This window comes from Canis lupus, chromosome 16 (genome assembly GCF_048164855.1).
Source record: "Canis lupus baileyi chromosome 16, mCanLup2.hap1, whole genome shotgun sequence".
Lineage (NCBI taxonomy): Eukaryota > Metazoa > Chordata > Mammalia > Carnivora > Canidae > Canis > Canis lupus.
In genome coordinates this window covers 55970993-56206972 of record NC_132853.1, presented here as the reverse complement: position 1 = coordinate 56206972, position 235980 = coordinate 55970993, and the positions used below count along the sequence as shown (strand labels likewise).

General features: G+C 53.1%; 8 protein-coding genes, 1 long non-coding RNA gene and 1 pseudogene across 49 annotated transcripts; 4 read left to right on the top strand and 6 right to left on the bottom strand.

Moving 5' to 3' along the window:
* Positions 1–4873: 4873 nt before the first annotated feature.
* Positions 4874–40899, bottom strand: SAP30BP (SAP30 binding protein). Of its 3 annotated transcripts, XM_072781570.1 has the most exons (12): positions 40715–40873; positions 38967–39076; positions 36518–36565; positions 19049–19226; positions 18103–18145; positions 13296–13384; positions 10667–10758; positions 9886–9946; positions 9359–9410; positions 8413–8471; positions 6898–6982; positions 4874–6621 (listed from the first exon to the last, which is right to left on the bottom strand). In XM_072781570.1, exons 2-12 carry the CDS (start codon positions 39044–39046, stop codon positions 6440–6442), a joined length of 969 nt encoding a protein of 322 aa, XP_072637671.1. In that variant the 5' UTR covers positions 39047–39076; positions 40715–40873; the 3' UTR covers positions 4874–6439. The 3 variants fall into 3 exon arrangements, with proteins under 3 accessions (XP_072637671.1, XP_072637672.1, XP_072637673.1); XM_072781571.1 differs by lacking the exon at positions 19049–19226 and having other exon boundaries at positions 40715–40899; XM_072781572.1 differs by lacking the exons at positions 19049–19226; positions 36518–36565 and having other exon boundaries at positions 40715–40897.
* Positions 40900–40979: 80 nt separating this feature from the next.
* Positions 40980–78906, top strand: RECQL5 (RecQ like helicase 5). Of its 9 annotated transcripts, none has more exons than XM_072781565.1 (20): positions 40986–41816; positions 43204–43325; positions 44438–44956; positions 45604–45709; positions 46200–46311; positions 47500–47662; positions 56490–56569; positions 74391–74609; positions 74863–74962; positions 75104–75140; positions 75237–75295; positions 75384–75457; positions 75825–75918; positions 76205–76339; positions 76644–76782; positions 77056–77209; positions 77366–77456; positions 77682–77906; positions 78090–78159; positions 78252–78906. In XM_072781565.1, the coding sequence occupies exons 1-20, from the start codon at positions 41699–41701 to the stop codon at positions 78350–78352; spliced, it is 2718 nt and encodes a 905-aa protein (XP_072637666.1). In that variant the 5' UTR covers positions 40986–41698; the 3' UTR covers positions 78353–78906. The 9 variants fall into 9 exon arrangements, 7 of the variants coding, with proteins under 7 accessions (XP_072637670.1, XP_072637668.1, XP_072637669.1 ...); XM_072781566.1 differs by having other exon boundaries at positions 40987–41816; positions 76665–76782; XM_072781563.1 differs by having other exon boundaries at positions 40987–41816; positions 76644–77209.
* On the top strand, positions 52606–53840 carry LOC140605625 (myosin regulatory light polypeptide 9 pseudogene; annotated as a pseudogene).
* ERLN (endoregulin) lies at positions 58959–60026 on the bottom strand. Its single transcript, XM_072781573.1, has 2 exons — positions 59817–60026; positions 58959–59428 (listed from the first exon to the last, which is right to left on the bottom strand). Exons 1-2 carry the CDS (start codon positions 59970–59972, stop codon positions 59240–59242), a joined length of 345 nt encoding a protein of 114 aa, XP_072637674.1. The 5' UTR covers positions 59973–60026; the 3' UTR covers positions 58959–59239.
* Positions 78907–78928: 22 nt separating the features above from the next.
* Positions 78929–108102, bottom strand: MYO15B (myosin XVB). Its single transcript, XM_072782151.1, is given in 65 exon segments — positions 78929–79359; positions 79527–79667; positions 79782–79915; positions 80099–80232; positions 80560–80672; positions 80911–81053; positions 81214–81310; positions 81416–81493; positions 81613–81707; positions 81798–81913; positions 82005–82078; positions 82773–82849; positions 83256–83328; positions 83418–83481; positions 83640–83767; positions 84120–84286; positions 84394–84505; positions 84750–84891; positions 84971–85089; positions 85312–85430; positions 85562–85637; positions 86176–86235; positions 86415–86527; positions 86972–87179; positions 87303–87393; positions 87472–87697; positions 87774–87881; positions 88051–88129; positions 88340–88543; positions 88642–88751; positions 88870–88968; positions 89156–89240; positions 89374–89450; positions 89553–89647; positions 89889–90050; positions 90385–90457; positions 90694–90872; positions 90955–91190; positions 91303–91398; positions 92340–92470; positions 92664–92721; positions 93000–93056; positions 93695–93788; positions 96262–96431; positions 96681–96798; positions 97177–97301; positions 97436–97481; positions 97571–97686; positions 97876–97953; positions 100275–100400; positions 100735–100866; positions 101110–101205; positions 102211–102343; positions 102418–102476; positions 102618–102731; positions 103327–103482; positions 103604–103717; positions 103882–103945; positions 104115–104218; positions 104465–104587; positions 104906–104984; positions 105140–105249; positions 105504–105567; positions 105959–106603; positions 106811–108102. Coding segments are annotated over 65 exon segments (8967 nt in total). The 3' UTR covers positions 78929–79299.
* A 4943-nt stretch (positions 108103–113045) lies between these two features.
* LLGL2 (LLGL scribble cell polarity complex component 2) lies at positions 113046–146148 on the bottom strand. Of its 4 annotated transcripts, none has more exons than XM_072781559.1 (26): positions 145993–146148; positions 134428–134522; positions 126233–126330; positions 124882–124963; positions 124472–124587; positions 123946–124104; positions 122111–122273; positions 121832–121964; positions 121089–121143; positions 120178–120332; positions 118713–118930; positions 118574–118641; positions 118274–118427; positions 118083–118187; positions 117404–117696; positions 117145–117295; positions 116666–116816; positions 115941–116057; positions 115654–115820; positions 114984–115248; positions 114632–114785; positions 114329–114357; positions 114040–114087; positions 113801–113843; positions 113614–113675; positions 113046–113407 (listed from the first exon to the last, which is right to left on the bottom strand). In XM_072781559.1, exons 2-26 carry the CDS (start codon positions 134500–134502, stop codon positions 113400–113402), a joined length of 3069 nt encoding a protein of 1022 aa, XP_072637660.1. In that variant the 5' UTR covers positions 134503–134522; positions 145993–146148; the 3' UTR covers positions 113046–113399. The 4 variants fall into 4 exon arrangements, with proteins under 4 accessions (XP_072637660.1, XP_072637663.1, XP_072637661.1 ...); XM_072781562.1 differs by having other exon boundaries at positions 113637–113675; XM_072781560.1 differs by lacking the exon at positions 145993–146148 and adding an exon at positions 145741–145883.
* A 262-nt stretch (positions 146149–146410) lies between these two features.
* CASKIN2 (CASK interacting protein 2) lies at positions 146411–169267 on the top strand. 3 transcript variants are annotated; one of them, XM_072781554.1, is made up of 21 exons: positions 146411–146992; positions 151951–152014; positions 156601–157145; positions 161300–161351; positions 161879–161976; positions 162380–162525; positions 162627–162722; positions 162818–162948; positions 163133–163241; positions 163561–163669; positions 163904–163998; positions 164468–164729; positions 164849–164970; positions 165061–165121; positions 165201–165292; positions 165474–165584; positions 165663–165764; positions 165877–166015; positions 166180–167655; positions 167743–167965; positions 168401–169267. In XM_072781554.1, the coding sequence occupies exons 3-21, from the start codon at positions 157052–157054 to the stop codon at positions 168489–168491; spliced, it is 3609 nt and encodes a 1202-aa protein (XP_072637655.1). In that variant the 5' UTR covers positions 146411–146992; positions 151951–152014; positions 156601–157051; the 3' UTR covers positions 168492–169267. The 3 variants fall into 3 exon arrangements, with proteins under 3 accessions (XP_072637655.1, XP_072637657.1, XP_072637654.1); XM_072781556.1 differs by lacking the exons at positions 146411–146992; positions 151951–152014 and adding an exon at positions 155340–155480 and having other exon boundaries at positions 157032–157145; XM_072781553.1 differs by lacking the exons at positions 146411–146992; positions 151951–152014 and adding an exon at positions 155340–155480.
* On the bottom strand, positions 147216–154323 carry TSEN54 (tRNA splicing endonuclease subunit 54). 2 transcript variants are annotated; one of them, XM_072781557.1, is made up of 11 exons: positions 154177–154323; positions 153897–154061; positions 153727–153790; positions 153560–153643; positions 153158–153256; positions 152102–152154; positions 150282–150383; positions 149419–150161; positions 148714–148774; positions 148240–148356; positions 147216–147724 (listed from the first exon to the last, which is right to left on the bottom strand). In XM_072781557.1, exons 1-11 carry the CDS (start codon positions 154230–154232, stop codon positions 147574–147576), a joined length of 1695 nt encoding a protein of 564 aa, XP_072637658.1. In that variant the 5' UTR covers positions 154233–154323; the 3' UTR covers positions 147216–147573. The 2 variants fall into 2 exon arrangements, with proteins under 2 accessions (XP_072637658.1, XP_072637659.1); XM_072781558.1 differs by having other exon boundaries at positions 149419–150062.
* On the bottom strand, positions 169079–204654 carry TMEM94 (transmembrane protein 94). Of its 14 annotated transcripts, XM_072781541.1 has the most exons (33): positions 204497–204654; positions 193155–193284; positions 187925–188032; positions 183204–183323; positions 182733–182860; positions 182322–182458; positions 180623–180825; positions 180099–180250; positions 179632–179734; positions 179319–179405; positions 178932–179048; positions 178528–178584; positions 178165–178269; positions 177859–178023; positions 177425–177634; positions 176585–176894; positions 176130–176303; positions 175671–175773; positions 175328–175545; positions 174411–174592; positions 174183–174321; positions 173593–173708; positions 173375–173474; positions 172943–173051; positions 172562–172751; positions 172254–172331; positions 171918–172003; positions 171573–171654; positions 171183–171331; positions 170997–171091; positions 170793–170886; positions 170438–170608; positions 169079–170278 (listed from the first exon to the last, which is right to left on the bottom strand). In XM_072781541.1, exons 2-33 carry the CDS (start codon positions 193176–193178, stop codon positions 170206–170208), a joined length of 4185 nt encoding a protein of 1394 aa, XP_072637642.1. In that variant the 5' UTR covers positions 193179–193284; positions 204497–204654; the 3' UTR covers positions 169079–170205. The 14 variants fall into 14 exon arrangements, with proteins under 14 accessions (XP_072637642.1, XP_072637648.1, XP_072637650.1 ...); XM_072781547.1 differs by lacking the exon at positions 187925–188032; XM_072781549.1 differs by lacking the exon at positions 187925–188032 and having other exon boundaries at positions 177871–178023.
* Positions 203742–205403, top strand: LOC140607140 (uncharacterized). Of its 12 annotated transcripts, none has more exons than XR_012009285.1 (3): positions 203742–203891; positions 204575–205113; positions 205194–205403. It is a non-coding gene; the product is annotated as an uncharacterized lncRNA (long non-coding RNA). The 12 variants fall into 12 exon arrangements; XR_012009290.1 differs by lacking the exon at positions 203742–203891 and adding an exon at positions 204095–204113 and having other exon boundaries at positions 204631–205113; XR_012009287.1 differs by lacking the exon at positions 203742–203891 and adding an exon at positions 204098–204113.
* Positions 205404–235980: the final 30577 nt, after the last annotated feature.

Here is a 235980-nt window from a genome sequence, read left to right as displayed (position 1 = left end):
ATTGAGTCCGGCATCGGGCTCCCTGCGTGGGGCCTGCTTTTCCCTCTGCCTGTGTTGTGTCTCTGCCTCTCTCTCTCTCTCTCTCTCTATCATAAATAAATAAATAATTAATTTAAAAAAAAAAAGAACTGAAACTCTATACACATTAAACAGCTCCTCATTTCTTCCTCCTCCAGCCCCTAGTTAGCTACCATTCTATTTTTTGTCTCAATAAATTTGACTACTTTAGAGACCTCATATAAGTGGTGTCATGCAGTATTTGTCTTTTTCTCATTGGCTTATTTCACTTCCCATAATGTCCATCTGTGTTGCATGTGGCAAGATTTCCTGCCGTCTTAGGGTTGAATAATATTCCTAAATATCTAAATACTACATTTGTTTATCCATTCATCTGTTTTTTTTTTTTTATCCATTCATCTGTTAATGGGCATTGGGTTGTTCCCACCTCTTAGAAGTTGTGAATAATGCTGTTATATGAACACAGTGTGCTAATAGATCTTCTCCATTCTACTTTCAGTTATTTTGGGTATATAGCCTAAAGTGGGATTGATGGATCACATGGTAGTCCTGTGTTTAATTTTTTGAGGACCACTATACTATTTTTTAGAGCAGTTGCATTATTTTATAATTCTATCAGTAGTGTCCAAAGGGTGAATTCTTTTCACTGTCAATTTTGGAGTAAGGAGTTAACATATTCCACTCCAATGGTGACGAATACATTTTTTTCTTCTTTTTTTCAAATACTACGCGTGAATAATTTTGTTTTGCATGAATAATTTTTTATTTATTCGATAATGTACAATGGTGATGTGATATAATAAGAGATCTATATTGGGTCATTGTCCACGGTTCCTGGAGCAGCTCTGGAGCTATAAAGGTGAAAGGAGTGTCTTTTGTTATTCATAACAGGCCCCTTTCGGATCACCACAGAGTTTATGCTAATGAGGTGACTTTTGGAAAGCCATGAAGGATGGGGGCGCTGGTTGTCAGGGGAACCAACCACGTGATTAGAGTTGCCACTTTCAGCCTCAAACGTCCCCCAACCCCTACCTCTGCCCCCACCGACCTTTGGGCTGGTGATTGCGTTCCATCACTAGTGGTAAATGATTTAATCCATCACGCCTAGTAATGAAGCCGCTATAAAAACCCTAACCAAAGGGGGTTCAGAGAGTTTCCATGGTGTTGAACACCTGACCCACTGGGAGGGTGGTGTGCCCAGAGAAGGCATGGAAGCTCCAAGCCACTTACTCCATAGTGAGCCCCTATGCATCTATTTGACTCTTACTTAGTCGTATTCTTTTATAAACCAGTGATTCAATAAATAAACTGTTATCCTGAACTCTGTGAGCCACTCTAGCAAATTATTGAATTTGAGGAAGGGGTCAAGGGAACCCCCAATTTATAGCCAGTTAGGCCGAAGTAGCAGCCTTAACAACTAGCATTTGAGTGGGAGGCTGCAGTCTTGGATTAAGCTCTCACAAACTACAGGCAGTTGGTGTCAGAATTACATGATGTGGAAAACCCACACATTTGGTTTCAGAAGTGTTTTGTGGGTGTTAGGAGTAGTAGTGTACAGGGAACAAGGGGTTTTTTCCTTTTTGGACAATAATTTGATTCTTTCTGAATGTTCAAATTTAATCACATTTGGCCAGTGGGAGATCCCTTCAAACCAGTTCAACTGACCTTTGAAACACTCCGGTTAGTCTTCCTTGCTTTCTGTAACAAACTGTCCCAATCCCACTTAGATTTCGGGATCTAAGATTCTTTCTCTAAGGAGCCCTGGTCCTTTTAGTGGAAAATCACATTAGAGGTGAAGATCCCAGTGCTTCATGTATGTACTCACTGCCACTGGGGGCCATTGCTTGTGGGCCCTTTCAATGGACATGGCCGGGAAATTTTTTGGGGGGGTCATGAGTTCATATTGATGTTTCCAGTTCAAATTTAACAAGTGAGAATTTTCTTAATTTCTTGGATGTTATTCTTTTATCTCTTTCTTTTGTTTTGTAAAAAGTAAGACAGCATTTCTTTTCTTCATAAAGACAGCATATTCCATACTGTGTTCTGCACGTTGCCCTTTTCATTTTATCTCTCCTTAAGATCACTCCAAATCTGTCCATGGAGATCTTCCTCATTCTTTTTTCTGGCTCCACAGACCTTTTTTTCTTAATTAAAAAACAATTAAAAAAAAAAAAGTAGGCTCCATACCCAACGTGGGGTTTGAACTCATGACCCTGAGATTAAGAGTCACATGCTCTACTGACTGAGCCCCCCACCCCCCCTCCCCCGCACCCTTTATTCATTGATTTTAAAGAGTGAACTTGAGAGGTGGGGGAGAAGCAGAGGGAGAGGGAGAATCGGAATCTGTGCTGATGGGGAGCCTGATTCAGGGTTTGATCTCATGACTGAGATCATGACAAGCTGAAACCAGGAGTCAGATGTTCAACCTACTGAGCCGCCCAGGTGTCATTATTATTATTATTATTATTATTATTATTATTATTATTATTTTACTTTATTTGAGAGTGAAAGAGAGAGAGTGAGGGACACCTGGTTGGTTCAGTAGTTAAGCATCTGCCTTCAGCCCAGGGTGTGATCCTGGGGTCCCAGATTGAGTCCCACATCAGGCTCCCTGCATGGAGCCTACTTCTGTCTCTGCCTATGTCCTTGCCTCTCTCTGTGTGTCTCTCGTGAATAAATAAAATATATATTTTTAAGATTTTATTTACTCATGAGAGACACAGAGAGGCAGAGACACAGGCAGAGGGAGAAGTAGGCTCCATGCAGGGAGCCCAACATGGGACTCGATACCAGGTCTCCAGGATCAGGCCCTGGGCTGAAGGCAGCGCTAAACCGCTGAGCCACCCAGGCTGCCCAATAAATAAAATCTTAAAAAAAAAAAAAGAGAGAGAGCAAGCAGGGGAGGAGCTGAGGGAGAGGGAGAAGCAGACTCCCCACTAAGCAGGGAGCCTGATGCAGGACTCAATCCCAGGACCCTGAGATCATGATCTGAGCTGAAGGCAGAGGTTTAACTGACTGAGCCACCCAGGCTCCCTCTAATTTTTTTAAAGAGATTTTATTATTTATTTTTAAAGATTTTATTTATTTATTCATGAGAGACACACACAGAGAAGGCAGAGACACAGGCAGAGGGAGAAGCAGGCCCATGCAGGGAGCCCGACGTGGGACTTGATCCTGGGTCTCCAGGATCAGGCCCTGAGCCAAAGGCAGATGCTCAACTGCTGAGCCACCCAGCTTCCCAAGAGATTTTATTTTATTTTATTTTGAGATTTTAAACATATACAAAATTAGAGGGGATAATAAACGTCTCTGTGCCCATCACTGAACATCAATAATTGCCAATGTGCAGACAACCTACAACAGGAGGCTGTGAGGGCAGGTCACTGGAAGTCCAATCACCTGGGCACTTGGGGCACAGCATGGTTGACTGCTTTGCCTCCATTCACAAAGGGAACCAGTAGACATGCGTGGTCTCAGCCTGGCAACCCGTGTGCAGAGGTTACAAGGCCCGGAGAAGGGGGCAGTTAACACCCAGGGGAGTCCGGGAGGAAAGTCTGAGCTGCATCTGGAAGAACCACATGTACATAGGTGGGGATGGGGACAGGGACAGTGGAGAAAAGGAGCTGGAGGCGGAGGCTGAGTGGAAAGACCATTTGCGGCCTTGCAATGCCACACTGAAGAGGACCATGTGAGCTGGTGAAGGGTTGTAGAGTGAGGCCAGATGGAGCTTGGATGGGAGTGGGGAGGCTGAGATGACATAGAAGAGGTGGAAGCAGCCTGCCACATGGGGGATGAGGGCCAGAGCTAAGCAGGAATGATGGTGATAGGGAAGGGGTTTCCCAAGGGGCCCATCTGACGTGGGGACAGCACAGGATCCCAGGTATGGAGCCATTGGCCTGGGATGGATCCTGAGGTCATTACCCATGGTTAGAACTATAGGAAGAGGGTAGGGATGCCTGAGTGGGTGGGATAGAGTTCATTTTGTCTAGATGGGAGTTGAGGAGTTGAAAGCAGGGGCCAACCAGGCAGAAATCACTTGGGTCCCTAGTGCCTGCAACATCCAGTGTCCACAGAGACTCCATGCCAGCCTTAGTGGGACTAAGGTGTGGGCAGGCACTAAACTAATTTTGCAGGAGAATGAAGTCAAATTCAGAGGCATTAGAGGCCTTGACCCAACTCACAAGGCTTCTAAGAGGAATAGCACGGCCCCCTTGGGGCTGCCCAATTCACTGGCTGAGTGGTCATGACTGTCCAGGCGCAGGGCAGGGGCTGCCCAGAGGACAGCAAAGGGCCATGACCCTGGCCAGTCTTAGTGGCTGTGCAGTCTGCTTCTCTCCTTGGTCTAAATCAAGAAGGAACCGGATGGGTCAAACATTTGTACCTATTTTTTAAAAAAGATTTTATTTCTTCAAGAGAGAGAGAGAGGGGCAGCCCGGGTGGCTCAGTGGTTTAGCGCCTCCTGCGGCCCAGGGCGCCATCCTGGCGACCCAGGATCGAGTCCCATGTCGGGCTTCCTGTGTGGAGCCTGTTTCTCCCTCTGCCCGTGTCTCTGCCTCTCTCTGTCTCTCATGAATAAATAAATAAGATTTAAAAAAAAAAAAAAAAAAAAGAGAGAGAGAGAGAAAGAAAGAGAGAGAGAGCACTGGAGCACAGGTCAGCAGGGGGAGGAGGCAGAGGGAGAAGCAGACGCCCCGCTGAGCAGGGAGCCTGATGCAGGACTCAATCCCAGGACCTGGGGGTCGTGACCTGAGCCAAAGGCAGACGCTTCCCCAAGTGAAACCCCCAGGGGCCCCAAGCACTTGAACGTTACAGTTTATACAGCTCTTGCACAAATCATCTCACGGACTTCTCACAATTGCCCTAATTATAATTAGAAAGCTTTATTACAGGAATTGACAGAGAAGACTCACAGAGATAAGGGCCCAAGACACACAACTTGAAAACACAACTTGTTTAAACCAGGATCCAGAGCAGAGCAGAGGGGCAGAGTCCACGTCTCCTGCCATGCCCACTGTGCTGCACCGCCTCCCACACAACCCCGGTGCCCCTGCACCACAGAGGGGCCTCCGCTGGAGGCTGCAGGGTAGGAAGCCTTCAGAGACCCTCTTGGGACTGAAGGGGCAGCAGCTCCTCTCCAGGGTTGCAAAGTCCCATCAAAGGAGGGGAGGATGACACTGACCTCTCTTAGCGCCCAAGTGTGTGGAGGGGGGCAAGGGTGGGGACAAGTGTGAGTCAATTTTTATTTTGGGGATGGTGGGGCAGGATCATGGTACTCCTCTGGTTATGCGACAGTTACCAGGTGCAATTTTAGGAGCACTTTTCTAACCCTCTGCCCATGCCACAGAAGCAACACGGCTCTTCACAGCCCGGCTTCCCTCTCTGACACATAGCCCTTCCGCTGGGCTGGACAGCTGCCAAGGGCCAAGAAAAGCGAGAGAATTCCCTCCAGACTTCTGGGCTGACAGCGGCTGGGAAATCTGTTTTGGCCTCAAGAGGAGCCCGGTGGCCACTGGCGCTGCCCAGGCGCTGCTGTGGGGCAGAGATAACAGGCACAGGAAAGGTGGGGTGGCAGGATCCTCCCAAGAGCCTGGCTTTCACGTAAACAATGAGCCGCCGCCGCCAGGGCAGGAGGTGATTCATGTCCCACACGGCGTGGAGCCCGCTGGCTGTGCTCGGTGGGCACTGAGGGACCGGGGCAGCCTTGGCCAGGCGCGGATGCCTCTTGGGCTCCCTGTGCAGCCTGGGGATCAAATCCAGGCCTTCTGGTAACGGGCCGGACTTCAAAAGCCTGGGTGTGTCTAAAGAGTCTGGGAGGGCTCAATCTCCCCCAAGGGAGCAGAGACCTCGGCTCTTGTCTGAGAACTGGCTGGCTTTCAGGATCAGGGCAGCGGCCAGCGGGACCATGGGGCCTCCCCCACTCTCTGGACGCCCACCTGCCCGTGCCAAGAGGCACATGCCGGGAATGACCACAGCCACTTCCTGGGCTGCCCCCACTGACTAGTGCCACAGGCTTCGGCCACTCCACTACCAACCCTGAGGTAGTAAACCCGACAAGAGGAGATAGAGAGGGCACTTGGAACTTCCGCATCTGCCTGAAAACAGACCACAGAAGAGGCCAGTGCAGCCAAGATGCCGACAGAAGAATACGGCACTTTTAATAGGGCACCGGACCTCAAGTGGTGTGTGGACACCGTCCACAGCACCCGACTCCTCTGTAGCTATGTCCTTTTCCTGGCTGGAACGCCACAAAGAAGCTCCTCTTGGGGTGGCATCTGGGGAGCAGATCCCAGTCCTGAAATAAACAAGGCGGCACCTCTGTGCCAATGTTGGTCTCCGGGCTGCACAGTCTCCCCAAGTCCTGAAGTGGCTCCTCCCCTCGATGGAAAGAAATGTCCAAGCCACCCCAAGCTGGTCCCTCAGGTCACTGCTTGGCCTTTTTCACGATGGTGCCCACGGCAGAGATCACAGTGGTCTTGGAGCCACTGGCACTGGTGGTCACCGTGACGACAGCTGGCAGGGTGGCTGTGGTGGTGAGGATGGTTGGCTGCGCTATCGTCGTCACCGGAATGGCGGAGTCCCACTTGCTCTTTCTCTTCTGGGCATCTGGAGTGAAGCAAGGGATGAGTGTCAGGACAATAAACTGACAAGCAACATTCTCTTTTCTAGGTCAGGGTTTAGGGGCCCCTACAGAAGGGGTAGCCAGTGAAGTGGGGACCCCACCCCAAGTTCCCATGATGCCTTGCAAACTCTGGGGTCAGAAAAGAACACAGCAAGGTGGAGCCTACGCCCAGATCTCCATGGGCTCTGCTCCCCCAAACAAGGCAGGGAAACCCCGGCTCCATCTGTGGTGTGGCTAGAAGCAGACCAGCCTCCCTTTACCTGCAACTGCTGTGCTGGCTGTGGTGGTGGTGGTGGCTGTGGCGTTGGTTGTGGTACCTTTCTTGGTGCCTGTCACAAACTCGATCTGGAGAGAGAGAAAGGGAAGAGATAAGGGCTGTGCCAAGCAGTTTATCCGCATCCTCGGCCAGCGGGGCTGAGTTTGTGCTGTACAGAGGAGGCAGTGAGAAGCAGCCCTGTTGTGCTAAGAGAGGGAGAGGAGTCCAAGAGGTGCTTGGAGGAGACTTTTATTACATTTTTTTGTGTTCCGGAGAGGGGGGGGGGGCAGAGGGAGAGAGAACTCAAGCAGGCTCCACACCCAGTGCAGAGCCCAAGGTGGGGCTCAATCTCATGACCCTAAAATCAGAACCTGAGCCAAAATCAAGAGTTGGATGCTTAACCCATGGGACCACCCAGGGGCCCCTTTGATTTTTTTATTATTTTTTGGGGGGGAGGGGCAGAGGAAGAGGGAGAGAGAATTGAATTTTACTACTTTGAGGACAGCCTTCTAGACATTGGACTGCTCCCAGCATCACCACATTTCTGCACGTGCAGGGCAAACCAGCTTGCTGCCCTGCCTCACATTTTGGGTGGAGGTGTACCCACCCGTGTGGCAGAAGCACAGCTCTGGTTCCCAGGTGCTGCAGACATGTCCCACACTAAGCCTGGGGTTTGGAATGGGGAGGGAAAGAGACAGAAGGGACACTCCATCAAGCACTAAGAACGAGAAAACCTGATCACCCCAGCACCAGCTCCTGGTGGGTGGCCGCCCCTCTGCTGGGGGTTGGAGGCATCCTGAAGGCTAAGCTGCTGCAGGAGGGTCAGGGCAAAGCCAAGGTGGGCAGACCTGGTGCCAAGGCCCCTTTCTCTCAGAGACTGGTCGTAAAGGGCATAGCGCCCTGAGGATGTTTAGTCTCATCGCCAAATTTCTGTTCTCCAAAGATCTAAACCACGCTGCTGGGCAGCCCAAGTGCCTCAGCGGTTTAGTGCCGCCTTCAGCCCAGGGCATGATCCTGGAGACCCAGGATTGAGTCCTACATCAGGCTCCCTGCATGAAGCCTGCTTCTCCCTCTGCCTGTGCCTGTGCTTCTCTCTCTCTCTCTCTGTGTCTCTCATGATTAAATAAAATCTTAAAAAAAATAAAATGCAGAGCTTTTTTAAAAAAAGTAAATCACGCTGCTTGAGAAGAAGTGCTATTCAGACCCTAAAATAAGGGGTCAGCTGGCCACCAGGCATGGGACCTACAAGGAAGCATGGAGGCAGACTGTGCAGATCAGATCTCAGGAGGAAGACCCACTACTCTATCAGGCCAGGGAGGACACTGATGACCATGCCCAGAGCCAGCAGGGCTCCGCAGCTGTAGCAGGCAGCAGAGGGAGGGGGGAGTGCAGCAAACCACAAGACCCCAGGAAACCAAATGGAAGCAACTGAGAGGCACCTTCAAGCTGAAAGTGGGGGGGCGAGGAACGACACTCCACATACCTGCCCCTCCCCCTAGGACATCAGTCCATCACTTACTTTGGTTCGTTCCTTTTTGGCCTTTTCCAATTTGTCCATTTCAATCTTCTGGGCTTTAGCTAACAAAAACAGGAGAAGATGTTAACAAAAGCAGTCCCGGAACAGCTCCCACGTGAAAGGCCACCTGAAGCCGAGGGACCCCACACCAGCACTTGCTGCCTCCCCTGGGCTTTTGCTCAGTGTGTGCGCTAGCCTCTGGGCCACTGGGCTCACTGTCCTTTTGTGATGGACAAACGGAAGTGCCCGCCCCTGGCCAGCAGAGAGCACAGGCCTCACACAGAAAGGCCCAGGCGCTGGGGCCTTGTCTTGGAGGGGCCAGTTGCTCCCGAGCACTGGCTGTCACCATGTGGGGATGCAGGCCCTGTGTGGATGACCTGCCCAGTGACCAAGAGAAGCCGAGATTACAGATTTGAGGTAAAACGTTGGCAACTGATTCAAGTTAGAGCAAGATAAAATGTGTGTGGGCCAAACAAAACACACCTACAGGCCAGATCTGGTCTGTGGGCTGCTGGGTTAAGGTCTGCCATCGGAGAGCTTGGACTCCTTGAAATTCCTCCCAGTTCTCCCTACGAGGACCTCTGAGGAAATGCTTTCTCGCTGGCTTCAGAATATGCAGTCCCCTTGCCTGGGACACTCTTTGCATCTGCCTGGCTGGCCTCTGGGCACCTTCGAACCTCAGCTCAAACGTGACTTTCTCAGCAAGACTGTCCCCCTCCTTCCGCAGGTTAGCTGGCCCAGCCTGCACCCCCCACCACAACACCCCTCATTACTAGGACTATTCCTTCTCTGCCTTCTGTGCCAGGTCATAAGCCTCCTAAGTCGCAGTGGGTCTATCTCATTCAAGACCGTATACCCACTCCCTTGGAAATGCCCTGACACAGAGGAGACCCTGATATACCTGTTGGCTGACAGCAGACAGGAGGAGAGACAGATAAGGGCCACCTACCTAAGGCCTCATAGTAGGAGTCCTCAGACCAACCGTGGGGGTCAAACATATCCTGGAAAAGTAAGAGTTAATGTTGTAGCCAGCCAGGGTCGTTGAATGACAAATGGCTTAGAAACCCACATCCCTTCTCCCCAAGTCTTCCCATGGATTTTCCTGGCCTGGAGGCTCTTGCCTTAAGGGCATGAGGGCTCAGCTGTTATCCCTGGTCTCTAGCGAAGGGGGTGGCCGATTTGCTCTTGGGAGTCACAGAGGAAGTGATACCTCTCTGTGGGCTGTGCTTTAGGAGCACAGTGATGCACACTCATGTCCTAACCAATCAGGGGCCTGGGGCCAGGTCTGTCGCTGCGATCTCTCTCCTGGACTATTTCAGAGCATTAGGGACTCAAATGAGAGAGCTGGGGGCTGTGCTCTTCAGCCAGTGCTACTGTTACATGGGCCTTTCAGTGGCTCCAGGCTGAATCCAGCAGAATGAACACAGGGCCCTGGGCATCCTCCCTCAGCCCTCAGCCTCTGCATGCAGGACATACCTTTGGATAGTTGGTGCCCAGCTCATCAATTGCACAGAACTGGATCAGCTTCTCGTAGATGCTGAAAGAACAATACCAGAAGGCACTGTGCAGGCTCTAGTACCATGCCTTGTGTGGCAGCAGACTGAGAGAGATCAGAACCGTCTAGTTCTTAGGCTCAGAAGAACCATTTAAACCCAGCTAAACTGTTGCAAGTAAGCTTCCTAATAAAAGGAGAAATGTCCACAGGCATTAAGTCATTCCAAGTCCTTGCCACTTCCAGCAAGATGGATCGTTAGCCAGGAGCCAGGACTGGTATGGTGTTTTTTGGTCTTATCCAGACATCTGACATATGACCCACATCTGGCTGCGTGGCTGGGTCGGGGCCCTGATGCCACCAGACCAAACTGTTTACAGGTGTGGCACTTGCTCAGACCCTGGAGGGAGTAAGACCCAGACACAGCACTGTTCCTAAAACTTGTCACCTGCACGCAGAATCAGTGACAGTTTGGCGGGGAAAGAGGAACCCTCAGGGACTGCCTAGTCCAATTCCCTCACTCTAGAGATGAGATGGAGGCCTTGGGAGGGGCAGAGTGAGGAGGAGACCCCAGCCAGGCCTCTTCCATCCTAGCTCTGGCCTCACGGCCTCCACTCTTCATCCCGGTTTCTGTGTCACTGTAGTTGGGGTGATGGCCCCTTTGGGCACAGGTTACATTGTAGCTGCCACCTCCATGGGGGGTATTCTAGTCCCTAGTCCAATACTGGTGACTCAACTGACCCTGCAGACTCATGGGAAACTCACCTGGGGTTCCGAAATTCTTTCTTTCTTTGAATAATATAGTTCATATCCATTCCTTCCTTTATCTTCCGTTCATAAAGCTTCTGGATCTTGTCCTGCGGAAGAGAAACAGAAGGGCACCTATGACACCACCCTACTCACTGGCAATCCCAGTCTGTGGGCACATATGCTGGGTGGATGCCTGGGCACAGAAGACCCACAGAGCCACGTGAAGCCCTACTCCAGCCATGCTGTCTTTCTCCACCCAGCCTCTGACCAGCGCCAAGCACAAATAAGATAAATGGAGACCAATTTGTTTTTTGTTTTGCTTTCTCCTGACTCCCTCTGGATGGCTGGCAGCGGGGGCAGTAAAACGTCAAGGCAGAGAAACCATGGGGAAGACCATGGATGAAACTCCCCCTCAATTGGCTCCTGAATCATCCAAAGAGGATTTAGGCAAAGCTTTGAGGGGGAATGGAAGGGCTCAATACTGGTTTAAGTTTAACATGGGGTTAGGTCCTCAGTGGGAGACCTGGGAAGGGTAGGTCTTTTCAGAGAAAGGAAGGAGTAGAATTTTTTGGATTTGGCCTCACAAACTTCCTACAGGGTCCTTTGTAGGGAGGCTCATAGATGGCCAATCCCCATGACTTTATTAAGAGGCACTGTGGGGGGTCAAGAGCCCATCTCATTAAACCTCCCCCCACCCCAACTGCAGATCCCTGCTCTGGCTTTTTTTTCTTTTAAAGACTTCAGGCTCCATGCCAGGAGCCAGATGCAGGACTTGATACTGGGACTTGATTGCGCCCTGGGTCAAAGGCAGGCGCCAAACTGCTGAGCCACCCAGGGATCCCCTGGTTTGGCTTTTGATGGGCAAGAGGAGAATCACCTGGCAGGAGCCCGGCCAGTCCCACAGGTTTCTCAAGGCCCACAGAGATGAAATGGGCAGAAGATGGCATCCATACCACCCAGCACAGAAAGAGGCTGCAGAAACCTGAGTCTTGGGGCAGAGCCGCTTCTGAGGGGGAGCAGTCTTACCCAGCAAGGCTGGGGCTGGCCCAGGGCAAGGTTCTCTCTGCAGCCTCCCCCACTAGTGGCGGCTAAATGCACAAACTCTCCAGAAGGAAAACACTTGGGTCACTCTTCACCTGCAAGAGGAGGTGGGCAGGGCTGGAAATCCTGTGTAACGCCCTTTGAGGAACATCAGGAGAGGTGATCTACTCCCTTTGTCAGAAGGCCGAATCTTTCTGCAGAGACTGGCCAGAGGAAGCACTGAAGTGCAGAGAGAGGTCTATAATACATTTGCCAGGGGAGAGGCGACCAAGAGTGGCAACCTTCAACGTTCTCTCTTCAAGGGCAAAGCAAGGAAGCCTCACACAGAAGGCTTGGTGAAACGAGGCCGACCTGTATCTTACAGATTACTTTGCTGGGTTCCCTGGGCCATCAGATGGGTTTTCCCATTTCAGGTCAACTAAAGTGTTCACTTAATGTCATGGTTTCTACCATTAGGAGGATCTAAAAATGAGAAGGACACTGAACTGAAAGGCTGAGAAAGCTGGGTATCTCTGGCAGATTGCTGGACTCCTTACAGGCTGTGGCTTGTTGCCTGGCAGGGAGGTGAGGTGCTACACTGCCGGGTGGACAGCTCTGCCAAGGGAGGAGACTTTTGGGAAAGGAAGAGGACCTGCACTGTGCCCCCAGTCCTGCCCAGCCAGATGCATTCCGCTGCCCCAGGTTCCCTTAGTCATCCATCCATTAGGATGATTCCCTGGGGCTGTGGTGTGGCCAGAGGTGCCAGCAGAACCTATGGGATCAAAGGCAGAGTTGGTGGACCGGGTAGTGGGCAACCTTGGGTGTCAGCCCCAGTGTCTGTCACAAGGTTCTACCCACAGGGGAACCTGCAGAAGGCTAAGGAGAAACAATCAGAGCTGCTGAAAAGGAGCCAGGAGGCCTGGATGGCTCAGTGGTTGAGCATCTGCCTCTGGTTCACGTCATGATCCAGGGGTCCTGGGATGGAGCTCTGTATCGGGCTCCCCAGAGGGAGTCTGCTTCTCCCTCTGCCTATGTCTCTGCCTCTCTCGAATGAATAAACAAAAAAAAAAAAAAAAAAAAAAAAAAGGAGTTGCAAGCCCCAGCTGCCCCCTGAGGCCCTGCTCCCAAGGGAGTAACTGCATTAAATGCTCCAAATCCTTGGGATTTCAAAACCTCCGGCTAAGTCTATGCAGTTTTGTCAGGAGAGGAGGACAGGAATCTCAGGTGCATTAACACTTGTGTATTTACACTTCTATAATCTCTTTTCCATTCTAATGGTCCCTCTGTTTCTTAGAGGAGTTCCCCACTGGCTCACTGCAGAAAATCATGGTATTTTCTCTGCCTAGGCTCAGGACCCCACTGAGGATGAGCTTGGGGTCCTGTTAGAACAGCACACCAGGTAATGTGGCAGAGGCTGGCAGTGGGCTCAGAGCTACCTCCTAACAGGTAAGGCAGAGGCTGGCATTGGTTCAGAGCAACCTCCTGACAGGTAAGCCGGACATGTGAGCTCCTGCCCACCGGCCTGTTTCTTTGACAGAAGGCTTAAAGTCACACCAAACCGGACACCTGACCAGGCCTTCTCCCCCACACAGGATGGGCTGTGGCGGCCAAGCTCTACACTTACTTGTAAGTGGTTCGAACACCTGCCAGGGGGTTCGGGCGGGATCTTGATTTCATCAGGTGACATGTTCCGGACTCTTTCAGAAAAGGAGGCTGTGAGAGAACAGAAGAACTCTGTTGATGTATGTTGGGTGGCAGGGGCTAAACATGGATAGTTTAAAAAAGGCACATCAGATCTTTTCAGGGAGAGGGAAAGGCTATGAAACAGTAAAACGGTGCTCAGAGTGGCTTCTCTGTCATCGGAGTTGAGGTCAAATGACCAGAAGGAGCCAGCGTGTGCCAAGTAGGTGGAAGAGTTGTTCAGGCAGAGGGGACAAGTGTCAAGAATGTGGTTTCCTGCATCCCAGCAGCAAACTTTTCAGGAAAGGGTCTGTTTGAGGTATGCTGGTAAATATTTAACAACCTGCTTGGGGGGGGGGGCAGGGAAAGAGCTATGATTTGCAGCATGTGTCAGTTTCTACGGTACCAATGCTCTTGTTGCTGGACCCAGGCCCAGGAAAAGAGGAGCACCACCAGCTCACAATGTGAACCAGCTCTAGCCCTCTAGCCCACCCCTCAACCCCCCCCCCCCGCTCCCCTACATTCCTATGACACCCTCCCAGGACTCTACTGTCATCCTTCTCATCCTACCCAAGATAAGAGGAGAAAGAGTTCAGGGTTCCCCCTAGGCTCTGGGATTCAAAACATTAAAAACTGCCTTGTGCATAAATGGTATTAAAAAAAAATTACCTGTGTTATTAGCTATTGTCTTTCAAAAATAAACCAATCAACCGTCCTTTTGGTCCACCTCATTCTTGGAAACAAAAGGTCTGATTCTGGGGTGAAGAATCACAACTCCCAAGGGGTAATCCCCTCAGAGATCTGCCACTGCCCACCCAAGATGCTGCATTCTCTGTTCTTTTTGCTGTAGCCTCTGGCCACCCTGGGCCTGTAGAGTATGCTCTGGATCACTCAGACAATGCATCGTTTGTTAAAAGGTTCTGTCCGTGCTCTTTAAAACATTCTCTCATGAAAAGGACCATACAGTGAGCAAACAGCAGGCGGAGAGGGGTGGGGCAGGATGAAGGGAAAGAATGAACAAAACAGCACCAGTAACACCCAGCAAGTACTTACTGGGTAGCCACTGTGTGCCAGGCTCCAGGCCACTATTTCTTAGCCCTGAGAGGCTACCTGGACTGTCTGGTGAGAACCTAGCACAGCCTTGCCTTCTTCTCTCCTTGTGCTGGGTTAATATTTTCTTAGCAGATAAGGTACTTTGATCTCTACTCAGAGTCTCACTACGATGATAAAGAACTCAGGGCTGAGGATATGGCTCCGGGGGCTTTGCCAATCTCTGTTGCTGCAAAACACACCTGCGTACACTGCAAAGCCCAAGGTGGGGGCAGAGTCTCCACATGCTGCCTGTGCCAACTCCCACGGTCGGCAGCGGGTTCTCACTGGGTATGCCACAACCGCAGAGCACTAGACCTGCCACTTTTGGTGAGGGCGAGGATCCTGTCCTGGACCAGTGCAGCTCAGAAGCAGTTTCCCCCAGGGGACCCCATGCTCCTCTTTGCCTGGTCCCTTCCATCTCCTGACTCCTGAAGCAATGATGGCACCCACATCTGGCTGGAGTTCAAGTCTCATCTTGACTTCCCCAGTCTTCTCAGCCCTGGGAGAGACTGGGGTTCTCAGCCTGAGGTCCAAGCAGGCTGCAGAGGCCAGCTGAGAGTGGAACTGGCCAGGGCGAGCTGGTACTTGTTATTTCTGGAGGGCAAAAGCAAGGAGAGACTGGGTAGGTTCTGGGCACATGGAGGGTGAAGCACTCCCTTGGGGTGGAGAGTAGATGTGTACATGACAGAGAGACAAAGAATGCCCTTTGGCATTTGCCAGGAAAGCCTTTTAGAAAAACAGGGTGTGATGCCGTTGCTCAGCAACCCAACCACACTAAAGCTCCAGTGGTATACAGCGTGACAGCAAGGGAGAGCCCCTTTAGAGCTCCTGGGTTAGGAACAAAAGAATTCCTACAAAGTAACTGGCAAGTGAAGGGCCAGTCAGAAAATTAGGTAAAAATTTTCCCATAGCTTCCTGGAGCAATATTTCAGTGATTCTCTTTCCTAAGTCCCAGCATGATTTGAAGTAGAAGACACAAACCCACATAAATGGTTATTTGAGCAGCCACAAAGCCTCAAACTGTTTTCCTAGGAAATTCGTGGAGAAATGTGTCCAGGTACTTGGCGCAGCTCCAGGTACTGTAACTGCTCTTGGGTGTGCTGGGGGCATTCTAGAAGGCCAGCTGTACTCAGGATCTGAGAAGTCTATCTTGGTGATTCATCCTCTGTGCACACCCAAGCCAGGAAACAGTCATGGTATCCATAGCTGCCAGGTATGAATCTGAGCCGAGCAGCGAGTCAGCTGGGGTTACGTAATGGTGGGGAGTAAGGAGTGCCCAAGGCGGGGGGGATCGCGCAGTGGGTACTGTGGGGCTGGGAGCAGGAAGCAGTGGCGTGCTTTCTGGTTCACCAGACCCACGGAGAATCCAACTGGCTTACCACCCCAGGCCACTGTTCCAGGCATGACCACGGGGCATCAGTGGGGCATCTGCAGGGCATGTGCATTCAGCTCTGTCAAGTGGCCACAGTGCTGGAGAGACCCATGAGTCGGCTTCTCTGCTTTCATCTGCTCCATTAAACCTGCGGCTGTCTACACATATGAAAATCCTGCCCATATCTGGGGAGCAATCCAAGAGTCCTATCTCCAGAGTGATTAACAAAAGGAGCTGAGTTCAGGCAGAGCTCAATTATTACCTCGTCAGTGAGAAATACGTAGGAGGATATAAGAGTATGAGGCTTTAAGACCTACTGTGGTGAATGGAGACAGAAATTATGGATGGGGGTAATCCCAGTGAAAGAATATACTGAGCAATAAAATGAAACTATGGATATGCCCAATAACATGGAAGGATCTCAAAAATATATGGTATGTGAAAGAAGCCAGACAAAAAAATAAGGTGATAATTTCAATTCTATCCATGGTTCTCAACGGGAAAGGGGGGGGGGGGGCAATTATGCTCCCTGGGGCCCTGAGGGGATGTTTGGCAATGTCTATCTTTTTTTTTTTTTAATTTTTTTATTTATTTATGATAGTCACAGAGAGAGAGAGAGAGGCAGTGACACAGGCAGAGGGAGAAGCAGGCTCCATGCACCGGGAGCCCGACGTGGGATTCGATCCCGGGTCTCCAGGATCGCGCCCTGGGCCAAAGGCAGGCGCCAAACCGCTGCGCCACCCAGGGATCCCTGGCAATGTCTAGAAACATTTTTCCCCTGTTACATCTGGTAGAGGGAGGGGAGAGCTAGGAGCATCCTGAGACGGAGGATGCTAAAATTTCGTGTCAAACACAGGCCAGTCCTGCCACAAGGAATTATCTAGCTAAAAATGTCAAGGGTGCCATGGCTGAGAAATCCTGATTTTTATGAAATTCTAAAAAAGGCAAAACTATAGTGAAGTAAGTCAAATGCTGCTTGCCTGAGGCCAAGGGAGGAATCGGTCTGCCCTGCTTGCAGGAGGCTTTGCTCTGCTTCCTCTGCAAAGCAGACCAGCGCATCTTCTGAGTGCCATTTTTCTAAGGAGTGAATGCTAAGGTCTAGGAAAATTCTGATTTTTATAGGATTTGAAAAACTCACACTTGGGGATAAAGGCAGAATCCTGCTGAGGGTCTGGGCTATTCATTGTGGCTTGTTCCTACCCAAGCCTTCCTCAGAAAACAAATGTAATGAAACAATTTTCCATTCTTTTAGTTAGGGAAACCAGAATGGTTCCCCAACCTCCCACATCCCATGAAAGGATCCTGTCCAAAAACAGGACAGGTCCAAGGGGCTGCAAGCCACAAAGCCTCCATCTGGAAGCACAGGTGTAGGTTTTGTCGTCTACCTTTGAAGCAAAGCCCGGATAAGCAGGACCCCTGCTCAGTCACTACAGGGAGGGAGGGTCATCCTCTCCGTGAGGTTGGGACAGGTGTTGGCAGAGCTGTTACAAAGTCCATGACCAGGGGATCCCTGGGTGGCGCAGCAGTTTGGCGCCTGCCTTTGGCCCAGGGCGCGATCCTGGAGACCCAGGATCAAATCCCACGTCGGGCTCCCGGTGCATGGAGCCTGCTTCTCCCTCTGCCTATGTCTCTGCCTCTCTCTCTCTCTGTGACTATCATAAATAAATAAAAATTAAAAGAAAAAAAAAAACAAAGTCCATGACCAAACTAAGAGTTGAGGGACTTTCTAAAAAGGATGAGGAGGCTGGAGTTAGCACAGGAATGGTATGACATGTGTGCCATTTTTTCAAACATAACTGCCCTGCCCTCCCAAGTCACAAAAGGCCCTAGACTCTGGGGCTATGTACGAGGCATGTTCCCTCTTGGTGACAAAGTGAAGTGCCAGCAGAGGCCACATGTTTGCTCCTTGAGCATAGGAATATGCCAGCAAAACAGGGCGGGGGCGTACAAGGACAGAGGACAGGCCTAGGGCACAAGGGGAACGCTCCCAGCTGGAGGGGGCCCTCAATCCATCTTGACAACATTGGCAACTGACCAGAGCCCAATGAAATGCACCATGAATCCGATTTTCAAAGAAGAATTGTTCCCTGGGTGTCTTACTCAGACATCTTAGGAAATGCCAAAGGCCCTGAGAGAGCACATGAAGAGAAGGCTCTCAGCAGAACAGTGGCCTTGGCTGAAGCAGAGAGAAGCCCCAGGCAGTGGCAGGCCTGGGCATGGCTGGAAGCCAGTTCGCTCTGGGCAAGGCTCAGAGATCTGCCCCTGAGGCTCCCCCTGGGGTACTTACCAACTAATTCCTGAGGATCTCGCTTTTCTACTTCGGGATTATCCTGTAAACGAGAGACAAATACAAAGAGGTAAGCCTGGGACTCCTAACCCTCAGTTCCTCTCTTCACTGAAACCACTAAGGATTTTAAGGGAGGAGAAAAGGTGCAGGCAACACAAGGAACCTAAGAGTGAGCTGGTGCTCTGGGGGCCTTCTGGGGCCCCTGAACCTCCTACACCCCCTTCCTCATCAGAGCAGCCAAGATGGTCCAGATGCCCGCTTCAATCCCTCCTCCACAGCCCCCAGCAAGGACCAGTACCTACCGATGCCAAGGAGAGCAAATGCCAGCCACCTGTCACCTGTACACCTGGACCCTGCCTGCTGTCTCCATGGGGCCTGGTCAGCCACCCCTACCCAGTACTGAGGAAGCAAAATGTGGCAACTTTGTAACATAAGACTCGCAAGACTAAAGCACAAAAGACTATCTGCTTCCAAGAGATTTTTCTTACTTTCAGTTTAAGCAAAAAAGGGAGACTTTATATAAGGGGCTAGCTCCTGGAACCCTGGAGCAGGCAGGTACTGGGCCGTTAATAAGGGACTGAACCAGGCCCCAGGACGGCCCTGGCACAGGGCAGCTTCTCTCCTGGCTCACCTCTTGGCGCTTTACATTGGCTTTATATCTCTCCAAAGAAAAAGCTTTCTCTGATCCTTAACGCAAACTTCTGCCCTGCAACACCCACTTCTACAGGTCCTTCAGCGACGGCCGGGTGCAGAAACTTTTAAAAGCAAAGGTTTCTTATCAGACGTTTTTCTGGATTTGCTCTGTATTTCAAAGCTCAGAGTAAGTGCTTCACCTAACCAAATTCACCCGGAGAAGGCTCCGGTCCCAGCTCCCGTCGCAAGCCCAGGCAGTGGGGAGGCCTTCCCTTGCTTCCATCGTCCCAAATGCCCAAGAACAACAACACACCTGTCTTCCCCATCTGGCGGGGGGGACATCCGGCCCCTTACACACAGTCAGATCAGGAGGTCTCAAGTGCCACGACATGCTAATGAGCAAAGTGGCAGAAGCTGTGCTCACAACAAGCTGCTGGATCTTATTTCTTTCTCCTTTGGTTGGTGGGGGAGGAGACAAGACAGTAACAATTCTGGAACAAAGTAAAATGGGCACATGGACACAGCTGCAGACCTCTGTGTACTCCACTTACACGAAGAGATGTTACATCAGAATTAACACTTCAGAAAGGAAGGTGCCAGGCAGCCACCAAAAGCCCTCCTGTGCGATGGCTCCATGCCAAGAGCAGAGTAGTAGTTCTTAGCCTGCTTCCCCAAAAAGTCCCTCCCAACTCTGGGACAGGCCCAAACCCCTCACTCTTCTGAACACTGCAGCTATTCATTCAACCTGGATGGGCCTATCCTCCAGGCCCGGCTGCTTAGCAACCCATCTCCTCCAGTCCTTACTCCATTCCCTGCCAGTCAGGTGGGCAGAGGGGAGGCAGGCCTGCGCTAGGGAACAGAGGGTTGGGAGCCATGCCTGAGGAGTGCTGTGCCAAATTCAGGTTGATCATCAATCAGCTGGTCTACAGAGAGTGCCCGTCTCCAGCAGCCCCACAAGAATCCCTTTGTAGCAGTGACTCCAAAGGAACCAGTGTTAAAAAGAGTGTGGCAGCAACAAAACGCGAAGACTGTAAGAGGTCCTTAAATATTCCCTCTAGGGGACAGCTTTCTGGGTGCTAATTGTGAGAAAACATCAGCACAAGATTGTGGGTACATTCTACCTCCCCTCCCTTTCCAGACCAGTTGGCTGGTATTCTGAGGACTGACCTTAACCATTCAAAGGCCCCCTGGGGGCTCCTTCCCAAAGCACAGCAGGGCACCAGCCCCTCAGCTGGCCCCGAAGAAGGAGGCAAGATGGCCAAGTGGGAATCCTACCCGGCCTACCCCAGAGGGACAAGGAAACGCAGTTACCAAACCTGTCTCTTCTCAAGGGAAAATACTTGTTCTCTTGAGGGTTCCTTGGGAAGGGTGAAAGAAAGGCTGTGAGCTATCCCGGGGGCCTCCAAGCAGCCTGTGCCCCCAGTGAGGTGGGGTGGGGATTCCCACATTTCACAAGGTCCTCTCCTGGCTCAGCTGAGGATGTTTAGTCACATCTCAGGGAGAAAGGCAATGTTAGGGCAAAACCACCAACAGGAAGGTGTTCTCTCTTCTTTCAGTCTTTCCTTTTTTGGCTTGGTTCCTCATTCTTTCAAAATAATCTTTCTACACAAACACAAAAAGTGATAAAGTTGATAGTTGGTTTCAATTTGCCAACTGCTCTGCTTTTTTTTTTTATTCTTACCATGCACAGGCATGCGCACATGCACATACATGGGTGGGGCGTGTCCAGGGCATACTCAGGCCCCATGGAGCTATGGACTCTTACTCAACCCCAAACCCAACATCCCCAGAAACAACCCCCACTCCCCATCACTGCAGAGGAATTCAGCTCCCTGATCCCTCCATGCAAAGCACCAACCTATGAACCATGGACCCAACTCGAAGTGCAAGAAGATTCTTTTGCCTTAAGAGAATCCTAAAAACTGAATATATAAATGAGCCACCATGAACTGGAAGGACTGGAAACCACAGAGGTTTTCACAAAGGTCTCCTGGAAAGACTTTGGAATCTGTGGTTGTTCAGATCCTCCTCCTCCCTGTCACAGCCACCTACCGGACTCCTAGGCATGGACAATGAAACAATGGGAATCTGTGCCTCCTGGTGGCCACACCTTGTTAGATTTTAGAATGTAATTCTGTCCTCTGACATGAATAAGCTGGGGTGTGAGCCTGTGGAACTCCTGGCCAAGATGCCCCCAAAGAAGCCAACAACCGACGTTCTTTTGAATCCAAAAGCAGTTTAATCCCACCTCTTGCCCTGAGCATTACAAGTATGCTCAGTTATGCCCTACGTGAAGGGCCTGGTGCCATACATCAGTGTTCTTCAAAGGGGAATGAGCCGAGGACTTCAAACGATGCTGAAGAAAGGTCAGCAATGAAGGAGAGTTGGTAGGTCTGCTGAGATCAGAGAGGATGACTGTCAAATACCCCAAAGATGCTTTTTGGGACCATTTACCCTCAACTGTCCCTTGAGGTAAATTTCATCCAATGAAAGCAGCCTCAGTTGGGAAGACAGGCCTGGGGACAGGTGGTCCACACTCAATACAAAGACCTAGAAAGACACCCTTCTCCTCCCAGTCATGCCTCAGATACCAGGAATTCAGTACAAAATGAACCAAGCACCCATGGTAGTTATTTTGGAAACCACCCATGAAAAACATCTGATGAAGTATTTCATATGACAGAGCTAAGGAGAGAGATGAAAGATTCACATTATTAAACTGCCAGTGGTTCAGGACAATGGCTATACAAACCTGCCATAGATTCTCTCTATCCCCTTAAGGAGGCTGAAAGGAACAGTTAGGAGGATACAAGTAAAAAGCAACAAGAAGCCACTGTTCCTTTTCTTCCCCCGAGGTGGTGTTTTGGAACCCACGGGGGTCCCTGTCTTGACTTGTAGGAATCCATCCCCCTGGCCTCCAGGTGGATATTCTCAGTTGGTCAAAGTCCTGAACCCAGGCAGGAGGCATGGAACCCAACCAGGAGGCATGTCCAGAAACCTGCACAGACCTGGAGGTGACAGTGCATGGCCTTCAGGTGTGGCAGGCTGAGGGGCTCCCCGGCAGTTCACCGGGAAGGTGAAAACAAAGCATCTCATCTAACAGGTCCTAGGGGAAAAGACCAGGTAAACCACCTCAGCTGTCTAGTTCAAGTCCAATGAAGACATGAAAAATAAAAACACACAACTCCTGAAGAAGCCAAGTGAGAACACGGGAAATGAGTGCTGAGCTGGTCAAAGACACCAATTCTGTGGCAAGGTCTCCCTGGCTGACTGTGCACTCCTCTAACCTCCCGAGGCTCCTCCTGAGCTTAAAGCCTCACCAACCGGGGCACCAGGACACAAAGTGGCCACAGCAGCCCAGAGGATGGCCATGAAGTCAGAGATCTGAACCCACCCAACTTTGGTTCCTTAATCAACTGTGTCTGAGACCCGTAAGAAGGCAGCAGCCATGACAGAAACCCTGTTCTCAGGGACTGTAGAACCTGGAATGTGGTTCCCTCTGCAGAGAACACAAAAAAGTCCAGCTACTCAGAAACTGCTTCTGATCAGAGGAAGGAAGCAGACACAATATGGCTCCATGACGTGGGATAAGCGGCCATTTGAGCTGGGAGGATTTGCTCAGCAGAGAAGTACCAGATCCTGGTCGTGAGAATGGAGGTTTATTTACAGCCAACAATACTCCATCAATCCGTCCCAGAGCCAGCCTCACAAAGCACGCTCAAGGGCCCAGTGTCCAAATGGAGACAAAGCAATGCAGCCTCCAGCAGCTGGATTCTGTCCAACCTAAACGTGGCTTTTTCGGCCCAGCTTTGGGAGCTTAGGCTCAGAGAGAGCACTCTGAGAAGAGGGCAGAGGGCAGCCTCTCCCCACTGCTGGGGAAGAATGCTACAGACTGTACATTTTCTGATAAATGACGTAATCTTGCTTCTTAAAAGTAGGGTGGCAGCCGGGGACGCAGATTAGTAAAACAATGCCTTCCAAACCTTCAATTCTCTCAGATCTGGGACTGGCCAAGTAGTTATTAAGTCCTGGTGAAATCTCACTTAGCAATGATTCCTCTCTGGGGCTCGAGGCCCTGGGGGACTCCCTGCAGCCATGTCAGCCTCCTCCTCCCAGCACAGAGCCGCACCAGGGCCTGGGGAAAGCCCGCTCCCTGGAACACATCCTCCCTATTCTTGCTGCAAGTAAGCCTCACTGAGGCCTCAGTCCTCAGCTCCAGGAAGTCTTCTTCCGCCCCACTCCCACCCAGCTGATGAGGACATTTGCTCTATTCTGGGCTCTATCTTAGTTAACACTATGCTCCCAGCACCTGCAGGTTAGTGCCATGCCCACAACAGGTGCTTAAACATTGCTCAACATTGATGAAACACACACACACATATGTAGAGACACTCTCCTTTCTAATGGGCCAGTGGTCCATTCCTCAGCCCGGTTCCCCCCGCCCCCTGACTCTGGACCTATTTAAGTCCACAGTTAGTGTCAATGTGCGACTCAATGCCAGACAGGGAGGCAGCAGAGATGGACTAAGAAAGAGGCCAGACTTGGCGACAAAAAGCTGATGAGAGACAGGCAGAAGAAGGTGGCGGGGGCATCAATACTGAATTAAAAAAAAAAAATCTAGCTTGTCACTCCTAATCCCAAAACAAAAATAATTATTATATAGTTAACTCATTTACTTATCCATAGATCATTTATCGAGCATTTATTGTATACCAGGCAGTGGGCCAAACAATGGGCAACTCAATCTCAGGGAATTAATTGTGTTATGCTAAGCACTTCAAGGAGACCATCTGATTCTCAGACAGTACCATGAAGTGTGGGCGGACAGCACTGCAGTTTCCAAAATGATAAGTATGCCTAGGAAGCCCCTTGAAGGCATCAAGATGAGATGAATGTGTGAGCCACTTCGGGTTGCCAAGAAGCAGCAATTCTGGAACTTCTGTCAAAATACCTCCAAGCTCCCGAAAAAAATTACTGTGATTTAACAGGCAAGGATGAGGCATAGTGAGGACTATCAGTAACCCCAAGGCTCAGCAGAAGTCACTGATCCCCATGCTGCACAGGACAGCCCTCCATGTCATAGACGCCCAGCGTCTATGCCCTGTTTTATCCTAACACACACACAGGGGAGCCTTGGAGAAAGCCCGTCACCAGCACATTTCCTTCAGTTGTATCCTGTTGGCCAGGATTGGGTCACTGCCATGGCACACTGCCGGCCTGGGGATGGAAACAGTCAACTTATCAGAAAAATGGGCGGAAGTTGGTGGGGCCACTTTGGATCCAAAGGACTCACCTATACTCCCAGCTTACTGACAGGAAGGCTCAGTTCCCCAAGCAGAGGTTTCTATAGGGAAGGGTTAAACAGGCATCCGCTAAGACAAATTAAGCTAGCTCTCAACCTGGCCTTGCAGACTGAAGAGGAAAAGACTTTCTTTTCCCTATCTGAAAAACTTAGCTCAACAAAGCCAATATTGCTCAACGTGGTGCTGATGCTCTGTCACATGGAACCAACCAGACTTCAACGTAAATGCAAGGCTCTGGCCAGGAGCCATTCCAAAGGAGAGACTTTGTTATCTGACTATTCCAAGTATAATCTCATATTTGATTCAAGACATCTGAAGACTCTGAGCTTCTTGAAAGTAGTACAAATTGTTTGAAGAGGGCCATTCCATTCCTCCCTCTTATACCTGGGGTGTCTGTGTTTGGGTATAGAGATCATCTTACATAAAAAATTTGAGTTAAGGGATGCCTGGGTGGCTCAGTTGGTTAAGCATCTGTCTTCAGCTCAGGTTATGATTCTGGTGTCCTGAGATCAAGCCCCATATTGGGCTCCCTGCTCAGCAGGGAGTCTGCTTCTTCCTCTCCTTCTGCCCCCTGACCTCTCTCAATGAATAAATAAAAAAATCTTAAAAAAAAAAAAAAGAATTTGAATTAAGCCTTCAGTAGTGGGTCAGGTTGCATTTTTTTCTTAAAGGTTTTCCAATAAAAAGTGTTTCTATACTTCAAGTTGTTATTTGGGGCAGGGTGGAAGGGCTTGGAGTCAGACAAAGACATAGGAAATAGCTTTGTGAGTCTGAGGGCAGAAAAGTGAAGTCTTTCTGACACAACTCAACATGGTCACCAAATTACAATAGCATTATCCCAACTGAGAGGTCAGCCACCAAACTGAGGTGTTAAGATTAACATGTAGGACAAAAGTAACGTATGCCAGAAAGCCAGGAGACTGGAAAGGTGAACTGGCTGCCATCTACATACTGGCAGGAAGAAGAATTAACGATTTACAGGTCCAGAAGCAAAGCCAGTACCTTTAAAGCACGGTTTAGAAAACATTTACTTAACTCCAAAGTTAGGAATGGAAATGAACAAAATCTTAGCACAGCATCGTTTCAAGGGACAAGGATTAGAACACAGAATGAAGGTGGGAAGTGCTGGATCCCGAAGGACAGGCAGCTTGCTTTCTGCATCACAGAGTTTCAAAAAGATAAATCCTGACTAGGGAAGGAGGCACCCAGCCACACCTTGGTTAGTAATCTGTGGCATCTGGGCCTGAAGGGGAGAAATATGTTGGGGCTTGCACTGCTGAAGGCGGGCCGACTGGGCATGCAGGGGCTCCTTCTGGCTGAAGAACCACAAAGGAACAGGGTGAGGCTTCTGGGAGTCTGAGCTTCAGTTGACTTTGTGCAAGTGCAGTCAAGAAGGCCCTGCTGGCAGGTCAGTGGAGCCAAGTGGGGGGGGGGGGGGTCAGAGGGAGAATAATGGTTGTTCTCCTCTGCACGAGATCACAACTTCCAGCAATTACATTTCTACCAGCAGTGTTCAGCTTAAGATGTAAAAAAAAAAAGATGTAGCCAGGCCGGGGATCCCTGGGTGGTGCAGTGGTGTTTGGGCCTGCCTTTGGCCCAGGGCACGATCCTGGAGACCCGGGATTGAATCCCACGTCGGGCTCCAGGTGCATGGAGCCTGCTTCTCCCTCTGCCTGTGTCTCTGCCTCTCTCTCTCTGTGTGACTATCATAAATAAATAAAAAAAAAAAAACAAAAAAAAAAGATGTAGCCAGGCCTTCTTTGGAAGGTGGCTAGACAAAGGACCTAGCTTGGAATTCAATCTGGACAACAAAAGAGCTACTTCCCTCTACAAAAGAGCTACAGCCTACACCCTCCCCCTCTCCCAATCTCTGTCTTGTCTGTTACTCAGATCAGATCACCACTTAAAATGATCGGATCACCACTTAGAACTACAGATCCCAGCCTGGGGTGGGATGGGTTCTCCCCAGCATGGAAATTCCATGACCATTTCATTTCCATGAAATTCCATGCCTATTTCTGCAAGGGCACCCCTTGCCTTGTTAAAGCATGAGGACTGAAGAACGCCATCCGGCTGTTCATTGTGGTGAGAGCAAGGAAACTCGAATGTTAAGTCAGCCTGGGCATTCTCAACAGTTCAAAGGCCACGTTACAACTTCCAACAAGAAGTTCAGAGTGGATGGCTCCCAATCCAGCAATGGTCAAGGGCCATTTCCTTCTCTGGTCCTAGGTGAGTCATGCTCTAAGTTTTTTTTTTTTTTTCTTTTCCCTAATCAGCACTCAAAGGATCATGAGGTATAGGAGGCAGAACATGGAGGAAGGTAAAATGACAAAACCAAGATGGAGGGACCAAGTACATATTCTCCCTCCCACGCCCTGAACAACACCACACTAGAAGCTAACACATACCATCCAACCTCCCAGTAACCCCATTAGGCAGACAAAATTATTCCTATTTCATAGAGGACTAAACTGAGGCAAAATCCAATGAAGTGGCTTCTCGCCCAGAAGTAGCAATGCTGCAACCCGAGTCTATCTGACCCAAAGCCTAGTAACACTGCTTCCCAATATCCTCCCTCTAGACTATGAAGTGGCAGATAATAACGGTTTCTATGAAGCCTTTGGTTCAACCACTGGGGAAAGCCAGCATCAACGACTAATGAGGAAAAATATCTTTCCAGGAATGACTCCATAGTAGGTCACAGAACAAAGAAGTTAAGCTCTCAACTTAAGGAGAGGACAGCCAGAAGTGTTACCTTTTAACTATAACGATTAGGGGAAAGAGCTCAAGGGTCCCCAGTGTTCCAGCGAGTAATGTCTGAGTTGACCTGAATGGAATGGCTGGTACTGAAGACTTAATCATATTAACAGCGGGTGGGATGGGTTCTCCCCTGGCCCTGAGTCTAGAGACTTCCTGGGAGCTTACAGAAGGAATGCTACCAAATTCTGACTGCTACTAAGCCCTCCTCCCTTAACGGGTGAACGATCATGAGGACTGTGAGGAGAACTCAAGTTTTAAAAAACGAGTTATAGGGATCCCTGGGTGGCGCAGCGGTTTGGCGCCTGCCTTTGGCCCGGGGCGCGATCCTGGAGACCCGGGATCGAATCCCATATCGGGCTCCCGATGCATGGAGCCTGCTTCTCCCTCTGCCTGTGTCTCTGCCTCTCTCTCTCTCTGTGACTATCATAAGTAAATAAATAAAAATTAAAAAATAAAAAAAAATAAAAAACGAGTTATAATAAATAAATAAATAAATAAATAAATAGATAGTTATTTCTTCTGACCCACATAAAGAGTACACTATGTGTTCTGTCCAGAGAGTCTAATCAAAAAGAAATTGCTTACATGCAATCTTACTCAGTAACAACTTTAAACATAAAATAGTTTTTGCTACTACAGTGTACTAATTCTGGTTTCTATTCTAGCTGGCTCATTTGAGAAGAGCTATGGGAACTGATGTGAAAAGTGTGCTAATGACTGGTCTCACCCCTAAAATAAAAGCTGGATTTCAACCTTTTATCATTCCCCTTTGATAGTATTTAAACAATGACAAAAATTTTTTTTCTTAGAGCGGTTTCATTGAGATATAACTCAAGTCCCATTCGATTCTTAAGTGTTTAGCTTTTAAATTTTCACTTGTGTCCCATTATTAGTTCTGAAAATGTTCATTACTCAGTTGGAAACAAAACTAGATGCAAACTATATATGCTGTTATATAGGCAAACATAAAAGTACAGAAGAAGAAAAAAAAAAAGTACAGAAGAATGTAAATGAATGCACTGTCAGGACTGTGGAATATTTTAACTAAATATTAAATTCCTGCTACTGTAATAATTTGGCAATAAAATAAAAACAAAAACAAACCTTGATAGGATAAACACCAGAAAAACCGTACCATATAACCCCATCAGATGTCAAAGACTTCTAAGAAAAAGTCTACATTATGCTCTAACAGATAAGCTCTGCTGTACTATCCTGAAAAATAATTCTCAGAACATTCCACAAGCATGGGTTGTCTGGAAGCTCACAATGCAAAGGCACACAATAACCACCGTGAAGGCTGGAAAGGGACTCATGGTTCCTATGCCACACCATACAACCTGCCTTCCCACCTTAAAATTTATTTATTTGAGGTAGAGAGGGAGAGGAAGAGAAAATGAACATGGGAGAGAGGGGCAGAGAGAGAGAGAATCTCAAGCAGCCTCGGCACTGAGCACGGAGTCCGATGTGGGGCTCGATCACAACCTGAGCCGAAACCAGGAATCATACATTTAACCAACTGTGCCACCCAGGAGCCCCAGAGCCCGTCCCTCTTAAGTATTCTTTACAATTTATAGCCAGAACACGTTCTGGAGTCTCTTTCCTTAAATGGTCGATGAACAGAATGAAGGATTTCAACTGGAAGTGCTGCCCACGTACAATTGCTGGTAGGCTCCTGAAAGTTCTTCCTAAAAATCAGTAGTCAGTAACAAATTCCTCGGAAACAAGCTCCATAGGCAGTTTCCAGGCTCCAGATCAATGAAGCCTGAAAAGATCAATAATAATGCTGGGTCCAGGGAGAGGCTGGAGAGGACAGGAAAGGAAGTAGGAGATTACTGAGTCAGCTCTACCCATCGCAAATCCCTCCTCTAGACTTCAAGCCAATTCATAACAAATGGTGACTGAGACACTTGACCTTCTTAAGGGAATTCAAGTGTGTGAGGTACAGTCACTGTACTGCGCACTACGCTGAGCCAGGCCTCCGGGGAGGGTGAGAACCTTACCAAGTCCCAGTGTTCTGGAACTCCGAGACAATCTACCAACGCAGTTCCTAAACTGCCAGTTTGGGAACTGTTAGGAACTGTAGCAAACTCACAAAGGTACAAATGACATTTAAAAATTTCAAGGCAGGGGCTCCTGGCTCAGTCAGTTGAGAGTCTGGCTCTTAATTTCGGCTCAGGTCATGATCTCAGAGTCCTGGGATCGAGTCCCATGATGGGCAGCTCTGCACTAGATGTGGAGCCTGTTTGGGACTCTCTCCTTCTGCCCCCACCCCCTTCCACTCTCTTCCTCTCAAAATAAATAAATAATTAATTTTTTAAAAAGCCCTTATCATTTTCACTTGTTTTTTTTTTTTTTTTTTTTTTTTAAAGATTTTATTTATTCATGAGAGACACAGAGAGAGAGAGAGGCAGAGACACCGGCAGAGGGAGAAGCAGGCTCCATGCAGGGAGCCTGATGTGGGACTCGATCCCGGGTCTCCAGGATCATACCCCAGGCTGAAGGAGGCACCAAACCACTAGGCCATCAGGACTGCCCTAAAGTAATTAATTTCAAGGGAAAAACAGCATTACTCAACATCTATCAAATACCACACAAATTCACATGTTACCTTTACCTCAAGTGGCTACCAAATTGTGAGAAGAGTAATGTTGATTGTTTGCAGCTAATTGTGAGGTATTTCTTTTGGCCTATGAGAGTTCTGTGAAAAATTCCTGAGACACCAAGGGTGCCATGAACCGAGAAAATGTGGTAACTTCTGACCTACAGGATGAGGGCATCCAACCAGACCCAGTTTTGTTAAAACTGGCTGCCAACAACTAACTGCATTTTAGACCATGGACCGGACGTCTACACATGTCACATCACCTGGTAAAGGAGGCATTACAGATGAACTGAGGCAGCTGTAGCCATGAGCCAGTAGTCCCACAGCTGGAGGGGAGCCAAGCCAGTGCTCAATCTAGGTCTCCTGACTCCAAGTCCACTAACCTGGATCAAAGGAATGACCCCACAATTCCTCACTATTTTCAGGGTCAAAGAGTCTCAAAAATGTTTTTTTTGGGGGGGGGCACCTGGGTGGCTCAGGTGGTGAAGAGTCTACTTTCGACTCAGGTCCTGATCCCAGGGTCCTGGGATGGAGTCCCATGTTGGGCTCGCTGCTCTTCAGGGAGTCTGTTTCTCCCTCCCTTTGCCTCCCCACCCTGACTCAAGTTCTTTCTCTCTCAAATAAAATAAAATCTTAAAAAAAAGAAATAATTTATGTAATTAGGGTTATACACACCTTTAAAAAAATGCCGGAACTGTACTTTCTCCCACCCGATGCCACCTCCTTGACCCAGAGATGCTATTTTGTTTTGACAGATGTTTGCTTTTTGGGCCAAGAGGATTCTTTCCCTGGGTCAAAGCTGGGACTGCAGCACCTCAGGGAGGCCGGCAATCCCACCCCAAAAAGTGTAGCCAGCCCTCCCAGTTAGCTGGCAGCGGGCCGCTCCAGCTTTTCCATGCCAGGTCATCAATGCCCGTGTTTGTTTTCAACGGAAGGGCGGGTCAGAGACAGTAAGCCAGTGGAAATACCTCCATCCACAGGAACTGTGGGAGCAGGGGAAAAAAAACAAGGGAAAACGTTCCAGTGTAGCCGACACAGAACACGGACAAAGGAGAGTGGGAAAAGGAAACCCATATGCCAAGGGCAAACAGATGGAGGAAACACTTAAGCCATCTGGCACCCCTGTCCCCACACAGTAAAGAGCTGAGCAGAGGCCTGCCACTTCCGGTCTGTTTTTTTCTAGGACAGCAGTGCCACCTTCTGTTGAGTAATCAGATCTGAGTCAGGCCGCTGACTGCAGAGGTGAGACCAGAAAATTGGAAGTTAGATGAAAAAAGACGCGATGGAACACAAGTGCTGAGGCATTCTGCTTCCCGTGGAATGCTCAGCCACCTCCTTTTCTCTAGTTAGGGGCAAACTCAGCTCCCCAGAGCTCGATCTTGGCTCCCCAGGGTGATGGGTCAGGACCAAGGGCTCCCCCCAGAGGTGGATCTGGAGTTACCATTTCTTACTCCAACTCCCAAATGGGGAACTTTGTGCTCAGAGGTAACCCCAAACATCACTGATAAAAACTAGGGCAATTCCCAGTCTTTGTATTCTACACTTTTACTTTCCAAAGTCAGCAGGTAATAAGTGAGGTTAGAGAAGGATACTCAACTTTGATTATCCATAATGCCCAAGCCCCCTCCCAGGACACCACTTGGGGGGTTAGTCCAAATCCATGTTTCTCTAGGACATTCTTGACAAATGCTTTCTTAAAACTTGTCTGAAAAAGGTCCAGAAGCAGGGAGCTCACTACCTTGTGAAGCAAATGTGTCCCCTGTAATTCTTGTGTGTTGCTTCAAGTTCTGCACATGGCTCTCACTTCCCCTCCTGGACCAGACCTTCACACAGCAGACACAACTGCAGGCTCTTTCCCGGTTGCTTCTCTTAGCTCCCTAGCTTCTCATGGCATGTGGTTTCTAGTTTCTTCAACATTTAGGACTGCTCTCCTCTGAATGCTCTCCGGTTTCAACGTGTGGAATTCGCTATTCCCAGACAGGCCCAATGACAGAGTGACCAGCCTGGGAGGCGAGCCATGGGACGTACTGGTGGTGGCAACTAACGTCACTAAACACCAACATGCCAGACACCATTAAGCTAATTGTCTGTTCACGTTTACTCAGTTAATCCACATTAAATAAATGAGGCATATTTTATTATGATGCTTGTTTCCTGGGAGACGAGCCCTGAGGTTAAGAGACTTCCCCAAGGAAGGTGGCATTCCAACACAGAGCTCTGGCTCCAGAGCCTTAACTTCCTACCCTGGGGCTGTCTCGTCTTACTCTGGATATTCTACCCCTCAATGCAGCTCAAGGCCCCCCTATGGCTGACAGCTCACTGGACACTTCCAAAGCAATGCAAACAGTCACCAAACACCTATTTAGTATTCCCAACCCAAAGGTCTAGTTTCTGAAAAATAGGGGTTCTCAAAGTTGATCTGTGGACCCCAGGGGGTCTGTTAGGTCAAAACTATTGCCCTAATATTAAGGTATCCCTTGCCTTTTCACTGTGCGTACATTGACAGGGGCAAGGGCGGACAAAGCTGGCCCTTTGGAGTAAATCAAGGCAGATACAGTGAGTTTTAGCAGTAGGCATACTCTCTCTCTCTCTCTTTTTTTTTAAGATTTTATTTATTTATTTATGAGAGACACACACAGAGAGAGGCAGAGACACAGGCAGAGGGAGAAGCAGGATCCATGCAGGGAGACTGACGTGGGACTTGATCCTGGGTCTCCAGGATCAGGTCCTGGGCTAAAGGCGGCTCTAAATCGCTGAGCCACCGGGCTGCCCATGTAGGCATACTCTCAATCACAAAAAAAATCCAATTTCATTTAAGAATATCCTTCTTAAAATGATTAATCTTATTGAGTCTTGACCCTTGGGTACACGTTTTTTTTTTTTTTTTGCATTTTGTTTGATATGAGATGTCGCATCAACACCTCTGTACACCTCAAAGAAAAGCACTTAGGTGAGGGAATTACAAGCTGATCTAGGTGCTTTCTCCATAGAGCATCATTTTTACTTGGAAGAATGGCTGACAGACCAACTACAGTTGGTCAGATTTGGGTAGCTGGCACACACTTTCTAAAAAATGAAGCCTGTCACATCAAGGAAAACTCTATTTATTGGTAATGATAAAATTCAAGATCAGGTAAGAATAAGCATCTTGGAAAATGTGTATTCCCCACAGTGGGCAGTTTCCCAAAACTTAATGGCTTGTCTGATGAGATTAGTGAGGTCATTAACAAATGTAATTAACAAACACTAGATCTGCACAACTCAGTGAAACAACTTTGCCTGAGGTGGAATGGAATATCATGACTGGATGAGAGAGCCATTCAGAGGGCCAGGCACACCGAGGGGACTCGAATAAAGCAGAATACAAAGAGTTCACATTCCAAGGTGAGAGTAACTTTTTAGGAAATCACTGCTTGGATCCACAATCAATCATCAATCGCCTAGAGGGCTATTAAAATATTTCTCCTTGGGATGCCTGGGTGGCTCAGCTGCCTTCAGCTCAGGGTGTGATCCCAGGATTCCCTGTGGGGAGCCTGCTTCTCCCTCTGCCTCTCTCTCTCTCTCTCTCATGAATAAATAAATAAAATCTTAAAAAAAAAATTTCTCCTCTTTCCAATGACCTGTGTCTAAAGCCAGATTTTTTTTCAACCACTTCAACCAAAATAAAACATCACAACACACTGAACGAAGAGGCAGTTGTGAGAACCTAGCTGTCCACCAAAGTGGACGTTAGACGTTAAAGACACCCGTAAAATGGCAAAACAATGCCAGTTTTTGCATTGACTTTTTTGGGTTTCAGAAATAGTTACTTTTTGCTAATATAGTTACTTATGTTAATATATAATGGGTTCACTCATTTTTTAATTAATTAATTAATTAATTAATTAATTAATTAATTTATGAGAGAGAGAGAGAGGCAGAGACACAGGAAGAGGGAGAAGCAGGCTCCATGCAGGGAGCCCGACGTGGGACTCCATCCTGGGACTCCAGGATAGCGTCCTGGGCCAAAGGCAGGCGCTAAACCGCTGAGCCATCCAGGGATCCCTTATATAATGGGTTTAATGGATATTTCAAAAATGCCAAATATTTCAAATTTTTGTTTTAACTTCTATGATAGTAAACAGTAATAGATAAAACCAAAATGAAGTGAAGCTCTTTGGGATCCTCGGTTTTTAACTGTGTTAAACACACCAAAATGTTTTGAGAACTGCTGTGGTAAAAAAATCAAAAGCAGATTTTAAAAAGCCAAAGAGGCTGCACCTGGGTGGCTTAGTCAATTGAGTGTATGACTTCAGCTCAGGTTAGTGATTCAGGGTTGGGGTTGTGGGACTGTTTGGGGAGTTGCTTGTCTTTTTCCCTCTGCCTCTCCCCCGCTTGTGCTCTGTCTCTCTAATAAGTAAATAAAATCTTTTAAAATAATAATAATAGGGATCCCTGGGTGGCGCAGCGGTTTGGTGCCTGCCTTTGGCCCAGGGTGCGATCCTGGAGACCCGGGATCGAATCCCACGTCGGGCTCCCGGTGCATGGAGCCTGCTTCTCCCTCTGCCTATGTCTCTGCCTCTCTCTCTCTCTCTCTCTCTGTGTGTGTGACTATCATAAATAAAAATAAAAAAAATTAAAAAAAAATAATATAAAAAGCCAAAGTAGGAAGGAATGCCATCTGGTGGAAAAGATAGTTTATGATACCAATCTCTTTGCTAATAAAGTAAATGACACCTCTAGTCCATTTGGTGACATATCCTATTTTAGAAACTTCACATATTTAAGGCAAAAATATTCAAAACTCAAGATTTGGAACTCAAAAATATCATTAATAGTCGGGGCACCTGGGAGGCGCAATTGGTTAAGCGTCCAACTCTTGGTTTCAGCTCAGGTCGTGATCTTGGGGTCATGAGACAGGGCCTCACGTTGAGTCAGTTGACTCTGTCTCCCTCCCTCTGTCTTCCCCGTGCATGCAGGAGCTTTCTCTCTCTCTCAAATAAATCTTTAAAAAAATGTAAAATATTAAAAATCAATTAAGTATTCCAGAAGAGTTCAGGAATAGAGGGAGAGTTGGGAGGGGTCTGAGGCTGCTGCCTGAAGACAGTCTGATGCCAGCTCAGACAGGAGAGGAAGCCAGCACCAGGGTTAAGGCATGGGGAGCCCAGAAGACTGTTTACAGACCTTGGAGATACCACGGACATTCATGATTTTTGGACCTAAGGACATCTGAGCCAGAGAGTTCTGGCTCGCCCCTTCCACATTCATCTGCCAAAAGAACTACAAGTCACCTTCAGGGCAGATTCTGTGTTCTGTCCCAAGAACAGAAACTTTCAGAACACTTCTCATTCCACAACCAGACCTGAAGTTCCAATGACTGAATAAAATACAGTAAAGCACACCACTCAAAGCCTAAGTATAAATGACCCGTCTTTGCAACATTCACGCGGTACTGAGAAAACCTGGGCACAAGACACATTAACAATCTTCCCAATTCTGCCCCCACGCCCCTAAACCCTGCTGTCCTTCCTTGTTCTCAGGGGATTTGTTGTTTAGCTTGCTGTATTCCAGAAGGGGTGACAGCGAAGTACCTCACTTCTCTAGCCAACTTCCCCAGGAGGCCTTCCAGCTTTAGGCAAAGGTCAGCTACTGTACACACAAAGGCTCTGGGGGCCCACACACCCTCCTCTCCCTCCACACTGAAGCTCCAGCACTTGGCAGCTCCTCAGGTTTATCTTGTGCATGGGCTCTAAGGCCCCCACACCCCAAATATGAAGACAGAAGACCACTACTGGCCATCTTCATTCCGCAAGCCCAAGCAGAGGTATGGTCACCCTTGACCTAAGCCACAGGTCTGCCCTTCAGCTTTGGATGCTCCGATGAGTGAAGCCTGGGCTCCTTACTTGACATAGAATGGAGTGGCATTTGCAGTACCTAGGGCTCAAACTTGTTCTCTCTTTTGCATACTGGTGCCCAAACTTTCTTCCTTGGTAAATGTGTTATTTGCATCATCCCACAGCCTTTCATGGGCTTATTTCAATGGTTGCACACAATTCGATCCAATCTCAGAATCAGCTCAAATTTGGAACAGCTCATGCTATATTTTTGGATATACTACCGTTTTGATTATAATTTGGTACAATTTTCCGAAGTTCTACTATGTTGCCTTGAAGGCTTCAGTTAGTTTCAAAGCAACTTTTAATCACAAAACTTGGCCTGTATTCCCCAGGCCTGGAGTGATGGAATTAGACTTTCTCTTTGAAAAAGAAATGTTTGTGGGGCATCTGAGTGGCTCAGCGGTTGAGCGTCTGCCTTTGGCTCAGGTCATGATTGTGGGGTCCTGGGATTGAGTCTCACAGGGAGCCTGCTTCTCCCTCTGCCTATGTCCCTGCCCCTCTCTCTGTGTCTCTCAAGAATTAAAAAAAAAAAAAAAAAGTTTGTTCCCTAAAGAATGTTTCCTCAACAGGCACAGTTGTACTGATGCTCAGTATACAGTATAGCAAACCTACCTCACACAAGGGGGTAGGTGTCTCAACCATCATCACAATAGGTCAAGGAGCAGACAGAAAATGCTAATCATTCCCAGTTGCTACCGGGAGGGAAATATCAGAAATGGTGATGTTGTTTCAGAAAGACCAACTGTTTACCTAAAAGCGGATGGGCACAAGCCTGGGGATACAAGGATTAGGAGGAGCTTCTCCAACAGTTGGGGAGAGGCCTCACTCTCTCAGACCCTCTCTCATAGTCCTTCCTCACTTCTAGAGGACTAAATAGTACAAAAGGCACTCCTGGATTCGAGAAACATTCCCACATCTAAGTCACCTGCAGGTGCAGTGATCCCACCAAGCTCACCTCGCTGCAGAGCACAGGTAGGCTGCTATGCTCAGCCAAGGCCTCTTGCCTTTCTAGTCTGAAGATATGGCACTAGCTGCAAGGCTGGAAATCCAAGCTGCCTGAGGGCTGACTCCCTCCATGGTAACCTCCTTTCTTTAGAAACCTGCTTTCATCCCGGATAATGTACACGTTTGTACAGTGCATTAGCTGGACCAACATAGGTCCAGACATAGGAACCGAGCCACAGTGTTACAACGCCTCATTTGCTTCCGGCCACCCCACCACAGCCAACACCAAATACCTTTGGGTCATCAGCCTCAGGTTTTTCAGTCTCTGAATCGTCATCTTCCTACAAGACAAAGAATTTAGAGGATTAAGCTTAAAGGAGCGGGCCTGAGAGTTCTCACATGCATAATTAGGGTCTGGAGCAATGTACCCAGCCTGGGCCATCCCACCAAGAACCCCTCCCCTCCCCTATGACCCAGAACTAGAGAAAGAGAAGGGGGAAAGGAGATGTTCTGGGAGGTGGGGGAGGGGGTGGGGGTGGAGAAAAGACCACCAGCAGCTCAAAGTCATTACTCCAGCAGTGTCATAGTCTACAGCAATGGAAATGCCTGAGATTAAAAATCACACACACAAAAATGGAAAAAGGCTGCAATGTTTCAGAAAAGAGTAAGAGCAAGCCCCATAAGATAAAGCAGGCATAGGGTTTCCAACGAAATATCAATTATTTAAAACCTGGAACATGAACCTCTTTTTTTCCTCCTTTCCTTTGCCTTTCATACACACAAGCACATCAGACTCAGACCTACCATGACATTGTTCACGGTCAGACTAGCATGACCCCCACACAACCACACCTGGGAACTTCCACCCAGGAGCATTCACAGCTACACCAACAACAGGTCACATGACCAGGGCAAGTGACCCAGGGAAGGACTACATAGCCACACCTGGCCTTTCCTGGGTCTCATAGAACTGTCACTGTTCTATCCAGTCTTGTTCCTGATTCAAATGGCCTGCCTGACACAAAGCACCATATGAGCAAGGCGTTTTCCAAAGTGTGTGCTGGCCTCACACGAGCCAGCCTACCATTTCACCGAATGAAGGTCAAAAATCAGCTACCCTATTAGGTAGCTATATCCACATCTGTTCCCAGAACACCCCAATGCACAACAGCCTTTAACTTAACACCCAGGAAAAAATTAAGTTTCATTTGAAATTGCTTTTTTTCAATCGAGCTACACTCTAACCCAAACATTAAATAGCACCCCAGATGCTAATATAAACATCATCTGTGAGACTTGAACAAGGTACTGATGGCTTTGAGATTTCACTGTCCCTCTAGGTGCCAGTGAGCCCAAAGGTTTAAATCCAATCTCCATGATTCCCTTAAAATGTAATCAATCATGCCAGAAAGTCAGTGATATAGCTTAGCCAAATACGATTACATTTTTAAAATGTCTATATTGGGATCTGATGAGAGGATTTTACTAGAATATGATACAAAACTTAAATAGGATGAAAATTCTAAGCAAAGCAACATGGAGCGACACTTTAGAAACACATCATGCAAACTGATCAAGAAAATACAGTGTTAGGCTAGCATGTGTGCACTTAAGAAAATTTGCAAAGCTTTTCTAAACAATTTTAGTCAATTCTAAATTATTGGCATTAATGGTGGGGCTAATGATGTGAGAATATCTTCCAAAAGAGCATCAAATACAAAACGCTTTTTGGTTTAATCAGAAACTATTTTAACGCTAATATTTAAATATCAATGCATAAAAAAGTTTCAAACAAATAATAAAGTACATTGAGTGCTTCAGTTAAAAGTATTGCTGAATAGCCAGATTTCACTTTATATGACTGTGCTAAGCACCAGCTTGAATCCTTGCTTTCTCTCCAAACTTAAATTCTGGCTCCTGAGGCTCACTCAGGTGATAGTGTATCCAAAGGCTTTCTGGTTAATTAAGACACAGTTCTCTTTTCTTTGTTGCCAGTACATACTGAATGTCAGGCCAGATTTGTGCTCAAGAACTGAGGGCACTCTGATAAAAAGTGCCAAGTAAAATGTCAAGAAAGAAGTTAAGAAGGATCAAATCACAAATAAGAAACTAAATAATTTTCCTCCCTAATCTTTTTAATGAGCTGAAAGATTTTAATAAACCCCAACTAAGATTAAAAATACCGAGTTGACTGCAGATATCAATGTTAGGACAAATGCATTGTCACAAACGGAATAAACTCCCTTAATGGGGAACGACACGAAACACTCATTGATAGCGGAGTTAAATAAAATAGTCCACTATCTTTTCCCCCAAATTTCAATTCAAAAGTTAATTCAAGGGACAGCCCCGGTGGCACAGCGGTTTAGTGCCACCTGCAGCCCAAGGTGTGATCCTGGAGACCCCGGATTGAGTCCCACATCGGGCTCCTTGCATGGAGCCTGCTTCTCCCTCTGCCTGTATCTCTGCCTGTGTCTCTCTCTGTGTGTCTTTCATGAATAAATAAATAGATTAAAAAAAAAAAAAAAGTTAATTCAAAATGGTCCAGATGAAAACAAGTTTCGTTTTCAAACAGAACTACCGATAACCAACCCAGTTTCCTCAACTGATACCAAACAAAAAGTGGGGGAAGGGTGGGGAATGATGTTAGCCATGGAATGGAACATTGTTGGTACAGTTCGAAGGTTTCTGACAAATGAAATGGTGCTTGGAGCAACTCTGGATTAGAACAGATTTACTTACCGACTGCTTGCTGTTCTCATCCTCCTCTTCTTCATAACCATCTTCATCACCTCCGAGGCGAGAAAAGTCATCCTCTCCATAGGCTTCAGATACTAATCCACCTTTCTCCTCTGAAACAGAGGAAAAAAAAAAGAAAAAGAAGAATGAATGCGTACAAAAATGCAAGACGACATTTCCGTGATTTGAGCGGCCAGAACTACCTTTGAATGTCTTAAGTCTCATGTAAGCGACTATAGGTTTGGAATGTACCTTTGGAAAGACCAGAATTTAGTGGATGAAATCATCAAAAAGAACATGGAAAAAAACCAAATGCTAAATTCTTTCTTTCATGCTTTCCATTCACCTAGTATGCTGAGGACCTCTACTATTTCTATTACAACTGTTGCATGTTTTTAGAAAACCTTTTTAAAAGATTTTCTTTATGTATTCATGAGAGACAGAGAGAGAAGCAGAGATACAGGCAGAGGGAGAAGCAGGCTCCATGCAGGGAGGCCGATGCGGGACTTGATCCTGGGACTCCAGGATCACGCCCTGAGTCAAAGGCAGCCGCTCAACCGCTAAGCCACCCAGGCGTCCCAGAAAACCTCTTTTGATATGGGTATCTCTACCTTCTATCAGAGGCAGTAAAACTTGTCTTCTCATACAAGACCAGGCCTCTGTTGCCCTCATTTTTGTGTGTCCTCCGCTAGGAACAGGAGCTTTAGCTGGGGTCACTCGGAGGGGCTACCAATCATACCTACTTGAGAAGCAAAATCTTCTTTTCCGTTTAAACCAAAACAAACAACAACAAAAAATATGAAATGCTACAAATTACTGGGAAACACCAGAGAACCTCCTGACTGGAACACACCACACAAAACTGAGAGTAGCTAACCTCCGAATGAGGAAAGGAAGGCCCAGATATGTTAGTTAACTTGCTGCCCTCTGATTCCAACGAAATCTGTTCCCATTTTCTAACACTATGATTCTCAATCTGAGTAGCGTTAACAGTATCACTGATGGGTCTTTAACAGCTCACAAAATAAGGGAATCACTGAGGAGCATTAAAAAACTCACAAGGGGATCCCTGGATGGCTCAGCGGTTTGGCGCCTGCCTTTGACCCAGAGCGTGATTCTGGAGTCCCGGGATCGGTCCCCACATCAGGCTCCCTGCATGGAGCCTGCTTCTCCCTCTGCCTGTGTCTCTGCCTCTCTCTCTGTGTCTCTCATGAATAAATAAATAAAATCTTAAAAAAAAAAAAAAGCTCACAAAATGCCCAGATCCTACCACAAACCAATGAATTACTCCCTCGCCAGCGAGACCAGGTATACAGATTTTTAAAACCTCCTAGATGGCGTGTAGGGCACATTCCCAACGCGAAGTCATAAATGCAAAGACACAACCTTTATCACCCTCCACGTACGTTCTACTCATCGCTCTCCCCGTTATACAATGAACCCGGAGGGAATAGGTAGCTTTGGATCCTCTCCATCCTTCGTCCATCCCTATGCCCCACGAGGCCCGGCACGGAGAAGTCTTTCAATAGTGTCGGCAGAGCAATCTAATCAACGGAAGGAGATGATCCATCCACTCTTATTCTAAAGCGTCTACTCTGTCCCAAGCAGGGCCTCGATCGCGCTTCGCGGCTCCGGGACCCGGGACTGGGGGCACAATGACCGTCTCTTTCTTTCCCTTCCCCCCTGCTAGGGGACCGGCACTCCAAGCAGCCACCTGACCCTCCCCTTCCAGTTCCCTACTCGCGCCTCACCAGCCGCGCCGCCCGCCGTTTCGACTCCAGCCTCGCCGTCGGACTCGGGCTCTGAATCTTCCGCGTAAACTGCCAGAGACGACAGAACATTCTTCTTCCCCGCCATCTTACTCCCACAACCCCGGCGAGCCTCACTCCTATGACTTAAAAAAGCCGACTTCCGTGCGTAAAGGCGACTTTTTCCTATCCCAGGAGAACTCGCGCCGGTTCCTGTCCGGCAGCCAATCAAAACGGCCGTTTCTGCGCCTGGCCCCGCCCCTCGCACCGGAGGTGCGGAAACGTCATCACTGCGCGACAGATGTAAAGTTGTGTGGGTTTTGCCTGACACTGATTTCCCAGCAATTTGGCTCCTCAGGATCTGGGTGGCTTATGTGGGTCTTCGAGTAGTTCCCGACCAGCGGGCAGCGGCGGCCCGGCAAGAGTCCTTCGCTCCTGGGTGGCCCACGCCCAGCTCTGATATCTTGGGGGTGAAGACAGGGAGGCTTCGGCTGGGAAAGGGAGAACCGAGCGGATCTGGGGCTTAGAGGGAGGAGGGAAGAGCTCTCCTCCGGGAGGTGGGAAGAAGAGGTCGGGGCTCTTGGGAGGGCGGAGGGGGGAGAGCGGGCGTGATAGCGGCGCTTATAAAGGGAGCCGGAGGTGGATCTTAGAAAAAACAATTCCATCTTCTCCAAATTATTCTAATGAGACAGTTGTATTTCTCGTCGTGATCTGATTTCTAGCTCTGTGCTGTATCATGGGATAGGATAGTTCAGTGTTTCTGATTTTCTTGAGCATAAAAGTGGAGATGTTAAATTGCCCAGGAATTTGTTGCTTGACGCTGTTCATCTGGAGCTATGTTCGTTGCAAATAATATGTTGCTTGAGAGTGGATAAAGGAGATTTTACCTAGAGAAAAATAAGCGGTATTTAAAAGGCAGAACAGAGGGTTTTCATCGCAACCGTATGATCATCGCCTTTACCTTAACTTTTGGCCACTGTCGCTAAGATGAGCGCTCACCCTTTTGACCGTGAACGTAGAGTCCGGAGCACGTTGAAGAAGGTCTTTGGGTTTGACTCTTTTAAGACACCTTTACAGGAGAGTGCGACCATGGCTGTAGTGAGAGGTAACATTGCCAAATTTCCTGCATTTACATTTGTCCTGGCTATACTGTAGCACTGCCAGAGGGTGCCAACACCCTCCTTTTGACCCTACCTTGGTCCATAGTTGTTGGAAATCTTGTAGATGCGTCCCTTAAAACTTGCAGTTTTATTGTCAGAATCACCCAGCTGTTCTGGTTCTTACATTTCATAGCCAGAGCTGCAGATTGAAAACAACTCATAGGGGCACCTGGGTGGCTCAGTAATTGAGCATCTGTCTTTGGCTCAGGTCATGGTCCCAGAATCGAGTCCCACATCAGGCTCCCCACAGGGACCCTGCTTCTCCCTCTTTCTCGGTGTCTCTCATGAAGAAATAAATAAAATCTTAAAAAAGAAAAAAGCCAACTCATTATTTTCAATCCATGTTTATTTGTGGTCTAGGCAGTAGTGGGAGTGACAGGAATAGCCTAATCCAGTCACTGACCTGCTAAACTCTTTGTTGAAGATTGAGTAACCTGGGTCTGAAATAGAGAAGGAAGGAGTAATATTTTCCTTAAAAGATTTTATTTATTTATTCATGAGAGACAGAGAGAGAGAGAGAGGCAGAGACACCGGCAGAGGGAGAAGCAGGCTCCATGCAGGGAGCCTGATGTGGGACTCAATCCCGGGACTCCAGGATCACGCCCTGGGCCAAAGACAGGCGCTAAACTGCTGAGCCACCCAGGGATTCCCCGGAAGGAATAATACTATAAACTGAGATGTATTGGCAAATGGAGGTTGTCCAGAGAGAAGCAACAATGTAACATTAATTACATCATAACACTTACAAACAAAAGACCTCTAAATGATATCACTTCCATGTCTTCACAGGTATCCCCACTCATCTAGGAGTATTCAACTTTCATGGCTATTTAATTCAATTGTCCATATCCCAAAAGACTCAGACTTCTCACCCTTGTGGTTATTGCCATTACTGGAAATTGTGCCCATTTCCAAATCTCTCTGGATTGATCCCCACCCTTTACACAGGAAGGATGGGAAGGAAATTAGCATTATATTGAGATCTTTCCATGTGCCAGACACTGCTAGGTGCTTTTCCTACACTCTAAGTTTTCAATAGCCATGATGAAGGAAAAAGATAAAAGGCAAGAAGCATGTATTTATTTTCTTTTAAAGACTTATCATTTGAGAGAGAGGGCACGAATGCTCATGCACGGGCATGGGGAGGGGCAGAGGGAGAGGGAGAGAATCTCAAGCAGACTCCTTGTTGAGCACAGAGCCTGAAGTGGGGCTCAACCTCACAACCATGAGATCATGACCTGAGCCAAAATCAAGAGAGACACTTAACCACCTGAGCCACCCAGGTGCCCCTAGGCAGGAAGCATTAAGTGTCATTGTCTTGTATTTTTGCAGGTGACAAGGATGTCTTTGTGTGCATGCCCACGGGGGCAGGAAAATCCCTCTGCTATCAGCTTCCTGCTCTGTTGGCCAAAGGCATCACCATCGTAGTCTCTCCACTCATTGCTTTGATTCAGGTGAGGCTTAGGGAAGTGAAGATGATAGCTTCAAAAGTTTAGGGGAAGGTTTTTAGTTTAGTTTGTTTTTTTTCATCTGGAAATGTCACTTCTCATTTGCTTGGTCTTTTGCCTTTTATTTTCTTTGATTTGCCTATTTCCGTTTCTATATTGGGTTTCTGAATTGCCCAAATGTGGGGTCTCCACTAGTGCATTCATAACTAGTGGTTATGAATGAATCTTCTGTGTCTTGATGGCCTGAGGCCTTTCATTGTCTTTTTTTTTTTTTAAAGATTTGTTTATTTATTTATGATAGACATAGAGAGAGAGAGAGAGGCAGAGACACAGGAGGAAGGAGAAGCAGGCTCCATGCAGGGAGCCCGACGCGGGACTCGATCCCAGGACTCCAGGATCATGCCCTGGGCCAAAGGCAGGCACTAAACCGCTGAGCCACCCAGGGATCCCTTTCATTGTCTTTTGTTACTTTTCACCCAGAGGAGTATGGAAATGTATCTGTATATACAGACACTCTCTGGTGTACACACATATGTACTCTTGGTAGGTTAGAGGATGCAGATGGATGGAAAGCTAAATTGATATAAACTGGTTAGAACGTTGTCAGCATCTGCTCTGCACCTCTGGCTATATTTAAGGCCTGCAGGTGGGCTGACAGAATCAGAAATGAGGAAGTATGGCCATGCGGTTAAGAGCCATCCACTGTGAAGGAGAAACAGGAGGCAGTACCAGTGCATCGTGAATTTCACGAGATCTCAGGCTTTGTGCTAAATGCTTTATGTTCATTCACTTTACTTTTGCATCATAAAATTTCATTTAATGCTAACAACCACCCTGTTAGGTAGTTACCGGTTTTGTAGGACGTACAGAGGGACAGAATGAACTGAGTCTCAGAGGCGAAGAGCTAGCCAAAGAGCATGCAGTGATGAAGTGAGCCAGGGCTGTCTCCCTTCAGAGTCTGTGCCCTCAAGACTGCTTCACCTTCTGTACTTCTTGTTTGTGCAGAGGAGACCTTGGAGGTTGGGAGGAGAACATTTATGACTGGGAAATGCCCAGTGAGCCAAGGTGATATTTATCTTTGGGTCCTCCCTTGTGGCCTGTTTCCTTTCTTCCCTCAGGACCAGGTGGACCACTTGCTGGCCCTGAAGGTACGAGTGAGTTCCCTGAACTCCAAGCTCTCAGCACAGGAGAAAAAGGAGCTGCTTTCTGATCTAGAGCGAGAAAAGCCACAGACCAAACTTCTGTACATCACACCAGAGATGGCAGCCTCACCCTCCTTCCAGCCCACCCTGAACTCACTGGTGTCCCGCCACCTGCTCTCCTACCTGGTGGTGGATGAAGCTCATTGTGTTTCTCAGTGGGGGCACGACTTCCGTCCTGACTACTTGCGTCTAGGTACCCTCCGTTCCCGCCTGGCACATGCCCCATGTATAGCTCTGACCGCCACAGCCACTCTCCAAGTCCAAGAGGATGTGTTTGCTGCCCTCCACCTGAAGCAACCAGTTGCCACCTTCAAGACTCCCTGCTTCCGGGCCAACCTCTTCTATGATGTGCAGTTCAAAGAACTGCTTTCTGATCCCTATGGGAACCTGAGGGACTTCTGCCTTAAGGCTCTTGGACAGAAGGCTGATAAAGGGGTGAGGGCCCTCAGGCTGGGAGGCCAAGACGCTCGAGAGCAGTGGGTGGTATCTGCAACACAGAGATGGATATTGGTTTTCTAGAACCTTTGCTTTTTCTAGCTTCTTTAGAACTAGCTGAAGCTTCTTAAAACTTGTGCACAGAGAGTTGTTCCTTTGGTTTCTTGGCATTATTTCCCTTAGTGGAGTTCCCTGATGCTGGAATTCTGTGGGAGATGGGTGTCCAGCCCCTGAGTGAGGCCTTTGCAGACCTATCCAAGCAGGGGAGCTATATGGGTTAGGGTTTTGAACTGCTTTGTTACAAATGGCAGATCCCTGCTGGTGGCCTGCCTTACAGGAACCTGTGAGAAGGAGCGAGAGCTGCTTTTTTTTTTTTTTTTAAAGGACTTATTTATTATTTATTTATTTAGTCAGAGAGAGCCAGAGAGAGGCAGAGACACAGGCAGAGGGAGAAGCAGGCTCCATGCAGGAAGCCCGATGTGGGACTCCATCCCGGGTCTCCAGGATCACACCCTGGGCTGCAGGCGGCGCTAAACCGCTGCACCACCAGGGCTGCCAGCAAGAGCTGCTTTTACAGCAGGACGAGGTATAATAGGCAGATTGTTCTGTTCTCAATGCTTACTTTCTTCCCATGTCTTCTCATTCAGTTGCTGTCTGGCTGTGGCATTGTTTACTGCAGGACCAGAGAGGCTTGTGAACAGCTGGCAACAGAGCTCAGTTACAGAGGTGTGAATGCCAAGGCTTACCACGCAGGTAAGGGGTGCCTGGGCCATCTGATCCCCTTCCATTTCAGAGACCTCTCAGTGGGTCTCTTGTTCTTTAAAGATCCTGGATAATCAGCTGGTCTGTCATCTTTTTCCAGATACCCAGGCAGAGCTAAAGCAAAAAGGAGTCTAGACACAAATGAGATCTAAAATGAGAACTATGACTCCTGAATTCTTTTTCTCTCCCTATGCCCTCCCAGTAGCAGTAATGAGTTTTTAGAAGGCCAGGTATTGGTGTTGTGGAGAGAGCACAGGTTTTGGAGGCCAATAGACTTAGGTTTCAATCTGGGCTTTAACGCTTATTGGGTGCTATGTGCTCCACAAGCTAGGGTCTTTATGAGGTTAAGTGTGTGGCCCAAGGCCACACTGCTGGTAAGTGGTTAATCAGGGTATGTGTACAGCGCCCAGTACAGTGTCAAACCCAAGGTAGATTCCAAGGGAAATATGGGTTCCCTTCGCCACCTTCCCCTCCATCACAGGGCTGAAGGCTTCTGAAAGAACGCTGGTGCAGAATGAGTGGATGGAGGAGAAGGTGCCTGTCATTGTTGCAACCATTAGTTTTGGGATGGGAGTGGACAAAGCCAATGTCAGGTGAGTGATGGTTCTTGCCTTACCATCCCAGGTGGGGCTTGCCTCAAGTGACTGCCTAGTGCTCTGCCTCAAGGCCCAAGTGCATATGCTCCTTCTATGGCCAAAGGGGAAGGAGGCCCCAGGAGCGAGTCCTATCCCCCATCAGAGGACTGCACAGCAGGGTTCTATCATTCCCCAGTAGAGGGCAGCATGCAGCCGTCAGGCCCATCCATTAGCACTGCCCAGTTCCCTGAGTCTAATGCCTGGTCCCCGTGAGGGGGTGGAATGAACTATCTTAAACTGCTCCCTGGGGAAATCCTCAGCAATGCCTTATTCCCAGCATTCCTTGTTACTGCTTACTGATCTTCCAGAAGAGATGGGTGTGTCCCAGCTTCCTAGCCCCACTCTGGCAACCCTTGGGAAGGCTTTTACCTCTAGCCCCACCTGACCTTCCAGAGACATTTTCAGCTACAGCCTGAAGCCCTTTGCTCTGATCAACACCAGCAGTAATGCCTTATATGATTTACAGAGCACTTTTGCATACATGATCTCCTTAAGACTCAAGTTGATCAGGAGTGGAATGAGTCTCTGTGCTTGCGTTTACGAGAACACAAGCTTTGGAATCAGTTTGGACCCTAGGTTGGCTGTGGATCTTTAGGGCCAACTTTGAAGTCAGACACCACTAGGCCCAAATCCTAGTGCTACTGTCCCCTTGCTGTGTCACCTTGTACACATTTTTTTAATCATTTCATTGTCTATAAGATGGGGTTATCTCATCTGATAGTAACTGTAGAATTAAGTGAGACAAATAGATAATGTTATTTATTTATAGGAGGTATATAATAATGTTGTCCCTCTCTCTCTTCAGAGAGGTTAAAGGGACTTACTTGGATCATGCAGCTTATTAGTGGCCATATATTGTTTCTTTAAGTCCAGTGCTTTTTCTCCTGGGCCTGTGACACTGAGGGTTTTGGTTTCTCATATGTGCTGAAATTGCTCCTCTTAACTCTGCTGTGGCCTCTGACTTGGCCACTCCGTGGCCAGGAGATCTACTGATGGGGTACAGGGGTCATAGCCACATTTCTTCTGGAACCTGCTAGCCTCCCTGCTCCTGGTGGCCACAGAAAGCCCTGCTTCCCTGGTTCTGATCACTCCTCCCCTCAGCTCTTCTGCCACAGCTCATGCTGCTTGTCCCTTTGGATCCTACAGGTTTGTCGCCCACTGGAATATTGCCAAGTCTATGGCTGGGTATTATCAAGAGTCTGGCCGGGCAGGCAGAGACGGGAAGCCTTCCTGGTGCCGTCTCTATTACTCCAGGAATGATCGGGACCAAGTCAGTTTCCTGATCAGGAAGGAAGTAGCAAAACTCCAGGTAAGTCCTGGGCAGCAGGAGCCCTTTCTGTCCAAACTCCCTCCCACTCTCCAGTTTCATGCAGCTTATTTCTGAACCTAGGCAGCTTGCAGCAGCTAGGTTAGACTTTTTCCTTTAATGGATCTTAGTGTGATTTTTTTGTGTGCCTGTTATTTTACATAGCCAAGATCAATCCTGTCTTGTGTTTTAGGGTGGGGAGGGGCAGAGGGAGAGAGAGAATCTTAAATGGGCTCCGCAGTCATGAGACCATGACCTGAGCTGAAATCAAGAGTCGGATGCTTAACCAGTGGAGCCTCCCAGGCGCCCCAGTCCTGCCTTGTTTTAATTAGCATTGTTATATAAGAATTTTTCCACATTGTTGAAAGTTCTGTGTTTTGGTTTTCAGCTTGCTTGATTGCTTTTTTCTTTCTCTCTTTCTTCTTTTAACCAAGTACCTAAGTGAACTTGATGTATGATAGGTGACATTATAAGTCAGCAGAAAAGGATGCACTCTTGAATAATTGGTGCTGGAGAAAGATAAAATCAGATACCTACCTCCTCTACCATACACATATGAATTGCAGGTGCAGTAAGGATCTCAAAAAGGGGTAAGGGACACCTGGGTGGCTCAGTGGTTGAGCATCTGCCTTCAGCTTGGGGCATGATCACAAGGTCCTGGGATTGGGTCCCGCATTGGGCTCTCTGCATGGAGCCTCCTTCTCCTCCCTCTGCCTATGTCTCTGTCTCTCATGAATAAATAAGTAAAATCTTTTAAAAAACCTGTAAAATTGGGGGAAAATATTTTATTTCCTTGACAAAGGGATGAGCATGTCAAGATTTTAAAAGTGGAATCCAAGGAAGACCTGGCTATTTGACTAAATCCAAACTAAAAATTTCTCTGTAATAAGAGACACCATAAACAAGGTGAAAAAATGAGCCATTTTGGGGGAAGGTATTTGCAATATGCATAATTGAGAGAATTCCTATTGGTGACTCTGTAAAAGGCAGATAACTGCAGAGCAGAAAGTATGAATTTCACAGAAGAGGGAACCAGAATATCTAATAAAGGTATGAAGAGTTGCTTAGCCTCCCTTAGAAATCAGGGACTTGTAAAAGAGATGATGAGCTGTCACTTTATACTCATCATACTGGCAAAAATGTCCAACATCTTTATAATCACTGTTGGTGAGGATGTGGGGAAAGGGGAACTCATGGTGTTGTCAGGAATATGGACTGGTATGACTGCTTTGAAGAGAGACGAGGCAGTACATGTAATGGGAGGATTATGGTGCTCTGTGATTCAGTAATTCCACTTCTAGATAAACAAGTTGTCATGACGCGTATAAGGAAGTACAGGGATGTTTGCTGCAACTCTGTCATAATGAACTCTTCCTCTATAGAGTATCGGATAACCCACTGTTTACTGGGTTAGTCACTCGGTGGAATGATCTAAAGCAGTTAAAAATGACACCATAGGGGATCCCTGGGTGGTGCAGCGGTTTGGCGCCTGCCTTTGGCCCAGGGCGCGATCCTGGAGACCAGGGATCGAATCCCACGTCGGCCTCCCGGTGCATGGAGCCTGCTTCTCCCTCTGCCTGTGTCTCTGCGCCTCTCTCTCTCTCTGTGTGACTATCATAAATAAATAAAAATTAAAAAATTAAAAAAAAATGACACCATAAATCTACATTAATCAACACGGATAAAGACCTCAGAGCATAATTTGTGAAGTTGCAAATGGAGATGTGTAGCCGTTTTTTTTTTTTTACCCCCACCGACATTTTAATAAGTCTTTTTTTTTTAAGATTTTATTTATTTATTTATTTATTTATTTATTTATTTATTTATTTATCTATTTATTTATTTATGAAAGACACACAGAGAGAGAGGCAGAGACACAGTTAGAGGGAGAAGCAGGCTCCATGCAGGGAGCCTTCTGTGGGACTTGATCTCGGGACTCCAGGATCATGCCCTGGGCTGAAGGCAGGCACTAGACTGCTGAGCCACCCAGGGATCCCGACTTTTTCTTATAAGAAATATTGAATGCCAAATGAAAAAAATATTGAACACAAGTACTTATATCTGATCTTTACCAAAATGAGGTTAAAAGGACAAAAGTTTTATAAACCCACAGGGACAAGAAGAATAGAAAACAAGGTAGAAATGTCAATAAATGTCTGCCTAGAAAACCCCTGACTCTACTGGAAACCTATTAGAGTTCATAAGAAAACCTGGCAAGATGTCTATATGTAAAGGATATATTTTTTAAAGCCTAGCTTTTCGCCACATTACCATGAATGCCTAGGAACGGAAATGAAAAAATATTAAATTTGCAAGAATAAAACTTATAAAATACCTAAAAGTAGGGGTGCCTGGGTAGTTCAGTCAGTTAAGTGTCTGCCTTTGGCTCAGTTCATGATCTTAGGGTCCTGGGATCAAGCCCCACATTGGGCTCCCTGCTCCTTCCTCCCTTTCCCTCAGTCTCTCCCTCTCTCTCTGCCCCCTCCTTTGCTCATGAGTGTTCTCTCTCTCTCTCCAATAAAGAAATAAAATCTTAAAAAAAACCCCAAAACTCACCACTTTGTATTTTTTGTTTTAAGCATTTTATTTATCTATTCATGAGAGACACAGAGAAAGAGAGGCAGAGACATAAGCAGAGGGAGAAGCAGGCTCCCTGCAAGGAGCCCGATGCAGGACTCGATCCTAGGACCCTGGGATCACGACCTGAGCTGAAGGCAGATACTCAACTACTGAGCCAGCCACCCAGGCGCCCTCCCCACTTGGTTTTAACATGCAGCCAGGGATGGAAACTACTGATTGAGATAAAGAAAACTAATAGCTCATTGAAAGAAAACAGGCTTTGAGTAGGCATAAAAACTGAGTGGGAAGACGTAAAGCTACATACAGTTCTCCTCAAAGTTAGTATATAAATGAAGTTCCAGTAGAAATCCTAAAAGACTCCTATTGGGAAGTGGAATCTTAGAACTTATGTGAAAGAAGAGCCCAAGAACAGCCAGGAAAAGTCAGGACAGGAAGAATGGTGAAGGGGATGAATTTAACTCAGTGTCAGAATGTGCTGGGGTGTTGCTGTAACCAAATGCATTTAATACAGCAGCAAGCTGTGGTACAAAGAAATTAGAATTCAGTCCCAGAACACGTGAGAGTTTAATATGTGATGAAGCTGATAGTTCAATTTAATGGAAAATGAAAGGATTGTCTAGTAGGTGGTATGGGCATCCCTCTGGAATAAAATAAAAGTGCCCCGTTTAACACCTTATATAAAAGACAGATTTAAGGACCTACATGTAAAAAATAAACACTGTTTTGTAAGACACTTTATTGCATGTATAACCTAGGGCTTGAAATAGTTTTGTAATGGAAATTGGAAATTCAGAAAACTATATTTTATTTTATTTTTAAGATTTTATTTATTCATGAGAGACAGAGAGAGAGAGAGAGAGAGAGAGAGAGGCAGAGACACAGGCAGAGGGAGAAGCAGGCTCCATGCAGGGAGCCCGACATGGGACTTGATCCCGGGTCTCCAGGATCACACCCCAGGCCGAAGGTGGCACTAAACCACTGGGCCACCGGGGCTGCCTGAAAACTATCTTTTAAAGAAAGTATTTGAATTAAAGTTCTTGAACTTTTATATATCCTTAACCTGTGGGGGGGGGGGACATATTCAGCAAAAGATACCATAAACAAAGCCAGCACATAAACAGCAGATCTGGAAAACTAGTTATGTAGAGGGCAAACCAGAGGTTGATGTTGAGGATAAATGGAAAGATTTCACCAACTGACAGGAAAAAGCAAAGTGTGTGAAAGTGGGTTCCCAGAAAAGCTCATCCAAATGGTACATCCAAAGAATTCAAATTCAATAGTAATCAGATAAGTGCAAATTAAAAATAAATGACACATGTGAAAGGGCTCTAACACTCATTGCTAGTGGGCATGTGCAGGAGAGGGCCTGCACTTTGCCTGGAGAAAAATGAAGTGTTGCAGTCTTTTTAGGGGGAAGCATTCTAGCAATATCTATTACATTTTATTTTCTTATTTTTAAAAAATATTTGAGAGAGAGAGATAGAGCGTGAGCTGGGGGAGGGGCGGAGGGAGAGGGACAAGCATACTCTGTGCTGAATGTGAAGCCTGATGATTCCATGACCCCCAGATCATGATCTGAGCCAAAATCAAGAGTCAGATGCTCAAATGACTGAACCACCCAGGCACCGCCTATTGCACTTTAATATGCAGTTATCCTTTGCCCCAGATACCATATTTCTGGCACCAAATCGCCTGAAATAAAAGCAGCAGTACACAAGCTTGTGCCTGAGGGCTTGTGTGGTAGAATTGGTCATGAGGACTGAAACTGAAGAACAAACTAAATACTCGGCCACAAGCAGTGATGGAATTATAGTACATGCTCACCATGGGATCATAGGCACAACTGAGCACCCAGGAGGGTTCTTCTCTTGGTTTTTGAAAAAGAAATCATGTTGATTACTGTGTGACATTATAGATTTGCTTATTCTCTATCTGCTCTGTCAAAGTTTAAGTTACTTGAGAGCAGGGACCTTTTATGTCCTGTATATCTGTAATGGCCAGACCAGTGCTGGGAACATAGTAAGTGCTTAATAAATTTTTTTTGAATAGAGAAATGAATGAATGAATGAATGAATGAATGAATGAATGAATGAATGAATGAATAGGGAGAGGAGGTGAATACAAGTTGAGATTGGGAAGGAAGGGGCCTTTTGTGGACCTGGTACTCTGCCAGGAATGAAGGGGGCATGATTAACTTGTCCCTTTTATCTGAAATTCAAATTAGACAAAGAAAAGATATTGGTAAGATGATTAGGTATAAGATATTTATTTAAAACTTACAGTGAGATATAAGAACTCATGCTAAGCTTATCAATAAGACATGTAAGACAGAGACAAGATCCAGAAAGCTTCCAGAGAGGTGATACATGGAGGACTGGTAGCCAGAACAGCACCAGTTTTCTCCATCATAATATCAGAAACAAACAATGAAACAGTGCCTTCCAATTCTAGATAAACTGTTTCCAACCTAGAATTTCCCACCCAGTCAGCCAATTAAGTGTAAAGGCAAGTTAAAAAGACATTTACAGCTTCCAGTTTGATAAGCGGAGTTCGGAAGTGTTGGTCTTTACAGGCTCTGGGGATAGAAGGGTGTTGATAGCCTCAGCAAAGTGCTCACATTCTCCCGGCTGTGCAGGGATTTAACCACCACGTCAAGCAAAAAGGCAAAGACCAAGACCACCAAGAAGCACCCCCCCAATGCTCAACATCCAATGCATTCACCCTTTCTGACCAGTCACAGATGCAGAAATTCAAAGAGGCCTTCAACATGACTGATCAGAACAGAGATGGTTTCATTGACAAGATTTACCCTGATATGCTTGCCTCCCTGGGGAAAAAAATCCAACTGATGAGAATCTGGATGTCATGATAAATGGGGCTCCAGGGCCCATAAATTTCACCATGTTTGGTGAAAAGTGAAATGGCACAGATCTGGAAGATGTCCTCAGAAGTACTTTTGCTTGCTTTGATGAAGCAACTGGCACCATCCGGGGAGAGCACCTGGGAGAGCTGCAGACAGCAGTGGGAGGCCACGTTACAGGCAAGGAAGTGGATGAGCTCACAGAGAAGCACCTGGACCAAAAGGGAAATCTCAATTCATGTGCATCCTTAAGCCAGGGGGAGCAAAAGACAAAGATGACTGAAAAGAACTTGGGTTCCAGCCAAACATTCCTTGTGGCCACTTGGGGTATTTCTGAGACTTTGCATTCTCTTAGCTTTGCAGCTTTTGCCTTTCTTGTATTTGTTTTCAGCCATTTTGGGCACAAGCATCTCTATAATCAGACTGGAAGTGGGGGGACTTTTATGATTTTTCAGAATTGAAAATGGGGCAGTTTAATTTGCTAGCTCCCCCCCCCCCAAATAACTGCAGTCTACACAGAGTGTGTTTTTTTTTTTTTAGAGAAAGTTATCTCCTTAATTTTTTCTGAACCATAATTAGACTTTATGATAGGGATCCCTGGGTGGCACAGCGGTTTGGCGCCTGCCTTTGGCCCAGGGCGTGATCCTGGAGACCCGGGATCGAATCCCACATCAGGCTCCCAGTGCATGGAGCCTGCTTCTCCCTCTGCCTGTGTCTCTGCCTCTCTCTCTCTCTCTGTGACTATCATAAATAAATAAAAAAAAATTAAAAAAAAATTAGACTTTATGATAAAAAAAAAAGACATTTTTGGACACAGGGTTTCAAGAAACTTCCTCCTGTGGAAAAGCTACTGAAGGATGACCCCTACTCCCCCAGCCCCCAAGAGGCAGTAATTAGAGAGGGGAAGATAGAGATCTGACCCAAGCCAGACAGAAGGAATGTCCTGGGGGGTACCACTGAAGGACAGTCTCAGCTGTGCACACCAGGCCAAGGGAGAGGCAGTTCACATTGAACCTAGAAGGACAGAAGGCTCCGGTAGGGGGGGATGTTTCTAAAAATAAAAGTGAAACCTGCCATCTTTGGCCGCTGTTGACATGAATTTTTCATTATATCACAGCATTTGGGGGGTGAAAGAGTAATATACACTAAAATCTAAGTAAGTGAAAAAGTGTAACAGTTTTTTGTTTTTTTGTTTTGATAGTCACACAGAGAGAGAGAGAGGGAGGCAGAGACATAGGCAGAAGGAGAAGCAGGCTCCATGCATCGGGAGCCCGACGTGGGATTCCATGCTGGGTCTCCAGGATCACGCCCTGGGCCAAAGGCAGGCGCTAAACTGCTGCGCCACCCAGGGATCCCCAAGTGTAACAGTTATTAATTTTGGGAGGACAAAGTTGTTCAAGAAAGGGATATGTGATCATGAGAAATATAAAAATATAGTCACATGGTTTTTGCTCTGGTCTGATGTTGCTGTAGTTTTCCTCCCCATAAGGAAAATTATGATTTCAGAAGAAATTGCGATACAAACAGATTGGCAGAATGAGGGGAGAGGTAGTAGGTTTATTTATATGCGCTTGGGAAGTGGGGATGATTCATTCACCTTCCAGAAGCAGAAAGTCAATATTTAAGTTTTCAGATATCAGTGTCTTATATTTTCAAAGTTCCTTTTCTGTATCTTTTTCTTTATTTTTGAAAATTTCACAATTTTTTGAAAGGAAATTTTGACAAATAGACATGTACAAAAAGGCAAATAATGCATCATCTCAGCACTCAGAAGAAATCCCTGCTCACATTATAGTATATACCCTTCTCTACACACAGAGGTATATGTGTTCTTTCAAATCTAAATACATTTGTGCATATATTTACTATTGAATTGGATATATTGGGCAGCCCAGGTGGCTCAGCAGTTTAGCGCCGCCTTTGGCCAGGGCGTGATCCTGGGGTCCCAGGATCAAGTCCCGTGTCGGGCTCCCTGCATGGAGCCTGCTTCTCCCTCTGCCTGTGTCTCTCATGAATAAATAAAATCTTAAAAAAATAAATTGGACATATTATATTGGAGAACCTGGCTGGCTTATTCAGTGGAGCATGTGACTCTTGATCTTGGGGTTGTGAGTTTGAGTCCCATGTTGGGTGTAGAGATTGCTTAAAAATAAAATCTTAAAAAAAAAATCTGGATCTTATTATGTAGGATTCCCAAATGCCAGTTCCTGGGACCTCTGCATAAGAACCACCTGAGCAGCTTTTTGAAAATAAACTCCAAAAGTTCTGGCTCCAAAAAGTTCAATTCAGTAGCCTGGGTGTGGGCCCCAGGTCACTTTTTAAAAGTTATAGGTGGGGGACACCTGGGTGGCTCAGTGGTTGAGGGTCTGCCTTTGGCTCAGGATGTGATCCTGGGGCTCTGGGGTCAAGTCCCGCATCAAGCTCCTGCATGGAGCCTGCTTTTCCTCTCTCTGCCTGTGTCTATCATGAATAAATAAATATTTTTTAAAAATATAAAAAAAAAATAAATAAATAAATAAAAATATAAAAAAATTAAAAGTTACAGATGAAGGACGCGTGGCTGGCTCAGTCAATAGAGTACGTGACTCTTGAGCTCAGGGTTGTGAGTTTGAGCCCCTAGTTGGGTGTGGACGTTGCTTGAAAATAAAATCCTTTTTTTGGGACACCTGGGTGGCTCAGTGGTTGAGCACCTGCCTTTGGCCCAGAGTGTGATCCTGGAGTTCCAGGATCGAGTCCCACGTTGGGCTCCTGCATAGAGCCTGCCTCTCTCTGCCTATATCTCTGCCACTCTCTCTCTCCTTGTCTCTCATAAATAAATAAAAATTAAAAAAAAATCCTTTTTTTTTTAAGATTTTATTTATTTAATCATGAGAGATACACGGAGAGAGAGGCAGAGGCACAGGCAGAGAGAGAAGCAGGCTCCATGCAGGGAGTCCGATGTGGGACTCAATCCCGGGTCCCCAGGATCATGCCCTGGGCTGCAGGTGGCGCTAAACCGCTGAGCCACCCCAAAAATCCTTTTTTTAAAGATTATCTATTTATTTATTCATGAGAGACACAGGGAGAGAGAGAGAGAGGCAGAGACATAGGCAGAGGGAGAAGCAGGCTCCCTGCAGGGAGCCTGATGTGGGACTCTATTCCAGGACCCCAGGATTACGACCTGGGCCAAAGACAGATGCTCAACCACTGAACGACCCAGGTGCTCTGTTAAAATCTTAAAAAAAAAATAAAGTTATCCAAGTGATCCTGAGGTATGGTTAGATTTGGGGACACCCATTTTGCAAATGGCTTTCTTACTATCATTTGATGCTTCTTCCCTCATCATCCTTTAGGCTGCAAGGTAGTTCAGCTATGTAAGGCTTTTGCTAAGTGGTCTTTTCTTGCCTGCAGGAAAAGAGAGGGAACAAAGCATCTGATAAAGCTGCTATCTTGGCCTTTGATGCCCTGGTCACCTTCTGTGAAGAATTGGGGTGAGTGACTTATTTCATATGTGGAGTGACATTTTAGATCTTTCTTCCCCCAATGCCTACTAGTTAACCAACTAATGTAGGGCAGCTCTTAGGCGACCGAGGCACCGTCTCCTGCCGAAGGCTATTGTGTGGGGTGTTTCCTGTCAGGCAGCCTGCAAGTCAGTATCCTTGCCAGGAAGGCTCCAGAAACTGGCAATGTGAAGACTCATTCAGTATTTCGGGTGGTTTTCCAGCCACCCAACTCCGCTCACTTCTGGAGTGGCTGGTCCCATGAGTGAGTCATGAATCATGTGACTGGTTCTTGAGCCATTAGCATTGTGGTGGTCACTTGACACTGAGCTGGACCACTGGCTTCACTTGAGTAAGAGTCATTCTTATCCTGGATTTGAGAGGAGCTACATGACCTACCTTATCTCTTGGGGGTGGGGTGGATAATAAGCTTGGAGAGAATTCAGCTTTTTCTTTTTTCTTTTTTTTTTTTTAATTCAGCTTTTTCTATCTTAACACCATACAGCCCACTTGGAGTCCACTTCTCTATTTCATCTGTATGTGCTGGTGGTAGAAGTTTGAAAGAGCCTGATGGCTGCTCCGTGACAGGCAGGTTGTGGCAGGACAGGTTTGAGACATGAGGGACACTCAGGATGATTCTGGAATATCTGGGAGCACTTTTTTTTTTTTTAATATTTTATTTATTCATAAGAGACACAGAGAGGAGGCAGAGACACAGGGAGAGGGAGAAGCAGGTGCCTCACAGAGAATCTGGTGTGGGACCTGGGAACTCTGGGATCACGCCCTGAGCCAAAAGATGCTCAGCCACTGAGCCACCCAGGAGTCCCTAGCTGGGAGCACTTTGTATGTATGCAACCCTTTGGTCTAAGAAACTCACATGGGTCAGACCTCGTTGGACAACTCTGTAAGGTAGATGAGGCAGGAGTGATTGCTTCAGACTTAGAGATGAACAGACTGATGCCCAGAGAGGTCATGGTCACAAAGCTCCCAGGAGACAGACACCACTAAACCTGGGTCTCCTGATTTTTAGTGACATGTGCATCTCACATACATGTCCCAGCTTGGTTTTTGCAAGACTAGATTTTTGAGGCACAGAGCTGAGTAAGTACATAGACCTGGTGTCCAGCAGATGTTTGAGGCTCTCCTCTGGAAACCAGAGAGGTGCTTATTTATAGGGCCACGTGTTTTGCTTCCCACCCCCTCCTACTCACTGATGATTTGATGGCTCCTTTGAGACTGAGTCTCCCACTTGACCTACCTGGCACGGCCACGCCCAGCAGACGTGTTTGGCACCCTTGCCCACATCCATTGCAACTAGAGCCCTTTTCAGGCTCTCATAGCATAGAGGGAGTTGTTAAACTAGGCCCTCAGGCTCCTTGAGCAAAATGCTCATAATGAAAGGGCCCAGGGTCCTTGCTAATTATCAGAGTCCCTTCTGCTGGAAATAACCCTTCTGGGTTCTTTTCTGGGATGAGTCTGAGGCTCTGTAGGGCTGAGGGGTTAGCTCTGCTGTATCTCTCTGGGCTGCAGCAGTCCACCTGGCAACAGGATGGGTCCTTCTAGGGACCTGTGTCATACTGGGGAGCTGGGGCCTCTTAGTGCGTTGAGGGTCTAGGCATTGGTGCGCCTCCTGCTACACCACGTGCAGCCTCATCTATCCTACCTGTGTGCTACCTGCGAGGGTTCCAGATTCTAGGCCTTCCTGGGATGGAACGAACACTGCTGGTGTGGCTGGATGTGACATTGCTCTTTGAGTAAAAAGGAATGTTTCTTTATTGCATAAATGGCATATCGCCCGTTCCCCACCAGATATTTGCTCTTTTTCTAAGAATAGTCCTGGTTTGTGGGTTAAGTGAAAGCAACTGTTTGCTAAGGGAGGACACCTGGCAGCAAGGGGCAGGCCGGCATGATGGCTTTGGCGGAGGCAAGTATGTGCCTACAAAGGTGGTGCTGTAGGGTCTGGAATGCACGGGGACTGTGGCACCCTGTGTAGGATACCTGGGCATTTCCGGGACCAGTGGCAGAGACACTCAGGTCAGTATGAATGAGGTCGAGGGCGGCCATCCAGTGATGTTCCTGTCCTCTCTGCACACAGTTGTTTTGTCTGAGCTGTGGCCATAGAAAGCATTTGTTCACTCAGGACAGTGCTCTTCATCTTTTAGTGTGCAAAGGACCAGTCACTAGGTTGAAGCAGCTCCCAGCTTAGAGGGCTCTGGACCTTGTCTGAGATAGAAGAACAGGCTTGTGTTTGGGCCTTAACTGAAGCGGGCACTGTCATCCGGGGACTATGGTTCAGAGGAGCCCGAGAGCCGAGCCCAGCCCATTAGCCCGACAGCCCAGACCTTCTGTTTATCCATTTGTTTGGTCATTCATTCATTCATTCATTCATTCATTCATTTATTTATTCAACCACCAAATATTGACTGAAACTGACTGTGCCAGACACATTGGGTATGGGAGATACAGTGGTGAACAGAAAGAGACCCATCCCCTGCCTTTTTGGTGTTTGGCCCAGTGGGGAAGACGGGTACTTATCAGATAAGCACGTTAGCTATGTGAACGTGGATGTGTAATTGCAGATTCTTAAAAGGTCTCTGAAGAAAAGGTACATGGTGTTTTGAGAGTTAACAGTGGGCCCCTTCCTGAGCCCCAAAAGGCCAGTCACAGCTCTTCACACTGGTTGGTGTTCTCAGCCGGACTTAAGAAACCAAATACGATTGCAAACATAACAAGAGACAGGATCGTGACGATGAATAAGCCGATCACTGCTAGGCCTCCCTGGTCCCAGGGGTTCTCCCAGAATTCATCATTCCACATGTGCTTCTGCTTTATCAGCTTGTCTACGTAGACCTGGAAAAGCGGGGATGGAGCCCTTGAGTGCTGGGACCTCCCCAGGTGCTGTCCCAGGCGCTGCTGTCCACCCCTGACTTCACCCTCTGGACCGGTCTCAGCACAGCCGGTGCTCCTCCACAGGGGTGGCGGGCTGAGATCTAGACTTTAAAGCACCCTGCCACAGGTCCTTGCTGTTTTCCCTGCCTCAACTGCCAAACATTTGGGAAGCATTTGAGAGATGAGCATGGGAGTCGAAAAGCGGACCGACTCCAGCCAAGGCCTCGGTAAGCTCCCTTGGAGGCAGCTGCAAGCAGAACTAGCTAATCTTGAACAGCTAAGGTCAGCAGGCTGCAGGCCTGTAGCCCATTGAAGGGAGTAACGGCGGCGAGAAGGAAGGAATCCCTACCTGATTCTGCTGTTTCGGCTCCTGTGTCCTTAGAGTGGGCCAGTAGGGTAATCCTGCAGGCCCCACGCTCTGGGTGCCCGAGCCACACCCGGACTTGAAGCAGCTGTTGGGAGGAAAAGGTGTTGGTATTGCCAAGTGGCCCTGACCAGACCCCATGTGCTGACACTGGAGCCAACAAAGGTGGGCTAGGGCCCGTTGCCTAGCAACTGCATTCCCCTGCTGCCTTTCATACTTACCCTGTCAGCTGCGTTCTCTCCTTTTTGTGATGTCGTATTGGGGGCTGCTTAGGGTACGGATGTTCAGGCGTCTTCACCGAGAGAAGTCAGGCTTGGGTAGGATGGGGAAAGAGACTGGATCCAGGACCCTTGCCTCAAGCCCCCTATCTGCCTCACCTGTGGCTGGGTCCTGCGTCTTCTCTCTGTCTGGCTGCTGGCCTGTGAACTGGGAGGCCCTTGCCAGAGTGCAGGACGCCCAGGACTTGAGGAAGCCCTGGGCTGGAGCTGCACTGGGGCTGTTCTCTTCCTGTGGCGCTGGAGTGCTGGTGAATGTTTAACTAGCTCCAGCTGGTACCTCCTGGAAGGTATTTCTTTGTGGGGGTGTATTATCACTGTTGAGGCTCCAGGGTCCTGCCTTTGCCGGCCTCTTGAGGCACAGCTGCAGCTGCTTCATGTGATTGGTTCCTACCAACCATACAGTTGTGATAGGGCAGCTAGGAAGCAGAAATGGAAACCTAGTGGCCACCATTTATTCCTTAAAAGTTAGGATTCAAGTGCCTGGTGTGACCAGGAACTGCGGTAGGTACCTCATGTCCACCGTGAACCAAAGGAGGCTGGCCCTGCCCACCCAGGTTTCCATTCTAGCTTGCTTGGTCCTCAGCCCTGCTCATTAGACTCATCTGGGTCCTGCCTGGTACCACTTAGCTCAGTGTCTGGGCAGTCAGAGCCCCGTGCTCTGCAAAGCTGGCCAGGTGATGTTAACCTGCAGCCAGGGTTGGAGGAGACAGATGATGAACGAGTTCAGTAAAGTCCTTATCTGTCATAGGCTTACCTGATACTTTGAGTTTCCCTCCGGAAAACGTTGTGATGTGTGCCCCTGGCTGCTCAATGTTCCCAGCCCGCAGGCAGGTCTCTAGCATACTTACCTCCATCCTGTTGGATGCTTATCAGGAGTCAGCTGTTTGTTCCCAAACCTGTTTGTGGCATTTGTCCTTATTATTGTAATGACGTGATTGCACTTAATGTTACATAAAAACATGGAGCAACAGTAATAGCTGAAACCCCAGTTTTATAGCTGAGGAGCAAGCACGGAGGTTAAGCAACTTTTACCCAAGGTCCTACAACTAAGAAGTAACTGGGCAAGGGTGGGGATCGTGTGTGTGTGTGTGTGTGTGTGTGTGTGTGTTTAAACCCACCTGTTGAGCTCCACTGCAGAGACTGAGCTCTGAAGCTCCCTGTTGCACCTCAAGGGGGTGGGGGTTAGTGGGAGCTGTTGCTATAAAGCACCTATTGGACCACTTTGGAATGACTTTGGAATCACTCAGTATTTCTGTCAAGACAGATGTGGCAAGCCAACTGGAGATGTTTTGCAAAAATCCAGGATTTCACATGCCGATTTCTTTGTGGATATCTTCTTGTTCTGCTTTACAGTAACCACAGTTAGTAAAGAGCCAACATAGGAACTCTCTGGCCTGCACATGCCACACTCAGAGGAAAGACCTTGGCCCCCCAGCAAAAAGATTGGCCAAGGAATGTGCACGTATATGTTTCTTTTTTTTTTTTTTTAATTTATTTATTTATGATAGTCACAGAGAGAGAGAGAGAGAGGCAGACACAGGCAGAGGGAGAAGCAGGCTCCATGCACTGGGAGCCTGATGTGGGATTCGATCCCAGGTCTCCAGGATCGCGCCCTGGGCCAAAGGCAGGCGCCAAACTGCTGTGCCACCCAGGGATCCCACGTATATGTTTCCATTTAAAATGAGGTGTGTAGGGAATGGTATGTGTCATGCACACAGAAGTGGCTTTGACCAACTCTTCCAGTTAATTGCTGGCTATGATCAGAAAATTCTGCCGAGGGGATCCCTGGGTGGCGCAGCGGTTTGGCGCCTGCCTTTGGCCCAGGGCGCGATCCTGGAGACCCGGGATCGAATCCCACGTCGGGCTCCCGGTGCATGGAGCCTGCTTCTCCCTCTGCCTGTGTCTCTGCCTCTCTCTCTCTCTCTATGTGACTATCATAAATAAATAAAATTAAAAAAAAAAAAAAAAAAAAAAAGAAAATTCTGCCGAAATGATCACCATGAAGGGAACGTTATAGGAAGAGGTGGAGAATCCTGTTGGTGTGTGTGGCATAGCCTGGCCTGGGGGCTGAAGGGATCCCCTGTAAGGAATGAGGTTAGGTTGAGGCAGGAAGACTATGTACGAGGTGGGGCTAGGGGACAGTGTTTCATGGCAGGCATCAGGTCCCTAGGAGGGTGAGAAACTATTTTTGAGAACAAAATTACCTTGTCCTCAGCTCTTTGGTCTGGAAGTTGTGTTAACCACAAGCAACTCTGTCATGAAGATTTTTACTATAGATTGCTCTCAAATGTTAATGGTTGAGAAAACAGATTTAGAAGAAAAGTGTTTTATGTGCTCTCTACCAGGTTTTGCTTGTGCAATTCTTGCACGGGTGGCTCTTCTGTGGTTTCTAATAAGGCATGAGAGCCGGTGAAATGCCCAGATCTCAAATGTAGATCTTTGGAGGAAGTGAGAGGCTCCTGTAGAGTAGAGGCCAGAGTCAGAGGAGGCCTGACAAGGCTGGGAAATCTGTGCAGCAGTGAGTGTAGGCAAACCTTGGGAGTGGCTTGTTCCAGGGGGGCTGGTGGCAGGAATGGAGACCTGTGATAACCAGATGCCTTTCGGGGCTCAGACAGCCTGCTGGCCTCCCCTTCCATGGCCACCATTGCTGCTTCCCACAATGGGGGATTGCTCTTCCTGAGAAGACCCATGGTGGGAGTGTGCCAGGCCTCTGCCCTGCTGGAGCCGATCTGGTTTGTTGAGCTGAGTGGGATTGAACGACTGCCGTGGGGAGCCGTTAGTGGTGGGGCTCAGCGTGGGCCAGTCTGCTGCCAAGTGGGAAAGGAGTAAGCCTTCTCAGAAATGTAGGGATGGCATCTTACTTGGGTTTAGTATTTAGGAGGAGGAGAACGCCAAAGACCCGGCCTATGGTCCCTACCTCTTGGCAGCCAGACCACGGAGCCAGAATCTCCTAGCAGAGGCACAGCCTCAGCCACCCTCAGCCACCCTCAGGCTTGCTTATGGGAGAGTCACGTGAGAATTGGGCTGTCCCATTGTCAGAGCATCTCCTGAACTGAGGGCTGAATAGGGCAGGGTTTCCCATCCGTTCCCTCCCACCTCCCCTGTTTTCCTTCAGGGAGAGAGACCTAGTTGGGCCCCACCCTAGCTCTTACTTGGGCTCCACCCAGTCACAGGGAGGTGATTTTTAGACAGCTTGGGGTGTGGGATGTAGGATTGGTTGATAGAGGATAATGGGATAGGAGCCTTATCTGCACTGCAGCTGGTAGGCCTCAGGGCCTTGGGTGTGGTCATCAGGGGCTCTGCAAGCCCCTTGGGCTGGGCCCAGAGGCTGGCTCTGCCACTTTTCAGCTGGTTGAACCTAGGAAAGTCACCTAGTGTTGCTAGGGCTCAATTTCCTCAACTCCACTGTGGGGATGGTCATGGTACCTATGGCCTTTGAGGCTGTTGTGATCAAACAAATTCACTTGCATCAGAATGCTTTAGGCAGTGGCTGAGCACGCATAAACCCCTCAGGGAATTTCTGCCAACTTGATCATCACCTGCTATTTTCACCATTCTCATCCTTTCTATTGTTATTCTGAATCCTATTCTTGTGGGGTAGAGGGCACAGGCTGGTTCTTGAGTTTCTTTTCTTTTGTATGGAAGGACTTCCTCTCTGGGTCTTCAACCTAAACCAAACCCGTCAGACAAGTCAATGGACAGCAGGAAGTGAAACTCACCAGAGTTTCTCCCACCTGCCTGCCAGCCCGAGATGGGGGTGGGGGCAGAGCCTGGCATCCCCTCTCCACTGTTTTCTGGGTAGACAGGGCTCCACATCTAGGCAGCCAGAGCACGCAGACCTCTCTGTGGCTCTGGGGGGCCAGTGGGGCAGGAGGGGGAAGATACCATGGAGAGCTTTTGGACTCCCCTACCCTCATTCCTGGGTTGGTAGTTCTACCTGGAAAGTTCTCTGGAAGAGAAAGTAAACTGAAGGGAGGGAGGCAGGGTGGTGGTGTTGCATCGCAGCAGGGTCAGTCCTTAAAATGGGTCCACGTTGCTCTTGTTTTAGACGGGCAGATAATGACAGTGGTTCATATCTGCAGCGCTCTCAGGATATGCCCAGCACTGTGCCAAGTGCTGTACGTCATCTTAGTTTCTCCTCACCCCAGGAGGTAGCTACCAGGGTTAACTGAGTCTCAGAGGGGAGGAAATGTGGGTCAGGGAGGTTGAATCATTAACCTGCATTCACACAGCCAGTGAATGATGCAGTGAAGATTTGCACCCAGACAGCCTGGCACACAATAGGGAAAGGACAGAGGGGCTGGGATGCAGCTTATGGACGATAGTAGGGGCCTGACCTCTCTCCTCAGACTCTAGAAGTTTGGGAAGACCTGGTGGCCTGAGCCTGCTGGTGTGGGGCGTGCAGGCTTAAGTAAATGGCCGCGGAAGCTGTGGAGTGGCATTCCTGAGCCCAGCATCCGGCAGACACCACCTGGGCACTGCGGAGGGGGCATCTGGAAACCAGAGCTCGTTAGCAGCTGGTGCTGACGGGACTTTCACCCTCACCCTTCCCCCGGCTCCCTCTTGCATGGCATTCCTGCCTTTGTGTTTTTCCAGCTTTCATGGGCACAGCGAGAGCAGAGGCCTGGCAAGGACAGTCACCGGCCACACCCTTGGAATTCTGGCACATTGCCCTTCAGAAGCACAGAGCCCAGGCCGGGGAGTCTGGTGCCACAGAAACACATAACAGGAAAGCTTTTACTGGGAAAGAAATGGGAAAATACTGGAGTAGAATACTGACATGCTCCCCTCCAGGGGGAAGCTTAGGCTCCAGTAGCTATTGCACAAAGCTCCTCTTTGGCATGGGAGCCCCACGGGCCAGCTCCCCACAGGTGCAGGCTCTTCTCCATCCAAGTACGGAGACTCTGCTTCTGTGTTTTGTTAAAAGGTACAGGTTGGGGGAAATCCCCAATTTTTGTTTACTCAGGGTTTTAAACCGTTAACTCCTCCTTGGCACCCAGGATTCACCGGCAGGTCAGAGTTTGGTGGCTGTACCAGCCCTTGTTTCCTTGGTAAGGGCTGCAGGTGTCAGGTTCCTAGGCAGGGCCAGAGCTGGGGCCACGGATCACAGTCTTGTGAGGTGAGGGCCACAAGGCCAGGTGTCACCTGGGGTCATGGCTTTGGCAGCCTCCTTTCCAATGTCTCCTCCTCTCTGTCCTTCACGGTGGGGTCATGGGCCGCACTTGGACCTTCCTGCCTCTGCGCTCAGGGCAGCAGCAACAGCTGCAAGCTATCAACAGCAACAGCAGCACAGTGGCTGGGGGCGCAGGGGAGAGAAGCAGAGAGCACAGGAACCTCAGGCAGGGGGACACAGGGAACACACACCCAACTTCTAAAGAAACCCCTCTGGGGGCACCTGGATGGCTCAGTGGTTGAGCCTCTGCCTTTGGCTCAGGTTATGAACCCCGGGGTCCTGGGATTGAGTCCTGTACTGGGCTCCCCTTGGGGAGCCTGCTTCTCTCTCTGTCTGTGTCCTGCCTCTCTCTCTGTGTCTCTCATGAATGAATAAATAAAGTCTTTAAAAAAAAAAAAAGAAACAAACAAACAAACAAACAAACAAACCCCTCTGGGGTGTGTAGGATCTTTGCCCTGAGGTGTTGGCTGTCCCCATGCTGGCCACCAGGCCCTAATCTCCCTGCCATGCCTCCTCCACTGCCCACAGCTTTGCTCCCTTCATCCCTGGTTGGGATACAGGGCTGCCTCTGGGCCCAGCACCATCCTGTCACTTGAGCAGCTTGTTGAGGATTAGGGAAGTCCCTTGGCTTCCCCCCAGGGACATCCACTCTCCTCCTCTATCTAGCGGACACCTAGCCAGCCCTCTGGTCAGCACCATGGTCCCACCTTTCCTCGATGCCAAGAAGAGCCAGGGGCTCTGGGGAGAATGTGAGAACCCCAGCTTACCTGTGAAAAGGAGGATGACGGAGAAGGCCACGATCTCCACAGGCTCTGCCTGGGGTAGTTTCTGTAGCTTGAGCAGCAGCTTCTCACCCATGGAGCGCATCTCCTGCACAAAGTTGGCAGCTGCCATGGTGCATCAGACTCCTGCCAGGCTCCTGCTGGGCGTGTCAAGCAGAGACAGGGCCGGGAGTCGCCACCCACCTGCAGCCCGCAGAACGAGTTCGTCAGGTCTCACCCCTGTACCCCTGGTGGCTCATGAGGGGGGAGGGAGCCATTGGGGCCCTCCACCCAACAGTGGCCCTCATCCCCCACCCAGCCGACACCACCCGTGGTGAGGGAATCTGATGACCGCAGGGAGCCTGAGGCCCTGCTGTGGGGGGTACCCAGCGCAGCCAGACACAGGGGAGATATGCCAGCTGGCCACGGTTGGCCAAGGTTCCTGACTTTGAGGTGGGGTGACTTCACTGTTACATTCCTTTGTCTCAGGCACCACTCCTGATTTTGCTGGGGTGCCTCGGGCTCCCCTAGTGACCTCTGGGTCCTTCAGGACTTAGGTGCCTCCCCTGGGTTCCCGGTGGGGAAACTGGGATTTAAGATTCCAGCCTGGTACTCTTGCCCCTCATCATATGTGGGCCAGAGGGATCAGGTTCTTCCTCAAGCAGGCATCTGGGGGCTTCTAGCTGGGGTCAGCTGGAGGTGAGAGCTAATGCGAAGGTAGTCTGAGCCCCGTCAGGGCCCCCACTTCTCTAACCAGTCCAGTTTCTTTACTCATATGGTGTTCTTTGAGGAGGAAGAGGTGACACTGTGTCCCTGCAGTTTCTCCCATGGGGATCCTCTCAGGATGGGATTAGGTGTCCCACGGCTGGTTTACCAGCCTCTCTGCTGGCTCAAACCAAGAGTCCCCTCTGCCCCTACCCCTGTCCCAGGTATATAGCAACTCAGCCCTCCAGGCCCCGTGACTGAGAGCCTCTTCTGGTCTAAGAGTGCCCGACGGGCTAAAGGTGAAGATCCAGGCTGCATCTGTGAGTTGGGGCATGCTCTACGTCACTTTCTTTCCCCTTCGGCCTCAGCTGTGGGCACAGGGAACCAGTGCCTCTTCAGAGATGGACCTGGGACAGCCGTGTGCCAACCCAGCCTGACTTGTTCACCAAGACAGCTCTAATCCAAGGGAGGGTAACAGGTGGCCAAGGGCTGGTGCCAGACCTTAGGATCTAATTACTGCCGCCTCGTCCTGGGTCTTAGCCAGGCGGGTTCTCCCGAGATGGCTGTAGTCTTGGAAGCTGGTCACTGCTGGTACTACCACCACAGTAGAGCTGTCTCCGAACTGCCTTGAAGGCTGTCTGCTTGAAGCCTCTACCTTGTATCTGGCTCTCTGCATTCCTTCTGGCGTGCAGCCTTGGCTTGAGCCCCTCTGGGTGAGGTAGGGAGTCCCAGCCGCTCTGGCGGCCTGCCTTCTTCCTTCTTGGAGCTCATCATTGGAAATTGGGACTTCCTCCTGATCTCGTTGGTCCCACCTAGGGTCACATAGGACACTTCTACTCCTCTTCGGCCTCATGGTCCTTCAGAACCTAGACGGCAACTGGCACATGCCCCCTGTGTCTCCTCTTCCACAAGGTAACTGTTCTCGTTTGGTCAGCTGCCCTCTAAAGAACATTCATTTGATGCTGCCTGCCCCTTTTGCAGTTTTGTGACATGGACGTGTCACTCTGTCTCTCTGAGTCTCTTTTCCTCATTTTACGTGAGAGGAGATGCCCATCCTTTGAGGCCATTGGGAGGATTGACACTTGGAAGCACAGTGGCAGCCAGCACAGATCCTGGCACACATTGGTGCCCAGCACATGTGATTCCCCTCTGCCTGGGGTCTGGCCATTGTAGGAGCATCAAGAAAGCCTTTGAGGGCAGTCATACCCCCTTGTACACTGTCAGAGCTCCTCCTCAGACACCGTTGGGGAGTTTCATCTGTGTCCTTCGATCCCTGGATGTTTGTGGTGTGTGAGGTGAAGGCAGGTGGTGGAGCAGGCTGGAGATGAAGTTATGTTTTAAGTGATATTGACGGTAGTAGGCAGATGGTGGGTCCATCAGGATTAGAAGGTTTCCTGTCAGAAGTGGGAGGCTCCTGGGGTTAGATCCTCCTGTCTTCTCTCACGCCCCACCCCAGGGTTAGCATGTTTCTGCAAAGGAGATCAAGATCCCAGTTTCCAAGTATACTAAGAGGCACGAGATCCTAGAATGCCAAGAGTCATCCATTCCTGTCTCCCTTTACATATGGAAACAGAGCCGCGAGAGTGGTTCCTCTGGAGTCACACAGCAGGACAAGGGCCTGGCCAGGCTCCCCCTGCTACCGCACGCTGTCTCTCCTGGAGGCCTGTCTTAGGCAGCCTGCTCTCTGGCTGGCAAGGTAAGTCAGCCCACAGAGCAGCCTACTGAGGGCACTGTCCATGCATTGGGCCCAGTGCAGGGACCAGGGCTCCAGAGCCTTTTGGAAGCTGTTGTGCTCTGCACGATCAGCCCCATTCCACATTCATGAGTCTGGAAAAGAACACTGCTTTTATTCAGGCACATCCCCCCCAGGCCAGGGCCATACCTGTTCTTTGAGAACCACATGTGACTTGTCACTGAGGGAACAGATCTTGCACGTCTGTCTCAGGTTCACCAAGAGGCCCTCTCATTCTGGGGCCTCTCTGGGCATCCCCAATCCCCATGTTTCCAGTAGTACAGTAGCCTGCCTGCTGGTCTCATTCCTGAGGAGGGAACAGAGGTGCCAGCCAAAGCCCCAGCAGAGAGTTTGCACAGGGCTCAGGAGTTGGGCACCTTTTCTCTCTGCCCCCTTCATCTATGTTTGTCTGGCTTCTTCAGCCTGGTTGGCTCCGTGCCTGCATTGCCTAATGTAGCCATCAGAGACTCCTTGAAAGAGGAAGCAGGTGGAGGCCAGCTGGGCAAAGGCAGTTTTTTCACTTGTTTCCATGTCCAAAGACCCAGGGAGGGATTGTGGAAGGGAGGCCTCTGCCTGTGAGCAAGACATGGTGTGGAGACCCGGTCAGCCTGAGGTGTGTGATTTCCAGAGCGGAGGACACAGGTTGGGCCAAGACTGCTCTGTTGTGCCGGAAAGGTGGGCTTTGTTGGTCAGAAGCTTTGGCTCTGAAGTGGGCCATCCTCTGGGCATTGTGAAATCAAGATGCTGCAGAGTCACACCCAGATGACCTGGGCCCCACTCTGAGAGGAATGCCAGTCCACACCAGTGGCAGGCCATGGGGCCATGGATGGCATTGTGCCTTTGAGCCCAGGGCCTCTCTGGTGACCTGAATTAACAAGGTGTCCCAGCCCTCGGGTCTCACCCAGGGCTGCTCACTGATTTTGTCTGTGCTGTGAACTGCAGTGGGGCCATTGGACAACCACGGTTCTGCCCCAAAGCCTGAAGGGGAACTCCCTTTTTTTTCAGTTGACATTTTGCCATTTCCAGCTTGGGCCTGAACAGAATAAACCTTAGTGGGGACTGTGGGAGCTGGAGGGGCCTTGTTCTCCTAAGAGGGAGGAGGCACATTCCAGCAGGTCCCAGGCACTCTTCCCAGTGGGCTATTTAAAGCGAGGCCTTGGGGGGTGCCTGACGCCTGGTGCCCAATATAACCAGCAGTCATCAGGTGACCGTGCAGTATGTTCCCCAGCCGTTGCTCTGTAGGGAATCCCAATCTGTCAGTGTTGCCAGCTGTAGCCCAGGGAAAGTGGGTGCTCTGAGGATGGCTGCTGCTCGTCCTTTTTACTTTCCCAGGGTTGGAGGGAGGAAGACAGGGAAGTCCAGAGCAGGTACTAATGATCGCATATATCTTTCTGGTCTATCTCAAGGAGATAGGAGGGTCATCCATTCTCCTTCCAAAACTGTACTTCCTGCCTGTGAACCAGGGAAATCAGAGTCCCTCCCAGCCCTGTGCTCCGGAGTGCATCGGTTGGAGGCAGCCAAAGCAAGTTGCTTCCCACGGCCCAGGAAGGCAGAGCAGTCTTGACTGTCCGCCTGGCCTTTCTTGGAGCCTTTGGATGGTACACGGTGGCTGAAATGGCAGCCAGTGGAGGGGGAAAGTGAGCTGGGCAGAGATGAAGGCTGGCTGAGCTGCAGGGACCAGAAAACATTCCTTTGTGTGGCATCTCCTGGCACAGAGAACCCTGTGACAGAGCATGCGGGCATCCTGCAGGCTAGACAGCTGCTGCTTGGTACTGAAGCTACCCTGTTTCCTCCTTGCAAAACTGATACTCCGACTCCAGAGGCCCTTTGTGGAAGAGACCAGTCAGCAGGCGGGCCTGCCTATGACTGATAAGTGCCATGCTGATGGCTCGGGGCCCCAAGGGCTTCTTGCTCTGCCTCTCATTTTGTCATGGTGGGTTGCAGCCACTCTTGCCCCATAGGGCATCGTCTTGTTTAAGAAGCAGCTCTAATAAGGCAAACTGATGGTCGTGGCAGGTTTACAGGGTCTGGAGGCCTGACCGGTAAGGCAGAGATTTCCACTGAGTGCTGCATCAGGCCTTCAGACTTTGCCCTTTGCTACTTGGCTCTAAGTTGCTGTGGGAAGTAGATGCTTGAACCCAGAGCTATCGTGCTTCCCTAGCCCCGTGACTTTGCAGGACTGGAGAGGGCACTTCTTGCTGCTAGTTGATGGTTCCCATTCTATTCCAGCTCTGTGCCTGTCCTGGCTCAGCATCTGTGCTCACTAGGACCCATCCTCCTATGTCCTGTGGTGCAAGCACTCTGTTGTCGCCGTCCTAGTGTCCCCCACCACCCCTGCCTGTATTACAAATCAGAGCCAGCAGGGGTAGCCCTGGGCTCGCCATTGTGCCCTTCCCTGCCTTCACCCAGCCCTCCCCCTGTTTCCCAACACACACCAGTGCCTGTCCCCTCTCTGCCATGCATGGCCCATCGCTGTGGGGCTTTTAGTCTCCCCAGCCACCAACCCAGGCCAAACCCCACAGCCTCTGCTGAGCCAAGAACACTTGGACTGATCCTTGGTTTCCACTTTTCCTTGGATTGTTGTTTTTCTTTCTAAGTAGGTACCAGCCTGTTTGCTTTGGGGGAAACCTCTGGGGGACAGGGGAGGAAGATTTTAACCCTAGTGTAGGGATGTGGAGGCAGGAGGCGTAGGCAGCCTCGGTTCATGGGGGCCTGCCCAAGGGGGCCGCTCCCAGTGCTGCCTGAAGAGACATCTTGGGCTCAGCATTCCAGGGGCAGCAGAGGGCCAAATACCAGCTTCAGCTTCACCATCATTGCCTTCTCCCCACCCCACCCTGGGTTCAGAGTCAGGCGCTCATGCTTCTGGCACAACATTCGGGGTGGATAGGGAGTGCACAGGATTCCAAATGGGCCCAGGGAGGAGCACCTGGGCTTAGCTCTGAGCTGAGGACACCTGGCAATGAGTGGGCCAAGCCCCTCACCAGAGGCTGCAGCTGCCGCGCTGATGAAGGACACCGATGGGCAGAGCTGCCACGGGTCCTGCCACGTTCCTGGGGGGCATGAACTGGTGGGGCAGACCCTGCCCTCAAATGCCTCTACAGGGAGAAAGCAGGCACACAGAGGGCTCTGCGTTGATCCCAGGAAAAAGGGAGGCTCAGCGGGCAGGCAAATGCTCTCTCCCAAGCCAGGACAGCCAAATCCCTTGTTTAAGCCTCCTGAATAGAAAAAGCTTAAACTAACTTGCAGAGTAAGCAGGCACTTGGGGCCCCTCTGCCCGCTCAGCAAGCACTCTGAGCACAGAGCTGCAGCCCCAGCCAGTGTCCCCCAGGGCTGGGTCCCAGTAAGAGAAGGGAGAGCCCCGGGTTAAACGAGGCTGTCTGGAGACTGTGCCCAAGTGCAGCCCCGTGAACCTCTGTGTTGGAGGTAGTTGGTGGCTCTCCACCCTTGAGGCAGGGGACCCTGGCTGCCTCCCCCTAACCCCGTCCTATCCCCTGTGGCCGGCACCACTCACCTAGGAACTCAGGTGTTGGGCTGGGGGGCAAGCGCAGATGCTGGGGAGCCCAGCAGCCTCCCGTGCCTCTCCTCTGCCAGGGCACCACCTCTTCCTTCCTTCTCGGATGCCTCTTTCCTGACCCGCTTCTGGGCGCCTTCCTCAGAGTGTGTGGAGCTCCTGGCTGCTGACAGCCAGCTGCTGTCTCGGCCTCAGCTTTTTTGTTGTTGGTCGTCCTGGAGATCCAAGTGTCAAATTACACGGGGGCCGGCCACTGAAGCTGGGGAGCCTGTGCCACCGCTGCCCCTGCCCGGCAAGGGAATCCCTGCTGGGACCTTGGCGGGTGGCTTCAGACTCCTGGGAGTCTGCCCCTGGGAGGTCTCTTCTGTTCCTCCTCTTCCTCTCCTCTCCCTCCTGGCGGGTGTGTGCTAAGCCATCGTGGGCTGGGCCTGGGCTGGGAGCTGATAAAAGGAGGTTGGCTCTCTTGTTCCCTGGCAAAGATGCCCTCTGGGAGGCTCCACCTGAGCAGTAGAGCGGGGAGGGAGGGAGGCCAAGCAGCACTCCCAGCTCTTTGGCTCCCTCCCTACCCTCAGGAAGGCTTTGGGCCCATCCCCCCTGACCTAGCGAACCTGCCTCTTTGGAGACTCCCTGGATGGTCCCGCCCTTTGGTCCCTCCTAGGAAAGAAAGTGACTGGTGGGGGAGCTGCCGGACCACCCACAAGGCCAGCCCCCTAGGGAGGCATGCTGGGGGTGACTTGAGAGTACCCTGCACTTGGCTTGCTTGCCTGCGAAGTGCCTGGTGTTCCTCAGCCCCAGGAGGAGGGGGGACACTACTGATCTCATTCTTCCCAAAGGGTGTTTGCTGGGGCCAGCTCTGCACGCCTGACCCTGGCCATCAGGGACGGGCTCCAGAGCTCAGTGGCTGGCAGGGCCCTTTGACATTTGGTTGGTCGTGCCACCCCAGCAGACCAGGCTGTGCCCGGAGCAGGACAGGAGCTGACCCTAGCCCGCATCTGTGAGCTCTCAATGGAACCCTTTGAGTGTGAGCACAAAACCCCAGTGAGTCCGGGCTTGAGGGAGGGTGGGGGGAAGGAAGCCAGCCGTGTAGCCACACCACTTGGATGCCAGAGCCTCCCAGAGGCTGGACAGGCCGCCGCTCTGTGGACTCAGACTGGCAAGGGAAGCAGCCACACGTTCATTTTCCGAGTGGTGGGAGCACTGCCCTCTGCTGGCCGCCTGGGCCCCCTTGCCACCTCCTGCCCCTCAGAGCTGCATTCTCTAAACAAGGCACCCAGACCTCACTTCTTAGGGCCTGTGTAACAAGCCCTCAGGGTCTCAGCTCCTCAAAGAGTTTCTTGCATTTCCAGGCGGTGTTCTGGTTAGAGAGTGATGCCACCTATTCTTGTCCTTGGGACGTGGCACCTGGACAGCCCTGCCTCTGCTGCCCAATCTCTCGGGCTCCCCATCCCGTGCCACATTTCCATAGCGAGACTGGCCCTCTGCAAGGACCCTGATCTGTGGCCCCTCCAGGGGCCTCTGCAGCTGCCCCGAGGACCAACTGTGTCCCCATCCTGAGAGTCCTAGGAGAGACAGCTGCAGCTGGCACAGCAAGGGGCTGTGGCAGGGCTGAGGCACTGGGAGATGTGATGAGACTTCTGTCAGGGCTGGTCTCCTCACTGCCCTCACCAGGGACCAGCATACGATGCCAGTCCTCAGAGCTGCTGGTTTCTGCTCTTGGGCGGTCCCCTAGCCCCGGGCTGTGTGTGCAGGCGGTCTTCTTGGGGACAGAGAAGGTCACCAAGAGGTAGAAGCGGGACAGGGTTCCGAGTCTGGGGTAGGGCCACCTTGTGCTTCCCTCCTCCGCCTCCGGGAAAGGGTGAAGAGTAATCATGAGAGCTCACTGTGTGCCAGACGCTGTGCGCTGTGCCTCAGCGCCGTCTCCCCCAGCCCTGCACGGCCAGAGGAGCCAGTGCTCTTCTCGCATCGTTTCACAGGCAAGAATGTATAGGCTTTGAGCCATCAAATGCTTTCCCCAAGGATGCAGCCTCAGCAGCAGAGTCAGCATCTGTACCCAGAGCCGAAGCTATTCCCAGGACACCCCACCGCCGGAGGACAGAGTAGAGAGCAGGAGGCCAGGACCTAGAATAGCAACCTGTAGTGAAGCAGGACAGAATGGGGCTCGTAGCCTGGCTCCTCTGGTTGTGGTGTATGACCTTGGGAAAGCTCCTTCACCTCACTGTTGTCGTCTGTAAAATGGGTGACCACGTGATGCCTTGATAGGCTCATACAGCATGAGGTGTGTGATACTGAGTGTGGTGCCCACATGTAATGCTCCTCAGCCAGAGTTTAGGGAGTGGGCAAATGAACACTAGCCTGCCCAGGTTCCTCACCCTTTGACTCTGCTGTGCTGCCTCCGCCAGGTGCCGCCATGCTGCCATTGCCAAGTACTTTGGGGATGCGCCCCCTGCCTGCACCAAGGGCTGTGACCACTGCCGGGACCCTGCAGCCCTGCGGAAGCGACTGGATGCCTTGGAGCACAGCAGCAGCTGGAATAAGACTTGCATCGGGCCTTCCCAGGGGAATGGCTTTGACCCTGAGCTGTATGAGGGAGGCCGTCGGGGCTATGGGGGCTTCAGCAGGTGAGGGACTGTGAAGTCAGGGGTCCCCAAGCCACTGCAGATAGGCTGGTATTCTCCTGGTGCCAGGGCCAGACCAGTGGCGCCCCAGGGTCATCGTTCACTCCCTGTCCCCGTGGGCTATGTCAGAGCCAGCCAGGACCTTGGTGTTGCTCCTAGCTGCCAGCCTATTGGAAACATCAGTACCCCACCAGAGAAGCATGACAGGAGGGCAGAGCCCAGGTCCGGGGCTGCTTACACCTCACCTGTCCCCTAGGTATGATGAAGGTTCTGGAGGCAGTGGGGACGAGGGCAGAGACGAGGCCCACAAGCGGGAATGGAATCTCTTCTACCAGAAACAGATGAGCCTACGCAAGGTGAAGGGGGTTGGGGGCCTGATGGGGTCCCAAGTGGCACTCCATTCACACTCCCTCAGCCCCTGCCCTGGCACTGGCAGCACCGGGGGCTGTTCTACAGCCAAGCAAGGTGCTTCATAGGCGCTTCATGTCATCCTCCAGGGCAAAGACCCCAAGATAGAAGAATTTGTACCTCCAGGTCAGTACAGAAATGTCCCCAGGGGCCTTGGGGGGAGGGCTGGGGACTCCAGAAAGCAGAAAGTAGAGTGAAAGGACCTACCCCTCTTCCCCCCAGATGAGGACTGTCCCCTGAAGGAGGCTTCTAGCAGGAAGATCCCCAGACTCACTGTGAAGGTAAGCAGTGGGCAGCTACCCACACCTTCCCCCCTGACTCCTTTCCCAACCCTGAGGCCTAAGTGACCAACTTCCCTCCCCTGTGTAGGCCCGTGAGCACTGCCTGGGGCTTCTGGAGGAGGCTCTGAGCAGTAACTGCCAGGCCACAAGTACCACCCATGGGTGAGTGTCCCAGGTCACAGGGGACAAAGAGGCTTCCCCAAGCCCCTGTTCCTTGTAGACCACAAGAACGAACCCCCATCCCTCCTGGCTTATTTGGTCACCTTCTCCCCAGATCATGTCTCATCCTTCTCCCAGTGGCTGCAGGTCTCACAGCCCCACCAGGGGGCAGGCTTTGCCAGGACTGAGGGGCTGCCAGTGTCTGCTGGACAGAAAGCCACAGGGTGCCTGGAGTCCGAGTCGGAATCCTTATGCCCAAGGCCATTCCCACCAGGCCCTGAAGCCATCTCCAGGGTCCCCAGGGAGAATCCCATAGGAGCTCAACAGAAAGGGCTCAGGCCCACCTGATGCCTTGTGTTCATTCCCTCAGCCCTGATCTCCAGGCCAAGGCTGTGGAGCTGGAACATGAGATGTTCCGAAATGCCAAGATGGCCAACCTGTACAAGGCCAGCGTGCTGAAGAAGGTGGGCCCCGGGCAGGGTGTACTTTTGGGCTGGGGTGGAAGAGCCAGCCCCCATACCCTCCCGGGCTGTGTGGTTGCCCTGCTGGGAGGCCACTCACACAGAGGGGGCCTGACTGCCCTTCTTTGCTGGCTAGAAGATGTTTCTAGCCAACTGTGTCAGGACTAGAACTTGTCCAGTGTCCAGTTACTTGCAGCCATGAGTCCCAGAAGCCCACTTGTGGAAAGCCTGGGTTGGGGCTCTCAGGAGCTCGTGGAGGTTATGGCATCTCTGCCTTTCCCTGACTCAGGTGGCTGAGATCCACAGAGCCTCCAAGGATGGGCAGCTCTACGATGTGGGAAGCAATACCAGGAGTTGCAGCATGCATGCCCAGCCCCCAGAGCCCACTGAGTATGACATCCGGCCAGCCTCCCAGGTGTACTCGGTGAGCAGCATCCTAACATCCCCACAAAAACCTGGCTCTGGGACAGGCATTGCTTCCTTTGTCCTCACCCAGGGTGTAAGCACTTGCCCTCTCCTGGTGGTCCTGGCCCTGGGTGCCCTGCAGCAGGCCCTCCAGCTTTCCTGCCCGCGTCCTCCCCACCTCTGCGGCCCCCACGGCTCTTCTCTCCTCAATCTGACCCCCAGCAGTGTCCTGCCCAGTATCTCCCTCCTCTACTCCCCAGAGCCCACCAACTCAGCCATTCATGGATCACAGAGAGTGCCTTTGAAGGGGGGTTGGGGGTCAGAACCTTCTCTTCTCTTCACAGCTCAAACCTAAGCGGGTGGGAGCTGGTTTCCCCAGGGGCTCCTGCCCATTTCAGACAGCCACTGAGCTGATGGAGAAGACTCAGGCCGAGGAGCGAGCCCCCCAGCCTGTGCAGGAAGGTAAGCGAGAGCCCCCCAGCCAGCCTTGTGGCCTCCAGGATGAGGACTGCAGCAAGGCCCTCCCTGGGCCCAGAGCAGAGGCTCCTGGAAGCAGTTTTCATTGTGGAGGATCCTCCCCTGAGAAGACGGGGAAAAGCCCCTCCAAGGGTGGTCCCCTTGCCAAGGCCCGGGCCAGTAAGAAGCAGCAGCTCCTAGCCGCAGCGGCCCTCAAGGATTCTCAGAACATCACCCGCTTCTGCCTAAGGGCCAAGAGCCCGTCTCCCCTCACCTCAGCCCCAGGGGCGGAAGATGCCGGCCCTGGCCCTTCGTGTGAGGGAATGCGGGGACCCCCAGCAGCCCCAGAGAAGTGCGCAGGGGAGGAGGATGGAGCCCTGGGGTGTTTGGCTGCGCACCCCCAGACCAAGGAGTGTACCAGGGAGAGGCCAAGGTAAGGGCCCTGCTAGTTCTGAAATTCTCTGGAATCCTCTTTGCTAACTGGGCCTCTGAAGTTCTGTCCCTTCCTGGGCTGCGTTGTGCTGGGCGGGCAGAGCTGAGGGTGTGGCCGGTGGCTGGAGCTCTCACACCTACTCTCCCCTCTGGCCAGAGCCTACACACTTGGAGACCAGGGGTCCCCTGAAGGCCAGCCCATCCCCACAGAGGAGACCCCCAGGGGCAAGCGGCCCAGACCCCAGCAGGTACTGACAGGGACAAGGGCACAGGGGAGGAGGCCTGCAGACCAGGCTGCTATCTGTTCTTCTCTGGACTAGGGGTTTGGGGGAAGATCATCTCTTTTTATATCCCAGGGATAGATGGCACAGGTTGGAGGTAGCCAGCGGATGCTGAGGCCCAGTCTTCTAGAATGACGGGTGGGGCCACTGACAGGGAGTCCAGGAGTGACTCTCCACTCTCGTCCGACACAGGAGAACCTAGAGAAACAGACTCAGAAGAGGCCTCGCCCCTCAGCCAATGCCTCCGTCTTAGCTGAGGCCAAGGACGGCATCCCGGCCTGGAATCAGGACACCTTGAACCCCACGGCCCAAGGCTCCTGCCTTCTCCCAGCCCCTGGCATCTCTCTTAAGGAGGCTGCAAACGTTGTGGTCAAATGCCTGACCCCTTTCTACAAGGAGGGCAAGTTTGCATCCAAGGTAGGGTAGGTGGGTGGGTTCTGCTCTGGCCTGGGCCCTTGGGTGCAGTGGGGTCAGGGGGTGGAGCCGAGGGCAAGGCAGGGCAGAAGCAGGCTAACCTTGCCTTGGTTCATGGCTGAGGGCTATTGGCAGGGGGCAGGGCAGGGGTCCATGCCCTTGGCTCCTGTCACCTTCTGCCTCCAGGAATTGTTTAAAGCCTTCGCCCGCCACCTCTCACACTCGCTGACTCAGAAGGCCTCTCCTGGAAGGAGCGGTGAGTGCCCACCTCACCAGGCCAGGGGGTGCTCTCGGGGCTCGGTGGTGGGGAGGGTACTGGCCCTCATTTCTGTCTTCCTGAATCTGTAGTGAAGGAAGAGGCCCAGACTTTCATCAAGCAGTTTTTTCACGGTCGGGCCCGGTGCGAGAGCGAAGCTGACTGGCATGGCCTGTGTGACCCACAGAGATGACCAGCTACTGCCCACCAGGGCCAGAGTGCTTCCCAAGCCTCAGCTGTAGGAAAGCCTGCAGCTGTCGGGGCGTCATTTTCCTCAGGATCCATACCTTGCTTTGGAGACGGCCCTAGACTCTTTCCAGATCGAGGCAAGAGGCCAGCCACTCTGCCTGCAAGGTCTCGGGTCATCTTCTCCTTGCTTCCCTACCTCTCTGGGCTGGGTTTTCTGAACCAGATCACCAGATTAGAAGGGGTTGGGGTGGGGTGGCCGCTGCCAGGGGAACAGGAGGAAGGAGTGGTCTGTGTACCGCTTGTACTTAACAAATTGTAGACCAGGCCAAGGCCCCCTGTCCAAGGCTTTGGGCTATCTCAGGAAGAGCCCTGCTGGCCTCGGGTCCTTGACCCACTACCCCTTTCCCTGGTGATGCCAGCTTCAAGCCTGGCCCCAGGTGCAGAGCTCGGGAGGAGGGCAGCAGCCAGGCCTTGCTCTCTGCTCAGTTCCTGGGTCAGGGAGGCCGAGCCGGCCAGAGATTCAGCAGAGAAATAAAATCCTCTTGGTTTTGACACACACACCACATCCCCAAACACAGCCTTTTTCTCTTAGGAGTTTTATTTCTGCAGAGTTTGCTCCTCTGAGGTCTGGATTCATGCTTACATTGAGCATGGGGCCAGGTGGGCATCCCTCCAGCCTGGGCAGCACTGGATGCCCAAGTGAGTTCCCTGCAGTGCCCACCTGGGCCCCCCCAGGGGGGATCCTACTGCTCTTTCTCAGTAGACGTCATTGTAGCAGCTCCTGCCTTGTGGCCTCCACATGGGCCAGAAGCTATGGCAGGTTCCAGAACAGCCAAGTGGGGAAGTCCAAACCAACGGCATGACAGCACCCAAGAGAGACCTTCCCAGTCAGACTTGGACCTGGGAGGGGCCCCTTCCTCGTTTCATCCCTTCCCCCACTCGTCTCGGCCTCTACTTGGAAGGAAGGCCTCTGTCTGTCAGGAAGACGATGGTGTGCATCAGTTCCTGGGCCTGCCCGGGAACAGGCACACGTATGAGGACAGGGCTCCCCGGTGTGCCCCCACCTCTGCCCTGGCCCACACCACACCCGAGCCACAGGCCTGGGCCCAGGCTCCGGGAACACCTGGGTCAGGCACGCCTGCCTCACCAGGGTGTTATCAGAGGCCCTGGCCACTCACCTTCAGCAGCTCAAACCAGATGGTCTGGGGGTTGTCGGCAGAGCCATAGTTGAGTTCCAGGCCAGGGGGCCCCTCACTCTCCAGGGGGCTCAGCAGGTGGAGCCGGTGCAGGTCTTTCAGGGTGATGGAGCAGCACTGTTTCTGGGGCCGTGGAGACAGCAGAGCTTGGTCTCTCTCCTCTCACCCATGGTGACCCCTCCCCTGAATATGGTGCAGGGGTGCTCCAGCCAGCACTGGGGCAGGAGCCTGGCCCACCTGGCTGCAGGGGTCCATGACGATGAGATGCTGGTGGTTCAGTCCCAGGAGGCTGGGTCCAGGCAGGGCCATTTGACTCACCCGCAGCACCACATAGACAGTGTAGCCAAAGAGGGGCAGCTGGCTCACAGCCTCTGGGAAGGGAGGGGCCAGGATAGGCGTTCCGGCCATCCAGGCCTTGGGACCTGCTCAACTTGGCCCCCACGGTGGATGTGAGGGGCAGGGCAGGTAGAGAAGCTTCCTCAGCCCCTCCACCTTCACCCATGCCCTCCTGGGCCTCCTGCCTCAGCTCCTGTAACTCCCAGGCCCAGACCCACCAATGAAGCTGATCTGTGCCTCCTGGGAGTTGTAGACTTGCAGCTGCCTCAGCTCCTGGTCTATCAGTTTCTTTATGATAGGTATGTTCACGTGCCCTCGCAGCGGCTTTGGCAAGTAATTCAGCATGTCTTGCCTAGGACAGACTGGTCAGTCAAGGCTGGGTGTACAGCAGGTGCTAAATAAATGAGCAGGGGCTACTGGGGGTGAGACTGGGGATCCAGATTTACGAGTGAGGTGTGGGCCCTGCCCACGAGGAGCATGGGGTGGGAAGGTCAGCCTCCTCTGCTCCGGGACTATCAGGTTAAGGCTGTGGAAGGTATAAGTTGAGTGGCCTTGACCTTGGGGGACTGGGTGGGGGGTGGGGGTGCTGAAGGAGAGGCCCTTGGGGTATGTGCTGAGGTAGACCTCCGCACCCCCAGGGACAGAGGGTGGATGGAGGTGGGGAGCCATGCTCACTCACTCCAAGTAGTCCTCTTGGTCCTGGCTGCGGTGCTGCAGGGCAGCCAGCCTGGCGAGTTGGGTGTCTGCCTGGGGGTTGACCAACAGCTTCCCCTGTAGGTAATCCCGCAGCACCTGAGAGGGGGCAGCAGTGAGCAGAGCCCCCCCCCCCCCCCCCCCCCCCCCCCGCTGTGCCCAAAGCTCCCACGTGGTGGTGGCTCCTGGGGCCCAAGTCTGGTCCTGTCACCATCTCTCCTTGCGAGGGCGGAGGCTTGGAGGTCCCCCACCCAGGCAGGGGCTCGTTTGCAAGCTGCAGCCCTGGGTCAAGCGACCTGTAGGCTGCATGTAGCCCGGGGTGGGGGTGGCAGCTGACCTGCTTGTAGTGGGTGGTGATGTAGGTGGGATTGTCGAAATGCAGTGGGGTCTCCCAGATGAGCCGCCGGCTGTGCAGGCTTGTGTCCTGCTCCACCACGCTGTTGAGGTACTCGTGGGGCAGCAGGGGCCGCACCAGCTCGCCTGTGTGGGGAGCCCAGGTCCACAGCCCACCCTGACCTCCAGGGCCAGCCCTGCCCGCCCCAGCACAGGAATTTGCCTCATTCATGGCCACACAACCAGCAGATGAGCCACCTCTTGGAATCCAGCCTGGCCCCACTCCCTCCCCAGGCAAGAGACTCACCTTCCTTTTTGATGAGGAAGAGGGCAAATTCTTGCATTTCCTGGGGGTCCGTGATGCCCATTTGCCGACACAGCTCCTCCACCACTTCTGCCGCCACCTGGGCATATAGGTGGGGGCTGTGATGGGTGGGGGGACGGGAGGCTGGGTGGGTCCCCAGAACTGGTGCCGCAGCTTTCCTGTGTCTCACTGACCCCATGCTCACCGTGAAAGTCTGGATAGTAGTTCTGTAGTCCACACCCCCTGGCAGGTGAATTAGAAGGGAGCGCATTCCTTGCCCTTTCTGTGGAAGCAGGTTAGGGGTCAGTCCATCAGTGGCCAGAGGCCCCAACTCCCTGACCCCATCCAGGAGTCCTATCATGCCCAGCCTTGTGTACCCCCCACCACCCCTGCCCCCAGTACCAGGAAAGCCTGAATTTCACCCAGGGAGGGCAGCCGCTGGCGCCCCCCATACTTGACTGTGCGCTGCAGGTGCTCCTGGCTGTTCCGGGCCAGCTCTGCAGAGGGGAAGCAGGCTGGGGTGGGCCTCTCCACACCCCTCCCCAAAGCTGCTGAACCCCAACCTGGAAGTCCCTCCCATAAGGCACCTTGGCTTGAGCCCGAATTTTGCAGAAACTTGATCACATAGGGCATCAGCGTGGCTGACGGGGAGAAGCAGCCCGTGAGGAGGCTGAGGAGGTTCCAGCCACGGGTACAGTGTTCCCTACAGGGTGGAAAGCTGGGCTTCAGGCTGGCCAGACCACGCCGTGGCCCCAGGCTGCCCTCCGCCATTCACCCTGGCCCCGCATACTCACGGCTGAGGGTGACAGGTGACTTGCTTGATGACTTGGCAGTAAATCTCATCCCTGAGGTTCTCCTCCCGGCATAGCTGTGGGGACAGAAGAGCAGGGGACAGGGTGGCACGGGAGCTGAAGTCAAGGAGAGATCCTGCTGCTGGCTTCGGATGGGGGCCCATCTCTGGGTCTTTGACACAGCTTGTGCCCGACTGGCCACTCCCTACGTCACTATCTTCATCTGCTTATGGGCTACCCTCAGACCTGCCTTCTCTGCTGGCTCCCTTTATCCCCTTGACCTCAGGGGGTGCAGCGCCCTTGGGATCCACCCCTGCACTCCCCGCCCCGGTGAGCTCAGCCGCTCCCACTTGCTGAGGACTACCAGTGCCAGCAGACTTCTCGCTTGAACCCAGGCACCCCCCTTGGAAGACCAGACTTCACATTTCATGATTCCAAAACAGATTCCTGCATCAACCCAGACCTGTTCCTCCCTTACACCTCCATATGGAAGACGATCATTGCTCTGGCCAAGGCCTCAGCAACATCCCTGGCTCCTCTCTGTCACACACCACATATAATTCACAGCAAATCCTGTTGCTCCGCGTCTTCCCTCTGCTGCTACCGCTGGGCCTGGCCAGCACCATCCCTCACCTGTGATCATTGCAATAACCTCCTCTGGCGCTCACATCCCCGGGAAGGGGTGGCAAACAGGCCCAGGCGGGAGGACAGGAACAGATCCTCAGGGCACACGGTCTCCCTGCAGCTTTCAGCACACAAGCTCTTGCTTACCTTCAGCAGCTCATAAAGGAGCTCCAAGTCATTCTTGCCCCGGGGCTTAGGCTGGTCCCCCATAAATTGCATCAGAACTGCAGGCAGGATGAGAAGCATGGTGAACTGGGTTAGGGGCCTGGCTGTGGCGCATGCCGTTGCTAGACAGGGCTTTCCCTTGTCATCTCATGCCTGGCTTGCAAAAACGCATGTGAGGCAGGTAAAGCAGTCTCCGCTTTACCAGTGAGGAAGCGGCTCAGAGAGGTTCCGGGGGCACCTGTGGCTGCACACAGCACATAGCCAGCTGGACGTAGCACTGCCTTCCTGCCCAGGCTCCACGCAACCCACCACCCTTGGGTGTGAGTAGAAGTAGGTGAGGGCTGTGGGGGTTTAGTAGCCACCAGTGAGCTTCCCTCAGTTGACAAACCCAAGGCAAGAAGGTGACCTGGTGCCTAGGTCCGAGGCAGCACAGACACGGGGACCCAGGATGCTGTGGTCACTCACCCCGGAAGCTTTCCACAGCCTGCTTGTTTGTGTCCTCATCACTGAGGCTGATGAGTGATTCTTTAATGGGAGCCTGTGGCCAAAGAGACTGGATTGTGGGTCCAGGGGCCCCCATGGACCCCCAGAGGGCAGGCTCGACCCTTCCCCACCTGTCCCCCTCACCTTGGTGTACTGTACCAGGCTGGCCATGGCCATGTCCTTAGCAAGTCCATCTGTCTGGTCCAGCCTGAGGGAGGAGAAGGAAGGACAGCCCCGCTTGCTCGGCCCTCCAGCCCCCATCCCAGGTTGTGGGTTGTGCAGGGAGGGTGCAAGAGCACTGGCCCGGTGGCTGAGCTCAGGGAGACTGAGGACAGGCAGGCAGAAGGGTGGGTCCCGGGCACTCACAAGGCCTGGGGCTTCCGGAAGTGGCACAGGGCGAATTCCTGCATGGTGTAGCTGTGGGAGTCCGTGGACAGGGAGGCGTAGGCGATGGAGTCCTCACTGTGTGCCTGGCTCCGGGGGCGGACATGGCGCTGGGGGCACAGGAGACCTCATGCCACCCGAGTGCCCACTGGCCTGTCCAGGGGCACTGCCCAGCCCCCAGCCCAGCCCAAGAGGCGCAGCCAGGGCAGCAGCAGTGAGCACACCACCAGAAGCCAGGGAAGTCAAGAGGCGTTTATTGAGCATCTTCTAGGACAGCCCCTGCCCACAAGGAGCTCACACTCTTGCTGGGGAGACAAGGCAGGAAGTCGGGAGACGCAGGGGCAGTGTCAGGCCAAGCGCTCCCGCCCGGCAGCAGGTGGTCCTGGCCGCTCAGGGGCAATTGAGCCCTTTCCTCCTCGACGCCTAGTCGGGCCGCGCTTCGGCCTCTCCCGTCTTCCTCACCTCCACGGCCCCGTCCCAGGGAGCCAGCCCCGGCTCCCTGGACTGCAGCTGACTCTGGTGCCGGCCGCTCCTCTCAGGCGAGAAGGAAAAGTCTGGAGCCGCCGCTGGCTGAACTAGGTCGGCAGGGAAGAGTCCAGAGCGGCTGCCAGTGGAGCCAAACTGCCAGCCTGGAAGGCACCCAGGGACAGCGCCTCAGCCACCCGCCCCCTGCCCCTGGGCGGCTCCGCCGTGCGCTGCCCTCCCCGAGCGTGGCCCCGCCTGCCCGCAGCGATACCGGGCTCCAGGGTGGCCACAGGCAGCAGCTTGATGAGGTCCCCACGGTGGAAGCTCAGGAGGCTGTGGTCGTCGGTGATGTAGCTGCGTAGGGCGACGACATAGCCGGAGTCCTGCAGGCGGGACGGTGAGCAGGCAGGGAGCCAGGGAGCCCACCTGCCCCTCCTGCTCTCCCTGGTGGTCTCATGCCCCCCACACTCGAGTTCCCCAAGGCCTGAACCCCAGCCCCCCCACTGGCAGCTTGAGGGAGCTTGGCTGACAGCCCTGAACGCAGCCAGCCGGATGCAGCCCGGGCCAAGGCCCCCCGACCGGGCCCCTAGCCCCCCAGCCCAGCGCCCCCTGCCCGCCCACACTTGCCTTCCTGAGCTCACGCAGGAACAGCTCAACCATGGCCTTGATGGTGCTCGCCCGCGCCGTGTGCAGCACCAGCTGCTCGCTCTTCAGCGACAGCTCCAGGGTGGAGCTGCCCCGGCACTCGATGCCCAGCAGCTCAGCATAGCTGTGCACAGAGGGCGGTATGAGCCCCGGCTCCCCCCCCCACCGCCCCTCGGCCCTGCCCCACCACCGCCCAGGTTCACCTGTATGAGCAGAGGGTCTTCAGCTGGTTGAGGTGGAAGCTGGGGACTTTGGTCACCTTGAGCAGTCTCAGCCCCCGGTGGGACACGCCCAGCAGCTGCACATCACTGCTGCTCTCACCCTGCCCGGAAGGTGGGGGGGGTCACAGACAGGCTCCGGGTCCCCACCACCAACCAAGACACCCCGGGGCCGCCCAGGGTGAGCACTGTTCTTCGTCCTTCCGGTGGGGTCCACCCACCCCAACCCCGGTTCTCATCCCTGCCTCAGGGGCCCATGTTGAGCGTGCTTGGGATCCAGACTGGGGTGCTGACACTCCCACAGCCCTACGTCCAGGCTCACTGACCGAGACAGGGAAAATTCGGGAGAAGTAATTGGCCCAGTTGTCCCTAGCGGCCACCACGATGCGCTTCTTGACATTGTCCTCGGTGGTATCCAGCGAGTCCAGGCCCACCTCCAGGTCTTCTGTGGGCAGGAACAGCCCCGGACTGGCCTCAGGCTCCCTCACAGGGGGCACCCCAGAGTTTGCTCCCTCCAGACAGGCAGACCCAGTCCCAGCACTTCAACTCCCTGATCCCGGGGTCCCTGGACCCTACCCAGCAGATTTTTCATTTTGCTCCGCTCATCCTCGGTGATCCGGATGCAGGACTTGGCAAAGGTGTCCTTCAGGATCTGGGGGCAGAGCCAAGTGGTTACCACCAGATCCCTATGCCAGAGCTCACCATGGACGCAGCCACACTGGGAGGAAAAGCTGGAGAGCCCGGGGGCAAGGGTGGAGCAGGACGGATGTGGGGCCTCTGAGTCCAGGGCCACCCCAGCCCAGAGCTCCCCCTCGCCTCCCTCAACCACGTGCACTAGTGGGCTGAAGTTCCTCGGAGGGGAGGGGGGATGGCTACAAAATTTGGGGGAAGAGACAGGGTCCCAGGAGCATCCAGGGGTGGCACAGGGACAAGCATCAGGGAGCATCTGCTGTGTGCCAGGGCCTGTGTTGGGGACCGTATACACTTCGTTTTGAATCCTCATTGCCCACCAGCAGTGGTCCTTCCTCTCGGGGATGCGGTGAGGGTTAAGGACGCAGGGCTTGAAACACAGCACCTGCCCTCTGAGCGCCGGCTGCCAGCCTGGACCTCACACGGCCCGGCCATAACCTGGCCCAGGTGCTGCTGCAGTCCCTCCCTCCGGCCACTCGGCAGGTGGGCGGGGCTCTCACCTGCTCACAGAGGAGCCTGAGGCAGTAGGGGTGGCTGAAGTTCTCCCGGGGGTAGAACACCTGGAGAGGCAGCGGGGGAGAGCAGATGGGAATGGTGCCCTGCCCGCCTGCCACCCAGACCCAGGAGGAAAACCGGCCCGAGGAGGTGGGTGGTGGGGAGGTGCGGGGGTGCCACCCACAGCGTGCCGTGCACCCCCCAGCCCAGAAGGGCCCGGCTGCGGCCCTGCCCCCGTGCCCACCTCCTTGCGCAGGAACAGCTTCCAGGACGTGCTGACATAGGAGAAGCACACGCTGCCAGAGGGCGGGAGCAGCTGGGTGGACACTCCCTGGTCCTCCATGGGCTCCATCAAGCCTGGCAGACGGAGGGGCCGAAGGGTTTCAGGCGAGGAGCTGCCAGAGCCAGAAGGACAGGGACACGAGGACAGAAGACGCTCCCCTCCCTAGGGCCCAGCTCCACCTTTGCTGCCTCACTTGCCCACCTCCCATCTCCAGCCTCCATTTCCAGCTCTCAAACTCTCCCTGCCGTCCCTGACCACGTCAGCAGGGCCACTAGGTTCCCGATGGAGCCACCAGGTTGCGTTGAGGACAACACCCCGGGACAGTGCTCCGAAGCCACTCAGGCCCCAGAGGTGCCCGGGGCCCTGCCCTAGCCAAGAACGCGGAAGCTGGGGCTCATGGCTCCAAAGTCCAGAAGCCTGAGACCCGGGTGGCTGACCTCAGCCTTGAGGCCTGAGAGGCCGCTGGGACCCTGCCCTGCCTGCGCAGCCCCCTCGGCAGAGGACAGGCGGGTCCTTACCACGGGGCCCAGGGGAAAGTGTGTCCAGGGCCTCAGGCGGCGGCAGCGGGGGTGCTGGCGGAGGCGGGGGTGCCTGGGCAGAGGGTGGGGTCTGGCCAAAGGGATCCAGCTTCTCCTTGATGGAAGTGGAAGGCCCCAGCTGTGGTGGGACCTTGGGCCGAGGAGCCACGGCTGGTGGGGGGCCCTTTCCTGGGCTGGGGGATGGCATCTGGGGAAGGTCAGAGAGAGTACACCGCTGGGTCTGGGGGTAAGGCCAGCTTTACCCCAGAGACCCCAGACTCCCGAGGTGGGAAGCCACACCCTGCGCCCCCTGCACGGGATGGGGCCTCACCGACATGGGGACATGGGTGTTGCTGATCCCCAGCTTAGCCAGAGCCTCATCCTTAGGGTTATTTTTCTTCAGGAACATTTTTGAGGGCTTCCTGAGAGAAGGAAGAGGTCCTAAGTCCACAGGATGACTCCCGGGGGTGTAGGTGGTCCTGGGCACCCCCGAGGCCCACCTGGATGGCTGCACTGGCACAGGGACAGGGCCTGGGCGGCTCTGGTACATGCGGATGATGTTCCGGATCTCCCTGCTCGGCTCTGCCCGTTGTCGGGACTCTGGCTTAGGAGCATCAGCAGGCTCCGCCTTCCGGGCCGCCGGCTTAGCCTCAGCCTCTTGTGCAGCTTTGGCCTTACTTTGCGTCACTGGCTTCTTTACTATGGGGGGAGGTGGCGGGGATGGCTCTGACCAGGAGAAGAAGAAACACATGAGACCCTGTGCATACCCCCAGGGCCAGGCCCTCCCCCCAGGCCCCACCACCTGCTCTTGTTTCCTCCTCGTCCTGTTCCTCCTCATCCTGCTCCTCTGCCTGGGGAATCTGTATCTTGGGTGGAGGCTTCACTGTCTTCACCTTGATCTGCTGCTGCCCTGTAAGTGCCCCCAGGTGGCCCGGTCACTCTCCCCTGGCCTGCCCATCGGGCTCCTAGACAGGCTGCATTAACCCAGGGGAGGAGAGTGCGCCCCCTGTGCCCCAGCCAGGCTGGGGTGGGCTGGTGGCCGGGTTTCTGCACAGGCCTGCCATCCCAAGCACCCTCACCCATCTTCTGGAAAAAGTCCTGTTTCTGCCGGAAGCTCTTGGACTGCCAGGGGTTCTCTTGGGCCTCCTGTGAGATCTCCTGTGGGCAGGAAGGGGAAGTGGAGGAGCAGCCCTGCCAGCCAAGTCACCACCCTCCCAGCACCCCTCACCCCACCCATCCCTGGAGCTGGGGCCCTGGGCATCTTTTCCTCATCTTCCTGCTCCTGTGGAAGCCCTGGAGCCTGCGGTCTCCATCCCAGATGGTGCCACCTGCTTGGCCTCCACTCCTCACCCTCAGGCAAGCACCCACCGATTCTGGTTCATGCTCTGGCTCCTCCTGCGGGGCCATGGGCTTCTTGGGCTTGGGGGCGACGGCTGGGGGTGAGTTTGGGGAAGCAGCTCCAGGGGTCTGGGCCTGGGCCTGGGCCTGGGCCTGGGTCTGAGCCTGGTGCCGGCGCTGCTGTGTCTGCTGCTCCAGCGACAGGGTCATGGCCTGGGCGGTCATCTGCTGGGCCTGAAGGGGGAGGGGCAGTGGGCTCAGTAAGAGCTGGTCTGGCTCTGCCCCACAGACCTGCCCCCACAAGGTGATCTGAGGGCCCTGCCCACCCTCACCAGGATCAGCGCCTGCTGGTTGATGAAGTTCTGCTGCTGGATGGCCAGCTGCCGCTGGTCCACACTGGGAAGCAGGGGCTGCGGCTGTGGCTGTGGTGGCACCACCATAGCTGCAAGTGGCACACAAGTGTCAAGCTTGCACATGGTCCTCTGCCCACTGTACCCTCTGGGCCCCTGATAGGACCTTCCTTCCTCTCCAGTTCCTTGGGACTTGCTCCCCAGCCTTACCTGGCATGGCAGGGACCGCGCCCATCGCTGGCATCATAGGCATGGGTGCAGGCATCATGGCTGGCTGGTATCCAGGCATCTGCACCATCCCTGGGTAAACTGAGGGAACAGGGCCCTGCTAGGTTGATCCTTATCTGGGCCCATAGCCCCCTCTCCCCCGCCCTCCTCCAGCCCCAGGCAACAAGAGGATGGGTCACCAGGTGCTGGCTGGAGCTCTGACCCCCACATCCCTGCCTGTGCCGCTGGACTAGGAAGACCCTGGACAGATGCTCAGCCCTGTACTCACCCATGGGGTAGCTGCCTTGCTGCATGGGCCCGATGGCGCCCCCTCCCTTCATGCGGCTGCTCAGAGCCCAGCCTTGCTCCAGATCCTGAAGGGACAAAGGCCACAGGCCACAGGGTCAGAACTGGAGCCCTGGGAGAGATGGGAGAGGCAGCGGAGGCCCCAGCGGAGGCCCCAGGTAAGGCCATGGATGGGGTCGGCTGTGTGTGCAGAACACTCACGCTGTGGCTTGGGGAGAGAACTGGCTGGAAGAGGTGGTCCAGGAAGCCATCCAGGTTCCCTGAGCCCCGAGATTCACCTGTGGGGCCAGAGGAGGGTTAGTGTCACCCTGGGGTGTGGGGCTCCCTGTACCCCTATTCCCATTGCACTGCCAACCTCATTATGCCCATTCTGGCCTTACCTGAGTAGCTCCTGCTGGGTAGTGTGGGGGCTGGAGGTGGACCTGGAGGCAGTGAGGGGGCCTGGATGCCAGGGGCGGGGGGGATGTCCTCAGCTCTGTGGGAGACAGTGTGCTCAACTAAGGGGATGCCTTGGATGGGGGAGGTGTCCAGGCTGATGTCAGGTCTAGAATCTGCCGTGGCGGATCATCCCCATGCGATAGGAGAACACTGGGGGAGGGTGCCGGGCTTGTAGCAAGTCCTGTGAACCCTAGGGTGTGATAGGCTGGGTCTGGGGGTCACCTATGACAGAACAGAGACAGGAACAGGTTGGGACAGGGGGCTGGGGTGGCACGTACAAGCCATGAGGGGCAATGGGGTAGCTGTGGGGACTGATTGGGTCCCCCGGGTCCTCAGTCTGGCCTATGAGATCCAGCACGAAGTCACAGCCAGCCAAATCCTGCCAGGAGTCCCCGGAGTGCAGTGACACGGACCAGCCACGGGGGGGCAGCTCCAGGCCTCTGGGAGGGACAAGGGCGTGATCAGCCAGGAAGGGGGGGCGGGCAGAAAGACACCTGAGTGCTCTTTTATTTCTTGACCTAGTTCATTAGAATCTGGACCACAGATCTCACCTCTACTCCTGCTCCCTACCTTGAATCTATTCTCTGGCCCCTGCCCACTTACCCCTCTACACAACCCCCACCCCACCCTCGCACACCGCCCTGGGGGAGTGGGGTGCAGGCCTCATTTGCAGGAGGCACCCAGCGGGAGAGTGGGTGGGGAGGATGAGGAGCACGCAGGAGGAGGACGGGACAGTGGTCAGTGTTGGCCACACCCCACCCCAGGCCCCTGCACCTGCTCTGCAGAATCCACCCGGCGAACTGCTCTCCCGTGGTCCAGGACTCCACCTCGGCAGAGTAGCACTCCTCTATAGGGACAAGGGGTGGGGGCCGGAGTGAGGGGCAGCAGGCCCTGACAGAGAGGGGCTATTGTCCCCAGGGGGGTTCCAGGAGAGGGACAGAGGACAGCAGGACAGGACCCTGTGATCAGGGTCACTGGGGTGCAGCCCAAGGGCTGAGGCAGGAAGGGGGTCCAGGGAGGGTGAGGAGGCGGGGCTGGCTCCCCTGTAGGCGTGGGGAGGCCGGAGCAGAAGGTGAGCATCACCATTGAAGGTAAAGATGTCCAGCGCCATGCGGCCCCGCCGCCAGCCAGCCGTCCACTCGAGTTGGGTGGGTGGGTGGGCCCGTGCCATCCTGGGGGCCAGATGCGTCTGTTCCATGGCCCCCAGCAGCTTGTGCTGGCACAGTGCTGCCATGCCTCTGGGGGCCTGGTCAGACACAAATCTGCGGGGACAGCACAGGGCTGCAGCGGGGGTGGGCGCTCCACCGATCCCACTCCCTGGGCCCCATGTGGCAGGCCCCTTACTTCAGCAGTGGCTTCTGTAGGGTGGGCATGGGGGGAAAGGCGCTCAGCAGGATGGCCATGAGGGCCCAGCTGCGCTGGCTCTGCTGCTCGTCCGGGTTGTGCCAGATCTGGGCCACAAGCTGGCTGAAGATCTCGTCCCGCAGCCCTGGCCAGCGCTGCCCCTGTCGCACCAGGTATTCACCCATGGTCTGCTCCTGCCATGGGGCCAGGGACCCATCCCCTAGGAGCCGTAGCATCTGTAGACGCAGAGCAAGGTGAGGGCAGGACTTGCAGGGCTCCCCTGCACTCAGCCAGCACCCAGGAGCCAGCGTCCAGCCCACCCTGTCCCCTCCCCGACATGTCACTCACCACCTTGTTGATGTCCAGGGCATGCTGAGGGTTCTCACCATCCAGCCGGGTCAGGGGCTTTGCCAGCGGCTGTCCAGGGCTGGGCAGCACTGGGTCCTGCAAGGAAGGAGGGAGACAGTGCCTGAGCAGGTGCTGGTCTGTGCTGACCTGGAGACGGCCTGAGTGGGGCCGCTGGGAGCACACGCCCTGGGAGAAGGTGACAGGCTGGCCAGGAAACTACCTTAAAAATGCATTTTGGTGGCTTTTTCTTTCTTTCTTTCTTTGGCTCTTTCTTTCTTTCTTTCTTTTTCTTTCTTTTTTTCTTTTTAAGATTTTATTTATTTATTCATATGAGAGAGAGAGAGAGAGAGAGAGGCAGAGACACAGGCAGAGGTAAAAGCAGGCTCCTTGCAGGGAGCCTGACATGGGACTCGATCCTGGGTCTCCAGGATCACACCCTGGGCTGAAGGCGGCACTAAACCGCTGAGCCACCCGGGCTGCCCTCTTTCTTTCTTTTTAAAGATTTTATTTATTTTATTTATACATAAGAGACACACACAGAGAGGCAGAGACACAGGCAGAGGGAGAAGCAGGCTCCCCGCAGGGAGCCTGATGCAGGACTCGATCCCAGGACCTCGGGATCATGCCCTGAGCCAAAGGCAGACACGCAGCCACTGAGCCACCCAGGCGTCCCTCTATTGCTGTTTCTAACAAACTTGGGATCCTACTCAATGTCCAGTTTGGAATCCTGCTTTTGTATCCAACGCTGTAGCCTGGATGTTTACCTTATCACTGCACACCCTGAAATGACAGGACTTCAATGACAGGGCAATGCCACGGGTGTTAACAAAGGTGTGGCATCACAGATCTAAGTTATTCTAGAGAGTTCAGGTTTGATGGATGTTCTCCAAGCAGGGTGGCTGCGCCTATCACCCCCATGACAGGAAAGGATGGGTGGAGGGGGAAGTAGGAAAACTGGGCACAGCTGCTGCCTGGCAGGGCTAATACTTTGGGAGCCATGGAAGTCAGCCAGAAAGAGCTGAGATATGGCGACCTACCAGAAAGTTCGTGGAGATGAAGCTGGAGAACAGGAACTGGTTGATGTCAGGCGGGAGGGTCAGGTGGGGCCGGGCAGGAACTTCGGGGGGCATGGACTCGGTGATGCTCTCAGCCAAGGCTTGCTGCCGGCCTGGGCATAGCAGCGAGAGGCAGCCCAGGAAGGCCCAGGTAAGGAACCGGCAGTGACCCCACCTCTGGGGCAGAGGGAGCTCAGGGGAGCCCAGAGCATCCTAGGGAGGGACTGTAGGGACAGACCCACTGCACCACAGACAGACCGGAGGAGGGAGGGGTCATGCCAAGAATGACACTTAATCAAAACTCACCTTCTGCTGTCTTCAGCATGACGGCCAGCTCAGCCGGGATCTCCAAGCACCCCAGCTCCTGGCAGGGAGGAAAAATTGGCCAGCTAGTAAAGGAGGGGGCATGGGGACCCAGTGGCTCTCCTCACCCCCAGGACCATAAACTTCTCCAAAGACCAAGGATTTGATCCTGGACACAAATAGGACCCCAAGAGCCTTTAGAGGGAGACCATGGGCCCAGGCCTCTTCTTGGGAGGCATAAAGGATGCTCCCCTTGGAACCCCACACTCATCCTCAAGCCGTGCCAGTTTCCAGAGGTTCACACCTCAGTGGACACCCTCCAGCTTCCAGGCCACCTACCATGCTTGGGACTTTCTTGGAGGCTTTGCTGCTACACCAGCCACGCCAATAGCCAAGCTGCGGGGGGAGATGCAGGAGGAGCCGGTGCCCGGTGAGGAGTCTCCGCGAACCTCCTGGCAGCTCCTCCCCACCTCAGCAGTTCGGCTGCCCCCTCCCGCCCCCAGCAGGGAAACAAGCGCAGACCCAGAGGGCCGGCTGCCTGCTGCCAGCCCTTCAGAGCCCTACTGGCCTTTGCTGCCCGTCTGCCAGGGTGCTGGGAAGAAGACAGGAAGAGATGGTCCCGGGGACAAAGTCCAGCCAGGGAGGAGCCCCGGGGGGGGGGGCACTATGTGGGCCCTGACCTTTGAGCCGCTTTATGGCCTGCACAGTGGAGTCATCAGGCAAAAGAGGGAAGCAGACAGGCCCTGAGGAAGGTCTGGAGGGGACAGGCAGGCACCCCAGGTGGGCAGGGGAGCATCAGCCTCTGGAGGGTGAGCAGGGGTGAAGGAAGTGACCTTCCGGAGGCCCCAGCCTCCCCTGACCAGGCAGCAGGAAATGGGAAGAGTGGACCAGCAATGACTCTGAGACCTTGGTCCTGGTGCGCGGGGGCCAGGGGTGGACCAGGCTGGGGTCTGGCCAACTTGGCCAGCGAGGCGGCCTGACGTCCCTACCGTGAGCTGCTGAGGGCAGCGGCCCCGCCCGGACGTCTACCTGACCTGCAATCTCTGGCGCCTCCGGAGCAGGGGCCGGGCCACCAGCAGGACGGTGTTCAGTTGTCCCAGAGCTGCCCGTCGCCGGAGGTACCGCTTCCTGGAGGCCGGGAAGGAGGTTGGGGAGGGGTCCAAGCGTAGGCCTGGTACCCAAACCCTCTGAGCCGAGACATGAACGTCAGCGTGGACCCCAGGCCGACGTCCCCTGGGTGCTTAACTGAAGTCACGGGGAAAGGACAGGACACCTTGAAAGAGCAAGTAAATTAAGGTGTTCGGCACAGGCGATTATAGTCTTTGGCAGCAGAGCCCACCAGCAGGTGCACCTCCCTCCTGCTCGCTCAGTGTGGTCGTGGATAAGTCACCGTGCCTCTCGGCTTCATCGTCATCATCCACAAAATGAGGATTCGTGTAACCCTTGCCCCATCACAAGATTAAATGAATCAACTGACACGTTGAGAAGAGTCTGACACATTTTTAAGCAGCCGAACTCCTAAAAATGAAAAAACTGCTATCGCTGGGAGTCTAATAAGAGATCGAAGAAGAGATCATGTCTTTGAGAATCTTCCAGGTATAAGAAAAACTAGACTTCTCAGTGAAGGAGTCCAGAGCAGGATGAAAATGAGAAAATAAATGCACAGCTTTGAGGTGGCCAGCTGGCTCGGTAGAGCATCTGGGGGTCATGAGCTTAAGCCCCGTGTTGGGGGTAGAGTTTACTTAAAAAAATGATAATAAGTGTACAGGTTTTGCACATCAAAGGACACCATCAAGAGGGTCAAAAGACAACCCACAGAATGGGAGACCATTTGCAAATCACGTATTTGATAAGAGTTTGAGGACATCTAGGATTTATAAAGAACGTCCACAACTTAATAAGACAAACTAAACACACAAAAGGCAGACAGAGGACTTGACTAGACATCTCTCCAAGAGGATACATAACTGGCCAAGAAACACACGAGAAGATGCTCAACCTCGTCAGTCATTAGAGAAATGCAAATCAAAACCCCAATGAGGCACTGCTTCATGCCCACTAGGATGGCTATCATTTAAAAAGTAGAAAATAGGGCGCCTGGGTGGCTCATTGGTTGAGTGTCTGCCTTTGGCTCAGGTCGTGATCCTGGGGTCCTGGGATCGAGTCCCCCCATCTGGCTCCCTGCAGGGAGCCTGCTTCTCCCTCTGCCTGTGTCTCTGCCCGTCTCTCTTTGTCTCATGAATAAATAAACTCTTTTAAAAATTTTTTTTAAGGTAGTAAATAAGTGTCAGCAAGGCTGTAGAGAAATTGGAACCCTGACCCAAGCTGGTGGGAGCTAACTCCTCAAAAAACAAAACATAGAATGACCATATGACCCAGCAATTCCACTCCTAGGGAAAGACCCCAAAGAACTGAAAGTAGAGATTCAAACAGACACGGGCACGCTCGTGTTTCCAGCAGCCTTATTCACAATCACCGAGAGGAGGAAAGAGTCCAAATGACCACTGGTGGATGAGAGGAGACACTATGTTTGGTCTGCACATACAGCGCCACGTTCGTCAGCTGTAGAAGAGAAGCCAAGTCCTGGTACCTGTTACAACGTGGCTGAACCTCACAAATGTTCCACTTAGTGCAGTGAGCCAGATGTAGAAGGAAATACCGCATGAGTCAACTTACATGGAATATCTGGAATAGGCAAATTCATAGGGATAGAAAGTGGACTGGAGTTTACTGGGAGCTGGACGAAAGGCGAACAGGGAATTATTGCTGAGAGATGCAGAGCTTCTGTTGGTGATGACATTTTGGAAGTAGATCGTGGTGATGGGTGCCCTGTCTCGGAAGGCTCCCTGGGCTCCAGGGCACTGCCCTTATTTTGTTCTCAGCACTTTACCGCCACCTTTTGAGTGACTGGTGGCTGGTTTACTGCCTGCACCTGATCCTGCCACCACCACCACCCCCCACCCTCCCCACCCCCCTGGGTAGGTGTCACCTCTGCCTCCATCCTGGGGTCACCAGCTCTGGGCCCAGGGTCATGAAGAAGGGCAAGCAACAGCTGTTGGATGAATGAGCACAGACATTCACACCAAACTGTGAAGGTGAGTGGGAGCTAATTATGTGAAAAGGGGGAGGGAAGTGTTACAAGAGCGAGAAGTCCAAAGAGCCTGGAGTATAAAAATCTGACCTAGCGTCTGGAGAGGTAGGCAGAGCCCCACACAACCTGATTCATGCTTTTAAAAGATCATTCTTGGGATGCCCAGGTGGCTCAGTGGTTGAGTGTCTGCCTTTGGCTCAGGTCATGATCCCAGACTCCTGGGATCAAGTCCCATATCAGGCTCCCCACAGGGAGCCTGCTTCTCCCTCTGCCTGTGTCTATGCCTCGCTCCGTGTGTCTCTTATGAATAAATAAATAAAATCTTTAAAAAAAATTGAAAGACTGGAGGTTCAGATGCCCTCAGCAGTTAGTGAGCTTCTTGTGAGTCGGGGTATTAGAACAGAAGTTGTATGGACACGGACCCGGGGTGCTGACCGGATGGCCCCTGGGGCAGGCAGACTTTCCTTGAGGCCCCACCACCTGGAGAAGGGTCATCCCACCCCTGCAGACCTGGCCTGGAGCCCCCGCACGCGAGCCTGCATCCGTGGCAGGAGGAGGCGGCTGAGGCGCTGGCGGGAGATGCAGGTGCGGAGGCTGCGGTGCAAGGTGAGCAGGGCCTGGGAGCGTCGCCGGGTCCAGTGCTGCTCCAGCTGCTGCCAGCCGGGCTCCCGCAGCAGGACCTGGGGGCAGAGAGGAGGGGCCCCACCCTGCTCTTCTCCTGAAGCCTCCGCCTCCTCCCTTCCAGCGGGACAGTCTTGTGGGGAGCCCAGGACCCCTGCCACCCAGGCCCACTCCGTCTCCTCACCACCCAGAAGGACCACCAATTCCTGAGTTTGTCCTGGGACACTCCTCTGCCTTTCCAGCCATGCCTCCGTCTCTGTGTGCGTGCACGCACACGCGCACACACACATACACACACACACACACACCTGGGTGGCTCCGAGGTGCCAGAGGGGCGACTCGGCCCCCAGCACCTGGCTCAGGATGGCGCCACACCTCTGGCGGTCAGAGGACTCTCCCTGCCCCTCTGTCTCCAGGGCCCGGAACCTGCCCCGAGGATGGAGAGCTGAGGTCAGAACAAGCACAGCGAGGCACCCCCTACTTGTTTGACCTCCCGCCTCCAGCACATATTCAGTCTCTAAGTCATTCAACATTCAACAGCGATTTGGAAGGCACCTACTATGTGCCAGGCACCCAGCAGAGCTTTGCTGAATAGAGGGGTGGGCGGAGGCATGGAGGGAAGGGGCTGATGACTAAGGAAGGGAGGAGGGACAGAGGGAACGGAGAGAGAGCAGTGAAAGGAGGGAGGCTGGAGCCAGGCCGATGTCCTTAGGAAAGGACACCCTGAAGGGGTGCTAGCCCCCCCTTGCGGGTTCTGGCCCTGAGGTGCGGGGGCCCTTGGCCCCCTCCATCCCGGGGTCCTACCTGGCCAGGAAGGCCTGAAAGGCCACGCGGACAGGAAAGTTGGCACTTCGGGCGTACACGGCCTCCAAGACACCCGCCTGGTGCAGCTGCTCTGCCACGTGTCCCACGTCAAAGAGGCCTGGAAGCTGTGGCCATGGAACAGAGCCAGCGAGAGCTGGAGTCAAGGGGCCTAGAACTGCGGGGGAGGCCGGGGGCTTCTGAACAGGGCAGGCAGGTGGATGTGGCCAGGTGCCGTGTGGGGGGTGTGGTTGAGGCTCACCTTTCCCGGGTTGGGGTTGAGGCACTGAATGAGATAGACGTAGCTCCTGATGGAAGGAAGGGGGTCACTTGGGCACAAGCCAGCTCCCCCCCCATTCAAGTCCCTGGGGTCTCATGTGGGGGCCGCTGTTCTCACCTGCCCAGCTGGGCTATGAGGTCCTCTAGGGAATGCTGGAAGCGGGAGGCCAGTGTGGGTTTGCGCGACCCACCCCAGGATGGGGACTCTGCTTCCTGGAACAGGCTGCCCACCAGCTGCGGGGCGAGGGGAGGCTGAGCTGGCTCGCTTCCCAGGCCTGTCCAGAGCCCAGCCTGTGCCCGGGTCCCCGGGAGCCAGGGTGGGCCAGTCTCCGGCATCCAGACCCTGGGAAGCTCAGCCCATGGTCCAAGGGGGTGGGGGGCAAGTGTGGAGGGGTAGGGGCTCAAAAGGGGCTGGCAGAGCACCTGCAGCTGGCTCTGCGCAAGCATTTCTGCCACGGCAGGGTCAAGATGATCCCGGTTTCTGTTTACAAACCTGTGAACCTGCAGGAGACAGTGTGGGGTGTGGAGGAGAAGCCCAAGGGAGAGGCTGGGGTGGAGGCTGGTCCCTTTGTCACAGTCCAGCCTCTCCCACTGAGCTAAATAAAGGGCCACCTTTGTTTTTTTCAACGAATGGCTCTGAGAAAACTGGAAATCCCCGTGCACATGAATGAAGTTGGGCTCTTATCTCATACCAGATATAAAAATTAACCCAAAATGAATGGATCAAAGACCTAAATTTAAGGCCTGGAACTCTAAAACTCTTAGAAGAAAACATAGGAAGAAAGCTTTGTGACGTCGGACTTGGCAACGATTTCCTGAATAGGACACCAACAGCATAGGCAGCAAAAGAAAAAATAAATGGGATATCATCAAAATTAAAACTTTTGTGGGGTGCCCGGCTGGTGCAGTGGGTGGAAATTTGTGACTCCTGATCTCAGGGTTGTGAGTTCAAGTCCCACATTGGGTATAGAGAGGACTTAAATACATTTTTTTTTAAAAGATCTTACTTATTTATTCATGAGAGACAGAGAGAGGCAGAGACACAGGCAGAAGGAGAAGCAGGCTCCTTGCAGGGAGCCCGATGCGGGACTCGATCCCTGGACCTGGGATCATGACCTGAGCTGAAGGCAGACGCTCAACCACTGAGCCACCCAGGTGTTCTAATAAATAAAAATTTTTTCAAATTAAAACCTAAGTGCATCAAAAGACTTAAAAATTTTTTTAATATATTTTTTAATAGATTTTATTTATTTATTCATGAGAGACACAGAGAGAAAGAGAGGCAAAGACACAGGCCGAGGAGAAGCAGACCCCATGCAGGGAGCCCAATGTGGGATTGGATCCCAGAACTCCAGGATCATACCCTGGGCCGAAGGCAGGCATTAAACCACTGAGCCACCCATGGATCCCCCCCCCCCCTTTTTTTTAAAGAAAATGTGAGTTCAAAAAAAAAAAAAAGAAAGAAAAAATGTGAGTTCAAGCCCCACTTTGGGTGTTGATATTACTTTAAAAAGTTTTAAAAAAAGTTTTTTGGGGGGGATCCCTGGGTGGCGCAGCGGTTTGGCGCCTGCCTTTGGCCCAGGGCGCGATCCTGGAGACCCGGGATCGAGTCCCACGTCGGGCTCCCGGTGCATGGAGCCTGCTTCTCCCTCTGCCTGCGTCTCTGCCTCTCTCTCTCTCTGTGACTATCATGAATAAATAAATAAAATCTTTAAAAAAAAAAAAAGTTTTTTGGGGGCGCCTGGGTGACTCAGATGGCTAAGCATCTGCCTTTGGCTCAAGTCATGATCTCAGGGTCCTGGGATCGAGTCCTGCATCGGGCTTCCTGCTCAGCAGGGAGCCTGCTTCTCTCCCTCTCCCTTGCCCTCCACTTCATGCACTCTCATTCTTTCTCTCTCAAATAAATAAATAAAATCTTTTAAAAAAAGTTTTCTTTTGTGGTTTTCTTTATTCAATCTCCTTGTGTGTGTATTTAGATGTGATTGGTTTTTGGTGAGGGGGCAGAGGTATGATTAACATATATATATATATCCCCTGGGTTTCTTGGTTGGGTAATTCCTGAGTGGTTTGTGTTTTCTTCTATAACCAAAGCATGTCACCTCTTCCAGGAAGCCTTACAGGACTTGCCCTACCTCAAACTAGCCACATGATCTCACCCTTTATATGAGGCCTCCTCCCCTCAGCAGTTCTCCTCCTGGGTGGGTGTGCAGTCACTGCGAAATTTCGAAGGGGGAAAGGCGAGTCCCTTCAGTGAGCACCTAGTGTGTGCTAGGCACTTGCCTGACCACTTCCCCATTACTGCATTTAATCTTCCCAACAGTGTTATAGGACAGACTGTATTCCCATTTTAAAAATAGGAAAATGAAAGTTCAAGAGAAGCAGGCAGGCCAGAGGCCAGTCTCGTCTCCCTTTACCCCATGGTGCTCATCCAGAACTCATTAAATTATGCTTGGAACTGTGTAGGGCCTGGGGATCCCTGGGTGGCTCAGTGGTTTGGCGCCTGTTTTGGCCTGGGGTGTGGTCCTGGGGACCCGGGATCGGGTCCCACATCGGGCTCCCTGCATGGAGCCTGCTTCTCCCTCTGCCTGTGTCTCCGCCTCTGTGTGTGTGTGTGTGTGTGTCTCATAAATAAATAAATAAAATCTTAAAAAAAAAGAAAAGGAACTGTGGGCATAGGTAGAAATAACAGTCAAACCCTGGGAGGGGCCGCCCCTCACTTACTCCTCTTTCTCATCAGATGACTCAGCTCTGGGGAGGGGACACCCGGGCCACATCGCCCTCACTGATTCACCCAAGAGTCTGTCCCTGATTTACTCCGATACCTGGTAGGTGACGGTCCCCGCGTAATGCCTCACGGTGAAGATAGGAAGGGGCAGCTGGGGTTTGGCATAGCAGGTGTGATTGCCATGGTGATAGTGGCACTTCTGGAGGAAGGTGTGGTCTGTGGCCTGATAAGAGGGATGAGCTTCCCTCAGGCCTTTGCACATGATATTCCTCTGCCCAGACTGTGTGTCTCTCCAGGGTCAGCCAGTAAGTACTTGTGGAATGGGTGCACCGCGGCCCTGGGGCTAGCTTCCTACCAGCTGGAGGCCTGAGGGACCCCCCGCAAGCCCTGCATGAGCCCCGTGCAGTCCCCACCACCCTGCCTGTTCAGGACTTGAGGAACCCCAGAGAGGTAGGTATCTTGCTCAAGATCACCCAGAGACAGGATTTGAACCCAAACTGTGCTGAGAGGCTATGGGCAGAGTTTCTGGACCAGGGCCCCCACCGCTTGGGGCTCACCTGTGACAGCCATGTCTGGGCATCCAGGATACTCAGGAGGCTGTGAGGCTGGTCTATGAGGAGGTCCAGGCAGGTCTCCCGCACAGGCTGGAGAATGGGCACCCAGGACAGCAGCTCTCGCCGACACACCTCCTGGGAACAGCCAGCATGGGGCCAATTGTTAGAGCTCATTGGAGCCAGAGCAGGGATGGCCCTCCCATTGTCCAGATGAATAAAATGAGGCCCAGCAGGGCTGAGATGGTTCATAGTGTGGTGGGGGCGGGGATGGGGGTTTGGGGGCAGAGTTCTCAGTTCAGGGCGCTCTGTTTCTCAGGGATGGCCCCTGTTCTGGAAGGCCTGGTGTTCCCAGCCACCACCAGGCCCAGGGCCTCTTACCTCCTCCTGGGCCAGAAGCATTTGGCTGGAGAAGAGCTGCAGGCGCTCGCTGGCAAGGTTATTACACAGCTGCTCCAGGCCATTCACCCTCAGGGCCTGGAGGAACAGGGGCAGTGACGTGGGCACCCACACAGGGCGGAGGCACAGGGGAGGCCTGCACGCTGACCCGCTGACCTGGCGTCCCTCATTCCCCTCCCAGAACTCAGGGAGGAGTGGTGCCCTGGGGCTGCTGCTACAGCCCAAGGGGTCAAGCCCAAAGGCACAGGCCTCAGCCCACACCCCTCCCTTTGCCTCTGTAGGACCGTGAGCCTTCAGGCCTCTGGTCACAGCCATCCTGTGGTCTTGAAGGCACCTTTTCCTATGACCTAGTGGCTTGCTGGCTATCAGAATCCTACATCCTCATAAGCAGGGCTCCAGGCCACTGCCTCCAAGAAGCCTTCCAGAAATCCTCCTGTAGAGATCACAAGTCCCTCCCTCTGTGTCTGCCAGCACTTTACTCACAAGCCCAGCAGAGTCCCTCCCTCCATGTGGCTTTGTACAGAGAGCTCTGACACACTCTAACACACACACAAGAGCATGTATGTGCACATACACGCACACTTGCCACTGCCATCCCTCCCTCCGGAGAGGGCATAGTCACCAAGGGCATGCTGGAGAGGAGAGAGCAAGGGCAAGTGACCAGTGCCCACCCAGGGAACAAGAGTGGAGGCCACCTTCTCTTGCTCAAGTCCCCTCCTCCCTGCCCGGAGGACGTAGGATCTTCTAGAAAGGGGTGAAGAGCTTATGAAAACTCAGGACCATTCAGGGGACTGTCCCTTTTCCTGCTTCTCTTGGTGCATGGGAGGTGAGGCTGTGGGCTGCTTCATCCTAGGGCTTCTGTCTTCTGCTGCCTTAGAGGCTCCTATGAGACTCTGCAAGGCCAAGCAGGATGGAACTCTCCAGAGGTGATGTCAGGACTGGACAGGCTACACCTGTGGAGTGTGTGCTATCTCACGGCCAGGCAGGCAAGAGCTCACAAGTGCTCCCCTCATGGAGCGCTGACCCCAGAAATGCTCAGGATGAGGTGAGCACCCCATAGTGGGGCCTGCCCCAAGGGGTGACCTCAAAGCCGTAGACATCCATGACAGTGATGGTGTCCATGTTCTCTCCCTCTCTGGGCGGTGCCAGCTGCGCATTGGTCCTCCTCAGAAGCCAGGTGAAAAGCCGTGAGTACAGGGCCTTGGCCAGGGCGTCCCTGTGGGCACGCTGAGTGAGCCTGTGCGGTAGAGTGGCCGCCTGGCGATGGCTCCCTCCCGTCCCCAGGGCCACCTGGCATCAATGGCGCTTTCCATCGGCAGAGATCTGCAGACCCAGCCATAGGGTGTCTCCTGGAGGACAGAGGAGGTAGGGCACGTGGAACAACAGGTCAAGCCTGCGGGGGGGGGGGGGGGGGGGGGGGGGGGGGCGGGGGGGGGAGGGCGGGGGGGGGATTGGGGCTGCCTCCCCACCCCGAGGAGCCCAGGGCTCACCACGACCCTCCTGGTGACGGCCCCCTCCAAGCGCTCAGGCGGCACCAGCAGTAGCCGGGCTGCTGCGTGGATCTCGGCCCAGCTGGACACAGCAGCCACCTCCTGGGACCCCCGCTGGACAGAGAAGGGAGGAAGCAGGGAGAGCTGTGCTGGGGAATGGGCCCGCCCTCCCGCGGGGCAGGCAGGGCCTGGCTTCCTCTTCCCGGGAGCTGCCCTGCTGCCCAAAGTCAGACTGCGTGGGGAGCTGACTCGAGTGGAGGGGGGCCCTGAGATTGAGTCCTAATTTATCTTCTTGACTAGCTGGCCGGCTCTGGAAGTTGCCGCCCTCTCTGAGCCTCCACTGTCTCACTGGGGGTTTTTTTGTTTTAGGTTTTATTTATTTATTCATGAGAGACACAGAGAAAGAGAGAGAAGCAGAGACACAAGCAGGCTCCATGCAGGGAGCCTGACGTGGGACTTGATCCCGGGTCTCCAGGATCATGCCCTGGGCCGAAGGCAGCGCTAAACCGCTGAGCCACCCAGGGATCCCCTTTTTTGAAAAAAAAAAAAAATTATTTATTTTTTTATTTAAGTAAGCTCCATGCCCAGCATGAAGCCAGGCCTTTGGAATCTACCTACAAGTGCTTGGTATCATTGTGGCCCTGATGATGCAAACACGCCACAGCTGACCCAGCGTCCACACTGGCTGCTGGCCGTGGCAGGAGCCCACCTCTGAGGAAGAGAAGCAAATGTTGCCCAGGTGCAGGATGGCGGCCAGCACGGCCCAGGCGGCGGTCACCTCCTCGGGGCATATGACCTGCAGGGCTTTGTGCAGTCCTTCGAAGTCCTGGGCGTCGTCCTTACCCTGGAGACTGCAGGCCTGGCCCTGCGGAGCACAGCAGGGGTCAGGGGACAGGGCCCAGCCACCAAGAGCTCCACTCCACCAGGGCCACTCCTAGACCCCTGAGCAAGCCCTGTCACCCAGTGCCAGCTGGGCCTTCCCCCACCTGGTTGAGGTAGTAGTAGGTCTCTGGCCCCTGGAGGGAGAGCCGCTCCCGTTCCACAGGGTCTAGCCCCGCCAGCATCTCATAGAACACATGGAAGCTCCGCTCAGCCTGGGCCTTGGGGAGAAGGACTGGCTTAGGGGGAGTAGTGGTCCGGTCCTGGGCCTTAGGGGAGCAAGGACAAGTCCTGAGAAAGGCAGGGAGGGGGCTTAGTGACCGCAGGCCCCCCCACAGTGGGCCCTCCCTCTTTCCCATTCTGGGAGCAGCAGGGTGGCTCTTACCTGAAACACCACCCTTGAGGTCTCAAGCAGATAGTGTGACACAGAAGCTCCCACGATGACCCCACTGTGGGCACAGGACAGTGGGTGGAGGTGCCTGGGGTGCATGCAACCTAGGGGTGCTGCTCAGAATGGGACACACTAGGGGCTGGACCCAAGGGCAGCAGCCTCAGGTTCCCAGTGAAGGGAAGTGATCATGAGTGCTCCCTGCGCCCACCAGGACTCCCGGCACTCACTGCTGCAGGCAGAAGCAGAAGACCTGGCCAAAGCGGCTGGCGTTGGCGTTGAGGACTGTCTTGGCGTGGCCAAAGCTGCTGAGCAGGAGCAGCACGCCATCCAGCTGTGTGGGGGAGGAGCGTTCAAGCGTCCCTGGGCGTGGCAGTGGTAGCCACTGATCAGCTGAGGATACTTTGCGCCCAGGGGCTGTGCTCACCCCTGAGAGGCTCAGACCCCCCTACCCGCCCCATGGTAGGCAATGCCTGGGACTGTCCCCAAGGAGAAGCCTGAGGCTGGAGACCACTCTCCTGGCCCAAAGGAGAAGGAAGGTCCCTCCTGGATCCCTGGGAAAAGGCCAGCTGCCCCTCACCTGACATCTTCTGTCCCTTGTCTGCTCCCTTGCCAGGCTGCTGAGGAACTGCACAATCTTTTTGGCAGCTTCTGTCTTCCCGGAGCTACTGTGCCCACTGCAGGAGGGAGGAGCCGACAGGGTCTCCGGGAAGGGGCACAGAGGACACCCCACTGAGCCCAGGAAGTGGGGTATGCCCACCTGGAAGTGAACAACCCCCGCACACACAAACACACCTGTGGAAATGTGGAAAGACAGACACAGGGCATGGAGACCAAAGAGAAAGAAGTCTCCAAGATGCCACATTCAAGGGCACAGGGATGACTTAAGCCAGGAGCACAGCCCTTACCAACTCCATCGCTGCTGCCCAGCAGTGGACTAGACCAGCAGCTTCAAATGCAGACCCCACGTCCCCTGCGTCCCAGCCCTGAGTGGTCTGTGGGTTTAGCAGGGCACCACCACTCACCTGAGGAGAATGCATGTGCCCTGCCCGGTGCTCTGCGACAGGCTATAGGCTGATACCACGACGGCCAAAATGTGTCTGAAGGAGGAGGATAGGGAGCCAATGAGAAGGCTACCAGAGTTGGGCCCTCCTAGGTGCAGACAGGACCCTCAGTCCCCAGGGTCTCAGGGGACATGCTGGGGCTTGGGTGCCCAGGGAGGTGAGCAGAGGGTTGGTGGGGCAAAGTCACGTACGGGGTGGTGTTAGGGGCCTTCTTGGGGTGGTAGCTGGCCAGGACCTCAGCTGAAAAGAGAGGCAGGGGCCGGCGGGGGTTCAGAGAGAGCAGAAGAGGGCCCCCAAAGGTCTGGGGAGAGAAGTAGATGCTCTCATCAGAACATGGAGAAAGCACCCCTACTTCCTCTGCTACAGTTGGAGTGGGACTCGGGTGCTCCCTGGCCCAGTCCCCAGCCCCTGGCTCCCACTCTGCAGGTCCCCAATGAGGGTTCAGCACCCAGCCCTGGGAGGAAAAGGAAGGAGAAATTCTAGAAGTGCCAGAGGGCCCTCTGATCCCAGGAAATGGAATCCCACCCCACCCACCCTCCCCAGGTGCCCCCATACATAGATTCGGCCCAGATGAAATCTCTTCTTGAGGCACAGCAGCACAGAGCTGTTACACACTGGTCTGTGGCGACAGCAGGATAGAGGAGCGGGGAATTGGGGGCAGAAGGAGGTCCTGGGTTAGTGCTGCCACCGGCCGCGGAGGTACTTTGGGCAAGTCGTGCACCCTCTCTGAGCCCTGACCAGAACACAGGGGCCCGGCTGCCAAGTGAGGTACCCACTTCATGGGGGCTACCAGCAGGACCAGGTCGCTGACCCAGAGGCAAGCTGTGAGCCAGAGAAGGAAGTCCCAGGCAGGGCTCCTGATTTTCACCCCTCTCCTCCCCTTCCAGCCAGAGGACCTCTGGTAAGGTACAATCCCTTCTACGGACACAATTTATAAAACTGGAGGTAGGGTGGGATAGGAGGAGCTGTGGGACCCGGGCGCCACGCGTCTGGAACTGCCTCCCGCTCACCGCAGCAGAGCCAGGTCCTCCGTGTCTTCCAGACCTTCCCCGGGGCTCCTGCCCTCAGCGTCCAGTGCGGGCGGCAGCTCCAGGCCGGGCCCCAGGCTCAGCTCCAGGTCCCTCTCCAGCGCTTCCTCGGTCTCGTCCTCGGGCTCCCACCGCTCCCTCGGGGACCCGCAGGGGCCGGGGCTCCTCCCCCACCGCACGCGGGTCTCCAAGGTGAGTCTGGGCAGCAGCGCGTCGGCGCCAAGCCCAGGGTCCTGGCGGGGTTCTGAGCTCTGGGCCCAGTGGACCCGGGCCTCGGCCCCCAAGGTCTCGGGCTCCGCCTCGCTGCTGGAGCCGCTCTCGTCGAGTGGGGGCTCGTCGTGGGCAGGAGGGTCGAGGAGAGACCCTCGGGGGGACCCGGCCCCACTTTGTCCACTCGCCCCGCGCCCCTCACTGTCTCCCGAGGCTCCCGCACAAGGCCGAACGTGCCCCTCCGCGGGTGGGGTGTCCGCGGACGCGTCCTCTGAGCTCCGGCTGCTCGACGCCCTCCCAGTCCTGTGGATCCTGGGGAACACGACGGCGAACTTGGGATCCGGAGTCCGGTCCTCGTCCTCCGAGGGGTCCCCGGGAGCTGGGCTCTTCGCAAGCTGCGGGGAGCTCGAGCCGCCGCTAGGGGGAGCCCCGGGCCGTCCCCCCAGGCCCGCTACGCCCGCCAGGCGCAGCACGAGGCGGCGCCGCGGCCCCGCCCCCCGGCCCCCGCCCGCCCGCGGCCCCGCCCCCCGGCCCCCGCCCGCCCGCGGCCCCGCCCCCCGGCCCCCGCCCGCCCGCGGCCCCGCCCCCCGGCCCCCGCCCGCCTGCAGCCGCCGCCGCAGCCACCGCAGGAGACCCAGGGCGCGCACGACGCGCAGGAGCCGCTCCTTGAGGCCGGTGCAGCCGGGAGCCGGGGCCGCGGCCTGGGGAGCCGGGGCCGGCGGCGCTTTTGCGCGGAGCCTGCGGAGCGCCACGAGGGCGGCCAGCGGCGCTGGGTCCCGGGGCCCGTCTTCTCCTCCAGCCCCAGATTCGCTGTCGCCGGCCGCCTCCGGCACCTTCGCCACCACCTTTCCGACCTGGCGGCGCCGAGTCGCGGCGGCCGAGGTCTCGGCCCTTCCAGCCTCGGCGCCCTGCGGCTCAGCGTCGGGCGGCGCCTCGTTGTCTCTCGCGTCCCGGGGCAGCCTGGGGCCCCGAGAAGCCCGCGAGCTCCGGGGGACGCACGCGGGGCTGCCCTCGAGGGAGCTGGAGGCCGCGGCGTTTTCGCCGGGCCCAGTCTCTTCGGCTCCAGCGGCCCAGCTCGCCGATCTTGGGGCCGCCCGTGGGCCCCCTCCTGGCCCGGCCCCCTCCAGGCTCGACTCCGTGTCTGCCCCGGAATCCTCGCTCTCCTTCCTCCGTCCCGCTCCCGACGACCCTTCCCGGCTCCGGGGCTCAGCGCTGTCCCCGTCGTCGCTGAAGAGCCCGTCGCTGCTGGCGCGCTCGCGGGGTTCCGGCGCCGGCTCCGACCCGGGTTGCGCGTCTCCCGAGCCCGAGTCCGCTTGCGCCGGCCTGGGCCGCAGCCCCGGGGCCCCGCTGCTCCGGCGGTCGCCGTCCTGGGCCTCGCGGGCTTCGCTGTCCGGGCAAGAGCTGCCCGCGTCTCCGCCCGACGCGCCGCCCCCGGGGCCCCGGGGCTCTCGGCCGCCCTGCCCAGCCGGGGGTCTCCGCCCTTTCCCTCTATTCCTGCGGCGGCCGGGTTCGCGGGTCCTGCCTTCTCCGGGGAGACGCTCCTCCTCCCGGCGCCCGCCTTGGCCGTCCGGGTGCTGGCGGCTGTCCTTGGACCCGGGTCCCCGACGCCGCGCGCTGCCGGGTCTCCGCTGGGCCTCCTGGGCCTCCGCTGGCGGCGCAGCCCCGGGCGGCCCGCCGCCGCCGCCTCCCTCCGCGGTGGGCTCCCGGCGGCCACCGAGGGCCCCGCGGCTTCCCGGGGTGGCGGGCCCCGGGACCGACCTGGCCCTGCGGGCCTTGCCGCGACCCTGTCGGCGTTCTCGGCTGGGCGCGCCGTCTGCGCTGGCGGACCCCGAGCCCTGCTCCCCCGAGGCCGGCGCCCCGGCTCCCTCCCGGCGCTGCGGCGCTTTGCCCTTGCCTTTGCCCTTGCTGTCCCCCATGGCGGGCTCCGTGAAGAGGGGCTTCCCGGGGTCTCGGTCCTCTCGCCCAAGATCCCGCAGCCCGGGCGCCCCGAGCGGAGCCTGAGCGAGCGCCGCCTACCCCGGTTCTGCTCCGGGGGGACAGGCGCAGTCCACCCCCACCCCCCGGGGGCTGCAGCCTTACCCGCGAGCATTAATAATGCAGGTGGCTGCGGGTCCTGACCCCCAGGCCAACAAAGGAAGGGAGGCCGCCCAGGAAAGAGGAGACGCTGCAGCGGCAGACAAAGGCCAAGGACAGGGCAACGGTGCAGCCCGGGAGGGAGTCGCTGCGGCCAGGTCAGCCTGGCACCCCGCCGCGCTGGGGACCCACAGCTCTGCTCCTGTCTTACTGCTTGCCCAGTGGGGGGGCGGGATGGTGAGCCCTACTTCAAAGTTCCTGTCCTGACCGTCATCCTGGGGGCTCAACAGATACCCACTCCTTCCTTAGTCCTCTTGGACTCGATACATAGCTAGTATTTCAGGGCTTAGTATGTGCCAGGCACTGTTCTAAACACTTCACCATGGAGTCATTTAGTTCTTGAAAGCGCGCTAAGAGGTGGGTACCCTGAGGATTCCCATTTATGGCTCATACGATGAGGCTTACAGCTGAGCGTCCCAGTAGGGTGCCAACCCAAGCAGTGTGGCTCCCAGAGCCCTCTGGAGCAGAGGTGTGGGGGCCTACCACCAGCAGCAAACCTGACTTTCTTTGGCCCATTGCAATGTACCCCCCACAAACCCCTGGAGCAACCAGAGAGCTCAGTGCCCCTCTCCAATCTCTTATCTTCTTAGGAAGATCCAATCCTCCTGGTTGATCCAGGCCGGGGCTTGTAGCTCACTCAGCTCTGTGATCCCTTCCCCGGCAGCCTTTCTTTTTTTCTTTTTTTAAAAGATTATTTATTCATAGACACACACACACACACAGAGGCAGAGACACAGGCAGAGGGAGAAGTGGACTCCATGCAGAGAGCCTGACGTGGGACTCGATCCAGGGTCTCCAGGATCATGCCCTAGGCTGCAGGTGGTGCTAAACCGCTGTGCCACCAGGGCTGCCCACCCCGGCAGCCTTTCATTCAGATCTCCCCAAACCCTAGGAAAGGGATACGATCTCAGTTGTACAGATGGGGACAGCTCAGGATAAGTGGATGAAGGCCATACAGCCAGTAACTAGGAATTGGGCACCAAACCCAGCTCCTTGACCATGACTACCTGCTATTCTGTTCCTCAGAGCTTCTGCTGGGAACTGGCTTTGGAACCAGGCAGCCTTGTCCCTCCAGCCTGCCTCCTGGCTGTGTGACCTCAGGCAGCCTCCAGGGACCTCCCCCTACCTGTCCACCAAGCCCAGCTCTGGACTCTGGCTCCTTTGTTCCCTACTCATTCATCCACCTGCTTTTTTTTTTTTTTTAATTTTTATTTATTTATGATAGTCACACACACAGAGAGAGAGAGGGAAGAGACACAGGCAGAGGGAGAAACAGGCTCCATGCACCGGGAGCCCGACGTGGGATTCGATCCAGGGTCTCCCAGATCGCGCCCTGGGCCAAAGGCAGGCACCAAACCACTGCGCCACCCAGGGATCCCTTCCACCTGCTTTTTTTTGCTTCTTAAAAGATTTTATTTATTTATTTATTCATGAGAGACACACGGAGAGAGGTAGAGACACAGACAGAGGCTCCCTGCGAGGAGCTAGATGTGGGACTCAATTCCAAGACCCTGGGATCAGGATCTGAGCCAAAGGCAGATGCTTAACCACTGAGCTACCCAGGTGCCCCTCCTTCACCTGCTTTGCTCCTCCTCTCACCATGCTCCCTCCCTCCCTCTCTCCCAGCCCTACCACTAGCCAGGGTCCCTTGCCTGGGTTAAGGTGCTGTGGGATTTTACAGACTCTTTTAATCCTTACTATCTGTAGGGTAGGCTCTATGATTATGCTCTGTTTTATAGATGACTAAAACCATAGCACAAGAGTGACGTCATCTACCCAAGGTCACACAGTGGGTCACAGGCAAAGTGACACAGTGTTTGGGGACTGGGTCTACCTGCCTGACTTCCAAGTCTAAGTAAGCACTAAGTGTCCCACCTGTCAGTGCCGAAGACCCTCAGATCCCAGTCTCTAGACCACGTGTCCAGCTGCCCTTGGAACACCAGCAAGGCCTTGGAGTCAGCAGTGATCTCTGTCACTCACTCACCTTCTCCATCTGGCAGAGGTCCTTGTCACCTCTACTCTTGGTATCCCCACCTGCTGCTACCATCACCCCTCCCTGGACAGAAGCTGCAAGGACCTCCAGCTTCTCTCTGTGCCAGCCCAGCTTCCATTAATCCACTTTCTAGACAGTGCCAAACCCTTCCATTTGTGCATGCCTATCAATAAAAATTGTTGATCTCATACTCCTGATAGGGGAAGGTTTTTCTAGAACTGAAATAGGTGAGCCACCGACAGTAGCTGATACTTCACAGCACAAAGTACTTAAGGCAAAGCTCAGCCTCAGTGAGCATGGATGTAAATCCAATCCATGTTCAGAGTGGATATTTTCAGGTGTGTGTGTGTGTGTGTGTGTGTGTGTGTGGCGCTGGGTGGCTTCTGTTCAGTGGAGCTGGATCATTGCTGTGGCTATGAGGCTCTCTGTGCCATGGAAGTGTTTGGGTCTGTTGTTTTCTGACATGTTGGTGCTTGTGTTATTACCATGGTCTTCAATTCTTGGTTTCTTTGGGAGGAAACTTCATGTCACTTGTCCACTTGTGTGAGTTAATTTAGCTAACTGGACAAAAACAAGCAGTAAGCCCTTCTAAACCAGTAGTCAGAAAAGCACATGAGTCCCCATAGACTGTGTGTGTGTGTGTCTGTGTGGCTGTCCAGCTCTCTGGGGTGTCATGTTCTCACTCCCTCCTTGGCACCCACTTTTGGAGCATAACCCTCTGACCTCCAGACTGAGGACCCAGTGCCAACTCTATAAGGTGTAAACAGCAGAGTTTAATTTCTTTTATGATAAAAATAAAGATCCTGTGCAAAAAAAAAAAAAAAAAAAAAAAAAGATCCTGTGCAGGGAAGCGGTAACATGCTCTCTGTGACCCTGACAGAGGGTCATGAACCCGTGAACTTCGTGGACTCCCTTGAACCTCACAACAGGTCCTGAGCAGGTACTATCATTATTCCAATCCCCAGAAGAAGCTGGGACGCACAGCAGGTAGGCAATTTGCCTGAGGTCACAGAGTGGAACTCGCTGGGATTTATGCCACGGTGATCTTTGGAAGCATAAATTTCACAGGGAAATTCCCTGCTTAAGGGAAGCATCTGAGATGCTTCCAGAGTCTCAGAATCAAGTCCAGACTGTCTGGCTGGGTGTGTAGCAGTCCCCTCCTGTCTGTAGCTCTGTCTCTGTATCTACCCAGAATCCCTTCTCCACTACTTCTAGGACCATGGTCTGGGCCCCTCTTCCTTTTGAGGGACTGTTCCTCCTCATTCCTTGTGGCTTTTGGGACTATCTCAGTAAGCGCCACCCCCACTTCCAAGGAGAACAGGGGCCACTGGAGTGGCCCAAGTTAAATAGCCCAGAGACTTTTGAGCTGCACATGCTTGCCTGGAGGGTGCTAGGGAGGACGTTCCCACAGCGCATCCATCCTGGGACCTGGACCTTGGCTCCTCCTCTGCCTTGTGCACCAATCCATGTCCTTTTCTAACAGCCCCAGAGGTGGGCTCCTGTGCCACACAGCAGTGCCCCTGCCCTCGCCGGGCTCCAGGGGCGGGGGGTCCCAATCTGGCCCCAGTCACGTGGTAGTCTTGTTTTCAGAACACTTCCTGACCACCCCCTTCAGTTTTTTTTGTTTTTTTAAGATTTTATTTATTCATGAGAGACACAGAGAGTGAGGCACAGACATAAGCAGAGGGAGAAGCAGGCTCCCTGTAAGGAGCCTGATGTAGGACTTGATGCCAGACCAGGAATCGTGCCCTGAGCTTTGGGGCTCAACTGCTGAGCCACCCAGGCGTTCCCACCCCCTACCCCTGCCAGCTCTGGACCCACCAGCTCCCAAGGCAAGCTGCTGGCTCCTGTCTTCTGTGGAGCACCCTCTCTGGTCATGTTCCTGCCCCAGCTTACTGTCACCCCCGGACTGCCTGCATCTTAAGACTTCCTGCCCTTGTTAGGACGGTGAGCCCCACAAGGCAGGGACCCCATGTGCCTGGCATATAGTAGATGCTCACCAAAGACAGGTAAATGAAGTAGAATCAAGTAGACCAACCCCCGGGGCAGCCTGGATGGCTCAGTGGTTTAGTGCCACCTTCAGCCCAGGGTGTGATCCTGGAGATCCAGGATTGAGTCCCCCATCGGGCTCCCTGCATGGAGCCTGCTTCTCCCTCTGCCTGTGTCTCTGCCTCTCTCTCTCTGTCTCTCATGAATAAATAAAATACTATATATATATATATATATATATATATATATATATATATATATATATATATATATATAAAGTAGACCAACCCCCCTGGTTTATAAGGACCAGAACAGCTATCTGATCCAGCTGTTCATCTGAGGGTAAGACCTTTCATCTCTGGGCACAGTCTCTGACCTCAGCAGCAGCTCCCAGCCCTTCCCTGAAGTCTGGAAGAAGGCAACAGGTCTGAAAATACGGTGCGCGTCTTCCCCTTCTGACAGCAAGGAAAGGCCAGTCAAACCCTTCTGCCTCGACCTAGGGATGCACAGTCATGCAGACTCGCGATGGTTAACTCTTGCCATTCATTCCCAAACACAGAAGTGTAGTGTCCAGATACAACCAAGCTCAGTTTGCTCTGACTCAAATGTCTTAAAAAGAGAGATTCTCGGGAGTACTGGTCTGGTCCAGTAACTGCACCCCAGGGGCAGAGGCAAGGGACTGGCTAACCGTTGTTTCCGTAGAAAATTTCTGCATAATTAAAAGAATTAGTCATTGGACCAGTCTGGTGAAGAGGTAATGTGTTTATTAAAAATTATTTTTCCACCCAGAGGCAGTTAAAATTTATAATTTAAAACCCAGCCCACTACAAAAAGGGGAGGGAGTAAAAACTGTGCAACATTGACAAAAGAATCAACAGAGACAAGGCCCAGGAGGGGCAGCCCCGTGGCCCTAGGCCCCCGCCTCTCCCGAGGCCAAGAGCAGCAGCAGGAGGGTGGACATGGGGCTCCGCTCCAGCCCTGGGCATGGCCCGGTGTCCAGTCCTCCCTGGGGTGGGGGTGGGGTTTAGGGGAGGGCAGGGCCCCAGGGAGAGCCCTCAGTAGTGTGTGTTCACGGTGTAGCTTGGACTCACAACCTGTTCACTCCGCTGTGGAAGTAGATAGAACAATGACAACTCAGGAGTCTCTTGGGTGGGCCCAGAGGCCTCGGTCACCCACCCTGAGCCTAGACACACAGCTTTTCAGGACCCCCGGGGGCATGTATGGGCTCTTCCTCCTACCCCCTCTCACCCCAGGCCAGCAGGCATACCCTCCCAGTTGCCCCCAGCCCTGTAGCAGTGCCCAGAGCCCCTACCTCCCCCATTGCTGAGGCTGTACCCCACGGTCACTCGCTGAGAACGCCAATCGCCATAGCTCCTGAAGGGCAAAGACAGGGCAGTCACCATCCATGGGGACCACTGGGAGGCCAGACGAGGCCCATCATTTCCTGAGATCTCTTGGAGCCCCCGGACCCAGCCCTGCAGGCCCCAACAGTAACTCACCCTCGGTCTCCCTCCAGCGTGCTCTGGATTTCCTTCAGGACCCCTGCAGGGTTGGGGAACAGAGGCGCTGTGAAGCCCACAGATGCTGAGCCGGACACGAATGTTTCGCCCCCTTTTACTGGCAGGGTGTTGGGCAGGTCTGCCTCCCACAGGGTAATGGCCCTCAGTTCCACCCTGGCCTTCCAAGCCTCCCTTGGAACATCCCTCAAGCCAGCCCACCAACTCCTGCCCCAACTCACTCTCGTCATTGAGCAGGGCGTGCTCCATCACTGGACCAGGCCTTTTCTCTGAAAGGCAGAGGCTGAGTCAAGCAAGCCTTGGGGCCCCTTCGGCCCCAGCTCCCTCTTTACTGAAGTGGGAGTGCTGGAGCCCAGAGCTCAGGACTGGAGGGGATGCCGTTTCTTCGCTTAGCCCAAACACATCTGCAGGCCTGGGGTTCCTCTCCTTCCCCTTCGGTCTGGGTCTGGGCCCAAGTCTCACACTGCCTCTGTCCCCCCGCACCCCTGGCCACAGGGAAGCCTGTCTTACCCTCTCCATCACTCTGGCTCCCTGAGTTCCTGTGGGGAGAGAGATGGTGAGGACTGGAGTGAGGGGGGCAGCTAGGCTCCCCCCCCCCCCCCCCAATTCCAGCTCAGAAAGCTCTGATCCCATGAAGAATGAAGTCAACTGACCGGGCCCACCCTGAGCCAGAACCAAGCCCTGCCGGGGATAGCAGCTTGCATGGGAGGGGCCTACGAAGGGGGGTGGTGAGCCAGAGCCAGGAGGGTGGGGAGCTCACAGGAGAGGGGGGTCTCAGCGAGGCACCCTCAGGCCACCCGCCTTTTTACCAACCTGGCTTGGCCCAAGGCCTTCTCTGGGCCTGATCCGTTGCGAGGGCGGCTGTGGCTCTTGGCTTCTGCTGACTCCACCAGGCAGCGGGGCTCAACCAGCCACTTGGTGGAGAGAGAGAAGCGCTCAAACTCTGAGGGTGAGATCAAGTAGAAACCTGGGGGGAGGAGAGGCCTGGCAGGTGAGGCCAGCCCGTGGCTCCTGGGCCTGGCTGCCGACAGGACTTCCCTCCCAGGAGGAATGGGGGGCTGGGGCCTCCCTCCAAGTTCTCGGCTGAGGTAAGTCCAGCCTGGCCCTGGCTGCGACAGCCCTGGCTGTCATCGCTGCGGCCCCGCCACACCTGCCCGGTGCCCACCTTGGCCGTATTTGGTGAAGACGCAGGAGGCGATGCCACTGACATCTTCCCGGCGAATGCAGCTGTACCGCACCTGGGGCTTGAGCAGGGGCAGCGAGACCACCTGCACGTCGCCCAGGTTGGTGAGGACGGCCAGGTGATGCTCCCCGTAGTCCTCGGCTCGACGGCTGCTGAAGTGGGCCACGCTGACCCGCCGCACCCGCGAGCCCTCCAGAGCGGTCAGCTTCAGCTTCAGCTTGGCACTCACCTTGGGCAGCGTGAACACCTGAGGGCACAGAACAGCTTGAACCCTGGCCAGACCATGGCGCCCTGCTTCCCAGCAGATGCCCCTGCCCTGCCCTGATTCCCAGCAAAGTCTGCTCAAGCTCTGTGCCTCTCTGCCCAGTGCTCGGCCACGCAGCCACTGCACCTGGACTGCGAGGAGGCCTGGGCTACTTCTTTCCATGTCTGTTTCTGTCCCTCCTATGGACACAGGTCCTGTTTCAGTGTCCTCCTGCTGACGCCGGGGCCCCGGACTCTACCCCTCTCCCTTTCTGTGCCTTGGTGACATCTCACATCAACTGCAGATCCAACTTCAAGTGGACCCCAGCCACTGTCATTGTGCCCAGGATCTGAGCTCCCCAGATGTCCCCCGGACTCCCTGAGGTTCCTGGTTCTACCCAAGCAACACCTTGAATTGCTCCTCTGACACCACAAGCAGCTGGTGGCTTCCCTGCATGTCGGGGCTCTTTGACAGGTCATGTGCCACCTCCAGGGGCTCAGGAAGGGGCACGCTATGTCCGTCCAGCACCAGGATGCCCACCACGGGTGCTCGGTGCATCAGCTGGATCTCCTTGGCTACAGGGCAAGAGGCAGATGGCGGGTGATAGTCAGGCGGGGGGCAAGGCCAGAGATACCACCCCAGCCTGAGCCTCAGCAGATGAGCACCCTCTGCTCTCCCCACTGCCCAGCACTCACCCTGCTCTGCCCGCACGGGCTCGTCCATTCTCCGCTCGGCGGGGGGCACGCGCAGGGCAAAGGCGTAGACGGCACCCCCATTGGTGCCAGCCCACAGAGAGGGGCAGTGGCGGGAGCCTGCCAGGAGGCAAAGGTTTATATCTAACCCAAGGCTCTGGGGGTCAGGTAGAGCCAGGTGACCTGAGCTTGCATCCTTGCCTCGCCACTCACTACCTGGGTGACTCTGAGGTCAAGCCTCTGTTTCCTCCTCTGTAAGACAGAATGGCTGTGGATCCTGCCTAACCCCCTGGGGTGTAGACAGAAGCCAGAAGGGCTGTCTGACAACCAAGGGCCCCAAGCACAGATGATCTCAAACCCAGGACAGCTCAACCCTCAAGACACAGCACTGGATATCCCCATGCCACCCTTGCCCTGGTGGGAGGCCAGCAGGGGAGCTTCTGCAGGGCCCACTGGATGCCAGCAGGCATTTTGCGGGGGCAGAAGCTGAGACCCAGATTAAGGGACGTGTCTAAGGTCACACTTCCAGAGAGTGGGGGAGCCTGAGTATGTAGCTGGGGCAAGCTCCCTTAGAGACCCAAGCAGGGGAAAGAAAGAGGCAGGCGGAGGATCTGGTCTCCCCATGCTCCAAGCCTGGTCCTTTTAGCCAGGCCAGGTGGCAGCCCCCAATATGACCTCAGGCCAAGGAGTGCTCTCCTGGGACCCCCCACCTCAGGCTGGCCACTCACTGTCCCTCAGATAGGTGTCAGCGAAGTAGAGGGTCCGGACAAAGCCCGTGAAGGAGTCCTCTGCTGAGCGAGCTTCAATTTTCCGCTGCACGGGTGCCAGCTCCATATTCTGCACACCCACCCGCTCGGCCCTGGCGCTCCCCTCCTGCACCTGCAGTGGGTCGGGTGGGGCCTGAGTGGGAGGGGTACTCTGGCCTCCCCTTCCTGGGGATATCAGATTGCCCCACACCAATCCTTCCAGAAGATGATGACAGGCCACTGCCCATGCCACCACCTGTCCAATGACATTTACTGAGGACTTAACCCTTTACATTTGGGGAAGATGAGGCACAGGTCACTTGGCTGGTGGGCAGTGAGGCAGGACACGAAGCTACTGGTGGGGCCCAGAGCCTGTCCTGGCAGCCAAAGCAGCTGGGGGATGGAGGCCTAGTCTGGACCCGCTGCTGGCTGCTCTGAGCTCTCCCCAGGCTCAGCCTCACCTCTCCAGGGGGACCAGCTGGCCGCCGCTTCCGGCTGGACACTCGGCTCCGACGAATCCGGCGGAAGGACTGGCGCAGGGATTTCTTTAGGGACTTCACTCGGGACAGCGGGCCCTCCAAAGCTAGCTGGTCACTAGGGTGCAGCGTGCATCTGGGGGGGGGGGGGCGCATCAGGGCATCAGTGCTGCCAGGGCCCAGGGGTCATCGCCCACTGGCAACCCTAGGTTCAGGCCTCGGCCACCCCGGGCACGCTGCTTACTTGACAAAGACTTGCCGCCGCTGCTGGTGGTCAAAGAGGCCAAAACCATGGCTTGTGCCGAAGGCCACAAGCCGCCACTCAGAGTGCAAGGCCAAGGAGGTGACCACAGCCGGGGGCTGGCACTGCACCAACACAAAGGGCTGGAAGCCAGGCTCGAAATGCACGGGCCCTGGGCGGGCACACAGGCGCTCGTGCCCCTTCCAGCGGTAGCCCTCCTGGTCCTGCAGCAGGTCGGCCTCCACCTGCTCCACAGCATGCTCTGCTTCCTCATCATTCAGCTCAAGCACCAGCACCTGGGGGAGACGGCAGGTGGGCTGAGCAACCCCAGCACCAAGGGACAGCACAGGGACCCTGTGTGTGGACAGTAAAGGACCTGGGACTCATGCCAAGTCCCAGGGCCCAAGGAGAGCCAGAAGGCCTCTGCCCCATCCCTGGCCCTTGATCTTGGTTTTTGGAGGAGAAACAATCACCTCACAGGTCTGTCCCAGGGGACCAGGCAACCTCTATCCATTGGGAAAAGCCCAGAGCCCAGAGGAGCAGGTGATGGTCTGGTGACACCATCAGTGGGTGCTCAGGAGATGGGCCCCTGTCCTTCCTGCTCTACGACCCCGGGCCGCTACCCAAAGTCACCTGACTATTCCTCCTAGCAGCACCCCCTGAGCCCAGCCCAGCCTGCTACCTGCCCTGCCGTGCCTGCCACAGCCAGGTAGCCACTGTATTTGCAGAGGAAAATCTTCTGGATGCCCAGCCTAGGATCATCACTGTAGGGGTCGAAGGAGCCCACCTGCCAATGGAGAGGTCCATGGGGGGCTGTAAGTGCCAGACCCAGCCTGTCCTTGCCCACCCTAGTTTCCAGGCTCTTGGCCTTACCTTGCGGAGTGGGGGCCACTCATCCTCACCCTGGGCATTGAGGTTATCATTGGGGTCTGTGTCGGTGAGGAACACCCGGACCGTGCTCAGTTTGTACAGCAGTCGTAAGCAGACACCGGAGGCGTCCCAGAACCGCACTGTGCCATCCTCGTGCCTGTGGACAGAGTCCACCTGCCAGTCATGAGAGATGCCAGGCCAGGGGTGCCCGAGAGGCCTCGGGCTGGCATGCACCCCTCTGGGCTCTGCTCCCACCCCGTGTATTCTACTCAGCAGAAGGAGAGTGCTGTGAGAGTCGCCTACCCTGTGAGCAGCAGGTCCCTCTGGGGAGGGGCTGGGGCCAGACTGGTACCACCATCAATGGGCCACTCCTAAAGAATGAGACCAAGAAGTCCATGGGAGAGCTTGGCCCGAGGTGGGGCAGGGCTGGTGCCGGACCTACCATGGTGGAGAAGTGTGTCTGCTGCTGGTTGCCTGCAGCAACGATCCGCTCCCACAGCTTCAGGGGGATGTTGGAGACGTGGTGGGAGCAGGTGATGGCGGAGCAGTGCAGGGAGGCCAGGTAGGGAGGCTGGATTGGCGGCCAACCAGCTGTCTGCAGGTCAATCACCACCAGCTCCTCCTCGGCCAGCACCACCAGGGCATAGGGGTTGTCAAAGGCTGGGGGGACAGACAGGCAGAGGGTCAGGGGCTGCAGGAGCCACAGTCTGCCCCAGCCCAGCCCTGCGGAATCTGAAGCCCTGAGGCTGCAGTCAGGGAATGTGCATCTTAAAAACAAGCTCCAAATCCAGCAATGAACAGAGAAAATTATACACCACGACCAAGCGAGATTTATCCCAGGCGGGTAAGGCTGCCATTTCATGTGAAAATCAGTTCATGGAACCCAGCACATCAATAGGCTAAAGAAAAATACGTGATCATATCGATATAGGCAAAGTATTTAACAAAACCTAACACCGTTTATGATAAAGGAAAAAAACCCTCAATAAATTAGGAAGAGGAGAACTTCCTCAACTTGGTAAAGACCATGAAGAAGCCACAGCTTGTGTAACTTAACAGTGAGAAATGCGAAGCTTTCCCACTAAGATCAAGAATAAGGCAGGTGCCCCCTCTCTCTGCTTCCTTTTACAAGTCCTGGCTGATGCAGTAAGACAAGGAAATAAAGGTTTAGATCTGGAAAGAAGAAAGAACACTGTCTTTGTTCACAGATGATGTGATCAGCTCTGCAGAAAACCTGAAAGTCGATCCTACTCCCAGCATCCTGCATCAGGTGTGAGGAGGGAAGGGGCTGAGACAGTAGGCAAAGCGGGTTTGGAGTCTCCCTCCAAGAGGCCTGTGGTGGTGAGGCTGGGAGAACATGGCCCAGCGTGTCCTGAGCAGGCCCAGCTCGTATGGAGGGGGAGGCCCGCCCTTCTGGAAATCTGCCAGGCCTCCTCTCCAGGTTTCGACATCAGCCCTTTCTGGTCTCGCCTGTCACCAATTTATGAGGCTGACTCAGGGCTTTGCTGTCCTGGCCGGGCTCCAGGATGCTGGCTCAGAGCCGCCCGCGTTGCACCCCCTGCCCCACCCCACAGATGGGAGGGCTTTCCGTGTCCAAGCCAAGACCTCCTTGCCTCAGCTGGGTGGCTGTGAAACCCAGATCAGTCCAGGTCTGCCCTCTTTGGGCAATGGCCTATCAGAGCTGGGCAAGGAAGAGAGAGCTCAGGGCTGGCGGGAGGTGTGGCCAGCAAAGAAGAAGCCACAGGCCGGCAGGGGGAGGACAAGGCACCAAGAGGGGTGCAGTGGGGCGGAGGGACTCCGGCAGTGGCAGGGCTGGGAACAGACTGGGAACAGACTGGGAACAGACGGGTGCATCCCCACAACTCCCCGAAGCCAGCCGTCCACACCCATTCCGGAAGCCCGCCTACCCGCCGCAGGGTCCGCCTCAGTGAGGACCGTGAAGTCGATGATGCGGGAGGTGAAGTCAAAGGCCGTCTGCTGGCCGTCGTGGACCACCGAGATGCAGTGGCGGTCCCCGTAGCTGGCCCGTGGCATGCCCCCCTGGAAGATGGTGAAGGGCAACCTGGCAGGCACAGGAAAGCCGTGGGGTGGGCTGGGGCTCCCATCAGAGAACCCCAGGGCTGAGCCAGCAGGTGGGACTTTCCTGTGACCAATGTGGCAGGACCCAGGAGGGAGGCCAGGCTCAGGGTGAGCACCAACTCAAGGCCCCTGGGAGGATGGGGTGGACTGCTCTCACTTCCTAACTGTAGTAATCCAGGAGAACCTGGGGGTGAGGTAGGGGCTCGCAGCCTCCTCGACCTTGGCAGCTACTCCCCTGTGGTGCCCCCACCCGCTCCCACTGCTGCTTGTGAGTTGGGTCTCCCCGTATGCTTCTGTTTGAAGAAACAGGTCTCCTGCTGCAACGAAGTTTGAAACCTGCTGACCACAGGGCACCTGGGTGGCTCAGTAGGTTAAGAGTCTGCCTTAGGCTTAGGTCATGATCCCAGGGTCCTGGGATTGAGCCCCGCCTAGGGCTTTCTGCTCAGCGGGGACTCTGCTTCTCCCTCTCCCTCGGCCCCTCCCTACCCCTCGTTCTTGCTCTCTCTCTCAAATAAATAAAATATTAAAAAAGAGAAAGTACTCTGCTAATCTGAATCATCTCTCTGGGATGGTGGAGGGAAAGGTCAAGAATGGTCACTTAGGAATTAGCCGTGACAGGTATGAATAGCCCGCTCGCCCTTCACTGGTGTCTAAGACACTGATGGACGGAAAGGCACTCACTCCCCAGACACCCCGGGAAGGCTGTAGCATGGGGATAGGACAGAGCATGGATACCTACCCCTGCCTGGTGGTCAGCCAGAAGATTTTGGTAATAGCTTTGCAAGGAAAAGGACCTACAAAAAAAGGAACCAGGTTGCAGAAGCTTTTTATAAAGAATCTCAGATTGAACTTTTTTTTTTTTTTTTTAAAGTAGGCCCCAGGATGCTTGGGTGGCTCAGTGGTTGAGCATCTGCCTTCGGTTCAGGGCGTGGTCCCAGAGTCCCGGCATCGAGTCCCGCATCAGGCTCCTTGCATGAAGCCCTGCTTCTCCTGTCTCTGCCTCTCTGTGTCTCTCATGAATAAATAAATATTTTTTTTAAAATAAATAAAGTAGGTCCCATACTGAAGCCCAACATGGGGCTTGAACTCACGACCCTGAGATCAAGACCTAAGCTAAGTTGTATGCATAACTGAGCCACCCAGGTGTCTCCCCAAAAAGGAAGCAGCTTGAAGGGGGCCTCCACTCCTGTGTTCACAGGGCACAGACCCCTCACACCCACACCTGCACAGCAGACCTATGCTCAGGAGTCCTGCTCTGATCAGTCCCCGGAGACAGCCATGACCAGTGTCAAAACCTGCTGCATGGCTTTGGACAAAGCCTTTCACTTCTCAGGGCCCCAGTTTTGCTGCTAGGAGTCGGGCACCTACACCCAAATTTGGGAAAGACAAGACTGGGGACAGAGGACCTTGCTTTGCAAGCGAAAAGGTGGTTCCAAGCGACAGGGCAGGGCCAGGCCTCCACGAGGCAGGTGGAGAACTGACCGTAAGGCACACAGTTGCGCAGGGGCTCCGGTTGCTGGGCATCGCTGGACACAGGCCACTGGCAGTAACTGCCGTCGGAATGGCAGCTGACAATCAGGCGGCCGTCCCGCTGCCAGCAGACATTCTCCAGTTGCTTCAGAGGAGGAGAGGCAGAGTGTGCAGGCTGGGATCAGGGTGCTGGTCCTATCACCCGTACCCCCATGTCCCAGCACAGGGGCTGTATGACATGGGAGCCTGGGAGAGCCCTGTGGCACCTGCCACACTCCTGGCATGGCCTACCTGGTTGCTGAGGAAATGGCAGAGTGCGCGGCTGCCCTGCAGGTCCCAGATAACGATGAGGCCCCGGCTGTAGCCGATGAGGATCTGGTTGGGGTCACGGGGGTGCTCCTGCAGAGCTTCCACCATCTCAAACACCCGCCGGTGGCGGGCCTCCTCGGGCAACCTGGCCAAAGGAAGCACTGTGAGGCCAGGCTGCCGCCGCTGCCAGGGCAGGACAGAGCACTGGGCACAGGCACGCCTGTGGGTGGGGATGTGCCAGGGTGGGGAGATCGCAGGGACACCGCCAAGGTGGGAGAGAAGCCGTGCGCAGAACAGCATAGTGATATATAGGAACCTAAGGATGCAAACACAGCTGGTGCCGCTACAAGGGAAGGCAAGGAAGTGACTTCCAGAAGTTGATGTGGTGGTTATCTCCGGGGAGGGAAAGGGTCGTGACTGGGGAGGGCACGTGGAGGCTCACTTTACAAGAATTCACTAAACTGTACATTTGTATTTAGTGCATTTCTGTATAGAGGTGATATTTCTTAATAAAAAAGTTTTTAAAACCCACTCAACAAAGCTCTCTATGTGAGTTGGCCTGGCCCTGAGCTTTGACCCCCTCCCCCTTCTCTGGGCCTGGAATGCTGATGTGAAGTCTGGAGGTGCTGCAGCCAACAGAGAATGAGGTGGCAGACGCAGGACCCACAGCCAGCGCCACAGGAGAGTAGGTTATGCAAATAGCCTGGACCTCAGGACACTTCTAGGCACCCAACCAAGTCAAACCTCTCTTTATTTAGAGAAAAGATTTACATAGGTAGGAGGGGGCTCCCAGGGCACTCAGGCTGGGGGAGGCCCCCCAACTGGACTTCCATCGGCAGAGTGAGGTGGCACTGGCATGGCCACATGTGAGGAGCAGGTCCTCCCACTGCCCTGCCCACAGACTGGGCGCCCAGGCTGAGAAGCGGCCGAGCCTGCTGACCTACAAACAGCAAACAGTCCTGCTCTGACCATGGCCGCGCTGCCCTGACTCTATCCTGCCGAGCGGGAAAGAGGGAGGCGGTTGTGCTCAGAGGGACCCAGCCCCAAGCAGGAATCCTCTCGACCCAGCTCTGGACAGTGGGCCTGACGGATGTGAGTGCATTGGAAGGTTGGTCCTTTCAGGAACAGTGTCCCACCGGCTCGAGAAGCAGCTCCCGTCCAAGGACCCTGGCCTCCTCTCTGTCCCGTGAAACCCTGGAATATCCCACCACAGCTGATTCTTCAGCTCCCCCTCCCTGGGACCCTAGTACCCTCTTCTCCACATCCTGACCTGACCTATTCTCTGTCACAGACTATCATGGGGCAAAGCCTCCAGAATGATCTGAAGAAGCCTAGAGGGTCGAGGCTGACCAGGAGTTTGGGCCATGGGGCATGCATGTAAATGAAAACTCAGCAGACTCCAAAGCATAAACCTCCCCAGAAGTTTGGGGAGAGGTTTGGGCCCCTTGTGCCCCACTGCAGAGCCTGGGGGCTGGGAAATTTGTGGTGACAGTGCAAAGGACAGTAGACTAAGAACTGATGACAGTGCAAAATCATTTTGAGTCTCATTTTTCTCACCTTTAAATGAAATGACAAGTTACCCCCAAAACCATTTGAGTGCTATGATGTTAAACACATCATGGGGTCAGAGTCTCTGCTTAGGGGACAGGTGGGGAGCTGAGAATCTCTCCTCCCTATAGATAGATATAGTCTATAGTCCCTATAGACTCCCCAGGAGAGAAATTAGAAGCTCCTGAGGTATTACTGGGACAGATGGGAGGAGGCCAGGCCCAGCTGGAGGGGGTGGCTCCCCGACCGCCAGGGGTCTGCAGGCTCACCACTGCAGCACGGCGTCCGAGCTGATGGTCTGGTCCTCCAGCGTGTGGAAGCCCGGCAGCTGCACCACGAAAACGTTGCCACTCTCAGTGCCCAGGTAGAGGAGCTCGTGGGAGGAATGTGGCAGGACCACGGTGATCTGTGTGGCGCTGGGGGCAGCCCTGAGGATGGGAGTGGCTGCCTGTGAGTTGGCTGCCACCGGGCAGGGAAGCCCCTGGGCTAGGGGCCCCTCGCCAGCCCCAGGAAAGGCCTCGTCCAGGGAAAGCAGACCCATGAGGTCCTTTAATGGGGTCCAATGGGGTAAATACAGGGATTACTTTCTGCCAAGACAGAAGCCAGATGGTGGAGGGCGAGGGCTTGGACGGGGCAGCAGAACCCCTGCCCCCTTCCAGAGCCTCCTATGTAGACGCTGTGTGGGGATGGAAGGAGGCAGGGCCACCAAGGGTTCCACAGGACCTTCCTGATCGACACCCGGAGCTGGGTGTGCATGTCAGGCCGGCTGGGAGACGACGGGCACCAAGTCCTTACCCTGGGGGGCCACGCAGTGTGAAACTCTCATCTTCCTGCAGCTCCGACACACCGCCTTTGACTGTCAGTCTCCACAGGTGCAGGCTATTGTCATCTAGCAGGGTGACCAGCTGGCACTAGGAGGGGAATGGCACCAAAAGCAGGCGGGTGCCATCTTATTCACTAGGGAGGGCCAGCATTCACTGTGGCCTCTCCCACTGGGGTGGCCCACCCCATGTTGTTTGATTTGGGGAGGCCCAGAAGCAAATCCCTGGCTACACTCGGGGTGGCCCATGAACCCAAAGCCGAGGGAAAGGGAGTCCCAGGCCCTCCTATCAGAACCAAACCCAGGGCCGCCAGATGCCCGCCTCACCGTATGTACACCCCTTCTGGGTGGCATGAGAGCAAGAGGGTGTGGAGGGGCCCCTCACCTGGCCAGGTAGGAAATGGATCTGCACCACAGCATTGTTCTCTCGGTGGAGTCCCATGAACTCCACCCCTGGCGCACCATAGCTACAGGCAGCAGGCTCAGGAAAAGCTGCAGAAGGCAGGACACCACCCCCTCCCTCTAAAGGGCCAGGACCTCTAGGCCCACGTGGCAAGAAATAGAAGTACCTCAGCGACAGGCTCACCCTCCTCCCAGATGGGGCCTGGGGTTGGGTGACGCAAGTCCTTTTCCTTGCGACAGCACTTGGCCAGGGGTGATGTGACCCTGATGGGGAGCCCACTCCAACCAGGGATAGCTTTTCCAGCCAGGCAGGTGGGGTGACACTCTAGGAGGGTAGAGCCTTATCCTGGCAACTGCGGACTGCTTGCTGCACCCTCACCATGACCCTAGCACCTAAGCTGCAACAGACCCATGAGCTACCACAAGGTGGCACCTGAGAAGAGATAAGGGCACCGCCCCCAGCAGCTATGGCCATGAGTCTTGGCAAGGAGGATTGGTAACCAGGATATGGCCGTGGCCTGGCAATGATTAACCAGCTGAGGGGGTGCTATATACCACCTCCAGTGTAGCCCAGCCTGCTGGAGGCACCCCCACCTCCCCTGCCTATGCTGCAGCAGAGGATTGGGAGGGAGTCACAGCTTCACCGGTGTGTGTGTGTGTGTATGTATGTGTGTGTGTGTGTGTGTGTGTGTGTGTGTGTGTGTTCCAGCTGGGCCCTCCATGGGTGATCTCCATTGGAACTGAGGGACCACCTTCCAATCCTCCCAGGAGCCACCCTGGCTCACTCTAGGGGCTCAGGTGGGACTTGGGGTTGGGGGAGCTTCTAGACTTGTAGTCCAGGCCAGCCAGAGGACCCAAGCAGTGATCCTCCATCCTGGAACCTGTGGGCTTGCCTCTGAAATAGCCCAGAACCAATGCTCTGGATAGAGGATGACCCTACTGGACCATGTCCAGCCTCTGGCCAGGGAAGGCTATCCATGCCAACCAGGAGCCCATTCTACTTCTGGTGTGCCTGTGTATACACGGGGGGGTATGCGTGCTGTGACAGAATCTGGAAGCTTAGCACTGCTCCTCTGACCCAAGGCCACCCTGCTTTGGATAGCAGCCTGGGACCAGTCTACTAACTGGGAGAAAGGAATTAAAAAAACAACCCCAACCTGCCTCTACTTCCTACATTCAAGGCCAATTCCCAAGAGGATATATAGAACATCCCAGGAACAGGAGGGGTCATCTACAACTTGCCTCAGTTTGGATCTCAACCATGCCAGGGCTCCCACACATTCCAGTCCCCCAACCCCCCACCCCGGTGGAAGCTGGGGTAATGGAAAGGATACAGCTTGACGGCTCCAGAGCGGGTGCCAATGGCCAGGATGCGCAGAGACAGGCTGTAGCCAAGGGCGCTGGGCTGGTGTGGGAAGCCATGCTCCACCGTCTGCAATGAGAACCATGTGGGCACAGACCTGCTGATATGTCCCCTCTGCCACGCCACAGCTGGGGAGCCAGTGCCGGACAGAGGAGCTGCAGGACAGAGCCACTCCTAGCAGGAAGGAGCAAGTGAGTCACGTTCAGGTTCCTACCCAGATAGCTGAGTGTGGAGCCGATCCCAGACCCATTTCTGACCCAGTCCTTGGCCCTGTGGCCATCCCTGGGAGCACGTTCTCCCTTGACACTACATTGGCCACTTGATGCTCTCCAGGAACTCTACCATCCACACTATGGGTGACCGACCCAGTCCTCCTGCGAGGGTGCAGGGGCAAAGGAAGCTTTGGGGGGCTGGCACAGTGGAGGACCAGATGGCTCAAGAAGCCTGGATGTACCACAGCTCTGGGCCAGTCCCTTGAGGCTGGACAGAACCTGCAGCAGCCTCTCCCGGTTCTGAGCTGTCCAAGGCTCCTCCAGCTCTGAATATCTGTGCCTTTGTTACGGCGAGTTGTCCGCTATTTTTCCAGAGAAGCTTCTGGAGTTTTGTTCCAGACACACATTTCTCTAATTTCTTTCTTATTTATTTATTTATCCATTCATTCATTCATGAGAGACACACAGAGAGAGAGGTAGAGACACAGGCAGAGGGAGAAGCAGGCTCTTTGCTGGGAGCCTGATGTGGGACTCGATCCTGGATCCCGGGATCATGCCCTGAGCCGAAGGCAGATGCTCAACCGCTGAGCCACTCAGGCGAGCCTCTGCTTATTTCTTATTACAGAAGTAATACACATTATAGAAAACTTGGAACATATGAAAGAGTTTGAAAAACAAAACAAAAATCACCTGTACTCCCACAACTAGCGTGATCCTTGCTAACATCTTGGTGTGTCAGTCTTTCTCGTGTTCTGATTGTATACTTGTGTGCCTACACGTAACAGAGACCTGAGGTCATGCCACACGGCTATGTGCATACACACATAGCTTTGTAGCCTGTTTGCCCACCTGCAGCCAGCCCAAGTTGTCCAAAGTACTAAAGTGACTTTAAAATGGCTAAGGAGGGGTTCCCCGGTGGCTCAGTTGGTTAAGCATAAATTGATAATTTCAGCTCAGGTCATGATCTCAGGATTGTGAGACTGAACCCCACGTCGGGCTCTGCACTCAGAGGGGAGTCAGCGTGGGATTCTCTCCCTATGCCTTTGCCCCCCAACCCCCCCATGTGTGTGAGGGTGCATGCGTGCTCTCTCTCACCCTCTCAAATCTATTTTTTTAAAATAAATAAATCTTTTGGGGATCCCTGAGTGGCTCAGCGGTTTAGCACGCCTGCCTTCGGCCCAGGGCGTGATCCTGGAGTCCCAGGATCGAGTCCCGCATCAGGCTCCCTGTGTGGAGCCTGCTTCTCTCTCTGCCTGTGTCTCTGCTTTCTCTCTCTCTCTCTCTCTCTCTCATAAAGAAATAAATAAAAAATCTTAAATGGATATTAAAAAATAAATAAATCTTTAAAGAAAATAATCAGCTAAGAAATGTTCTCTGTGTCAAGGCACCCAAACTTGCCAGGCTTTTGTTGGTGAACATTTTCTGTTTCTACAGGGTTTACAATTGCCAATTGCACCGATGACCTTCCTTGGACTCCTATCTTTGCCTACAACTCAGTATTTCCTTAGGCAGATGTCCCAGTGGTGGAATTACAGGCTTAAAAGGTATGGAAGTAAACACTACAGACTTGAATTGATAAACCATCTCTGGGAAGGTTTTTGGTTGTTTCTTAATCAGTGCTCCCCGCCCCCTACCACCCACCCCAGGGGATACCGAACCTGTAGAGCTAGATCACAGCAGGGCAAAAGATGCCAGCCTGCTGGTTTACATTTTTTTTTTTTTTTTTTTTAAAGCAATGTAGACTCTCCAGGCAGAAAAAGATTGCACCAATGAAGCACCTCTCCTTAGGCTCAGGGCTCTCCTCTGGGCTTACCTTGGCTGTCCCTTTAACAAACCCAACTGCTGGCAGCTAGCCTGTCCTGTCCAGTCTAGTGGTTCACGGAAGGAGGTCCTGAGGTGGGTTCAGCCAGAGAAGAGAGCTCCAAAGAATGCTATTCTGGGGACACATAGGTATAAGCCCCCCCAACCCAGCTCTTTGCCAGGAGCTAGTCTGCCCTACAAATGGCTATACCTGGAAGGGAGAGCCTGGAGAGCACAAGTGACCTGCAGGAGCCCCCCTGGCCAGACCAGGTCCCTGTTCAGCTATGTAAAAAATGCAGTGCCTGGAAAAGCCTTGGGGAGATAGCACAGTGTCTGGAATGTAAACACTTCCCAGGAAAAGGAGGGCAGGACACGTGATGGTGTGTGCGGGGACCAGCTCCTCCAGGGCTCCTGGTAGGCGTCAGCCAGCCTCAGGTTGCTGGGGCCTCAGGAAGTCAGTAGCCAGGGCCGGAGAAAAGGTTCCTGGGACGGTAGCATTTTCCTATCATCCCGGTCAGCAGCAGCACAGGGCCAAAGCCTCTGGAATTTGGAGGCATCTGGGGAAAAGGTCCTGCGGGAAGGAGCCGCATGCCCTGGGTTCCTCAGTGTGACAGCCATGAGCGGTACAGAGATATCAAGCACTTGCAATGTAGCTGGTGCCACCAAGGACCAGAAATTTTAATTTAAATTTAAGAATGAGGGCTCTGTTCTGTCACTGGAAGACCTTCCAGGTATGCTCTTGAGTTCCAAAGGAACAGGGGGCTGGCAGGCCAGGCTATGAATATCCCTTCTCAGCTACACACCTTTCAAACTACAGATTACGTAGCCCCAGAGAAAATTTTGTGTCTGAATTGAAATATGCTCTAAGTGTAAAATACACTGGGGGGGGGGGGGTGCTCCTGGGTGGCTTAGTGGTGGAGTATCTGCCTTTGGCTTGGGTCATGATTCCAGGGTCCTGAGATCGAGTCCCACATCAGGCTCCCCAAAGGGAGCCTGTTTCTCCCTCTGCCTGTATCTCTGCCTCTGTATCTCTCATGAATAAACAAAATCTTAAAAAAAAATAAATAAATAAATAAATAAACAAAATCTTAAAAAAAAAAAAAAAGACATGAAATGAAACGAAATGAAATAAAATAAAATGCTTTCGGATTTGAGTGAGCTCCTTTCACATCTGATCAATGGGATAATACCAAGGACGGCACTGAGCAGGGCCACCCTCAGCTTGAATGTGACCTTCCAGAAGACCACCAGACGGTGGCTGGAATGCTCAGCTCACCCCTCGGAGCACACAGGCCTTGCCCCATGCAGCCTGCCTTCTCAAGTTCTCCATCATTCCCTTGGACTCCTCAGGGCATCTCTCCAGGGGACCATGGCTCCCTCAAGAATGAAATGAGAGAAAATGTCATGGTGCCCTTACCCAGCCAGGAGCCCACAGAGCGGGTACAAATGTAATTAGTGTGAGAACAGGGGATCCCCCAAGTCTAGGGAAGGGTGGGAAGGGGAGGTGGACATGCAAATAACGCTCACAAATCCTCAAACGAGGCAATTATAATCCAATAGGAGGCCACAAACCTCCCTGCAGGCTGAGGTGTGAGGGCCCCAGGCCAGTTGTGAGAGGCTCGGGGGTCGGCTGGGAACAGGAAGGGATTTGGATTTGGGAAGAGGACAGTGGTCAACAGGGCAGAGCTAGAAACCCAGAGCAGCCTGAGGAAGCGGGAAGGTTCTGCAAGGCACCTCTGTTCTGTGCTTCGGCTGTTCCCCCAACCTCAGACGCCCTCCCCATTCCTTGGCTGTCCCATCCCACAGCTTCTAACAGCCTCTAAAGACTTGGCCTCCGACTGCAGTCTGAGGTCCATGTGGGGCACAAGAAGTGCCCCCGGGGGCGCCTGCTATGGAACTTCCCAGGCACACAGCAGCCCAGAATCATGGCTCCACCCAGGACAGGGGGTGGGACGGGGGCTCAGCCTAGGACAGCAGAGCCTCCAGCTCAGAGTCAAGCTAGGAGGTTGCCCAAGGCCTGACAACCAACCACTGGGACCAACCTCCCCTACCTCCAGAGCTCAGCATCCAGCATCCCTGGCCCTGCCCCCACCCTGTTACCTGGCCCAGGTGACCTCTGCCAAGGGAGGAGAGAACAATGAACGCTTTTGACAGGAACTGAGAAAGGAGAGATTTATAGGAGCCGCCAAACTGCAACATTAGCCTGGTGTGGGAAAGAAAGCCCTGTCTGTCTCACGCTGGTTCCTGGACCCCATTTCAGGTTCTCGGAAGGGAGAGAGCAAAGGTTGTTTGGTCAGAGACAGTGGGGGCCCTTCACCCTGCTCTCAGGGAGGGAGGATGCCGGCCAAGATCCAGGGCTGAGGAGTCCCTAGCCTTCGTTGGGGGGCTGGAAGGCGGGCTGCCTGGGGCCAGAGGGGCCACGCCCAGCCGCTAGGCCGGGTGGCACTGCCCTATACTGGGTGTAGTCAGCTCAGATTCCTGGTGGTGGCAGCAACCTGGCCCTCACTGTGTGCCCGTCACCTGACACCAGGGGCCCAGCCACAAAAAAGCCAAGACAAAACAACCTGGTCCTGGATAGGGGTGGCCAGTCAGGAACACACTGTTTGCTCGGGGCTTGGGGGGGTGGGGAACGTGGGCAGGCCAGACAGGAAGGGCCAGGGACCTTATCAACTGGCTGGTTTCACCAGGGAGGGAGCAGCCGCAAGGGATTTCCAAGGAAGGAGCTTTACTGTGGCAGGAGTTTCTGTCCCCTTGAAATCACTCCCTCTCCACTGAGATGGCCAGTGGGTTCCACAGGCCCCTCATCTGGTTTTCACTGGCTCAGAAGACTAGTTCACAGGCAAAGACACTGAGGCTCGGGGGTTGAGGTTACCACCCTCAGACGCGACCGGAAGACCCTGTTCCAGCCACCATATGCTCAGGCTGTGCAAGCCTCAGGGACCTCAGTTTTCCCACCTGCAGAATGGGAACACCACCTGGGCGTGAGGCGCCATGGGGACAAGGTGAGGCACCAACTGTGTGTGTGTGCCAGGTGCCATTCAAATTTAGTTTTGCCTAGCACACCCACCTGGACATCGATACTATTAGGATGCCCACTTCACAGATGAGGCAACTGAGGAGTGGAGAGGTTCAGTAACGTGTTTGTGGTTACTCAGTGAGAAAGCCACAGAGCTGGCATCTAGCTCCTGTGTCCCTATCCCTAACCACGGGACCATCTGGCCCCTTTGCTGTTTGGTGGGGGGTTCAGAGAATATGTCTACACACTCAGCTCCTTCCCAGGTACCACAGGTTCGGCCTGGACACCTCTTGCTTCACCAGCTGTGGGCACCCTTCAGAGGGCTGCCCTTCACCTCTGTGTGAATGACACCTATAGACGGGCAAGCAGAGGCTCAGAGCTCCAGCTCTGAATATCCCACAGTCTGCGAGGACCAAGGGTTCCAAGGTTCTCCAAACTCAAATTTGAGGCCCACAGAGCTGTGCTCTGAATCTGTGGCCACCAGCCATGCACTGACTTTCAACTTAGACCTTAACTCACGTGATCCTCTCACCAACTCTCTGGGGTAGCTCGTATCATCTTATGGAAATGTGTGACTTGCCTAAGGTCACCTCGCTGGTGAACCTTGGCAGTCCTGGGCTTGGCACCACTAACCAACTCCTGGGCCAAACTGCCTCTTGATAAATGATCATCATTGTTGCTGTTCTGTCCAAATCAAGTGGATCACTTTCCCGTTCACCTGCTCCTCACCTCTCCTTGGGTTTCCCTGCTTCCCAGGGCGTGGCACCATTACCTGCTCCGGATGGAGCCCCCCACTTCCCCAGTCGTGCTGGACAACTATCTCCCTTCCCTGCCCCCTTACTCCTACATCCCCATCTAGCACCAGGCCATACGCCCTAAATAGTTCTTTAATCCAGTGTGGTCCTCAGCCAGGGGCCAGTGGGCAGCATTTGGAAACATTTCTAGTTGGACATGTTGGGGAGGCAGGGTCAGGGATGCTGCTAAACATCCTCACCACAGGGCCAGCCCCAAATGTCAACAGTGAAAAGGTTGAGAAGCCCTGTTCTATTCAAGCCCTGCACCCCACCCTACTGCCCCGGGATAGGCCTTGTCCCATCGTTGCAATCCTCCCCTTAAAAAAAAAAAAAAAAAAAAAAGTTCTTTTCCAAACTAAATGGGATTGCTTACTCCCCTGCTCAAAAGCCACCACAGCTATAGTGTGTCAGGCCCCAGACTCCCAGGTTCCAGGGAAGCCTGGGGTGGGGGAGGAGTTGGCATGGGTGGGACCACCCAGGTTTCGGGCCTCATCTTTCAATCCCAACCCTGCAGGCTGCACATTCACTCAGTGTTTAGATGAGACCAAGCAGGCCCACCTCCCTTTCCCTGTCCCCTTCCTCCTTTCTATTCCCAGGAAGTGGCATTTCAGACCAACAGTCCCTTCCCTCCTTCCAGGCTATAAAATGCCTGGAGGGCAAAGATCTTATCGCGATCCCACAGCCCCAGGCCCCGGCTGTCTTTGCAATAGATGCTTAATGCAGGTTTCTAGCAAGTGAATGGAAAGAGGAAGGAATTTCAGGAGCCTCCCCTCCTCCTCTCCCCAGCCAGCCCTGGGGGTGGGGCAGCCAGGTTTGGGGGCCTCCGGTTGTGAGGCATGGTTAGGGGGGAGAAAGGATTCCTCTGCCCCACCCCACCCCACTGCACAGCTGGAACTTGGGGCAGGGGTTCCTCCCTCTGCTGAGCCTGTCTATCCGGTTTCTACTAGAATTGGTGATCTTTTTGGGGTGTGAGATATCTCGGTGTCATCAGGTGCAACGGAGGCACACGGGGGTCACCTAAGTCCCCAGGTGGGTGCTGAGGCTCTGAGACCGGCACCCACGGGTCACTTCCCTTGGAACCAAGGGTGTCAGGCACCCAGGGACTTTGAGATCTCCCATTCCCAACACCTGTACCCCATTTCCCGAGGCCCACAGCTTCCTTCTGCCAGTTGAAAGAGGTGCTCATTCAGGGAAGCCCTTGTCCCACAGGTGAGTGGCCTCAGCAAATCTCCATCACCACACCTGCCACAGGTCAAGAAAATGGCAGGGCACCCCCACCCACCTCAGACAAGCCCCTGGAACTGTCTCTCCCTGGGAGGCAGCTCCTGAGAACAGCAGCTAGAGCTCCTGGACAACAAATCAGCTAACTCCATACAACCCTCAGAACGAGCCTATGTTGGGGGTGACGGGCACAGGGTCACCCAACTTCTAAGTGGCCAAGCTGGATTTGAAGCCCTGTCCATCAGCATGTCCCGGAGGGGGCCCCAGGCCCGAGGAGCAGAGCATCATGATGCTCCATTTCCTGCAGTCCACCTTCTGGGGCAGGAGGAAGCTAGGGCATGCAGGCCATGGGCCTAGATCAAAGCAAACGTGAGAGGCTAATTACCCCCGAAACGGCAGCAGATTGCTAGGTGGCTGCAGACCTAATAAACCACATTGTGCTTCTCCTGTTTACAGGCCAGCTCTGGCCTTCTCGGGCACCAGAAGGGCACCACTGTGAGGAAGTTCTGTGGCGCTTCTGGGACCCTCTCTGTGATCTTGGGTGACAGGTTGCTCTGGCTTCAGGAGCCTGAGGAACAGGTTTGGGGCTAGGGTAGCCAAATGCCACCCTTGGCACACTGACCCACTCAGCCGGGCCTAGAGCCTGCTGCAAGGATGCCACAGGAATCAGTGCGTTCTGACTGGAGGGAAAACTGCGTTCTCCTGTGGGGGCAATGTGGGGAGCAAGGGAACAGTGGCCACTGCCCCAGGGACCTGGCATCACTGGAACGTTGCTACCCCTGGCAGGGGTCGGCCCCCTTTCACCTCTCCTGCCCCTGAGCCTCCTCCATGGCCCTGTGAGGAGGTAGGCTGTGCCAGCCTTATTTTACAAGTGGGGAAACTGAGGCTGGAAGAGGGAGTGTTTTTTGCAGGGGTCACACAGCCAGGGAGACTCGCGAGAGGGAGTCCTGACGCCTGGAGCTCCTGCTGCCTTCCTGAGAAAGCTCGCCAACCAGACCCAAATTCCAAAGTCAAGGGCCGGGAGGCAGGGCCGGCAGCGCCAAGTCGGTAGTTTAACCCAGGTGACGGCCACCGGAGAGCCCCGGCCCGCGGAGGGTGGACGACACAGTGCGGCCCCTCTTACCTTGTTAAACTGGAAGAGGTCCCGCTTGAGCCTCTCCCGCGCAGGGTCATGCCCTGGCCTCAGGAACCGCCGCATGGTGCTGAGTGTGGAGCCCCCTGGAGAAAGAGGAGAAGTCGCGGACCGCCAGCGCCAGGCGGGTGCAGCCCCCCAGCACCCACGCTGGCTCCCAGGCACCTGTCCAGCCGCTCTCCCCAGGTCCAGCAGTGGCTGGTCCTGGCCCAGGCCCTCGCGGCGTCCCCGCCCACCCTCCTGCGCACCCTCGCTCCATCTGCCAAGTACAGGTGAGGAGGAACCCAGGGACTTCTGTACCTGCAGGCCCAGGGCTGGCGGAAGCTCTAAGCCTTGTTCCAGGCCCCCGTGGCCTTATAAAGCCAGCGGGAGAAGCTGGGGGAGGAAGCCATTTCACCTGGCTTTATAGGAACGGAGGCCCCGAGGTTAATGAGCTTAATTGTTAACCTGTTTTCTGAAAAACCCTAAAACCCCGGCTAAACAGAAAGGGAAACTTCACAAGTCTCTTTCCCCAGACTGGTTGGGAGGTAGAGATACAAAGCCTCCACCCGGGAGTCCACCGGGGCTCCCAGACCAGAGCCCCGACGGGGGAGGGGGCGAGGCCTGGTCTCTGGGGTCAGCACACCCAGGCCCATTCTTCCTGCTGACTGCGGGGAGGGCGCTCCCACCACGGCTGTCAGGAGCCTGAGCGGGCGAGGAGCAGGGTGCAGGGCCAGGGGGTGCTGGCCCATGCCACCCCACGCCAGGGCCTACGCTGGCACTGGGTTCACCCCATGAGGCTGCTGGGCTTTCTGGAGCTGCAGCTCTGGCCCTGGGTGGCCCCTGCCCTTCTCTGTCTATTCTGGTCCCCGCTCCCCCGGGCTCTGATGGGGCGCACTTTAGAGACTCCCTTTCTCGTGGGCCTAAGTGGAGCCTTATTGAGAGAAGAAATCTGCTCCCAATAAAGAAATCAGCTCAAGGCCCAAAACCTATCCGTCCAAACCATATGAATGTAGAAAGCTTTCCCAATCCAAGGGGAACTATTTCTGGATCATCCTTGGGGGAAGGGAGGAGGATCATCTTCACTTCAGTTTCCGGCTTCCAACAGTACAGCCTCCCACTGACTATAGGACACCAAGGCCTGCCCTCAGGAACACAGGCGCTCAGGCCTAGCCAGACACTATAAAGAGACTAAAAAGACCTGGTCCCAGCCCCAGAGGAACTTCCTGTGGGCAAGGGCAGAGCGCCCTGCTAGGGAGGCACCAGGCCAGGGTGCGGATTTGGGGAAGCACCTGGTCCAGACGTGCTGGATGTCCGATGGGAGAAGAATATATCTGAGACCTGAAAGATGCCCTTCAGTTTCTGGCTTCTTGTGAAGTGACAAAAATTAGCCATCAGGCCAGTGCTCTGCATATGAAAGGACTCTGTGTGGTCTAAGACTTGGGGGCTCCCTCTAAGGCATGTGGATGGCAGAAGGGGGGCCATGGTGGTGATGGTCTCTGGCAGAGTGACCAAGGGCTGGCCATGCTGGGAGGGGTGACCCCACTTGGCAGAGACACATATGCTGGGGCAATCCGGATACCATCTCTGCTAGAACAGGTGGAGACTGGCCCTCAGAGTGCCATCACCTTCTGGGGGCACTGAAAAGAACCCCCACTTGCAGGAGGGGGGATGCAAGAGATTTGTGCCTTCACATTTTGGGGGAGCCAGAGCAGATCGGGGGCGGGGGGGCACTTCCCTAAAAGGAATGGCAGGTAGTCGGGAAACTCCTAGGTGCCCACCTGACCCGAGGTCCTGAAGCGGGTCAGGGAAGGAAACCCAGGAAAGTCCTGGAGGCTCTGGCGGACTGTGAGTGAAAACACCCCCTGGGCCTGCCGCAGTGACCTGGGGCTCCCAGACAAACAGCTGAGCCATGGCTCACATTCCAGCTGTGGGGGAGGGCAGCACAGGCCCAAGCTCATAAATCGGCTCCGCTCCCGGGCCGGGCTCCGGGGGCGTCCACTCTCCCTTCCTGGGCCTAGGTCACTGGGTCAGAAGTCAGAGGAAACTGGGAGTGGTGCCCTGGAGGAGCAGAGGGGCCTGCAGATTCCCAGGAGAGGGTGATCTGGGCTCTCCCCTGAAGGACCCTCCCCACAGGCTGTGGGGTGGGGACAAGTGGGCACAGGGCCATCCTTGCCAAGGACCCACACGGGCATAGCCCCGGGGGAGGAGCTGCAGGCAGGCGGGAGGCAGACCGGATGTGGAGATGGGTGGGAGAAGGGAGGCACTCCATCCACCCACATGCCCCTCAGAGCATCTGCTGCATCCCAGGCACTATACCAGACCCCTACGTGTTATGTTTACTACTTTTAAAACATTTTGCTGGAGTAATCTCTGCTCACTGTAAAAACAAAACAAAACAAAACAAAACAAAACAAAACAAAACAAAACAAGAAAGAAAGAAAGAAAGAAAGAAAGAAAGAAAGAAAGAAAGAAAGAAAAAACAATCCTGAGGAGAAAATCCTCCCTAAATCCCACCACTCGGGAGTAGGCACAGCGGCATGTCGGGACACATCCTGACCCCTCCTCCTTCCCACTCCTGTACAAGGTACACCTAAACCCCGTCCCGGATGTTTGTTCACCCTCCACGAGCCTCCCTGGAAGTTGAGTGGAATATCTCCACTTGGCAGACAAGGAAATGAAGACCACAGAGGCTGGGTAACTCGTCCAAGGTCACTGAGGAGAAACCAGCAGAACTTGGATTCGCCCCCAGGTCTGGTGAACTCCAGATCTAAGGACTCTGGGCGGCAGGGAAGGATGGCCAGGACAGGACGGAGGGTGCCTAATCACACCCCTGCAAATAAAAGGCGCGGGCTGGGGCACACGTGGGCACACAGGCTCCCACAGGCCTTCAGCGCAGCGTCGACCGAGCAGCTCGGGGCCTGGGGTCCAGCCTCTGTCGGCGCGGTGCTGGCAAAGTGCCACTTCCTCCACAGGAGATGGGGACCTCACGGCCACGGGGTGAGGAAACCACAGCATTGGTTCCTCACCCCCACCAACCCCTCGGTGTTGCTCCCAACGCCGAAATAACTGCCCAGGTCGAGGTGCAAAAAGTGCCACCCCTTCTTGAAGGGGAACAGGTCTGGGAGTGGCTACACTCACCTCTAGGCAAACCCTTAGCTCCAATGACCCCAGGTAAGGGAGTCCTACAGAGAAGCTTCAGGAACCCAGACGTGGAGCTTCCTGGTATGGAATAGATCCTACCTACTCAACCCACCCCTGAAGGTAGGAAATGAGGCGCGGGGGTCGTAAGGGAAAGAGCCTGGGCTCAGCCACCACAGCCCAGCTCCTCCAAGCCGGGGGGCCTCCCAAGGTAGCTCCCAGAGGCCCAGCGAGCTCGTCTGTAAAGGGCGATGCCCCGGTCTGCTGGCAGGAGTGGGAGCGACGCCAGGTGCCCAGCGTGGAGTAGGCGCTGTCCTAGGACCGGGGACACAACGGTGGAGAAAGACAAGATCCTTTCTTTCACCAAGCTGGCATCTTTGCAAGGGGGTGCGTGATGACTCACGAGGACACAGATCAGTCAGCGCGATGGTTTCAGAGAGACAGCAGGGCCAGCAAGGAAATGAAAGAGGAGGCCAGGGTGTGGTTGGATGGTCTTGGTGAACATTCCCGCGTCTGGGTCCTGGGTCCGCGGGCTTGCTGGTCCTTTGCCTGGGATGCTTTTCCTCCAGGTCCCCACCTGCACTCTCTCACCCACCTCTACTCAAATGTCCCTTCTCGGACCTCCTCTTTCGGAACTACTTCCCAGCTTTGCTTTGCTCCTTAGCACTTGGTCACAGTTACCCGTGCAACCCTTCCCAAGGATGAGCCTTCTCAGTCTTACTCGGGACCGTTGCCGTCTTTCTCACTGAGGCACCCCTGCTGAATGAATGAACACGGGCAGAAATGTCTCCACCCACACCTGAATGATAGGAAGTGGTCAGGCGCTAAGATTCAGGGGCAGGGCGTGGCAGGGGAAACGGAACAAGCTTGCGTCTTCCAGCAGGACGAAGGCAAGCACAGGGGCCCAGTGCAGGCAACAGGAGAGACGGAATGGGCCAGAAAGGGCGGCCTGTCGGGCCACAGCAGACAGCTTCAGCCCGGGTCCACTGGGAGCACCCCCCTCATTCCCCCAACAGTCCTGGGCAGGGCCTGCCTTAGTCTGCCCTCCCTTCCCCCACCCCATGTCCCCTGTCTGCTTGGCCGGGTGTTGGCCGGCCCATCTGCTCAGTCCCCACCCCAGGCCCCTTCTACTCCGGTCTCTGCATTTTTATCTGAAATAACCTTCTTGCCCTTCATGCAATACCATCAAAAATCGTCTTCTAGAAAGCAATCTCTTTCTGAACCTAGCCTGACCACTCTCCCCCTCTTCCCTCAGGGCTTGACCACACCTTATACTGAAACCACTGCAGACAACAGCACCCATCTAGCTCCTGGAATGTTCTCCCCCGCCTTGTTGTGCAGGTCACCAGGCTATCAGGGAAAATCAGAAGCAACCCAAGTGGCCAACAACAGGGAGCAGGGGAAGGGAGCTCAGTGTTATGATCGAAGGCGTAGTCATTAGAAGGGCAGAAGACGATGGATCCTGAAGTCAGCGACACTCTATTAAAAATATTTACATAAGTAGACACCACACTGGCAGGGTTATGGGATTAGTAGAGATTTTTTTTCTTCTTTTGGTTTATCTGCCTCTCAGGCGGGTAGATAAGAGGATCGCATGGGAGAGGGGGTGAAGGCATAGGCAGCGGCCAGGTATGACAGTGGCCCCATGCTCAGGGGAGGCGGTCCTGGCGGTGGCATCCCTTCTGCTCTCCTGGGGACTGGGTTCCTCTCCAGCCATGTTAACCTGAACAGGAGAAAAGCCTGCCCCCTGGACACCAAAAGGGCGCAGAGGGAGGAAAGACACAGGTGGGGAGACCAGCTGCATGACCTCGGGCATCAGGGTCCCAGGACCTGGGCGTAAAGGACACTACTACTTTACAGGCCATGCCTGGGGGGATGCCAAGGAGAGTCTGAGGCAAAGTCACTGGAGAGGTCTAAGAGGCTCTGGGGGGTTCTGGCTTCCTGCACTGGGCAGGCCATCTGGCCAGAGCAAGTCACCTGGCCAGAGCATGTCCCCCAAGAGGGGGCTTCCTTGGAAGAAACAGCTTCATCCCCTGAACTCCTAAAGATGGCTCGACGTCAGTCTCAAGCTCCTGCCCACCACACCCTCCATCCTTGACAGGACCAAACTCCGAGCAGCCCTCCCTGCTCTGCCCTCTGTTCCCTTGGGTGTGGGCACGTGAGACTTGCTGACCAACGGCTGATCTGTGTGGATGTGTGTGGGCAGGGGCGGAGGTAGGAGCTGATTCTTACTGATCTTCCACACAGGTCTGTGCCTTGAGTGTGAAACTAGCCTGTGCGTTCCCTGGAGGCATCTGACCCCCCCCCCCCTTTCTGCACCCATCACCCAACACTGCCACCAGCCACCACCCAAAACTCTCATGCCACGGGCTGAGACTGGTCTCCCCACACCCTGATGCCCGCCCTGGAAAAGAACAGGAGAGCTGCCTGGTTGACAAATTCATGCCCTGGCTTCCCTTCCCATCCCTCTGTGCAGATCCCACCTCCAGAGACGTGCATAGGCCCTGCCCCCCTGCATCTTAGGACCTCAGTAAAGAGACCAGTAGAGGTGGACACCTGACTTGGCTCTCTTTCTTCTCTGAGAAGCAGATCTGATGGTGCTGTGGGGAGGACAAAGGCGGGGTCCCAGCCCGGGCTGCTCATCCCACACAGATACTGTTTGTCCCTGACACAGAGGCTCGGCCGTGCTGAGCCCGTCTGTCCTGGAGGTGTGTGATGTCTGTCCTGGAGGTGTGTGATGGGCCAGCCACCGAGAATGCTGCTCAATAACCCAGTCAGCCCTGTTGATCTTCCCAGAGAAGCTATGCTTAGTGGCAGGGCTCTAGGCATCTTGGGCCCTACCACACAGCACCTAGCTGGAGTCCCGATCTCCAGGAGCATAAACAGCGTGAACCAGAGTCCCAAGCTGTCCTCTCCTCTCCCCTGTTTGTGCTCCCCACAGCCCCCTGCTGCTGCAGAGGCTGCCCTCCCTTCCCAACATCCTGTGTGAGGCCTGTGTGTGGCTGTGTCCTTCCGTCTGAGGGGTTTGAGTTCACCCCTGAACCTCCAGAGGAGGGGAGCAATGGGGCTGGGCTCTCAAGGGTGGGGGCAGCCGTGGACCCCTCTGGTATCTGTCTGTGCCAACTCATGATGCTCGAGGTTGCTTTGCAAGCGCCCGTGTGATCCCGGCGAACCCAATCTCCCAGAGGCAGGGGACAGGGCCCAGGCCAGCTGCTTAGCAACCAAACTGGCTAAGAGGGCGTGGAGCTGGGTGGGAGGTGGGACCACAAGAAACACCCAGAGAGGGGGCAGGAACCAGAGGGTTGTCCCTGCTGTCGTTAGGTAATAAAAAGGATTGAGACCAAACTGTGACCAGATGCCACCTGAAGCACTTTCCCCACAGCATCTCATGTAGTTTTATTACTTATGAAATAACCAATTCAGAGAGCTACCAAACCCAAGCTGTTCAGAGTCTGAGCCCCAATCTGAACTCCAAGCTGATTGCAGAGCCCTCTGCCCAGTGCAGGCCTCTCTCCCAGGACAAAGGGGCTGGCCAGCAGTGGCCTGGATGGGACAACCTGGGTCAGCAGCCAGAGGCTGACTTCACCCTCCCCGGCTGGGCCCAGACCAGAGGCCCCCATCCTAAGGAGCCACAAGCCAGCCCCACAACCCTGGGAGGACCCTACTGCAGGATTTCCTCCCAAGGCCCCAGAGGCTGGAGGGGAGGGGCAGGGAGGGGAGGAGACATGCATGCATTCCCTGAACACATCTCCATTCTGGGGGCCTCAGTCCCCTTTCTGCAGCCCAACTTCAGACTCTCCAGGCAAGTGACAGACTGGATATGGCCAAGTCCAAAGAGCAAAGTCATTCTGGGGAGGAGGTTGGATAACTTGCCTGGGGTGGGAGTGGTGGGTGGCCTGGCCTATCCTATCAGGCCCATTCCATGGCCTCTTACTTGGCTCAACACCTGAACACCTGACCCAAGGAACTTCCAAAAGATGTCAGTTTGGAGGGGCGGGGGCAGGGGAAAGGGGGAGTACCTGTCCTGTCCATGGTTGTACCCACAGCAGTTAATACCCTGACACATGAGACACACTCGTGTCCGTTGAGGAACCCCGTCACTTCCTGCACGTCCGTACTCAGATGCAGCCTTCTCCTTGAGGCCACCCTTCTCAAGCTGCAAACTGCTCCCCACCCCAGGGTCCCCAGCCCCTACTTTGTTTTTATTCTGTGCACCTCGAATCACCTTTTAACACTTTGATTTTATTACTTCCGCTTATTTCCTGTTACTCACGCTCCCCACTCTTTAGAATGTGAGTCCTGGGGTGACAGAGCTCAGCTTCGTGTAAGGATTTTGCCTAAACCTCGCTGGGCATATGGAGGCACCAGTAGATACTTATCGCACGAATGAGTGAACAGCAAGGACTGAATAGAGATCAAGGAGGTAAAGGTCTTCTCTAGTTGGGAACCACTGACCCCCGAGGAGCCCCGGGCTGGGGCTGCTCAGGGAACTTCCTCACTCCCCATTCTCAAGTCTCCGGCCAAGGCCAGGTCATGGAGACATCATGCCTGGCATCCTGCTGGGGATACCTCTGTGGGCCTTGCCTCAGACCAAGGCTCCTGGACACCCTGCTCCTCAGCAAGAAGGATCCAAGAATAATATTATTGACTAGAGTCAAATAGTCCTGTGCCCAGGTGTCCCTCTCAACAAACCCTGGGAACACTGAGTCAGGTGTCTTGAGAGAAGACTCTAGTCTCTGCTGAATTCCTTAGGGGTAGAGTCAGGTACCTAGCAGCTTCCCTGTCCCCACGCCCTGAGGAGCCTCTCCTAGCTCAAGAATTCACTGTGGTTCCTGGGAAGGGGAAGGAGCAGGGTGACTCTTTAAAGTACCAGTTTCCTCTGAGAGGCAGGGCGAGGAGAGAAGGTCACCTCAAAGGGAGTTGGGCAAGGCCCTGTGGTGCCAAGGCACTGGGAGGGGAGGGTGTCCCGGGGAACCGGGAGCCAAGGCAGAAGAAGAGCCAGCAGTACCCATGGCCCCACTGGGGGACGCCCCTCTCCTGCCCCATACCCAGCTTCTCCCTGAAAACTGCTCCTAGGTAGGGGAAAACAGCTGCCAAACAGACCTGGCATGCCTCAACCCAGGAGGAGCCCTGAGAGTGATAGCGCCTGAGTGAGATAAGAAGCCTTCTCTGAGCTGAGTACTCAGGATAAGGGAGTCCAGGCAGCCAGCGCTGCTCAAAGCAGCCAGCCCAGCAGTGGGGGCAATGGGCCCCTTGGGCCTCCACTCAGGTGTCTTGATAGCTGCCCCTGACGCTTCTAGAAAGTTGAGGAATCCTTTAGGAAACCCCACAGTGCTCCTGGAGACTCTTGCCCGGGATGCTCAATGTCTCCAGTGGGTAGACAAGGGGTCACAGACTGATGGTAGAGGCTCCGGAATTTCCAGCTCCTTGTACCACTTCCCTGGGGTGGGGGGGTGGGGAGGGGACACAGGTGCCTGGGGCCAGGAAGTCCTGTCAGGGGAGGACACCTCTTCCCTAAAAAAGGTTTAAAGAAAGCACTATGGAGTTCCCAGAAAAGCTCCTTAATGGTAGCAGAGCAGCACAAGAATGTGATCCCCTCCACCCCCAACAGGGTACAGAATGTATACAGCCAAGCCCTCTGCTGAGCAAAAAGCTGAGCGGATTAGATTGTACACCCCCTTCTTCCCAGAAAAGGCCCCCAGCTGGGGTCTGGCCATCAGGACTCACTCCTGGCTCCGCCAAGGAACAAGGCAAGTACCAAGGGCCAAGGGAACAAAAGTGAGGCTGCAAGAGGCCACTGTCCTCTACCTCTGCCTCCCTAGTTTCAAGGAACAATATTCACATTTTAAAAGGTCTGACCTCCAGAGGCTTTCAAAAATCAGGACCTCTAGGCTAACTTCTGGACAAAGAAGCCAAATTCCCTGATGACCCAGCAAGCATGTCCAAAAGATTCAGGTGTCTGCCCACGGGCCCACAAATGACACTTTTTATGCTTTATGGAGCACGTTAGGCAGCTCACCCACCCCAATGCCTGCTCTATGCCAGGCCACGCGTGTTCATGACATTTTTTCATTCTCCTATCAACAAGGCTCGCTGAGGCTTCGCATGATTAGGTGACTGAGCCAAGGTTATGCAGCAAGAAATCAGCAAGGCATAATTGAAAACTACACCTGATATCTGGAAAGACACTAAAAAACTGAAGAACACCATGTTTGAGGAAAAAGTCTGAGGGGCGAGAGGGAGTCTTACCTCTATACTTTCTAAAACATTTCACTTTCCCCACTATGGGTGCTTATCACCTTTTTAATTTTCTAAACCAACAAGTCAGTTGGAATTATGGGCCTTTTTCTTCTTCTTCTTCTTCTTCTTTTTTTTGAGAGACACAGAGGAGAAGCAGAGACATAGAGGGAGAAGCAGGCTCCTCACAGGGAACCCGATGTGGGGACTCAATCCCCAGACCCGGGATCAGGCCCTGAGCCAAAGGCAGAGAGACGTCCAACTGCTGAGCTACCTAGGCATCCCCCCTCTTCTTCTTTTAACGAAACTATTTTAAAAGTTGCTAAGTGCTAAATTATTAAGTAATTAAAATTATATTATTCGGCCACCAAAGAGGCACTCCATTGACTTAAGGAAGAGTAGGGATAGGAGACTGGCCTCAGACACTGGAAACACTGTCCAGTGGGCCCCGCAGAGATTGACCTCTAACTTTGGAGAAGAGGAGTAGTAGCGGTCAGAGCCCCCAGAGCTAGGTTTGCCTTTTGACTGCCACCAGTGAACACTGTGGGCAGACCACTTAAGAACACCAAATCTGGGGATACCTGGGTGGCTCATGGGATGCCTGGATGGCTCAGTGGTTGAGCATCTGCCTTTGGCTCAGGTCGTGATCCCGGGGTCCTGGGATGGAGTCCCACATTGGGCTCCTCGTGAGGCACCTGCTTCTCTGCCTTTCTCTGTGTGTCTCTCATGAATAAATAAATAACATTTTAAAAAAAGAAGAAAACCAAATCTGGGGTGCCTGAGTGACTCAGTCGGTTGAGCGTCAGACACTTGATTTTGGCTCAGGTCATGATCTCAGGGTCCTAGGATGGAGCTCAGGGTCAGGCTCTGCACCCAGCAGTGAGTCTGCTTGAGGATTTCTCTTCCTCTGCCCCTCCCACTCCTGCTCATGCCCACTCTCTCTCTCTCTCTCTCTCTCAAATCCATAAATAACCCCATCATAAAAGAAAGAAAAAGAAAACCAAATCTGAGTGCTCGGTGCATAAGACAAGTAGGACCATCTCTCCCGGGACCCTTCCCATGCTTCAGCTCTGGAAGACACAGACTGTCTCCCTCAAAAGCCCTTCTGACCCTGGCTTCCCCCGGGGCTAGGCCACAGCTATTCCTACCGCTGCTCTGTTCTTCCCACCTGGGGCTTTTGTCTCCCTAACAGTATCATCCCACCCAGCTCAGCTCCCAGCTGGCAATCCCCTCTGCAGCCTGACAGAGGACTTTGAGTTGTAAACTCTGCAGAGGATCCCCAGAGCCCACATTAAGACGCCCCGCATCTGGCACATGGATCCCCAGGGGAAGGGGCACGGAGTCTAAGCCCTGCCCCCTCACCCAGAGTTCACCTTGTCTCAGGTGAGAGCCCGAGGCCGCCACACCGCGGTTCTCCTGGTTACAGTCAGGTCCCCCCACAGCTAAAGCTCAGCGCGCCTACAAACTGCCCGGCGAGGGCAAACCAGGAGCAAGCGTTGCACACTTAGTTCAGCAAGACGATATTTTCCCCTTCTCACCAAGTCCCATCGTATCACAGCGCAACCCCACCCCCGGCGTCGTGGAAAACACACCGGATCTCGATGCCTTCCCTTAAAGGTGTCCAAGGCCGCCACAGGCGGAGAAAGGCCCAGAGACCGAAGTCCCTCCCGCGGGCTTCCTGCGTCCGGGGATTAGGAGGCACAAAGGGCCGGCAGGGAGCGGGCCCAGATGGCAGGGGCAGGCTCTAAGCCGGCGAGGTAACGCGCTGCGGCCGCCGCTCGCGGAGAGCCGGCTACCTGAGCCGCGCGTCGCCAGCCACTCGGGCCAGGCGCCCTGCACGTGGGCCCAAGGTCCCGGGATCCCACCCCCGCCCGCGGTGACCTCCTGCACTCAGCCAGGCCGGGCACTTGTTTCCCCGTTTCCCCAAACCAACAGTACTAGGCAAACCTGGAGCTCGAATTCCGTAAACGCGGACGGATCAGGCAGGGAAAAGTTCCCAGCCGCACTTCCTACAGGTGTCTTTCGCCGGGACGAACGGAGCCCCGGGATCCAGGGCGACGCGCGCGCCGACCCGGGCACAGCCCTCCCCGCCCCGCCCGGGGAAAGCAGGGGTCCCGGCCCTCTCCCGCCTTCCCGCCCCGAGCGGAGGGCGCTCCGAGGGGGCGGACCCGGCTCGGTGTTTCCGGGCCCGCGCCTCACCTGGAGCCCCAGGCCGGCCCCCGCCCGAGGCCTCGGCGTTCCACGGCCCCCGCCGCCGGCTCCGCTCACTCCGCAGCCGGGCCACGGGCTGCTGGGCGGCAGACTCCTTCCTGCTCACCTCCGGCGCGGCGAGCAGGGGGCGGAGCCGCCGCTATTTACATAAAGGGCGAGCCGGACGGGCTCGCCGAGCCCCGGGCCCCAGCGGCCCCGCCCCCGGGCCTGGCCCCGCCTCCCGCAGCTCGGAGCCGACGGGGCGGGCGCGCAGCGAGGGCGCCCTCGGGGGGCGGGCGGCGGCCGCTCTCGGGCCAATCCGCGGTCCCGGGGAGCGCGGGGGCGGGGCCGCGCCGCCTGAATATGCACGAGGCGCTTAGGGCCCGCCCCTGTCTCACCTGAGCACACCTGGACTCAGGACGGCGCGCCGCGCCCAATGTCCTGCCGCGTCCGGGAGGAAATAGTCCCTGGGACGCGCGGCAGCCTGGCCCGCCTCCCAGGCCGGACCGCGGAGGGGAGCCGTCCCTCCCCCCGCCGGCCCCGAGCGGCCGAGGGAGGGACGTAGCCGGGCCTGCTCTTCCCGAAGACGCACAACCCAATCAGAGCGGGTGACCGGCGGCCACTGGGCCCGGTTTCGGGACCCCACGGCGAGGTGGCTTGGGGACGGGGGCGTTGCCGCCAGGCGCCTCCCCTCGGGGCGGGCCCCGAGCCCGGACCCCAGTCCGCCGAGTTGCTGCGGAGTCAAGAAGGCGCCCGAGGCCCCAAAGGACAACGGTGACCAGTTTTTAGCACAACTGCGGAGCGAGGTGGAGCGACGAGAGGCGGGAGCGGAGGAGGCGCGGAGGCCAGGGGTGCGAATGGCGCGCTCCGAAGCCGCTAGCGTTCAAGCCACACCGACATGGCGCCTCTCCGCCGCCCTTCTACCCCGAAGCGGGGAAGTTCAGGGAAGGCCCGATGGAGCGCCAGCCTCCTCCCCGTGGACGACCATTGAGAAAGCCAAGCTGATTAGGTCTGTGATTTCCTGTCCCCTGGGCGCAGGGCCTGAGGAAAGTGCGGGGTCGCGTTCTTGCCCTCGCGGGGACCTAGCTCCCGCACCAGAGAAAGCACGGTCTGCGGGTTGGCAAAGGAGGGGTGAGGGCCTGGAGCCTGCTCCACGGACATCGGGACTTGAGGGGTGGTGGCCTGAGGCTCGGGCAGGGCCGGGGAGTTTTGCACCATCTCCAGCCACAGCATTAGAGCGATCTATTTTTTAATGGCTTTGGCTTTATCGCACGAAGCAGGCACCCTCTCGATTAAAGGCACAGAGTCCTCTCTTCTGCCCCACCCCGCTGGGTCTCTGAAATCTAGTCCTGAGTTCCAAAGTATCACTGCAAGACAGCAATCTCAGGCCTGGGACTATGGAAGCCAGGTGGGGGGAGGGGAGGGGCATGGCTTCGTTCTCCTGCAAGCATCAGACACTCAGGGCCAAGGCCCAGACTAGCCCCTGAAGCTACAGGTGAGTCTGGGTATAGGAGGCAGCTGAGATGGTCCCTGAGAATAGACAGTCCAGGTCCCCCCGAGCAGGTCCCATGCCCTGCCAGAGCGGTGTCATTAGTGTTCCAGATCTCTGGGCAGCGTGAAGTCCCTGAAGCTGTAGAAGGAGATGTCTCCATGATCCACCAGGGCAAAGATCAGAGGAACATCCCCACTCTGGTAGGACAGCCGCTTGAGGGTACAGAGGTCTGGAACTGGCTCATCAAATCTGCAGGGATAAAGTTAGACAGAGAGGTAGGCACAGGCCGCCCATAAGCTCTGAGACCCCAGCCCTCTCAGGCTACCAGGGAGGGGGGAATTAGACAAGAGTTGGGAGTGCAAGAACCCAAATGGCCTCTGGACTCTCCTGTCTGCAAACTGCATGGTTCTAGTAAGTTCTCCAAGAGTGACCAGAGCCTTGGTTGAGTACCAGGGCTAGGAAGAGTGAGGTTCTTACCACTCATAGCCTGTGAATCCCTCTGATTCCCAACCCTTCTGCTGGGTGAGCCCTGCAGTAAATTGGCACAGGAGAGAGACTGCACAAGATGCCAGAAATGAGGGCTTAGGACTTGGTATGCTCTGGTTCCTATAGTACTGACTGGCTGTGTGGCCTGCATCAATGACAGCTCTCTGGACCTCTGGTTCCTCTCAGATTGGCAAACTGGCTAGGGGTGGGGAGGAGAGGTCCACTTCGTTTACAAAAGAACTGGCAGCAGCCTGGGGGTAGGGTCACTGGTCTCGTACCCACTAATGCACATCCGGGCGTAGGGTTTGCCGGGGTTATTCTTTCGGAATGTGGCCACAGCATCGGCCTGATAAATGTCAAAGCTGATCTCCAAGCCCCCAGACTTCTCCAGCAGCCTGTGGACAGAGGAAGAAACTTTAAGAAACAGGGATCTTTCTCCTCCTCTCCCTTTTCTTTCATGCCCCGCTCTTTCCCTCCCACAGTTCCAGGAAGCAGCCTCATCCACAGGGATGGAGGTCCTGCTGTGAGGTGCCACTTGGGCAGGGGGAGGTTTGGCTGCCTACCTCAGAATCCTCAGGCTTAGTCCACCTCTTGCCTCTCATCCCTCCCTCTCCCCTAGACACATGAGACTCAGCCAGGCTGAGGGCCCTGGAATGATCCCCCAGCTCATGCCCAACTTCAGGAGTCAAGTCCCAGCTGCCAACTGCTGGCAGCCAAGGTACTATGGAGACAGGCACTACCTGGAAACTCACCGGGCACCTCCATCAGCAAGGTGTGTGGTCTGCAGCACAGAGATATGCTGAAGGGCTATGGCTGCAAGGACAGTGAAAATAAGGTGTTGGGGAGGGAAGTCAACCATCTGCAGACTCCTCTGATGTTTCTGAACCTGCCATCTAGTTTAGGGTTGCCAGACTTAGCAGATTAAAAAAAAAGTTATAGGTACGTCCCATGCAATATTTGGAGTATACTTATGGTGACATCTCCCGTGTTCTCATAAGGATTATAAAGAATCCTGAATCTGTTAATACCAATCTTGCCCTATTAGTTCCATTCTTAAACACACAGGGCATACAGTAAGCCTTCCTTTGATTTGGCCAGGAGATGACCTCTTGCTCCCCTCTCACAGAGCTGCGAGAACAGGGGACCACAGCTAGTCGGTGGCAGAGCTATCCACATGTATCTTGTTTATTATTTTAAGGATGTAGTTGTAGTTTCGTTCCCCCTCGCCTCTCCCTGGACACTGACTTGCCATTTCCACGCCTTCCCACATGGGTCCTTTTGCTGCTTTCCAGGAGAACAGACTGTCCTTATGGGTTCCACTCCCCTGGATAGCTCTCTCTGCCCCATCTTTCTTAAGCCTCAATTGGTTATGGCCAATCCATGCCCCTTTCAAAGTCTTTTGATTCCTCAGCTGCCAGGAGCCTGTGGGGCTTTGGCTGGGTGAGGGGGGCGGGTACCTGGGGAGTCTGCCTGGCCAGGACTCAGCAAGGGTCTGACAGGTTGTTCCCACAGGTGTGGGGGGCGGCTCTGGCTCTTCTGCAGACACCTCCTCTGCAGCAGCTGCTTGTACTCCTGCCAGTTGGAGCAGCACTGCACCTCGGGATCTGAATTTACATCCTCCCGGAAGCGCTGGGCCTCTGCTTGTTGCTCCCGTTCCCGCCTGGAGAGCTTCTCCTTCCTTTGGTTCAGCTTCTGGCACCAGGATTCAGCATCTGTCTCCCGCCCAGCGACATTGGCTGGGAGCAGCTCTGGGGCTGGGGCAAGCAGAAGGGTGTGGCGGCTATCTGAAGCCATGTTGGGGAAGGAGATCTGTTCAAAGTTCCAGCGTGGCTTACAAAACCCCTTGACCCTGTTCTCTACTTTGCCACTCTCCGGGCTGCACCCCACCCCCTCGTTAGCCAGGCCAGGCCAGGGCTCCAGGGCTCCCAGAAGCTGAGATGGGCCCATTGGGCCCTTTACAGGGCTTGACTCCTGAGGTTTCTCCTCTGGGCATCGGCTGTTCTGGTTGCAGGGAGGTGGGCTGGAGGCTGTCAGGCTCTCAGGTGTCTCATCCACCCCCTGTGGGGGATTCTCCAGGGCCTTGGCCTTCTTATTAATAGACCTGAGGGACGTGAGGAGGAAATGCAGCACGTCTGCTCTTGATTGCTGAGGTGCACATGTCCCACACATATTATACTGCCTCCAGGATCCTACAAGGGAGCTGCCCAAGCCCAGCTCTTAAGCCAATGAATTCTCCAAGGTCCCCAAACCAGCACTCCCTCAACAGCTCTGCTCCCCAGAACTCCCAGGGGGCAGGGGGTGGCCATGTGGGGAGCATTACCGAAAGCTGGAGCTCCTCCTCTTCCTTTTGCCATTCTGATCCTCTAGGCACTGGGCACTGCCATCCAAGTTCAGCTGTCTCTCATAAGGGGACAGGATGGAACTGTGGAGTGAGAATTGGGTGGGCAACAGACCATCTCCTCAGCCTGGAGTTCCCAGGGGGAATTTGTGAGGGACTGGCCCAGAGGATAAGTTAGGGGGCCAGAGTCAAAGCCAAACCCAAGGGCTAAGTCCCTGGGCAGACCTGCAAGCAGGGTAAATGGGGGCAACCACAGGGGCCTGCCTGCTCATATGTCTCTGCCCAGGCCTCTGGGATTCACCAGTGGCCCCTTTGAACAGAGATTTACTGGAACTGGGGCTCCCACACAGCCAGCAGTAAATGATTAATCATGGGTGAGAAAAATCAAGAGAAACGGACACTTGGAAAATAAGAAAAACAAAAATACTCACTATAACACTTTTGGTTCTTACAAACACATCCTGTCTCCGTATTTTTTTTTTTTTTCTATCAAAAATGGCATTGTACTGGGGCACCTGGGTGGCTCATTCGGTTAAGCATCTGCCTTCAGCTCAGGTCATGATCCCAGGGTCCTGGGATCAAACCCCACATCAGGCTCCCTGCTCAGCAGGGAGTCTGCTTCTCCTTCTCCCTCTATACTCCCTTCCAAATTCCTGCACAACCCCCCACAAATAAATAAAATCTAAAAAAAGAAAAGACATTGTCCTAATATACTACGGTTTAATCTTTTCTTACTCTCAATAATATATTATGGACATAGCCCCTTACGATGCTAAGGCTGCACTGTCCAAATGGTATCCACTAAACAGAAGGGGCTATTAAGGTTAAATTTAAACCCATTAAGATTAAACAAAAATTCAGTCTCACAGTTGCACAAGCCACATATATTGGACAGCAGAGGCCTGGAACGTTCTTATCACTGCAGAAAGTTCTACAGGACAGTGCTGCTCTAAGGGATAAACTCTAATTTGTGTGACCATCCCTTCCCCATTGAACTCACAGGATGTTTTCAAGTTTGCCAATTTTGTAAAGTGATGTTTTGTGTAAGCTCCCCACTAAATGCACGTTCTATAGGGGCAGTGATTTTGCTCTTTGCTATTCCTCAGCAATGAGCACAGTGCCTGGCACCCAGTAAGGGATCAACAAATATTACTGAATGAATGAATGAACATTCTCACAGGTGAACTTACGTACACTTCTGTGACTATTTCCTGAGTATATATCCCACTTTTAGGAACTAAAAGACATACCTGTTCTAGAGCTTTCGTGACATGCTGGGAAACAGTAAAGAGTATACCAGTTTCCACTCTTTAGCTGATGGTCTCTGTGGCTCTTAGCAATGCTGGGCTACTAAGGTGATCATCTTTAGAGGCCCCAGAAGGAAAGAACATCTAACTTAGCAAAAGGAATGTGAGACCCTACTCAACTATTAATTCCTCACTTGGCCCTTCATTCATGCATGCACTTACGAATCTGCTTACACACCTACTAAGGCATCGTTCTGGCACTACAGCTATGTGCCAGTGCACTGTCCTGAGCTATAAGTGCTCAACTGTTATCTGTGGAGGGAATGGGCTGAAGATGGGGCTCAATTTGATAACCCAGGATGAGCTGAAATGACTGAGACTTGTCCCAACGTGTCTCTCAATAGGGCACTTCCAACAAAGGCCCCCAGCCCATGCCCAGGAAGCTGCAGCTCCAGCGAAGGATTCCAGGTAACGAGAGGCCATTTTCCAATTTGGGGCTAGTCTACCAGGTCCCAGGACTGGAACAAATGGGAGGAAAATGGGATCGGGATTTACCCTGGTTGGAATCGTCGAACCACATAGCCCAGTCTCTTCAGGTGGCTGAAGACCTCAAAGAGAAAAAGTAAAGATCAGAGGTCCACCTTTGAAAATACCAAACAATCCCTCCAAACAGGAGCCACTCCCCACACGCACCCCCCTCCCCCGCTCCTCCTACACACCCCAGTTCCACGCCCTGGGACTGGCTGGACTATATTCTGTTATAAACACCCTCTCCAAACTAAGGCCTGTTTCTGAATTCCTGTCTCTTGCCCACCTTACTATGGGCACAAATGACACTGAGCAGTTTCTTGATTTAAACGCAGAATCTCAAAAAAGCTGATACATGATGAATCAGGAAAAGAACCAGGTGCTAGCATGCTATGATACCAAAGCTGTCGAGAGTGAAGCTCCTGACCACAACATGAACAAGAAAGTGGCAAAAGGTGATAGCACACCCCCTGCCCGTGCTACTCCACCCTACACCTCCAGACACAGGCAGGGTAGGAGTGGTCTTTGGTAAAGAACCTGTCCATCCTTGTGTTCTGATACCCACATCAGAGAGATGTAAGCAGGAATGCCCCTATCCTGTTTGATCTCTCAGCAGCCTTCAACACAGCTGACAACTTCCTTCTCTTGGCTCTGTGATACCACCTCTCCTGGTTTTTGTCCAGTGTTGTCAGACGCTCCTTGGTCCCTGTTTCTGGCTCCTTATCTTCTCCCGTACCTCCTCACAACTGAAATGCTCCAGGTCTCAGACACAACCCTCTACTCTGCCCTATGGTTTTAAACACCATCCATGTGCTCATGATGTCCACATTTATATCTCTAGCCTTATGCTCCTCCCCGGCTTTGTTTTCTTCCCAGCCCTCAGTTCTGTGAAGTCAACCATTCAGTTGGTGCTCACTTATTCCCAATTGCCACCACTAGGATGCAAGCACCATGTCAGCAGAGCCCTTGGCTGTCTTGTCCTGGCACACAGCTCTGCGTCCGGCACCTCACTGGTACTCACTGGTGTCTAGCACCTGATTCAATGGATGGGTGGCTCCTCTCCTGGGAGAGGGTGGCAGATACCTGGTACTGCAGAAAAGTCACAGCGTCCTCAGTCAGCAGTAGCTGGTAGGCCTCCTGAATAGACAGTGGCAGGTCTTGGTGGAAAAGTTGGATAGAGCCCTGGAAGTGAGGCCAACCACTCAGCTTGTGTTCCCTCCTGCAGTGGCTCAACTAAAGGAGCAACTTCCAGGCAGTGATATAGGGGCGCCCCCCCCCATCTCCAGCGTCACAACAAGAATGTGGCCAACCACAAAAGGAGGGCACCACCCCCTCATTTGAAGGGAATCCCAGCTCTCTGCACGGTATTCTTGTCTCCGGTTGTAGAATTCGGGTTACAAGCTTCTTGAATTTTTCTCCAATTAAAACACGTCCTTTCAGGTCCTTGCTCCCAACCCTTCCTCACGCTCCAGGGGCCCCACTCACACACTCCAGCAGATACAAGGCCTCTTCGGGGTGAAGCCGCTGGCGGCCCTGTTCCGAGAAGCCCATGGTCTGCCAGAATTTACCCTGTGCAGGACCCACAGCAAATGTCACCAAGGAGCCTGCAAGGCGGAGAAGGCGGGTCCCCCTCCCTGCGCCCCGCCGCTTACCGCTGGAGACTTCAATTCCACGAAGCCCTCTTCCGGCCTCCACTCGGCAGCCACCAAACTGCCCCTGGCCAAGAGCGGGGAGAGGGTCCGTCTGAGTGTCCCCCCGCCCAGGGGCCGCGGTCCGGCCGCCCCCGCCCCCGCCCCGGCCCGGCCCGGCCCGGCCCCCTCACAGGCGCTCCACGCGCTCCTCCGCCAGCAGCTGCCAGAGCTCCTCGCGGCACACGCGCAGCCGCTCGGCCTGGGAGGCCGAGCCGTCGGGGAGGAAGTCCTTGGGCCCATGCGAGCGCTGAGGCAGCTTCTGGGACCGCGAGCGGGCGGCGAGAAGCTCCCGGGCGCTGCGGAAGGAAGGGACGCGGGGTCAGCGCGGCGCCCTGGGGCGCGTCCGGGGTCCCCGCGCCCTCCCCCCAAGCCCTCTCCGCGGGCCCCGCGCCTCCGCGGGCCGGACCGCACCTGAGCACGCGCCCGGCGGGAACCTCCACCGCGCCGGGCTCGAGCTCGGGCTCCATCGGGCCGCCGTCTGCGGCTGCGCGCGCACCGCCCCCGGCCCGCCCACCGCCGGAGCTCCGCGTGGCCCTAGCGCCCGCGGATCCTCCCGCCGCGCCACGAGCCCCCGGCTCCACCAGCCGGCTTTCCACGACTCCCTGGCCGGCCGAAGCCCTGCCAACAAGTTTGCGCCGCGATTCCGCGGGCAGAGAGACTGCAGGTGTCTGGATTTGTAGGAGCTCGCCTCTCCTCCCAAGCCGTCCTCCGGGATCCTCTCTAGTAAAAATCGAGGAGCCCGGCGTCTCAGAGCGTAGTGTGGACACTCAAATGCGTGACCGTCCCCTCCGCAGCCCCGGGCCGCTTAGCCCTCACCACTCAGGCCGGACAAGGAGGAAAGAGGGAGGGTTTAGAGGAGGGAGAGTCATGGGTTCCCGCATTCCAGCTTCGCAGACTGGCCACCGGGGAGTGTCAGATACGGTCTGGGTGGATTCAGACGTCCTCTGGGGCTTCCGCTGGGTCCCTTCCTAGGGGCTCGGAAGCCGGGTTTCGCGGGCCGGGGGCGGGAGGAGCTGTCCGGCCCACGATGGTGCTGAAGCGCCACTCCAGCCAGTCACCAGCACCTCCTCGAGGCTGGGGTCCCCGCCGCCGCCACCGTGGGCCGCTCCGACCTGGTCCGCTAGGTGGCACCATTGCTCCAACCAGCGGCTGGTGTCGGCGCCTGTGGCCGCGGGCGGAGGTCACTGTGGGCGTCCCAAGAGGGGCGAGGGGCGAAGAGGAAAGGGGGCTTCCCGAGTGGGGTCCCCAGGTCTCGGCTTCCAGACCCCTTCACATCACGTCTTCTCTCCCACTCAGTCATCAACAGGGCATCTCGCCCTTGGGTCTGAACTCCAGGGCCTCAGGTCCCGGCCGCTCCGCCACTGGGATGCTGGGCGCGCACTCCGGTCCTACCGCGCCGTTTCACCTGGGCGCATGCGCTGACCCGGCCAGCGTGCCCGGTCCGGACGGACGCAGCGGGGGCGGGGTCTGGCAGGGCAGGGGCGGGGCCGCGGGCGCTGACTGACAGCCCGACTGCGAGGCCGGGACGGTCCCTCCGCTCGCGATCCGGCGGGAGGGAGGGGGGAGGGGCGGGATTTCCTGCGGGAGGCGCCGAGCCGGCCTTGGAAAAGGAGGAGAGGGAGGAGAAAGGGGTAAGGGGGGCAGTGGGAGCCACCGTCCAGAGTGCCAGGGACCGGGCAGGGCCAGCCAGACCCCCGGCGGGGCGGCTGGGAAAGGTGAGACCGCGGGGCCTGCGCGGGGGGTCAGCACCTTTGAGGGCGGGCGCAAACTAACTTTTCTTTCGGGATCGGCGGGCGCCCTCGTCTCTCTGCTCCTTCCGTCCTTCTCGCGCCCCCGTTCCGTCCTCCCGCATCAGTCCCGCCCGCGCTGGGCTCTCCCGGTCGCTCCCGCCGCTTTGTTCCCTGGGTCGGCCTGGGTTGGGCTGGGTTGGGGGATTGCGCGGCGCTGGACGGGCATTCCGGGGGGCGGGGGAGCCAGCCCGACCCCAAGCACTACCGGGGGCGTCCTCCTCCTGTGTTGGCTGCGGGCGAGAGCAGGAGTCCCATCCGTGTCGGGCTTGGGACGTTCTGGGAGTAAGGAGACCCCAGCTGGGGCCCCAGGCCTGCATGGGTCTCATGCCACGGGGCTCGGGCAACAAATTCCTGGCCACTGAGAACTGACGTAAGCTTTTCTGCAGCGAAGTCGGGGCTCCGGGCCTCAGGTTCAGGCTTGGGGGGCCACGCAGCCCAGTCTCTCAGCAGTGCCCCCAGCTCTTGTCTCCTCTCTGCCCAGCTGCTTTCCTCTCCCGCGCAAGGGGTGAGGATGGGTCAGCAACAGGTGCTATAAAGCCTCCCTGTCCAGCAGTCAGACACCCGCCAGAAATGGGGAGCTGTAAGCTCCCCACTCCACCCTCTGAATTCGTAAAGAGCCTGGGGCTAGGGCATCCAGCTATTACAGTAAAGCTTAGATTGGGAGGAGTGTGGGGGCAGGTACTTTCCACAGGGAGTGACCCTTCCAGGCCTCACCTCCTGGCCCACCAGTTGTCTGTGGGTGTCAGAGCCCCGGGCTGTGGAGAACAGGCTGCTGGGCCTAGCCTGCCCCAGTGTGTCCTGTTGCCAGCTGCCCCTCCTGCCTCAGGTTGAGGTGCTGCCAGGTGCCCTGGGGCCTCCATGACTCAGCCTCCCTCTCCCAGAAAGTCACCGCCTCCCCCCAAATACTCCTCTCATGCCTGGCAGCTGTCTCCCTGCTTTGAGTGGCTTGGCCCTTCCTTGACTCAGAAGGGCAGCTAGGGTGGTTTGGGGGCTCCCTGGAAGCCCTGTCCTACTCTTCTGAGCCCCGCTTTTGGGACCCTTGCAGGCCTGGCCCAGCCTTCAGCAGAGGCACTGCACCTTTTCCAGACCCCTGAGACTTGTCCACTGCTGCTTCCCGAGGCCCGAGGGAATGCTGACTGCTCTCTGGGTGGGCATTGGTGCTCCTGAGCCACGCTGGGAAGATTGGCGTGCCCAGTCCCAGCCCATCCCTGGGCCGTCAGACGCGGCAAGCAGCTATCTGTCCGGGTTTCCACACGGCCTCCACCCCCTCAGAGATCGGTTTTCCTGCTTGTGGTGGCTGCTCATGAAACATTTTGAGGGAGTACCCGTCAGTGCGTAACAAGAAGCCCCCTGCTGGGACACCAGACAGGCTCCCCCAGGAGACACCTGGCCCTCCAAAGGTCCAAGGCATGGCACCCTGACGCCTTGGCTTAGACCTAAAGTTTTCCTGCCTCTGCCCTGGACTCCTGATCCCAGAGCCCAGCCCAGGGACCGGAATGGGTCGTGAACAGGACCTGATCCTCGCCGTCAAGAACGGAGATGTGACTGGTGTGCAGAAACTTGTGGCTAAGGTCAAGGCCGCAAAGACAAGTGAGTGCTTGGTGGGGTGACTGTCTAGCAGAGATCCTGCCCTGAGTGCTCAGGCTGCGGAGAGAGGCTTATGGGTCTTTGATTTGGGGTCTTGGGGTGGGAGGACTGTTCTGTTCTCTAAGGAGTGACTGTGGGAGAGCCATAGAGGGAGCTGGGTCATCCCTTGCTGTGTATTGTTAGGCAAATCATGTAATCTCTGTGGACCTCAGTTTCCTCACCTATAGAGTGAATGGGTTGAAATGCATTCATTCAAGTTTGTTTGAGTGCCTACTGTGTGCCAGTTTGTTCTAGGCGCTGGGCCATTATGTGGCAGCAGTGAATAAAATAGACCAAAATTCTTGCCCTCATTGGAGTTGCCTTTAGCAGGTGGTTTTTCTGATGTCTTCTTTGGAGGCACGAGTTTTCTGGCAGTGGGCTGGGAAAGACTGACTAGCTGGAGTTCCAACCCCATCCCCCGATTCAACAAGAGCATTTCTGCATTTATGTTGCCTTAATGGGGATGCCTGTAAGATCACCTCAGAAAAGAGGGATCTACTGCTTAAAGCAAAGCTCATTGCTTTCTCAGCACTTGCTAAAGCCCCTTCCCCTTGACTTTGCTGCCTGTGTGCCCTGGGAGGGCTGTGGCCAAAGCTAACTTTCTAGAGGTCTCTCCAAAGCCTGGGTCTCTAGTCTTGACAGACTTGTGGGGGCTCTATGCATGGGTGGCCATACCTGAACCCCATCTCTTGGGTACCTCTGTGGTGAGACTCCCCCCCCCCCCCCCCCCCCCCGCCAAGGAGAGTGGATCTCTGGGTTTCAGGGTTTCAGGGCAAGCTGTCTCAGCTCTATCCCAGGAGACCCTGGACCTGTCCCCGGAATTTCTAGACCAGCAGGGGCAGGAGGTAGCTCCTGCCACCAGACTGGGGCTAGGGAGGGAGGATTTCCCTCAGAGTGCTGGGGCTCTAGCCCCAAGACATACCTTAGTTCTATGCACAGCCAGCGGGCACCCCCCCCCCGCCCCAGACAACATGAAGGCATCTAATTATCCTCACCCACACCTGGGAGTTTGGGGGTGCCAGAAGGTTGAATTTGAAGGGCCTGGGAGTTGTGCAAGTGGGTGTGCACCCACTTGCACACTAGGGCAGGAGACCCAGGGTATGGGGAGATGGAACTGGGCCAGGGGGGCTGGGGAGCACAGGTAGTGTGATCTCTGTGCCCTGGGGAAGTGGATACCAGGTGAGCACAGTGGGAGGAAGGTGCCAAGGAGGTCCCGGAGTGCCCTGGAGGCCCAAGAGTGGGAGCCCCTCCCCCTCCTCCCCCTCACCTCTGTGTTGTTTTTGGCGACCTGCCCAGTAGGGCTTTGGTGGAGCTGCTGTTGGCCTCACGGCCTGGGGCCTCGAAGTTAGGCCCTCAGGAGGGCAAGTGGGGTGGGGTCGAGAGGCCAGTGGTGGGAACCTCACAGCCAGGCTCCTAGGCTCTGGGAAGGTGCCCTGTGCCCCAGGGGAAATGTCTGTGGGGGAAGAGATCCCTTCCCTCAGCCCCAGAGGGGACTTGTACATTGTATAGGCAGTATGTAGGCACGGGCACAGAGTGACAGAGTCCTGGGACTCCTTGTGAGGCCCTGGCACTGAGCCTCCCCTCCCAATCCTCTGAGAAGCTGGGAAAGCTGGTGCAAGAAGGAGACTCACAAGGCGACATTTCAGGAACCTGTAGGTTATGAAATATTCTAAGCGCTCAATTCCCTGTGAGATGGGTATTTCTATATCTTCTTTACAGATAAGAAAACTGACACTCAGAGAGGATTAGTGATTTGCCCAAGGTCACACAGCCATTTTGTGGCAGATCAGTCAAGTCCCTGTCCTCTCCCCTCTGCTCCTGCTCCTCAGAATTACCTAGTGATTGTTCTGAAAGTGCAGGCTCCCTGTTCTCCCTCAGAATGAGAAGCATCACAGAGATCTGGAGACCGCAAATCAGAAAGTTGTCCAGGTGCCTCTAAAGCAGTCTCAGAAGGGAGGCCGGGAACTCCTGCCCCATATCCCAGAAGGGCGAAGGAAACTGACAGAAAGGGAGGTGTCAGGGCTCCCCCTTGAGAGCTAGAGCTAGAGCCTTCTGGTTGGCCACTGGGAGATGCTGTCTCTTTGGCTTCTATTTGCTGTCTGGTCACTGGGGGGTTGGCATTCCCTGCCCACCCAGGTCCTCTTGATGGAGCAGGTGGCTGGGAGAAGAAGGTGCCCCTGCCCTGCCCTCCCTCGCTCCCCTACTCCCTTTTCTGAGCTGTCTCCTTCTCTGGCGGGAGGAAATGGAGTGGGCTGAGGGTGGCCCAATGAGCTCACATCCTCTGCCTGAGCCTAAATCAGGAGCGACCCTTCCACCCCCAGAGCCAGGCCGGGAAGAAGGTTGCACTGCAGGGGAAGTGCCTGGAGCCACTGCCAGGAACCAGGACCCTCCGCCCTCCAGCCAAGGTCCCTAGCCCAGTCACTCGGAGCCTCCCCCCACAGCCTTTCCGGCCATTGTTCTGGAAAGAACAGAGCCACCCAGCCTGGCCCTGCCCCTGTTCCTGTCTATCCCTCCTGTCACATTGTCCTGCCACTCCCCGGAGGGACTGTATCTCACTACTGGGCTACTCCATCCTGGGCTGTCCAGGCCAGCAGCAGGTGGAGGGACTTTTCTGTGTCTCCTCCCCGCCAACCTCGTCATCTTCAGTGACTGGCTGGCCAAGGTCGTGCGGCCAGTAAGGGGGAGCATTTGAACCACACACTTCCTGCTCCTAAAGCCCCTCTCCTTTGCAGTGCCCTGAGTGACTCTCTCTGACAAGGACTTTCCAAGGAGGCCAGAGGAAGGCTGGGAGGCCTCTGGTTTTTTTCCAGCGGCCTCCACCCGCTCACCCCTTCTGTCACTGCCCAGCTCTGTATTTACCTTTTCTGCATAGCGTATAGTGTGATTTGGCTTAGCCCTAAACGTGGCCGTCCCCTCTCTCCCCATCCCGTGCTCCTCACTACCGTGTTGATCCCTCCCTGTTGGAATGAGGCCCTGTCTTGCTGGGGTATTCAGGGGCCCACCAGGGCCCGGAGGGCAGGCCTAGACCAGCATGCTTGGCACCCTGCCCAGCCTGGGTTGAGCCAGGCCTCCTTCCCAGCAGGGGTGGGTTCCAGCAGGAGGCAGGGGCCCGCCTGTGACAGACATTCCCCTTCCTCTCCCAATGCTCATCAAAGACTGTCCCCTCCTGTGCCCTGGCCGGTGCATGGAGCACTCCTGCCTGAATCCTATCGCCCTCCCCGATGGGGACCAACCAGTGTCCTGCCCATGCCCCTGGCTCCTTTGGCCACCACCCAGCAGAGAGCCCTCTGCTGGGGCATGGACATCTCTGCTGGGAGCCTGTGGGTGCAGAATCAGCAGTTACTCCCCTGACAGGAGCCAGTGGGGGACTGTACCAGTTTTGCCAGAGGACAGCATGTGGACAGTAACAGCTAAGGCGTAAGGAGCTCTGAAGGGTGACGGCCACGGCCCCCCTCTGTGGTGTGCCGACAAGAGTCAGGCATAATCCTTACAACTCTGGTGAGCAGGATCTGTGATTGGCCCATTTTACAGATGAGGACACTAAGCCTGACAGGTTAAGTGACTTGCTCAGGATCACACAAGCCAGTACATGGCAGAGCCGGGCCCAGTGCAGGTCTGTCTGATGCCACCTTCTTCACCCCGCTCCACTCAGGGATGTCCCCAAGCTTGAGTCCAGCCCCAGCATCTGCCCTGCTACCTCCAGCGTCCAGTGGCCCTCTCCTTTCTCTCCCAGCTCCCTTGGCCCAGTGGGACAATGAGACTCTCCTTGGCCTGCTCAGGCAGGAATGCTAACCATGCGCTCGTGGGCCTGTCTGTTGAGGGCATGGCATGCCAGTACCCCCCTTTCCCGCCCCCTCTGGCTCTATAAACAAGCTGGGGACCCAGGGAAGCCAGGCCCCTGGTGCGGCTACTCCCTGCACTGGGCACTCTCAAGCTGATGAGCCTGTGGGCCAGTGGGGAGCCATAGGGACAGGACAGCCGAAGGGCCATGGGGCAGGTGCTTTCTTGCACACCAAGAGGTCAGCCGGATTCAGCAGCGGAAGGGAAAAGTGATTGGGATGCAGGTAAGGACAGATCATTCTAGGGTATCCTGATGCCTTCTGCTCTGATCCCCCCAGAGCTCCTCGGCTCCACGAAGAGACTCAACGTCAACTATCAGGATGCTGATGGGTGAGTGTGAGCCCGCATCCCTCTCCAGAGCTGTGGGGTGGGGGAGGGGTAAGGGGAAAGACCTGGGCCCTAGAGTCCCTTCCCCTGTCAAACTTGGCCCTTGAATTATGTTTGCTGAGAGCTCTGGTTCCTGCCCATCCTCCTGCCTGTGGCGCTATCCTCAAGTGAGGGGAGGGAGCCCTAGTGCCTCTCTGAGGGGCCTCCTGGGTCAGATTCCTGCTAGGCCCCCTTTTCTCCCCAGAGGGTAGGAGCCCTCGGGCTCCTGCTCCCACGGCCCCCTCCCCTGGGCTGGCTTGGGGGGGGAGGCCAGACAAACAGGCCTCTCAGCCCAGACACTGAGCCCTTTCATGCCGTAGCCCGGCTGCTCTGCGCTCCCACGGCAGGGCTGGCAGGGTGGGGGGGCGAGGGCACAGTGGGCAAGTCACTCAGCCCTGCCAGCCTCCAGGATGAGTCTGGTGTGGACGACCAGGATTTGGGGGGTGGGGGACTGCTCACTCAACACCCCTACTTTGTGTCCCCCACACCAGATTCTCTGCTCTCCATCATGCTGCCTTGGGGGGCAGCCTGGAGCTCATAGCCTTGCTGCTGGAGGCTCAGGCCACTGTTGACATCAAGGACAGCAATGGTGAGACCCCAGTGTGTCCCCTGGCCACACCCTGTGGTCACAGTTTGCTCCTGTGACATCCCAGCAATGCTAACATGGGTTGGTGTAGTTTCTCTGGCTTGCGGATCCTTTACCTCTTTAATCTTCACAGCCTTCTGGGGTGGTGAGTGGTTCTAATACCCCGTTACCCAGATGAGGAGGCTCAGGTTACCTTCCTGTCGTGAGATCCCCCCAGATCACCTCTGGTGGGCCAGATGGGATTTTGACTTCAGCCTCATGAACCAGACATTTCTCTGACCAAACCAGCATCACTCCCCTTGGGTCTGTCTCCCCCTCCAGCTGGGGTGGCTCTGGACTCTGCTGAGCTCCATCCCCTGAACTCATAGCAGCCCAGGACCTCCTCAGATCCGCTTCCCTCCTGCAGGCATGCGCCCGCTGCACTACGCAGCCTGGCAGGGCCGGCTGGAGCCAGTGAGGCTGCTGCTGCGCGCCTCTGCAGCCGTCAACGCCGCCTCGCTGGATGGGCAGATCCCACTGCATCTGGCTGCCCAGTATGGACACTATGAAGTGGTACGTGAACCTGCCTACCTGCCCGCAAGGGGCTCTGGAGCAGTGGAGGGGGCGGGGAGGCTGGCCAGGCCAGACTCCTCACTCAGCTGCCTCCACCCCAGTCAGAAATGCTCCTCCAGCATCAGTCCAACCCATGCCTGGTCAACAAGGCAAAGAAGACACCCCTGGATCTGGCCTGTGAGTTTGGGCGGCTCAAGGTGAGGCCTGCAGCCCTTGGGTACTAGGTCCTGGGCACCTGTGGGGTGAGGGGGGCGTCTCAGGAGGAAGCCCTACTGGGTGCCGCTTGCTATAGGTGGCCCAGCTGCTACTGAACAGTCACTTGTGTGTGGCGCTGCTGGAGGGTGAGGCCAAGGACCCGTGTGACCCCAACTACACCACACCCCTGCACTTGGCTGCCAAGAATGGCCACAGAGAGGTCATCAGGTACCCACTGGGTGCCCCCCCACCACTTCCTCGTCCCCTTCCTGCGGAATGAGTGCTGTCCCCCTCGGCTCCCTGCCCTGCTGCCCTCTTCACCCTTGCTCTGGATCATTCTCCCAGCCCCCAGCAATCTGCTTCCTTTCCTGCCCCCACCCCCATGCCTGTGACTTGCCCCCCACGCCCACAGACAGCTCCTTAGAGCGGGGATCGAGATCAACCGGCAGACCAAGACCGGCACGGCGCTCCACGAAGCCGCACTGTACGGCAAGACGGAGGTGGTACGGCTGCTCCTGGAGGTGGGTGTGGGTGCCTGGCCACCCTGCACACGTGTGCAGAGCTCCTCTGGGTGCCATGGCCTAGAGCCGCTGTGGAAGCATGCCACAACATGGTGTTTGGGTGGGCGGAGAGCAGACCCACCTGGTTCAGGCCCCCAGCTCTGCCTCTCACCAGCTGAATGACCTTGAGCACCTCCACGATCCTATCTCTGAGCTTCCATTCCTTCATCTATAAAACGTAAAAATAGTAGGAACCATTCTCCTCCTGGGCAGCCGTGAGGATTGGGGGAAGTGGCAAGCACAGTGTTTCGTGCACGCTTACACTGCACTGTGCACCCAGGGCGGAGTGGACGTGAACATTCGGAACACGTATAACCAGACAGCACTGGACATCGTGAATCAGTTCACCACCTCCCAGGCCAGCCGAGAAATCAAGCAGTTATTGCGGGGTGAGTGCATGTGAGAGAAGACCCAGCCCAGGGTAGGATCCAGAGCTTCTCTGGTGCGTACTAGGAAGGGGAGCAGGAGCAAGGTCCCAGGAGCAAGATGTCACCTTCTTGAACCCAGCGCTAGTCAGGGGACCGCTGCAACGGGATCCTGGGGGAGGGTTGTGGATGGGACCGGACAGGTGGGAAGATACCCTAAGGACCCTCAGTGGACGCCTACACTGCATCTTCTCTCAGAGGCCTCAGGGATCCTGAAGGTGCGAGCGCTCAAGGATTTCTGGAACCTCCACGATCCCACTGCTCTCAATGTCCGGGCAGGGGATGTCATCACGGTGAGGACCTGGTGCAGGCATCCCTTTGCTAGCACCAGTGATTGCTGTCACTTAACGTGGGCACCTGCTGTGGATCAGGCTCTGTGTAAGGTCTTTAGGTGTACTGTCTCGTTGAGTTCCTCCCCATCCAGGTAAGGAAGGTGCTATTTCTATTTCCTTCCCAGAATGACAAAATTGAGTCTTAGAGAAATTAAAATGGTTTGCCTGAGATCATATGGCAAGCAGTAGCATTGGGATTTGAATCCAGGCTGATTCGGGGACCCTTGTTTGCCCTGGAGGCACACAGAGAGGGTTGGGCCTGAGCCGGACGCCGGCAAGTAAGGGCAGTGCTCTGGGTGCTCTTGGGCATCAACTTCCTGTGGGAAGAGGAGGAGCTGGACTGTGGCTGGGGGGCTGGCTGGCTGCTCTTGTTTGGTGCAGGAAATGATTGTTCTCATTGTCACCCCCCCCAACACCCCATCTGCCACAGGTGCTTGAGCAGCATCCCGATGGCCGCTGGAAGGGCCACATCCATGAGAGCCAGAGGGGCACGGACCGTGTGGGCTACTTCCCCCCAGGCATCGTGGAGGTGGTCAGCAAGCGGGTGGGCGTCCTCGCACCTCGCCTCCCATCTGCTCCCACCCCCCTGCGCCCAGGCTTCTCTCGGACACCACAGCCCCCTGCCGATGACCCCTTACACCCTTTAACCTATGGCCAGCTTCCTCGGGTGGGCCTCAGCCCAGACAGCCCAGGTACATCCTCCCAGAGGGCAGTGCCAGGCACCAGGGTGGGCATCTGGCCTTGGCAAGCTGCCAGTCAGCTGTTGGCAGGGCCAACTGGGGTTCAAACTTCTTTGCTTGTGCCCCTGCAGCAGGTGACAGGAATAGTGTGGGCAGTGAGGGCAGCGTGGGCAGCATCCGCAGTGCCGGCAGCGGGCAGAGTTCCGAGGGCACCAATGGCCATGGCACTGGCCTTCTTATTGAGAACGCCCAGGTAGGAGAGAGGGGGTGTTGGGACCAGGACAGAGCCCTACACCCTGCAGTCAGCCCCCCACCTGCTGAGTAGACCCTTCTCTGTCTCTAGCCTCTGCCTTCCATGGGAGAGGATCAGGTGCTGCCGGGATTGCACCCACTACCCCTGGCAGGTAGGAAGGGGATAAATGGTACCTGGGTGGGCATCCCTCTACCATGCCGCTCCTGATTCCAGTTCTTTTCCTCCCAAAGACAACCTGAACCACCGCCCTCTGGTTCACTACCGCTCTGGGGAACAGCTCTTCACCCAGGATGTGAGGCCGGAGCAGCTGCTGGAGGGGAAGGTGTGACCTCCACTGGGAAGTGGGCTGTGGGCTTCAGGGGGCACAGTGGTGTGGGATGGGTGCCAGTATGGACTCAGGCCAGGCCCCTAGGGGAGGCTGGAGCAGGTGGCTGGGCCACGGCCTCGGCTCTTCCTCAGTAGACACGGCTCTGTTAACTTCAGCCTCTGCCCCTATGCCACAGGACGCTCAGGCCATTCATAACTGGCTGAGTGAGTTCCAGCTGGAAGGCTACACCGCCCACTTTCTGCAGGCTGGCTATGATGTGCCAACCATCAGCCGTATGACTCCTGAGGTAGGTGCCACAGCAGGAGGGCAGTGGAGGGCCCAGTGGGCGCCGGAGGGGGCCTGATGGCACGAGTCTGTGTGGCAGGACCTGACGGCCATCGGGGTGACCAAGCCTGGGCACAGGAAGAAAATCGCCTCAGAGATTGCTCAGCTCAGCATTGCTGAGTGGCTGCCCAACTATATCCCGGTAAGCAGGTGGCTGGCACCGGCTCCCACCCGCAGCCACGGCCATGTGGGCCCATCCTGGCTTGGGGGCTGCAGCGGGCCAGGGAGCCAGCTCCCATGGGGTCCTTTTCCAGGCGGACCTGCGGGAGTGGCTGTGTGCGCTAGGGCTGCCGCAGTACCACAAGCAGTTAGTGAGCAGCGGCTACGACTCCATGGGGCTGGTGGCCGACCTTACCTGGGAGGAGCTGCAGGAGATCGGAGTCAACAAGCTCGGTGAGGACTGCCCTGGGGCCTCCTGGCCGGGCCCCCACGTGCCTCCAAGGGTCTCTAAGACGTCCCAGGGTTCAAGCCCAGCAGGGAGAACGGGGTCCAGGAGGGGCTAGGGTGGCCCTTTGCAGCCCTGGCTAACCCTGTGGCCTCTACCCGTCCCCTCTCAGGTCATCAGAAGAAGCTGATGCTGGGAGTGAAGCGGCTGGCCGAGCTGCGGCGGGGCCTCCTGCAGGGGGAGGTCCCGGTTGAAGGCGGCGGCCGCCGGCTAGCCAGAGGCCCGGAGCTCATGGCCATCGAGGGGCTGGAGAATGGGGACGGTCCAGCTGCCACCGGCCCACGCCTCCTCACCTTTCAGGGCAGCGAGCTAAGCCCAGAGCTACAGGCAGCCATGGCTGGGGGTGGCCCCGAGCCACTCCCCTTGCCCCCCGCCCGCTCCCCCAGCCAGGAGAGCATTGGAGCACGCTCACGAGGGTCCGGGCACTCACAGGAACAGCCTGCCCCCCAGCCCAGTGGTGGAGACTCCAGCACCCCACAGGAGAGAAACCTTCCAGAGGGCACGGAGCGACCCTCTAAGCTTTGTTCCCCACCTCCTGGCCAAGGGCCTCCCCCTTACGTTTTTATGCATCCCCAGGCCTCACCCTCTAGCCCAGCTCCGGGGCCACCTCCCGGGGCACCCCGTGCCTTCTCCTACTTGGCTGGTCCTCCTGCCACTCCTCCGGACCCACCCCGGCCCAAGCGCCGGTCACACAGCCTGAGCCGTCCGGGCCCTGCGGAGGGGGAAGCAGAGGGGGAGGCTGAGGGGCCAGCGGACAGTGCCTTGGGCAGCTATGCCACCCTCACCCGGCGACCAGGACGCAGTGCCCTAGCGCGGACCAGCCCTAGCCCGACCCCAGCTCGAGGGGCTCCCCGCAGCCAGTCCTTTGCCCTTCGTGCCCGACGCAAAGGCCCGCCACCCCCACCCCCTAAACGTCTCAGTTCGGTTTCTGGCCCCACCACAGAGGCGCCTCCGCTAGATGGAAGCCCGGGGCCTAAGGAGGGGGCCTCTGGGCCCCGAAGGCGAACACTGAGTGAGCCAACTGGACCCTCGGAGCCCCCCAGCCCGCCTGTGCCAGCAGGGCCCGTGTCGGACACAGAGGAGGAGGAGCCAGGGCCTGAGGGGACGCCCCCATCTCGGGGCAGCTCAGGGGAGGGGCTCCCATTTGCAGAGGAGGGGAACCTGACCATCAAACAGCGGCCGAAGCCAGCTGGCCCCCCTCCCCGGGAGGCGCCTGTGCCCGCTGGCCTGGATTTCAACCTCACAGAGTCAGACACTGTCAAGCGGAGACCCAAATGCCGGGAGAGAGAGCCTCTGCAGACGGCCCTGCTGGCCTTCGGGGTGGCCAGTGCCACGCCCAGCCCCTCTGCCCCCCTGCCCTCCCAGACCCCCAGCGAGCCCTCCTCAGCTGCTCCCAGCCCTCCCCGGCTGGACCCTAGCAGCCTTCCAACTCAGGGAGCTCCAGCACCCCTTTCTCCCAGCCCCCAAACCCAGCCCTCTGCACCCCCCTGCCCCGGGCCTGCTCTGGAAAGCTCAACAGGTGATTGGCGGCACGGGGAGACAGAGCCCCCAGCTTCCCCCGCTGCCCTCATCAAGGTGCCAGGTGCAGGTATGAGGCAGGGCCTGTGGGAGGGGGCACTGTTGCAAAGGTTGTGGCCGGCCCATCAAGTCACAGCCAACCATTTTGTCTCTGCAGGAACAGCCCCCAAGCCTGTGTCTGTGGCCTGCACCCAGCTGGCATTTTCAGGCCCAAAGCTGGCTCCCCGGCTTGGCCCCCGCCCCGTGCCTCCTCCAAGGCCAGAGAGCACTGGGGCTGTGGGCTCTGGCCGGGCCCAGCAGAGGCTGGAACAGACCAGCTCCTCCCTGGCAGCTGCATTACGGGCCGCAGAGAAGAGCATTGGCGCTGAGGAGCGAGAGGGGTGAGGGGCGCTGGGTGCTGGGTACAGGGAGGGAAGGGGCTACAGTGGAGGAACAGCTCTTCCTCGATCCTCTTCCCCGGGGTCCTGGGATGTTGGCAGGGGACGGGAGCAGGGGGGAGGGTGCCCAGACAGATCCTTAGGCTGGGGTGACCCTTACTGGAATGGCCAGAGCCCAGGTTCTGAAACCACCCAGATCTGACCTATGGGGAATCCTGGTGGCTGGCCCATAGAGGCATGTGAGCTGGAGCACATCCCTTCCTCCTGAGCCCTGTACACGTGAGGGGCCGCAGCTCCTGCTGCCTCGGGAGGCTGAGAAGTAAGATGCACGCAGAGTGCTTGGCATCAGCCAGGAGTTTGAGAACAGCCCCCAGCCCACCCATAGCCCATGGGGTGCAGGCCAGTTTCTGATCAGACCTGGTCCTTCCCCCGCTGCAGCCCTCCCAGCACCTCCGCCAAGCACATTTTGGATGACATCAGCACCATGTTTGATGCCCTGGCTGACCAGCTGGATGCCATGCTAGATTGAGCGCTTCTGGTGGCCTTCGGAAGTGCCCATCGTGACCTGCAGTGTCTGTCGCCTTTGCCCCAGCGCAGAAGCTCTTGCTGCCTGAGTGCGGGCCCTCCTGCTACTCCAAGCCTGTGGCTGTCCACGCAGCAGCTCTGGAGGGCAGTCTCCATGGGAGGCTGAGGGGACTTGTCAGAAGCTGCTATCTCAGCAGAGCCCCCTCCCAGCGTGTAATCTGATCAGACAGCCCCTCCTCCATGGACAGGGACCCTGGTAAGAGCTTCCTTCCCAGGAAGGTGGGGGCAGGGCTCCTGCAGTGTTTCCTCTGCCCTCTCCCACCCCAAGGGCCTGTGGACACCTGCTGTGCTGTCCGACACATGGAGGGGCTGGTGAAGGCTGGGTGTCTCACCAGGTCTGCACAGTGTACACAGGACATGTAAATAAGTGGCCAGGGGCCTGCTCTCTGTGGTGGTGGCAGTACCCAGGCCTGCCCCCCCTTCCCCAGTGAGACAGAGCTGGCACAAGCAGAGACAGTGGGATTAACAGATTCCCCAAAGTCCAAACTTTTTCAACTTGTAAATGTTATTTTTTAAGCAGAGAGAAAAGCATATATTTTAAATGGAATTTATTCTATCTATAACCGCCTGAGAGGACACAGGGGAGGGGGCTTCGGACCACAGCAAGAGTGCACTGCTCGCCTCGGGGCTGGAGCCCAGTCTGGTTGGCCCAGGCCCCGGCTCTGTAACCATTAACCTCTTCTCCCAACTAACCCCAATGAAAAGTGTCATTCCCCGTGACTGGGCTGTGTGTTTGGATCTGTGCCACGGACCTCTGAGCCCAGGGTTCTTGCCCGAGCTGGACCCGAGGGCTCCCGCCAGTGTGGAGGGAGCAAGGCTTGGGCTCTTCCCTCTCCTCCCCCTTGGGGCTCCCTCACCAGCCGAAGCCTTGGGTGGGCCCCTCAGTGGCTGCCTCATGGACCAGCCACAGATATTTGTTAAGCAATTTACAAGTTTTAATACAAACCAGTCTACATTCATTCCTAAAAGGCTCATTTCCAGTAAAAAATATACACCAGTAAAAACATTCTCACAGGAGAAATAGGGTGAGGGGCCAAAAGGAGCCCTGGGCCATAGCCCCAAGACTGACGCTCAAGGCCAGCGTGGAGGCAGGCACAGGATGAGGTTCCAGGGCAAGGCAGGGGGCTTCTTCATCTTCAGATCTGAGCGTGAGGCTCCCCCACAGAGGGAGGGAGGGAAGTACTTGACCACCTCCAGGCCCCTCTCCCAGGAGGACAGGTGGGGCGCAGGGAGGGTGCACTACCACTGCTATCATCAACAGTGGTCTGTCTGGACCCACCACGGTGGCTGCCACTGAGGCCCGGGCCCCATGGTTCTTGGCTCTACTTGGAGACCCCACAACAGAGGGCCCTGGGTTAAGAGACCCTAAAGGAGGACAGCCTGCAGGTGGAGGAGGCTAAGGTCCCCTATACTAAGTACACTGGGTCATACATTCAAGACCAGACTGTCCTGATGCTGAGGCCATGGCTCACCAACTCCTCCATGGGAAAGCCCTGGTGGTACGGACAACAGCTGGGTCTGACGTGGAGCCCGGCCTCCAATGCCATGGGGCACAAGAGGACACCCAGAAACATTCATGATACCAACTCCCCAGACTCAGAAACTGGTCTGCCTGTGGCCCTGGGGCCAGGGCAAATATGACCACAGTGGCCAGTGGCTCAGAAGGGGGAGTTCATGCCCAGCTTAGTTTCAAACTGCAGTTTCTGCCGCTTCTGGTAGCGAACCCGGACCCTGGTGGGGCAGGAAATGAAAAGCACAGGTTAGAGCACAGGGCAGGACCCCAGGGATGGAGGGAAGTACAGGCCGCGGCCAAGTGGGAGAACAATGCCCAGGACGCTACAGGCCTCAAGAATGCGCCCGACCCCAGAGGGAGGCCCGGCCGTGGCTCACCGAATCTCATGCAGCTTCACGATCTCATTGGTGACCACCACAAGGACCAAGGAGAGGCAGCCCAGGAGCCACGTCAGCAGAGGCACGTCCTCCAGGCCAAAGTGGACTTGGCTGTCCCTGTGCGTCCACAGCTGCAAGTCCACTGCTGTCTGGACCACCTGCCCCAGGAGGCTGCAGGGAGAGGCGGCAGCCTGCATGAGCCTGGGTCTTCTTGCTTCCTTCCCTGCTTTTCTCAGTTCGAGCAGCTAAAGGAAGGCAGTACTCCACCTCTGCCTTAACTCCTGGAAGCAGGACTTCGAAGCACAGTCCTGCCAAAGCCCCCGCCCCTGCCCCCGCCCCGTCCACAGATACTCACACCACAGGCACCGTCATGGCCCACCAGAGGTTTGTCAAGGGGCTCTTTCTCCACAGGGGCTTGGTGCGATGCACATGGGTGATAGAAATGAAGACTGGAGAAAACAGGGTCAGTGGGGGGCATCAGATGTCCTGCCACCACCGGAGGCCCTGCCCACAGGGCACCCCACCAGCCACCTCTGGCCCCTCCCTGGGAGCCCCTCACCTGTGTGCAGGACGATCAGGGCGGCCGTGAGCTTCTGAGCCGTCAGCAGCCCATTGGCAAAATCATCAAACCAGGCCGGAGCTGTGTCAGCATGGCTGCCAAAGCAAGGGGTGGACTCAGCGCCCCCTGGGCCCCAGGAAAGTGGGCAGGCAGAGGTGTAGGTGGAGGGGTAGGGTCAGGACCCACCTGGGCAGCATGATGGAGGAGCAGTTGGTGAGGTTGCGGGCTCGGGAGCTGTCACAGAAGCTCTGCAGCGTGAAGCCAAAGCAGATGAGGCACGAGCTGATGGTGAGGCTGAATTTGAGCAAGAAGCAGAGGAGGAAGTAGTGCTGGGTCTGCAGAAAGAAGGGAGGCCTGTCACTCCCACGGCGGCAGCCCCTCTGGCACCGGGCTCAGCAGCCTCTTCAGGAAACGGGCAGACCCAGAGCAAGAGGATCCTTCTCAGCTCTGTACCACCACCTCCCTTTTGGTTCAGGGGAGTTCTGATGGAAGCCTCTCTCTCCCCGAAGGCTCGGCCCCCTCCACACCCATAGTCCTCAGGAAAAGCCCAGGCTCACAGGACTCCCCGTTGCTTACCTTCTTAGGAATGGACTGAAGGTTCTTTCCTGTGGCCATAGACATGATGGAACTGTGGGGCGGCTTCCCCAACAGAGAGATGCTGAAAAGGATGGACTTGGTGAAGGGTGGTGGCTGTGACCCTCTGTCCCCCGATTCCCACTTGGGAAGAAGCCTTTGGGGAATTTTAGGAATGAGGACAGGTCTGAGGGGAGATGTGACAAGACAAGGGAGAGCGCCCCCACCCCGCCCCAGGGCCTCCTGTGCCAGGGGACATGAGCACTGAGCGGAACCTGGGCTCCTGAGGCTGCTCGGTGACATCCCAGCCCTGCCTGCCTGGATATGGATGGGCAGCATGACCCTCACCTGAGCAGAGGGTAGCAAAAGCAGGACAGCCACAGGATGTCGGTGGTGCTCAGCAGCGGTGGCAGCTGAACCAGGCAAGAGAGGAACTAGACCAGGAAAGCCCAGGAAGCAGGATTAGATTCTGGCAAACTTGCCCCGTGCCCAGATGGCCAGAGGAGCTAGGGCCGCAGGGGCCAGTTCTGCCAATGGGGTCATCTCCTCAAGTCCAGGGGTTCCAGAGGCTAGGGGCCCTCTAGGCTGTGCTGCATCTCCCAGCCTGCCACCTTGGACTTTCAGCCAGCCCTTGAGTGGAGAAGCAGGGAGGGATGGGCAATGCCCATGCAGACCCCACCTCACCTGGATGACCACGAGAGTCAGCTGGCACTGCAGCAGGAAGAGGAAGCACTTGCGAATGCCGTAGGTGGCGTGCCGAGCCTAGGGACCAGGAGGGACAGATTGTGGCCGGGCCTACAGCCGACAAATCTCAGCCCAGAGCCAGATGCCCCAGATGCTCCTGCTAGGAAAGGGTGGGGGCAAATAAAACTGCCTGGGAAAGCCTCTCTTGGAGGGCAGTCAGCCCTTGGGGGCCCAGATAGATCCCGTGTCACCATTCCCCACTCTGCAGGCTCCCCATCCCTGCCCCCTCCACCTGCTTGAGCCCCTACCTGCTCAATGAGCCGGATGATGCTTATGGTCTCCTCCTGGCGAAAGGTCAGGGAGCAGGGCAGGCTGTTGAGCTGCCCTGAGAGCTGGAGGGGAGAAAGGCCATCCGAGGCCTGGGCCATGCTGGTGCTGGTGGCGTAGCCAAAGGTCTCCCAGGAGCAGCGGGATGGGTACAGAGGATCCAGGGCAATGCTGCTCAGTGCAAGGGGAAAGCACACCCATGAGCTACACTCTGTGAAGACCCCACCTCCCGTGGGACTAGGCAAGCACCTGTCGCCTCTCCTCTCATCGTGCCCAGGCCCCTCATTCCCAGCCATAGCATGATCAGCCATGAAATATGCCCCAGCCTCATGCAAGCCCCCAATCTGGGGCATCACCCTGACCTGATGTCACTCTGGAGGAAAAGGCAACTGTTCCTCAGGTTGGCAGAGCTGCCCAGGCAGCAGGTCACCTCCCCATATTCCTGCATGATCTTGATCATCTCACACATGGCTGAGGGGGCAGAGTTGGGGGGCACAAGAGTCAGGCAGGTGGAGCCCTGTGTGAGGCTCCGAGCAGAGACCCACAGGACAACAGAACAGGAAACAGGGGAAGGGAGCCCCTCTTTGGGACAGTCCTCCCCTCATCCCAGAATATGAATGTCAAGTGACTGACAGTCACTTCTGAGCCCTAGAATGGGACACCCACAGTTCCCGCCCCCTATGTTCCCTGGTTCATCCCAGCTCAGGTTTGTTCTGCTCCCAGCATGGTACATCATCTCCTGCGGAGCCGCCAGGTGCCTGGGTCTCCTCGGTCGCCATGGCCACAGTACTCACTCTCAGGGGTACAGTCGGTGAACAGGGGTACTAGCAGGGGCACGTTGTCAATGTTCTGCAGGTGGGGGCGCACCTGGTGGATGCCGCGTGGCAGCTTGGCCTGGAGGAAGCACAGATGTCAGTAGCCTCAGGCTGGGGAGGTGGTCCCTGCCCCCCTTCTCTGGACCAGTCATTGGACTACTTCGGGAGACAAAGGGGTGCAGACCGTGCCATCATACCCGGTTGCAGTCCTCCAGGAAGCTGGGGAGGTCGCTGTCCGTAGGCTGGAAGCTAATGAGGTCTGAGTGACCCTCCTCCTCCATTAAGAGGAGTCCTTCCGCATCATCTCGGGACACTGTGGGGATGAAACCCTGTCCTTCACCTTGGAGTCAGCCTTCTTTTTTTTGTTTGTTTTTTTTTGTTTGTTTTTTTAATATTTTATTTATTCATGAGAGACACAGAGAAAGAGGCAGAGACACAGGCAGAAGGAGAAGCGGGCTCCCTATGGGGAGCCCGATGTGGGACTCAATCCCAGGACCCTGGGATCATGCCCTGAGCTGAAGTAAGATGCTCAATCACTGAGCCACCCAGGTGTCCCTGGAGTCAGCCTTCTAAGGGCTGTTCCTTGCCCGGAAGAAAGCAAAGAACCTTCTGCTTCCGGGTCTCCTCTCTTCCACTGTCAACTGTTGTTACCACAGGGAGACCAGAGCCATTTTTCAAGGGAATGTACTTATTAGGAGGGATCAATGGAGGCTCTTTCTAGCTATACCTCTAAGGAAGGGGAGCCATCCACAACCCCCTTGACCCCACCGCAAACCTGTGCCATTACCCTGATTCAGGTCATCATGCAGGGAGCCGGCATGGCTAGGGCTGGAAGGGGGGATCTCAGAGCCAGGCATGTCACCATTGGGCGTGAGGGAGATGTGACAGTTCCAGCCTGTCTCCAGGCCCATCTTTTCTGCAAACACCTGCAAAAGGCAGATGGCAACGAACAGATGGTCCCATGCACCCATGGGCGAAAGGGTCGGTGGAGGCAGAGGGGGATGTCTCTCCCCACCTTGCTTTTGAGCTCGTCCTCCAAAGAGAAGTAGACAAAGCGGATGCAGGCATTGACCAGCCCGTCGATGAGGCGCACAATGTCCAGCCGGGCCTGGTACTGAGAGGACACCATGCCCATGAAGATCTGGCCACTCAGGGCCTGCATGCAGTCTTCCTTCTCCAGCACCTCCCCGATCCCTTCTTCAGGTAGGCATGAGGCACAAAGCCCGGCCGGGACACCCAGGAACCAGCAGATTCCAGGAGGCAGCCCAGGCCACACACACAGATGCCACACCCAAGTCAATGAGCATGTGGGCCCCGGGGGACCACACACAGCCACGCGCGCACAAACACACAGCCAAGACGCACAAAGGAACCAACAGACACAGGAGAAAAGACAATGAAAGGTACTCATCAGTCAGGTGATGATGCTAAGAAGTAACAATAGAGCCCAGCCCTGGTCCAGGGCTAGCGGGCTGCCCTCACTCTCAGCAATGGCCTCAATTCATGGTCTTTTGGGCCATAAGACCATGTGAGTCTGTCTGTTGGGTGGAATGAGGAGGGGTGGAATGGGGAGGGGTAGAATGGGGAGGGGTGGGGTGGTTCTGAGTCCCTCTGTCCCAGCAGGTTTGTAACCAGGCCTTTTATCTGATCAAATAAGGCTAACGTTCTATAAATACAGCTGCTTTATAACTTTCAGAGATAGCTCTTTGCTATCCCATCAGAGGGTCACGAGAAACCGGTGAGAAGGGCAGAGCAGGCACCTAATTACCCATGAGAAGGCTAAGGGACTCGTCCACGTTGCCAGACAACAGGTGCCATCTTGATGCTCCAGGGCCAGTGCTATGCCCACCGTTCCTTCTACTATGACGGATTCTGTGGCCCTCCAGAAGCCCTCCCCTGTAGGGCCCCCAACGGGACAGGCGTGCACAATACCGTCAGAGCTCCAGCTGTTGCGGCGCGTGCTCAGCTTGAGGGGGATGGTGCTGGGCAGCTCACACATGGTGAAGATGCTGCTCTGGCCAGGCGCCTGCACCAGCTCGATGCACTTGCCATTGAGCTGAGAGGACAGGGCACAGCTCATGGGCTTATAGGCGAAGGCAGAGCAGTAACCAGACAGGCAGGCTCGCTGGTAAAAATCCAGCACTTTCTTTCTACCAGAGAAGCAGGGAAGAAGTGAGGCGAGGGGTCCTGAGATGCCCCCAGGCCTGTGAGCCAGGCAAGCAGACGGCCAGGGCCGTGTGCCACCAGCACGAGGGGTGCTTGCTTCCTCACCCACCTGTCAGAACCGGAAAGCGGATAGATGTCCGCCCCATCCCAGAAGTCTGTACAGGCCTCTAAGACCACGTCGGCTGTGCCATGAGACAGCATCTGTTCTGTGCCTGGGGTGGGGAGGGGGAGGACGAGGCCGAATGTTAGTGCCTGCCACTGCTGCCTCTCACTCCCGCCTCAGCTACCACCCTGCTGTCCTCGAGAAGGGTGCCAGGGAGCCCCTGGGGAATAGAATGTCCCAGGTCTATGTGGGCTTGCCACCCTTCAGACGGTCCCCAACCCCTGTGGCCACCACCATCCCAGCACCAGTCCCGAAATCCAATCCCTGCCACATCTGAGGAAGACTAGGAAGCAGTCTAGGGCTCATCTGCCCAGGGCCCCCTAAAAAGGGACACCTAAAAGCAGCCCCGCCCTGCCAAGCTCCAGGAAAGTCTGGCCTAATGCCGGCCAAGTGCGGAAGGCTCACTCGTGGTGGTGTCCTTGATGAAGAGACTAATCATATGGCTGAGGGGGGGACGCCGCTTGGTGACACAGGAGAGCCTCCCCAGTGAGGTCTCCTTCACCATCTCAGCACTGGGGAGGCGGTAGAGTGCAAGGTGGTTCTCCTGCTTGAAGAGCTCCTTGGCCCCGGGGGTGAAGCCTGCAGGGGGAGAGATGCCAACTTGGAGTGTCTGGGGGGAAGTGCACAGCACCTGGACCTCCCTCTCTTGCAGGGACAGACAACCCCAGTCAGGCTGGGCTGGTTCCCTCCCCCTATTCATCCCACCATTGGCTATGTCCCCAGACTAGGAAGCACTGTGGAACAGCGCCCAGTTAAAGGGGGTGGTCAGAAGCTGAAAGGGCTGACAGTGCGCTTCACGGGCACCAGCCTGCTTGGGGTCAGTGGCGGGCACAGCATGGCCCCCCATCCTGCCAGCGTACCTATGAGTCGGGCGAGCTCGCAGAGGCCCCAGGGCACATGCACAGGCAGGACGGCGCTGTGGCTCTCCTGTAGGGCGATGTTGCACAGATGGTCCGAGAACCGGCACAGACGCTCAGTGACGCTGGCGTTACACAGGTTCAGCAGCACGTTGAGACCCAGGGGCTTCAGGGAGGTGAGGTGGAGCTGCCAGTTGGAGTCATCGAACTGGATGCAGGAGGGGTTCTGCTGGTCCTGTGACAGGCTCAGCATCTCCAAGTGGTAGTCACACACAAAGTCTTCTGCTTCATAGGGCTCGCCCTCCAGCCCAGGCTGGGTGTCAGGGAAATGTGGCAGGTGGGGAGGGGAGCCTCAGACTGGGAAGGTTCCGGGGTGGCCCCGGGAGAAGGCACCCCCTTCCCAGTGAGCAGCATGCTCATGCCCACGCTCTCCTCATCCCTCCCCCAAATCCTCTCCCTGTCCTTGGTGGACTTTGGCTTCTCCTAGGATCGATGCCCAGCAATGGTGGTACCTAAGAAAAGGATGCCCAGAGCAAGGAAGGGACAACAAAAGATCTCTTTCAGACGGGGTTGGGAGTGTATTTTAGAGGGAGCCACCAGCTTTCTGTATTTAGGTTATGACGAGAAGGAAGGGCCTTGCCCCAACCAGTTACCACCTGTAAGACCCAGAAAGGGAGAAAGGGCCTACTTCTGGAAGGGCCCCAGGCCCTGGATGAGGCCTCAGGAGGCCAAGCCTGGAGGCCTGAGCATGGAGGCCACGACATCTCAGGATGGGCTGCACCCCTTGGCCCCTGCGGCGGGGAGGCCAGGACACCCTGTGCCTGCTCTCCCCTTTCCTCTCACCTTGCCAGGCTCTTCTTCACCGCCCTCCGTGTCCCTGCTGAAGCTCACATTGGAGCCAGATGGGTGTTTGTTGCGGCCATGTGCTTTGTGGTGAGAGTAGAATTCAGGGGGCTTGGGACCGTCACCAGGCCAGTCGCCACGTTCCTGCTCATTGGAAAGGTGCAGGGTAGTGTTCAGGGAACCGGCCAGGAGGGCATCTCGCTCGTGGGGCTGAGGAGAACAAGGAACACAGGCCTCGGACCAGGGTCCCGCTGGCTGCCATGGACCGGGGAGACGGGGCAGGTATGTCCTCTCCCTGCCTGCTGTGGTGGCTCTGCCTGAACTGCCCAGAAGCAGATCCTAACTGTGCCTGAGCCTTTCTTCTCCCTCCTAGCCTTGCCCTCCCTGAGGCCACTGGCCGGGCCCAGAGCTGGGTCCCCGGGAGCCGGCCGTACCTCCTCCTCTACCTCGGGATGGCAGAAGGAGCGGGTGGACAGGTCATCTGTTAGGTCCTCATGGCTGCTGTGTGGGGGCTCCACTTTCCCACTAAAGAACAGCACAGTCTCTGGGCTGGGGTTGGGCCATGACAGGATCCCCTGTTTGTCCACACAGCACAGGACCTGGAGGGAGAGATGGGGATCGGAAAGAGCGCTTGGCATCCTCCAACCCATCAGGGTCCACTCCAGCGGCAGACAGGCACCCAGACACAGCCAGGCAGCAGGCCAGCTGAGGCGGGGGTCCTCCCTCAGGGCCCCCCTCACCGTGACGGAGCCCAAGCTGTGCAGCAGGCTGGAGCTATGGCTCAGAGTCGGTGATGTCCCTTGGATCACCCGCAGGAAGTGGCCCCAAATGCATCGTAGCATTTCCTGGTGGGAGAGACAAAGTCCATGTTATTTCCCTAGAGATAGCCTCTGGGGCCACCAGAGGAAACTGTCGGGGACACCAGGAAGTTAGGGTGGAGAGGCATTTGTCTGGGCAGAGCACATTGCCCACATGAGACAGGAGGCTCCAAGGCCATGGGGTAGGGGAGGAGCCCCAGGGTTCCAGAAGGGGCAGCCAGCTTGAGGGAGCTCAGGCTGGTGGCTCTGGAGGCCTGGGGCAGACGGTGTCCCAGGTGAGTGTACCTGAGAGGAGACGGCTTCTGTATAGCTGCTGAGAGTATCCTCTGAGAACTTGGCCAGCTGTGCAGAGAAAAGGGCGCCAGCTCAGGGAGGCACCCTCACATAGGCCTCCAAGATGCAAGGGTGGGTGCCCCACCCCCGCAAGGCTCCTGACGCCTTTGGTTTAAGGACACCTGGGCAGTCCCCGAACCCCCGCATCTGAATGCCAGGATGGATGCTTGCCTGCCTCCCAGGGCCTGGCCTGGGGGCCCTTCCGCATGGAGAGTTGCCCAGGGCTTGCTCCTGTACTGGGCCCAGAGTGGCGCTGGACCTCTGTACCTGTTCACTGGGGCACAGCCAACACCTTCTTTTTGCTCCTGATTTTTGTTCTTTTTGTACTGTCCCCAAGATGCCTTGGAAGAACCTACCAGGGAGCTGGGAGAGGCCTTGCTCATCTGGGCCAGGACTCGAGCTTCTCCACAGGCGGTTGCCAGAACCCAGAGGACTGGAAAGAGCAGGGGAAGGATGGGCAGGACGCCATTCACCTGAGAAAGCACAAACCACACTGAAGGCACCCAAAGAGCTGCTGGCCTGGGAAGAGGGAGGGACAGAAGGGCTTCCCCAGCCCTAAAGCCATCCCCTTAATAGAATGGGACAACTTTCCAGAATGGGAAGAGAAGGGAAGCAAGCATTCCTAAGCTGGAGCTGGAGGGACCCCTGGGCTACAGACAGGGAGGGACAGCCAGGGCATCATGAGGGGACCCAGCCTCCAAGGAAAGAGCAAAGCACAGCAGAGGGAGAAGGGCGGAGGTTACCTGTAGCTGGAGGAGGGTGTACTGCCAGGATGTGACGCCAGGGGCATTCAGCATGAAGCGCAGGGCATTGGTGATAAGGAAGCCAGCCTTTGGGAACAGCAGAAGTGCAGCCCTATTAGCTCCCCACCCAGAGAAGGACCTAGGCTCTAAGGCTCCCTTTCCTCTGCCCACTCACACCCACCCCCCAACCCCAGCACTGGCCATCTCACTCTGGACCACCCCCATCTTCCCTCACACGCTCACCTGAATCTGGCCCTGAGGCTCCCCCATTTCCTGGCCCTCTCCCCTGCCCCGCGAGGCCCGCCTCACGCACCAGGACCACAGGCACGGCGTAGTGCAACATCACCGACTGCACCGTGAACCTCTCGTTGTCCAGGGCAGTGACTGGGCGGGACAGGGCCATGTCCAGGCACCATCTGCAGAAAGGGGTGACCCTTTAGTTGGGCAAGCTCTTAGCGGGGGAGGCCAGAAACACGCACGTGCACTGGGCATCGCTGAGTCAGGCAATCTCTCCTATTCCCGGCCCCCAGCAAGTGGCCCCTAAGAGAGGGGTCTGGAGCAGCCTCCTGAGCTGTCCCCTCAGAGTTCCCACAGGGAAAGGAACAATCACCCAGTCTAGTAATTTCCATGAGATGCTAAAATGAAGAACCCACAGAGGTGCCTACCCTAAAGGGGCCTCAGTAGAAACCAGGCTATCTCCTTGTCACCCTGCCCTCGGTTCATGGAGGCACTCGGGAAGAGCACCCAGGGGCCAGAAGGAAGGCAGGGCAGCGACCCTACCTGATATTGTCAATCACTGGGGTCTCGAGGACGCGGAACAACCGGTGCTGCTGGGGGTTCTGTGGCCCTTTCTTTACTTCTCCCCGGGGGGAAGGGGGTGGAGAAAAAGGAGGAAACAGGTCTCCTGGCTCTAAGACGATGTGTTCATCATCCTACCAGAGAGTAAGGGGAGGAGGGTGAGGGCAATGAACAGGTTCATTCGGAAGCCACTCTCTCTTGACAATTCCAGCCAACTGGGGACATCTCATTGGGTTTGAGACCATCAGTTAGCACAGAGTCAGCTGGTGGGGTGCGGGGTGGGAGGGGGTTGCTGTGGAACTAGATTCCTAGCAGCTTAAAGGTCAGAGAAAAGAAAGAACAGGACAAGGAGAAAGACATTCCAGATCTTCTCCATTCTTCCAGAGCTCTGGCCAAGGAGCCTGTGTGCTGGCCAGGAAGCTTCAGGATTTAGCCCTGGGACCCTCCCCCATTGCCTGTAGATGCTCCCACAGCATTTTCAGGGAAGGAGAAAAGCCTCGAGCTACCTTGATCCCCCTCAGAGAGGCAAATGATTCCTGGCCAGGCCTCAGGGCTATGATGTCTCCTTCTACTAACAGGCTAACTGGCAGGTTGACCAGATGTCCATCTCTGTAGGCCCAGTGCAGAGACCAGGATGGCGCAAAGGGCATGTGGAGGTCTGGGTACATGGCGTCGGGCCACTTGATCTCCTTGCCATCCCTGAGTGCATCTGAGGAGAAGGGAAAAAAGGAAACCATCTCACCCACAGCTCCACACATCAGCCATGCAGCACACACCATGAAGCTCTGTGTGCTTTCCTTCCTTCCCCAGAAGGCTTGCAGCAACCCGCACCATTCATCCCAACACCACCCCTCTCTCAAGGTCACCTCCCCGTGAAGCCTTCCCCACCGGGCCAGCCCAGGCACCGCTACCTCCTCTGAACACCTGAAGCTCATATTCTTTGTACCCTCATTCCATTCAAACACATTTCACAAGCGCTGCTGAGGGCTTTGAGGGGGTGCAAAGGTCAAAGGTAAAGATGATACAACCCCTGCCCTCGAGGAGCCGCAACCGAAAAGAGAGATGTATGTGGGCAGATAATACACATCAAGGCAAACACATGCTCAGAGCGTTAGGAAAGAGCCCGGAGCTGCAGGAGATAGCTGATGCGATCAGAGGCGGCTTCGAGGGGAAAGGGAGCACTTAGGATGGGTCTTGAAGGATGGGCAGGATCCGACAGCTGGAGCTGAGGGAGGGAGAAGCACGCCAGATGGGGACAGCAGGGCAAAGGCACAGAAGCAGGGAAGTCTGTGCAGTGGCTTTAGCACCAGGGAGGAGTTTTGGGGTGAGGATGATGGCAAGAGAACAATCTGGAGAGGGAGGCTGGAGGCTGATTCAGAGGTTCTGGGCTGCTTTGATGAGCAAGAGGGAGCCATTGATAGTTACGAGCAAGAGACTAGGCTCTCGGAAAGCAGGGCCCATCTTTCTTGGTCACTGTTATACTTTCCCATGCCTGGCACGTGGCTACAACTAACTGATCGTTTCAGAATGAAGCAACCCCTTCTCACCCTAGCTGCCCAGTCGGGTTAGAGAAAGGTCTCAGACACTGAGTGTTTCTCTTATGAGACCACAGGCCCTTGGAAAGCAGGAGCCACCATCTCTCAGAAGAGCCTATTTTTCCCAATCCATAGCTGGGGCTTAATAACCACCACCTGAACCAAAGGACAAGCAGAAATCTGACTGAGCAACTCCCTTCTTCAGGAACACAGCTGCTCCGTTGGGGCTCCCGGTTCCGGGCACCCAACCCTGACTCTTGTGGGTTTTAGACTTCTCTGGCCCATCTTCCTACCTGCTGGCCCCACACCACCAGACAGGACAGCCTTGGAAGAGAAAATCTCAACTGTCCTCCTGCCGAGAGAAGGTCTTCTCTGTTAGCCTCCCATCATTAGTGAGCCTGCAAGCTGACCAGGCCTCCGTCAGCCACCCTGCATGCCACACTCGGGCCACTGGCTGCATAGGCCTAGCTGTCCCTGCTCTCACTGTCCTTGATCAAAAGAGGGCAGGGCAGCCTCCTAATGCTCTTGGTGCCAAGAGCCCCCAGAACACTGACCATTGGCAACGCCATTGTGCTGGGCTCCAGGCTGGGACTCAGGAGGAGAGCTTGTAGGGCTGACACACATCATAGGGTACCTTTTCCCACCCACCATGCTTGGCCCTTGGCCTCACCTTGGATTTGGTCAATGATCCCTCGGAGCCTCCGCTCTACCTCCTTACGCTTCAGCCGATCTTGCCGCCCAATGAGGAGGAGGTTGAGAAGCAGCAAGAGGAACAGCGCTGAGGCATTCACCAGCTCCACCCCATGGCTGGTGGAAAGAGGTGTGGGGGTAGTAGCAGGGAGAGGGGCTCCCCGACCCAGCTGACCAGAGGCACCCCACCCCAGTCCCTTTTGAGAAGAGTGTCTTGCTTGGGTGCTGATGGCAGCCAGCAGGGAACTGAGAACCCCTCACCACTCAGGAACCCACTGTGACTGTGTGTGTGTGTGGGGGGGGTCAGTCCCCGTGGGGCGTTCCCAGGCGGGAGGCTGAGGCAGGAGGGGTGGACCAGCACCCCCAGGATGAGAGGCAGGAGGAAGGTTACCTGCCTGCTGGCTGGCTCCCATGACAGCCAAGCAGCAGCAGCACAGCCAGCAGCATGAGTGAGGCTCCAGGCCAGTGGAAGCAGGAGCAGCGGTTACTGTGGTGCAGGAAGCTGCTTCTCCACAGCTCCTGCGGAGGGGCAGTGGGGAGTGAGGGGCCCGTGGAAGGAGCTGGGAGGCAGCATCCTGCTGGAATCTGGCCGCCTTCCTCCCACACCCGCCTGGCCTGGCCCAGGGCTGCCTCTGTCTTTTCGCTTTGCTCTCAGCTGGGGTCCAGCTGCTTGGGCTCCTGCAGCAAGTGGGGCCAGGACATCACTCCCCAGGCAGCCCCAGCTTCCTTCTGATTTTTATAGGGAAGCTTCAGTGGGGTCACACCACGCAGCATGAGCACAGCTTCCGGGCCCGTGCTTGGGCCTCCCACGTCTGTCTGCCCATCCCACCCTGGCTCTGGCTTCCTGGGGAAGAAGCTTCACCTTCCATGTGAGACATTTCTTCCGCTCCTTCAGGTGTCCCTCCAGCACCGCCTCCAGCTGCTCCTTCAGGATGCTGAGGGCCTTCTGGGTAGACAGGCCCAGGGCCAAGGGTGGCTCGCCCTGGGGGGAAGCAGGGGGCACTCAGCATCGCCCTGGAGGCCCCAGGTCACTGCACAGAGAGGCCCTCTGTTGCAGGCCAGGTCATGGCCTTGTCATCCCACCCCATGAAACCTCCCCTACTCTTCCTCCACCAGCCCCAACCTCGACCCTCGGGGCATTTGCTTAAATCTCCACCGTGTTAAAAGTCCCCTACTCCTCAAGGCCAAGCTTAAAACAGAAACAGACACACAACCTTCTCTACTCAGTGTTTCCGAACCCACCTTCCAAGGCCACAGCATCTCCTGGTCCCATGCACTACTCTTGCCCCCTCACCTCTCCATCTACCTCTGCTGCCATCAGTGCATTTCACGGGCCAAAAAATAGTGGGGCTTTTTTTTTTTTTTTTTTTTTTTGCTTTTTATTTTTTAAAGTGAGGAAAGGAGAACTAACAAGGAGACAATAGTTCTTCATTATTGCTATGTAAAAACATTAAGGATAAAACCACCAGAGGCACCTGGATGGCTCAGTGGTTTAAGTGTCTGCCTTTGGCTCAGGGCATGATCCCGGAGTCCTGGGATTAAGTCCCGCATTGGGCTCCCCGCAGGAAGCCTGCTTCTCCCTCTGCCTATGTCTCTGCCTCTCTGTGTCTCTCATGAATAAATAAATAAAATCTTAAAAAAACAAACAAACAAACAAACAAACAAACAAACAAACAAACAAAACCACCAAATACTGTTTCCACCATTTCACAGAAGGGAGCACATTGTGACACTCCAGCATCAGGAAGGACACAATATCTCAGACAAGGGATAGGTGCTCCCAGGAAAGCACCTGTGACACCGTACTCTCTGGTCACCAGGGGTGGTGGAACAGGGCATGGATTGGGTGGTCCTGAGCGGCACTGGGGACCACCCACACTGTCCTGTGCGAGCCCACCCTGGCCTCTCCTTACTGGCAGCCCCACTCCTGGGCTTTACCTCTGTCTTCTTCTGACTGGCTCTTCTTTTCCCTCTACCCTACAGACTATCCCTCAGACATCTTCCAGGACAACCTCAGCCACCACCGTGGAGTCACCCGCCGCCACCAAGCTTACAACTCCTGAAGTTTACCTCCAGGCCTGACCACTGCCCTGAATTCTGACCTGTTTACTCAATGGCTGCCTTGTGGTTTCATAGGCCCCCAGGAGTGGATTCATCCAAAACCCTGGAATGTGGCCCTCCCGGCTGGACATCGTGGCTCCTGCGGTGATCACCTCCCCCTCCCACTCCTCAGTCTCTACCTCTTCCAAACCAACTGCAACATCCAGCCAGAGCAGCGTGCATGTCACATCAACTGACCCCTGCTTATCCTTCCAATCGAGCCCAGACTCCAGAGCAGGACCTGTGATCCGCCAGCTTCTCCAGCCTCCTCCTCCTCTTCGCCTGCATTTCCTCCATTCCTGCTGCAAGCCGTGCTCTTCTAGCTCATGTGCAAGGACCTCTATGTGTTTTCCTGCCCAGGAACATGCTCCCGGCCCCAGACACCTCTTACTTATTATCCTTCAAGCCTCAGCTCAAACGTCATCCGCTCTGGGAAATTTTCCCAAAACCAAGGGCTGCACTTACAGGGAGAGGTTTGTATTTCAAGAGCACCCTGGGCAACCTGGCTCCCGGTCTGCATTGTGGAGAACCGTCATTATAGATTTACTTGTCTGGCTCTCCCACCAGACTGCTAGTTCCTTGAAAACAGGTACTGAATTCTTCTATCTCCACATCCCCCTGACCAGCTGCTGAGACAGTGCCTGGCACACAGCAGTGGCCCCACAACCACCGGCTGAAGGAATGAAAGAATGAGCAGGCACATATCTTCCGTGGTCCCAGTGACATGTTAATCAGGAGCTGTCAACCTGGGATCTATAACAGAAACACCTGGAGCTCCCAAAGGTCCAGGTCTCACCCCAAACTGACCGAATCAAGACTTCTGTAGGTGAGGCCGATGCACACACTGAATCTGATACACAGATCCCTAGGTTGGGGGTCCTGGCAAAAAGAACATCCCCCATGCCCACCCCCCACCACTGCCCCCTGGGAAAAGAGTGCTGGCAAGCTGGGCCATCCCAAGAGCTCTGAGGCGAGTTCCCACCAGAAAAGGTTCCTGAGCAAGAGGAGCAAAGCCCTAGACTTGGGGCCCCAAGAAAGGGGCTGGGGTATCTACTGAGTCCTGACCAAGGGTGGCTGAGCTGGTGGCGCCCTGGCTACTCCAGCTCATTGCCCTCCCCTACACTCCCTGTGCTTTCCCTGGGGCCTGCCCTGGCTTTGCCTACTGACATTCCAGATTTCCTTCTCCATGCCTGTCTGCATATCCACCACCCTCCTTGGCAACCTTGCCCCTCACAGGACACATATCTCTACAACTAGAAGGGACAGGGACAGTATCCCCTGACTGTAGATTTCCCCCCCCTCTCCAGTAGGATGCACCTGAGTGGAGCCCCCACACTGGCTCATTGCCAGCTATCTCGGCCTGAAGGATGAGGACGGGCTCCAGGGTGAGCCTGGCCCCAAGATTTCCCAGATCCCATGCCTAAATCTCCCCTAATCCCTGCTCTCCATGCTGGCTTTGGGGGATTATGAAGATAAGAGCTGCTTCTTCCCAGAGGGATAACTGGTTATTTCAGCTCAAGAAGATATGGCCCTCTGGGCAAAGGGCCTATACCCCAGCATGGTTAAATACTCTACTCCAGAGCATCTACCTCCCTCTGGCAGAGACCCTGGGGCCTTCCTGAGAAGCCATGGCCCAGGACAGATGAGTGTCAGGGAAGGCTAAGATCTGCACATCTGCCTCCCTGATTCCTCACATGGAAGGAAAAAAAGTTTCCTGCATGAGGGGAGGAAGAAAGGAGAAGAGGCCTTCTCAAGTCTCAGGGGCTGGCCTGGGGGGTGACACCTGTTCCACCCAACCTAGGGAAGAAAAGGATTTGCAAGACACAGCCACTGCACACAGGGTCTCCCACACTGTGCCTCCCCACCGCCCCCTTCTCCCTTAGGCTCCACTTTGGGAACCCTCTTTCCACAGGGGGAGATGTGAAGGTTCCCGAGATGGATTTGCCTGGGCCAGGCCTCCAGAAATGCTCCAGTGAGAAAACGTCCTGGAGGCAGGGAAAGGCTGGCCCGAAGAGGTGGAAAGGCTGCCGGCCAAACAGACAAGAGACGGAGATTGGGCAGGAGAGAGGGAGGGCCGGATAAATCTCAGGGGCTGCAGGTCACGAGGGAAGCTGCAGCATCTGGGATGCTGACCATGTTCAAAAGACAGGCAAAGGCTGAAAGGAGCAGCCAGGGAACCAGGGTGATGCCCCCCTTCTAGTGAGGCCTTTAGACTTTGGACATTAGTGACTCCCCTCTGTGCATCTCGTGGCCGTCCTGACATCCGCTGCCTCATTCCAGGTGCCCCCCTCTCCACAACCCAGAAATGGATTTACTCTTCCTCTCTGCACCCAGGTTCCTAGAACCTGCACACGACTGCTCTCCAGGTGTGGGAGGTATGGGCCAGAGGGTAGCAGATGCTCCTGGGGCCGGGCCAGCAGAGGCCTGCAGAGCTGACTGTGTGCGTCTGCCCACGCATGTTGTGTCTGGCCAGGAACACCAACCCCAGACTGGCGATTAAAGACAGCGAAGCAGAGAGAAAATAGCCACTCTGTAATCACACGCCTCCTGGAGAAAAATGCCTGCCCATACAGGCAGGCCCTGGGGCAAGGACACAGCCTTCTGGGCCAGCCGGCTCTCCGTGGCCCCAGGCACACTTCTTCAGCTGCCTCCGCCCCTCACACACACCTCACCCTGTCTCTGGCAGGTAGGCAGGCAGGAGAGTACCAGTTACCGGTAAAATCACGGTTTCTCCTGTTGTGCTCCACCCCCCACCCGGTCCCCTGCAACGTGAGAGCCAAAGATGAGGAACTTGGTGGAACTTCAGCATTTTCAAAGGAAACGAAGAAAGCACCATGGGCGAGAGGGCTCTGCTGGCCTTTCTCAAAACACAAGTTAGGCTGAGCACCAATAGAGAGACCGTGCAAGGATGCGTGTGGTTGGTTTGGGAGGGACCCAACTCTTACACATGCCATCTGAAGGTCTGCTTTTCCTGTCTACAGGGCCAAGAAGGGTGAGAAAAAACTGCCCCAGCCTTAAGTACCCAGAGGGAGTGAGAGATTCTTCATGCTTCCCAGATGGTCCAAATCTCCCACCCATCCCACTGCCAGACACCTCCCAAGATGTTCCTGGGGTGAGGAGTGAGAGCTAAGTGCAAGCTCTACAGCAGAGGGGAGGCAGGAGCCTGCATCTCCACTTACACCAATGCTTTGCAGGTAGAACAACGCTCAGGCTCAACTGAACCCAGCAAAGTAACTTGAGGTGCTAGGAAGCCCAGGCCCAGGAGATGCTGGCCACAAATGCCCATCATGAGCTGGGCTTCTCCTCCATCAAAGAGGGACACTGAGCGTGGGGGGGAGAGGGGGCAGCGGTGCCTGGGTGGCTCAGTCAGTTAAGAGTCCAACTCTTGATTTCGGCTCAGGTCATGATCTCTCTCTTTCTCTCTCTCTCTCTCAAATAAATTAATTAGGGGCACCTAAGTGGCTCAGTCAGTTAAACATCTACCTTCAGATCAGGTTGTGATCCTGGGGTCCTGGGATCGAGCCCCATGTCAGGCTCCCTGCTTCTCCCTCTCCCTCTGCCTGCTGCTCCCCATGCTTGTGCTCTCTCTCTCTGTCAAATAAATAAATAAAAATCTTTAAAACAATTTTTTTTAAAGGGGACACTGGGAGGGCATGGGGATTGAGAGCAGCAGAAGGGTAGGGAAAGAACTCGGTCAAATCAGAACTACAAAAAATCCACTACTGAACAGGACCAGCTCTGTGGGGCCTGATGCTGTGCATCTGGGTCAGTCTAATGTGCCTTTCCAGAGCCAACACCCCTAAGCTGCACCACTTTGGTCAGGTTTCCCAGGTGACCCAGATCCAAAAGCATCTGGCCCCCCAGCCCCGGTCCTTTCAGGACCCCTCATAGGTTCTATCCCCACAGCAGTTGTTTACCTTCCCACTCCACCTGCTTGGGGAGCAAAATCTGTTCCCATAGGCTCAGGTAGATAGGTTATGAACTTAGCCCATGACCCCTAGCCCTGATAATAGCCAATAGCTAATCAGAGCTGGCTGGCCCCAGAACCAGGTCCCCACCATCCCAGCTTTCTTGGCCAGTGCAGGTGGGGAGTGGACCCAAAGCTGGACTCCACGTCATGCCTAAGTCACTGAAGCTGGGTCTTTTTTAGTAGCCATGATAAATCTCTTTTTAGCTTGGCTAGACACAAATTGAGTCTTTTTTCAGCCAGGCAAATCAAAGCCTCAAGCTTCTTCCTCTTCCAGCCTCCTGCTGACCTTGGCACTTCCACTCATCTTCTTCTTCTTGCAGCCTCCCAGACTGAGGAAGAAATCAGCCGGGCCCTGGTTCCTCCCAGCTCAACAACGCATGTGGTCCAGCAAAAAACAAAAACAAAAACCCTTCCTAGCCCCAAGGAGGGTTGACATCCAGGCCCAGGGCTTCCCGTTACCCCCAGGTCCCAGCATAACTCAACAGGATGCCCCACTGGGACGCTCAGCTCCATTCTTGCTCTGGGTGACTTGGGAGCCTGGATGGCAGCTGCCTAGACACACGGGCATTGGGATTCCCATTCTTAACCTTCTTCAATCCTAGCTACCTCATAATCTGAGCTGCCTCCGGTGCAGCACCCATTTTCAAGACTTGTGGCAATTACTATGCCACAAAAGCCTTGCACACAAAGCAGAGAACAAGGCATTTGCAACAGAAATATAAAACCAAGTTAGCATACTCACTTTGGTGCATTTGCCCTGAAGGGGCATCCATAGCTCTGTCTGCTTAAAGAGCATGTGGTAGAGCCTGAGCCACAAGGAGTCAACTACAGAACTTCCAACACCACCCTCAAGGAGAGAGGAGTAGAGGCAGGAACAGAGAGAGAGAGAAAGGGTGAGAGAAGAGAAAAAGAGGGGAGTGGGCTGGGGAGCGTGGGAGCGAGGAGCCGGAGCCTGTGCCGCAGAGGATCCGTGCAGAGTGAAGCTTCAGTCTGCTGATTAATTCAGCCTATTTCCAGTCACGCTGCAGATTTAGGGAGGGAGGAGGAGGCAGTGCAGCAACGGAGCTGTGGGAGGGAGGGAGAGCCAGAGGGAGGGAGGAGCCGGGTTGAGGAGAAAGTTTGTAGATGCTTTGCCAGATGCCCAGGAGCTTGGCCCAGTGATCAGAGGCCACCGAAGGGTGAGCAGGGGGGCGGCTGCAGCCAACAAGGTGTGCGTACACCAGGAGGAGAGGCTGTGCTGAGCAGGCTGCTGGAGCCCGAGGGCTCTCTCCCCAGACCACCCCTCCTTGGCCCCAAGTCACTGGGCAAGGTGGGGGCCTGCCATCCACAAGAGCTTCCCCCATATCACTCAGAGACTCCCAGTATGGAGCCATGCCAACAATAGCTCTTCCCACAGTTGTAGCTGCAGGAAGGAGGGGAGGGGGGACTTGCCAGTTATTAATAGCAGCACATCCAGCGTGGAAGGGGGAAAGACTGGCAACTGAGAAGCCTGGAGCAGTGACTTCTAGGAGACAGAGCAGGGGACTGGAAGCCAACGGAAGAATCCAGTGGAAGAGTCCAGAGAAAGAGGGTAGAGCCAGCAAACAGGAAGGGCTTCTGAGGATTCCAATACCTTCGACCTAACACCTTCCCACTAGATAGCAGGAGTTTGGGGGTACCCCCAACAGCAGAGCTCAGCCAGCAGCTGATAAACATGCAGTCACATTTAGACATACCTGCCAAAGAGCTTCTGGGACAGGAGGCCCCTGCACACACAGGGCCTTGACTCCCACCCAGGGACCTATGATTCCAGGAGCAGCAAGCAGAGCCTGAGCATCGATCGCTCTGGGACTCTGAATTTGACACACAGGCAGCTCCCTGCACAGACCCCCAAAAGGCCCTGGGAGTAAACCGGAAACATCTCAGCCTACGTCCAGGCCACTCTTAGGAAGGGGCTGCAAAACCCCAAGGGAGAGGAAGCAGCCAACAGGTCCAATAACTAGAGAGTGCAGGCTAGAGCCTGAGCACTCCTCTCCAGGGCCCTGTTTCCCAGACAACACCGACAACACCATCTCTACCATCTCCACCATTGCCAGCTGCAAGGAGGGGGAGAGAGAGAGCCTCAGCTGAGTTCAAGCCAGCCTCTCCTCTCCCCCTTCTGAAGCACAGCTCCTTGTCCTCCCACCCCACCCCTGCCAAATCCAGATCTGAACGGGAGCAGAAAAGGAGGGGCCAGGACGTCCAGAAGTTAAGGGTAGGAGGTCTCCCTGAGGAGGAGTCATCTACACATTAGGCTGCAGCCTTAGCAGACCAAGGAGAGACCAGTGTCCCCCTGTCCCCTGCTCCCAGGACACACTTCCCTCTCACTCCCAACCAAGGCCCTGCTCTGTGGGGGCCATAGCTAAGCAAACATTCTCCCTCCTGTGTGACAGGCCCTAGAAAGAGCAGCTCACGGGGCCTAACCCAGGGCTCCGCAGGACTTCCATCCTGTCCCCTTCTTACACATGAAAAGTGGAGCACTGCACCTAAGAAACAAGTCCAGACATTCACCACTACAGCCTGTCCACCACAGGGGACTGGCGACCGAGGAAAGGAGGTTCAGATGGGACACGGAGGACTGGTAGGTCATGAAGGGGTGGGGGAGCAGAAAAGCAGCCAGCAACAGCCAAGCTGATCCTGGGCTACTGCCAGGGAATGCCAAGCCCCTCTCGATCAACTTCCGCCACCCAGCTCTCTGCATTCCCACGCCCTCCACCCTCTAAGAAGCCCTGACCTTAGGAGGTCACTGGGGTAATCTTTAGAAACCACGTATACAACTCGCAAGCCACTTCCAGTAGAACCTCTGTCCAGTTCTATTTCTTCAGTGCTTACACTATTATTTCCTCAGCTGGATCACAAGCCTCTCCAAACTGGAGTGGGGGTGACCCCGCCAGAGCCTAGAGCTCCACCAACCCCAAGTAGGTATTCCATGAATACGGCTGACAATGTTTCTAGTTCAGAACTCATCTCTCCAGAAAGACAAAGAGGATAAAGAAAAATCCCGTAGGCAGAACGGCCCCTAAGAGCGATCCCTCCCAAGCCCTGGAGTGTTCTTGCTCAGACTTGAGAGAGAAGCCAGCCCGCTGGCTCACAGAACTTTGTTTCCCCGGCTTGCTAGGAAGCAGTGTTTCAGCAACAGATTGGAACCAGAGGACAATGCTGTCAGCCTCACCCCGGCTGGCCACCACATCACACAACAGCAAAGCTTCTGGGGGCTGCCCTCCGTCACTGAACAATGCACGGCTCTTGTAATTGGATGTGGCGGCCTTGCATTCAGGCTAGGGACAAAGTAAACGTAGCTTTCCCTCTGTGCAATCATGCATAGGATGGACACCTGCAGAGCAGCCAGGGGCATCTGTAACCAGGAGGCTGCACACAGCTGCTCCAGGTTCAGGCCCACAAGCCTGATCCACAGCCGGCCCAGAGGCATGTGAAGCCTGGAGCTGAATGAGCCAGCGGGCAGGCAGGCACCACCAGGGACCCAGTGTGTGGACCCCACTGCTCCTTCTCCAAACCTTCCAAGATCTCTTTGACAGGAAAATTGCCATCCTTAAGTTCAAACTGATAAATATTCACCAAGCCCTTGCTGCGCGCCAGGCTCTCCACTAGGAGCCAGGGACACTAGAATAGAGTGGGACGGGCAGATTTCAATACAGCGTGGTGGGCACAGTGGTGGAGGTACTACTATGAATCCTGGAAGGAGGGACTTCTGGAGGGGGAAGGAGGACTTATTAGGAGAAGGTGATGGGGCTTGAAATAAAGAAGAATAGGAGTTTGTCAGGAAAAAAAAAGAGCCTAAATGTGGACAGTGTACCCAAACCCTAAAGCATGCAGAATGACAAGTAGTAAAGGCAAAGTAGGGGAGGCTAGGGACGCAGGGCCAACGGGCAGCAGTGGGATGACGGTGAGCTTTGCCTGTCACATTCAGTGTTTCAGCAGGTGGCGTGGAGTCACTGCAGACTCTTAAGCAGAGGTGACAAAAGCCAGCTCTGCATTTTGGACACCTTTCTCTTACAGCAAGTGGGGAAAGAAGATGAGAGAAAGGGGACCTGTAGGATGCTGTGCCAGAAGTCCAGGCAAGAGACAGAAGGACCTCCCCTGGGGCAGTCTTCGTCACAGGGGAAGGATACTCCGATTGCCAACAAATCCACTGCCTGTCGAAGGCAGTATACAGAGGCTGGGAGGTGTACCTGCAGTATACAGAGGCTGGGAGGTGTACCTGCATCAGGCTGGGAGGAGGGGGCCGACCTTGCCAGTGCCTGGGCCTCCTGGCTCCTTGCCTCCAGCTGGTTATGCAGCTGTGTTTGGAGTCTGACTGAGGAGCTCTTCCCTAACCACAGAGAGGGTGCCCAACAGTACTCAACATGGCTCAGCAGGTTGGGGCAGAGCCCTAGCAAAGAGCAAACAAATGAAATTACACACCCCTGGGCAAGAGGTGGAAGACTGGCTCAGAGCCAACCCAAATCAGAAACCTGCTCCCAGGCCGGCATGCTAACTGGTCCCCACCCTCTGGTCTGTGCTCCCAGCTCCCTGAGTGCTTCCCAGCCCAGTAATAGCACTGTCTTAGGGGGGACCACCATCCCACACCCCAATCCTGAGAGCCAAAGCCCCCTCTCTCACTTTTGGTTTAAAGCCCCCAAAAGAGGAACTCCCAGGCCAACGCAAGTAGGGAGAGTCCAACAGAGACACATAGATAATACCCATCAGGTCACAAACGTGGCCTACCGTGCGCTTCTCCTTCACATCCATGGGCCCAGAGTACTGCAGGCATGCCCAGATGAATGCGGTCACCCCCAAAAGGAAGGCTCCTCCCCGGCATGTACAAGGACCAGTGACTCTATCACTGTCACAGCATCTGGCAAGAAGGAAGGGAGAGACCCCATCAGTCCAGGGTGCTGCATGGGCAGCTAGTGAGAAACAGGATGGTATATACACAACAGAGAGGCTCGTGGAAAAGACTGGAACCCTGGACTTCCGGGGCCCAGCCAGCCCTGTCCTGGCAGCACAGTTTCCCCAGGTATCCAGCTGTGGGTGGATTGCACCCTGAGGCTGGGAAGGAGAAGGCAGCACAGGGCTCGCTGGAAGTCCGAAGCTTCCCCTCTATGAACCCTCATTTTCGGACGCATGCTATATGTTGCTCCATGTGCACTCTGGCTCACTGACTTGCAGCAAGCAGGAGAAACCTTGGCTTCTCAGCTTTTTTAAAAAATAAAGACTAGGGGTACCTGGGTAACTCTGGTTGGACGTCTGTCTTTGGCTCAGGGCATAATCCCAGATCAATCGATCATTTGATTCGATCATTGAATCCCGTGTCAGGCTCCCCACAGGGAGCCTGCTTCTCCGTCTGCCTATGTCTCTGCCTCTCTCTGTGTGTCTCTCATGAATAAATGAATAAAATATTTTAAATAAATAAATAAAAAATAAAGACTAGGGGTGCCCATCTGGCTCAGGTGTATATTCGAGCCCCACATTGGGTGTGGAGATGACTTAAATAAATAAAAACTTAAAAAAAAAAGTAGAGATTAGGAAAAACAATGAATTAATTAATTTTAAAAATAAAGAAAGGTTAGCATTAAGGTAAACTGGAACCCACCCACATGTGCCCACAAACATGCCCACATGCACATGCCCACACACATGTGCCCACACATGCACACCCAGACACATATGCCCACACATACACATGCCATACAGCTGAGCTTCTTGTGTGCTTTGCTGACAGGGCAGTGCTCCACAGGTACCTGGGCAGATACCTACCAGGATGGGTGATCCAATCTGACAACCATCTGGAAAATGAAGACTAGTCCTATCTCCCCACACAACCCCTGATCCTCACCCACCCATCCTGGCAACCAACACACTTTAATAATTTCACACTGGGGAGTGTTTGGGTAGAGTGCCACTGAGTAATCTGGTTCGGTGCCCGGTGACTACTTGTGGAGAAAGCATTAACTTGCTGACTAGGGCAGTTCTTTCTGGGGCCTATAGCAAAGCCTCATGAAGTGGAGCTTGTCAGAAGCCCAGAAGAATTGATCCAGAAAAGAGCTGTCTAGAAACAGTAAAAAAGCTGCACCCAGAGAGCCCAGCCAGGAGGCCTCAGCTCTGCAGCCACCAACTCCACTCCAAATCCCCGTGTGATTCCTTGCAAGGTGGCACTAGTGCTGACCTGACAGGCCTGTGCTTCCACGTCTCTCCCTATCCCTGCCCTTTGCAACCAAGGCTTTCAGAGCTGAGTGAGCTAGCCCCAGAGGGTCAGAGACAGATGGTGACACTGGAAGCAGCCTCTCAATGCAGTGACATTTGGTCTTTGGCAGCCAACTGAAATGGGATCCTGAGAGGTTGAATCCATGTCTCCCCAAGGCCACTCTGACTCACACAGCCCAGTCCCTGTTTACAAGTACAGCTCAAGGTCCCCATGCACCCCATCCCAGCAGGGCCTGGATGAGGTAGTCGCCACACAGGGCAAGGCACCAGAAGCCAGATGGGGATTATGCTTGGCTCCTTCTGCCAACACAACAGGAGTGAAATAACTCTGCGGCCAGCTGGAACCACAGCATTCAGAGAGGGCAGCCAGGAGCAGGACATTTTTCTAAGAGTCTCTGTTTTCCCATCACTCTATATGTGGGATTCTGGGAAAGAACGGTCCTCACTGTCTAATCTGAAACCAGCAGCTAGATCCTTAAAGGGCCAGTTCTACCTCTGGTCCGTTGTGAAAAAATGCACAGGCTTCGAAGCCACATACCCCTGGTTCAAATCCTGGCTCTAACATGTATCAAGCGCCAAGTGCCCTCGGTAAATTACTTGTCTCTCTGAGCTTCAGTATCCTCGTTCATAGAAAGATGCCTATTTCACAAAGAAGCAACAAGAATTACATAAAATATTATATGCAGAAGGTCTAGTACTGTATTTAGCATATAGTAAGTCTTAATAAACACTTGCCATTACTATCACCAGGAAACAAGAAATATGAACAAAGTGCCACCTAAGTGAAGAATAAACTCAAAAGTAAGAAGAGGGTAACTGGCTGGCTCAGTAGGTAGAATATGGAACTTTTTTTTTTTTTTTTTTTTTTTTTTTTTTATTCATGAGAGACACAGAAAGAGAGGCAGAGACACAGGCAGAGGGAGAAGCAGGCTCCATGCAGGTGTTCCGATGTGGGACTCGATCCTGGGTTTCCGGGATCATGCCCTGAGCTGAAGGCACACGCAAAACCACTGAGCCATCCAGGTGTCCCAGAACATGGTACTCTTGATCTCAGGGTCATGAGTTCGGCCCCGCACTGGGCCTAGAGCTTACTTTAAAAAAGGGCGGGGGGCAGCCCCGGTAGCCCAGTGATTTAGCGCCGCCGCCTTCAGCCCCAGGTGTGATCCTTCGAGAACAGGATGGAGTCCCACATTGGGCTCCCTGCATGGAGCCTGCTTCTCCCTCTGCCTCTCTCTCTCTCTCTCTCTGTGTCTCTCTTGAATAAATAAATAAAATATTTTTTTAAAAAGTAAGGGGAAGAAGAAAACGAAAGGCATAAATACTATAAAATATGTAAAACTCTTTATTTGCAAAAGACTCGATCGTATAGGAAAAATTCTAAGAGACAGAACAAGTAAGTGTGTAAGTTTACAAGATACAAGGTCAAAATACAAAATGCAAATATAGATTAAATTCCTATATGTTATAAGGAAATATAGTGAATACTTAGGGATGACTTTTAAAAATATATATGTAAGGCCGCTATGCTATTGAGAGAAATTCAAGACCTAAATAAATGGAGAGATATGCCATGTTCATGAGTTAGAAGATTCAATATTAACATGTAATGTTTAAATAATTAAATTAAATGCTAACATTTATATTAATGTATTCATCCCATAACCCTGAGATCATGACCTGAGCCAAAATCAAGAACCAGATGCTTAACTTACTGAGCCACCTAGGTGCCCCCAATATTAATACATACCCACTTGAATGGCTATAATGAAAAAGACTGACAATATTTAGTGTTGATGAGGATACAAGCTCATAAACTGCTGGTGGGAATGTCACGTGGTACAACCACTCTGGAAGACATTTTGGCAGTTTCTGATAAAGTTGAGTATCCAGGGCCACCTGGGTGGCTCAGCAGTTGAGCATCTGCCTTCACCACAAGGGCTTGATCCCAGATCCAGGGATCAAGTGGGCATCAGGCTCCCTGTGGGGAGCCTGCTTCTCCCTCTGTGTCTCTGTCTCTCCTCCTCTCTGTATCTCTCATGAATAAGTAAAATCTTAAAAGAAAAAAAAAAGGAAAAAAGTTGAGTATCCACTCACCATACTTTCCCATGATGAAAGCATACTTCCTCAAAAAGAACTGTCTACAAATGTTCATAGCATCTTTATTTAAAATGGCCAAAAGCTGGAAACAATCCAAACGTCCATTCACACGTGAATGAACTGTGGTATATCCATACAATGGAATTCTGTGCAGCAACCAAAGGGAGTGAGCTTGCACGGATACAATGCAACAATGTGGCTGAATCTCAAAAACATTTGCTGAGCGAACGGAGGACAAAAGAGGGCATAGCATATGATCTCATTTCCATAAAATTTAGAACAGGCAAAATTAATCTATAGTGACAATTGGGCAGCCCAGGTGGCTCAGCGGTTTAGCACCACCTTCAGCCCAGGGCCTGATCCTGGAGACCCAGGATCAAGTCCCATATCAGGCTCCCTGCGTGGAGCCTGCTTCTCCCTCTGCCTGTGTCTCTGCCTCTCTGTCTGTCTGTCTGTCTCTCATGAATAAATAAATAAAATCCTTTTAAAAAATTTAAAATTTATCGTGACAATAAGCAAGTGAGGGGTTACCTGGGGTTACAGGGAGGGAAAAACTGTAAAGAGCACAGGAGCCTTTAGTTCAATATCTTGACTGTGGGTGGTGGTTACAAGGGTGTATATATTTGTCAAAACTCTTTGAACTCTATACTTAAACAGGTGCATTTTATCATATGGAAAAAATGCCTCAGTAGATACAGCTGATTTCTAAAAAGTAAGGTGGGATCTAAGTTCCAACTAAATTAGCTCTACCAACCTCTAAAATGTCTAGCACATGCAAAGTTTGGTGGATATGAAGGAAAACGGTTGGGTGCCTGGGTGGCTCATTCAGTTAAGCATCTGCCTTTGGCTCAGGTCATGATCCCAGGGTCCTGGAATTGAGTCCCACATCCCCAACTGGACTATCTGCTCAGTGGGGAGCCTGCTTCTCCTTCTCCCTCTGGTATTCCCCCTGCTTGTGCTCTCTGGCTCTCTCTAGCTCTCTGTCAAATAAATAGAATCTTTAAAACTAACTAACTAAATAACTAACTAACTAAATAAATAAATAAAAGAGAAGGGTTGATGAAGGAAACATTTATCCAGTGCCTACTGTGTGTAATAACTGTACGTATTTACTCAATGTAAGGAATAGTCTTATTTTCACAAAAGTATAAGATATGGTCCCTTCACAACAGGGATTTATAATACAGCCAGGCTTTGAATATTCTGAGAAAATATAACTGATATTTAAGTTGGCGTTGAAATACCAAATGAGAATTGAAACAGGGGTGTGGGGGCCAGGAATCCCTTGCTGAAAGAAGCCAAGGCCCAGGGCACCTGCATGGCTCAGTTGGTTGAGCAGCTAGCTGACTCTTGATTTTGGTTCAGGTCATGATCTCAGGATTGTGGGATCGAGCCCAGCTTCAGGCTCCATGTTCACCATGGAATCTGCTTTAGATTTTTTCTCCCTCTCCTTCTGCTTCCCCCCAGCTCACATTCTAAATAAATAAATAAACTCTTTTAAAAATAATAAAAAGAAGCCAAGGCTCAAGCAGTGCACTTAGGAAAGCTTAAGAATGAGAAGAGTGGGCAGCCCCGAGAGGCTCAGCGGTTTAGTGCCGCCGCCTTCAGCCCAGGGTGTGATCCTGGAGACCCGGGATCGAGTCCTGGAGACCTGGGATCGAGTCCCATGTCAGGCTCCCTGCATGGAGCCTGCTTCTCCCTCTGCCTATGTCTCTGCCTCTCTCTCTCTCTCTCTCTCTGTGTGTCTCTCATGAATAAATAAATAAAATCTTAAAAAAAAAAAAAAAAAAAAGAATGAGAAGAGTGAGAACAATCCAAGCAAGAACTAGAAGTCTCAACAAAGGCATCAAGGAAGAAAAGCATGGAGCCCTTTAGAAATATGGTGATCTGGGGTGGTGGGTGGCTCAGTAGTAGGTTAAGTGTCCCACTCTTGATCTCAGCTCAGATTTTGATCTCAGGGTCGTGAGTACAAGCCCTGTTGGGCTCCATGCTGGGTGTGGGACATACTAAAAAAGCAGGGGAGGGGGAAAGAAAAATGGTGATCCGATCTGTTCAATTAGAGCAGAGGATCTAAGAAAGAGAGAAGAAATAAAGGACTATATTGAGCAGGGAATCAGGGGCCAAAATGCACAGGTGCATAAACGCCAAACCAAAATAACCCTGGGGAGTCACTGAAGGTTCTGAGCGGGTCCCAGTATTTTGAGAGGGTAGAGAATGGATCAGAAAGGGAAGGAAGGGGATCCCTGGGTGGCTCAATGGCTGGGTGTCTGTCTTCGGCTCAGGACGTGATCCCAGGATCCGAGATTGAGTCCCACATCAGGCTCTCTGAGTGGAGCCTGCTTCTCCCTCTGCCTATGTCTCTGCCTCTCTCTGTGTGTGTCTCTCATGAACAAATAAATAAATCTTTAAAAAAAAGGAGGGAAGGGAAAGAAATTACAGAAGAAGTAGATGAAAATTATAATCTTGGTTTGCCAGGATGAGTATCTAGACAAAGGCAGCATAGTAGCCATGGAAACAAAGGGATGGATGCTTCCTGCTGCCAAGTTCAGAACCAGCTCACAAAGAGCTAAGTAGGTGCCCAAGATTCAGGTTGAGGGCAAGCTGAGGAATTGACTGTCCTTCTAATTCCTTCCAACACAACCTTCATTAGCTGCACTTATATTCTAACCATAACCAAAACACCGAAAACACAATGGGGTGGACTGGTATTGAGTTGAGTAGCTGTGCCCAAAGGGTACTAACTGATGGACTGATGTTCAGTTGTGGGTAGGTTTTTAATAACAAGCCTCAGGGTTCTATCCTTGGTAGTGTCCTAATCAATATTTTTATCAATGACCTACTCTGAGGGGGTGTTGGGGGGGGGACTCAACATGAGTGGTATCTTTTATATAATTAGAACTGCATAAAAAATGGAACAAATTAAAAAAGAAGAAAACAAAACAAAAAAATGGAACAGGGACTCCTGGGTGGCTCAGTAGTTGAGCGTCTGCCTTCAGCTCAGGTCGTGATTCCGGAGTCCTGGGAACGAGTCCCACATCGGGCTCCCTGCACAGAGCCCCTGCTTCTCCCTCTGTCTATGTCTCTGCCTCTCTCTGTGTGTCTCTCATGAATAAATAAATAAAATCTTTTTTTTTTTTTTTAAAGGAACAGGCTTCCCTGAGAGACAATGAATTCCCCAGCATCAGAGGGATCCAAGCAGAGGCTGGAAAATTATGAAGATAATAATACATCAGGTAGCAAATAAAAGATAACCTTTTATGATGTCTTCTAACCCTGAGAGACAAAAGAGATCAAGAAATCCAGTAGCTTCTGCACATGAAAAGATGCTCAGTTCCACTTGTAACAAGAGACGTTCACGTTAGACCCCAAGAGAACAAAGTTTGGAAGGCTTTCACCACCAGACTTCAAGGTTTTTAAAGCCACAGTAATTAAGGCAATGTGGTATTGACCTGGTAATAGAATATCCAAAAATAGATCCAGATATATATGGTCAATTGATTTTTTGAGAAGTCTGCAAAAGTGGAGAAAGGTAGTCTTTTCAACACACTGCACTGGAAAAATTGGAACATTCAGATTAAGAGAAAAGAAGAACTTGGAAATACAGCCTGCACTATACACAAAAATGGATCTGATACCTAATGTAAAATTATAAGATAGGAGAAAATCTTTGTGACTTTGGCTTAGATTTCTTAAGTACCAAAAGCACAGCTCACAAAAGAAAAAATTATTAAGTTGGAACGGAGTGGCTGTGGACAAGAGTCAGAGGGGAGGAATCTGACTGTACATATATTTATACCTTTTGATTTTCAAACCATGTGAAAATTTGGAAAATTAGCAATAATTCTGGATATATGCCCCAAAGAAGTGAAAACAGAGACTCCAACAAGTATTTGTATACTCAAGTACCTAGCAGCACTATTCACGGTAGCCAAAAGGTGGGTGCAAGCCAAGTGTCCATCAACAGATGAATGGGTAAGTCAAATGTGATCTACACATACAATGGAATATTACTGAGCCTTAAAAAAGTAAGAATAGTCTATCATATGCTACGACATGGATAAACTCTAGTGACCTTACACTAAGGACAAATGCTATATGATGATTCCTCTTATTTGACGTTCCTGGCGTAAGCAAACTCCTACAGACAGCAAGGAGAATGGTGATCGCCGGACACTGGGGGCAGGAGGGGACATGAGGAGTTAGTGCTAAGGAGGACAGAATTTTAATTTGGGCAGATGAAGAAGTTCTGGAGATGGATGGTGGGGATGTTTGCACAACAGTGTCAATGCACTTCATGCTACTGAATTGGTTCAAATGGTCAATTTTATGTTATGTATATTTTACCATGATAACCAAAAAATCACTAACTTCTGACTCTGATTTTGCAATTAGCTCTGGCTTATGTTACAAAGCAATACTCTTCCCTTTAAAGATATATATGCTCTTTTAAACACACCTTTGATATTCTCTCTAGTGTATATCCTTTCCAAGTATTTCCCAGTATTTTGCTGTTCGCCTTTCTATGAAGGAATATTCCTATCACAAATCTCTTTCTCAAAAGGATCCTGAAATTAAGAAAACTAGGTTCATATAACTATACTGAGGTTTCTGGTTTCCCAAAGGCCACTGTAACCCCTTGAAAGGGTCTCCATCCCTTGAGCACCCCTGGTTCCCCCACCACATGGGTCTCTGGAACTAGGGAAGCCCAAAGCAATCAGTGTGAGATGTGCCCAGCTTGAGGCAGGCATCTTGGCGGGTCTAAATCTGGCCCTTACCCTACTTGCCATACCATGTGACCAATACTGTTTACTACCATCTCAGCAGCCACAAGCAAAGCTTATTATTACACAAACCCCTGATCACCAAACCACACATTCTGGTTGGCGGGTCAGTTCCGGCAGAAGAACATTCCCGCTACAGCTTTGGCTTACCCTTGAGTTCACCTGTGCTACTGGACACAAATCCAGGCTTAGAAACCAGGGTTCAAACAACATTTTTTTTTCAAACAATATTTTTAAAGGAGGCTATCTTTTAGGTAAAGAAAGACACTCTCAAGGAAACAACACTGACACAATAACAAGATAAATATTGACACACATGTAGGAGTGGAGAAGTGCCAACCATGACCTAGAAACTTCTCACTTGAACATCAGGAATGGATTTAGAGTCTTTGTGTCTTTCCAACTGGGGAGGTTTATAAGAGTTCATACTGGACTCACCAGGTAAGGTTCAATAAAGCCTCAAGTGTAGGTAGTATTTACATTAGCACTCCTCCCCCTCTCTACAGAAATTGTTTCCCAAGCTCAACATTAGGGAAAGAGCATTGAGGAAGAACCAAAGGATCGTGACCTTCACTTCTCATTAGTTGGGCAGGAGTTAAGCTTTCCAAAAGGCTGATTCTCAACACTTGGAGCTGGCACTCCCTAGCAACTTCTCAAAATAGAAATGTGAAGGGCTTTCTGTTTTCCTCCATTTCACTGCCCAACCCTGGCTCTCTCCATCTAATCTTCTGATGTCGGGTCACCACAAACAAGGGACAGGGTAAGGCTGGTGGGGGGAGTTCAAGGGCAGTTAACTCTCAATTATTTGACGGCTGATTATCAAGGGGATGGTTTATACTTCACCTCCCTGGTCTAGGAACTATTCCACGGTACCCACCAGTTTCTCTATTTGAAGTTCTAACACAAAGAACCAGTGAACAAGGAAGTTAGAGCTAACACAGCAGCTAAAATAAGACTTCAGAGAATTTGTGGATTTTATTTGAACATGCTGCCCCTGTTCCAGGGTTAATAATAGGCTATGTTCTGATGTGTTCTGATCTTTAGAGTGATTTTCAAACTTTTTTACTCCGTGGAACATTTTTATTATTCTAGATGATGAACCTGACTTGTGCCATTGCTTAAAAAATAAATAAATAAAACTACCTGTTAGAATACTAAGATCGGCCATTCTTTTGCCAAGATTACCATGAAGACATACCATAGGGATATTTCTTCTTTCTTCTGTGGTTCTCAAGTGTTTTCTGCCTCTACACTGTTCTTACACAAAACACATCCCCATTAATAACACTACAATTGTTCTCCCAAAAAACAGACAGCCTACCTTGCTCTGACTCCATCCTTTCCTGCCCTCTCAGCTAAGAATCACTGAAGTCATTTCACCTCAAAATATTTATAAAGACTACAATAAATATTAATACAAGAAATCAGCCAGGGAACTACCTGTTGGTTACTTACAAATAATGAATGCAAAAATGTATTATGAACTTAGTAAGTGGGTGGCCTAGTAAGTGGGTGGCTCAGCGGTTGAGCCTCTGCCTTTGGCTCAGGGCATGATCCCGGGGTCCATGGATCGAGTCCTGCATCAGGCTCTCCACGGGGAATCTGCTTCTCCCTCTGCCTAAGTCTCTGCCTTTCTCTCTGTGTCTCTCCTGAATAAATAAATAAAATCCTTAAAAAAAAAAAAGAATCTAGTGCTGGTGCTCATGCCATATATACCTATAGATAGAGATCATCCACATACTATCTCTAAGGCAAGCAATTACTCTGCAAGAAGCTCAGAAAAGTTAAGGAACTATTTCTCAATCACACCTAGCAGACAACTGGTCTGGTGGATAAAGAACTTCAGACTCTTAGACTTCAGAGTGCCAGTCCTGGCTCCAGGTGACCCTGCCCCTGCCCCTTTGCCTCTCCCAAAAGTTACTCTCCACATTTGTAAAGTTAAAGCGTTAAAACTCCTCCCTCCCCACTTCCACCGTCCTAGAGTGTCTAAGAGTACCCAGGGAATAGCCAAAGTACGTCGCTAAAGCGGAGTGTGTTGGACAAAGCAGGAGAAAACCATCAGCTCCTCTGATGCAAAAATCACAGGCTTGCAGGAAAACAGGCTCAGTGCAAACCTCCCTCCTTTTTTCCCCTGGAGCCACACAAAAACTCGGAAGAGAGGGTGGGATGTGGCAGCACGTGACCAAATCAAGGAACACGCCAAAGTGCAGCCCGTGGTTCCACACCAATGAAAGAAGGGCAGGGTTTCCCTGGCACTTGGCACCGGGCACCCGGCAGGGGCTCCCACCGCGCACGCGAGGGACTGCGAGGCTGGACTTCAGGGGTGTGCGGCAGGGGAAGGAGGGCGCGGCGGCAAGCACAGCAGTCGGTTTGCAGGATGGCAAGTATTATGTTCCTATGGTTGCTTCTAAGGAGTCTTTAAACGCTTCTGTAAAGACGGAAAGAAAAAAGAAGGAAAAAAAAAAAAAGGCAGGGCACGCTCCAACTGCAGGGTCACCGGGCCGCTCGGGGTCAAGGCCCTCGGGCTCCATCCACCTGGACTCGGACGTGGTCAGCACGAGGGCCCAGGTGGCAGCTGAGAGCGCGCGCAGGGGGGACAACGGTCTGAACCGGGGGCTGGGGGCGCGGGTCCCCAGGGGCCCGTCAATACACCGCAGCCCCCTGAGCCGGGGCCCAGACACCTCCACCCTGGGGCCGGGATTCATTGTTGGCAGGAGGCTCCCATCGGACGCGGGACCCCCAAGGGGCCGTGCCAGGGCCGAGGGCAAGTGTGAGCACCCGGGAAAGGGAAGCGGCCAGGAGCTGGAGGCAAGAGCCGGTCCCCGGGCTCCGCCTCCGAAGAGATCCCCCGAGGCCATTTCTTGGGTGCAGACCCCAGACTCCTCTCTCCCTGGTCAAGAATCCAGAGGGCGTGGAAGGCCGAGCCCCACGCCCCCTTGCTTCCCTGCTCCCCTTGCCTCGGGCCACCGGCCTCCTGGTACTTACCGGGGCCGGGGGGCTGTCCTCCTCGCCCGCGTCCTCTTCCCTCCCTGCCCCCTCCTCACTTCGCGTCCCCTCCTCCAGGGGCCGCGGCCATGTCCGGTGCTGGCAACTCTAAGGGGGCTTGCCTCCCTTCTCAGACAACCGAGGCGCCGCTAGCAGGCCAAAGTGCTGGACGCCGATTGGTGAAAACCCGAGACGGGCGGAGAGTCCTGGTTTCTTATTGGCTGCGGAGCGCGCTAGACTGTAGCTGAAACAGTCCCTCTGGGAGCCTGGCGGAATTAAAGGCCGAGTGATGCCGGCGGGAGAGGAGGGACCCGCTGTCCACTTGTGGGTGTGTGGCTCTGGCGCTTTCAGGTCCAGAGGTCCTGACCAGAGGCGAGGGCACGGCTTCCACCTCAATTACTTTTCCTATGTATATCCTAAAAAGATAGAGCCACACCCAAGCCGCCTTTTTTTCTTTTTTAAAATCAGCCCTTTCGTAGAACGCCAGGATCTGCTATTTCTTCTAAGCTCCCCTCTTGTTGCTGTGAGCAAATGCCTAGAGACACCTGGCTTAGAGACCTCGGAGACAGTCCCTCGGAGACTAATACTGCAACCGAACCAAAACTGGAGAACCTAAGGCAAGACTTCAGTTTTCCCTTCAGCTCAGCTGTACCCTAAAGGGAAAAAACAAGCTTAAAAAAAATTTTTTTTTTCTTAGATAATTAGAGAAATCGCCTGGGAGAGCTCTCTTGGGAAAACAAAGCAAGCCTGTGTCAGTATTTACTTCAGTTTTCCCAGAGATGGAAGTCTGGAGACTTGTTTTTTTGTGTTTTGCTTCTCTGTTTATAAAATTAAAAGAGGGTCATGGCTGGCCTTGGGAAGTAAGAGCCCCCTTCCCCCATTAATAAATTTAATTATATAATTAAAATCTCTCTTCTCAGCTGAACAAGAAGATATTTTGGTATCTGCTTTTATATGTTTCAACTGTTCTAGCCCTGGCTTAAAACATCATGTTACCTTTCTGCACACAACAATCTTCTGCAGTTTATCTTTTTTTTTTTTTTTTAATTTTTATTTATTTATGATAGTCACACAGAGAGAGAGAGGGGCAGAGACACAGGCAGAGGGAGAAGCAGGCTCCATGCACCAGGAGCCCGATGTGGGATTCAATCCCGGGTCTCCAGGATCGCGCCCTGGGCCAAAGGCAGGCACTAAACCGCTGCACCACCCAGGGATCCCCTGCAGTTTATCTTTTGCAAATAGATACCTCTCTATACAGGGAGATCTCTGTGTCTCTCTTCCTGACATTCAAGGCCCCTTATAAATCAACTCAGACATATGTTTCCAGACTAATTCCCCACAGGCCAAACTATTCCTGCAGCTGCATAGATTCGCCATCCTCTAAATGCATCTGGGACCCTCCCACCTCTGCTCTTTTTCCCAAGAGGTTCCCTACCCTTTGAAGATTCCTTCCTACCAATAAAGCCAACCTTCAAATACACGCCCATCCTGAAAATTCACCTCTAATGCTCCCTGCCCCAAAGCCGTCCCTGACTTTGAGTCATTGAAATTCTCACTCTCTAGTGCTGTGTTTCTGTTGCCGCCTTTACGGAAGTAATGCTTTGTAAAATATTATTTTTGTAAGACCTGGAGCTCCCAAAAGGCAGCTGTCTTATCCTGGCAGCCCCCACAGCACCTTACTCAGAACCTGCACCCGGTAAATGTTTGTTGAACCGATCTAGCCAATCGCCTGTGCCTTATGTCGTTCTACTTCATCTCAGAAGGTTTATGTGGCCAACAAATGTATCATAGTCATCCTGCCCTGCTCCACCTTGTACCTCAAGTCATCTCTGGCTGCTCTTGTTTCTCTGCTCCACCAGGTTTTATGAATATCACTCAAACTTAAACTGTGTGTCTACCAGTTTAAGGAGCTGTGCTACAATCCTTCACCCCCCCGACCATCACCAAAGTCATAAAACTTTGCTGAAGAAGTAAATCGAATAAAGCTAAAACGCGAGGGGGGTGGTCCTGGGTCGCTCAGTTGGCTAAGTGTCTGCCTTTGGCTTAGGTCATGATCCTGGGATGGTCCTGGGATGGAGTCCTGCATCAGGCTCCCTGCTCAACAGGGAGTCTGCTTCTCCCTCTCCCTCTGGCCCTCCCCCTGCTTGTGTGCGCGCTCTCTCTCTCTCTCTCTCTGTCACATAAAATTTTTTAAGTGATTAAAAAAAAATCAAGCCAAAACATGCCAGTGTACCCAGTCTAAGTTCACCCTGGCAAGACTTTTTGCATCTCTGAGATCCCTGTGGCCATGTCTTGATGTCTATCTAGCAATACCAGGCACCTGTACCAATCCTTCATTTTTCTGGAGCCTCATCTGTCTCCATATCAAAATAACCTTGATGTGAGGGGTGCCTGGGTGGCTCAGTTGGTTAAACAGCCAACTCTTGATTTCGACTCAGGTCATGATCTCAGCATTGTGGAATCGAGCCCAAATCAGGCTCTGCTTTCAAGGGGGAGTCTGCTTGAGGTTCTCTCTCTCTCTCTCTCTCTCTCTCAAATAAATCTTAAGGAAAAAAAAAAGCTTTATGTGGAAACCAAAGCCTTCCAGTGGATATTCCTCATCTACTATTTCTTTTTTTCAACATTCCTCCAAAAAAGAGAAATCCCTCTTCCTTTCTCCATCTGTATTCTTAGTCCCTTCCCCTACCCCAGCCTCACATGCTATATCCCATCCCTAGGACTCAGCTTGTCCTGTTCCCTGGGACTGAAATGCCTCTCAACTCCTGTCTTCCTGGATAACTCTCTCTCATCCTCTCTCATCCTCTCCGTTTGCCTCAGATAACTATCACTTCACTTAACACATTGTTTTCTGTCTTTGACAGGAAGATAATAATGCATTACCGTCAACTATATATTCTTCAATTTAAGGGACACCTAAGTGGTTCAGTTGATTGAGCATCCAGACTCCTGATTTCAGCTCAGGTCATGATCTCGGAGTCGTGGGCTCAAGCTCCATGTCAGGCTCTGGGCTCCACACAGATTCTGCTTGAGATTTCCCTCTCTCTCTCTCTCCCTCTGCCCCTCCCTGCCTTCTCAAATTAATTACTTTTTAATTTTTACAATTTTTTAGAAGATTTTATTTATTCCATGAGAGACACAGAGAAAGGCAGAGACATAGGCAGAGGAAGAAGCAGGCTTCCTGTGGGGAACCTTGATGTGGGACTTGATCCCAGGACCCTGGGAAACCTGAGCCAAAAGCAGACGCTAAACCACTGAGCCATGCAGGTGTCCCAAATTATTTTTTAAAAATAAAAAGGGGGGGGATCCCAGGGTGGCGCAGTGATTTGGCGCCTGCCTTTGGCCCAGGGCGCGATCCTGGAGACCCGAGATCGAATCCCACGTCGGGCTCCCGGTGCATGGAGCCTGCTTCTCCCTCTGCCTATGTTTCTGCCTCTCTCTCTCTCTCTCTCTCTCTCTGTGACTATCATAAATAAATAAAATTTAAAAAAAATAAAAAATAAAAAAAAATAAAAAGGGGAAAAAAATAAAAATAAAAAATAAAAATAAAAAGGGTGCCTGGGTGGCTCAGTCAGTTGAGCATCTGCCTTCTGCTCAGGTCATGATCTTGGGATCCTGGGATCAAGCCCTGAATCAGGCTCCCCCCTCAACAGAGAGTCTGCTTGTCTCTCTCCCTCTGCTGCTTATGCACACTCTCTCAAAATCTTTTTATAAATAAATAAATAAATAAATAAATAAATAAATAAATAAATAAATAAATAAAATTACAATAAAATTGGAACACCTAGACACCTGGCTGGCTAAGTCAGTAGAGCATGTGACTTTTTAAAAAGACTTTATTTATTCATGAAAGACATAGAGAGGCAGAGACATAGGCAGAGGGAGAAGCAGGCCTCATGCAAGGAGCCCGATGTGGAATTCAATCCCAGATTCTGGGATCATGCCCTGAGCCGAAGGCTGATGCCCAAACATTAAGCCACCCAGGCATCCTGAGCATGTGACTCTTGATCTCAGGGCTATGAGTTCAAGCCCCACACTGGGTGTAAGGATTACTTAAATACAATATTTTTTTTAAATTACAATAAAGACCTATCATATCATAAATAATAATAGGAATAGTAATAATAATCTGTGAATATCTACAGTCTCCTTCTCTCCTCTTACTTGTTAAGGAAGATTCTGTGCCTGTTAGGTTCCCAGATCATTGGAATAATAGGGGAAAGGTAGGCCTGAGAAGGGCAGAGTCTTGAGTGATTTAGTTTACTTTGGGTAGGATGAGGAATTACCAGCTGGTGAGAGCAGATGGGTTTTAAAAGAGCACAGGAGTGGGGCACCTGGGTGGGTTAGTTAAGTTCTGCCTTAAGCTAGGGTCATGATCTCAGGGTCCTGGGATGGAGCCCAGCATCGCTGCATCTGCTGCATCGGGATCCTTGCTCAGCTGAGAGTCTGCTTCTCCCTCTCCTTCTGTCCTTCCCCCCCACTAATGCTTATTCATGATCTCGTTCTCAAATAAAAGAGCATGGAAGGAAGCAAGGAGAAGAGTCAAGATGGTATGGATTCAAGAAGAGGTGGAGGAAGTTTGGAGCAACAGGAGAGAGAAGCTTTAGGGCAGGGGGAGAAATTCCTTGGGTGAATAGGTGAAATACCTTTTCCCTATTATTCTGATATTGTATGATGATCAGTGATCGGGGAACCTAGCAGGTAGAGATAGAATCCTCAACAGACAGGAGAAGGGAAAGAGAAATGAACAATGGGATTTTAAGAAGGTTTCTTATAAATCATTCATGTAATTTCCCCCCCCTTCGGCATTTTTCTTGAGACTACAAAAAGATTTGAAGTTGCTTTGGGATTATTTTTGGATGCCAACTTACATTTCCTTTTTTTTTTTTTTCTTAAGATTTTATTTATTCATGAGAGACACAAAGAGAAAGGCAGAGACATAAAGGGAGAAGCAGGCTTCTCCTGCGAGGATCCTGATGCGGGACTCGATCCCATGATCCCAGGATCATGACCTGAGCCAAAGGCAGGCGCTCAACCACTGAGCCACCCAGGTGCCTCCCTTGTATAGGATTCTCTATAGACACTGGACATATCTATCTATAGGCGCTATATAGTTAATAGCATTACCTGTTTATGTGTCATTTCTCTTTCTGTGAGTCCCTCAGAGTCCAAGGACTGTGTCTTATTCATCTTTGTGTCACTATTGATTAACAAAGTACCTAGCACACCATAGATGTCTAATGTTTATTGAATAAATGAACTAGGGTCCAGTTATCCCCTTTCTGTAGCATCTTCTGTTACTTCTTTTCCATCAGCTCTTTTCCCCCAACTTCTCATAGGTCTCTCATAGGTCTCTCATAAACACTCATAGGTCTCTCCTGAAAACAAAAAGAGAGGGATAGTAGAGGGAAAAGAGAAGAAGAAGGGGAGGCCCTCTCACACTAAATGTGATGTTCCTCTGCCAGATGGCTCATGGATCTGCCATAAAGAAGCTCCCTCTCCTTCCTCAGTGTAATGTCTCTGTTATACTAGCCAGTGTATAACACCTACTGACTTCACCTTAGCTCCAGCCAACAGACAACCACTGCTTCATTTGTTTTGGGGCCCCGTGGAGTATTTGAGAGATATAACTGAATCTGTCCATGTAGAATGACTTTAAGAAACATGTTTCAAATGTTGTAAAATCAGCCTGGAATAAATACCTCTGGAACTGACCAACAACGTCATACTATGTTGGCCTACCTGCCAATTGGTCAGCACATGTTTACTGAGCCCCTTGTATGCGCCAGGCCCAGGACTGGATGCTGGGCATACAGCAGTGAACAAAACTGAGAGGATCCCCATCCTCACGCCACTAATATTCTAATGGAGGAGACAAGGCATTAAACAAATACATAATTACATCAGAAGTGTGCAAGGGGTACCTGGGTGGCTCAGTGGCTGAGCATCTGCCTTTGGCTCAGGTCGTGATCCCAAGGTTCTGGGATCAAGTCCCACACTGGGCTCCCCGCAGGGATCCTGCTACTGCCACTGCCTATATCTCTGCCTCTTTTTGTGTCTTTCATGAATAAATAAAATCTTTTTAAAAAGAAGAAGTGTGCAAACAAGCATCTTTAGTGGAATCCTGGAGTTCTTGGGTGGCTGGGGTAGGCTTTCCTGAAGAAGTAACATTTAAGCTGAAATCTGAAGAATGATTACAAGGTGGCCAGACAGGGGCATCTGGGTGGCTCAGACAGTTAAGCATCTGCCTTCGGCTCAGGTCATGATCCCAGGGTCTTGGGCTCGAGTCCCACAGCTCACTGGGGAGTCTGCTTTTCCCTCTGCTATTCCCCCTACTTGTGATTTCTTTGTCTCTCCCTCAAATTAATAAATAAAATCTTTTTTTAATTTAATTTAATTTTATTTTATTTTTGAATAAATAAAATCTTTAAAAAAAAAATTAGCCAGACAAAGGGAATGAAATAAGCCCTGCAAGGAGAGAGGGCATGTGTAAAGGCCCTGAGGAAGGAAGATATGAGACCAAGGAACTGAAGGAGATTCCCACATGAGTGGATCAGAGATGGGGAGAGCAGAGTGGTGGAGACAAAGCCAGAAGCAGGGCGTAGGGGGTTGGGGGTGGGGCAGCTCATGAGGGGTCCTCTGCAACACCTTGCAAGTATTGAGGCTCTATTCTGAGGGCACTGAAAAGCTCTTAGAAGGTTTTGTTTTGTTTTTGTAAGTAACCTCTATACTCAACATGGGGCTCAAACTTAAGACCCTGAGATCAAGAATCGCTGGCTCTACCCACTGAGCCAGCCAGGCACCTCTCTTGGAGGGTTTTAAACAACAGAATACCAGGGTCTGTTTGGCACTTATAGAAATACTCATTTTGACTCCTGAGTGGGAAATGGATTGTAGAGAAGCAAGAGCAGCTTGCAGAAGCCCAGAGAGAAGGCTTGGCCATAATCTGCTCAACATAGCCCCTGTACTGAGATGACGGCAGCCCAAGTGGCAAGAAGTAGATGTATTCAAGGGATATTTAGCAGGTGGACTAGGCAAAAGGTAGTGATGGATGGGATGTAAGGTCCGGGGAGAAAGAGGGAGGGATGACTCCAGGTTTCTACATGCTGGACCTCATATAGGGTCAGTTCTAATGGCAAGGTACTTCTGCTCAGCAACAGATACCTCTATATGGCCAATTTAGAGCAAAACATGGACATAGCATTATCCAGAAAACTCGACTGTTATGAGACTTCACTTCTTCTGGATGCAGATCTGAGACATGAATCAGAGACCCTGAGTAACTCCATAGGACTGATGCATGTTTTGAACAAGCTCTGGCCCCTGCACTAGAGCATCCCTCTCCTAGCCCTAGCCTCTATACCTAATCATCTGTTTAAAGTCAGAAGGATGAGGAGCTCCTGGGTGGCTCAGTTGGTTGAGCATCTGATTCTTGATTTCAGCTCAGGTCTTGATCTCAGAGCCCTGAGATCGAGCCCTGCATCAGCCTACCTGCTCACTGTGGAGTCTGCTTGTCCCTCTCCCTCTGTTCCTCTCCCTTTTCCTCACTCTCTCTCAAAATCTTTTTTTAAAAAAACATTTTATTTATTTATTTAAGAGAAAGAAAGAGAGCACAGGCAGGGGGAGGGGCAGAGAGAGAGGGAGAGGAAGAAGCAGGCTCCTTGCTGAGTAGGGAGCCCAACATGGGCCTCAATACTAGGACCTTGGGATCACCACTCAAGCCAAGCCCAAGGCAGACGCTTAACCAACTGAGCCACCCAGGTGTGCCTCAAATAAAATCTTGAAAAAGGAAAAATAGGGCAGCCCCAGTGGCCCAGCGGTTTAGCGCCACCTTCAGCCCAGGGCGTGATCCTGGAGACCTCGGATCAAGTCCCACGACGGGCTCCCTGCATGGAGCCTGCTTCTCCCTCTGCCTGTGTCTCTGCCTCTCTCTGTGTGTCTGTCATGAATGAATAAATAGAATCTTTAAAAAAAAAAATAAAGGAAAAATAAAGGTGGTAGGATAAAATGGTGATCGTTGAAGATCCCTGAGCTGATATTCTTTCAATTCAACTGAACACTGCAATCAGATTTAGAGTCCTTTGCCAAAAATCGGTGTTGGGATCCATATCCTGCCAATGGCTGAGTATCTCTATTGTGCCAAAGTTCCAGCACTTCCAGGCTCTTTGGAAGGATATCCAAAGAATCAAAGGACATAAGCAGACAGTTCACACACGAAGAAATTAAATATTAGGAATAAGTTTTTTGGGGGAGGGGTGCCTGGAAAGCTCAGTTGATTAAGCGTCTGCCTTTGGCTCAGGTCATGATCCCGGGGTCCTGGGATCGAGCCCCACATGGGGCTCCCTATTCATCAGGGAGCCTGCTTCTCCCTCTGCCTGCTACTCCCCCTGCTTGTGCTCTCTTTCTGTCAAATAAATAAAATATTTTTTTTAAAAAGGTTTTTTTTTTATGGAAAGGGTTCAATCTCACTATTAAAGAATATTAAACTAAAACTTACACAGAGGGATCCCTGGGTGGCTCAGCGGTTGAGCATCTGCCTTTGGCCCAGGGTGTAATCCTGGAATTCTGGGATCAAGTCCCACATCAGGCTCCTGCAAGGAGTCTGCTTCTCCCTGTGTCTCCCATGAATAAATAAATAAAACGTTTTAAAAAATAAAAAATAAAATAAAACTGACACAGAGGTGCATTTTTCACCTATTCATTAGATAAGAAAATTTAATAATGCTGAGGCTGTGGTGAAACTTGTATGTTTATACAGTATATTTTCTTATTGCAATGTGTATTGTTACAATATCTTTGCTAGCCAACCTGACCATGAAATGATCAACTCTCTGTTTTGATTCTCTCTTTCTCTGGTAATACAATTTCAGGAAATATTTCCAAAGCTGTGTGTGCGTGGGCACACCTTAAACTTACCCAATGTTATATGCCAATTATATCTCAATTTTTTTAAAGGGGAAAAAGAAAAAGAAAGGCTAGGGTGCCTGGGTGGCTCAGTGGTTGAGCATCTGCCTTCAACTTAGGTTGTGATCCCGGGCTCCTGGGATCGAGTCCTGCATAGGGAGCCTGCTTCTCCCTCTGCCTGTGTCTGCCTCTCTGTGTCTCTCATGAATAAATAAAATCTTTAAAAAAAAACAAAAGAAAGAATAGGCTAAACTATTGGGTGGGGTATCTATAGAGGGTCATGGTAGAACTTTGAACAAATTATAACATGTGTGGTCACAGATTATGGCCAGATGGCATGCACCCCAAAAGGGAATTTTCAGGAGGAAGAAAGGGAAATGGTCTGGAAGCAGGCACAAAAGCAGGGAAAACCATGCTGCTGCTTCTCAATCCCAGGGTACTTGGGTTTGAGAGAAATACTACCTCTGCTCAAAGGCTACAGGAGAAGTGGTCTCTTTATGGGAAAGCCACTCCTCAGGGCAAGGAAAGGGATAGTAAGAGAATCAATTTGAAGATCTTGAGGCTGTTGGAGATTTTCCTCACAAAGAAACCAGGGCTTCCAAACCAGGGTTGGAGGGAGACAGCAGGGGAAGAAGCCATGAGGAAATGGCCCAGAGGAAGGAGGGAGATAGATAAGCATTTAGGATACTAGGAACTGGAAATTGAAGATCCGTGAAATCACTTGAGCTGTTGATTCTTTGTATTTTATTTATTTTATTTATTTTTAAGATTTTATTTATTTATTTGAGAGAGATAGAAATAGCCACAGAGATAGCAAGAGAGAGCGTGAGCCAGGGAGGAAAGGGAGATGCAGGCTCTCTGCTAAGCAAGGAGTCCAACGAGGGGCTCGACCCCAGGACCCTGGGATCATGACCTGACTCAAAGGCAGACACTTAACTGACTGAGCCACCCAGGCACCCCGATTCTGGGTTTGTTTGTTTGTTTGTTTTTTCCGATTCTGGGTTTTTAAAATATTTTTTCTATGTTTTTCTTAAAGTAGGTTCCATGCTACAACATGAGGCTTAAATTCACCACCCTGAGATCAAGGGTCTCATTCTCTACTGACAGAGCCAGCCAGGTGCCTCTAAAGTTTTATTTTTAACTTCTCTCTACACCGATGTGAGTTTTGAAACCACAACGTCGAGATCAAGAGTCTTGTGCTCCACTGACTGAGCCAGAGTCAGCCAGGCATCCCAGAGCTGTCCATTCTTTCCTGGGTAGTTCCTACTGCCCTCAGCCTCCTTGGTTCTCAAAAGCCTTTTGCCTTTAAGTTGTGAGTGACATTTTTAGAAGAAGGTGCTCTTTTAATATCTGCAACAACTCAGAGTTATGTCTCACTGATGAGGAGGGCCTTTTCCTGAGCCCCTTGAGTCACTCAAATGGTCCAAGGGAGAACTATGTTAAAAATATGGAGAACAGGGGATCCCTGGGTGGTGCAGCGGTTTGGCGCCTGCCTTTGGCCCAGGGCACGATCCTGGAGACCCGGGATCGAATCCCACGTTGGGCTCCTGGTGCATGGAGCCTGCTTCTCTCTCTGCCTGTGTCTCTGCCTCTCTCTCTCTCTCTCTCTCTCTGTGTGACTATCATAAATAAATAAAAATTAAAAAAAATATGGAGAACAGGGCAGTCCAGGTGGCTCAGCAGTTTAGCACCGCTTTCAGCTCAGGGTGTGATCCTGAAGTCCCGGGATCAAGTCCCACATCGGGCTCCCTGCATGGAGCCTGCTTCTCCCTCTGCTTGTGTCTCTGCCTCTCTCTCTCTCTCTCTCTATGCCTATCATAAATAAATAAATCTTTTTTAAAAATGGAGAAAAAGCAATTCTGAAACTTGTTTGTCCTGCTAAAAGATGGTCCAGAAACAAGGCGCACAACTTTACAACACAGCATGAGCATCTGAAATACATAAATCTTGGGGTGATAATAGCCCAACCATTAGCAGGAGAATGGGTGGACAAATGGTGTCATATCCATACAAGGGAACACCACACAACACCAAAAAAAATGCACCACTGAATACCCATCACAATATGAATGAATCCCAAAACAGTATGCTGAAGGGAAGAAGTCAGACATAAGAGATCACACACAGACTCCATTTACATGAACTTCTAGGACAAGGATGGGGCGGGGGGCGGGGTGGTGGTGGACGTGAGGACTGATTTCAAAGAGGCATGAGGAATATTTAGGGGGATGAAGGAAAGGTTCTATATCTTGATCAGAGTAAGTGATTTAATGGATTTATAATTTATCAAAACCCATCAAACTACAGGGGCACCTGGCTGGCACAATCAGTAGAGCGTACAACTCTTGATCTTGCGGCCATTGAGTTCCAGCCCCACGTTAGGTGTAGGGATTACTAAGTAAATAAATAAACTCTTTAAAAAAACCTCATCAAATTATACAGTTAAAATCTGTATGTTTTACAGTGACTTTACAGGTAACACAGTGGCACTAAATTCCTATCTTTCAATAGTTACTCTGAATATAAATGGGCTAAATGCCCCAATCAAAAGACACAGGGTATCAGATTGGATAAAAAAACAAGACTCATTGATATACTGTCTGCAAGAGACTCATTTTAGGCCCAAAGACAGCTCCAGATTGAAAGTGAGGAGGTGGAAAACCATTTACCATGCTAATTGACATCAAAAGAAAGCTAGGGTAATAATCCTTATACCAGATATATTAGATTTTAAACTGTAATAAGGCAGCCCTGGTGGCTCAGCGGTTTAGTGCTGCCTTCAGCCCAGGGCGTGATCCTGGAGACCCGGGATCGAGTCCCACGTCAGGCTCCCTGCATGGAACCTGCTTCTCCCTCTGCCTGTGTCTCTGCCTTTCTCTCTCTCTCTCTCTCTCTCTCTCTCTCTCTGTCTCTCATGAATAAATAAAGTCTTTAAAATATAAATAAATAAATAAATAAATAAATAAATAAACCGTAATAAGCCCTCTTATCTTAGTCACCTGGGTGACTCAGTGGTTGAGTGTCTGCCTTCGGCTCAGGGCATGATCCTGGGGTCCTGGGATCGAATTCACATCGGGCTCCCTTCAAGGAACCTGCTTCTCCCTCTGCCTATGTCTCTGCCTCTCTCTGTGTGTCTCTCATGAATAAATAAATAAAATCTTTAAAAAAAATAAAGACTGGAATAAGAGATGAAAAAGGTCACTGTGTTATAATTAAAGAGTATCCAACAGGAAGACCTAACAATTGTAAATATTTAGCCCTTAACACGTGAGCAGCCAATTAATAAAAAAATTAAAGAAACACATCGATAATAATATAATAATAGTAGGGGACTTTAACACCCCACTCACTGCAATGGACAGATCACCTAAGCAGGAGATCAACAAGGAAACAAGGGCTTTGACTGACACACTGGACTAGATGGACTTCACAGATATATTCAGAGTGTTCCATCCTAAAGCAAAAGAATACACATTCTTCTTGAGTGCACATGGAACATTCTCCAGAAGAGATCACATACTGGGTCAGAAATCAGATTTCAGCCAGTACCAAAAGATTGGGATCATTCTCTGCATATTTTCAGACCACAATGCTTTGAAACTGGAACTCAATCACAAGAGGAAATTTGGAAAGAACTCAAATACATGGAGGTTAAAGAGCAACCTACTAAAGAATGAAACTAAAGAAGGAAACTAAAGAAGAATTTTTAAATTTCATGGAAACAAATGAAAATACAACTGTTTAAAACCTTTGGGATGCAGCAAAGGCAGTCCTAAGAGGGAAGTTTATAGCAATATAAACCTTTCTCAAGAAACAAGAAAGGTCTCAAATATACAACCTAACCTTACATTTAAAGGAACTAGAGAAAGAACAGCAAATAAAGCCTAAACCCTGCAAGAGAAGAGAATTAATGAAGATTAGAGCAGAAACCAATGAAATAGAAACCAAAAGAATGGTAGAACAGATCAATGAAACTAGCAGTGTTCTTTGAAAGAATTAATAAGATCAATAAACCCCCGGGTAGACTTATCAAAAAGAAAAAAGAAAGGACCCAAATAAATAAAATCATGAATGAAAGAAGAGCGATCACAATCAACACCAAAGAAACATAAACAATTATAAAAACATATTATGAGCAGCTATATGTCAACAATCTGGAAGAAATGGATACATTCCTAGAAATGTATAAGCTACCAAAACTGAGACAGGAAGAAATAGAAAACCTGAACAGACCCATAACCAGCAAGTAAATTGAAACAGTAATTAGAAATCTCCCAACAAACAAGAATCCAGGGCCAGATGGCTTCCCAGCAGAATTCTACCAAACATTTTTTTTTTAAAGATTTTATTTATTTATTCATGATAGTCACACAGAGAGAGACAGAGAGGCAGAGACACAGGCAGAGGGAGAAGCAGGCTCCATGCACCGGGAGCCCGACGTGGGACTCGATCCCGGGTCTCCAGGATCGTGCCCTGGGCCAAAGGCAGGTGCCAAACCGCTGCGCCACCCAGGGATCCCGTGAATTCTACCAAACATTTAAAGAAGAATTAATACCTATTCTTCTGAAGCTATTTCAAAAATTAGAAATGGAAGGAAAACTTCCAAACTCTTTCTATGGGGCCAGCATTACCTTGATCCCAAAACCAGACAAAGACCCCACCGAAATGGAGAATTACAGACCAATATCTTTGATAAACATGAACGCAAAAATTCTCACCAAGATACTAGCCAATAAGATCCAACAGTACATTAAAAGGATTATTTACCACGACCAAGTGGGATTTATTCCTGGGCTGCCAGGGTTGTTCAACATCTGCAAATTAATGTGATACACTACATTAGTAAAAGAAAGGACAAGAACCATATGATCTTCTCGATAGATGCAGAAAAAACATCTGACAAAGTAGAACAAACTTTCTTGAATAGAACTCTTCACAGTGTAGGAAAAGAGGGGACATACCTCAATATCATAAAAGCCATATACAAAAAGCCCACAACAAATATCATTCTCAATGGGGAAAAACTGAGAGCTTTTCTTCTAAGGTCAGGAACATGGCAGGGATGTCCACTCTCACTACTGTTGTTCAACATAGTACTAGAAGTCCTAGCCTCAGCAATCAGACAACAGAGAGAAATAAAAGGCATCCGAACTGACAAAGAAGTCAAACTCTCACTCTTCACAGATGACATGATACTGTATGTGAAAAATCCAAAAGACTCCACCCCAAAATTGCTAGAACTCATACAGGAATTTGGCAAAGTGGCAGGATATAAAATCAATGCAAAGAAATCAATTGCATTTCTATACACTAACAATGAGACAGAAGAAAGAGAAATTAAGGAGTTGATCTCATTTACAATTGCACCAAAAACCATAAGATACCTAGGAATAAAATTAACTAAAGAGGCAAAGGATCTGTATTCTGAAAACTATAGAACACTCATGAAAGAAATTGAAGAAGGGACACCTGGGGCGGTTCAATGGTTGAGTGTCTGCCTTTGGCTCAGGTGGTAATCCGGGGGTCCTGGGATCGAGTCCTACATCAGGCTCCCTGCAAGCAGCCTGCTTCTCCCTCTGCCTATGTTTCTGCCTCTCTCTCTCTCTTTCTCTCTCTCTCATAAATAAATAAAATCTTTTAAAAAACAAAAAGAAATAAAAATTGAAGAAGACACAAAGAAATGGAAAAATATTCTATCCTCACGTATTGGAAGAACAAATATCATTAAAATGTCTAGGCTACCTAGAGCAATCTATATATTCAATGCAATCTCTATCTAAATACCATCAACTGATTTCACGGAGCTGGAAAAAATAATCCTGAAATTTGTATGGAACCAGAAAAGACCCTGAATAGCCAAAGGAATGTTGAAAAAGAAAACCAAAGCTGATGGCATCCCAATTCTAGACTTCAAGCTATATTACAAAGCTATAAGCATCAAGATAGTACGGTACTGGCACAAAAACAGACACGCATATCAACGAAACATAATAGAGAACCCAAAAATGAACCCTCAACTGTATGGTCAACTAATCTTTGACAAAATAGGAAAGAAAATGTAATGGGAAAAAAAGATAATCCCCTCAACAAATGGTGTTGGGAAAATCGGACAGCCACATGTAGATTTTATTTATTTATTTGACAGAGAGAGAGCACAAGCAGGGGGAGCAGCAAAAGGAGAAGGAGAAGCAGGTTCTCCCTACTGAGCAGGGAACCTGATGCAGGGCTCGATCCCAGGACCCCAGGCTCATGACCTGAGCTAAAAGGCAGACGCTTAACCAACTGAGCCAACCAAGCAACCCCTCTTTTTTTTTTTTTTTTTTACGATTTTATTTATTTATTTATTTATTTATTTATTTATTTATTTATTTGAGAGAGAGCACAAGTGAGGGTGGAGGGGGCCGGGCACGGGGAGATGGGGAGGGAGAGGGCTTCATCCCAGGACCCGGAGATCACGCCCTGAGCTGAAGGCAGCCACTAAAGCATCTGAGCCACCCAGGCGCTCAGAACATGTGACTCTTGATCTGAGGGTCATGGGTTTGAGCCTCATGTCTGGTGTAGAGCTTACTTAAAATAATAAAATAAATAAAATAAATAAAACTTTTTTAAAAAGACAGTCAGGTTTGGGGAGAAGAAAGCTAAATTAATGGAAAATAAACTAGAAAGGGAGCCCATGGAGACAGGAAGCCAGCAGAGACGGGTCCAGGTGCCAGCTGGCGAGGCAGCCAGCCATCCTCACCTCCCACTCCAACCTCAGGAACCCTTCTCCAGCACTTTATTCCCCAAACACCAACTCCAGACTTCTCTGTCTGGCATCCCGTACTCATTTTCACACTTTGGGTGTAAATACCATTTCATTAACTACATTGACGCTCTCTGGGAGCAGAGACCACGCCCTCCTGCCTTTAGTTCCTCCCGGATCATCAGAGCGGTTGTTTACACACACATTTGTGTCCTAACAGTGGCACAGAAAATGACAGGAAGGACACTGTTTAGGAAAAGACTCGGTAAGTCTTTTGAAGAAAGACGAGGCCCCAAACCCCTAGGTGTGCAAGCACCAAAGCGGTAAGAGATCACGCCCACTGGAAACTGAACCAAAAATTTGGAGCTGGGGGGCACCTGGGTGGCTCACTCGGTTGACCATCTGACTCTTGGTTTTGGATCAGGTTATCTCCGGGTCCAGGTCCCTGGGTCCTGGGATCCAGCCCCTACATCAGGCTCCCTGCTCAGCAGCGGAGGGGGGGGGGGGGGAGTCTGCTTCTCCCTCTGCCCCTCACCTCACTTGTGCTCTCTCTCTCTCTCTCTCTCCCTCTCAAATAAATAAATAAAATCTTGAAAATAAATAAATAAATTTCCTCCCAGGGAAATTTTTTTTTCCTGAAAGTCCCCTGGTGTTTCCACGGTTCAGTCTCCAATGTCCCTCACATCGTTCAGCCTTCCTCTCTGCTCTTTCTTCTCTTTCTTGTCCAGCTCCAAATTATTGTGTTTTTTTTTTTGTTACCTCCAAATTATTGATTGATTGATTGATTGATTTGCGATAGAGAGAGAGGCAACGAGAGAGCACAAGCAGGGGGGAGAGAGAAGCAGGCTCCCCGCTGAACAGGTAGCCCAATGCCGGGCTCGAACCCTGGATTCTGAGATCCTGACCACCTGGAAGGCAGATCCTTAACTGACTGAGGCCCCCAGGCGCCCCACCCCGGTAGGAATTTGAAGTTCTTTCTACAGTGTAAATGCCTGCACCTCCCCAGCTCCTCAGTGGCGCCATCTGCAGGCATAGATGCTTGTGTGAGTGGTTGGTTTAGTGAGGATTCAAGGGCAAGAGTCAGTGCGGTCCCATGAGGCACCACCCCAGTCGGACTGTGGGAGAATCCCTAACACAAACCAGTCCACCCAGAGACCAGAAGGGACCATGAGGGGGCTACGTGGGTTGAACAGAATGGGAAGCATTGAAGAAAGCCACAAACCTCCTGCAGAGTAGTGCTCTTTGTCAGTGCGCAGTCGGGGCCCTTCGGGGTGACAGACACACTTGTTGAAACATAAACAGTACTCCTGGCCCACTCCTCACCCTCCTAGAAAGACTTGCCCTCTGTGGGCCTCTGGGTCGCCACTCTGTTCTGGTTCCTGTCCCACTCACTGCTTACCCCTTCCCTGTACCCTCCACCCCATGCTGGCTCCTCCTCTGATCAGCCCCTGGGTATCAGAAGGAGGAGGGTCTCCTCTCTTCTCCACTGCAGACTTTCTCTAGGCCCCTGGTCCTAAATACCTGATTCATTCTGACGACTGTCACATTTATATCTGTCTAAGTCTCTCCCCTAAACTCGGGAGGCCCTGAGCCAATTGCTTACTTGACAACTCCACCTGGATTGTCTAATAAGCATCTCGAACTTAAAACACCCAAAACAAACTCATGGCCTCTCCCCTGCAACAACATCCTTCTCTCACTCCTCCCCTCTGCAGTAAATGGCACTAGCAAACACCCAGCTCCTCCAGCACAACCCATCGGGTGTGATTCCTTTCTGTTCTTCACTATCCAAATTCAACTATCCACAAGTCCTATGGGATCTAACTCCAAATTACTGCCCTAATCTGTACACTTCTCTCACTTCCTACTCTACCACCCCAGTGGAGACCACTACCAAACACCTGCTGTCCGGCGGCCGTGGCTTGCAGCCAAACCAGGCCCCTGCTTCTTCTCCAGCTCACCTCCACACAGTATCTGCATGTTAGCCACGGGGACCTTCTCATGACATATGTGAGATCGAGTCACTCCTGTTGGAACTGAAATGGCCTTGTGAACAGGAAATTGTATCTTTTTTTTTTTAAGATTTTATTTATTTATTCACGAGCGACACAGAGAGAGACAGAGACGGAGAAGCAGGCTCCCTGTGGGGAGCCCCATGCAGGACCCAATCCTGGGACTCCAAGACCACACCCTGGGCCGAAGGCAAGGGCCAAACCGCTGAGCCACCCAGGCTGCCCGGAAATTGTATCTATTTTGATCATTACTATCTTCTCAGCACCCAGCCCGCATTCATAGGACTTTGACAAATGAGTGAATGAGGGCTTTCCAAAGTCTGATGAATATCCCACAAGAATATCCACCTGCTTCTGAGTTCATGCTTTCTAAGCATCCTTCTGATTCAGCTCCTTAGTACCTCAAAACCAGCTAGGGGGTGTCCTGGGAGACATGATGTGATTAATAATAATGTCAGTAATCGTTAACCTTTATGTGGGGTTTACTATGTACTCTGCACTGTTCTAAATGTTTTGCATAACTCATAATAACCCTATGAGGATAGAAATTCTATCATTCCCACGTCAGAGATGAGAAAAATGAGGCCCCTAGGGTCCAAGTAACTTGCCACGAGGTGCACAGCTAGTAAGTGGTAGAGCAAGATTCAAGCCAGGCAGTCTGGCTCCAGAGGCTGAGTTCGTTGTTTTATTTCTTTCCTTCTTTCTTTCTTTCCTTTTTTTTTTTTTTTAATTTATTCATGAGAGAGAGAGAGAGAGAGAGAGAGAGAGAGGCACAGAGACACAGGCAGAGGGAGAAACAGGCTCCATGCAGGGAGCCCGATGTGGGACTCGATGTGGGACTCCATCCCGGGTCTCCAGGATCACGCCCTGGGCTGAAGGCGGCACTAAACCACTGAGCCACCGGGGCTGCCCCCTTCCTTTCTTTCTTTAAACAGCTTTATTGAGATGTAATTCACATGCCATACATTCACCCATTTATTTTTTTTAAACATTTAAAAAATTTATTCGTGAGAGACACACAGAGAGAGGCAGAGACGCAGGTAGAGGGAGAAACAGGCTCCCTGTGGGGAGTCTGATGCAGAACTTGATCCCAGACCCTGGGATCATGACCTGAGCCAAAGGCAGACAGACGCTCAACCACTGAGCCACCCAGGTGCCCCCACCCATTTAAAATATATCATTCAATGGCCTTTAGTATATTCACAGAGTTGTGCAACCATCACAACAACCAATTACAGAACATTTTTGGGATCCAGAAAAGAAACCCTATCCTCCCTAGCAGTCATGTGCATTTTCCCCCTACCTCTGCCCCAAGCCTCAGGCAACCACTAATCTACTTTCTATTTTATAGACTGTATATTCTGAACATTTCATATAAAAGGAATCATATAATATAGGATCTTTTGTGACTGGCTTAGTTCATTTAACAGAATGTTTTCAAGGTCATCCACATCATAACATGTATCAGTACATCATTCCTTTTCTATTTTATTTTATTTTATTTTATTTATTTATTTTACTTCATTTTAGGTAAACTACACACCCAGCATGGAGCCCAACACAGAGCCTCAACTCATAATCCTGAGATCAAGATCTGACCTGAGGGATCCCTGGGTGGCTCAGCGGTTTAGGACCTGCCTTCAGCCCAGGGCATGGTCCTGGAGTCCTGGGATCAAGTCCCACATTGGGCTCCCTACATGGAGCCTGCTTCTCCCTCTGCCTGTGTCTTTGCCTCTCTCTCTCTCTCTGTCTCTCATGAATAAATAAATAAAATCTAAAAAAAAGAAAAAGATCCGAGCTGATATCAAAAGTCACAGGCTCGGGATCCCTGGGTGGCGCAGCGGTTTAGCGCCTGCCTTTGGCCCAGGGCGTGATCCTGGAGACCCGGGATCGAATCCCACGTCAGGCTCCCGGTGCATGGAGCCTGCTTCTCCCTCTGCCTGTGTCTCTGCCTCTCTCTCTCTCTGTGACTATCATAAATAAATAAAAATTTATTAAAAAAAAAAAAGTCACAGGCTCAACCAACTGAATTACCCATGTGCCCCTTCATTCCTTTTAATTACTATTAATAGTCTATTATTTGGATAGACTGCATTTTTTAATCCATTCATCCACTGATGGGCATTTGAGTTGTTTCCACTTTCTGTGGCTGTCATAAATAATGCTGCTATGATCATTTGTGCATAAGTTTCTGCATGGATGTGTGTTTTCATTTTTCTTGGGTATTACCTAGGAATGAAACTGCTGGGTCATGTGAGATACAGAGACAAGTTTGTTTTCTTTTTAAGATTTCATTTATTTATTTGAGAGAGACAGAGAGCACACATGATCGGGGGAAGGGCAGAGGGAGAGGGACAAGCAGATTTCCCACTGAGCAGGGAGCCTGATGCAGGGCTCTAGCCAGGACCCTGAGATCATGACTTGAGCAGAAATCAAGAGTTGGACACTTAACCAACTGAGCCACCAAGGCGCCCTAGACTTCTTAAGATTTTTATTTAAATTCAGTTTAGTTAACAGAGACAAGTTTATTAAATGCCTCCCTATGTAACCTTCTGTAGTGAAGGCTGCTATGAACCAAATGACGGGTTTGGTGTTTATATCAGTATTGAGATTCCTAGTTAGTACAGTTGACACCTGCCTGGCCTCCTGGGAGACCTAAAACCCAAGAGGTGAGGAGTTGCCTCTGAGAATAGCAAAAAAACGTCCCCAGAGGAAAAACTTGCCAGTTGCAGATTCCTTATGTCAGGTCATTCCCTGACAAGATTGATGTTACTTCCTTTTCTGAAGGGAGAAATGGGTTTGTATCAGTTTACCTGCACCTTTTCATCCATGGTCCTTTCTGATCAAGGGCATATATATATTTTTTTACGATTTTATTTGTTTATTCATGAGAGACACATAGAGATAGAGGCAGGTTCCCCCACTGAGCAGGGAGCCTGATGTAGGACTTGATCCCAAAACCCCGGACCACAACCTGAGCCAAAGGCAGATGCTCAACCACTGAGCCACCCAGGTGCCCCCAAGGGCAGAAATTTGCAAAGGCCCTGGTTAGTGTCTGTGTGTGCTGTCAATAGAATAGGAAAATAATAGAATATTCCTATTTTTAAAAATTGGTCATTATAGGGACCAAGGGTAACAGAAACCTCCTCAGTACATTTCCAGCCCTTTAGCCCATGCTCACACCCTCTTCCCAGCCCCTCAGGAGCGAGGCTGCGTCCACTCAGAGTGATGGGTCTTTCTCCCTCAGGGAGCTTGTCTCAGCTTCCAGGATCAGGATGTGCAGATGAGTGGAATGTAGCTATGGCATCTGCATGACCAGCAAGCCTCCAACAAGGAGCAGAAACACTGGAGGGGGGGTGCTTTGGGTCTTGCCCAAGGGCAGCACTTGAGACTTCTTCTTCACATGTCTCTGCTCAGCTCTGGACAGTCCCTTGCCTGGGTGGTGATATTGGATGCCTCAGTGTCACCTCTCCTTCATTGCCATCTTCCCAATGTCAGGGGGCCAGCCTCGGGGGCCTGTTGGTGCAGTAATAGCTGTGTGATCCATGTCAGCTAATAAACACAGGAGCCTCCCTGGGAAAACATTCTGCCGGGGCTCAGAAGACAGCCCTGCGGCTGAGCAGTTCCTCCTGGGTGTAAAGGCCAACCAACACAGGTTGTTGCCTTGGTTTTGTTTTGATTTTATCATGGGTGCGGTTAGTGTATTGTTCAGCGCCAAACGAACTTTTGTAGTCTCTCAATGTCTTTACTAGACTGAAGTTCAGAGCTGTTTGCACTTCTCATAATAAAGCCTTGAATGAACTCACTGCCTTTTCTTTGGGTTCCTCGCAGAGCTTTTTACTGATGACCTCCTTTCTGCCTAGGACATCTCAGTGAGATGGGCTGCAGTCAGTAAGATCATATCCATATTCTCGAAGGCAGAAAAGTAGGACAACCAGGCTAAGAGGTTTTGCTCAGGATCACACAATAAATGGGCTGTGGGTTGAAGCTGAAAATAAGCCCTAAGCTTGTCATTCATCGCACCCTTCTCTCAGTGGGGAACCTTAAGCTGCCTCTGCTGCAGGCTGAGTTTTTGAGGGAGGGATCACGTCATGTAGGGAGCAGATGCCTGCTGCACATACCCCCAGGGATCCCAACTGATTGGAACGTGCCCTTCCAGCTTCTAGACTAGAAGGGAAAATCCGGGCTTAACTTGAAGGGTACAGTATGTAGCTTTGTTTTCTTTATCCTTGATAAACCACCAGGCTATTCCAGGCTATTTCAGGGTTGCAGAGTGGCAATTTGGCCAAAGCTGTTGATCTGTAAGCTGCAGATTTGAGAACTGAAAAAGTGATTAAGTTCAAATTTACCTAATGGGGGGAAAGAAAAAGAAAGAAAGAAAGAAAGAAAGAAAGAAAGAAAGAAAGAAAGAAAGAAAGAAAGAAAGAAAGAAAGAAAGAAAATTCAGACAAAAAATATACAAACAGAATTTATTTTCTATTCAGCATTGTAATACTAGTTGCTTGGTATAGCTCATAATTTTCGGTTAAGAGTAATGCATAAGTGGCCATCTAGGGAAAAAAATATGTTCCTAAAAGATAAACTTTGAATTTCCTCTTTGCAATGCATTCTCGATGTGGATAATATTGCCCCTAAAGGAGAAAAGAGGAAATTGGTTCTTGGAAGATGAAAGAAATCTCATGTATTATAACTGTTTGTGGACTTCTAAAGCTCAGCTCTGCCCAACGAAGTCTTGTTTCTTAGTTTTTATTTATTTATTTTTTTAATTTTTTATTTATTTATGATAGTCACACAGGGAGAGAGAGAGAGAGAGGCAGAGACACAGGCAGAGGGAGAAGCAGGCTCCATGCACCGGGAGCCCGATGTGGGATTCGATCCTGGGTCTCCAGGATCGCGCCCTGGGCCAAAGGCAGGCGCCAAACCGCTGCACCACCCAGGGATCCCTGTTTCTTAGTTTTTAATTTCCAACACCAAGAAGAATTTGAATTCAATTTACTTTTTCCTCTTTTGGGGGGAAATAATGAAATTTTGGAAAGGTTTAAAATACCACTTAATGGAAAGGTTGGCTTTCTCCTGCAAAATCTCCATCAGCCATGGCCTACCGTTAGCTCTTATCTTCTCTAGAAGTCATAACTATTAATTGAGAGTCAAACTCCCAGGGTCATGTCACTGGAATTACGACAGTCAACCTTGCATAATCCGGAAGTCAGCATCCTGTTGGGATCTGCTGGGCAGAGATGCTGAGCACTGGGAAAGGACATGTCTTGGTGGCTCAGGCTGTGTCTATCTGTGCTTCTCAGTCACATGGCTTACTCAGGTGGTGGCTTATACTTGCCAGTGATTAATTTCAAGAATGTCATAAATGCAAACTTTGAAAAGGAAGGTGGGTGAAATCTCATAAGTTTTTTTTTTTTTTTAAGATTTTATTCATTTATTCATGAGAGACACAGAGAGAGAGAGGCAGAGACACAGGCAGAGGGAGAAGCAGGCTCCACGCAGGGAGATCCCGGGTCTCCAGGATCATGCCCTGGGCTGAAGGTGGCGCTAAACCGCTGAGCCACCAGGGCTGCCCAGTTTGTTTGTTTTTTTTAAGATTTTATTAATTCCTTTTAGAGAGAGCACATGAGCTGTGGGGGTTGGGAGGGGCGCAGAGGGAGAGAGAGAAGGAGGCTCCCCGCTGAGCAGGGAGCCCAACATGGAGATGGATCCCAGGATCCTCAGATCATAACCTGAACCCAAGCAGATGGTTAACCCACTGAACCACCCAGAGCCTCCTCTCTAAAGTTCCGGTTGTCAACACTCAATCACCACTGTGAGCTTCATTGTTGAAAAGCAAATTTGTAGGGCAGCCCCGGTGGCCCAGCGGTTTAGCGCCGCCTTCCGCCTGGGGCCTGATCCTGGAGACCTGGGATCGAGTCTCACATTGGGCTCCCTGCGTGGAGCCTGCTTCTCCCTCTGCCTGTGTCTCTGCCTCTGTGTGTGTGTCTCTCATGAATAAATAAAATCTTAAAAAAAGGAAAAATAAGTTTGTGTCTCCAAATACTGGACCATATTCAGAACCTGCAGACTTTGAACCTTGCATGCTGCTGCTTCCTGGGGTCTGCTATTCTAAGGCAGCATATCCCATGTGCCTTGGGTGGTTGCTTGGTGGGGGTAGGTATAGAGACAGAGGTTGGTGGACTCCAGGACAAGGAGGATGAGGACTCTTGCCTGATCACATGAAATAATGTATGTGAAGATGTTTTTGAACTGCAAAGTATATAATGTATATCATAAATCCTCCTCCTTTTTTTTTTTAAGATTTTATTCATCATGCGGGACTTGACCCCGGGACCCCAGAATCACGACCTGAGCCAAAGGCAGATGCTCAACCACTGGGCCACCCAGATGGCCCCATAAGCCCTCCTTCTAACTGTGTCAGTAAGCTACACGAGGGAAGGCAGGTTTATTTAAGGACGACGACCAGATCCTTGCCTTGATTTTTACCACAGAAAGTTGAAATAATTGATGGCTGTTTATAAAACCCTTTTTCTATCTTTGGGCGACTGTGCCTTCAAGAGAGCGTGTGATATATTATCAGCTGTCATTCCACCTGGCCTTCTGCAGCCTTGTCTCGAATTGCTGGCTGCTTACTTATTTTTCATTGGAATCCTGTCCTTTCTTCTTGTGTCCATAGAAACTGCCAGTAATGCAGAGGCTTGTCCTTTCATGGGGCCTCTAAGATTCTCTCAGCTTAGCTCTGAGCTCCAAAGCCTTCCCCCTTAAGCCAGAAATAGAGCTGGTGTAATCATTGGTAGTGTCTTCTAACTCAAACCAAAAGTGTCCCCTTTTCCATCTGAATACCACTTACCACAGGTCCTGCTGAGAGGGACCTCACTGAGGGTTTGGTTCTGGGGGATCAGAGGCCTGACACTTTTTAATAAGCTGGCTAGTCAGTCATTGTGGCACAGAATGATCTATGCTCCAATGTGAAAAGGCACATGTACTGAAAAACCCAGCTTTGCTATCAGGCTAAGAATGTGCATGAAATGGTGTGTGTGTGTGTGTGTGTGTGTGTGTGTTTAAGATTTTATTTACTGGGGATCCCTGGGTGGCTCAGCGGTTTGGCGCCTGCCTTCGGCCCAGGGTATGATCCTGGAGTCCCCGGATCAAGTCCCGCGTCAGGCTCCCTGCATGGAGCCTGCTTCTCCCTTTGCCTGTGTCTCTGCCTCTCTCTCTGTGTATCTCTCATGAATAAATAAATAAAATCTTAAAAAAAAAAAAGATTTTATTTACTTATTTATTCATGAGAGACACAGAGAGAGAGGCAGAGACATAGGCAGATAAAAAAGCAGGCTCCCTGTGAGGAGCCTGATGCAGAACTTGATCTCAGGACCCCGGGATCACGACCTGAGCTGAAGGCAGAAGCTCAAGCACTGAGTCACCTAGGCGTCCCCCCCCCCCCCCCCCCGCCCCGGAAATGTTTTTCAACACGTCCATGCCTTTTAAGGTTTTGGCTGACAAAGGAATTTGTGAGAAAGTTCTTAATATATTTGATGCACTTAGCACTTCCGTGTTCTAACTGTTCCTGAGGAAGAAGGTTTGGGGTTAGGTGGGGCCCAGCCAGATAAAACCAAGTTTGCATCGCAGATCTGATTCTTGCTGGTTATGGGACCTGTCTAAGCCCTGGTTTCCTCATCCATAGAAGTTGGAAAACCATGGAAGCTTGTCACTGGCTTGCTAAATGAGACCATGAGGTAATGGACAGGAGATCCTGAGCACAGCCCCTATCACTTAGTTAGTGGGCAGTAGGAGGTTGCGGTTGTGACTCTCAGTGAAATGGGAAGCTGGATAAGAAAGGGAAAAAGCCTGCTTTGGAAGACAAGGAGCCAAGTTAATTCCACATGGAATTTTACAAACCTGGGGAGAGGGGTGGGGGGACAGGGTAACTGGGTGACAAGCATCAAGGAGGGCATGTGATGGAATGAGCACTGGGTGATAATATGCAACTGATGAATCACTAAACTCTACCTCTGAAACTTACAATTCACTGTATGTTAATTAATTGAATATAAATTGAAAAAAAGAATTTTACAAACCTTACGTTGAAAAAAATGATTGCATTTATTTTTGAATAGGTAATACATACCCATAAATAATCCCAAGGAAACAAAAGGTTATACAAGGAGAAATAGGTCCCTTCCCAGCCCAGTCCCCTACCTACCAGGTTCCCTTGGAGGAAACTAATATGTAAATTTCCTAAGTATCCTCCCAGAAATTTTCGTTATTGAAAAAGCTACTTGTTGGGGTGCCTGGGTAACTCGGTTATGTATCTGCTTTTGGCTCGGGTCATGATCCCAGGGTCCTGGGATCAAGTCCTGAGATCCAGCCCCGTGTCAGGCTCCCTGCTCAGCAAGGAGTTGGCTTCTCCCTCTCCCGCTCTGTGCTCTCTCTCTCTCTCTCTGAAGTAAATAAATACATAAATCTTTTTTAAAATAAAGAAAAAGCTACTTGTGAGGAAAATTCAGGGTTTTTTGTTTGTTTTCAATAACTTTTTTAAAAACTAGCTTCCATGTTGTAGAACCCAATGTTGGGCTTGAACTCAGAACACTGAGATCAAGACCTGAGCTGAGACCAAGAGTCAGATGCTTAACCCATGAGCTAGCCACCCAGGTACCCCCTCAGATTTTGATTTCTTTCAAGTAACTTCTACACCTAACATGGGGCTCAATCTCACAACCCCGAGATCAAGAGTCGCATGCTCCACCAACTGAGCCAGCCAGGTGCCCCATGTGAGGGAAATTCATTTTGATGAGCACTGTGATGGGATGACTTGCTAAACATCAGATAGAACTATTTGATAATCAAGACAGCTGTTGGATCTTGAGTTTAAGGAGTATTTTGACAGCAGAGCTAGTCCTCTCCAGCCTGAGCTAGACAGGATAAAGTCTTTCCTGCTGGAATAAGACACATGGGCTCAGAAAAGCAATATGATTCAGAAGCAGGATTCATAGCTCCCAAAGCAGAGAGCCCCTCATCTGTGATGGAGGATGTCAGGGCTGGGCAAAGCCACACTGTGAGATCTGAACTCTGGACTGTGGGCTCATTCTCAACATTCCCCATTTGCCAAGCCCACATTGCCGACATTCCCGCCAGGCTTAGGTTCTCAGCTTTCCTCCTGGGCACAGATCCTTGAGGTCGCATAGCTTCGGCCTCAGCTGCTAGAGGGTCCGAAGGACAGGTCAGAGAAGACAATGAGCAGAGGCCGTGTGAGATGAGCCAGGGAATCCCTTCCTACATTCTCTCCCTGGGCTGCTGGAGTCCAGTGTCTATTCCATAAAATCCACAGATTTTATATTTATCCACGATTGACTTGGGAAATTTAAAGCTGCCCAAGTCCTCAGATGCACCTGTTTATTGGATAAACAGGGCTATTTGTTGTCACACTGTTAGCAGGGTAACTATGTGTATATATAGAGCTAAGAGAGCTCACTCACTTGCCTTCAATCTTATGTCAAACAAATGGGTATTTAATCACCCCAATTGAAAGAGATTCTGTGACCTCAGTAACACATTCCAGTACTCAACTCTATGTCAGAAAGTGGGAAGTTGGATCCAACCTTAATTCACGGAGCTAGAATTTGGCTGGTATCCACTAATTAAGGAAAATGGTGGTGATCATCTTCCTGGTACCTGAAGATAGGAGCCTTTGTCCCTTTAACACTAAATGAAAGCCCATCTAAGTTCTTTCATCTTCCTTTTACATTGAGTTTCTTTCTTTCTTTTTTTCTTTCTTTTAAGATTTTATTTTATTCATGAGAGACCAGAGAGAGGCAGAGACATAGGCAGAGACAGAAGCAGGCTCCATGCAGGGAGCCCGATGTGGGACTCAACCCAGGGATTCCAGGATCACGCCCTGGGTCGAAGGCAGATGTCCAACCGCTGAGCCACCCAGGCGTCCCTTACATTGAGTTTCTAATCCTTCAGTTACTCCTGTGGTTCGGGTCTGCTTGCTCTTCTTTTCATGACCTCTGAAACAGGCCAGAGGCTCATGAAGAGTTTTCCCTGCACAGACCATCGGCATGTTTTACTTTATTTTCCATTTTTCACATGCATCCTACAAGCCTTGGAGCCGCCTGCCTGATTCATCTTCAGCCTGTGTGTATATGAGCACAGTTTCACAAAAGCAAAAGATTTTCCCCATCTGACATTTCTAAATATCAGAGTGAGTGAATAAAGATGCTGCCTTCTGGTCTCTAGGCAATTCTGATATTTATATTGATCTGAGCTCATGATGATGCTTGCAGAGATTTCATTTTCCGAAAGTCCAAATGCTCATGCTAACTTGGGAGTGGATTCTTGAACAGAGCCAAAGACTCAGGAGCTCAGGAGTTGATTCCTAACCCCAGAAAGTCTGCCAGCAAGACCTTGAAGCGAGTCGCTTGATTTCTTTGGCGCTCAGAGCAGGAGAACAGAGATGGCATTAATAAACTTCCCCGCGTTTTATGACAGGTTGAAGTCTCATAAAACACTCAGCTAGACAAAGAAGAAAGAGGAGGAGGTGGCGGAGGGGAGAGGGGAGGGAAGAGGGGGTTGGAGGCGAAACTGGAAAAACAAAAAGCATTAGAATTAATTTACAAGCAAGCCTATCTAATTTTTCAGACAAAATGAGCCTAAAGAAAGCAAGAAAATGTACATGACCCACCAGTCCTCACAACACCCTACCGTTATTTCAATGGGCTCTGAAACTTCGTAGGATGAGGTAAATTGTGCCAGGTGCCTAGTACAGGGTCCTAAAACATAGTTGGCACTCACTTCAAATCAGTTATTTTCCTGTTTACGCTGCTCATAACAAGAAGTGTTAGAGGAGCAATGGAGTTGACATTTTAGTTGCCAATGAAAACCCTTAGCTGTATCGTCATATAAAACACAGCCAGTAAAAGGCAACTGTGGTCAGACTGCCCAGGGAGAGTTGCTCTTGGTGACAGTCTGGTTCGGGTTGTCTGGCCACCTTGGGAGCAGTTTGGGGGACAATGAATCCCTGCAACCAGTCTTGTTCCCCTCGGTCCTGACCCACAATTACCTTAATGCCATAGTCCAGATGCCATAATAACAGTAATAATAATAACATCAAACATTTCTTAAGAGCTTACTGAGGGCCAGGCTCTGACTTAAACACACTACATGCATTATTACATTTAGACTCCTAAAGACAAAATGTTCAGACGTTGAGGATCCTTGCCAGAAGGGAGGACGCCACAAACCTTGCAGCTGAAACATCTAACTCTGAAAAGGTTTGAGAAGAGAGAGTAAGTTCCATAATGTTCTACCCTCAGGCCATAAAACCAGAAGAATAATCTAGCAGAGACGGAAGAAGTGTTTCACACAAGAAGGCAGGGAAAGTGCAGCTTTGGGGTTTATTAAATAAATGGGAAAATATTACTTCTGGGCTTCGGTAACCACAAAGAGTTGAAACTTGTGGTTAAAGATTTGGGGGTTAGGAAGAGTGAGAGGGGAGGGGAGTCTTGCTCATTCCTGATTTCTCTTTTGGTTCCAGGGATATAGGGCTTCTATTGCATGGGGTGCAACTGGATATTTCCTCCACTCTCCATCGCTGGGACCTGGCAAGCGACATTTCCTGGCACTCAAGAGCAGCCAGTCCCAGCAGCAGCGAGGTCAAATCCATTTTTGGAGCCAAACACCAGCATTCCTTTATAGTTAGTTAGTGCTGCAACCTCAGGGGAAGCTCTTGCCTGTCTAGATGGACCTCTACTGGCAACCAGAGGGAGTTGCCCAATTTTCTAGCCTATGGAAGAAATCATTGGACAGGTTGGGACTCCTTGTTCCAACAGAAGCCTCTCGCTTCTTTTGCTAATTGCCCTGTGGTTGATGATGACAGGTCAGGTTGACAACATGAGCAAGCTGAAATTATTCTACTTGCTAATTAAAGCTGTGAAGTACGCTTTCACATAAAACATGAAACCGCTGGATATTTGGATGTGCCCAACCTCCTGGCCTTGGCAGCGATGGTCTTGAATTGGAACGAGACACTTTTCTATCTAGGGGGATAACCTGCCCAGCTATGGGGGGGCAGTGGGATGTTTCCTCTCTAGAGGAGCCTTAAGGCTTTGTGGGAGAAACTGTACACTGGTGCTCACTTATAAAAAGGATGTCCTGGGGGCACTTGGGTGGCTCAGTCAGTTAAGCATCTGCCTTTGGCTCAGGTCGTGATCTCAGGGTCCTGGAATCAAGTCCCACATTGGGCTCTCTGCTCAGCAGGGAGTCTGCTTCTCCCTCTCCCTCTGTCCCTCCCCCTAATCATGCTTCTCTCTCTCTCTCTCTCTCTCTAATAAATACAAAATCTTTAAAAAGAAAAATATTTTGCAGCACTTTTACGATGCATTACCTAATGTTGGTTCATTTTCATATCAGCTCTGTTTTGAGTTGGATCATTTTCCTCATTTTTCCAGATAAGAAAAGTAAGTCACACGCAGGTCGTATCACTTGTCAGAGATCACACAGTCGGTTAGCAGAAAGGTTAGCATTAGAACCACTTCTTCTGCCCCAAATCCTGTGTTTGCTTCACTGTGTCTCCTGGGTCGGTCCTCCTGTCCTCAAGCTGGAAGCCCGGGAGTCATCTTTTACTTCTCACTGTCACTCACTGCTCCCTTCCGACACAGCAACATGCAACCACACGTCTCCACACTCCATCACAGCAACCTGCGGTTTCTGTCGGCAGTAAAGATCTCAAGCCTGCCCATCCCACAGCCCCTCTGGCCATCTCTGACTCACCAACCTAGTCCAGACTCACTTAAACGGTTGCAACAAGCTTCTGAAATTGTGGTTAAATATTTGTTTACCGATTTGTCCTCCACCTTCCCCCCCAACCCAACCCCACCACAGGATTGTAGGCTGCACCAGAGCAGGAACCCTGTCCTTTTAAAGTCACCTTTTATTTATTTTTTTAAAAAATATTTTATTTATCCATTTGAGAGAGAGTGAGAGAGAAAGCACAGAAGGAGAGGGGGAAGCCGACTCCCCCCTGATTGAGCCACCCAGGTGCCCCTAAATTCACCTTTTAAATTCACTGGTGCCGGGACGCCCGGGTGGCTCAGCAGTTGAGCGCCTGCCTTTGGCCCGGGGTGTGATCCTGGAGTCCCTGGATCGAGTCCTGCATCGGGCTCCCTGTGTGGGGCCTGCTTCTCCCTCTGCCTGTGTCTCTGCCTCTCTCTCTCTGTCTCTCATGAATGAATAAATAAAATCTTTAAAAACAAACAAATAAATAAATAAAAATTCACTGGTGCCTAGCTCATAATGCACGTCGATATGTGTTTGTAGAACAAATGAGGGAAAACATGCTAATTCAGGATTCCACGGTCTAGTAAAATCCTCATGTCTAGGCCCCAACTCCAGGGATTCTACTTTATCTGGGACAGTGCCAGGTATCAATAATTTTTTAAAAATATTTTATTTATTTATTCACAATGGATACAGAAAAAGAGAGGCAAAGACACAGACAAAGGGAGAAGCAAGCTCCCAGCAAGGAGCCTTATGTGGGACTCCATCCCAGGATCCCGGGATCACACCCTGAGCCAAAGGCAGAGGCTCAACCACTGAGCCACCCAGGCGTCCCTCAATACTTTTAAAAAAATATTCAATATATTTTAAAAACTTCTTATTGTGGTAGCATATACATAATCCTTACTATTTTAACCATTGAAAGTGTACAGGTCAGGGACACCTAGGTAGCTCAATGAGTTAAGCATCTGCCTTCAGGGCAGCCTGGGTGGCTCAGTGGTTTGGCGCCACCTTCAGCCCAGGGCCTGACCCTGGAGGCCCAGGATCGAGTC

Coding starts and splice junctions, on each gene's coding strand:
- SAP30BP (XM_072781570.1), bottom strand. CDS start 39,046: ATGGAGAGGATGACTTTTCTCGCCTCGGAGGTGATGAAGATGGTTATG. Junction 18,146..19,048: donor CCGCCAGATGGGGAAGACAG/GTGTGTTGTTGT, acceptor TCTCGTTTACAG/GATAATCCCGAAGTAGAAAA. Junction 9,411..9,885: donor TGGGCACCAACTATCCAAAG/GTATGTCCTGCA, acceptor TTACTTTTCCAG/GATATGTTTGACCCCCACGG.
- RECQL5 (XM_072781563.1), top strand. CDS start 41,699: ATGAGCGCTCACCCTTTTGACCGTGAACGTAGAGTCCGGAGCACGTTG. Junction 47,663..56,489: donor AGGAAGTAGCAAAACTCCAG/GTAAGTCCTGGG, acceptor TCTTGCCTGCAG/GAAAAGAGAGGGAACAAAGC. Junction 77,210..77,365: donor TGTACCAGGGAGAGGCCAAG/GTAAGGGCCCTG, acceptor CCCTCTGGCCAG/AGCCTACACACTTGGAGACC.
- ERLN (XM_072781573.1), bottom strand. CDS start 59,972: ATGGGGTCTGGTCAGGGCCACTTGGCAATACCAACACCTTTTCCTCCC. Junction 59,429..59,816: donor AGCCGAAACAGCAGAATCAG/GTAGGGATTCCT, acceptor CCGCTTTTCCAG/GTCTACGTAGACAAGCTGAT.
- LLGL2 (XM_072781559.1), bottom strand. CDS start 134,502: ATGCGGCGGTTCCTGAGGCCAGGGCATGACCCTGCGCGGGAGAGGCTC. Junction 121,965..122,110: donor GCCATTTCCTCAGCAACCAG/GTAGGCCATGCC, acceptor CCTCCTCTGAAG/CAACTGGAGAATGTCTGCTG. Junction 118,931..120,177: donor TGAGGCGGACCCTGCGGCGG/GTAGGCGGGCTT, acceptor CTGTCCCCCCAG/CCTTTGACAACCCCTATGCC.
- TSEN54 (XM_072781557.1), bottom strand. CDS start 154,232: ATGGAGCCCGAGCTCGAGCCCGGCGCGGTGGAGGTTCCCGCCGGGCGC. Junction 153,644..153,726: donor TGGAATTGAAGTCTCCAGCG/GTAAGCGGCGGG, acceptor GGTCCTGCACAG/GGTAAATTCTGGCAGACCAT. Junction 148,357..148,713: donor CTTGCTGATGGAGGTGCCCG/GTGAGTTTCCAG, acceptor CTCTGTCCACAG/GCTGCTGGAGAAGTCTGGGG.
- CASKIN2 (XM_072781554.1), top strand. CDS start 157,052: ATGGGTCGTGAACAGGACCTGATCCTCGCCGTCAAGAACGGAGATGTG. Junction 164,730..164,848: donor CCTCAGCCCAGACAGCCCAG/GTACATCCTCCC, acceptor GTGCCCCTGCAG/CAGGTGACAGGAATAGTGTG. Junction 165,765..165,876: donor GGCTGCCCAACTATATCCCG/GTAAGCAGGTGG, acceptor GTCCTTTTCCAG/GCGGACCTGCGGGAGTGGCT.
- TMEM94 (XM_072781538.1), bottom strand. CDS start 189,207: ATGCTCTTTAAGCAGACAGAGCTATGGATGCCCCTTCAGGGCAAATGC. Junction 174,593..175,327: donor CAACAGCTGGAGCTCTGACG/GTATTGTGCACG, acceptor GCCTACCTGAAG/AAGGGATCGGGGAGGTGCTG. Junction 174,322..174,410: donor AGGACGAGCTCAAAAGCAAG/GTGGGGAGAGAC, acceptor TGCCTTTTGCAG/GTGTTTGCAGAAAAGATGGG.